General features: G+C 39.8%; 19 protein-coding genes across 35 annotated transcripts; 9 read left to right on the top strand and 10 right to left on the bottom strand.

Annotated features, from left to right (window-relative positions):
• Positions 1 to 19,338: 19,338 nt before the first annotated feature.
• Positions 19,339 to 41,822, top strand: slc6a17 (solute carrier family 6 member 17). Its single transcript, XM_033969924.2, has 12 exons — positions 19,339 to 19,657; positions 25,075 to 25,467; positions 29,108 to 29,265; positions 32,234 to 32,360; positions 33,741 to 33,922; positions 35,090 to 35,200; positions 35,804 to 36,045; positions 36,369 to 36,561; positions 36,662 to 36,854; positions 36,934 to 37,093; positions 37,196 to 37,358; positions 37,878 to 41,822. The coding sequence occupies exons 2-12, from the start codon at positions 25,167 to 25,169 to the stop codon at positions 38,238 to 38,240; spliced, it is 2,193 nt and encodes a 730-aa protein (XP_033825815.1). The 5' UTR covers positions 19,339 to 19,657; positions 25,075 to 25,166; the 3' UTR covers positions 38,241 to 41,822.
• A 19,298-nt stretch (positions 41,823 to 61,120) lies between these two features.
• Positions 61,121 to 81,651, bottom strand: kcnc4 (potassium voltage-gated channel, Shaw-related subfamily, member 4). The gene is made up of 5 exons (XM_033969537.2): positions 81,269 to 81,651; positions 80,365 to 81,147; positions 69,257 to 70,190; positions 68,045 to 68,221; positions 61,121 to 62,579 (listed from the first exon to the last, which is right to left on the bottom strand). Exons 2-5 carry the CDS (start codon positions 80,992 to 80,994, stop codon positions 62,512 to 62,514), a joined length of 1,809 nt encoding a protein of 602 aa, XP_033825428.1. The 5' UTR covers positions 80,995 to 81,147; positions 81,269 to 81,651; the 3' UTR covers positions 61,121 to 62,511.
• A 909-nt stretch (positions 81,652 to 82,560) lies between these two features.
• On the bottom strand, positions 82,561 to 85,097 carry hspa1b (heat shock protein family A (Hsp70) member 1B). Its single transcript, XM_033969037.2, has 2 exons — positions 84,996 to 85,097; positions 82,561 to 84,592 (listed from the first exon to the last, which is right to left on the bottom strand). The coding sequence occupies exon 2, from the start codon at positions 84,566 to 84,568 to the stop codon at positions 82,652 to 82,654; it is 1,917 nt and encodes a 638-aa protein (XP_033824928.1). The 5' UTR covers positions 84,569 to 84,592; positions 84,996 to 85,097; the 3' UTR covers positions 82,561 to 82,651.
• Positions 85,098 to 85,401: 304 nt separating this feature from the next.
• On the bottom strand, positions 85,402 to 102,496 carry ahcyl1 (adenosylhomocysteinase-like 1). 3 transcript variants are annotated; one of them, XM_033969038.2, is made up of 17 exons: positions 102,125 to 102,496; positions 95,976 to 96,090; positions 95,715 to 95,858; positions 95,042 to 95,142; positions 94,863 to 94,965; positions 94,635 to 94,729; positions 94,437 to 94,543; positions 93,898 to 94,014; positions 93,758 to 93,821; positions 93,595 to 93,683; positions 93,447 to 93,517; positions 93,214 to 93,308; positions 92,831 to 92,929; positions 92,543 to 92,611; positions 92,372 to 92,450; positions 86,304 to 86,424; positions 85,402 to 86,223 (listed from the first exon to the last, which is right to left on the bottom strand). In XM_033969038.2, the coding sequence occupies exons 1-17, from the start codon at positions 102,314 to 102,316 to the stop codon at positions 86,217 to 86,219; spliced, it is 1,668 nt and encodes a 555-aa protein (XP_033824929.1). In that variant the 5' UTR covers positions 102,317 to 102,496; the 3' UTR covers positions 85,402 to 86,216. The 3 variants fall into 3 exon arrangements, with proteins under 3 accessions (XP_033824929.1, XP_033824931.1, XP_033824930.1); XM_033969040.2 differs by lacking the exon at positions 102,125 to 102,496 and adding an exon at positions 97,480 to 97,554; XM_033969039.2 differs by lacking the exon at positions 85,402 to 86,223 and having other exon boundaries at positions 86,300 to 86,424; positions 102,125 to 102,475.
• Positions 102,497 to 103,160: 664 nt separating this feature from the next.
• nfyal (nuclear transcription factor Y, alpha, like) lies at positions 103,161 to 109,030 on the bottom strand. 3 transcript variants are annotated; one of them, XM_033969364.2, is made up of 9 exons: positions 108,903 to 109,030; positions 107,937 to 108,040; positions 106,344 to 106,490; positions 105,226 to 105,357; positions 105,007 to 105,109; positions 104,763 to 104,932; positions 104,175 to 104,348; positions 103,982 to 104,089; positions 103,161 to 103,903 (listed from the first exon to the last, which is right to left on the bottom strand). In XM_033969364.2, exons 2-9 carry the CDS (start codon positions 108,015 to 108,017, stop codon positions 103,853 to 103,855), a joined length of 966 nt encoding a protein of 321 aa, XP_033825255.1. In that variant the 5' UTR covers positions 108,018 to 108,040; positions 108,903 to 109,030; the 3' UTR covers positions 103,161 to 103,852. The 3 variants fall into 3 exon arrangements, with proteins under 3 accessions (XP_033825255.1, XP_033825257.1, XP_033825256.1); XM_033969366.2 differs by having other exon boundaries at positions 104,781 to 104,932; XM_033969365.2 differs by having other exon boundaries at positions 107,937 to 108,036; positions 108,903 to 109,029.
• Positions 109,031 to 109,330: 300 nt separating this feature from the next.
• On the top strand, positions 109,331 to 110,661 carry ngrn (neugrin, neurite outgrowth associated). Its single transcript, XM_033969368.2, has 3 exons — positions 109,331 to 109,667; positions 109,739 to 109,849; positions 110,097 to 110,661. The coding sequence occupies exons 1-3, from the start codon at positions 109,456 to 109,458 to the stop codon at positions 110,659 to 110,661; spliced, it is 888 nt and encodes a 295-aa protein (XP_033825259.1). The 5' UTR covers positions 109,331 to 109,455.
• A 751-nt stretch (positions 110,662 to 111,412) lies between these two features.
• Positions 111,413 to 113,481, bottom strand: rpl10a (ribosomal protein L10a). The gene is made up of 6 exons (XM_033969369.2): positions 113,406 to 113,481; positions 112,736 to 112,807; positions 112,577 to 112,657; positions 111,933 to 112,081; positions 111,690 to 111,862; positions 111,413 to 111,623 (listed from the first exon to the last, which is right to left on the bottom strand). Exons 1-6 carry the CDS (start codon positions 113,408 to 113,410, stop codon positions 111,453 to 111,455), a joined length of 651 nt encoding a protein of 216 aa, XP_033825260.1. The 5' UTR covers positions 113,411 to 113,481; the 3' UTR covers positions 111,413 to 111,452.
• Positions 113,482 to 114,091: 610 nt separating this feature from the next.
• Positions 114,092 to 117,186, bottom strand: fance (FA complementation group E). Its single transcript, XM_033969360.2, has 10 exons — positions 116,825 to 117,186; positions 115,857 to 116,418; positions 115,657 to 115,701; positions 115,513 to 115,569; positions 115,278 to 115,421; positions 115,077 to 115,200; positions 114,934 to 115,009; positions 114,791 to 114,857; positions 114,588 to 114,713; positions 114,092 to 114,515 (listed from the first exon to the last, which is right to left on the bottom strand). Exons 1-10 carry the CDS (start codon positions 117,025 to 117,027, stop codon positions 114,411 to 114,413), a joined length of 1,509 nt encoding a protein of 502 aa, XP_033825251.1. The 5' UTR covers positions 117,028 to 117,186; the 3' UTR covers positions 114,092 to 114,410.
• Positions 117,187 to 117,939: 753 nt separating this feature from the next.
• On the bottom strand, positions 117,940 to 121,267 carry mkrn4 (makorin, ring finger protein, 4). The gene is made up of 9 exons (XM_055222758.1): positions 121,213 to 121,267; positions 120,420 to 120,536; positions 120,161 to 120,357; positions 119,943 to 119,995; positions 119,324 to 119,374; positions 118,948 to 119,189; positions 118,764 to 118,871; positions 118,176 to 118,275; positions 117,940 to 118,104 (listed from the first exon to the last, which is right to left on the bottom strand). The coding sequence occupies exons 1-9, from the start codon at positions 121,245 to 121,247 to the stop codon at positions 117,949 to 117,951; spliced, it is 1,059 nt and encodes a 352-aa protein (XP_055078733.1). The 5' UTR covers positions 121,248 to 121,267; the 3' UTR covers positions 117,940 to 117,948.
• A 927-nt stretch (positions 121,268 to 122,194) lies between these two features.
• On the bottom strand, positions 122,195 to 130,569 carry ppardb (peroxisome proliferator-activated receptor delta b). The gene is made up of 8 exons (XM_033969361.2): positions 130,150 to 130,569; positions 128,447 to 128,804; positions 127,809 to 127,960; positions 126,479 to 126,617; positions 125,571 to 125,770; positions 124,995 to 125,201; positions 124,213 to 124,456; positions 122,195 to 123,912 (listed from the first exon to the last, which is right to left on the bottom strand). The coding sequence occupies exons 2-8, from the start codon at positions 128,742 to 128,744 to the stop codon at positions 123,665 to 123,667; spliced, it is 1,488 nt and encodes a 495-aa protein (XP_033825252.1). The 5' UTR covers positions 128,745 to 128,804; positions 130,150 to 130,569; the 3' UTR covers positions 122,195 to 123,664.
• Positions 130,570 to 131,107: 538 nt separating this feature from the next.
• On the bottom strand, positions 131,108 to 140,155 carry LOC117373368 (differentially expressed in FDCP 6 homolog). The gene is made up of 11 exons (XM_055223054.1): positions 139,973 to 140,155; positions 138,522 to 138,662; positions 137,989 to 138,174; positions 136,551 to 136,778; positions 136,321 to 136,467; positions 135,267 to 135,375; positions 134,321 to 134,619; positions 133,625 to 133,791; positions 132,845 to 133,043; positions 132,477 to 132,567; positions 131,108 to 131,900 (listed from the first exon to the last, which is right to left on the bottom strand). Exons 1-11 carry the CDS (start codon positions 140,066 to 140,068, stop codon positions 131,710 to 131,712), a joined length of 1,854 nt encoding a protein of 617 aa, XP_055079029.1. The 5' UTR covers positions 140,069 to 140,155; the 3' UTR covers positions 131,108 to 131,709.
• A 644-nt stretch (positions 140,156 to 140,799) lies between these two features.
• Positions 140,800 to 146,037, top strand: troap (trophinin associated protein). 3 transcript variants are annotated; one of them, XM_055222885.1, is made up of 16 exons: positions 140,800 to 141,127; positions 141,444 to 141,529; positions 141,610 to 141,844; positions 141,973 to 142,399; positions 142,488 to 142,600; positions 142,688 to 142,739; positions 142,865 to 142,977; positions 143,053 to 143,107; positions 143,177 to 143,304; positions 143,394 to 143,448; positions 143,529 to 143,605; positions 143,704 to 143,790; positions 144,313 to 144,402; positions 144,622 to 144,874; positions 144,949 to 145,151; positions 145,463 to 146,037. In XM_055222885.1, exons 2-16 carry the CDS (start codon positions 141,480 to 141,482, stop codon positions 145,514 to 145,516), a joined length of 1,992 nt encoding a protein of 663 aa, XP_055078860.1. In that variant the 5' UTR covers positions 140,800 to 141,127; positions 141,444 to 141,479; the 3' UTR covers positions 145,517 to 146,037. The 3 variants fall into 3 exon arrangements, with proteins under 3 accessions (XP_055078860.1, XP_055078859.1, XP_033824792.2); XM_055222884.1 differs by having other exon boundaries at positions 140,800 to 141,150; XM_033968901.2 differs by lacking the exon at positions 140,800 to 141,127 and having other exon boundaries at positions 141,361 to 141,529; positions 142,491 to 142,600; positions 145,463 to 145,927.
• Positions 146,038 to 146,811: 774 nt separating this feature from the next.
• On the top strand, positions 146,812 to 155,959 carry LOC117373654 (ATP-dependent 6-phosphofructokinase, muscle type). 2 transcript variants are annotated; one of them, XM_033969733.2, is made up of 22 exons: positions 146,812 to 146,975; positions 147,980 to 148,053; positions 148,135 to 148,212; positions 148,665 to 148,854; positions 148,934 to 149,099; positions 149,178 to 149,222; positions 149,322 to 149,430; positions 149,513 to 149,608; positions 149,686 to 149,778; positions 149,863 to 149,988; positions 150,077 to 150,141; positions 152,670 to 152,733; positions 152,815 to 152,961; positions 153,213 to 153,283; positions 153,352 to 153,439; positions 154,406 to 154,558; positions 154,631 to 154,795; positions 154,858 to 154,919; positions 155,129 to 155,240; positions 155,317 to 155,416; positions 155,490 to 155,595; positions 155,678 to 155,959. In XM_033969733.2, exons 1-22 carry the CDS (start codon positions 146,888 to 146,890, stop codon positions 155,811 to 155,813), a joined length of 2,334 nt encoding a protein of 777 aa, XP_033825624.1. In that variant the 5' UTR covers positions 146,812 to 146,887; the 3' UTR covers positions 155,814 to 155,959. The 2 variants fall into 2 exon arrangements, with proteins under 2 accessions (XP_033825624.1, XP_033825622.1); XM_033969731.2 differs by having other exon boundaries at positions 146,845 to 146,975; positions 152,670 to 152,961.
• Positions 155,960 to 156,850: 891 nt separating this feature from the next.
• Positions 156,851 to 168,188, top strand: LOC117373200 (la-related protein 4). Of its 8 annotated transcripts, none has more exons than XM_033969119.2 (17): positions 156,851 to 157,424; positions 158,949 to 159,066; positions 159,147 to 159,305; positions 161,816 to 161,894; positions 161,967 to 162,103; positions 162,186 to 162,289; positions 162,371 to 162,481; positions 162,550 to 162,603; positions 162,670 to 162,882; positions 163,389 to 163,492; positions 163,659 to 163,700; positions 164,502 to 164,732; positions 164,810 to 164,864; positions 164,932 to 165,093; positions 165,163 to 165,302; positions 165,367 to 165,562; positions 165,853 to 168,188. In XM_033969119.2, the coding sequence occupies exons 1-17, from the start codon at positions 157,308 to 157,310 to the stop codon at positions 166,237 to 166,239; spliced, it is 2,409 nt and encodes an 802-aa protein (XP_033825010.1). In that variant the 5' UTR covers positions 156,851 to 157,307; the 3' UTR covers positions 166,240 to 168,188. The 8 variants fall into 8 exon arrangements, with proteins under 8 accessions (XP_033825010.1, XP_055078795.1, XP_055078794.1 ...); XM_055222819.1 differs by having other exon boundaries at positions 156,889 to 157,424; positions 159,201 to 159,305; positions 164,935 to 165,093; XM_033969123.2 differs by having other exon boundaries at positions 156,890 to 157,424; positions 159,201 to 159,305.
• Positions 168,189 to 170,099: 1,911 nt separating this feature from the next.
• Positions 170,100 to 174,195, top strand: asb8 (ankyrin repeat and SOCS box containing 8). The gene is made up of 4 exons (XM_055222882.1): positions 170,100 to 170,232; positions 171,049 to 171,225; positions 172,005 to 172,109; positions 172,700 to 174,195. Exons 2-4 carry the CDS (start codon positions 171,097 to 171,099, stop codon positions 173,333 to 173,335), a joined length of 870 nt encoding a protein of 289 aa, XP_055078857.1. The 5' UTR covers positions 170,100 to 170,232; positions 171,049 to 171,096; the 3' UTR covers positions 173,336 to 174,195.
• Positions 174,196 to 175,390: 1,195 nt separating this feature from the next.
• atf7a (activating transcription factor 7a) lies at positions 175,391 to 195,322 on the top strand. Of its 3 annotated transcripts, none has more exons than XM_033969677.2 (12): positions 175,391 to 175,467; positions 184,642 to 184,713; positions 190,131 to 190,227; positions 190,406 to 190,518; positions 190,906 to 191,070; positions 191,300 to 191,448; positions 191,596 to 191,689; positions 191,766 to 191,885; positions 192,384 to 192,533; positions 192,631 to 192,819; positions 193,002 to 193,107; positions 193,224 to 195,322. In XM_033969677.2, exons 2-12 carry the CDS (start codon positions 184,666 to 184,668, stop codon positions 193,451 to 193,453), a joined length of 1,461 nt encoding a protein of 486 aa, XP_033825568.1. In that variant the 5' UTR covers positions 175,391 to 175,467; positions 184,642 to 184,665; the 3' UTR covers positions 193,454 to 195,322. The 3 variants fall into 3 exon arrangements, with proteins under 3 accessions (XP_033825568.1, XP_033825569.1, XP_033825567.1); XM_033969678.2 differs by having other exon boundaries at positions 175,414 to 175,467; positions 193,227 to 195,322; XM_033969676.2 differs by lacking the exon at positions 175,391 to 175,467 and having other exon boundaries at positions 184,600 to 184,713.
• Positions 195,323 to 196,142: 820 nt separating this feature from the next.
• dip2ba (disco-interacting protein 2 homolog Ba) lies at positions 196,143 to 238,635 on the top strand. Its single transcript, XM_033970040.2, has 38 exons — positions 196,143 to 196,406; positions 224,164 to 224,235; positions 225,096 to 225,239; positions 225,499 to 225,624; positions 225,708 to 225,938; positions 226,192 to 226,320; positions 226,953 to 227,072; positions 227,305 to 227,502; positions 227,589 to 227,680; positions 227,765 to 227,875; positions 228,104 to 228,227; positions 228,398 to 228,507; positions 228,576 to 228,678; positions 228,758 to 228,822; positions 228,894 to 228,987; positions 229,065 to 229,184; positions 229,259 to 229,373; positions 229,447 to 229,586; positions 229,673 to 229,809; positions 229,886 to 229,966; positions 230,044 to 230,171; positions 230,251 to 230,365; positions 230,438 to 230,639; positions 230,717 to 230,829; positions 232,438 to 232,518; positions 232,632 to 232,755; positions 232,855 to 232,976; positions 233,070 to 233,181; positions 233,423 to 233,532; positions 233,622 to 233,752; positions 233,859 to 234,027; positions 234,233 to 234,403; positions 234,569 to 234,630; positions 234,708 to 234,765; positions 234,904 to 234,978; positions 235,222 to 235,396; positions 235,514 to 235,637; positions 235,724 to 238,635. Exons 1-38 carry the CDS (start codon positions 196,322 to 196,324, stop codon positions 235,974 to 235,976), a joined length of 4,722 nt encoding a protein of 1,573 aa, XP_033825931.1. The 5' UTR covers positions 196,143 to 196,321; the 3' UTR covers positions 235,977 to 238,635.
• Positions 238,636 to 239,665: 1,030 nt separating this feature from the next.
• On the bottom strand, positions 239,666 to 242,120 carry LOC117373043 (transmembrane protease serine 11D). The gene is made up of 5 exons (XM_033968900.1): positions 242,075 to 242,120; positions 241,758 to 241,920; positions 241,082 to 241,359; positions 239,993 to 240,135; positions 239,666 to 239,908 (listed from the first exon to the last, which is right to left on the bottom strand). The coding sequence occupies exons 1-5, from the start codon at positions 242,118 to 242,120 to the stop codon at positions 239,666 to 239,668; spliced, it is 873 nt and encodes a 290-aa protein (XP_033824791.1).
• A 1,106-nt stretch (positions 242,121 to 243,226) lies between these two features.
• scn8aa (sodium channel, voltage gated, type VIII, alpha subunit a) lies at positions 243,227 to 278,363 on the top strand. Its single transcript, XM_055223303.1, has 27 exons — positions 243,227 to 243,283; positions 245,175 to 245,509; positions 249,481 to 249,599; positions 250,446 to 250,535; positions 250,723 to 250,851; positions 252,076 to 252,167; positions 254,174 to 254,395; positions 254,720 to 254,783; positions 254,904 to 255,045; positions 256,033 to 256,239; positions 256,317 to 256,598; positions 257,166 to 257,480; positions 258,922 to 259,057; positions 259,290 to 259,528; positions 260,499 to 260,672; positions 261,186 to 261,542; positions 261,625 to 262,098; positions 263,694 to 263,811; positions 264,214 to 264,368; positions 264,812 to 264,985; positions 268,304 to 268,426; positions 272,064 to 272,348; positions 272,622 to 272,675; positions 272,755 to 272,892; positions 272,978 to 273,082; positions 273,161 to 273,431; positions 273,516 to 278,363. Exons 2-27 carry the CDS (start codon positions 245,231 to 245,233, stop codon positions 274,646 to 274,648), a joined length of 5,877 nt encoding a protein of 1,958 aa, XP_055079278.1. The 5' UTR covers positions 243,227 to 243,283; positions 245,175 to 245,230; the 3' UTR covers positions 274,649 to 278,363.
• The last annotated feature ends 6,774 nt before the right edge of the window (positions 278,364 to 285,137 follow it).

The raw sequence follows: 285,137 nt of genomic DNA, 5'->3' as shown, positions 1-285,137 counted from the left end.
AACGCATTTTCTTATTAGGAACAATTCGGCAAGGCCTGGATTTTAATGTAAGAACATGTTCAAGGAAAACATGAATGAATCTCTTTAGAGATTAATAAAACTGTTAAAATATTGTATTATCCTTTGAATGTCGCCTATGAACTAAAGGATACATCTTAAAATCAGCGTTATCTGCTCAGTCTGGTCGAATCTACCAAATGTTGTGTGAATGGGTTTGACTCAACAGTAAGATAAAAGACTGTTAGTCTGACGTGTTATCTCTGATCTAGACCCGCTTCATCCAAACACAGTGCACTTACCGCGTCCCGTCAGAGCGCTGCCGGTGCGGACATCTCCACATCTCTGCGGATCTCCGAGCGGATACCTGAGTCGTGCGCCACTCAGCTGATGGACAAGTGCGTAAACAACAGGTCCATTTAGGCCGGGGGCCCTCTCTGATTCAGTCTGGAGACAGAGGATATCAAAGTACCCCGAAGTTTATAATTCAGAAAGGTTACTGCTATAAAACACATTATCCGCTTTAAAAAACACATAATTAGGCCCAAGTTGAGACACTACAAAGTGTCAAATTTGTCCAATCAAATAAACGATCTGAAATAAATTGTAGGAAATTATATAAAATCCCTTCTCAGTTTAATAATAATAATAATAATAATAATAATAATAATAATAATAATAATAATAATAATAAATGAATAACTCTTATGTACAGCTTTTCCATTATTCATTTACTCCACCCTTGGTGGTGGTAAGCTACTATTGTAGCCACCGCTGACCTGGGACATAAGGACAAAGGTGAGGCTGGCAATCTGCACTTTTGCCCCCTCCGACCAGCACAAACACTCGCACACACACCACTTTCATACAAGCCAATGTGGGCAAAGTACCATGCCTAAGAACACAAAACAGTTTTTAGCCACTTTAAGCTCATCTATGTAGTTTATTTCATCAAAAACATATCCTGCTACTATTGCTGTAGGCACTTGCTCTAGGTGATAGTAGAATGAGACCAGAAAAATCAATCAACATATAAGTTAATATACACACAAATATTCTAATTAGACAATCTATCTGAGATCTGAGAATCTCCAAGCAATAGCCTCTCATGTTGTGTCTCTTTGAAAAGTGTGAAATCCACTTATACTATAGCTTTCTTATATTGAGTGGCCACAAACAGACATGGAGAAGAAGAGCTCCCTCAAGTTCAAGTGATTAGTGGCTGTAGATATAGGGCTTAACAACATTAGCTTGTAACATGACTTAGATTAGCATGTTTGGGTCAGTGGGGCAATAAGACTCAAAAGACTTCGCTGTCGTCTAAATCAGAGCTACCGTTCAAGCTCTCACTCTAAATGTTATCCTGCCCATAAACATTGCTACAGTTGCCACTATTTATCAAACTGGCTGACTGAGTGACCACCATTAAAAACCTCATAATTTTCTCTGAGGGGGGTATGTTGGAGGGATGTAAACACATGAGGGAATAGGATATGTTTCTGAAATGTCGTGACAACCATGTCCTGTGTAGCCTAAGGGGGCAGAGAGTTCTTGGATTCACAGAGCCAGCTGAGTAAATGCACTCCAGAAATGTGGCCAAGAGGAAGAGTTGTGATCTGGGAGCTGCTGCAGGTAGAGTGTTTATATGAATATTGCATTAAGAGGCAGATGATGTGGAGTTATGGGCATGCAGTTTGGAACGGAGTCTCCAACATGTCTCTGCTGCTGGGGGAGGCAGGGTGACTATGGAAAAATAAAAATGATATACTAAAATTAAAAACATACATTCCAAAGTAAGACTGCACATTATTAAGCTTTTAATACCCCATAAAGTTGAATATTACACTAGTGCTGTGACATAATTGATCTGACAGATCAACTGAACAAAATGAAACTCAATTTCCCCATTGTGAGACAAATAAAGGTTGTCCTAGCTTCTCAAAAGCATATCGAAATATTCTCATTGCCTACAGATTTCAATAACAAAATACTGGCCTTAAATTCTGCCCTAGACATATTTTTGTGTTTTCCTTTAGAGTTTCCTTATCAGATATATCAGTGCACTGTACGTAACCAGCTCCACTCTGCTCCCTGTGGTCTAAACCCTTGTCCCCCAAACCTGTCCGAGCCATGACCCCGCTCAGGAAATCAGTTCAGCCTGTTGGGTCCTGGAGCCCCCCCGCTGCCCCTCAGAGCTGGGCACAGACGAGGGATAAAGGTGACCCCAGTCTCACTGAGCCCCCTGCAGCCCTTAGGCTAAGCACTGCTTCCACCTCGCCCTATTCCACATCCTCTGTCCCGGGACGTCCCACTCCAGGGCTTTGTCACACCCGGTTACACCTTACATCCTCTCCCTGACACACATGACCTCCTAAACAACCTGCACATGCCCATGATACCACTCAAACTTCAGACACACAACTATTGTTGCATGAGTCTCTTGATAAGAATGCAGTGCACAAACTAGAGCAGTGCTTTTCACCCTTTGTTGAGTCACTCACAGCATACTTTTTTAGCTGAAAATTACATGACACTATCTATTAAAATATTGCCAAACCATATAATCCAAATACTGTGCCACTGTGACTGGCACTTTGGTAATGTTGCTTGTTTTGCTTTGTCTTTTTGGATCAGAACTTTGCTCATTACCTTCCAAAAATAGTAAATTCATAATTATGTTAATTTATTGTTGCTACAATGCTACATGCAGGTCTTGTTTTATGTTTGTTTTTTTGCTCAGATTGCACACATCTGTGTCTATCATAAAGGGCACCACAGGAAAATCAGCAGATTTGTTGAATATTATGGGATGTAGACTAAATGAACACCCCTGTAGAGTGCTTCAGGAGTATAACTGTGTGATAGTGGCGGTCTGTCTGTCTTAGTGTCTACGCCTCAGGCTCTTCCTCTCACGTACAGGGTGGTGATTCAACCTGAGGTTTGCATTAGAATAGGAGAAGGATAGCTAATTTAATTAGGCACCATGAATGCACAGAGATGATCCCATGTGCAGAACCTCCAGTCATGTCCAGGAGCAGCAGAGCCAGCTGAAGCTGTGACTGACAGCAGCTGACCTCAGGGTCAGCGGCTGGAGCGGTGCATTCTGGGAAGCACACACGGCTGTAGCAAGGGAGTTTTAGTATTTCAAGTGAATGGGAAGTGCGGACACTGTCCTTTGCCTAACCTCAGAGAGGCGTCATGGAGCACCCTAAGCCCAGTGAGAGACAGCAGTGAGTTGGATCTTAGCCATAATACACAGGGGGATGAGTCTGAAAGACAGAAATCAAATACAACAAACAATGAAAATCATTTAAGAGTAGTATATTAATTTGTATTTTGTGTCTGGTATCTGGCTATTATGCATTTGTGGACAGTTTATTGATTACTTTTTCTTAACCGTGGGTATTAGAGCACTTGTTCATAATAAAATATAAGCTAATTTGTGAGGTATGAGGATCTTGTTGGATCGCCATCTACTGGATGGGAACCCTGCAATAAACGATAGCTACAAAATAATAGCGTAGGTAAGCTAAATATGTTTTGTGGTCAAATGACGTGCCTATGTGTAATCAGTGTATAGTCTATCGAAAACATTTTGTCACAGCGCGTGTTTTGTTCGTTTTACATTGACATGTTAAATATTTAACGCTAGTTCCGTTAGAAAAACGATTTTCCGCTAATGTTTAGAAAATTAGCCCTTATGCTACTTACTAGCTAATGAAGTCTCCAGTGAATGCTAGCTGAAGAAAACGCGTGCATCTCGGGATTAAAGAAATGTGTATTATCTGGTGTTAAAACTTTCAATTTTAAATCACGGTCCTCATGGTCTGACAGTACAAATAAATTCCTGTTGATCGATTTGCGCGGCCACGAGGATGTGCGCGCACGTTTCGGCCTCGTCGCCATGGAAACACGGTCAAGACATTACGACACTTTCCCCTGATTAGGCCAAGCCTCTAAATATACGTTTATTTTTACTCGTGCTAATTTTATCCTATTCTATACTTACTGTATTTATTATGTCATGTGTGGCCTGTTTTAGACATGATGTCTGTTTCTCACTACAAATTGATTTTATTGTGTCAATTTGTTTTTACCAGAAAAAGAGTCTAATTGTTCACAGAAATAAATTGCAAGCAGGACAGAATTAATTTCCAAAGAAAATATTTCCTTTTTCCTTTTCTATTTACTAAGCTAAGATATATTTCCTAACTTTTACCTTTTCAACTCAATGGGGTAAAATAATTTTTTAGTCTTAAATTTACTTTATGAGTTATGCATTTGTTTTACTATTATTATATTTTATTTAACAAATAATAATATATAACATAAGATGTCATAGTTAGCAAAAAATAAGTACTGAGTCTTTTTCAATTAATACAACTGAATCGCTTCTGCGTAATGGGACACCTGTTTTACGCACAGCCTAAGCGTATTACAAAACCACTCTATCGTGGATGTTCCTGTTTGGGTTTCTCTCAACATGTACAGTGTGAGACTATAGTCTACAGACGCTGATTTGGCAGAGTCTCGTCTCCAGCTCATCAGACTTCTCCCGTGGCCCTGGTGCAGCTCCGCGCGCACAGGCCGCATCAGCTTTTGAAATAACGAGTGAAGATTGACGTTTTTTTCTTTATTTTTACAAAAATCATTCGTTAACGCATCAGCCCAGTATAGAGAGGCTTGTATAACACAACAAAGGACAGGCCATTTAGCCATTTAGCGTTTGAGAATTATCACTGTGTTTCCAGCAGTGTTTGCGCCCTCAGTAAAATGATTCACAGAGTGACGTCTGACCGCTTCTGTTCGAAACTAGAGCCAAGTCTAATCAAATGTCAAATAACTGAGACAGACAGTCAGGGGATGAGGAAGTACATTAGGTGTAGTGAATTGGTTTAGATCAGCGGGATACAACAGCGTCCTCCACGAGAACTGTGGGGTTACCAGCGAATGGTTCTTATTACACCATCCCATAACATAGACTATCGTGTCATAACTATTTAGTCTATCAGCATCTGTAATAGGATGAATCATAATTTTTGTTGCTTAGACCAGCAACTTAATTTAGACAAATTAATGAAAGAATGCCTTTATCTAGTGCTCTTTTTTCTATAGATATTTTTCTTCAACCATTATTTTGTACAAATTCAAATTTAATGTTATAAAACCACTAGTTTAAAAGCATAGAGGTGGTCTTTGTAAATTAGATTCTTTCTTTCTAACCAGGATATTTTGTTTTAGTGAATAACCTTTTTTTCAATATTTTATTCTGTGAATAGGTCTAAATAGGGAACACTGATTACATTTAGTTGTCTTATATTTTTTCTACAGGTGTCTAATACAAGAGACACTAAATATGTTGCTTTTTCTGTCCCAGGATGAATCTTAGTCGAATATGAGTCTTGCCGGATGGTGCCGCATCTCTTTGTCCAATAAGGTGCAGCTGTACAAGCGCTGCTCTGGGGTCATCCTCTCAGCGGATGCTCTGGTCCGTCCTGCTACTGGAGCCTGAGGGCCTGGGCACGCGGCGTGACCCCACCAAACCACCCAGACACATCCCATAATGCGGCCCTTTACCCACAACGCACTGCTCACTTTCAGGGTGGTAAGACATCTCAGGCACTTTCTGAGCAAAATCTCTCTTATCTTTCTTTGAGTTGGTTGCGCTATTTCTCTTATGACCGTCACCCTATCTCTCCATGGTGTAAAGTTTTAGATTCACTCTTTTAATTGTTTGTTTTTTATATAACCTATTTATTACAATCAAAATCCATTCATTTATTTCACCTCTTAAAACAATTTTTAGACCTGAAATAATTAACATACTGCTTGACCTCACTTTACACCCAGATTATAGCGGTTATAACATTTGTTGGTCTATTGAACATTCATATAAAAATGAAATTGTGAATATTTTAAGAACATGCAAATTCATCAATTTTATCTGGAGATTTAAGCAGAAATGACTCACAACACTGGCTTGGGAGCTTCAGCATCTGAATCTAAAATAAACTGTTTAGGATGACTCTGCAGGCTCAGGAATAAGAAGCAGCTGCAGAAATGTGACCTTACTTTGGCGATTTCTCTGTAATTTGGAAAAGCTTTCAGCACAAACACTTACTCTGCTCTGGAGGCAGTTGTAATATCTCCAGCCAGGTTGTCTCAGTTTTAGATAAAACGCCAACTGGAGCAGCAGACCAGGCCAAAACCTATAAGATCAAGTCCTAATATGAGTCCTTCCAATTGACAATGAAGCCTAGTGAATTTGTAGGATATAATCATCAGTTATTGGAGTTTAAGGGGATTTTGGTAATGCTAATGAAAGCTGCAGTGCGTTAGCATGCTTGTGCGCTATACAGTGAAACGGCACACTGGAGACCGCCTCTGCACCAAGTTTCACCAAATCTAATTTATGAGCACTTCGCAGCAGCAGGATTTGCACTTCCGACTGAGGGATAACATTACCATAACACCGTAGAGAAGACTTATGTGGACACTCTCTGTCTCTTTTAATGATCGCTTTCCTTCCCTGATAATCAAATATAATATGTATATAAGCACACATATCACCTTAGCGTTCAGGACCAATGGATACAATTTTTATAATTTAAACATATGTTGCAGTGCTAGAAACACTAGTTAATACTTTAAATGACTTTTGGGGCTAAATAAGATGTTTACCAAAACTATTTTCTATTTGCTGGGTTGCCCAGAGATACTTTTTTATCTCCTTATAGGAAATATTTTTACGTTTTTTGACCCTCTTAGGTTATCATTTTTGCAGACGACTGAGGGATTACACAGACCTCTTAGATTATCACTTGAGGCTTATTTTTTACAATAACAATAAATAGATATGTTGTGTGTAAAAAAAAAAAAAAAAAAGGTAAAAAAAAAAGACAAAAGAGAAAGCGACCAAGACCTAAATTGTACAAATCATGGGTATCTATTTATCGGGACTATAACACTAAATGTTCTTTCCAGAGCTGTCTTAAATTGCCCTTCATTTTAGTTGGAAAATCATTTCTGACACATGAAATCTAGTGGTGTATCTCGGTAAGCTTTATAGGGCCCACTACACAAAGTCAGCTGCAGCAATAAATCTTCCTAACAGCCACATTTCACTGGTTTTGGCACACAGCTTTATAATCTTTAACTGGACGGAAAAAAGGCTATGTCTGCCTATTACTGCAGCTCTGACTCTTTATCCAAGCTCTTATTACTGTGTTTTGTTATCAGAAAGATCCGATTTCAAATGTTTATCTCATTCATGTTTCATCTCCGAGTACACAAACCAACAAAGCTATAATTGTGGCAGAGCTAAGTATTCTCAAGCTGTCTTTACTGTTTCAGACAAACTACTTATCTCACTCTTCTTACATAGAAATTACAGCAGAAATGGAAAGTTATGCCTACTGAGGGAATTTAGGAAAAATTGTTGTACATGTTTTTTGTTTTTTGTATTATTCTCAAGAAAAAACATCTTAGAAAAGTTTTGCCTGCAATAACTGTAGTAATAACTGTAGTAGTTGCAGTAGCAGCAAAATCTTTTACTTATTATTTCAAATATTAAAGTATTTTTTTGGTTTTGAAGCTCGCTTACTCCTCTGTTGCACATGCGTTGTCTCAGGGAAGTGGTCACTGTCCACTTGTTCTCCTGGCCTGACAATGACCTCCAGAGGCCAGCCGATCCTCTGACCTCCTCTGCCCCACGGTGGGCCCTTAGCCTGGGGAGCACTCGCCCTGACTGCCCCCTCAGACTCTGTATCTGTCTGGAGGACTCTTCCATCTCGCTCCTCTCCATTCCCCTCTCCCCAGGCCCGAGCTCCCCGTGTCACTGTCTGATTAAAACAAACACTCACCCTATTTTGGTATCTAATCCAATAGTGGTCTTTTTCTTCTCGCCGGCCCTAGAGCACGCAGAGTATTAGGTGTCCTGGGACCGACGGCGACCCCCTCAGTGACTACGATTTCAAACACGCACAGACATCACATACAGAGGGCATAGAGTAAACAAAGCTTTAATGAACTTTCTCTTTTTGCGACAATTTCTAAACAGTACTTTCATGCTAACCTCACTGTTCACATAAATTGAAATAATTGTGCAATTACCGTATGTTAATGTGGATGGACAGTAAATTAGCTGGTGAAATTCTGAAGCTTTCTTTGCAAATTAGCCTTTATAATGCTGTGATTACTATAAAGTCAAGGGCCATGTTTTGATACTAATAATTACTAAAAACCAAGCTCATGCAGGTATATTAGTAGTTCAGTAAGAGCCAAAATCTCACATCATTGTATTTATGTGACCAGATGGTTTGAATGGGATAATGATCACAATGTGTGCTTGAAATCCAGGTACCAATCTTATTATGAAATTATTATTTATACATTAAATAAAAAAAAAAGATATTTATAGAATCATTTACTTAAAGTTGCTCTGTGTAACGTTTCCGGTGGAGAGTACCATCATTTTGAATATGTTGCCTTGCCTGAAATGTTCCACAGTATGGCACTTAATTTATCTATCTCCATGGAGACATGAAGGTGATGCTGCCAGACCAAGTGAACACTGAACAGAGGCAACTTTTCACTTTGCCTATATTTATGCTAGCTACTAAAAATGTATTGTCCTAATTATTTAATATTTTACTTAAGTTATCATTAAGTTTGTTTAGTAAAGGTCTCCTCAATTCTTCCTCCATAAATGTGCTCTTTCCTCGGGTTATCATGCCATTCTTTAACACAGTTTTCTCTTCAGTCCTATATTGCGCTTAAGTAGTTCTTCTTGTAACAGGCGTACTTACCCGAGTACGTGTGTGTCAGTCTCTTAGCCTCAGATTTCAGAGCGACTGGATGAAAGTGTCTGTGGTGGGACTCAGACTGGGAGCTTATTGAGAGGAGGCTGTTGTTTATTGTTTTATTATAAGGCCATGTTGACTCCACCAGGTCAGAGCTTTACCTTTGACCCCCACCAAAGAGACCAAAGAGCTGAGTGCATCTATCACGCCATACGTACGTCTGTGCATATCGATATGTTTGGACTAAATGGGGTTTGTAAAGAGATTAGTTCTTATGTTAACATATAGACCTAGTTTTTGTATTATATCTTCTTTAGGGGTAAAATAACCTCTTTAACTTGATTAATGTCCATGTATATCATGTATATACTTTTTTTTTTTCTTCAATTTTTTTCTTTGTAATTTTATTCTACTTAATGCACATTTCTGTCAAATATTGCAATACTGTAATTCTATTATGTATCAGACAAAGTTCAATATATATCAAACATAATCCATTCTTGTTTTGTTTCTATAAAATATGTTTCATTCCTTATTTAGTCATAAAGGATGCCACAGTAGCGTCAATGATACCATCTAGTGGCGAGCAATGGTTATGTCAGTTAAAAAAAGCATGTGAGACTTCTCAGGCTGTTATAGCTGTGTTGTAAAAGCATTGCCAAAATCTTTTCATTTGGTCTTAATTTACTGCATTTACTGTAGTTATTTGTTGTTAAAAACATATCTCTTGGTTCTTGTTTAGGTCTGTTTTAGTCAGTCAAATGTCCTATAAAAGAGCCCCCTTCTTTTATAAAAAACAGCTTTGATTTCCACTTGAATGACTTTCTCTGCTGAATTACTACTTACTACCTGCTCTTTCTTATGACAGGCATTTGTTTTCTCCACTGTCACGACCAGCGTATCGGAGCCGCTATTACCCGAGACTTGAGCGGACGACTACAGGCTGAAATATGGCAGCAATCATTCCCTCTAATGGTGGTGTACGGGCTGTAGTATAGACGCCACCACTGTACATCAAACTCCGGACCCTTTAATGGTCAGGTTACTGCAGCCTTTGCTCTGTTGTTTATGGTTTTAATGGTGGTTTGCTGCCAGCTCTCATATCTTTAGTGTTGTGTGTTTTTAAATCAGGCAAACTGCAGTCGGCCTGAAGTTTATCTGTGTAATAAAACTGGAAGGGTAACTCATGTAAATCTAAAAAAAAAACAATCTAGAAAAAAGAAAGTAGGAGCCACATTAAATTTCTTTTTGCTTCACTGTTTGAATCTGCCAATTTGTTCTTGTAAAATGTTGATACCCTTCCAATGTTTATATTATAATACATTTTAGCTTTAGCTCTCAACACTCATGTGGATTGCTGCAAGGTTAACATTAGTTATTATTATTTTAATGTAATTGTTTATATAGATTTTACCTTATGTTTTTGTGTTCTTTTTTGACATTTTATGAACGTAGGGTTGCGTTTACACTTATATTTGTTTGGTCCTGGGTGGGTACAGTTTAGTCCCGATGTAGACTTTGTTTAGTCCTGATGTAGTCCAGGTTTAGTTCTAGGTTATGTTCCAGTTTTGCTATGATATGTGTACAGGTGTGAACGTGTTAGGACAGCATATTTCTAACATGACTGTGCATTCGTATTGTGTTTAACGTTTTTCACCTCTCCCCAAGATTGTTGCCTTGAAAACAGAGTTAGTGCAAAAGAGACATCACCTGAATCGATCCTGACGCTGTGTGTGGATGAAATGAGGTGTGATATGTCAGAGAGAAGCAGAAAATAGGTGTGTACGCACAGAGAGCAGAGGTGTGATAATCGATAGGACCTGCGGGATGGGGCCACAGTGGGCCATTTATCTCCGGGACAAGGGGGGGAGGAGGTGCGCAGGGCTGTCCACTGATGGGATGCACTGCTATAGGGAGGTGGAGGCGGTATTTATCACTGTTTTATCAATGAAGATATGATGCTGAATGTGGAAATAGAGATCTATATCCGAGGCGGCAATACCAGACATGTCCTGAAGTTAACCCCAAAACAACTGCAGTTATATTTACATGGTTTAGTGGTGTTGTAGTACTTGTTATTATTTAAGTAAGTGCAGTTCTGTGTATTTTGTGATTATAATTTGAAAAGTTTAGTCTAATTCATTGATAGAATTTATTTTTAATTGTTTAATTCTGAAAGTTGCAAAGCACTTAGGCTAAATAAAGGTATACTGATTGAAAGTTGATTGAAAATTCAACGTCATTTATTATAGGAACAATTTATTATTTTTTTCCTCATTGTTTTACTCGCACAATGGGAAAGCAAGCTTGAATTCTCATCTGGACACTTTTTCTCCATTGCGTTATAGAGCCAGCGCATTAATTAATGTTTATTAAAATGTGTAATTCCATAAACATTAATATTGATGCTTCTTTTTAAGATAAGATAGGACAACCTTTATTTGTGCTACAATGGGGAAATTCCAATGTTGCAACACACAGTTCAAAAGCAGCAAGAGAGCCAAAATAGGCACTCAAAAATATAATATGAATATAAAGTATAATAAAATAAAGGGCTACAGTGCAATTGTGCACATTAAGTGGCTCTATTATTATGAACAGTGCATAATATGAACATAATAAATAGAAAGTAAAGTGACTTGAATGATTTATACAGGTGACGATTCAAGTTTCTATATCTATTTCATTGTTTTTATGTGTATCTTTTATGTGCTTCAGTGGATTCAGCCTTCTGTATGTGTGTTGGGTACATAAGGACAGCCTGTCTGGGGCTGCTGGTGCTTTGGCTCTGTCTGTGTGCAGATGGCAGTGAGGTCTCAGCAGTCTGCCTCCACCAGCGAGAGGAGGCAGAGGGAGGAGGACGGATTACAGGGCTAATCGCTCTCAAAACTGGTAGGTACATAACTCATAAAACAAACCGTTGATCTCTTCAAAATAAATACATTTTAATCATGAAAAACAATATATGTCTAAACATGAACATAATACTGGATGTAAAAATGTCTAATGCAGTGCTAGGTGTTACCAATAGAGGGCAGATCAACATACAGGAATGAACTGCTCAGATTTGAAAACCAGAAGCCTCCTCTAATGCAGAATTATGATTGACAGTACGGATTTGTATTGTAATGAAATGCACAGTGATTATGTAACAAGACAGCAGGGAACATACACTACAGCAGCCATTATGTGTATTTGGCAATCTATTTAAGTTTTTATTTGACAGTTTGTGAACGACAGAAAGGCGTTTGTGTTTGGGTAGATTCAGTGCACAGTTTTGGGTTGAAAGCCTATAAATGTGAGACGTGAGTCACTGTGGCCGTGCCCTTCATAGCGCTGTGGTCCATTTGATGTTCATTCATGGAAATGGAAATTGTACTGCATTGCTGCTGTATAGGTAAAAGGCTGGAGTCCCAATAAGTAACATTTAGTTTGAATGTGTTTTCTTATTTCCTCATAATTTTCTTCACCATGACTCTATATTTATGGGTTTGTTCTGGAGTTATTTTTAGAGACATAATTTGTATTTTTCCTTTTTAACATTCTCTATTTTAATATTTTTTCTTTGCAACAAGTATTCATATAATGCTCTTGTTGATTGATTGAATGCAGACTTCTTTATTTTCATATGGTGGTATATAGACCAAATACAGTACCATAGTCATCCACTTTGTCTTTTTCTTTTCTTTTTTTTTTACAGAAGTTACACACAAAACAGAACTTTATACAAGGGAGAGAAGGGAACTAGTGAGCCAGTGCACCTTAGCTAGACATGTAATAATAAATTAAAAAAAGAAAATTAAGTACAGAAGCCGAAACAAAAACAAGGGGACAGTTCCTTTACAGCAAGATGAGATTGAATGCAGACTTTCATACTCTGCATTACTTACTATACTATGCAATCGATAAAGCCTCTCTTTATCTTGTTCCTGAGTGTGTTCCAAGTGAACATTTTGTCCTAACTTGTTGAGCTGCAGATGTCCATAACCGTTCTCATAATGGCTTTGAATAGGTGCTGCATGTGGAGACAGATGTTTGACCAGCCTGGTTGGAAAGAGGACTGTAGTTATAAAGCCACGTGCTGAGGGCTAGTCTATAAATGGGGTTGCATATAGGGTTTTTTTCTGTTTTGTATGCCTCATTTTACATTGTACTTTGCGTTCTAAAAATATCCTTATAATGCTGCAGAGAACAACTGTGGCGCGAGTTGTTTTAATTGTCCCATCTGCTGTGGTCAAGGCTGGTTAAACAAAAGATAGAGACAGTAAACTCTCAGTGACACTGTAGCTATGCACAACTAGTTTATTTTTATTCCCAAAAACAAGGCAAGCCCCGGAGAGGTCAGACTTTGACAAGAGTTCATCTGACAGGGTCACACTGGCAGCAGTGTAAATATTTAGTAAACAGTATTATACATGAGGACATAGAAAGTGATGGATGCTCGGGTCATTTAAGTGCACTGCTAAACCTATCACAATAATACATTTGGAAATGCTATATACTGATAGAGATAATACTACCAAAAAACTATATGTACCTGACACAATAACCCCAAAGACAACACTATCCCAGTAAATCCTTTTCTCATTAAAAACATGAGCAGCAACAAATAAATAGCAAAATTAAAAACCCAAGTACTCTTTACGGGTCATAGGACTTTCTTATTCAACCATCTACAGCGTAAATCTTATTGCACTAACAAAAATGGCCCACTAATGCATAGAAAAGGTATAAATATTGTAGCAGTAATTATGGTGACAGGCCTATGCAGTGCTGGCCTTCTGGCACTGGAGGCTGTGGATTAGTCATATGAGGAGCAGAAGTGTTTCTCTCAGTCAAAGGTGGGAGGTTACAGGCAGCTCAGCGGTAGACAGAGGCTCAGTACGACATTAGGTCAAACTATTTAGTCATGATTAAGCTTCAAAAGATGGAAGGTCATTTTTCAGAATTGTAATCGGCACCATTTTCAGCCTTCAAATAAGCTGTCAGCTAAGTCATTTTCACCTGTTCAGATTCGCTCTGCTCTAATCGTGATCGCAGCCTTTCCACAATGAAATGAGCCAAAGAGACTGAAAAGATAAGATGAATACAGAAAGCAAAGCAAAGCTGTATTGCTTTTTCTGACTACGGATACATGGGGACACTGCGCTCTGCATTAGAAGAGCCATGTTCTTGTTCCATTTTGAGTAGGACAGTGAGTAGACAATCTATTGTCCTGCCCTTTTATGTGATATGTTCATTAAATGTCTCTGCTTAGTACTTTGTGAAAATCTCCCAGTTGACATTTAACATGCTAATATTATATCTACCACATGGTTTTGTAAAATGTTGAAGCTCCTGAGAAGCCTTCTTAACATTTTTCATTACATATTTTCCTTGCAGCTTTTTGATAAACTATCATCAGAAAATATCATATTTTGAAGCCCTGGCATGATTTTGTTGCATATCATTTTCTACTTCAATTGCTGAAACAGTCTTATCTCAAATTAGATTTCTAGCTTTAGTTTGCAGTTTTAGTACAAGACGGGGACTAAAACTGCAGAAATAACTTTGCTGTTAGGACTGTACATTGTTCTTAGCTCATGTACTGTAGATTAATGGGCTCACTTTATGCATAGTGTGCACAAATGCATTGATCAGAGCAGGAAGCCTAGACCTTTTACAAACAGTATGTACTTATGAGAAGGTCTTAAACAGTACTGCTGCTATTTGGGGATAACATGACTCCTTCCTGTGCTGCCAGCCCCACAGACAATTGTGTTATTAAACAGAAAAATACATACATTTGCATATTTTAATTATCTAGAGTAAGATGTATGATTGATGATGCTCTTGTGTCAGCCCCAGGGGACAGTACATTAATTGAGAAGCAGTTTTCTGCCTCCATTTGTATCAGTGCGACGGAGCCATCGTAATTATTATTACGTTTCTAATCTCTTCATTGCACTGGTGATAAAGCACTTGCTTGTATTTGTAATCTAAGCTCTTTAAAAAGACAGCAATATGAAATCAATAGAGTTAGTACCATTACAAGCTTTGATATATTCTGTTTGCAGACTACTGAAAATAGTCTAGGCGAACAGTGTAATTCGATACCACTCGAGTGACTATCCATGGGTTTCAAAGTGATAAAACAAAGGGACCTGTCTTTTGAATGTTTGCAAGTCATTAAAATGTCCTGTGGAAACATGGAGTTGAATCCCATGAATAGGGACCTAAATGTAATAACAACAGTACACATCTTTTTATTTATGTTTATTTTTATTTATTTGTTTTTTAGACATAAATAATGACACCCACAATCAATAAACAAATAAAACTAATACCATTTTAATTATTATGATTATTGCCTTTTCCCAAATATACTTTTAGTGTAGCTTCCGGTTACCACCCTGCATCATAAGCTTGGTATTATATTTATCAGTCTCAAAGCTATATCACTATTGATTCTTCTATGCAGCATTCATCATTTTGTCGATATCCCTGTTTGTCCTTCTGACTTTAGTGTGTTATTTCCTTATCTACAGAGAGGTAGAGAAGTTTTACCAGCATGCTAATAGGCATCCTGTCACCCCAAGAGCAAGGATGGCCCATTAAAAGCAAATAAGAAAAGGGCAAAGAAAGAATAACTAATGAGATGTCACGTTTTACACCCAGCACCGGTGAGGAAGGTACTAATTTCCCTGTGTATCTTTAATGGTGATGCTTGAACAATAGGACAACCGTTGCCGTAGGTCACAGCCCAATTTGTTATGTGCACCTGATCCTGATACAGTCATTCGATTGGTCTGTTTATTTTAATCATGAATAAAAAAGATGTGCATACAACATTGGACATGAAAAAAAAACTAGGATGGTATTTTCAAAAAATTTATAATGTTTTAATGTTATAATATGTTCTTGGCATAATTTGAACAGTAACGTTTGGTGTGGTGTAAAGATAATGATAACCAAATATATAGTTTTAATACATTTAATACTATGACTACAACTAAAATTAGAAAAGATTAGCAGCTGTTTCTACTAAAACTTGCTACGTATAAATGTCCTAATAATATCAACATCACACCTGAGCTGTTCAATACTTAAACTAATATATTATGTAATATGTAATTTATTTTAAGTATGTTCATGTAACAAAAAGCAGCCAACATTAACAACATAATACAAATAGGAATTTAAAAGAACACACCTATATTATTTCTTACAGAACATTTTCTATTTGGCAATTGCATTCATGCCTCTATTACAATTTGACAACAGCTAACGCACATATTAGCACCTAAGTAAATGCATTGGGACATTTTTCATTACCGTGGTTTTCTGCCCATTCGTATTCAGAAGCTGCGTGGTCATAGCTCGCACCCAGAAGGGAGTCGCCAAGGTGCTGCTGTATCTAGGACTGCACCATTGTAGAAAATCTGCAGGGGTAACAGAGAGGGAGGAAGTGGGCTTGTCAGCACCCGCAAGATTCAGCTGCACAAAAAAACAGCCCTAGAGACCTGATCCAGTTTTAGACTCGAGTGTTTGTCAGCAGGTTTAATTTGTGACCTGGCAACCCACCAATCCCAGGTCTACCAGGAAAGAGTTGTTCTGAATGAGCTATACAAACACATACACACATATACAAACACTGATCATAATATTGTGAGGCTTAACATGGGGCAGACTATTCAAATGTTGTTCAGTGATATCTAGCACCTGCTTCTGGTTGTAATAGATTTTGTTCACCGTCTGGATTTGGACCGTGTTTGCAGTAAGAGTTGACATAAACGTGAATGACGGAGGCTCCACTGTTGACAGACCCCTTGAAATATTTACACAGCCTACTTGATATTTATTCAAGTGGAAAGACTGTATCATTAATGTCACCAAGCCTGTCATTGCATTTAACTAAAAATAATGGTCAGTTACTTTACAGCATAGTAGTAGTGGTAATGGATAGAATAAGCAAGGTTACTGGAAAAGCAGCTCTGCTCTATTTACCAATACAAACCACGTTTCCTATTCATTTACATTCTTAATACAGGGTTTGAGTTAATAATATTATTGAGTAGATTGACAGATGTGTCCTATTTCCATGAGTAATTATTGTATATTACAATAACCACACTTTCCATACCATTCTTTTACTTATTTTAATGTTTGTTTGTTTTTTAGATAGATAGTCTTAGCTAAAAATTACATGGACAATTGAATGCAATTTTGTACAATAGCTTTATAATTCAGTATTTTGCAGTGTTTAGATATTTGGTCATTTAGTTCCAACCCATAAACAATAAACTGTAGATTATATATACCGATATTGTATAAAAAAAAACATAAAAAATAAACCCTAACAGTCTATACATGGCAGGATTAGGTCTATTATAGTGACACTGAGGAAAATCACAGCTAATATAATGGCTCATTGCCTCTGCTCACATTAAAAACAATTGGTTTATATGAATGGTGCGTTTCTATTGCTTTTTGCAGCTGCTCTATTAGCCATGGCGACACATTGTGAAAAGACAGAACAGTCCAAGGTCAATGCTGAATGGATGAGTGATGTTTTGACGTCAAAGGAGCGCTTTACTATGTTTTCTTGCAATTGACGCATTTTTACAAGTTTCACTGCAGCAGATTTTGAATGAGTGTGTGTTCAGTGTTGCATAATTTAGAGGTGAGAGAATCTATGCATCTGGAATTGCAGAAAGATTGCGATGTAAACCAAAGGCATGAAGTTGTCATTTTAGTGCATTTGTAGACGAACAGAGCCGTACATTCACAACAGAGTGGAGGAAAAATGCTCAAAACGACAAGCAGCAACAAACCGTCATATGATCGGAGGTTACCATGGCAACTGATCCCAGCAGTCAGCCCTTGGAAAGTGAGTCACATGAGTAGATGGAAGGAGACAGGAAGCATGTACGGTGTGTGCGTGCATGTGGACGGCTGATGCGGTGGTGGTAGTAGCCCAGTAGTAGTTAAAGTAGCGGTGTTTGTGTTTTGAAAAAGATGTGTGTGTGTCTGTGTGTGTGTGTGTGTGAGGGGTGGGGCGTCATGTGACTGGAGGCCTCAGGTTCATCGGTTCATCTGTGCATTGGAGAGGAGAGACAAGGCTTATGTTTATCCATTCTAATCTCTTTATAGCATAAGGGCACACAGTAAAATCCATTTAAAAAAAACAACTGCTAATCGAGTACTACATTTAAGTAGTTAACACGTTTAATTAGTTGTTTTATGGGTTAGGGGATTAGGATTGCTCTATTCTAAGTGTTTCGCATATTCTAGATGGATCGATTAGATTCAAGTCTATTTTTTAACAGTTTTTTGATTCCATATTTCTATTTTCTTGCTGTACATTCAATTGCAACATTGAAATGTCCTGATTGTGGGACAAATAAATGTTCTTCTATCTTATCATTGAGGTTGGAAATGTGGTTAAACAAAGATCAGACTTTACATTTATAGTTACCGGTATTTACAACTTACTTTCATGCGTTGCCAGGATTTCTTTTTAGTCTCGTAGTTTTTGCTGTTTCTCCTATGGTCAAACTTACGGCAATTCTTACTTTCTTCCCCTATGGCTCTAGTTTATAAGGCACCGTATTTAATAAAATAGCTGTTCTCACCTGCGCTTGATCACTGTATGCCACTGTCACATCTTGATATCAGTCTTCAACCATCTGGGTTCTTATCAGACTTTGTGACAGACTCAATTTTACTCTCACTGAGCTGTAAGTTCAAATGTGTTATCAATTTCTCACTGTCCATAATGTCTCAAGTCATAAAGGTTGACTGTAGGCGGGCAGTGCTATGCCACTTTTGATGTTTTTTTTTCTTTTCTCAGAAGAGCCAAGTGGGTCTTTTCACAGTAGTGCTCCTCTGCGTTGCATGATGGGCACATTTCCACCCACCACTTAAATGCAAGTGGGCATGTGTTGGCTGAATCATTAATAACAAAGCCTTGAGTTATCTCTAAAGTCCACATTAAAACAACTAGATAAGAATCCTAAATGTCATAGTGATGGATATTAAGAAAAAACTGCGGCTTCACTGTTGACAAAAGCCAACCAGAGTTCTAAAGAGAGAACAGAGTGCAGAGCTGGCAGATAAATCCAAGGACAGAATAAATTGCTGGTGTCAAAGAGAAAAATGACTGTGCCACAAATTATCTTCACTTGAGTTACAACCATTAAAGAAGCCTGACTTTTTACGCCTATTTTAGTACACACCACAGTGGACTTCACGCCTGTCTGACATGTCTATTAGGCATTTAAATGAGTGGATTCCTGTGCTTACTTCGGATGGAGTTGGAGAGCTTTTCCAATGCGCCCTGCAGAGTCAGGTGTGATGGTGGGACGTTGCCTTTTTTTCATCAGCCTGTATCATGTAGCTGATGTTGTTATCGATGCACGGAGCCTGATATTACCCACCTGAGAACACTGCAGATGTTTTGGGATCATCTGCTGACGTCCTCGCGAGCGGGTGACTCAAACTTGCGTCAGACGTCGTCGTGACTTTCCATAGTAATTCTGCCATCCTTTAGGGAACCTGTTTTATTCCACAACACAGCCCAAACCACGTGGACGCAGGAGGTGTATGTGCGTAAGTGCGTACGTGAGGAAGACTTTGGCTGGAGCTGCGCCACATTAGAGCTTCTTACTTTACCCAGGCTGGTACATTGACTCTGAGCAAAGTTGGAGAAGGAGGTTGGTTACTGCGTCAGACTTTACACGCCGCGCGCTCTGTGTGAGTGACTGGGAAGCATCTCTCCATTACGCGCAGCGATGTTCGTACGGACACGGAGACTGAATGAAGATCAGGGGGTTTAGGATTCTTTGTGTCTCGCTACATTTTTAACTGCCTACATAAAGGTGAGTACCAATAGCCTAGGGTTGAGCTTTTACATCTACAAATAATGTTTTGTGTGGCTGTGTTATAATATAGGAAAGAGTGGGGACTTTCCATCGCACATCAACAAGATTCACACACACACACACACACACACACACACACACACACACACACACACACACACACACACCAGCGTCATCTTTCACCTGACAAGTGCTCGATTCGCTGCCACACTGACTGGCGACGCTGCTCAGAAAATCCTCCCTGTTCGCGGTGAAAGCTTGGCGCTGCGTGTGTGGCCAAATGTGATGCTCGGTTATGGCATCCATCCATTGCGCGCCATGTGCCGTGAGCCATCTCTCTGCATCTCTGCGTTAAGATGTTGGTTTGACCTTGGGGAGGCGTCAGAGGTTGCTTCCTCCGATAGTGGCTTGGGGCCTGACTGGACCGGTCTGGGGATGCTTGAGCGTGCAGGTGTTGTTTGGTACCTGTGCCATATTCACCTTTCCTCTTGGCTGGCTTATCATCACTGTCAAAAACTTGCGACCCACCCAACCGCTTCTTTTTAATATGCAATTAAAGCACCAGTTGTTAATGTGTGTACTGGCTGTAAAAGATGCCGGTTTAACCACTGGCACAGGTTTCAAACGTGTCACTGTAAGTTGTTTGCAGCCTTCCTTCAGGGGATATCGTGCTCTCCATTTAAGATGCTGAGAGGAGAGAGGCCATTGGTGCTGCTGCGGATGGGGTTTCATTTTTGCAGGAAGAGCCATTGCTTAGCAACCAGACTGAGATAAAAGTGGAGAGCTCATCTTTGTAGAGAACAGACAACCTGTGCTATTGTATCATTAACACTACTGTGAGCCTGGGGACACACTCTAAGGACAAGTGTGTAAGGTACACTTTACAGACAGATTAAGTGTATAGAAAATGCAATGTCACACTTTTCTCATGGTGTTAAAACACAAATAGTTTACTGGGCTCATGGGCTTCAATGCTGTCCACTGTACATGATGTCCTGCTGTCACTGCAGTGAGCCATCTGCCTCTGACTATATCACCAGACTCATCAAGTTACTGCCACAATCTTTCAACTCATAAAAATCTAGTGCAGACCAAACAGTAGAACATAACAGAAAATTATAATTGCACGTAAATAGGACAGTCACTAACAATATCTCAGTTCTCTGCAAAAGTGGGGCAAATAACAGTTCTTCCAGACTATTCCCAGCACTAAACTTGGCCAAGCTATACCTATTTGCTAACTTTCAGTACATGTTTTAGTTTGTTAATCCCCCACAGTTTTGTGCAGGTTTGGGATCAGTTCAGTCTGTTTAATGCTGCTGCTGTGTCGTGACTGCAGGGGCCTACTGTTGAGGAATGCCATGTGCGTGCTACTACTGAGTGGGCTTAGTCCAAATACTACTTCAAGTCATTCACTGGGAATAATACCCATCACACAATACTGTTTTTACATTTGGCTCCACTTCCTGTTTGAGAAGAGACATTTTTTCACAGTTAGACACAAATGCTTCTCTCCATGGAACTGTTTGTGCTTTGGGATGTTCTACAATATGGCATTAAACTTATCTATGTTGTGTTTATTCAGTTACAGGTGTTTGTATCGCTATAACTTGCACACATCTCTGCAGATCTGACCTGTAATTTGGTGTCCATGGATGTGTAGAGAAGTTTAATGCCATACTGTGATTGTCACGACCCAGCTCATCTAGGGTCAGGGAAGTAACAAAAACCAGAGTAATAATATAATGTACAGGGTTGTAAAAGGGAAAAGTGGACAAAGATATTTACGTAATTGTATTAAACAAAAGAACCTAACCTAAGAAACCAAAAATAACAAGTCTAACAAATAACAAGTGACAAAACTAATGGACACATAACATGAAGACAAAACTACGAGTGTCCTAAAACAAACACGAGGCACAAACAGAATCGAGTGACAAAGAAAAACGAGCGACACATAAATCACAAAAACTCACAGTAAACAAGAGTCTCAAAACACACAAAGTGAGACATGGAGACAAACAAGTGACTAACTAAATGAGACACATACAGAACGGCACACAGGCCAGCAGCCCCAAACAGGTGAGCTGAATGTTCTAAAAGTAGAGGGAGTCAGCTGCAAGTGAACCACAGGACTGGCCTGGTGGGGAAACAGTCCTCCAACAGTCCTCCAATCACCAGCCAGGATTTCATGGGAGAAAAGGGACAGATTCAGACACACACTAAACATAACAGGCAAATAATAACAAATGAAAAGAGCTTAAGGCCTGGGATCGTAACAATGATCTTTTCCTGGCAAAGCAATAACATTTCCATATAGACAAGCAGGAACCAGAAAAGTTACATAGTACAGCTTACAAGAAATAAGATCACAAATAAAACAAGAAAATACAGTCACATTGCTCGAAGATGCAAGGTGTAGAATTACAGAACTTTTATGGGCACCAACATGTGCAAGACCAGTTTTAAAGTTATTTTATGTCAGTTAAATGCTGAAATTATGAATTATTCCATTTGCGCCCTGGTCATTCTGATTTATCATTTTCAAACATGCTGTCCTTAAGCAAGCCATAACTCCACTTAACCTCACATCTATAAACATCAAATCCTTTTTCAGTGTTGTAGCAGTGAATGGAGTTGCAGTCTGGTTTCTGTGGAGTATATTTCATAGTTTGACATTTTGTGTTAATTAATGAGCTGTAAATGCCAAAGATTTCAGTTCAGATTTGATGTAATTTACAAACACCAGACTCAAGAAGACCAGAGCGTGGTGTGAATTTCATGGTTGAACAATGATTGTTAATTGTGAAATTATTTTTTGCTGTGTGGGTGGAAATATATCACAGCAAATTATATAATGCAAATTAAGCAACTGCGCTGGTACAACTCAAGTAAAGGGCATTTATTTTACAGCAAAGGTGTTAAGTGAATATTTAATAATATATAATAATTATATAATCTTCAAAGGATCTTTATAAAATACAAATCTGTGCACACATTAATTTGTGCATTATGTTTGTTTGCTGTTATAACGTTTATTAAATTAAGGGGCAACAGTTGATCAGTTGTTGTTCAGTTTTGAGTGTTTGTTCACTGATCTGAAGGTTGGCAATTTGAATCCCGCTCCTGACATAAATATAATTTGTTGAGCGTTCAGATCCACTGACTCACAGGTTGCCGGTGCAATTCTAGCTCCCACAGATGAATGCTCTCACTGTGTCCTTGAGCAAGACACTTAATCCACCTTGCCCCAGCATCTGCATCAACTGGTGAATGAATTTGTGTGTAAATGGGAGAGTGGTTCCATGATGTAAAGGACTTTGAGAGCCTATATAAAAGTGCTGTATAAAAATGTAACCATTTACCATTTATAGAAAAATACTGATTTCCTGAATACTTCAAAACCTCCCATAAATAGTTCTTTGACAATTAACAGTAATCTGACTAATCTACTGCCTAATGACAGAAATCTACCATGCAAACTAATTCACTAAACATAGTCCATTTGATTTGCTATTGTATAGCTACAATTAGAACAGTAGGAAATCAATGGATCACATTCACTGTGGGCTACAATTGGCACTAATTATTCATGTGTGCAAAATGTCAACAGTGTAATCCTATCCGTGTGTCACATGGGCTGTTTCTTTTTCTTGGACCCTCATTGATATTGAATGAATGCTCTTAATAGTGTTGTCCTAGTACTAAAATTTAAAAGTCGATTTTGATACTACAAAAAGGCTCCATACCAATAATGATACCATAAAGAATATAAAAACAGCCTAGTTTTTATTGACAATTCCTGGTATAGATCCAAAACATTCTAAAACGCTTCAGGGAAGGTCCTACTCTGTCCTATTTCTGTGTTGCTTTTTTCAGATACTGGTCCAAACAAATCTGGTTTTAATACTAGTTTATATGTTGATTAGTATCTGGGTATTGATTTTGACAAGATCTTAACAATGCATGTAACTAAAATGAGCCTGTAACTAAAATCATAGTTGTTCTTTTTGTAGATGCTGTTTTTTTTATTCAGGGAAAAACTGCAAATTCAACCTCTTTCAAATCCAAGGCATTTGTACTTGCAGGGATTTAGTGCATGTTGGCTGGTGGTCAGGGAGGGCAGGCTTCTGTTCATGAGACACACATGACTCTATTAGAAAATAATGGCCATGCTGTAAAGTGGATGTAATTGAATCGTCTGACCTAATGAAATGATTTAAGCGAATACCAAAGTGTCAGTTTATGTGCTGCTCCTAAGACGGCTCAGACTCTCTGGTAAACAAACACTGATCACCTGTGCAAATGGTATACGGTACAGTATGGTGCACAGAGGAATAGTTTTATATTTAATGAAATTCTGTCTTACAGTAAAGAGGAAATCATGTGTATCCAGTATACTTTGTGTCTCAGCTCAAGACTTTCAATACTTAATACATCAAATTACAGTTATTTGCCGTAGGGCTGCAAGATTAATGATCACCGAATTGAAAACCTAATTAGCAAATCACAAAGGAAATATATTGTCCCAACAGATAACAAAACCAGCTTCATTAGGTCTCATTATAAAATCTGTGGCCTGTATTTTACCTCTCTACCTCCACCTCTTTTTCCTATGTTTTGTGTATTAATTTACACTGTGATAAGTAACTTGTGGTGGAAGAAATACTTAAGTATACTTATAATAAAGTATAAGAACAGATACCAGAGCAACAAAATACTCAAGTAAAAGTATGGAGCAGCATTTGTTTGCTCAAATTAAGAGCGTGTTAAAAATAAACCCCCAGGCTTTTTAGCAGGTCTCAAACGACAAGAAAAAACACTTTTACTTTTCAGTCCTGTTCAAAAATGTAGTGGAATAGAAAGTACAGATACCTGCTCTCAAATGTAGTGAAGCAAAAGTAAAAAGTATCCACTTAAAAATGTACTCAAGTAAAATACAGATAGCTAAAATTTGTTCTTGAGTTCCCTACCTTACTACTTTTTCTTGGTTACGTTCCAACACTTTAAGTAATATAAAATACGTAAATTAATATATGTTTTTTTCCCCACAACAAATCAGACATTTTTAGTAAGATCTAGTTATAGGCTTGTGCTATATTGAATCAACATATTGTATAACATACCAAATCAATGCTAGTCAATACAAATTCATTAGAGTAAAGAACAAAACAGTTGATAACATGCTGAAGACGACCAGCTGTGTGATTTCTTAACGTAAATGTATTAAGTTACATAATCTGGTTAAAAGGGTTGTTCTTGTTTCTATGTAGTCAATATGATAGTTCTATGCTTCAGATCAATGTGCACTAAATGAAATTACAATAAGCGTATGGTTTATTAGCATTGTCATTTTCGTGAATTTGTGAAAAGGGAAATGCCGTATTAAAAATATTGTGTCTTTGTCTCCACAGCTACAACAAAAAGCACAACAAGTCTCCTGCCTCCCTCCTGACCCCCTCTCGACCTTTGACCTTTGCCCTCCTGGCCCTTCCGTGTCTTCGCCATGCCAAAGAACACTAAAGTGACCCAGAAGGAGCACAGCAATGAACCGGTCACCGAGTCTGTGGCTGACCTCCTGTCCCTGGAGCACCCCATGGGCTTTAAGAGCAGTCAGATGAGCATGGGGCTGAGTCCGGGATCCACTGCCCCGGTACGCGCCCTGCTCCCGTCTCCTGACCCCGAGGCAGAGGACGGGCGACCGGCCTGGAACAACAAGCTGGAGTACATACTGGCTCAGGTGGGGTTCTCCGTCGGTCTTGGCAACGTCTGGAGGTTCCCCTACCTGTGTCAGAAGAACGGAGGAGGTAAGACTATTACACTAATAATATAAGTGCATATGACATGACTTTTCATTTCACTAAAACATAGTTACAATCATTATATTTAAGAATGTACTAAAAATATTAAGTAGCATTTTATTTTTCTGCTTTTTAACATGACTGATACCTAGCAAGCATACTTTTAATAAAGGCCAACACTAAATTGTAATGACCACACCTTTATTTTGTTAAATGAATGTTTAAACAGTTAGTTCCTTGAGCAGCACTGTTTTCTGCATTTTTGTACTTTTCTTCTCAACTTTTTTTCCACACACTGTCACTTGAGCGATGTAAAGCTATGGTAAATATTTAGCAAAGGTACTATCTCACCAGATAAAGTAATAACTGAAAAAACATGAAAACCTGTCACATTCACTTTTACTATGGCGTAGACAGAGCTATAAAAAGTTGAATGAAAGACTTGAATGCTTTGGAAGGATTTGTTCTGATCCTAATTGAGCCACTATAGAGAGCATATGTTGTGGGCTGCTGAGACATGGTAAAAGAAAAGTCCATAGTGCTGAGTCAGGTTTATAAATAACTGATATAACCAGAGGCTGGATAATTTGGAGGTATAGTAATAGGAGCTCTGAAGCCTTAAGTGTTTGTTTAATAGGGTTCAAACCATTTAAGGGTTTGCTTGAAAATGTAAAAACTCACATTAATACAGCATCATGTTGACTCATCCTAAAAGCTGAAGATTCTGTGTGTTGTCCCCAGTTTAAGCTTTACCAGTGCATCATTGGAAAATGCTGGGTTTCAGATCACATGACAACATTCTTTAGGCCTATAATATTTAATGGGGATGGGAGTGCAGGTAAAATGCAGAATTGTGTTGTTATTTAGTGGTTTTAGTTTAGTAGGCCAAGGGCCATACAACATACAAAGTACATCTCCTTGAACCACAAAGAAATCCCCTTTTACAGAGACATTGTCTCTTCCAGACCTTGCTGTGACCCTATTACCTGCTGCTAGGCTCTGAAAGTGTTAGACAGAAATGTTCCCAAGGCTCATTACTGTCAACCTATTAAATCCAAGGACAGCTGGAGTGTGTACACTTTCTGAAGACACAATAAAAAAGGAAAAAGCATGGAGTGAGTGAGCTAGAGTTTTTTTTTAAGTGAATGGACCATTTAATCTGTCTTTTCACTTATGAATATGCTGTATATATACAGAGCTTTAGCCTATGCCACATCCCCTTTTAGTAAATTAAGCGATGAACATTGCATGACAGTATAGTCCAAATGTTTCTCCAATTTGGTCATGAAAATGCACTTTTCATAATATCCTGATAAGGGATTCGCTGGTTAAAATTCAGCATTCAAGATTTAAGATACCGGTATTGGATATCGGCACCAGTATCCTGGTTGGACATATAAATTGATGTAAAAAGACTATTTACTGGTCGTAGCTGGCCCAGAAAGTGAATGTTTGAACATTTACTTATCCAACGTTGTTCTGTAGTTACTTGCGAGGTGAACAACAACTACATAACAGATTTGGATCAGTTTGGTCTCATTTTATTTTTGTTTAAAGGAAAATAAATGCTCAGTCTCTACTTGGGTATCGGTTGATATATATATATCAGCAGATACTTAAAACTATAGTATCGAAAACAGTATCAGAACAGAAGAAGCTGGATCAGTGCATTCAATTAAATATGTGGCATATTTTTAGCACTGATCTGTTATACTCTTGTATTATTTTTATGTGGGTTAATTACATGTCTAAGGCTCCCTGCTGAACTTTTCATCCTTTTCGTACAAAGTTTCTTCATTCACAAGGCTGCGGAGTCATTCTCGTCTGTGATAAATTGCATCCTGTCAAGCAATTAGCGAGTCAGCGGTGCAAGCCAGGGCCGCTGCACCCGGCATCAGTGTCTCCAGCTAAAACAGAGATGAGGAGAGACAGAGGCTTAGGGTACTCATATGTTTATACATGTGATGACAACACATTATTAGATATAATATATAAGTACATTTACATTTGTATGAGAAAATTTACATTACAGTTAGGCTTATGATATGCTGCTAAATAATTATTGAAGTAAAACTGATTAATTGTAGTAGTAGTTGTTGTAGTAGTAGCAGTAGTTGCTCAGTAGTTTGTATTTGACAATAAATGACAACAACAGGAAAAACTTAAGTGATTCTGTTTATACTTGTACACATACGAAAGTGATACCCTTTTTTGAATACTAATGTTTTTATTTTTTTCTTAAATTCATATTTTGTGTCTTCGGGGGTTGGATTAATTTTTATATTCTGCTGAGTCTGAAACGGACCCAAACTTATGACTCAGATGTTGGACGTGTAAAGTCTGCTTTCCTGAGCTCTCAGACGGTTGTCGGTTTAGTATAAATAGTGAAGTTTAACATGCAGACAGTGCCAGAGCTCAGTGGGTGTGTGTTTGCTCTTGTTAATCTCGCTGTGCTGTATAATGACTTTGAGCCCCCTGCTACACCTCAGTCCTGTGTTTTGGTCTCGGGCTTCATATGCTTTTTTTTGTCTAATTTTGGCATTGTCACTAAATGTTGCAAGTGCATTTGACGCATCCGTCAATGCTGCAATGCTGGTCAGAATTACCTAGCCAGAGCATAAATCTACTGAAATCAGAGAACATGCAAACTCCACACAGGAAGCCCCACCCCTGTCTGCCACTTCACCATTGAACAAGAGCAAAGAATATACATTTATTTGGATTCATGTGAAGATTTTTAATACTGTGTGAGATCAATTATTTCATTGTGAAAATGGCTACAATATGTAACAACTCTATTCTCCAAAACAACTTTTTTTTTTCCCCTTCTGTGTCGTGTCCGCTTCTTAAAATAGACTTCAAAGCTTTATGAAAACTAGGCAGCTCATCAGCAGACACTTTTCACATCCAGATAATAATACCTGCTTCTTTCTGCCTTTGTTGACACACAAAGTCAGTGTATTTTTGATTTGTGAGTCGAGCATCACGAGCCCATTTGTCTTTTGCCCCTTGTGGATGCCCATCTGTGAGGTTTGTCGCCATGGCGCTCTCAGGGTCTGACGTCAGCACAAGTGGACGTCACTGCTCCTCTCCCTCTGTCTGCAGAAACATGATTGTATCTGTCACTGCAATGAATGAAGATGGACAGACTAAAAATGTGTGAGTGTAAATGAAATGATAAACTGTGGAGAGGACAGAAATAGTTACACTCAAAGAGATGGTCCCTTCTGCTGTGTTAAACAAAGCTTTGTCCATTAGCACAAATTAGATGTGTATTCTCTTTCTTCTCTCTGGGGCTTTATTCTTCTCTCAAATGTCCCACTAAACGTGTTTAAAATGTGCTCTAGCTGAAATGCTGTATTATAAAAAAAACTAACAGCAAATCTGATCATAAATATACCCCAGGAACAATACTCTCTTACTTGTGTGGGCATTTCTTCAATTTATAGTCCATAGTGATAATAAATATTGTATGTCTTTGAGTCATAAAGCAAAGAATTAATGAAAACCATACAGATAGATCAGCTAAACAACACTGCATTACATGGAAAAACATTATTTTCTTGCAAATGGTGATTTCAGGCAGCGTTTTTACAGTGCTTTCTGCAGCCCTGTTAATCTTTACTGTGTCCTGTTTGTGTCTCAGGAGCCTATCTGGTGCCCTACTTCATCCTGCTGCTGCTCATTGGGATCCCTCTGTTCTTCCTGGAGTTAGCTGTGGGGCAGAGGATCAGGCGGGGCAGTATCGGAGTGTGGAACTACGTGTATCCTCAGCTGGGGGGCATCGGGGTGTCCAGCCTCATGGTGAGTCATGTGATCTGTATGAATGGACCGCTGTGTTAAGAGGAAGTATGCAAAGACTCTTTTTTATCCAGGTCAAAGTACAGGACAGCAAATTTTACTGTTGAGTTTATTTCAAATTCAAACTAATTCTTTAAAGCAGACCTATTATGCAAAATTGACTTTTCAGAGCTTTTAACTACGTGTTTTTTTTTCTCCTTCTCATTTACACTCACAATGTTATTTTTGGAGTGATCTGTGCATGTTTGGGCAATCTTTAATTGCTTAATTTCAAGACGCCATATCACCAGTCAATTCCCATTAGGCACCACAGTTTTCTAACGTGGAAGTCAGGAGAGTTATTTCTTTTATTAAGTCGTTTAAGATAAAAAATGTGCAAATTATAACATAATGATCCACAGGTGTCATAGATTATAACTATATAGCAGACACAAACACAATAGGGCTTCTTTAAATGATTTTTGTCATAAATTGATGGAGCTTTTGTTCATTTGCCCCTATTGATATTGACTGCAATATCAAACATATCTGTACAGTTTTGTCTGTTATGGTGACCATAACAGACAAAACTGTTTTTTATTCTGACTGGTTGGATGTGTTCAGTGTATAAAAATTACAGTTCATGACTTTAAAAGAAACAAATCGAATATACAAAAAGCAGTACATTCAGTACAGTATCCAGATCTTGTTTTTAAGAATGTCAGCATTATTTTCAAAATGGCTTCAACTTCGACTAAACCCATACTTTACTTTATCAGTACAATGAATCTTCTTTTATCACACCGACCAAATTACATCATGTAATTAATTGGCTTATTTATTCTTTAGAAGCAGAGAGGAAAACAGCACGCTTCTGTTTATATTAGAATTTATTATTTAAAAAAATGTATGTATGCATACAACCATACCACCTTAGGTATGCCCAATCTTTTCTGACCAGATCCAAGCAGCGTTGCGTCTGGTTAGTACTTGGATGGAAGATTGCTGGGAATAGCAGGTGCCTCAGTGGGGCAGCAGTGTCTCTAGTGCATACAGTTGTGTCCTCGGCAGGACATTTCACTCACATTTTCTAGCATGAATGTGGAATTGGTTGGTTGAGGGTTGATGGTGTTTGGAGGGGCCTATGGTGCAGATTGGCAGTATCTCTTCCGCACGTTTATGAGAGGGCAGCTGTGGCAGGTTGTAGTTCACAAGGTGTGGAGTGAATGAATAATGCAGTGTAAAGCTCTTTGGATATCTTAAAATATACTATATAAATCCAATTCAACATTATTATGAATTAACATATTTAAGTCAATATTGCTACACATTTGGCAAAATATATAATAAGACAACCATTTACACAATACAGTAGCAGATAATAATCAGAGTTAAGCAATAAGGAGTGTGTGTGTTAGCTCAAGAGCGGCTAATATATTCATATAAATGTGTTCCATCATCATCCACATTTAAAACAACTTCAGCTGACCAAAGTACTTCACGACAATGACAAAAAAACAAAAAACAAATATATAAATAACACGATACATAGGAAAAAGTACAAAAGTACAATAAAACACCAAGATATTCTGTCTAGCTATTATTAAATACCAGGGAGAAGAGGTGGGTCTTAAAGACTGAGAGGATCTGACAGGCAGAGGGAGGCTGTAGGAAGCCTGTCACCTCTGGTCGTTGGGCACAGCCAGCAGGGCTCTGGGTGGAGTATAGGGCTGTAGTAACTCCCTCAAAGTGGACCCATAGAGTGTAGACATTTAAACACAATCAATAACTTTTTGAATTGCACCTGATATAAAATAGGGAGCCAGTGCAGTGATGTGCTCTCAATACAAGACATAATGTTTCCTTTCTATTGCCGTTAAAACTGACTGCAGGATATAAGTGACATTGATGTTTGATGAGCAGTAAAAGTAAACTTATTCCATGATGTTATGTACTTAGACAGCCCACTGAACTCTACGTGCCTTGTTGTTAGTGCTTTAATGTGCATTGCATTTCCCATCTCTGATCCCCGACATAATCCACTCACGACATTTCCAGGAGTGGTGACCCTCTGCGAGTCCATCCCATCCACCTCTTCTCTGTAAACCCTGCTATGTCAATCTTCCCGCTAGTCACCCCTTTGCCTGATAGCCATGTGATCAATCTATTGTAAAAGAGGAGAGAGAGGGGGAGGTTTGGGGCAGTGAGGCGTGTGGCAGCTTCGATGTGGCACACCGAGAGTCAAAGCTATAAATACCTCGTGGTTCAGGGCCAGTCTGAGCTGCTGAGAGAAAACAGTTCAATAATTCATGTGGCTCCGAGCTGTGCTTTTGGAGGCTCAAGAAAAGACATGCACCTCAGACAACTGCACCCTGTCAGTCCTGTGTTTTTAATTTGATGGGTCCTTCTCCCTCTCTATCATAAAGATAATCTGATACACGAGGAATTTCTAGTTAATCCGCCAGTAGTAGCAGGGGATGAATTTGCTGATTTATGATGTTATTTGGAGAATGTAATGAACTGTTTCTATTTCAATTTAGGAGTCCAAATGAATATACATTTGTAAATATGAACACCAGATTGGACAAGGGCTGTGCAATTAAACTAATTTATAATAGGTTATTATTGCTGTTCAGAATAATATGTGGACTTGCTCTGCCCCTCAAAACCTGGAACAGAGCTACTTTTCTAATCTACTAGTCTAATCTCTAAACCTTTGACAGTGCTGAAGTAATAATTTGAAATAACTGTGATTTCATTTATGAGCCAACAATCATAATTATCATTTTAACCTTAATCAACAGGCCCTAGATTTAACTTTTCTTATTCATAACATTGATTCATGATTTTCACACAAATAAAAATGTTAGGGGATAGACTTTGAATCTTACTGGTTCTTTTTCAAATTGCAGAATTGAGCACCTAATATTTAGCAGAGTCTCTATAAGGGGAGTCCACTGCTCCTGATAATCCTGTCTCCTTGTTCCTGCAGGTTTGTGGTTTTGTGGGCCTCTACTACAACGTCATCATTGGATGGAGCATCTTCTACTTTTTCCAGTCCTTCCAATATCCACTGCCCTGGGCCGAGTGTCCCATCCAGAGAAATGGAAGCCAAGCCAGTGAGTCTAGAGCACATACAGTCCAATTGTAGCTCCACACCATGAAAGTAGGATTCGTTTACATTACACTATGTTAGGATGTTGTTGATTCTGACTGGTTATGTTTCTATGCCAAAAAATGTGACACTTTTCACGTAAAAGTTAGCATCTTTAAATTGAAGTAATTAAAGTCATTAGCCTTCCCTGAATGTTCACACTTCATTCCAATTGGTTAAACCTACCTAAATCAGAGCTTTGCTGAGTCTGACCAATAGGATGTGCAGGTGGAAAAAAAGTGTTTGCTCACAGAGCTTCATTCAAGAGAAATCAAATATGTGCAACCCGGGAAGGTGAATTTTCTTCTCAAGGGTTTTAAGTGACTGAAAAAAAGACAGACTTCTGCACATACATAGGTTAAATTGAACAGTACTAGAACAGTAACACAAGTGACATATTCAGCACTTGACCATTCCCATGTCACCCTGACCTTTCTTCTGCTCCACTCTGAGACTAAAAGGTTGTTAACGAGTCCAAATGATGAGGCAGCGTCAGTGTTAGATAGGATTGCAGACTGGGGCAGAGGAGGGGAGTAAGAGGGAGGGCTGTGTGCGTCAGAGCCGGACTGAGAGGCTGTGAGACGTGTTTTGGCATCAGAGCAGCTCATCTGAACATGACCCTGCATCAGAACTAAAAACGTACCTTTATTCACACATTCTCACACCTCATCTTGTAATAAATCTGTTTGTGGATGAAAAGATAGGACTCTAATGGGGCAGCGGTCTCTGGTGGAGCGCCATGCTTTAACTCTGTTTATGATTATGGACCCAGAGGGATTACTGCTCTAATCTTTGCTATTTATGGTTGTAACTCAGAACATTTACTCCAATCCTCTGCTTGATTACTTGTATATTAAGTTTCAATTTGTCTACTATTATCATGCAATCTTTGTTGACACTACTTAGTAAGTTTTCCAAGGGGTTCAGGGTGATGAAAAATTAGGACTGTTACCTTAGCAATTAACAATTTTATGCAAAATATGAAAGCTTTTAAAGCCTTTAAAGTCCTCAAAATGTAAAATGAAGCTGAAACCCATGAGTAGTGGCTTATCTACCTTTATATGACTTCGCTAATGAAACTAAGATTTTAGAAGTTAGAAGTAAAAATATAAATACATTTCTATCCCTCCCTAATATTATTATCTTGTTTTTAAACTTTAATGAACTAATATAATTCTACTTAAAATGATAAATTAATGGATTTTAGATGGAGTGTTGTGAGAGGAAGAGCATTTGGCATACAAAAACACAGACTACTGACTTTGAAAACACTTCATTAATCATTTGTATTATGTCCGTGATAGAAATTACTCTGTAACAAAGTTCTCTAAATGTCTATTTACAGTTGTGGAGCCAGAGTGCGAGAAGAGCTCAGCTACTACATATTTCTGGTACAGACAGGCCCTGAACACCACGAGCACCATCGACGACACCGGGGGCCTCAACTGGAAGATGACTCTGTCTCTGCTTGTGGCTTGGATCATGGTCTGCCTCGCTGTGATTAAGGGCATCCAGTCCTCGGGGAAGGTATGAGCTCTGTACAGCGGGACTGACAGCGGGAGCCAGGCCAGATGGATTCTCATGAGTTTGTGAACTCATATATATTGGAGAATTCATCTTGCTGGCCACTTTTTGTGAAGCTTAAATACAATTTTAAGCCTAAAAAATAGTATGTCATTTGTAGTAGAGCAGAGAACTAATGAATGATTTGATTTCTACCCTGGAAATTCAAAATGGACTGACTTTTGAACCCTCTCATGACATTACATTTGAAAAGATTTATTGCTGCAGCTGTTTTCAATGTTGTTTTTCTACCATGCACAAACAAACAATGTTACGTCATAACAATATTCAGCTACTCCAAGTATAGTGCTCCATTTTGAAATTGCTGACTCGATTTTGATCAGACGTTAAGATGTTTTAAAGCTTCAGCAGCAGCACCAGTCTATTTTTATCCCTCATCTGTATTATGGAGGAGAGTGACATGCAACATTAATAAGCTTAAGCTAAACTAGGCAGAGGCGGGCTCACGGTGCAGATGGAAAATGCTCTCTTTGGCAACAGCTACAACAACAGTATCCTGTAATCGTGATCCATGGTGATTCACAAACTGCAGCACAACAGCCAGCCCACACTTCAATAACAAAACACACACATATGAGGAAAAGACAGTTTGATTCTAATCTGTTTATCAGTGGGAATTCTGTGACAATTCCCCAGAACAATGTAGGATGTATTCATGTTGTTGCCTAGAGATTTTAGCAGTGCCAAAATCTATTCATGAAAGCTAACAATACATTCCCATCTACCTGCAAATAGAAACAAGATCAAAGGTATAATCTGGCATATTTACACTTATATAAATGTTCATTAATACGCATTGTTCCCCCCTTCTTAAATAAATAAATACATTATTTATTGGATTCACAATCATATGTTTACGATGCATCTAAAGGTATGCTGTGTAACTTTTCTGATGGCGGGCACACACCTGCTTCTCTCCTGAGAATATTCCACAGAATGACGTTAAACTATCTCCATGGAGACAAGCAGGTGATGCAACCAGGGCAAGTTACATGTCAGAATAGCAGGTTCAGCAGTATGGTATTTAAGTTATCCTCCAGAAAAGGTACATAGTGAACCTTTAATAACAAATTGCAGTACAATCATGACTCATATATATTGTATGTGTAGGTGATGTACTTCAGCTCCCTGTTCCCCTATGTGGTGCTCTTCTGTTTCCTGGTACGAGGTCTGATGCTGAAGGGAGCTGTGGACGGGATTGCGCACATGTTCACCCCAAAGGTCAGAGCAAAATGATACAGGAACCAGGAAAATACACATACAATACACAGTTGTAGTAGCAGTTACAGCAGTTCAAGTGGAAATATTGTTGCTTTTCCTTAAATGCTAGAACTCACTAGATGCTAGAGGCCACTAAATTTTCATCTGAGTTTGTAAGTTAATTAGTTCACAAACCGTAAAATGTGTAAAATGTCAGACAGTAATGCTGATAATGTTTTTAGTAACACTACAAGACAGCATTGCAGTAATGGTTGCAGAAGGCCTCTCATTCACTGCTCTGGTCCCTAACCCTCATTTATCATCTGTTCATTTGACAGTTATGTGATTTTAGTGACACTTCGTCAATGCAGGATGTGCCTTGATGCGTGTTTGATGGAGCTGTCAGGAGCTATAAAGTAATTTAGGCTCATTCAATGGAAAATGTAATCAGTCCAGAGCCATAACACCCTCTTGTGGTGTGTGGTTGGTTTTACAGTAGTGGTTTTTAATATGGAATAACTGATCATAGCTTTCAGTAGACATTTACTGAACATTTTGTAGCATTTATACCAATTAATTTTAGACTTTTTTATTGCAACATAATTACTGACTTTTTTCCTGTAGTTGGAGAAGATGTTGGAGCCTCAGGTGTGGAGAGAAGCTGCTACTCAGGTGTTCTTTGCCCTTGGCCTGGGTTTTGGAGGAGTCATCGCCTTCTCCAGTTACAACAAACGAGACAATAACTGCCACTTTGACGCTGCTCTGGTTTCCGTTATAAACTTTGTGACATCCATCTTGGCCACACTCGTGGTGTTTGCAGTGCTCGGGTTCAAAGCAAACGTCATGAATGAGAAGTGTGTCGTTGAGTGAGTCTCTCTTTCATATGTTTAATACAGATTTGGGAGCAAATATGCGCTTTTAAGTCATTGTGAATAAAATTTACTAACTACTACATGTTTGTTAACTCCTAAACTGTGTGTTTGTAAGATTAGGCTTGTTAATTTAATCAGCCCAAGGGTTTTGTAGCAGAGATTCCTAGTGCAGCTGGGACCAGAGACTATTTTAAGTCATTACATATATATATATAGACAATGTCACAAACTGGTGCCATTGAACGCATATTTCCAAGAGAATAATATAATACCGGTGTAGTTATTCATATAAAAAATGTTTTTCTCTTATTGTGCAGAAATGCAGAGAAGATCCTGGGTTACCTCAACACAGGGGTGCTCAGTAAAGAGCTGATTCCTCCTCACATAAACTTCTCACACCTGTCGGCCCAGGACTACGCAGAGATGTACAGCGTCATAAAGACTGTGAAGGAGGACATTTTTGGGCAGCTGGGACTGGACTCTTGTGTGCTGGAGGATGAACTCAACAAGGTCAGCTCTGAACAGCAGTAAAAGGCTAATAGCATTGGTACAATAGAATTACTGCAGCATTATTTACGTCTGAACACTATCTCTGTTTCTCATGCTCCAGGCGGTGCAGGGCACTGGGCTGGCCTTCATTGCTTTCACAGAGGCCATGACACACTTCCCTGCCAGCCCCTTCTGGTCAGTCATGTTCTTCTTTATGCTCATTAATCTGGGGTTAGGCAGTATGATTGGCACCATGACGGGCATCACCACTCCCATCTTGGATGCCTTCAAGATCCGCAAAGAGATTCTCTGCGGTGAGACATTAGATAGATAATCATGGTTTCTTCAAGTGAATTCACACCATATCTAACTCTTGTACTCTCTGTCTCTCAGTGGTTTGCTGCATCATCGCCTTCCTGTTAGGTCTTCTGTTTGTGCAGCGCTCAGGGAACTACTTTGTCACAATGTTTGATGACTACTCAGCTGGACTGCCCCTCACTGTGGTGGTCATCCTGGAGAATGTCTCTGTGGCCTGGATCTATGGCACCAAGAGGTTAGCTCGCAGGCGTCAACACGTTTGGATAGTCCATTATAATGTGTATTAACAACCGTCTTCATCCATCATTGTCTTCATTTATCATTCTTCTTTTCCCAGGTTCATGCAGGACTTGGAGGACATGCTTGGTTTCAGGCCCTATTCCTTTTATTTCTACATGTGGACCTATGTGTCACCTGCAATCCTCGTGGTGCTCATCATTGCCACTGTTATAGAGATGGCTGTGAGTCCTGCGGGATACAACGCCTGGTCCGAGTCAGAGGTATTATTTCAAACAACAATGACTTTTGTTTAGAATTAATATATTTGCCTCTGTATAAAGCTGGAGTACCTGACTTTCACACATTACAAGGAGGTAGTAGGCATTTAAATCTGTTTAACTCATCCCTTGCTCTCACAAACCCTTTGGCACATCATCAATATCTACATTAATTGTCGGTTGCATGTATAGCTTTGAAACAGCTGTTTCAGATGGAGAAGTGAAACTGGGGTGGACCATCCAAGTGCAGCCAATCAGACCACTGCTTTCAGCTCTTACTTGCAGGTGGATGAGAATAGAAATACACTATTATTAGATGCATGCAGTGTTCTTAGAGTATAGTATAGAGTAAAGTCTTTAGGGAAAAGCACAAAATTCACTCATTTACAAAAAAAAGGTGGTTTAAGTCTGTATTTTCTCAACAGTAACCATTCAAGCCCAAGAAATGGATGAATGAACATAATATAGCAACCTATGTACCATTTCATTGTCATTTATTCTACTCTCTCTCCTTCTCTCCAGGGTATGGAGCACTTCCAGAGCTATCCTCCCTGGGCTTTAATCATGGCCTATTCCCTCATCATCGTAGCCATGCTCCCTCTGCCTCTGGTCTTCATCGCGCGCCACTTTAACCTCCTCTCTGACGGCTCCAACAAGCTCTCCGTGTCCTACCGCAAAGGCATGATGAAGGACATCTCCAACCTAGAGGAGCAGGATGAGCAACGCTTCATTTTGGGCAAAAACCCCAGCGAGGCCCCTTCTCCCATGCCTCCCCACCGTGCTTATCTAGGCCCTGGAGGTACTCAAGAGATGACCAACACTAACTACGGCACAAGCACCAAGACAGGGTACCAAAATATAGGATCGCCCGAGTCTGAACTATGATCTCCTTTAAGCTCCAAAATATCCCTGCTGCAAATGAAGAAAGGCCAAGGATGTCTCCACTGCCCACTGTTTCGCACACCTTAACCTGGAAATCTCTCACCTCACAAATAGACTGCTACCTGCAAATGCCCACCTCTGAGCTGCCAAGAAGCTGCCAATCCTCACACGTAATAAAGGGATCAAGGAGCGGTGAGGTTTAGCCGATACAATCACATTTCCATCTACTTAGGTATTAGACACATAGAAGCACACAAGATAGAGCACATGTATGGTTTGATATGCATATTTGTGAGGGTAAGGTGTGTGCAACATCGTCCATGAACCAGAAGGTAATAGTTAAAACTTATTTTTCGAGGCATATTGTTGCCCTCTGATTCTGGGGGACTCTTCACTTGACTGTGCTGTCTTTTTAGAGGATGTGGGGAAAGAATAGAAGGAAAATATGTTATTTCAAGTTATATCCAATAAGGGAATATTCATATGTAGAAAGCATCTATATCAGACCACTAAGTGTTTCTAGTAGTAAAAGCAGTGTTACAACTATAAGCACTTTTCTCAGAGTTATTGTGCCTATCACACATCAGCAATAACCAATCTCCTTCTGTGCATTCCCCACAGCTGTAGATTACTGTAAATATGAATGTGCAATAGTTTAAAATGTCCTGGTTAAACAGTGTATAATACCACACCACTAAGGGGCATATCTTCACCAAATTCCACCCATGCACAAGTAGGCTATATAGCATCTCTGAGCCTTTAACGCAGAGCAACAATCTCATTTTTCATTAGAATCAATATATTTTTTGTATGCGTCATTTAAAAGTCGTAGGTGGTGTATATCCACTCCATAGCCTGTGTGTAAAGATAGACAAGAAAGATCTAGGTTGGCTATCCGGAGATGTTTTACCATTGTGTCTGTTTGCCATTGAATGAGAGCGCCCCGTGACCCTGCCTTTGGTTAAAAATAGCGCAGCGTTACCCAGGGAAAAGACGCACCATAGTTACCAGTCCCGTCTGGTGGAGAGGAGGGAGTAGAAACCATCCTCCTTTTGCTTCACCTTTGCTGTCTGTTGATCAGCAATATTTAGACTATAGTTTATTTGTATAGACCTTGTAGTGTTTTCTCAATGTTTGTAATGGATTCACTGCCATGCTGTGCTGTGGAATAATCATAAGTTTCATCCCAAAGTGGATGCTTTTTCGATTTTGTCACTGTGGACATCATCGCATAAGGGCACTACACCATTTTGATGTCTTTCTGTGACATGTAAACAATTTATTTTGTCTAATATATATTATTGTAAGGAGATGTTTAGGGATATTATGTGAAAAATGTACTGTGCGCTATAGGTGTTTACTAAATGGTAATACTCAGCTTTGACCACTTGGTGTCTCTGTTGGCCATGAGTGCTCCTCTATAGCACTCAAGAAAGCAGACTTGTCCAGCACATGACTGTATATGGTCCTGCACAGCCCCCTCACGTTGTTTGGTGCCTACAGAGCATCTCTGTTGTCTCTTTGCCTTATGCTTTTGTTGCTATTGTTAATTTAGTGCTACCCGTTAAAGTTTGGGCCAATGTGTTGTTGTATTCACTTGAGCACTTTAATTAAGTTGAGGCCTTGGAGTTGGTTGTTAGTCAAGCACACAAATGACAAACTTCAAAATAGCCACTGCACAAACTTCAAGTACCAATTAGCACATTAGGAATAACTGTTAATCGGTTCATATGGTTTTAGGAAAGTACTGTGCAGATTAAGCCATAGTGATGAACAATTTAAAACTAAATATATCTTTTGAATGAGAACATGTCCTCAAAATGTTGCATTTAACAGGAAACTGAAACCTTTGAATAGGCAGCTCCAACAGGCTCATACAAAACAGTGACATGGATGAATCAAAGCACACTTGTTATTTCTGAAGTTTAAGCTTGTTACTGCTCAGTGAAGCATAGAAGTTATACCTTAACCTTATCATAGGAGCTCTCATTTAGAACAGCACAAGTCTTATGTGTAGACTGTAAAAGCACATAGTAGTGAAACACACGCAGGTGAGTACAACAGAATACGAGGGTCCTCTGAGTCTGAATCAATACTAACTAAACTGTGGAGATGACACTTATCCCACACCAAAACCAGGCCTAATGTTTGCAAAAGGTTAGAAAGCACTTAGATCCGGCACAATGACTGGATGACAAATCATTTTCTATTTTGGACTATAGTTTAGAGTAACAAAACAATGAGGATAGGAAGAGCACAAACCATAAATGAGCACATTTTAGGCTGCGTTTGCACTGCAGGAAAAAGTTACGTTAAGATTACACAGTTATGTTGATGGTGGCAACGTCTAATGTAAAAATCTGCCAAATCACCGTACAGCATGAGCACTGTGAAAACTAAGTCAACAATTAACGATTAATCAGTGTAGCCATGATGACAACTATTCAAATAATAACAGACTCTAAAACACATGACAAAGGATGTGTTATCAAAATATAACAGCATTCGCAAAACAAAATTGCAAACAAGAACTAATTTCATCATTTCTCCAGAAGTCTTCAGTCAGCACGTTTTATCTTTAAAATGTGCTGTTTGAAAATGTACCTAAAATATAGTAGTGGAACAGAACTAACTGAAAAAATAATTGTCAGCGAGTCAACTGCTAAAATACTTGTTACAGCCATAGTGAAAACACCTAAATACAAATGAGCAACTGAATAAGTAATAGACCTAGTGTATAACTTGGGTATGGATAATTTTTTTAAATTATGAGCCTTGTTCCTTTGGTTTTGAGACTACAGCCCAGTGTGAATACAGCCTCCATCCTGTGTAGTTTGAAGCTTCTTTCACATACTCTTTAAGGAACTGGCACTTGTCACTTGGTCTGATTTATCTCGTTATTTTTTCCAACTCCGGGGCCTCTGTGTGTCATCCATGTGTGTTGCATAAAGTAATTCAGAGCAACAAGTTAAAATCTGCCTCAGTTATAACACTGAGCTCCTATCAACAGCAGTAAGAGCATATTTATGATACAAATCTAGTCTATGTGACCAAACCATAGTTCTATTTATAGTATTTAAGACAATGTATTTAAACTGTATATATGGGTGTACATTCGCGATGAGTGTCTATAGTGAGAGTGGCAGGGTGTAAATAATAATTGTATATTTTAAACTATTTTTTGATTTTTGTACTGTAGGTAACGTTACTTTGGCGTCTGTTGCTTTGTGATGTTGGTGCGTGGTTGTGTAACAGTTAGCCGGGCGACTGTGGAGTAACTGAAGTGTGCATCAGACCAAGTAAATGTATATGTTTTTGGTGTTAAATGTGTGTTTTCTTCTGTCAGTGTTGTGTGCTGCTGATCTCCTCCACTATACTAGCTAAACTAACCGTGTTGTTGAGTGAACCGGGGCCACGGTGTAAGCAATCTCCTCGTGTTGGTGACTGGGACTATTACAGTGGCTCCTATCTCACTATGGCAACAACAATCAAAGGATGGACCAAGAGTTTGAGCAGAATGTTTCTGAGTCAAATAGAAATGTAAACTGTTCAAACACAGTGGAATTAAACACTTTTATGAAACTGAACTCATGCCTCTGTTTTTATTCTCCTTAATAAGATTTTGTAAGCTTTATTTAAAACATGTGTACTTCTCAACTTCTGTATTTCAGATTACTTTCTCAGTGGCCTAGCGTTTTGTCATTCTTTTTTGATAATAGTAACCTTAAGGACCCGAATATAACACATTTACATTTCTTTACCTTCATATTATGACATTAAATTTAACAGATTGATTTCATTACGTTTTTATTGAGCAAAACGTCCTTTAAAAACATGATCCTATATTGTGAGCAGACACACTCTCTTCGTAACTTGGCGATCTGAAATTTGGCTTGGCACTTTTAATTCATATTGTACATAGTCTTCAGAATATCTTACTTTAAAACAACAACAAAAAATGCTTTAATCGAAGTGTAAAGGTATCTGGTATTGTTTAAAATTAGTCAAAACGTATGGTAAGTCATCAATGGTGACAGGTGAATGCTGTTGTTGTGTCCTTGGGCAAGACACTTACCCCACCTCGGCCCTAGTGCCTGCGTACACTGCTGTATAAATGTGTGTGTGAATGGGCGAGTGGTTCCACGATGTAAAGCTCTAAAAATATGACTATTAGAATTGGATTTTTATTACCAAAAATACCTGCTTGTCTCCATGGCAATTACTATTTTCTGGAACAGGCAAAACCATCTCCATTGAAGATTTCAGCTTTTATTATGGCGTAGCTGCACCTCTGTTACACCTATATGTCTTGAATACTAGTTTGATGGATCTTTCACACTGTCATGTCACTGCCCCTCCCTTGGAGCACATTCACTTGAGGTGAAAATAGTTCTCTTTGAGCAGGGTTGAGGTGTGGGTTTAATAAAATGAGCTCCGCCGACTTCATTCTCAGCACTTCTGACTTCTGCTTCTGTTAACTCGCAACATCTGTGTCGGTTAAGATGGTTAAGAAGAAACAGATGAGAAGATGAAAACATGATAATTAGGATACTGGCCGCACAATGGAACAATAGACTTGTTAAAGCAGCTTTTAAAACAAGATGAAGGATTGCGAAAGTAAATGTTCTTGTAATTCAAATGTACAATGAGTAGTTACATTTGAATAAAAAACATAATTACTTTCACATTTCTATTGGCAGGTGGCTAGTTGAATGTCACAAAGGTTGGACGTGACCCACTTTGAAAAGATGAGAGGTGAGCTATTGTTCGACCTGTGAACAACTGAAAAACACAAATCCAAATAAAGGGCTCGGGCTGTGTTCCAATTATCAGACTGTGAATAAAAACATGAATTGCACCTCTTGTTTTTGTTGTGTTGCTTTTGGACGCACATCTTGTGTCCTTGCCTCCGTCACACTTCCTCTTCTACTTGGCACTTGGAGCTTTAAAGGACATCGCACAACTCTGCATCCTGTCAAAGCAACTTTCCCACCAGCACGTGAGGTTTCAGCACGTCCCCGCGGAGGTCGCAGCCCCTTTCTGATCTTTAGGTTTAAAAACAGCCGATGCAGAGGCGTCCACTTCCCATTTTCCCACCTGACGCAGGAAGAGGATGATTTTGACACCCGGAGAGGAGTATTTCTGGAAGTGGAGCTGGCGCAGGCGGACATCCATCAGTCATATTTTCTCACTGTTTTTTTTTCATATGATGACAGGTGGTTGTAAAACAAGGTCTTAATAAATTACAAACAGGATTATAAAACTCCTTAAAGAGGTAACAATGGACTTTTCCAGTGGAGGGTCCGCTAACTGATTGTTTCCATGGAGATGTTTTTTAAGGTTTCAGGGTTGGGTTTTTTTCTAAGCAGATAAAACATTCATAATTAGTAGGCTATATAAATCCTAGATAGGCAAGTTTAATTCTAGACAGGAACATTCCAGGTCAAACAATCACATCTCCATGGAGACAAGCAGAGCACCAGAAAAGTTACACAGTGCATCTTTAAAAATAGCCACATCACAAGTAAAAAAAAAACAAAGAACTGAGCACTGAAAGATGTTTTATATTGGTCATGAACTTGAGAATAAATAAATAAATAAATGAATGAATGAATGAATGAATGAATGAATGAATGAATGAATAAATAAATAAATAAATAAATAAATAAATAAATAAATAAACTGTATTGATCCCAAAAAGAAATGTTATATAATATATTTCTATCACATTATAATGATGTGGTTGTTTTTCTGTGTGTGTCCAGGCTGTCCTCTTAGTCCACCTCTGCTTCAATAACACTGCATTCAATTAAAACTACATATTTTAGCTGTTAATATCAAAAGAGATCTTCTACTGTCTCACATTTAATCTAGTTGGTGTTTTATGGCTATTCGTTATATTACATTATTACATTATGAACCATTTTAAATACATCAGACACTGGACAATAACAGAGAAATTAAGCCAAGACACATAATCATATCATCAATAGAATATGTCATAAAATCAATGTGTTATTAAGGTTCTGTTGTCCGGATTTGTTTCGCAGAATTCAGATCCAATTCTCCCACCCTCTCATTTTCTCAAGTTATGGCATCCTGTTCATGTTCTTCTCGTTATTTAGTGGTGCGCAATGTACTTTTCTGGAATGTTACACAGTATGTCATTAAACAAAACAACAAAAAACATTGGCCTATACTAATGCATTTGATTTGCCTTTCATAAACTTTCAAAAACAGGGGTACGTGGAGGTTGCCAGTTCACACGGGTTCATTTCTGTGCTGTTTGCTGTGGATAAAGTGCTCAATTTTGTTACTTAAGTAAAAGTGCAGATACCAGAGCAAAAAAATACTGAAGTAAAAGTAAAAGTATGACTTGAAAAAAAAATCTACTGAAGTAAAAGTATTAAAGTACTTGTTTAAAAATGCACTTAGAGAGTAAAGAGTCAAAGTATTTCATGCTGATTTTAAGGTTCTTATACAGCTTTAATGTAGTGAGTGTAGTGGATTTTTCAGTCCAGTTCAAAAATGTAGTGGAGTAAGTAAAAAGTATCCAAATTAAAATCCATGTATGTAAAGTACAGATACCTAAAATACATTTATTTATTAAGTACAGTGCTTTTACTTTACTACTATTTCTTCGTTACTTTCCACCACTGTATATAACAATATTACATTCACTTCTGTTCTATTTAATGACATTTTACAGCATTTAGTTCTTTCATAATTAGTTCTTTCGATTGTGTTTATTTTTGGGGGAGATTTTGAGAAACTGTGCAGCTTCTTCCTTCCTTTTACCTCTGACCCTTCAAAGCGGAGACTCACCCATCTGCAATCCAGGAAACACATTACAGTACATTCAATTTTCTGGGAAAGATGGATTCTGTTGTTTTCCTTAGAAAAACACCAGATCTTGAGGGGCTCACTGAATGGTCACCCAGTATTTAGGCATCAGCTTTGTCATGAGACGAGCTGCAGCGAGGAATGAAAGTGGGGATTTCCTGTGGATGCTGAACTAGAACGGGGTCTATTATAAATACTTAAATAAACATAAACTGACTGAAATGGTTGATATTCCGAGAAATCTAAAAGACAGAATTGCTAACAGTCGACTTGCATGAACACAATATCCAGGGTCACACAATACAAAATATCTGATGGGTAATGCTCTATTAGTAGTAGGAAGTGGGTGTGTGTGTGTGTGTGTGTGTGGGTGTGGGTGTGGGTGTGTGGGGGTGTGTGGGGGTGTGTGTGTGCGTGCGTGCGTGTGGGTGTGTGTGTGTCCATCTCAGTAGAAACATGAAGAAGCAGAAGTTAGATTCACTTAAGAACAAAACAAGTGAACATTTAAATGGATCCCAATGGTGTGATTAAATCCACAGACTGTGAGCCAGGCAGCTGGATAAAAGCAGTGTGCAGAGCAGGACAATCTCAAGTACTTTGGTTTGTGTGCAACACTACTAATATATACACACATACACAGGGTTTAAAGGAGAGGCCAACGTGACGTGCTCTAGAAAAGTATCAAAATTTTATGCAGCTGGAGTCTGTGGACTCTACAGATTTGAAGAACTCTAACTACATAGAATAGATTTGTTTTGGGATAATGTCAAAGTCAAATTTTTATTTAAACAACCTTTATTAAACAACTATCAACTACTGTCATAGGCCCATAGTGGATACAAAACAGTCATTTAAAGTCTGCAGGGCATTCTGCAGGGATTCTTGTTATTTAATAAGCTGATTGTGCAAAGTACAAAGTGTGAGAATTGTTACTGTATGAATTCTGTTCTGTAACGGCTGACTTTGCAAAGAGGAAGTGAATGTAGCAGATGGTTGGATAAAAAGGGAAGAAAATAAAAAGTTTTGTTTGGAATACTGATGATTACACCACACAGACACTTCTACAGTAAAAGTGGAACCAAGGTCAAAGTCTGGATGTTTTTGTAAGATTTTTAATATTAAAAAGATGAACTGTTGGGTTTTATTTAACACAGCTCCAACCACTGAGAAAATCAAAGAACGCTTGGTTACGCCACAGTTTTTAACCCCCAATGGAAAGAGCACATACCTCAGAAAGTGAACAAATTTGGTGTAATTATTTGTCTCTTTTCTGAGCAAATAACATATTGATTTGATTTGGTTTTACATCAGATGCACTTCCTGGACAGAGCAGTTGTTATTGAGGCTTGGAGCATGTGCAACAGGTTATTTAGTAATGGATACGTAACATTTTTTTTTTTTTTGAGATTGTTAAGGTTAAGGTTCACTTTATAGTCCCTGTAGGGAAATTTGTCCTCTGCATTTGTCCCATCTTTCATTGTCACTGGGGCATCTCCTCAGGAACAGTAAGCCCCACAGCACAGCACTGGATGATTTTACCTATTGTGCATGTTTTGAGTTGATGGGGGAAACTGGAGCACCTGGAGGAAACCCACAGGGAGAAACATGCAAACTGCAAAGAAAGGCCCCGGTGACCCAAGGATTGAACCCCAGACCTTCTTCCTGTGAAGTGTAGACCGTTTTCACAATAATATTAATAATTGTTATCAAAATGAAAAACAACCATGTTTCTAGTATATACCATAAACCACTGTTATTATTCTTCCTGCAGTGGCTTTGTCAAATCAGTGCCCAGAGCCCACACAGAGATTAATCAGTGGCTCTTGAGTTCCAATCACAGACACAGTTCACAACACTCAGGCCTCCCACGGGAAAGGTTATACAGAATGAAGAACTACATCACACTTTAAGGTTACTATTGATAATACAAACTAAAGAAGTCATAATAACTGTCTCTTTAATTCAAAGTCTCTTGGTGAGAGCAGTGCATGTCACTTCATTTACACATTTAAAGTTTAAGGGAAAATTCATTCTGCAGTTAACACATATACTGCCACCAGAGACAGAGAGAGTTTATATTTGGTTTAGTCGTATTCATGTAACAGTGAGGACAAGGTCATATTAACACAACACAAATAACCAGGAGAACTAAAAACAAAAGGAATGAAAATGAATAAAAATCCATGATAAATTTCTCAGTTGCAGGATCAGGTTAATGCCTCGGTGGAGGTCTGTGCTCTTTAAATGTTGCTGTGAAAAGAGTTGGGAGATACATTGTGTTTTGAAGCAGCCTTGTTTCAGTGTAATGATCTTAGTGATTGAGTTATGCCCTTGTCTCCATGTCACACCCAGAAACTGGTTTGGCTTTGAACAGAAACCATAGCAACTCCTTATAAAGGCCACTTTAATCAATTCAACAATCAATGCGAGAAATAGAGCTTCTCTGATCTGAAGACTCTTGAACAGACACCATTTCTTCTCTTCTTCCGTTTCCTCCTCTTCCTCCTTTTCTTCACTGTAGAGTCACAATCTACAACATGATCAATCTGCCATGGGGGTAAAAACAAACAAAATACAGGACTCCGTAATATCAGAATCAATAACACACTAGGAAATGACAATATGATATCACTCTATTAATCCTGAAAGAAATTCTTGTGGATTATTAATTGAGTCACTCTGGGCCTGGAGCAACAGAAACAGTCTACATATATATATTTTATTTATTTTTAAAGTAGATTTTTTTGTGCGTGTGTCTGCTGTAGTTATAATCTATGACACCTGTGGATCATTATGTTGGACATTTTAAATTGCAATATTGATCTAATGTCTGCTGATTTCTATGTTAGAAAAATGCAGGGCCCAACGGGAGCTGACGTCACCGTAAACATCATCACAACAAGAGCCAGGATGTTGTTGGCTCCTTCCTATGGATATCTGTAGATCACGGTAGAGAGTAGTGGATTTTTTTCATTTGTACCAAAATGACCATGCAACGCTGCTGAATCCTACACATATCATTGATTAAGAAAATAAAATTGAAGAACACACCCACTGAAATACTGAAATACAAATAAAGCGTTAACAGAAAATAGAGATCGCTCAAACATGCACAAATCACGCCAAAGCTTGAAAGACATGCACTCTTGTTCTGTGAGCGGGTTTACTTAAGGAAATGTACCAACTCGATTAAGAAAAGTAAAACATTATGAACACAAATCGTGGCCAGCAGCTTCCTCAGCATCACCAGAGATGTGCCATGAGAGGTGAGAAAGCCTGCAGAAACTCGATTATGCTCCAACCATTTAAAACATGATGAGAAGAGAAATACATAAGTTGCCATATAATACTTTGTTCTGTTCTTTCCTGTACTTCTCTCGGATGATTGAGTTAGAGCCTGTTGAAATGAATAAAAAGCAGCATGGATGGATATCTGTGACATGATGCTAACAGATGTTTATACTGAAGAGTGAAGGGGCTGAGAGAGTACTCAGTGATGAAGTGTTTAAGGAGGGAGAGAGCCTGCATGTATTATAATTATAAAAATATAATATTGGACATACAGATTGATAAAAAATAATGTAACGGCACAAATGATGAGTGTGTGTGTGCCTCTTGTGGAATGCCAGAGGAGCATACACAGTATATCTCAGCATGGCAGTGTTGACTTGAGGGCTTCTGCCAGGATGAGCCGGAGCTCAGTGTGAAAGCCTGTCTGCAGATGGGCCACCTGCTGCCGCCTCTGTCACAGCTCATCATACACACATTTCCAACTAGCACAGATTGTTTAGAAAAGTTATGTTTGGGTGTGTGTCAGTCAAGATGCCATTGAACACAAATATCTATATTCCCTTCACACAAATACACTGCCTGGCCAAAAATAAAAAGTCGCCAGCTGGATTTAACTAAGCAAATAGATACGAGCCTCCTGCAGTTGGTCAGGTCTAGGTTCAGGAACAGTCTGTGCTCAAAGAATGAGCAGGTTATTCCATCAATGGATTTTTTCTATCCTGATGGCACGGGCATATTCCAAGATGACAATGCCAGGATTTATCAGGCTCAAATTGTGAAAGAGTGGTTCAGGGAGCATGAGACATCATTTTCACACATGGATTGTCCACCACAGAGTCCAGACCTTAACCCCATTGAGAATCTTTTGGATGTGCTGGAGAAGCTTTGTGCAGCGGTCAGACTCTACCATCATCAATGCAACATCTTGGTGAAAAATTAATGCAACACTGGATGGAAATAAATCTTGTGACATTGCAGAAGCGAAATTGAAACAAAGCCACAGTGAATATGCGCTGCAATCAAAGCTAAAGCTTTTTTTGTATCTTATGTGTTTTAACAGTCAGACCAAAGTTTCTATATAAACTTATCCGAGCATTGGCCCCATTGGTGGACTGTTCAGCAAAGTTGTGGGTGAACAGGTTTAGTCCCAGCTCTCATTTTTTCAATTAAATTCAATTCAAGGGTATTTATATAGCATTATTATTTAAAACAACTTCTTCTGCCCAACACTGGCAGCAGTGCTTCACATAAAAGTCAACAAAAAGCAAATATACAGATAACACAATACACAGGAAAACAAACAATAAAACACCAAGATATCCTGTTTAGCTAGTATTAAATGCTAGGGAGAAGAGGTGGGTTGTGTGTATACAGTTGCTGGATATAACACTCCCCCAGCGTATGAACTGTTTATGACTGTGTGTGTGTGGATGTGCAAATGGGTATTTATCACATTGTGAGGATTAAAATCTGTATACATACCGAATTTATGGGGACCTGCCTCCATTATGAGGACAAAAATCAGGTCCTCATGTTGGGAATACTTTACTATTAAATTAACAACATAATTAAACACATTAAAGTTCAACTATGGGTTAAAATAGTTCAAGCTTAGGCAAGTAATAGGTCTAAATATAGTTACGGTTAGGATCAGTTTCCAGGGAATGAATGTAAGTCTATGTAATGTCCCCCAAAAGGATGAAAACCCAACATGTAAATGGTCACATATTTATATAACACTTTTCCACCACCTCAAAGCTCATCAAGGAATCACTCACCCATTTACACACCAATAAATGCAAACACTGGGGGTGAAGTGGGTTAAATGTGCGCAAGGATACGACAGCATTCATCTGTACGAGCCAACCTACCTTTACCAATGACGTTTTTGTTTGTTTTTTTATGTTGAGTGCAAGATTCGAACCGTCTACCTACGGATTAGTGGACAAACACTCTACCAACTGAGGTACTGTCCCCCATGTGTGTGCATGAATGTGCATGTGAATGGGTGAATGGTTGTTTGATGTAGTGATTGAAGTAGTTTGAGATCCAATGGAAAAAGAACTGCTAAAGTTGAGAAGCAATAAATTAAGTCTAGTGTCAACGAATAGCGCCAAATGAAGGTAAGAGGGAAAATGACCTTAATAATTCACACATTACATAACTGTGTATTCCGGGTATAAGTACTGCTGCCAGTGTTGGGAGCAAGTGCAGCCATTGTGTCTGTGTGTTGTCTCCTCAGAGTACAGTGATGCCTATGTAAGAGCCAAAGTCATAAATCAATAGTCATACCATTAACATGTGCATTCAGCCTTTCACTTCTAATGCTCTGTGTAGTTTCAACAAAGTTATAGTCATGATCACATGAATAAATGAGTAGAGGATTGTAATAGCACCTTTTAGCGAGTTGTTGTGAGTCAATGTTGAACTACATGTGAATTCTGTGTTTTAGCAGTGATTTTGTAACGAGGGGCTGAATATGGCTGACTGGATAAAAGAGGGAAAGCATGAAGTTTGATTGGCATTTCATCAGTATTACACCACAGAGACACTATTCCCAGGAAAAGAAAAAAATAAGGTTAAGATGGTTCTGCTTTGAAGGGTCAGAGGTAAAAGGAAGGAAGAAGGTGCATGGTTTCTCACAATCTCTCCTGAAAATAAAACACAAAGAACTGTTTATGAAAGAACTAAACGCTGCATTAGCATTGAAAGAATATGTACATTTCAATTAAATGGAACATAGTGAGTATATTCTGAACTAGCAACCTCCATTTACCCCTGTTTTTGAAAGTTTGCAAAGAGATAATCAAATGTATTAGTTTAGTATTTTTGTTGTTGTTTTGGAGCGACACACTGTGGAACATTCCAGAAAAGTACATAGCGTACCTCTAAATGCCATCTGAGGGTCAAGTCAACACTGCCATGCTGAGATATACCATGTACGCTCCGCTGGCATTTCACCAGAGGCACACGTGCACTCATCTTTTCTGTTGTTACATTATTTTTATCAATCTGTATGTCCAATATTATATTTGTTTTTATTATAATACATGCAGGCTCCTTAAACACTTCATCACAGAGTACTCTCTCAGCCCCTTCACTCTTCAGTATAAACATCTGTTAGGATCATGTCACAGATATCCATACACGCTGCTTTTTATTCACTTCAACAGGTTCAGAGGTACAGGAAAGAACAGAACAAAGTATTATATGGCAACTTATGTATTTCTCTTCTCTTCATGTTTTAAATGGTTGGAGCATAATCGAGTTTCTGCAGACTTTCTCACCTCTCATGGCACATCTCCGGTGATGCTGAGGAAGCTGCTGGCCACGATTTGTGTTCATAATGTTTTACTTTTCTTAATCGAGTTGGTACATTTCATTTAAGGTAAACCCGCTCACAGAACAAGAGTGCATGTCTTCATACACAAACAATCTTCATGGAGACAAGAAGGTGAGCCCGTACCAGAAGTTATCAAGTGCACGTTTAAAGCAGACCTATTCTGCAAAATCAACTTTTCAGAGCTTTTAACCATGTTATAGCTACTCACCAAAGTTGTTTTCAGAGTTATTCATGCATGTTTGAGCAATCTTTAATCACTTATTTTCAAAACGCTTTATTTCCAATCAATCCCTGTTTTTACCATCCCTGGTACACGTCCACTGCTCCGTACTTACTTTGTTCTTCAATTTTATTTCCTTTATCAGTAATATGTTTAGGCTTCAGCAGCGTTGCATAGTCATTTTGGTACAAATTTTAAAACATCAACTTCCTCAACAACTTCCTGGCTCTTGTGATGATGTTTATGGTGACGTCAGCTCCCATTGGGCCCTGCAGTTTTCTAACATGGAAATCAGCAGACTTGTTTATTAGGTCATTTTAGATCAATATTGCAATTTAAAATGTCCAACGTAATGATCCACAGGTGTCATAGATTATAACCACAGCAGACACGAGAATAAAAAAGAAGAATAAATTAAAAATAATCCACAGGAATTTCTTTCAGGATTAATAGAGTGATATCTTATTGTCATTTCCTAGTGTGTTATTGATTCTGATATTACTGAGTCCTGTATTTTGTTAGTTTTTACCCCATGGCAGATTGATCATGTTGTAGATTGTGCCTCTACAGTGAAGAAAAGGAGGAAGAGGAGGAAAAGGAAGAAGAGAAGAAATGGTGTCTGTTCAAGAGTCTTCAGATCAGAGAAGCTCTATTTCTCGCATTGATTGTTGAATTGATTAAAGTGGCCTTTATAAGGAGTTGCTATGGTTTCTGTTCAAAGCCAAACCAGTTTCTGGGTGTGACATGGAGACAAGGGCATAACCCAATCACTAAGATCATTACACTGAAACAAGGCTGCTTCAAAACACAATGTATCTCCCAACTCTTTTCACAGCAACATTTAAAGAGCACAGACCTCCACCGAGGCATTAACCTGATCCTGCAACTGAGAAACTTGTCATGGAGTTTTATTCTTTTTCATTCCTTTTGTTGTCAGTTCTCCTGGTTATTTGTGTTGTGTTAATATGATCTTGTCCTCACTGTTACATGAATATGACTAAACCAAATATAAACTCTCTCTGTCTCTGGTGGCAGTATATGTGTTAACTGCAGGATGAATTTTCCCTTAAACTTTAAATGTGTAAATGAAGTGACATGCACTGCTCTCACCAAGAGACTTTGAATTAAAGAGACAGTTATTATGACTTCTTTAGTTTGTATTATCAATAGGAACCTTAAAGTGTGATGTAGTTCTTCATTCTGTATAACCTTTCCCGTGGGAGGCCTGAGTGTTGTGAACTGTGTCTGTGATTGGAACTCAAGAGCCACTGATTAATCTCTGTGTGGGCTCTGGGCACTGATTTGACAAAGCCACCGCCACTGCAGGAAGAATAATAACAGTGGTTTATGGTATATACTAGAAACATGGTTGTTTTTCATTTTGATAACAATTATTAATATTATTGTGAAACCGGTCTACACTTCACAGGAAGAAGGTCTGGGGTTCAATCCTTGGGTCACCGGGGCGTTTCTTTGCAGTTTGCATGTTTCTCCCTGTGGGTTTCCTCTGGGTGCCCCAGTTTCCCCCATCAACTCAAAACATGCACAATAGGTAAAATCATCCAGAAACAATATCACAGAGATGGGTTACCGAGTGCTGTGCTGTGGGGCTCACTGCTCCAGAGGAGATTCCCCAGTGACAATGAAAGATGGGACAAATGCAGGGGACAGATCATAAAGTGAACATTAACCTTAAGGTTAACCTAGGTTAACCTTAACCTATGTTATGTATCCATTACTAAATAACCTGTTGCACATGCTCCAAGCCTCAATAACAACTGCCCTGACCAGGAAGTGCATCTGATATAAAACCAAATCAGATCAATATGTTATTTGCTCATAGTAGGGCAAAAGAGGCAAATACACCCAATCTACTGACTTTCTGAGTCACATGCTCTTTCCATTGGGTGTTAAAAACTGTGAAGTGGTTGGAGCTGAGTTAAATAAAACCCAACAGTTCATCTTTTTAATATTAAAAATCTTACAAAAACGTCCAGACTTTGACCTTGGTTCCACTTTTACTGTAGAAGTGTCTGTGTGGTGTAATCATCAGTATTCCAAACAAAACTTTTTCTTTTCTTCCCTTTTTATCCAACCATCTGCTACATTCACTTCCTCTTTGCAAAGTCAGCCGTTACAGAACAGAATTCATAGAGTAACAATTCTCACACTTTGTACTTTGCAATCAGTTCATAAAATAAGAGGATCGTATTTGTTTATGGAGCTTTATCTAAACGAGAAAGTCCCTCTGAGATTTGGAATCTCTTTTAGATAAATATTACTGTAGCTTAATGAAACAATATGGGCTTAAAACTTAAAAGTACAAATGCACATGAACAAGAATCACTGCAGACACTAAATGACTATGCTTTGTGTCCACTATGGGCCTGTGGTGGGTTTGCTGCTGGTCCATTTTATTTGATAGTTTTTTAATAAAGGTTGTTTAAATAACTATTTGACTTTCAGAAGAGATGTTCCTTGATATTATCCCAAAACAAATCTATTCTATATAGTTATGAGTTCCTCACTTCTGTTGAGTCCGCAGACTCCAGCTGCACAAAAGTTTGATCTTACTCTAGAGCACATCACTCTGGCCTCTCTTTTAAACCCCGTGTGTGTATATATTAGTAATGTTGTACTGGAGATTGTGCTGCTCTTCTCATTGCTTTTAATCACCACATCAGGATCAGATTTAATTTTCACTTGTTGTTTGTTCTTAAGTAAATCATATTTCTGCTTCATTTCTACAAAAATGGAGTTCTTCTCAAGTTTTAAATGAAAACAAACACACACAATACACTATCACTTTTCCCAACCCATCAGATATTCAGTATTGTGTGTTCTTGTGTATCGTGTTTATGCAGTAGCCAACTATCAGCAACTCTTTTTTTGAGGTTTCTCGTAATATATGCATTTTTCAGTTTGAAAAAATGGTTGGTTTTCCATCAGTACTCTTACAACACATCGCTCACACTATATTTTGCAATTTGTTCAGTCAAATGTTATTTAATTTATTTAGTGATAATAGATTTTTATTATGTAAGAGACAGGAATGACTGATGCTCTTGTCCCAGAATCAAAGCCCGGTAACAAACAATTATGTACAATTGTTTTTTCAGAAAGAATTTATTTATGGGACATATTTTGAGTATTGTTTCTATTTTTTTAAAGAATACAAAAGTTAAGCTGATATAAATGTTTTCGTTCTAGATCAGCACCCATAGGAAATCCCCGCTTTCATTCCTCACTGCGGCTTGTCTTTGCCTGAGCAAGCACCGTCCAATCATCTTTGTCCTGAAGTTAAACATGTGACTGTGACAAAGCTGATGCCTAAATAATGAGTGACCGTGCTGCGAGCTGTGCCCCTCATGACCTGGGCAGACTAGGGGAGCGCTGTGTGTCTGACCACTATCCCTTTCTGCTGTAAGAAGGATTATGTCTGAGTGAGAGGACAGTCTCTGAGGGCCTTTATAATGTACAGCACTCCTCGCTCCCCTCCGGTCCACTGTGGAGGAGGAGGAGGAGGAGGAGGAGGAGGAGGAAGGGGTAAGAGGGATAAATTGCCCTAAATGCCCAGGAGTAGATATTGGCCTCCATCAGTGCTGACCCTGTGGACAATATGACAAACCAAACCAATGGACCACAAAAACAGGAAAAAAACGCACAAGCTAAGTGGTCCTGTATCTGGGGTCCAGAGTGGGTTTCTTCATAGGATCTTTGTCTTCTTTCAATCAAATCAAAATCACTTCATCTGTCCCTGAGGTGCCGTTTAAGCACATAGCGCAGTAAAATACAATAATAATAGAAAAGCTCAAACAAAAGTCTTAGTGCAGCTCAATAGATAGAGTCATCAGGTCCAGTGCCAGGGTAGTTTGAGGTGAGTAATAGCCCTCAGGACAAACGTGTCTCTCCTCTGCGTCCTCTCTGTCCTGCAGCATCACAGCAGTGTCCAGGGGGAGCCAGGTGAACTCTGAACACACAGGAACAGGAAACAGGACAACAGGAAAGCCTCTTCTACAGAGAACATATCATGGCATCTTCTTTGTATTCTTTAAGGCATTTCGAAAATACTGAAATCCTTTTTTTCTTTGTCTTTATGAAATTCAGGTAAATGATTGGTGCAGAAGTGTTTTGAGGGACAGAGAGGGAACAGGACTTGAACCCACAATGATCCCCTCAGGACCCTGCAGTCTCCGCACTCAGCTCAGAGCCTACAAAATCATCATGTCAGAGCATTTAACCATGTTATAATTGTTTCCCCTTCACTTTTATCCTCTTGAAGTTGTATTCAGAGTAATTTGTGCATGTTTGAGCAATCTGTAATTGCTTATTTTCAAGGCTGCATTTTACCATCAATCCCCATTTTCACCGCCACTGGTACACGCTCGCTTTATTTTCTTAATCTGCAATACACGTAGGATATGGCAGAGTCACATAGTCATTTTGGTACAAATGAAAAAAATATCAGCTACTCACTGGCGTAATGTGCAACTGCCCATCAGAGGTGCTGACACCTTTGGGCTCTTTGTTGTGATGATGTTTGTGGCGATGTCAGCTCCCACTGGGCACCTTAGTTTTCTAAGGTGGGAGTCAGCAGACTTGTTTCTTTTATTAAGTCATTTTAGATCAATATTGTGATTATAACATAATGATCTACAGCTGTCCTAGATTATAACTACATAACTACATGCAGGCTGAAGCACAATATGTCTTTAAAAACCTTTTCAACAACTGCAACCTTTGAACCCAGACTGAACAGCAATAACAATTTAATCTACATTGAGTCAGATTTCCAAATACCCTAATTACGGAAAATGCAACGTTTAGTCTTCAAAATTGTACTGAAATGTTAAATTAATACAGCCCTCTTGGATCAAACTAAATGTTAAACTAAACCAGCTTAGTCCATTAAAAATATTTGTATTTTGAGGTGGATGCCCAATATTATGGAGATGATACTTATTTGCGTCTCATTTTCTACAGTATTAAACTTGTTTCAAATGCAATTAATTCAAGTAGGTGTTTATATTGCTCAATAATTCTTTTTAAAACATGCATTATTATTGTGAACAGGGTCTTGTCTCCACAGATCTGACCTTTAACTTAGCCTAGTGGCATCTCCTGATTGTCTCTATGTAGTTAGATAAGTTTAATGCAAAACTAAAGTAACAAAATTTCCATGGAGACAAGGAGATGGCAGGTGTTCTACCAGAAAAATTACATAGTTCACATTCACCATCATGGCTAACAATGACTATAACTATAAGCTGAACTGTGGTTGTACATTTATATATACATAAACATATTTTAATGTACAGTAAAAGCCAAAGTTAAATCTGTAAACCGGACAGAACTTTCAATGTAATGCTAATTCAAGTGTACAAGGGTGATAAGGAGTCAAGATGGCGGCTGTGTGTCCTCTGTGTGCTCTGAGACATTGGGCCTGATCCCCTCTCCATGGAAACTGCTCAGTATCGTCATGACAACCTTCAAGAGAGGAAATCAAACCAGGAGAAAGGGGACAAGCCTGGGCACATCCACCACTGTTTTGTTCATGTAATGGTTCACATCACAGCTCTGCCTCTGTGAATGCCTCCTGTAGGAGACAAATGGAGCTTTTCAGCAGTAATCATCCTACACAAATGTTTGTTGAACAGAACCAAGTAAACAGATATGGGCTTATTATCACCTCTGAGACAGAAATAGGCAGAAATTAGAAAAACACGAAATACTGCTAATCAGATGTTGTTCCAGCACCATTTCATATTCATTTTTCATTATATTTTAGCTCATATAGTTCACTTGAGCAGTGGGCCAAATACTGCAGTACTGAAGTGGATGTCTTACAAGAGGCATAATGACAATGTGTAACAAACATGTCCTAACAGAATATTTTCTTTGCCTCTCGTAAAGCTTGAATGATTTTGATGTATCGCCACGTCTATCTTTGGCCTCTGTGGTGACCAAGAATGACTCTGCACTTGTTGTTATGGCAATGTGGCACTTTATTTATTTATTTGTTGTTTTATTTGATTTTAGATTTTAATGTATTTTACTGTAGTTTGTGATTTTTTATTTTTTATTTTTGTATCTATTCTAAGTATTATTGTCTATGTAGCTTTAGAGTGAAGAGAGTTTGACTGCTCATCCAAGCTGCTTCTTCAGTTCTGTCAGATCGCTGGTGGACACTGCCTTATATCTGTCTGAAGAGAGGAGCTAACTGCACTGAAACTAACACACCTGTTTTTTTCTGTTCTGTTTGTTAACTATTGAACTACACTAAATGTGAACTGTGCCCAGGGCCGGCCCAGCCTATAAGTGGACTTAGCAGCTTAGGGTCTCGGGTCCAGCAGGAGCCCCCCAAGAGCTGAACATTTACATTGACAATAATATAATATAGGGCTTGTGCGTTAACAGCAGACTAAATATCCCTCTCAAAGAATTACATTTGTTTTATATCTAAAAGAGTAAAATATCTGCTGCTGCTTACGTTTGTTTTTAGGCATAGGTCAGGGCAGCTATGTGTTTACAACGGTGCAAAGACCCTTTATAATGTAAATATACACCCCTTCTCGCCAACTTTAAAATCCACCAGAAACTTGTCTAGAATTTCAAAAATCTTAATCCCCCTTATATGTTTGTGTATTGTTCTTATGACTATGGTAGCTGTAACATTGTGGATGTTTTCAGTCTGGTCAATACAACTGGTCAAGGTGATGAGAGCAGAGTCATAATGTTGTGAATCATCAATAGCTGAGCCAGGAGGCATCCGCTGTCAGAGGCCCCTGAAAATTCAGCTTAGGGCCCCCTGAAAGCTCGGCCCGGCCCTGACTCTGCCTGAGTCATATTTTGCATAATTGTTCCATTCGTCTAATGGGTGCTGTCACCCTATTAGCATACTGGCTATCACTAATATTTTCCATGTTTTTATTTAGATCTGAGGATAAAGTTATAAATATGAGATCAATTATACCTAAACCTCCCATTCCTGTTCAAAAATAAATTGTCTTTGCAAAAAATATCTCTTTATCTCCTCTCCTCTCAAACTATTTCCTTTCTTTGGCAAAGATCTGTACCTCATTTTCATCAAAGGAGTGATTAGTGGTTTAGAGATGGAGATGTACAGCAGCTTGGGGTCCTGAGCTGCTCTCACTGTCTAGTTTCAGTGCTGCTCAAAATTGCACCTTTAACAGTGTGATGGTTACAGATCAGAAGCAGAGGTGCACAGCTGCGACTGATGATCTCTCCTAAATACTGATGTATCCAGGTAACTGCGATGCCATGGTAAATGTATGCAGACCTGCTGTCGAGCGTTTAATCGTGCTGTGAAAGAGAAAATGCACCTATCAGTCATAATCAAACGTGTGCAAGCGATTGGTTGAAGCAGATTGGTGAACAAAAAACACAGAGATATTTCCACAATGCAGCAGATTATGTGTCATAACAGGATCTTTGGTCTAGTCTGGTTTATGTCATAATTACAGCCATTGCCTCAGATGTCTGCAGCTTTAAACGGCGTGAGTCATACAAAGTCATTCCATTCCTTTACAGGCAAAACTGCAAGCCATATTTTCAGTATTGATACGATAGTAAAAAAGTAATGCATAGATTTTTTAAAACGTTGTCAACTATTTTAAGTTATGAGCTACTACTATCACTGTCCCTATTCACACTGTGTTTAGAAACATGCTCTTATTTCACACTGTTCTGCTGCTTCTTACCTCAGCCCTGGGACTAGTGGAAAGAAATTGATGGTGTAGTTAAATTTTTAAAACCTGGACCCTTTTTGGCCTTAGCTAGAACAGACTAACAGAAGTAGACACGGACATTTTTCAGCGTAGCCAAAATGAGACAGAACCTGGAGGTATTTTTAACTAAAGGGATGGATCCTGCGTCTCAAGAATCCACTACACTTTATCAGCCAAAGTAGCGTCTCGAAACACCAGTGATATGACCAGAAAGTGATAAAGACTTTGTTTCGGCAGCCACATAAATCCACAGGTTGTTTAACTGCTGATCAAGAATAAAAGAGATATTTAATGTGCGCGTTTATCACTGGGAATCACACATGTCTAAACTGTGGCTCCAGCTGCGTCAAACAGAGATGATGTAATTAAGGAAGATGTTCAGTCGCAATTTTGATGCGGTTGATCTCAGTTTTCAGATGAACGCTGTTTTTACTTTTTATTAAGGGTCTAAATCTTTCAGACTTAACAAATATTATGCCTCTCCTCCAAAACTCCAATCACAACACCCCGAGCATCAGTCCACTGCTCCTCAGGGGCTGTGCAGGCAATGTGGAGAGAGAGAGGAGGATAGAGAGAGAAGGAGAAAGAAATAAAGAAAGAGAGAAAGGGAGGGAGCTAGAAACAGAGAGAGGGAGCAAGAGAGAGGCAGACAGAGAAAGGGGGGAAGAGAGACAGAAAGAGACAGGATAGACAGACAGAGAGAAAGAGAGATAGGCAGAGAAAGAAAGAGAGAGAGGGAGAGAGAGAGAAAAAGAAAGAGGTGGGGGAGTGTGAGAGAGAGAGAGAGCGTCAGAGAGAAGGAGAGAGAGAGGAAGAGAGACAGACAGAGTTAGAGAGAGAGGGTAAGAGAAAGTCAGAGAATGAAAGAGAGGGAAATAGACAGAGAATGTGTGAGGGAGAGAGAAAGGGAATGCGAGAGAGAAACAGAAAGAGAGAGAGAGAGGAGGAGGAGGAGATGTAATTAATCTCACCCTCATCCCAAATCTCCATGGAGACAAGTTGGTGTGCCAGCTACACCTTCAGCCCGTACGGACAGACAGGGACAGACGTCTGGACAAGATCTGAGCATGTGTGGCAGCTGCTGCTATGAATAGAACAGTGACATTTCACATTATAGGTTTGTAATAGTTATGTCATACAATTGTTGCTGAACCTCCATATACAGACAGACTACAAATGTAATACAAATATGCTAATGCTCCCTAGCACTAAGATAAACAGGAAGACACATGGGATTGGGACTATCTATGGGATTTGCATATTTAAACAGACAAATATTTCACTTCAGATGCCCTACAGTATTTGTGTATCTGGCAATTGGTGATACTGATACATATATAAGATTTCTCGAGTGCTATAAGTGGCACCGTAGCCAATCACAATCACAATGTGTACTGTACTGTGTTGGTAAATAAATATAACACATAAAAAACAGACTTAAAACACAAGTAGATTTTATTTGTTTCTGCATAGGATCCCAGTCTCCCGCACTGTTCACAAATCCATAGAGCAGAAACCTGACGCCACTGTCCATATACCATCTATACACCAGGGAGGAAGCAGGAAATGAGACTGAGAGGGTTGCTTATCAAAATAATCATCTGTCATCAATGGTTAAGGGCTATGGGCATAAGCATGTTAGTACAATATGAAAGAAAGGAAAGAGACGTTACATCGTGCTACATAGCTATGCTCACTAATATCACCAACCCCACAGGTCGGTACTGAAATAAACTAAATGTGTAATTCAACATAAGGCCACTATGGTAAACATTACGATATTATATGGTCACACAATGTCTCACATTTGTGTTGTTGTTGCAAAATCTACAAACGTGTCAGGTAAATTAAAGGGTGCGTTCACTTATCCTGGTTTGGTCCGGCTTTGCTTTGAGCCCAGTTGAGTTCTGTTCTAGTCCTGGTTCAGTCCCGGTCTAGTCAACTCATAGTCCAGATTTAGTCTCAGTTTGGTCTTAATATTATCATTATTATTGTGAGTGCCCAAGAATGAACTCACCCTTAGTTTAAAGGCTTGTTTTGGCCCATGTTTTGATATGAAGACATATCCAATTGAACATATTATATAAAAAGTACACAATAAAATAACCTTATTGTAATATTTTGTCAATTTTGCAGGCCTAATATTTGAACCTTAATCTATACACATAAAATAAACCATTTTATTTTCTCCAGCCTCCACAGGAACAGCTCTAATCACATGACTTTACACAACTTCATTACTCAACATGAGGCACATGTGACTGCGCAGTGTTACTAAAGGTCATAGAAATATACAAAACAAGTGGTCCCGACTCCAACTCAACACACAGTAACTGACAATACTGCTGTAAGCGCTCACGTATCCTCCTCTTGTTTTCATTATTGTACATGTATTAAAAACATAGCTATTTTTGGGTGCTACCTCTTGACCCATCGTAGACAATTGAAACCTGTTCACAGTAATAATGGCAGTACAAATATATAAGAACAAAGATGTCATTTTATAAAAGACATTCAGAAAAATAAGGCAGTAATGAAAATGTCAACCAAAAAATCAATAAATCAGTTTGTCATTTTAAGAGATTAATTTCAAGACACGGTAACATTGGTTAGAATGGAGAAAGTACATACAGTGGTCAGTCATGCAACACATGCCAAATCATGTATAACATATAGTTGAGTATACATACAAATCTGCTATGTAAATGATTGCCTTTTATTGTCTCGACACAAGTCCTGAATGACACGGGTCTACAGTAGACTCAGAGAACCAGGTTTACAGAGCACTTTTAGACAGTACCACTCTGAGGGGTCTTCTTCTGCGCACGATCAGGTGAGAGTGGTCATCTCAGACTGGGAGTAGTTACTGCCTGCTCCGAGGATATCCTTACAGCTATCTATGGAGACACGCATGAAGAATATGCAATACATCAGGCAAGCAGAAAAGAAATACTGTTTTCTTTGTATCTACTCACACTTGCACATACACACATCATCAAAACTGAGACTAAAGTAGATCGGGACTTCACCAAAACTAAAACAGGACCAATCCAAGTCTACAGCACCAAGAAAAGAGTGAAAGCACCTTTTATTGCAGAAACAAGGTAATGCATGTAGTAAATAATAATGGTACTTCTAATATTTGCAGTATACTATAGTGATTTTGGTAGAAATTTAAAACAGCCCATCAAATAAGTATTTTAAAGTGAAAAAAGTGAATTAAGAAAATCAAATGAATGAGATTTACTACTGTATTACAACCCCTGGTATTGGTATTGGCACTGGATATTGTCAAATACTCAAAAGGAATACTCTACTGAAATACTTGGTTTTAGGGAAAGTGTAAAAGTGCCACTAATCTACTAATTATACAGGTGTGTAGGACCAAAGTCTGGGCCCACACTACATGTTGTCAAATGAAAAATGCACATGTCCCTCCATGCACTGGGCTCCTATATATTATACTGTTTGGCTATAAAGTTTCATAGTGTTTTAAGTTTATTAAATTAATTTATCCACAAAAACTAAAGTTAAGTTCCATTCCTTGAAAGCATAGCTGTATATAGTTTTAGTCCCACAGCTCTACTCTCTATTAAACCTGTTTGTCCAGTGTCCATTCATGTTGTTAATGGGGACTTCCTAAAGGCATCTGTCTAAACGTCTCCCAGAAGGATGTGCTGCTGGATCCACATCCACTATGCTTCCTTTTCAACACAACATCATAAAAAACATCCCCTTCACATGTCCAGAAGAGACCAAATAAACACTTTTTACAGGTGTGGTTCACACAGTCGTACACCTGCGGGTTTTTGACCAATGAACACATTACATGGTTAGCCTGTTTTTGTTAGCAACAACTCTCTGCTCTGGCCTCTGAAAGCTGTGAAAAGTGCTTACAAACTTATCACAGTGAATAATTGGGATACTCAGAATGTATAAGGTAAGTGAAGGAAAACAAATTCTGTTCTTTATGTTTTAAGGCAGTAAAAATCAGGAAAGTTTCATTTTGATGTCAAATTTGAATTACTTGAACTTAGATACTTTTTCGACAAAACGCTTGGAGGCACACAGCAAATCATCAGATGTTTTTTTCCACTGTAGGAATCTTTTTCAGCATCTTGTACAGTGTGACTCTCATTGCATAATTTTTACGTCCATTTAATGAAACAACCATTTCCATTTATTCAGACTTGGAATCACATTTAAGCTGCTTCTCTGTTTAACGCTACTTAACCTTTATAAAGATGTCAATATTTCTCGTATGTACTTATTTGTTTTATCTGGGGGTTTTTTTTCTGTATTTGAACAGGACACCCATGAAAAGGAGAGTCTGAGTGTTGACATTGGGCTCTTCCTGTATAACTAAAGATAAAGAAAGAAAGAAAGAAAGAAAGAAGATGATATTTAATTTAAAAATGGTTTGCTGGGATTGTCTTGTATAATTTCAAAATCATTTTAATTAAAAAACATGCTCTGCAACAAATAAATAGCAGGATGTACCAATAAATAGCCATTAAAGGGATTTATTCACCCGTCCACAGCTCAAATCTTATTACAATAAAAATACCAAAATCCCCACTTTTGCAAAGAAAAAGTACTCATGACAAGTATTGAGGCCCAAAATATATTGTTCCAGCTTTCATATATTGAAAGATAAGTCGATATAGGAATTTTTGTGACAGGCCTGATAAATTGTTTAAAAATGTTTTTATTGACTTTCACAAACATAACAGTCACATTCACAATCACAATGACATGAACAACTATCAGTTAAGAATTCATTGAGGACTCCTATTAACATCGAAAGACAATTGATCACAACCTTTTTGATGGCTAGTTGTGCGATAGTTAAATTCTAAATAGCATTAAGGGAACTATGTCAATATAATAATCATCATGACAAGCCTAATACAACTAGCTAAATATAAACCCAAGAATAAATGGCTGAATTCTGTCCTGAAAAAGTCTATCTGGGTTTCGTGCCATGTTGTATTTGAAGGCAACATGTGTTAAAGGGTATACGCATGTGTGATATTGGCCTGTAATAGACTGGGATCTTATTATCAACATACTCCACCAGGCGCAGACCTGTGATTCAATTAGCTGCTCCTGTCTGTCACAGAAAGATTGGTTTTGAGGTGCTCTGGCTTCACTCATCTTTGTTGTGTTTGTCTCTTTTCAGATAAGCTCTTTGTTTGACTGCAAACCAAATGTGAGCTGGACGAAAAAGATGGCGCCCTCTCGTCCCTCGGTTATTTGCCCACAATGGGTTTTCTTTACTTGTTTGATGCGCTGGTCCAAGCCAATAAAAGAACATATCGGTAATGGAAGTGTGTTTTTATGTGCCTTTTATGTGCCTCGATGTTTTATTTGATATCTTACTATTTAAAATGTCTAATTCAGCCACATCAAGCGACTGTGCCTGCATGCTCCAACATCAGATAAATAATTATAGGGTTATATATATATATATCTCAGGTGTAAAAACGTAATCATCAATGTACTGTATATGAATTCATCTTAGTGGATATTAAAGTTGTACTGTGCCACATTTGTACCTGCTTGTAATCTGCTTGTCACCATGGAGATGTTATTGCCTGAAATGTTTCACTGTAGTGGCATTACACATATCATGCATGCATTTACTTGTCACCTACTTGTTTCCATGGTGACAGATCATTTTAATGCCATACAGTGGACCATTCCATGAAGACAAGCAAGTGCAGACCCAGGTTACCATAAGCCCTAAACTACAGGTAAGGAATTATGTAAGAAAAATGGATAAAATTAATCCCACAGATACAGAAAAAAGGGAAAAACATCCTATATTATGCAAAACTGACTCTTCTGAGCTTTAAGTCATGTTGTAATCCACTCGCTGTCTGAGAAGAGTGCACAACATCCTGCAGGACCAACATCACCCTGCGCACCATCTTTTTCACCTGCTGCCCTCAGGGAGAAGGTACAGGTCCATACGGACCAGAACATCCAGACTGGCCAACAATCTGTATCCACAGGCTGTGAGGCTCCTGAACTCTGCCCCTCTCCCCTCTCGGCCCCTCTCTGCCCCCCTCTCAGGGACAAAAAACACATCCAACTCTCAATAACACTGAACTGGTTGCATTGTTGCATTTTGTCATTATTCTCAAGTCCCTGTCTGTATGTCCCTGTTTTTGTACACCTTACTGACACCATCATGCTGCTATAAGACTGTCTCATGTTGTACTGAAGCCACACTGGGTCAATGTTTACACTGGGGTTTAAGGGTATTTATTTGTATGAAAAGTGCTCTATAAATAAAGTTTGATTTGATTTGATTTGATATTATTTATGGATTGCACTTTATGGGATGCTCCAAACACAATTTCGTTGTTCTTTTGTGACAATGACTACAAATAAACTAAACTGAAACTAAACTGAACTAAACTGTAATGTTGTTACTTCATCAAAAAATGTGTGTCACTGAGAGATATTTGAGTAATTTTAGTCTGTCTTCATTCATTCTCCAAAGCTGAAGCAGTAGTTTTCAACTTAGCAGCTACTTTTTACCTTTCATTCAGTAGAGATGGGTAATTCCAGGCCTGAAATTATCCAGATGATTCAAGTAAAAGTGTATGGAGTTTAAAAACACAGTGGAGCACTTCCTCTATTGCCACATGACATCACAAAGTGGGTATTTGTGTGTTAAACATGTGTAAATGAAACAAAACATGAGTCCGGGTATGTTTTTGATGAGGAAACACCATTATAACATAAATCAAGAGAGGAGCTGATATCTAAAGTATCTGCAGCTTGTCTCATAAACCTGTTCGCTTCATCCTGGACATATGTGACAGACCATTTATACATCTGTAAGTCGAAACATGCCCCATTACCCTTGATCGATCAATAACTATAAACACATTCAGGGATGACAGGGCTTTTAGGAGGAACACGTCCAAATACAATTTCCCCATAATGGCTTCACCCTCACAGCAACAGAAGTGCTCCATTTATATACTGTTTTTCTTCAACACTGATGGACTAATGAGCTTTGATTCTGCTTCTGTTTGAGAGGAGGAGCTGGGAATGGGCTGTTGGACATGGAGGGTAAACCCAGATATAGGCCCTGTGTTATTAATGTGGACAAGACAGACACTATAGCAGCGTATGGGGTTAGCTATTAGGCCTGTCATGGGAATCACTATATTGACTTATCGTTCAATATTTGTTAGATGGAACTAATATTTTTTGTGGCACTTTTTCCTTGTACCAGTAGGGTTATTTTTAAGGTTTGAGCTGTAAAGGGTGGAATTTTGAACTTCTATGACACATTATAGATACAAACAGACTAGTAAAGTGCGTCATTCTACTGTTTATTTATTGCAATTTGTGTTGTTTGTTTTTGGGTTTTTTTTTTACCATATTATGCATTTAGATTAGGTTTTTTGGGGGGAAATCCTGTTTTAGGGTTGATGTGTCAGTGGCATAAATTAGTTTCAATAATATCATTTACTTCAGCAATAAATCACACTTCAAAATGCGTTATCATGTTATCATGATGAGCTATTTTATCTATTGATGTACCAAATACGCCATCAGCCTACAACGACTACAGTAATGAGTAACGCTGTAACGTCTCTGACTCCTAGTGCAGTCTTCTTACATTTCGCCTAAGTTCTGATACAAATGTTATGAGAATTGATCGCTGCATTTAACCTTTCCTTTAATGCCAATGGGCCAAACAGTGGGCAGTGAGCAATTGTAGAAGAGTGCCCTTTGAAACTATCCCAGGATCTAAGGTAGATTAGTTTAATGTGCCTGGGTGAAGAACTCTGAAGAACTACTTTTTGTTCAAATACACTTGCTGAGGTACATTTTTTTGTATTGTATTCATTTATTTTGTTTATTTTGATTAATAATGATGTACTATGCAACTTTTCTGACAGAGGGTTCACCACTTGCTTGTTTTCACTGAGATATTATTGCTTTTTCTGCCAGTACAGGTCAAATCTGTGGAGAGGCAAGCCAGTAACAAGGTGTTTTTGCAATAAAAACATCTGTAATTGAATAAACACATGATTGATAAAAATGCCACTCCAGGCAAAGCAATAATATGTCCATGGAGAAGCCTGACCACAGCTAAAAAAGTTATATAGTGCACCTTTACGAGTAGTGGAAAATTAGGTGTTTATTTATATTTCCCAGTGGTAAGTGGTTGTAGCAGAATATGTACAGAAAGAACATTTTTAAAGAATTTGTACTGTGGTGGTGGCATGTAATTTAAAATATTTTGACATGTTCTCTATGCCCCCCTCCTAATGTACTATATATGCTAATTCTGTAGATCCTCCTGGTGCTGTGTGGTGCAGCGGTGGCTTACCAGAGCGCACACTGGAGTTTTCGGACGTGAGCAGGAAGCAGGTGCCCTCCAGTTTGCTTTTGTCCCGGGTTCTTGAGTAGCGCAGGGACCACTTCTCATTTGGGGACAGGGGCTGGGTCAGGCTGCGCCCCTCCTCCTCCGAAATGACCACGTTCGCGTCGCCATTTTGTTTGGAGTCTGAGGGAAAGATTAAACACACGGGGACTAAAATGTCAAAGCTTTTACTGCGTCCCCTGAGAGTCCAGACGAAATCGCACAGGTAATGTCGCCAATGTGCTTTTCTCTGTGGCGATATTTAATTTGATGGAGACGTTATGGGGAGTAATTGAATCTTGCCGTGTTACTGTTCAAATGACTAAGAGTGAGTCATTTGTCAGGCCTACACAGAGCACTTCTGTCACTGTCACACTCAACGGCACTCAAATAAAACAAGATTAACGTCAAATAAAAGACAATTGTGTTAATGGGTGATGGATTTCCTCGTACTATTCTCCCTCTTCGATTTATTATTAAAAAACAGATTGTGTTTCTCAAACGGACTGTTATTAGACTTAAACATTTATTTTTTGTTATGGAGTTAAGTAGAATCTATTCTGTCTCATACATTGACAGATCAACATATTTCATATAATATGGATTTGCTAGTAAATACAAAATAAAAACAAAGGTGGTGAGGTTGTTTTAAGACACAATAAATACACATAAAGCTTAATTTGAACACTTAAGTGCAGAAATATAACTGCACAACACATGACTACACAGCTCTCTTAAAGATTTGTGGTAAAAAGGGCTGTGGGTGAGATTGTAATAGATGTAAATTACATAGTTTGGAGAAAATAATCTAAACCAAACCAACATATCAGATCAAAAATATCGGTAGAGCTTATCGGCCATCGGTTCCTCGGGATTTTAAACAATCAGTATCGGCATCGGCCACGAAAAAAAACACATGTTTTAAGCTCAGAAACTAACGTTGTTTTAGTTAGAGGAAATTGAATTTACACTGCTCATGTTTATAAAAAGTATTGTTTATTTTACCTTTTATTACCTACATACTTAAATGCTTTTTATGTATAGTTTTAGTTTCTATTCATTCTCTTTACTTGTCTGTATCTGTGCAGCACTTTGGAAATTGCCATGTGTATGAATGTGTATTGGATTGGATATACTTGTCTAGGTCTAACAAAGTGTTTGCATGTCCTTGTCTCTCACCTGAACGGGTACGGCTGCTCTCGTCTGCTGCCAGAGGACACGTGTCGCTCTGGGTGCTGTCTCTGTGGGAGTTTGTGTCTGACTTCCCAAATGACACAGAGTCCGTTGGGGCGTCTGGATTGGGGTTGTGCTTCTTCTTTTTCTTGGGCAGCTTCTGTTTGGCCATTGCCAGTGAGTAGTACATCCCAAAGTTGTTGACGATGACCGGGACAGGCATGGCGATGGTGAGGACCCCCGCCACAGCACACAGAGACCCCACAATCATGCCCAGCCACGTCTCCGGGTACATGTCTCCATAACCCAGTGTTGTCATAGTAACCACAGCCCACCAGAAGCTGATGGGGATGTTTTTAAAGTTCGTGTGCAAGGATGCGGTGGGGTCACTTGGATGTGCGCCTATGCGTTCTGCGTAATAGATCATAGTAGCAAAAATGAGCACACCAAGAGCCAAAAATATGATGAGAAGCAGAAACTCATTGACACTGGCTCTTAGCGTATGTCCGAGTACACGTAGCCCAACAAAGTGCCGCGTCAGTTTGAAAATCCGCAAAATACGAACAAATCTGACAACTCTGAGGAAACCCAAAATGTCGTTAGCTGCCTTGGAGGACAGCCCTGAGAGCACCATTTCAAGGTAAAATGGCAAAATGGCCACAAAGTCGATTATGTTGAGGGTGTTTTTGACAAAGAGCAGTTTGTTAGGGCAGCAGATGATTCGGACGAGGAACTCAAAGGTGAACCACACCACGCACACACCCTCCACTATGGTCAGGGCGGGGTTGGTGGTGACCTCGTGGTGCTGCACCTCCGTGGTCACGTTGTCCCGCACCTCCTGCTCCGTGAAGACCTTGATTTCTATGAAGGCTTCGTGAGTCTCCAGGCAGAAGGTTGTGATGGAAACCAGGATGAAGAAGAGCGAGGCCAAAGCCACACCCTGCAGAAGACAGATGGAGACACAGTCAAGAAGGCAGGGGAAAATATTGCAGATGTGTGAACAAATAAACAAGCCCATAAACAGTTTCTTTTGTTTGGAGAAATACAATGATTTAGTTAAACATGGAGCTCTTATTGCTTTGCCTAGAATATATTACACAGCGTGGTATTGAAGTTGTATTCAGCTGCAGATTTTTTTTGCTACCTTGGAAACATGTATTGACTAGTTAGTTAGTAATAAGAGATCTCGCCTCTCCACAGACCTGACATGTAAAATGGCCTGGTGGCGTCACCTTCTTGTGGTCTGAAACTTTCAAAACGAAGCAATAAAAACTCCATGGAGACAAGATGATGGCAGACCCTCCATCAGAAAACACAGTGCCCGTTTGAAGCTTCTTATTGTGTTGGTTCTCGCCTGAGCAGATGTTGTGTTCCAAAGTGTAGTTCAAGGTTTAATGTAACATAATTATAAAAACACACGAGTTCAGCTTTAAGGAATAAATATGTTTGTATTAAATTTGTATTAGCTCTGAGTTCTATAAAACACAGAAAAGAAGAAAAGATTGACAAACCATTGTCTGTTAGGCATGATTTTGTATATTTATTATTATTATGATAATTATTATTATTATTATTATTATTATTATTATTATTATTATTATTATTAGTAGTAGTAGTAGTAGTAGTAGTAGTAGTAGTAGTAGTAGTAGTAGTAGTAGTAGTAGTAGTAGTAGTAGTAGTAGTAGTAGTAGTAGTAGTAGTAGTATTGTTTGCATTAGTATTGCTATTTTTTTAATCTTTATATTTATTTAGTTTACATTTTCCTGTCTTTTCTTTCATCTTTTTGTCTGACCATCAAAAGGAGGTTTGGGGAAAACAGGTGGGTTAATCAAAATGTATCTTGTATAAATGCTAATTATATCAACACTAGATTAAAAATGTGATATCTCTCTCTCTCTCTCTCTCTCTCTCTCTCTCTCTCACACACACACACACACACACACACACACACACAAACACACATTAAAAGCCTGAAGAGTAATGAAATAGTTAAGTTTCCCTTTTATTTGTAGATAGCAACACCACTGCCAACAGAACACTGCAGTCGCTAATGGTGGTGTTACATATCCAGAGACTGACAGTGCAGACACATTTTACACAAGACTCTTCACTGCCTCTGAGAAACCTACTATTATGACTTAAACAACCTCAAAGTTGATTCAATGACCACTTTTGGCCACTCTGATTAAAACCCAATTCAAATTCAAGGAAAAACACATTCCTATACCCCTTCATTGTAGTTCAGTCTCTGGCAAAAGCACCCTAAGGCTCACTGAAACCTTTAGCTGAAAATAGCAGAGAGAGTCATGTAATAGGCCAGCACAGCCTTTTTAAATGCTAGCGTTTACTTGGGTTAACTGTCACCATTCGCCGCTCGACAGATAATTAAATGCTTTTATGTGCAATTAGAGGAGAAGTGATTGAAGTCGTTGCATCTTTTCTTTTTTCCTCCTTTTAAAAGCTTTAGGTTCACAGGAGAACCGTAACAATGTTCTTGGAGAAAACAGAGCAATTTAAAACCAATCACACCCATGAACAGCCTCCTTGAATCAAGCTGAGAAAAGACGTGCCACCATAAAGCCGAAAAGAAGACGTTCATAACCAACAGGGGGTGCCCATAATGGCACAACATACAATTTATACCATCAGTGTGTGCTCAACAGGGCATCAATGCAATGGCTGAAGCTTGTTTAGGTGGAATATTTCTTCAATACGATGCAAAGTTCACTAAAAATGCTTTGTTGACTATAAATAAATGTACATGGTTTTACTTTCCATCTATTTTACTATGTGGTTTAGTATTTGGTACTGTTATATACAACACTACAAGGACTTTTCCCCATTGAAAAGATATATAAATTTGGTTTAAAATTGTTAATCGCTAAGGCAACGGTGCTCATTCTGAGACCCATGCAAAATCTAATCACAAATTAAATAAAATGCATCCTCATAATAGTAGGTTGTAAGGTTGTATATCTCTGTTGCCATGGATCCAGAATATACACTTTTTCAATACTTTACGAAGATGTGAATCTGGTCAAGTGTGAATCTCCCTACATGATCCGTATCGGGAAAAATAAAGGAAAAAAATATCTTCAATGTGCTACTTTATTTGATATGTGTCACTTTGAGACGTGGGGAGGGCGCGGAGACCAGACTGATATCAATCTGGGAAATATCATACTGGATTTACCAGGCAACAATATCTGTATAGCATATAATCTTTAGTTGTATTGAGGTGTCAGGTTATAAACATGTGTCTGATGAACGCCCGTCTGTACATGGAGCACTAATCATGTGTGCTATTGTTTACTGAGGTCTAATTGCTGTGCTTTTGTAATGTCCCAGCTGGTTAAACATGTGCCTGTGTTCTCATGCACTCGTGTATCACTGCTGGTAAAAAGTAATGACATCAAATGACGAGATGCCCAGTAATAATAAAAAAATTAAATTAAAATAAAATAAAATATAATAATAATAATAATAATAATAATAATAATAATAATAATAATAATAATAATAATAATAATAATAATAATAATAATAACAATAATAATAATAATAATAATAATAATAATAATAATAATAATGTCCAGGAGTTATTAGGTATTTTCCCTCTATATGCAAATTGTGTAGAGGTGTAAATCAATGTTTTTATTGTTGGTCTTAGCACACTGTTCCTATGCAACTGTTGAGTAGCACTGTCACATCAGGGAATAGATGCTCATTACAGAGAACACCATAGACCACTGCACACTGGGTAGATGCAAAGGTTGCTATGCAGACCAAAATTTTGAAAGAAAAAATTGAATTACTGAAAAACACATTACATAAATACAGAAAGATATAACTATAGAATAATTATTTTACAGGTGAAATATTCTGTGTTCTTATGTGTTGTGGTATAGAAGCATGTGGACTAATTTTCCTCACCATTATTTGTGCATCTCATAATAAATCTCTCTCTGTCTCTCGTAGAAACAATTGCAGAATTCATTTATTTCCATGGTCATTCTGATCCACGACAAACACTCCCTTCAAACCGTTACAACTGCAGCTTCCAGAACAGTGTAAAAAATATCACAGCAGCAGATCATGGGTTTACTCCATTTCATCAACTTTATAAGGAAACTGGTCCTGACAGTTTTGTTGTGATAAGTAGTGGTGGAGTACTCACTTTGAGATAAAAAACTAAAGTAAAAGTAAAAGTATCATATGAAAAAATCTGCTTAAGTAAAAGAAAAAGTATTAAAAAGTACTGAAATACCCATTAATGTACTTTGAGTAAAAAGTGAAAGTATTTTGCATAGACTTCAAGATTTAATAAAGCTTCAAATATAGTGATTTAATATAGATTTGTGTAATCCCTCAGTCGTCCAGGCCTGATCCATAGTAAAAGACGAAGTTTAAATCTGTCAACTGGACAAATTGTCGTAGGATTTGTCCAGCTGATAGACTTAAACCGAATCTATATTTTTTCCCTAGCTGTTTTTATTCATATATCTCTGCTTGAACTTGATCAAAATAAACCTTCCTTCCTTTTCATTCCAGTTCAAAATTGTAGTGGAGTATAAAGTACAGATACTTCTCTCAAATGTAGTGAAGTAAAAATAAAATATGTTCACTTCAGAATTTACTTAAACAAAGTACAGCCTAAAATGTATCCTTAAGTAAATTTACTCGGTTATGTCCCACCACTAATGATAAGAATGTGATTATTCATTTACTTTGAAAATGTGTTGAACAAATAGCCCATTGTCCACAGAACTGGTGCGTATAGACTGCCTAGACTATATACACTGTCGAATCCTCCAATACCAATGCACTCATTTTATACAATGTATTTTATGTCTGAATGTCACATAATCATCGTCAGTCATTCTGCTGCTGGAGGTGGATCTGCTGGTGAGGCAGGGGAGCAGCTGGGAGCCTCATCTCTCTTGTTAGTAACACCAGCGGCTCTGAGTGCAAATTCCATAGATTCTAGGAACAGAATTATTGGAACTGATGTGGAAAAAAGTGAAAGTAAGAACAGTGATTTATAGTTTCACATCAGACATTTGAAATAAAAGATCTCGAGCAAATTTGGCACTTGTAGGCAGTTCATTCTCACTATAGAATCAAAAACTACGACACAAAAACCTGCTAGAATCTGACACATGATATGATAGACTATAGTGGGTAAGCAACATGAATTAAGATTTGAGTTTTAGTTAAATGTTGTGATTAAACAAACATGACTACAAAATCAGTCTGCGAACTTCTTCAAACGATACATTTTAGAAAGTCTCAAAAATCTCCAGTGTTATTGATGTGTGAATCACAAATAAAGCAAATAAGTCAGTAACGGCACCAATTACTGGCCCCTGTCTTTCAACGCCAAAATCAAACAGGTGACTCATGTTGTTAATTCAGAGAGATAGTGCAGCGATGCATGATGGGAGTCCATGACAATGTAGAGTGCATTTGTCACCCACTCTGATACAGGATCACAGTTTTAATTCTAACATTTGTCTCATATTTCAACACTAGTTTTTATTTATCATTAGCACTGAGACTCTTTTATCAGATTATTAAATTGCAATTGTGGCACCAAAGTGTCAAATTTGCTTGTCCTTGAAATACATTCTGTTTTTCAACACTAGATGTTTTTGTGAAGCAAAACAGCCAAAAGCTCTTTTTCCCCCATCTCAGTTCTGGTCTCAGTTCTGGTGCAGGGAAAGAAAAAGGGAAGAAAAGTTAGATAGGGCACCTTTATAGACTTCATTAGTGGAGTCTGAGGTGAGCAATATGAGAATTACTTGTTTTAAATCCATCACATTAAAAGAGTTGAACCAGATCTGGATCAGAGCTATTGAGAAACAGCGTGTTCGTAAAAATGTTAATTGATAAATGTCTTTTCAATTAGCTCATCAAAGTTGTACCATTTTACAAAAATAGTCATAATAAAATATGTCAGTACATCATTCGTTTAGATATTATTTCTTCCGTATCACACAAGCAAAGACCACGGAAACTAGCGGATACTGTGTCCTAAAATCACTAATGCCATTCAGTTCTAATCACCTCATTATTCACTTTTCTCGCTTTTGCTAAATTGCTAAAGCCGACCTAAGCTACAATAGATATCGTTCATTTGGGATTTTGGTACAACTAAATTACTACACAATTTAACATGCACATTTCCCTGTGCAATCTGTTCAAACGCATTGATTTTTGTCTCTCTAAAACATCTGCAAACCCTCATCTGCGCGCCCGGCCTCTTCATGCAGACAATCTGGCAGCGAGGCACCAATCTATTCTGAGCAAACATCTCAGACAATCACAGTGGATCACATCTCAGTTTGTGCTAATTCACTCCTGATTCAAAGTGTCCTGATGAAGCGTCACAAATCAAACGCGTTTCAATCCAACGCACAAGTGTCAGGTCTGTGTTCACATCCACCTGCTGCCTTTGTTTAACTACACAAAAAGAGGCATAAGGGATATCTGGGGTAGTGGCAGTGCAGCAGTCAATCAGTCCTTAATATCATGTCATATGTATTGTATTTATTTTAGTTATCTTTGTTTATACAGTAAGACCTAAGAAGAGCACTTAGACTCTCTTTTTCATGGGCAAACTGTTCAAAATACGGAAACCCAACCAAAACCAGTCACTATATAAGTCCATTTAAAGCATACGTGTCAAACTTAAGGCCCATGTGCCAAATGTGGCCCTCCATGTCATTTTATGTGGCCCACAACAAGATAAATTAAAAGGTATGACTGTCTTAAAATGTCAGTTTATCAGGAGATACACAGTTATACAGCCATATTTTTTTACATCTATGGAAATGCATATGCAATATTTGTAACTTGTAAGTAATAAATATAGAAACAGTTAATGAACAATTTAAAGAAGTACAACCATTTTACTAATGTGGCCCTCGGTCAAAATGTGCTCGACACCCCTGATTTAAAGCATTAAAAACAGGCAGAGGTGATTATGAAAGTGCAATTGTGTAACCAAAGTATCCAGTTTTGGTTTTCCTTGAAATATACTGTATTATTGTGGAGCTAAACAGCCAAAAAGCCCCAAAATGTAATTGTATAAAATATCAACAATGGGAATGGAAATGAGATCAAACTAGCATCACTCAAAACAGTGTTGCCCGCAGGAAAATGTCGATTGGTAAAACTTATATCCAATGCTTTCAGAATGACTTTTGAATTGTGAAAAGTTCTCATTATATTTCTCATAACAGAAAGCTGAAATCCATGACTTAAGTTTGCCAGATGTCTCCAAACCAACAATATGTCTTGCCAAACATAATGGTTTTAAAAGGGAGAGTATTTATTTAATCTTTTTTTAATTCCTGGATTAATATAAAGATGTCTCACAAAGATTGTCTCACATTACAGATCCAATATTACACAAAATTTACTCTTGTGAGCTTTAATCCATATTAGAATGTTGTTACCTCATCAAAAACAGACCTGGAGTTGTGTTTTGTTTCATTCACATATGTTTGAGTAATCCTGCATTATTAGTCTCTCTGCATCTGCAAAGCTCAGATGCTCTGTTTCACCTTGTGATGTCATGAAGAGAAAATTAACCCTATAGAGGCGGATGCTATTGTCACCGATAGAGCGCAGTTGTGGACTTTCCATTACCATAACTCCACAACTAATTGTACTATCATGTAAATTCAAATGGCATCTCAAAGCAGAGGCATGGGGCTCTTTAAATATTTTACTGTCATTACGATAATTTGCCTCGGTTGTCCCTCAAAGATGACGAATGAGAGGGCAGGTGCCTTGGGGATTTTTCCATTCACTTATTAAATGCGTCAAAGAAAAAATACAGATGGATATGTAAAATTGAGTTAGCTACATTACCTCGTAGTTGCAGTACATTCTGATACTTCCTTTAACATGACTTTTATGGCTAATAAAGAATAAAAGTCTAGGCGAGCGAGACTGGTCTATAGTGTGCTCAGTCCTTAAAGGGTTAACAGCTACCTTTTACCTTTTGTTCAGTAGAAATGGGTAATTCCTGGGCTGAAATCATCCAAATGGCTCTGGTGAAGGAGTTTAAAACACAGCCGAGGAGTTCCTGTATTACCACATGACATCACAAGGTGGAACAGAGTGTTTTGAGAAAAAAAACTCAGCGTAAATATGTAGGTATTGTGCATTAAACATGTGTGAATGAAACAAAACACAACTCCAGGTATGTTTTTGATGAGGAAACAGTATTATAACAGATCAGAAAATACTGCCCTTTAAGCATAATACATTCTGGGAAAATTAAGTTTGAATAAAAATAGTTCCGAAATTCTCACACCTCCACTTCCTCGTGATCCTATAACAACAAACGCCACAGTGATTCGCAGAGGTAGAGCCTGCTCGTCTGCGGGGGAGACAGAGGTTTTAATTGGCTGTGGCTGATAACAGGTTGAAGCCCATTACCACAGCAGTGATTAATTACAGGGGGCTCACAAATTAATGAAATCCTGCATTAGGAGACAATGGAGGGGCGTTATCTACTGCAGCGCTGGGTCTGCCACAACAAATAGACAAGAGTGGGGTCCAGAGGTGGAGCAGCAGCAGGAGGAGAGGCCAAAACCCAACATTTATCAACAAATACTACATTTTACTAAGGAAACTATAGGAGGGGTCTTATTTGTTTATTTTATCTGTAAAGAGCCCATTTTATGCTATTTTCTGATCTGTTACAATGTTTCTTCATCAAAAACGCACCTAGAGTTGCGTTTTGTTTCATTCACACATGTTTAACACAGGAGACACTCTGTTCCACCTTGTGATGTCACGTGGTGATACAGGAAGTGCTCCACTGTGCTTTTAAACTCCATATATCTTCACTACAATCAATTTCAGCCCTGGAATTGCCAATATTTACTGAACTAAAGGTGAACGGTAGCTGAAACAGAGCAATTTGAGCTTTGGAGGATTACTTAAACATGTGTGAATGAAACAAAACACAACTCTGGGTATGTTTTTGAGAAGGTAACAGCATTATAATATGGTTGAAACTGAAAGAATCAATAACAGTAGATCAAACTTTCATTATCAAGAGTTATCATGGCACCCACCGTCACTAGACTGCAACCTCTACAGCCTGTTTATTGTCATCTTTGCTATTTCCACACAAAGTTTGGATCCAGTACCAATATGGCCGACAGCTAGAGCAGATCTTTGGTGGCAGCTGTGACTCAGAGATGTCAGCTGCTCTACCACCTGGACGAGCAGCTTAAATAAACACTTTCTACATCAGCACCGGAGCGTCTTTGTATAGAGTGCTCAGCTACATTCACGGACAAACAGAAACCAGAGCAACTCTCCTCTCCAGTCTTTATCAACTAAATGTGTTTTTTCTTTTGCACTAATGAATGCCTGAAGCCCTCTGCACAGCGCTCAGTGATACCTGATACCAGCTCTTTCAGACTGCTCCTCTCTCCCATATAACTGCTTTTATTGTACAGCCATTACAGACGCTGCAGATTATGACCCCTAAACTTAGTGAGGGCAAATGAAGTTTAAAGGGCCCATATTACACAGAAAACTCTCTGTTCCACCTTGTGATGTCACGTGGTAATACAGGAAGTGCAGCAGAGTATTGCTAAACTCCACAGACCTTCAGTAGAATCATTTGGATAATTTCAGGCCTGGAATTGCCAAGATCTACTGAACAAAAGGTTAAAGGAGCTGTTAACTTGAAAAATACCGCTTCATGACATCACAAGGTAGAACAGAGCATTTTGAGGTTAGACAGACTAATAATGCAGGATTACTCGAACATGTGCGAACGAAACAAAACACAACTCAAGGTATGTTTTTGATGAAGTAACAACATTATAACATCACATACCACATAGTGATTAAAGATGCAACATTGATACTTTTCAGCTGATGTCGTCAACATTCCCTGGAGCTATGATGCTAACGGAGGCACTACTCTGTCTGAGGCTTGTTAGACTTTAATCTGAGCTTAATTTAACACAACCTGACCAGAAAAAGCGTGGTGTGGTTTAGGAGGAACTACAACACACTAGCTAGCATTAGCCAACAGATTTTCAGTTAGTCACTGGTGGAAGGTCTGCCACCTGCTTGTCTCCATGGAGATTCTATTGCTTTGCCTGAAATGTTCCCCATTATGGCGTCTAATAACTTATCTGTCTTTATGAATTGGAAAGTAATATGTGACACTAGGCAGAGTTGTTGTATATTGTTCAAAATATTTTAATGCTTAAATATTTTAAAACACCTGTATTTGAGTAAGATAATATACAATAAATATAAGATAATATAAGATAAATACGTCTAGTTGTGGAACATTGTTCCTACTGGTGTGTTGACTTCATACTTCAGCTCCAAAGCCAAACCTTTTACTGTTACTGATGGCTGCAGTGTTTTAAGGGCCTTTGAGAGCTAACGCTGGACATTATGTGTGGGTGCACTTGTCCATTGTAATTTCATTGTGAAACAGCTTTTTCACATTTGTCTGCTGCACATTTAAACCCAAGCTGAAGAATGCATCTATAGAAACCACAACAGTGGAGTAGAATCAGATTACTAATGTTTTCAACATAACTTTGACAATAACTACAAAAATGCCTCAGTCACCAGCTTTGCAGATGTGGCAGTGCATTTTTCCTGCATATTTCTTTTGGTCCCGAAGTTAAACGACCATGAGAAATGTCCTCATACATACATTTTTCATGACACTATTACCGATATATAGAGCTTTAACTATAATATGTAGTTCAGTAGTCATATCCATTTAGAGCCCATTAAAGAAACAGTTGACAAGGGCTAAATGTACTCATGCCAATATATCAATAATAAAATGTATTTGTGTGGGATGCTGCTAGTCGCCATAACGACAGGGGAAATAGATTCAAATGGATTTTGAATTTCCGTAAATTGATTTTCTTAGGTAGTCTAAATGCTGGATTGCCTTATGATCTTTTGAGGGCTGTTCTATGGGCTCAAGCATTAGGACCTGACAGTTTGGGTAGAGCAAGCTGATGTGAAACACCTAATGCTCTCTGATAGGCCAAACCCTGATGCACCTGTTTGCAAAGGTGTAGTGCTTTGTGATGTAGACTCACCCTTGCAGCCCTGGATGTGTAGGGGTCATCAAACAGGGCCCACATTTTACGCTGCCAGCTGTGACAGCAGTGCCGCCCACAGCCCCTGGAGCGGTCTGGACAGTCCTCTATGCCAAACCTCCGGGGGCCATCCCGGTCCTCTTCAGAATCCTCAGGATCTGGGGGTTCGAACATCTCCAGCGCCTCCTCTGCGTCACGGTGCTGGCGGTACGTCATCCAGCAGCATGGCTCCACGTCCGTCTCGTCGATGCCCCAAAATGCAAGTTCTTCCTCAAACAGTGGACCGCACACATCTGCGGGACAGTGCAGCTTTCCGGTGCGGTAATAGTTTAAGACGTATGCAAAAATGCCCGGATGTCTGTCAAAAAAGAACTCGGAGTTAGTAGGTGGCGGTGGCGCAGGGTCCGAGTCAGTGCTGGCCGGGTCAGGGTCAGCGAGCCAGGCCAGCCGCGTGCCGGGCAGCGTCCTGAGCGTGCTCTTGTACGTCTCGTGCCGCGTGCCACCCACGTTGATGATGATTTTATCCGAGTCCTCTCCGCGGTTCATCTCCTCCTTCAGACATGACTTTGATGGAGGTTTGTTGCCGGACTTGCGGCCGCGGTAAGAAGACACGCACACTGAGCTGATCATCTGGACCAGGATTTGGACCAGGGACAAGAGTTAGTACAGAGGTGACCCCACAATGTCCACGCGTCTCAGTTTTGTCCACGTGGGGGTGTCCAGATCAGAGCTCGAACCCTCCACGCGCCGTTGTCTCCATATTTTGTTAACTATTGGTTTTATCTGAGGAAAAGCAAAGTGAAAGCCATTCAATATTATTAATCAAACTCTGGAATAGCCTATGGGTTTTTAAGTTAACAAGCACAATTATCGCGTACTTTAAAGGAGCAGAGATCACACTCACTTGTATCATCAGGTGTCATCTCATAAATTGGAGTCTGAGTCGCACGTCACACCTCCAAACACCGCCACTCGTCTGATCTAAACCCTCTGACATCCACTCTAACTTTTTCCATCAACTCGCGCGCAGAACCATGTCTCTAAGTCCTCGTGCCAGATACGGCTCGTGTGACAGTTGCTCCACAAGTGTCCTCTCCTCGCGACACAACAGCCGCTGGATCTCGCTGTGCACTTGACAACAGCTCCAGTGTTAACCCTTTATAGTGTCAGTATTGCGCGGTACTGGTGCTGGAGGCGTGCGAGCCACTCCCTCTGCTCCTCATCATCACAAGCGCTAGACAAAAGTAACAGCATCTATTTTTGTGCGCGACGGAGAGGAGAGCTCGAGCCTCGTCTGTAGCTGTAGAGACAGTATCATTGTTCCTGAACCTATCACAGACCTAATTATGAGGAAGACCTTGTCAACTGAACGACAGTGACGGTCCATTTTAATCCACCACGGTGCGCACTGTGCGCAGCGGCCACACCTGTGTCATACTATATGAGATTTACGCAGTTATTATTCAATTTTCTCATTCCTTGGTAGCTAAGATTAGTTTTCTGATCCAACAGGTTGCTCTAGAGGCCGCCATAATTTAACAGTGCGTTAACCAGAGATATATCTCCACCTACTGGATATTTTTTGAAACAACAACAATATAAAAATGCAATACATGCAATACAAATGAGTAATTAACACTATTGTCAAAGTTGTAAGAAAATACTGAATAATTAATATTCTAACAAAGTTGGAAATATTGCTGTATAATTTTATATCCTTTTGGTCCCGTTGGGTGTTACTGCACCAAATGATCAAAAAACAGCTTCAGATCCTCTTTGACCATGTGCGTGGTACAATAATATGGATCTGTATTTTTTATTTTTTTTTTTATTTAAGGGGGCAGTATTTTAAATTGATCTCCTCACTTTAAGTCAATCTCAGCTCAAAGAGCCACAAGAGCGGGGTTAAAGAGCCTCCAAGTATCTTTAGTTGTACTTGTGTTGCGTGGCAGCAGCTCAGGTCTGCCCCCTGTGTTCACTCTGGGAACAAACCTTTACTTTTGCTGTCAACTGCCAGCTGCGCAAATCAGCTGCGCAAATCAGCAATTCAACTCAGAGAGGGTTGCTTTTTTTCATGTCACATGCTTAGAAAAAAAATTATCAAGTATATTTAACTTAAATTCAATAAAAAAACAACGACTCACATTTAAATAAAATGTACACAAAAATTTCAAGAAAAAACAAAGAAGGTTGTATTTATGTTTACTTTATTATGACAATATTACTATTTTAGAACAAGTATTAGAACAAGTATATATAATATTTATCTGTAAAAAAAACATGTATTTTAGTCCACTTCCTCAATAGTGGGACCCTGAGCGCTGCCTGTGGCCTGAGAGCCACAGCCGCCTGGGGCCCCTGTTCCCTGGTACAGCTTGGTCACAATGGGCTTACACACTTTCTCCAGTTCTTTCTGCTGATGCTCATACTCCTCCTTCTCTGCCAGCTGATTGTTCTCCAGCCATGAGATTGTCTGGTTGCACTTGTCAATAACTATTTTCTTGTCCTCTTCACTGATCTTCCCTTTAAGGTTCTCATCCTCCACGCTGTTCTTCATCTGATATGCGTAGGACTCAAGAGTGTTTTTAGCCGCGATTTTGTCCCTCTGCGTCTCATCCTCTGCCTTGTATTTCTCAGCGTCTTGCACCATTTGCTCGATCTCCTCTTTGCTCAGCCTGCCTTTGTCATTGGTGATTGTGATTTTGTTCTCCTTCCCTGTGCTCTTGTCCACAGCAGAGACATTGAGGATGCCATTCGCATCAATGTCGAATGTTACTTCAATCTGCGGGACTCCTCTTGGGGCTGGTGGGATCCCCGTCAGGTCAAACTTGCCGAGGAGGTTGTTGTCTTTAGTCATGGCCCTTTCACCTTCAAACACCTGGATGAGCACACCTGGCTGGTTATCGGAGTAGGTGGAGAAGATTTGGGTTTGTTTGGTGGGGATGGTGGTGTTACGCTTGATCAATGCGGTCATTACTCCTCCTGCTGTTTCAATGCCCAAAGACAGTGGAGCAACATCTAGCAAAAGGAGGTCCTGGACATTCTCCGAGGTGTCCCCCATCAGGATAGCAGCCTGTACCGCAGCTCCATAAGCCACTGCTTCATCTGGGTTGATGCTTTTGTTCAACTCCCTTCCATTAAAGAAGTCCTGCAGTAGTTTTTGGATTTTAGGAATTCTCGTGGATCCACCAACCAGGACGATGTCGTTGATCTTGGACTTGTCCAGCTTGGCGTCTTGTAAAGCTTTCTCAACTGGGTCTAGTGTTCCCCTGAAGAGGTCTGAGTTGAGTTCTTCAAATCTAGCACGAGTGATTGAGGTGTAAAAGTCAATTCCTTCATATAGAGAGTCAATTTCGATGCTTGCTTGGGTGCTGGATGATAGGGTCCTCTTGGCGCGTTCACATGCCGTTCGCAGCCTCCTCACTGCTCTCTTATTTTGGCTAATGTCTTTCTTGTGCTTTCTCTTAAACTCATCAACAAAGTGCTTCACCATACGATTGTCAAAGTCTTCTCCGCCCAAGTGTGTGTCACCGGCTGTGGCTTTTACCTCAAAAATACCATCTTCAATTGTCAGGATGGATACGTCAAAAGTGCCACCACCCAGATCAAAGATGAGAACATTTCGCTCCCCTCTTTTCCCCTTGTCTAAACCATATGCAATAGCGGCTGCGGTTGGTTCATTGATGATTCTCAGCACATTCAGGCCAGAAATAACTCCGGCATCTTTTGTGGCTTGGCGCTGGGAGTCGTTGAAATAAGCAGGGACTGTGATGACTGCATTGGACACTCTCTGCCCCAAATACGCCTCTGCAATTTCCTTCATCTTAACCAAAACCATTGAAGAGATTTCTTCTGGATAAAACGCCTTTGTCTCACCTTTGTACTCCACTTCTACTTTGGGCTTGCCACTGTCACTGATGACTTTGAAAGGCCAAAGCTTCATGTCAGCTTGCACAATATGGTCATCAAATTTTCTCCCTATGAGTCTCTTGGCATCAAAGATGGTGTTAATCGGGTTCATGGCCACCTGGTTTTTGGCTGCGTCACCAATTAACCGCTCTGTGTCAGTGAAGGCAACATAACTGGGGGTGGTGCGATTGCCCTGGTCGTTGGCGATGATCTCCACTTTGCCATGCTGGAAGACACCCACGCAGGAGTAGGTGGTGCCCAGGTCAATGCCAATGGAAAGACCTTTAGCAGACATGTTTGTTTTACTCTTTTCTCGGACCTTTAAAGACAAAGAAATTATAAGTTATTTTGAGGAGAAATTTAAAACATGATCCAAACATCACCAAGTTTAACCAAAAGATTATTCATAATGACCAAAAGACAGATATAATTCTGATATATTACCCTTTACCCTTCACTAAGCTAAACTTTATACAGTAGTAAAATGCATGTATTGTATTATCTAAATGGTACAATTGCTCAGGCAACTAAAAATATTTTATCTAGTACAAATGACAAATGTAAAAATGACAAAAAAATGAACAAATTAGTGTTCAAACTTCAACATCAATCATTTTTTCGCCAAAAGTTTATAAGGAGTAATTTTATGTATTTTAAGTATTTAGCAAATCAATGTAACCATATAAGAAAGTAACTTGCTGTGCGGTGGTTCCAGGACTTACTTATTGGAGTGCTTCTTGTTGATGAGAAGGGCTTCAAGGAAGCTCTCTGCTTCTTATGTGGTTCTCCCTCTGGAATCAGTCAGTGCTTCTTCTTCTGCCTGCACTGACTACAACTGACTGCTTATATAGTTACAAGCAGGTTTCCAGAAAGCTCCCACCCCTTGCCCCCCTCTCTTTACCCCCTTTACACCCTGGACTGACGTCCCGGGACCAGTGAGTGAGTCAAAAGTTAATATTAGCCATGGCTGTAGTCTAGCTGGCTTGTGCGAGAGAGAGAGGGAATATTCCAGAACATTGGAGTGGTTCATTCAGAAGGGTATTTGAAACTACTATGATTCTCAACACAATCACAAAATATTCAGCCAAAATCCTAAAGCTCTGGATGGTAATAATATTACAGACATGGTCTTCATTGGTAAAAGCTTTATTGCACTTTCATTTTAACACACTTGCATTGTAATCATTTAAAATATTTTCAGTGATCAATATAAGACATTGACAGTTGAATGGCAAAGATAAAATCTAGGTAAATTCATTATATATTTTTATCGAAGAAAAGAAATAAAAGTGTGATATCTTCAAAGGAATGTATTAAGGTCAGTGCTGATCATTTGTATTTAAAGGCACATTCATGCTAATCCCAAAAGGTAATATCCGGTACTATGTCATGGCTAAATATAACAAAAGCGACTCCATACAAACACTCATCTAAACATGCATTTCTTTCATTGATATTATTATTCATGATAAACATCCATGCAGAACAGTACATGCCATTACATAATCGTTGATTCGCTCGCCTAGTGAGTCAGAGTTTAAAACAGAGTATTGGCTGGATATTACCTTTTAAGGCCCGCATGCCGATACCATTCAAAGAAATAATTATAAACAGAAAATAAAAGAGACTATGCTATGTTTCCTTTAGGCCACATTTTGGCACTGTGTGTCAAAAGTAAACAAACAAATAAAAAGTGGAAAAGGTGAAAGTAAAAACGTATACATAGAGCATGCAAGCAGGGTTTACATAACAAGACATTTAAAACTGTATTGGTTACAGGATGTTGTACATCATATATATCTTTAAAATATTATGTTATATTTCACATCTAAACTATTATTAATAAGTTACATTCATGTGTAAAATAATCTTTCTTTTGTTCCATCTTAAAATCTAAAATATAGGTCTCTGTTTATCAGGGCTACAAGAGAGGACATTTTTCATTAATACCTGTAGAAAAAGAGAGTATTTTTTAGTTAGTGTGTGTATTGTAATAGAATAACTGTCCTAGTTGTCATATAAAGAGTCACCTGTAGTAGTTGGGTTTGAAGGGTCCGTTCTTATTGAGGCCCATGTATTTGGCCTGTTCGTCTGTCAGTTCAGTGAGGTGAGCATCAAAGTTCGGTAAGTGCAGACTGGCCACATACTCATCTAAGGGAGAAAAACATTAACTGATCAATTGGCTGGAATGGATGTTTGGGGGTAAACACATCTTATCACAAGATTTAGTCATTGTGTCATCTGAACAAACAGGTTTTGAAAAAGATTTTTTCCAAAATCATTCTACATTTATGAGAGTTTATCTTTGTAGAGTGAGGGCTGAGGAAACAAAAATGCAAAGGAACAGATTCTGAATAAAAACTTTTTTTTTTCTAAAAATGCCATATGTCCATCCATCCATCCATCCATCCATTTTCTTCCGCTTATCCGGGGCCGGGTCGCGGGGGCAGCAGTCTAAGCAGGGACTCCCAAACTTCCCTCACCCCGGACACGTCCTCCAGCTCCTCCGGTGGGACCCCAAGGCGTTCCCAGGCCAGCCGAGAGACATAGTCCCTCCAGCGTGTCCTGGGTCTTCCCCGGGGCCTCCTCCCGGTGGGACATGCCCAGAACACCTCCCTAGGGAGGCGTCCAGGAGGCATCCTGAGCAGATGCCCGAGCCACCTCAGCTGGTTCCTCTCAACGTGTAGGAGCAGCGGCTCTACTCCGAGCTCCTCCCGTGTGACCGAGCTCCTCACCCTATCCCTAAGGGTGCGCCCGGCCACTCTGCGGAGGAAGCCCATTTCAGCTGCTTGTATCCGCGATCTTGTCCTTTCGGTCATTACCCAAAGCTCATGACCATAGGTGAGGGTAGGAACGTAGATTGACCGGTAAATCGAGAGCTTCGCCTTCCGGCTCAGCTCCTTCTTTACCACAACGGACCGATACAGCGACCGCATCACTGCAGACGCTGCACCGATCCGCCTGTCAATCTCACGCTCCATCCTTCCCTCACTCGTGAACAAGACCCCGAGATACTTGAACTCCTCCACTTGGGGCAGAGACTCACCACCCACCCGGAGAGAGCAAACCACCTTTTTCCGGTCGAGAACCATGGCCTCGGATTTGGAGGAGCTGATTCTCATCCCAGCCGCTTCACACTCGGCTGCAAACCGCCCCAGTGCCTGCTGCAGGTCCTGGCTCGAAGAAGCCATCAGGACAACATCATCTGCAAACAGCAGAGATGAGATCCTGTGGTTCCCAAACCAGGCCCCCTCCGGCCCCTGGCTGCGCCTAGAAATTCTGTCCATAAATATAATGAACAGAACCGGTGACAAAGGGCAGCCCTGGCGGAGTCCAACATGCACTGGGAACAGGCCTGACTTACTGCCGGCAATGCGAACACAGCTCCTGCTCCGGTCATACAGGGACCGGACAGCCCTTAGCAAAGAGCCCCGGACCCCATACTCCCAGAGCACCCCCCAAAGGACACCACGAGGGACACGGTCGAATGCCTTCTCCAGATCCACAAAACACATGTGGACTGGTTGGGCATACTCCCATGAGCCCTCGAGGACCCGATGGAGAGTATAGAGCTGGTCCAGTGTTCCACGACCAGGGCGAAAACCACACTGCTCCTCCTGAATCCGAGGTTCGACTATCGGTCGGATTCTCCTCTCCAGCACCCTGGAATAGACCTTACCGGGAAGGCTGAGGAGTGTGATTCCCCTGTAATTGGAACACACCCTCCGGTCCCCCTTCTTATACAGAGGGACCACCACCCCGGTCTGCCATTCCACAGGTACTGTCCCCGACCGCCACGCGATGTTGCAGAGACGTGTCAGCCAAGACAGTCCCACAACATCCAGAGACTTGAGGTACTCAGGACGGATCTCATCCACCCCCGGAGCCTTGCCACCGAGGAGCTTGCCAACCACCTCAGTGACTTCAGCCAGGGTGATGGACGAGTCCGCCCCTGGGTCCCCAGTTTCTGCTTCCTCCTCGGAAGACGTGACAGTGGGATTGAGGAGATCCTCAAAGTATTCCTTCCACCGCCCGACAACATCCCCAGTCGAGGTCAGCAGCTCTCCACCCGCACTGTAAACAGTGTTGGTGAAGCACTGCTTTCCCCTCCTGAGGCGTCGGACGGTTTGCCAGAATCTCTTTGAGGCCGTCCGATAGTCCTCCTCCATGGCCTCCCCGAACTCCTCCCAACCCCGAGTTTTTGCCTCTGCGACTGCCCGAGCCGCGGCACGCTTGGCCTGCCGGTACTCATCAGCTGCCTCAGGAGTCCCACGAGCCAACAAGGCTCGATAGGACTCCTTCTTCAGCTTGACGGCATCCCTTACTTCCGGTGTCCACCACCGGGTTCGGGGATTGCCGCCGCGACAAGCACCACAGACCTTACGACCACAGCTACGAGCAGCCGCATCAACAATAGAGGTGGAGAACATGGCCCACTCGGAGTCCATGTCTCCAACCGGAGTGAACCCCAACACGCAGCGGCTGAGCTGTGGGGCAATGAGCAAGCCCACACCAGCTCGCCGCCGCTCCCCGCGGGCAACGCCAGAGAAATGGAGAGTCCAACCCCTTTCAAGAAGTTGGGTTCCAGAGCCCAAGCTGTGCGTGGAGGTGAGGCCGACTATATCTAGCCGGTAACGCTCAACCTCCCGCACAAGCTCAGGCTCCTTCCCCCCCAGCGAGGTGACATTCCATGTCCCCAGAGCTAGTCTCCATGTCCGGAGATCCGGTTGTCGAGGTCCCCGCCTTCGACTGCTACCCGGATCTCTCCGCACCCGCCCCCCATGGCTCCTCCCGCAGGTGGTGGGTCCACGGGAGGACGGCCCCACGTCGTTTCTTCGGGCTGGGCCCGACCGGGCCCCGTGGGGAAAGGCCCGGCCACCAGGCGCTCGCTGCCGAGCACCCACCCCAGGCCTGGCTCCAGGGTGGGGCCCCGGTAACGCCAGTCCGGGCGACGTAACTGGCCTTGATCTTTTACTTTCCATGATGGGCTTCTGAACCGCTCTTAGTCAGACCCGTCTCCCAGGACCTGTTTGCCATGGGTGACCCTACCAGGGGCATGAAGCCCCCGACAACATAGCTCCCAGGATCATTCGGGTGCTCAAACCCCTCCACCACGTTAAGGTGGCGGTTCGGGGAGGGGAATGCCATATGTACGGATATAATTTTATTTATCTTTATTTATACAGGGACAGCCCAATAAGAGCACTCAGATTCTCCTTTTCATGAACACCCTGTTTAAAATACAGAAAAATGCAAACAAAAAAAACCAAAACAAATAAGTACATAGGTCCAATTAAAACATTAAAAACAGGTGCAGGCGTGAGTATAAATACTTGTCACTAGATTATTAAATTGCATTTGTGGCACCAAAGTATCAGGTTTTGCATGTCCTTGAAATGTATTCCATTTTTGGGAAGCAAGATAACCAAAAGTCCATTTCAGTTCAGTTTTAGACATAGACAAGCATGAGATCTTGTATTAAAAGTTCCCGTATCAATGTTCAACAAGCCAGTGAGAGTCTGTGAAGTAGTCCCTTATAATTACTGTCAGCTCCATCCGACACACCAAAGACGCATCGGATCCAGTCCAATCAGAGGTTTTATTTCCAATATATGCTGTAATAAGGGTTATTTACCATTGTGCCCAATTGAAGTATATCTGAAAACATTGTAATTTTATACTTTGATGAACATTTGAGTTTCAAAATATCTCAATTACAAAAGATATATTTCTATTTTAATGTTATAAAATACATTTCTGTGAATAATTAACACAAATAAGGCTGCAGATTGCAATGATACTTAAACCACATAAACTGAACTGCAGTTTGGGTCTTGAATATCAATAAATTTAAAAGTTACCAGGCTGTGTGTGGCAATGCTGCGTTGAGTGGAGTAAGGGTAACAAACAGAGCTCTGGGAGATTTAGATAATCACATTACTGCCCAATTTAATGAGGTTTTTGAAAATGTCTGATGGAGTTGACAAAAAGATGAGACACCACGTTGACAAGCTGAATTTTGAAGAAAAATAAGTTTACCTTAGGCATTTTTTTTTATATTTAAAGTCTTTTAATTCAATCTAATGCAATTTCATTAACATATATAGAGTTTTTAAATGTTTTTTGAGCAGGTAAACTCTCTGAACCCTGGTGGAGGACACAGAAAATTACATTTACACAAAATTGTTCAAAAACATCAAAAACATTTTCAAATAAATAGCTCCAGTATACAAGGATCGCTTAGAGTTTACTTTATATGTAGGCCTATGCCAATTATGAGATGTTGAAAATATATATATTTTTTTTTACAAATTGCTGTGTGTTAGAGAGGACCACTGTTCCCTCTAAACTGCGCGCGTGCGCAATTGCGCACTGCTGACACGGTCTCCGCGCACAGAAAATCTGTGCTGCGCACAAAAATATCGAACCGGAATTGAAAATAAAATAAACACACAACAATTCATTCTGCGCTATTTTTCAATGTGAGTCAGTGAGTGTGACCGGGGACGAGCAGCTCCAGCCAATTATGTGATTCACATACGTATTTGCGCAGTTTATCCACGTCATTGACAGGCTCCTCATGCGCCACTACCAGAGTTTTAGCCGATGTGCCCGACGTGGAGTGAAAACTCGCTAATGATTCTAAATGCTGTTTAATCCCTGAACGTTCCGACGGCCCGCCCTCGGGCAGAGATCCGCGCGTAAAATTACGCACGCGTAATTGCGTAATTTTACGCACTGTTTTGCAGTAGTTTTGCGTTTTAAACATGACGAAACGGACAAAACAAAGGAAGTACGCGACCGAGGACACTGTGGATGTTTGTACAAGTTAAACTAGAGGCATCTCGGACCCGGAGCGGTTCGTGGAACCGAGTGAAGATCTCATGATGGACTCAGGAGCAGAGGACCTTATGATTTGATGGACTGGATGCTGTTCCTGATCGGTAAGCGTGGTTTATTCTGCTATTAACTTAATTGTGGGTCAAATGTGTAGTATGTGTAATCATTAGCATTAGCTAATGCCAATCTGCGCCCCTCCGACCACCACCAATCATCACGCACACACCACTTGGGTGAAGTGTCTTGCCTATGGACACAATGACAGAAGTTGGTTCGAGCGGGACTCGATCCTCCAACCTCTGTCACAGAATGACTGTGACACTGTCACATGTACAGTGTATTTTTAGTATTCAGTATGTGTTTGTTTACATTTTGAAGTGTGTGTGTTTTTTCACTGTTTGCAGTGTGTGGTTTGTAAAAATATATTTATTTTGACCCATACCACTTGTTTTGAATATATTTTATGTACAAATACACATTGTATATTGTGTTTTGATATGATATGTAAATGTACAGTAGTAGAGCAGCTGGGTGTGCAGATTCCTCTCAGTGTGTATTGGTCATTGACTGTCACTAGTTTATGAGTTGTAAAAATCAAATGATCGTGTCATATACTGAAAGAGTTACTGGACTGTCTCCCAGACACAGTAGGACAATCTCACTCAGTGCACAAAGCTTCACCCAATGGCTTATACTTATACTGGCTTATAATACAAGTCAGAGCTTTATCATAAAAATGTTAAGTGTGTTTTCAACATTGGAGTTTACAGTTGTCTTGGTTTGGTTGAAGCTCATGTTTTGCCATAGTTAAAATTAAATATTTATACTTCCAATAGCATTAACATACTGCACAGGTCATGAGCAAGATTTTTGTCATTTTCATTGTATAAGTGGCTAAAGCACTTAATTAAAAGTCTTATAACAGAAATGTAAATGCGGTAATTTGATTCTTTTAATAAACCATTTAACTTGGATGGATGTGATGCAGCATGACCACAGTGCGCACGTCTGATGTCGCTCACAGTGGTCCATGGGACCGCTCAGGGAGTTTGTGTGTTTCTCAGGACAAAACAGGTCCTCTCCAATGTTCCCTCTAATTTTTCACGAGTCTGTCTCTCAAGAATCATCAATACAACTTTCAGTATCTTAAGGATGGTGTGTAGGTTTGGCCACAAGGTGGTGACAAAGAGCAGTACTATAAAACCACATGAAAAGCACTTTTTCACAGAATTTCTTCACTCATACACTCTGTTCTTACCCATTTTTTTGGGCAGCAGATACACATCTTGCTTGTAGCGTCCCTCTGGGGCATTGAACAGCTCGATCAGAGCCAGAGCCTACAGACACAGGAGAGGGAATAAAATGTGAATATGATGACTCATGTTGTGACTAAAAGCTGTGAGCTGCACAAGTGGTGACTGGCACTAACCTGTGTGGTTGCAGTGATGGACAGAACAAAGGTAGGCACTGTAGAACAGCTCAGATTTAGGAGGCGACCCTGACAAACAAACACGATTACACAGATAAGTAATAATAAAATTAAATAAGCAGTTAATTTGCTGTCACAACAGAACATTTAAAAAGGCAACATTGGGAGAAAATGAATAACAGAGAATGAATGGTCCTTGATTGATTTGTTCTTTACTGGTTAATCATGATTTTTTACTTGTTTGTTAGCAATAGTTTACCAGGGGCGAAATGCCAGTGTTAGACATACCTCTGCTAGCAGGACCACCCTCTTCCCATCGGGCCAGATGATGTGGTCCACCTGAGAGCGGACCCTCTCCCAGGTGAGCTCTGGGCTGCGCAGACTGGCCTAAGAACAGAGCAGTCATGGATCATTCCTAAAATCATTGAAATGTGAAATTCCCAGACAGACAAAACACATGGCCCTGTCTATGAGTGTTTGTATGGGACACAGATCAGCAGGTCCACAGGCAAACTGCTTAAGCATGACTACACAACAGGACATGATCCAGGCAAAGGGTAATATTATGAGCAGCAATGAAGGTAGAATATGTAAGAGTATTGGTTTCCTAAGATCTCCATGTATTTGCTTTGTGTGAAATAACAATAGGTTTACTTGTATTCTTCACTCACCACATCAATTTCAGTGTTTGAGTGTCCCATGTTACAGACGATGCACCCATTCTTCATTCTGTCCAGCTGCTCTCTGCTGACAACATTTTTGTTACCTTTATTTGAAAAAGACAAGGACAACAAATGAGGTAACTCCAAAAACATAAATATATATATATTTTTTAAGTGAAATAAGTTTTTGTCCATCTACACTCATTTGTATTGTGTGTGTGGTGCTGCATTCTACACGTTACCAGTGCAGGTGATCACCACGTCCATCTGCCGGATGACCTCGCTCAGCTTCACCACTCGAAAACCATCCATGCTGTGAGGAAGAGGACACACATCACATGTTTGTAATGAGTTTATGGTTCATTTATCAAAGGGCCTGAAGAGGCTCACCAGGCCTGCAGGGCACAGATTGGGTCGATCTCTGTTATGCACACAATGGCCCCGAGAGCTTTGAGAGCAGTGCAACAGCCTTTACCCACCTATAAACAGCAGGCAGGCAGTGGGTTAGTGACTGTTTAAAAGAAAATGTATTGTTATTTTAGACATGGCTCACCTCTCCATAACCACAAACCACCACCTGTTTGCCCCCAAACATTATATCAGTGGTCCTCTTCAGGCTGCAGAGGAAATGGCATACAGAATGAACACTGAGACTATTTTAAATGGATAAAACAAAGCACAGTTCATTCATACCCGTCCAGGATGGATTCACGGCAGCAGTAGAGGTTGTCAAACTTCTGTTTAGTCACTGAGTCGTTCACATTCATTGCAGGAACACACAGCTTTCCAGCTTTAGATAACTGGTACAATCTGATGAGACACATGGGATAAGCGTAAATGCAAACACACACACACACGCATGTAGTGAGCTGGTGTTTTCCGTCGCTAATTGATTCCTCTGAGAGAGTACAGAGCTGCTGCAGCAGGTCATGCAGCACAAACAAACTTTTCCACTTTGCCCTTTTAATTCATACTTTAATGACCTCTGACCTATGGACTATATTCTGCATGAACCTTTCTGTAAGAGTGCAGTCTTTCCAGTCAGCTCCATCTAGAGGACAAACTATTACTTTCACCTCATGGAAAAATACCTTAGGAGCTTAATCACTGTTACAAAAACAGCTTAAAAGACTGACTAAGTCAAATGCCAGTAATCATGCATGAGTATTGGAGTGGTAGAACTTGGCTCTTTTTAGATGGTACACCCAGCAGGTGGACAATGGTTTAAACACCTGTGCACTCCGGTGACACTCTCCTCAACGATACCTCGGACCTTTTTGAATGTGCTGGGATACTTCTTATAAACCCAATGTGTTAGGTCTCCACCATCGTCCAAAATCTACAAAAGAACAAGCTGTTATCACTCACTGGAAATACAAAGTAAATTAATAAAAACAACAAAACATTGTAGATGGTGTGACTGTGGATACCATATTAGCCTGCCAGCCATCACTGGTGACACAGCGGTCGATGCACCACCAAAAGTCATCCTCTGACTCTCCCTTCCAGGCAAACACAGGTACTCCTGGGGGATAGCACACAGCAGTGACACAGACCACCTCTGAGCTGTTTATTTATGTTGTGTACATAAAGGCAGAATAATAAGTATGAAAATATATGTGTGTGTTTATGTCTGCAGCTGAAGCAATTCACTGTACCTGTCTCCGCCAGAGCAGCAGCCACTTCGTTCTGTGTGGAGTAGATGTTACAGGCTGTCCAGCGACACTGGGCCCCCAGAGCCACCAGAGTCTCAATCAGCACCTGTGAGAGAACACTCAGGTGAGCAGTCGCAGAGGGCCACAGCTACAGGACTGTGCACTGAGTGTATTAAACCTACTGCAGTCTGAGCAGTGATGTGGGTGCAGCCCACAATCTTAGCCCCTGCCAAAGGTTTCTCCCCCTGGGCTCTCTTCCTCAGGGAGATAAGAGCGGACATGTCTGTGAAGGCAGTGAAAGTGTTAGTGAGGGCCATGGGGTTACACTGGTGGATGATGTGCTGGGTCAACATCGTGACTGCACCAAATGGCACAAAAACACACCAATCAAAAACAATGCCATCAGCAGCTGTTTCCCTCGGCCTGAGCCAGAAGAACACTTGTGCAGCTCTCAGGCCTACGTCCCACTCACATGAGCAAAGTAAACAGACAGAGAGGCAGAGGCAGTGCAAAACACAGCACGAGATGGAACAGCACACGGAGAATGGAGAAAACACCAGTTAGGCTCTGGCTCACTGATAATGTTACAGCACTAACCCAACTCAAATGACACAGAAAAGAGGGAGCACAGCGAAACTACAGTCAATGACTGAAACAGGCTAAATGTCAGCCAGGAACCAAGTCACAATAGATGACACCGAGTATAACTGGGATAGGGTTTTAGAACTAACCATAAATATATTATATCTTCAGATTTTAAATATCTGTCCTATGTAAAGACAACTACACATAAGCTACACATTACATTGTATTGCAAATATCCAGTAATATGTTAAAAATGTGAACACTGAATACCTTGCTCAGCAATTTCAATTTCCCTGCGGCCAAATTCAGCCTGTTTGATGTTTTTGACACAGAAATCATTGCTGCCGCGACTGTTGGTCTGGGTTTTTTCCCTGGGAGTCGTTTCATCATCAGAGCTGTCTGTGTAAGACGCAGCTAGAAGAAAAAGAGGGAACAAAGGGTCAGTATTGTACACAAAAAAGACTGAAACAAAAACCTTTAGTCATTGTATGGTGAAGTGAATTAGACTCATTTACTGGAGGTTTGTTCTACCTGAGCTGTAGCTGTCTGTGGAGGACTGTGAGATGGAACGGGACAGAGAGCGGCGGCCAGCTTTGGTTGGGAACTTGCTGAATTCTTGTTTGTCCTCTGCGTTCACAAATTGGATCTGCAGTAAAGAAAAGATGTGTTTAGCACAATTATACTGCAGAGTCAGACATTTGAACATATTTAATGTATGAAATCACAAGAAATCACTTGGGCTTTGTTCAAATACACAGGTTTCACTTGTGAGAGCGCTGCATCGTGTCAACCCCCTCAAACGAATCAGGATCAAAGTCTGTCAGAAGCACAAAGCAGACCTCCGCCAGACACTGCACCACCATGACACAGGGCATAGAGTGTATGGGTGGACTGAGTATAATGAAGAACTTTATTGCAAGTTTTGGCTTAAAGAGTCCCCACTGGTAAGAAAATATTTTAATAATGTTGTTGTATAACTACGTTCTAGATTTATTTTTCCACATTATAATAGTGGAGGTATGGTAAAAACAGATTTGGTTTATATCCTCTATAAACCACTATGACATTTTGTATGATATTTTGTATACAGGCATTTTCCAAAACTGTGAAACCCTTTAATGAAATGACACTATGTGGTGTGTGATGTCCGTAGCATTTGTTTAGAGTCCAAACTAAAGTACGGGACGGCAGAGTTTACACAACACACGGACGATAAAGCAAGTATGAGGAGGATATATCTGTAAACGAAGGCCATTTTAGAGATGGGTGAGGATGTCTGCCACTAGATTCATTTAAGTGTATAAAGCAGCATGTGGTTAGGAAAAACTAAGTGTTTGCTTAGCAGCTGCTCATTGATGAACTACGTCATTGTTGGTGAATTGCTGACAGAAGGTAGGTCAGTATATACCACCCAAATTGATTCATTAATCCTCATGTCATAAAAGACAATAGCAATTTAACTAAATCTCACAGTCAATCCAGCTGAGAATACTTTAACCATGGGAAAAGTGAACAGAATTTAGACTCCACAGTGATGCCTGTGAATACGTCCATGTGTAAGACTGGTAGGTAGCCCCTCAGTGCAGCTCATTTCGCAGTCCAGGCTGTGCTCTATCACGCACTTGTAAAATAGCACTTTTATGTTTGTCTATTGCACCAGTCTTTTCAGATATCCATGGAGGTTTTTGCCCAACTGCCTTTGCACGGTTACAAACAGGTTGCAGTCAAGTCAAAGAGTCACTCAGTTCAGAGCTGCAAGACGCAAGAGGTTAATCTGATTAATGATGAATACCCCGTGTTACTTAAGACAGTGCTTCCCTTCTGCTTTGACTGTAACCGGCTCTTGTCAGTTCAGTGGAGCACCTCACCTAATAGCATCTAGTTTCCAAAGTTTAGCTTCAGTCTATGTGAGCTGTGGGATTTGAAGCTGAGAAAAACCCTAAAACCTGCTGGCAGGCTGAGTGCTATGCTCCATCTACAAACTGGAAGCAACGTATGTTATTTTAAGTGTGCTTTTGTGTTAAAATCCACTCACCCTCTCACGCCCGTGCTTGTGTGCCATGTCTGCCCTCCTTTCCAGCTCCTGCTGTCCTGATCCTGTGTGTCCTCTGTGTGTGATGTCCCTGATGCTATTATCCCTGAACACTCCCAAGCGGCACAGGGGGAGGTTCCTACTTCCTACCTATTCCAATGATTTGTGAATGGCCCACCTGGACAGAGCGAGAGCTGGGCCATTCATACATTTATGCTATTTTTGCCCTTGATAGGCAGATGATGAAGCAGTCTGAGTATATATGTTTTAACAGTTAACAGAGCACTGTGGAACTTTTCTGAAGGGGGTCCACTACAGGGTTTCTGTGGAGATGTGGATTGTTCCATAGTAAGAAATCTTAAACTCATCTTTTTCCATAAAGACAAGCAGGTGATAATTTACAGGCCAGGTCTGTGAAGAGACGACTCTGCTCACAATAAGAATGTATGTTTTTCGAGGTATTATTTAGTAGTTAAAGCACTTTTAACTCAATGCGTTTTTATCGCGTTAACTCAAAAATCATTCATCACGATTAATTATTTTGACGCGCGCAAACACAAAAAGAAAGACCTCGACTTTTCCTCTGTGCGCTCAGACACCTCAGGGGCCGGGTCCCTGTGTCTCTGCACTGGACATGAGGAACAGAGTCCTGCAGTAACAGAGCACAACAGAGACGAGTCCAAGCTCCATCTGAGGTTTTAAACGCTCCAAAAAGAGTCTGTGATCACCGAGAAACAGTCTGCAAAAGTCTGCAAACCTAGAGTGACGCTAAATGCATGATATGTGCGCAGAGGATTAGTGATGATCAGTGGCAGTGCGCAAGTGTCAACAATGTTTATTTTGAAAACTACAGACATATTTACTTCTGACGGGTTTAGTGACCAGTGAGCTGCTTTGAACTAGGACTGTACCAGACCTGAATGAGAACTAAAGAAGGACTAAAGCAGGACTCCTTCTATGAGGATGTGAGCTGAAAGGAGCTGCAGACTGCACACAGGCTTTATCATATAAAACATAGGTTCAGCTTCAAAAGGTTAAATTACTTTCCAGTCCTATGCTTGAATGTAGATATTACAAAAATAATAAAATAGGCAAATACAGAGCCTTTTGATATTACTTGGACTTGACTTTTATAAAAATAACGTGCTAAAAGTAGGACAAGCATTGACAGTTTGGTCTTTCAAGCTAATTCCCAATTTGGACCTGGACATAAAAGGGAATTGACAAGCCAGTAAAAGCCTGTTTCCATCAGCCTTGTGTGTAGCATCAATAAGTGGCCTGTGCTGTCCTAAAAATACACTTTCTGTCCAATACCTCAGACTTAAGCTGGGCTATAAGTGTCAGACAGTCACCCGAGGGCTCAGGTCAAACAACACAAGCTATTCAAATATTAAAAGGACTGTGTAGGAACCAAGTGTGTAGTGGTTCAATTTATATGATGTTTTGTAATTGCTTCAGTCTTTACAAGCTGCCAGATTATGGTGTTATTGTGAAAAACATACAGCTGGGTAATCCCCTCCTGAACTATTTGACCTTAACTTCACATTCAAAGGGCTTGCGCATTAGCCCGGTGATGCTTGTTGTGCAGTTTTAGTTAATACATTTAGTTCAAAATGGATTGAATTCATTTTAAATTAAAGTCAAACGTCAGCAGGGGAGGAGCCAACGGCAAAATGATGCAAGTGGTCAGTATGGATGTGTTGTATTTCTCAGCTTATAGCGACTTTTCCCAAAATGCACACATGTACTCGGACACAAAATGTACATTCATGAAGGGTTTATTTTTAACTTTGTAATGTACAGAACATTTATGTGTCTGATTTTCTCTTGGTGGTAGGAAACTGTTCTTGCCTGGAGGTCCCAGTTCATTTTGTAGAGGTGGAAATATTATTGAAATATTGATGTCATTGAGAATGTTGTTTTGAAAATATGCCAAGTTTGAATAATGATATTTCTGCACTTTTATGGGTTAAAAAAAAAAAGAAAAAGTACTTTATATTTGGCTGATACATTTAAAGACATGTTTTTACCACATTTCTGTTGGATTGACATAATATCATCTGGAGATCATTATTGGGATACTCTAATAAATAAAAAAATAAATACATGAATAATACCCTATTTGTAGGGATATTTGTTAAAATTATAGTATTAAATTATACTAAATTAAACTGTCACTTTTACTTAATTTTATATATATCATAAAGTAAATATATATGTAATAATTTGTTTATTTGATTTGTTGTCATTTTCATTTTCTGCCTTGTGGCAAAATAAGTACTTTAGAGCGCCATCTAGTGGTTTGGTCAAATATGATGACCCTCCTCTGCACAGCTGAGGTTCACTGTTCTCTGCACCAGAGAAAACACTTCACACATATTGCATTTTATCTCTATGCTTAGATGACTCACTGACATTATTTGTGGCTGGTTGCATTCTGCATGTTTTCTGACCACATTACAAACAAATCAGGTGCGAACTTGACTGTTTGACCTTGATGTGCAGTGGGCGTGCTCGTAATGTGACAGATCAGATAAGAGGAGGTAGAGACGCTGCAGCAGCCCACAGGGATCAGATAAAACTATGATGCATGAATATATTACAGCCACTGAGTCCCATTCCCCGGGGGGCGTATTGTGTAACCGCTGGAGATGGATTTGAGAGGAGAGGGAGGGGCCAGAGGGGCTTACTTTACTCACTCACATTAATTGCAATTGCTGTTATTGAGTTATGCAAAAGTACACTATAAAGTATACTTATAGATAATTAAAAATAAGGCTGCAAAAAAGCTGATCAAATGAAAGACACCTGTAGTGTCTTTCAAATAAGGATAATATGAACTGGATTTATAAGCTACATTTGATATTGATACTAGACAAATAAGGATCACTTTTTTGCGATACTTGAATCTCAGCCATGACATTCACAGGCACATTTAGCAGCAGACCTACAGGCACAGTTAAAACTACATAAGTTCTAGTTTAGTGCTGCACAGTCCTGAGTCCATTTCTTTCTGTCCTGGTCCTGAGTAAAACTGTTAGTTTCATTCATAGTTAAATATATAAATATTTTCTTATAAACGTGCACACTTGGACTATGAGAGCCATATCACTGCTGAAGTTTGCATTCTCACACGAGCAGGTGGCTCAGTTTGACACCAGCCTCTCACGATTATTCATAACACAAGCTTTGTTTTCAAAAGCGTTGTGCACATTCCAACAATCCAATATGTTTTGTATAAGGCTGCCCGGGGCGACTCTGTCCAGACGATATTGCCCTGTCTGATGGGGAGTCTGGCTAATATGTCCTGTACTGTAGCCCACTGCTCCAACAACATACAACTTTGCTCTATGACCTTTGATGGGAAAATGTTAGAAAACAAAAGTGTATTGAAAAAGGGCACAGTTCAAAGTCTCTCACACATGAGGCAGTATATATAGTATATGTAAGATAGTATATAGTATATGTAATATAGTATATATAGAAGTGACCTGATATGTGAAGTTACATAGAGTGTATATATAGTATACATAGAACTGAACTGTGAAGTTACATAATTCTGCAGTACTACATAATTTATGTGATGCACATTTATATAACCGCTTAGCAGTGTTCCCTCTACTGTAGGGAGTAAATGACATTGTGATAAACAATACATTCAAGATAACAGTAAAGCACCTGACCTGAGTCACAGCCGACTGTTCACAAAGACATTAGTGCGGTTTTATTACAAGAACTAATGCTTTGGACTGTACTTTTACGATATTTCACAGCATTTCTGTAGCCGTTTGTGTTTTCAGATTCAGGCTTATTTACTTGTTTGTTTGTTCAGTCTGCTCACTCATCCAATACCACAGATAGAAGAGTCTTTCAAAGAAGGTGGAATGTTGTTAGGAGCTTTGGTGGGATTTTCTCTTAATAGAATTGTTCTCATAAACAGACTTGTGGTTTGTAAAATAATCAAAGAGGCTATATAAAAGCTGTTTCATCACATTCCAGCCCTTTGAAAATATTAGGAAGAATAAAACATATGACCTGAGAAACCCTTTCCAACTTTTCAAATTCTTGGGTTGACTCTTAACAGTCTAAAGATTAACTGTCACGTTGCAGCTTGGCTGAGTGATCCAAGTGGGACAGAGCTGTGACACACAGTCCCAGACTAAAGGCTTGGATTACTGCAGCATCACTGTACACTGATCACTGCCATTACACTGTGTGCTGCATCTGCTAATAACTCAATCAAGCAAACTAGAACTTTAAAGAGGCACAACATTCACGCCACAAATAAAAACACATTCAGGACTATTAATGAATGGAAACATGTCCCCCTGCAGCGCAGTGTTGAGGACAGTCATTTGCATCCTGTTTATGTTGAGTGAGTGCCATTTTAGTTGTTCGCTGTTGGCTCTTTTCAAGCACTAATGTCCCATTCGGATATAGAGACAGTTGCACTCAAAAGTTATTGCTGATAACATGGCTGTAGCTGAAATGGAGACGCACTACGCAGTAATTATGAGTATCCTACACACCGCGCTGGTTTGTCCCGTGGTGCTGTGCGCAGTGTCCGGCTGAGCTGTGCCTTTGCCCGGGGACAGTAGTGAGTGGTGATGATGATGATGAGGAGGAGGAAGAGGATCACGTTTCTTACCTTCTTGACGGATTTCATAGAAGGCACTGCGGAGAACGCGGCCGAGGACACTTCACCCACGTTCATGTTCACGTCGCTGCTGTTTTTGCTCACAGTCAACGCGGAATATTTCTCCGCCACGTTCTCGGTCTCTTTGACATATTTTGTGCCTTGTTTGACCTCCGTCTTTCCGTCCAGCTCCGAGTCTGTCATCGCACGCACTGCAGTTTCCTGGTCGCGCACAGAGCTGCTTTAGTATCAGCAAGAGGCTCGTCTGCTGCAGGACAGATTAAAAACAGTACAGCGGCAGGGAAATGCAGATCTTGTCCGTGTTCCAGTGTGGGAGAAGTGCGTGCACTTGTTTCAGCTGTCATCCACAGGCAGCAGCATCTCGGAGGAAGAGGAGGAGCAGGAGGAGGCGCAGGAGGGGGCGTTGCGCTGGGGCCGTCACCTGAACAAGTGGACAGGAGGAGGAGCAGGAGGCGGTCTTCTGCTACTTCTTCCTCTGTTTGGCAAGAACTGAATAAACTGCTTGGTGTGCACTTATAAGTCTCTCCAAAAAACATCAGGTTGTCTTTCTGTGACACGACAGAAGATAGAGAACGTTCAAGGTTGTGTACAAGTCCCGCCTTCTTGAATTTCATTGGCCGACAGTCGCAGTAATCTCTGAGACATGATTGGACAGGAGCAGCAGGGAACAGGATGAACCTCAGTGAGTTCCAGCACTCTAATCGCAACAGCTGATTATTGGTATGTATGTCCAATATCAAGGCCATCTAATACATTTAAGCAAAGGTAGTAGACAGTATTTGTGCATCCATGCCAGATTACATAAACTAAATAAATTATAGGCTATATTAAATCCTTCTCCAGAATGTACAGTGCTTATGCAATTCATCTCTGCATTAAATCCCTTATTTTTTATGTCATAATTTGTCTTTACTGCAAATCATAAAGAGGTAAAAAGTAGAAACTGATACTTCTGAAAATCTCTTGTGCACACCTACAAACTCTTGGAGCAAAGACAAAGAAAACATGATGGAAGAGTCACAAAAGGTCACTTAATAAAATTTAATCCATGTTTCATGAATGGAATATCCAGCCTTTTGTAATTATAAAAAACATTATACAATTACAATTACATTACAAAAAAACAAAACACTTATTTGAACTGACTACTTAATTTGCAAGTACACAAAAGTATGTGTTAGGTGATAAAACACCTGCCTTTTTTACCTATTAACATTATGTTTATCTACATGTTAGTAAAAAAAAAATGTATCCACTGAAAGCGCTATGCTGAATACATGCTGGGGGAAATAGTTTCTGTGCAATTTATAGAACATTTCTGTCCATAATAATAAATCCAGATGGACCAACAATGAAGAAAAAGTCACATAAAACACTTAGAAAGGCTGTACCACTTACCATAAATGAAGCAATTTACACGTGAGAAAATGGTTTATACCAAAATGGACAGATAATGGCCTTTACTCTTGCCACTTCTGTTTTTTGTCCCAAAAAACCTCAAAACCAAAGAAGAAAAATAACAAATGCCCAACCCGTGAAAGCTGAGCGTGGAAGCTTCCTCCGTGTACTCTTGGGAGCAGTCCAGAGATTGGCCAGCTGAGTGGAAGCCCAGGTAAGGATCAAAGGGGGTCTGTAGATGAGGCTGTGATGTTGGGGCATAAGGAGCACAGCGGAGGGGGGAAGTCACCGAAAGCAGATGTGTTTGTGTCCATGTCTGTGCTACGAGACTCTGATCATCTGAGAGACTGTTTCATCTCCTGGACCCATGTCCTAGAGAGAGAAAAATGAGTGGTTGAGTCATAAACACAGGATGTAGACAATGGACACAAATGTTTAAAATTACCCAACCTGTGAAAGTCCTAAAGCTTCCTCTTTTTCTTTAGGTGAAAAGAAGCGTCCACCGTCTCCTCTCTTGCGCTGCATAGCATGACGATGTCGAGATTCATGTAGATATTTCTGAAATCACAAAACAATATTTGTCACTCTAAGCATAATGCACACATTTGCATAGCACAAACACAATAGTGGGTGAAGCTTTTACCCTTCTTTCTTTGGGGATTTTCCCCTCTGCCTCCAGTTTTGCTCGGGCCTGTCTGCGCTTCAGGATACGGTGATACTGTTTTGCGTTGACATATAGAGGCTCCTCCTCCAACATCTCTGCCCCGGGGAGAGGAATCCGTTGCATTGTGGGAACACCACCTCCTCCAGGCACCATCTGATGAAAACACAAGGCACAGGCTGCTCTAAGTACAAGCAATGATGCTACAAGAGAAAAAATATGGATAAATTACTATATACAATATAGGGATGACAACGAATAATAGATAATTGTGATTATAGAAGCCACAACAAAAATAATCATGAGAATTTTATAAGAAAAAATAAGTCATTTCAAATCAATGTATATTCTTAGATATAAAAAACAACTATACCACAATTACTAATACAGCGAAAAAGGTAGTTAAATGTAGCGTGCAAAGACGCAATTGTTGTTTTTTAATTCTGAAGTCAGTCCATGCAAGTGAAGTGTGATATTTACAATTAAATACAATTTATGATTTGTGTGACCCCACCACATGACCCACCAACACGTGAGCTGGTATTAAAAGTGAAGAAGGATGTTGTGTACCTCAGCTCCTGGCCTTACCATGACCATTCCACCTGCATTCATCATGTTGCCTGAGACGGGCAGGGTGACGGTCACAGTGCCTTGGCCGCTGTTTGTGGTATTGGTGTTAGCGCCCCCTGCTTGTACGATCTGGGCTCCTGCTAAACTGGCTGCAGGAATCGTGATCATTCCTACACAGGCATGAAATATTATGTTAACTCGAATCCCAAATTTTTGTTTGTCATTGCAGAAAAAGTTTAATTACCTTGTGGAAGTACAGTGCCATCTGTGTTGACGGGCTGGTATACGATTGTCTGCCCATCAGCTGTTTGCGCCACCTGCTGGCCCTGAACACTGATCTGCTGCCCCTGTAAGAACAATGCACAATCCCTCCTTGTTCATCCATAGTATTTTACACACACACACACACACACCCCCACACACCCCACACACACACACACTTTTTTAGTAGCATTACAATCACCTGGTTCTGGCCAGCAGTGATGGCTGCCTGGGGCTGCTGAATGATGATCTGCTGAGGCTGGCCCTGCTGACCCTGGAGCTGCAGTGTCTGTCCGCCTTGTAACTGGATCTGCCCCGGCTGCACAAGCTGGATCTTTAAAAAAAAAAAAAAGATTTGCAAAACAAGTTGATAACATTTTTATTTGGTATCAATTATTTAAGTCTAATCCAATTCAGCCCAGCAATTCTGTTAGTCAAAAAAAATCTACAGTTTTGTATTTTTGTCCATACACTGAACCGTATATAATACTTATATACGAATATAATACTATATTTAAGACAGTATTTAATTGTACTCCAATAAATGATTATCCGTCTTTGTTCTGTCAAGAGTTTCAGTCTTCATTTACTACATTTTGACCGAAAACTGGTTGTCTAAAAAGTATTTGCCAATTGTGAGTAAGTGTATAGTAAAAGATAAGTTTCTTTTCTGAACAGTGCACTGCATTCTTCACAGTGGCCCCATCTGTAACCATATTAGCTGGTTGATTATAAGATGTACAGCAAATCAACATCAATAACTCAAGGTAATCCACATGATATAAGGGCATTCATTATACTTAAAAATATAACTTCTGAAGAAACATTAATTTTAAAGGGCCAACATCACGTTACTATCTCATCAAAAATACACGGAGTTGTGTTTTGTTGTTGCTTAACACACAAACCCTGTATATTTAGGCTGAGATCTTCTCTCAAACAGAAAACACTCTGTTCCAGCTCATGATGTCATGTGTGCTCCACTGTGTTTTTAAACTCCATACACCTTCATTAAAATTATTTGCATAATTTCAGCCCTGGAACTGCCAATTTCTACTAAACAAAAGTTAAAAGTACCTCTTAACTTGAAAACTACCACTTCATGGCATCACAAAGTGGAACATTTTGAGCATTTTTAACTTTGGTGTTGTGGACTGACTAATAATGTGTGAATGAAACAAAATATAACTAAATAACTATGTTTTTAATAGTAACAACATTCTAACAGAGCTTAAAGCTTACAAGAGTCAATTTTGCATAATATAGGACCTTTAAACTCAACAGTAAACCATCTCTCAGGTGTGAATGGGAGCATCTCACCTGTTGTAGTCCCTGAGCTCCTGACACAGGGACCTGCATTATGGTTTGTCCCTGTCCCCCCGACATGGCCTGAACCATGATGGGTTGTCCTGATGACGTGATCAGTTGTCCACCACTCACTTGGACCATTAAAGGCTGCCCTTGAACCTGCAAACAACAACAACCGCTGTTACAACTGACCGAGTATTATATTTATATTTGACTGACACTTATATACAACAAAACAGAGCACATGGACTCATGCCTGGACACGTCATGTGTACTGCTGTATACAGTATTGAACAGCATACTATAACTTATACAGGTCAGGAGGAATGCATTCAGAACTGATTGAAGAGACATGAACAATAGCAAAGCCAGTATGTAAAAAAAATGAAGTTCATGTACAGTTGATGACACGCAAATTTAGGAAAGAATAATGAGAGTGAATGAAAAATATTATCTTTTCACGTTATGTTATCTGAAAATCACATATTTGTATCAATTACATAGTAGACAAAGTGGTTCTTGAGCTTAGATCCCAGAGTTGAGCACTCAATTGCAAGAGATTTTTAGTGTACTATTAAGGCTTTCAATGGTCTTGACGTTGTGACACAAAGGTAAAATAGCCAATGTACAAAATTTCTAAAAGGAAAAAATTGTAACTGGGAGAGGGAGCAACAGTTGAACATTGGCTGACATCTATTGGCTTGCTGAAACAGAGGCCAACACACACTGCAGACACATGCATTGTATGGGGCTGAGCATGCTGGGATGAACAAACACCACTCAGATGGGACAGTCCTGAGAGCTGCATGCATGTCTGCGTTGATGCTCAGATGGCTCTGACACAGGGCGGCGGTGACACCACTACCTGGAGTGTCTGCACCTGCTGGCCGGAGGCCGTCACTACAGGTGCCTCTGTCTGCAGCTGCACAGCCGTAACTGTGCCCTGTGTCTGCAGACAAGGCATCACAATAAAGTCTCAGAAACTCAGTAGCGTTAGTTCAGAGCCTGGTCTAACTCTGGGTAACAGCTACCTGTGATTTATGCCTAGAGGGTTAAAGGTTACATCTCAAATATCTTTCCTTGCTTCCTCCCCTCTACAATCCCTCTTCAGGAAATAGAGAAAATACCAGCTACCAAGAAGACACAGCAAGGACAGATGAATCCAGAAGCGACCAAGGTGAAGGTCAATGGGATGATTGCTTTACCTGCTGCTCTGGGCAAAATTACCCTCCACTGAGAACTATTTTCATTAGACTTTTTAATTAAAATTCAGATCAACTTCTTTATTTTAAGTTTCAACTAATTATAAAAGCTTTAATTTCACACTTAACTTAGAAATCTTGTTTATTAACCTTCCTTTGCTGTTACTTTGATGAAAATCACATTATTGCTACAGCAAAGTTTTTCATCTTTTCTTATGTAAACCCTTAGTCATGTTTCTCAGCGATTTCCCTGTCTTTTCTCCTATGCGCTGCATATGCAATTTGGAATACCAAAATACAGCCCTTTTGACTGGCAGCTGAGCATTTGGGAAAATGAGGAAAGGAGGCAAGGAGAGAGAACTGAGACTAGAGTAGACTGATAATCCTCATCATCATCACTCACCTGGGGCTGGATCTGTCCATTAGCTGTCTGCACAACAATCTGCTCTCCAGTGGTGGTGGTGGCAGTGGTGTACTGCTCCATGGCTTTTTCTGTCCCAAATCTGTCTATGTAAAAGGACAGTCTAAACAAAACTGCAGAAAGTAAATATGGTGGCATATATTTGGTGAACTGACTTGTATACAATCTCCCTAGGGCTAAGCCATAACTGTGGATTGTTCTAACGATATTTTGAATTGCTCTGTGTGAAATTGCTACAAATACTTTAATTTGATTCATTTGGTACAAGAAAACGTATTTTTGACTGATCTATTTAAACTTGACATGTTGCACACAGCGTCAGCAAACATTTTTGCGTTTTTTTCAGCCAATGGGTGTGAGTATAAACCACTTATTATATGGTTTTCAACAAATATACCTATATATGGGCAAACATGAGCACAAATAATCTTGAAGACACTGTAAGGCTAAAGCGAGGCCCGCGCGCGCCTATATCCACGCTGCAAACAGGAATTAACGCCACTACCTCAATCTTTAATGAAGATACGGCTAGCACGCGCGTAGGGCTCGTGTTTGTAAAGCGTGGCAAATTCACAGAACACAGAAACAAACCATATGATTAAATACAATACAACATTTTAGGTTCTTTTTCTTGTCAGTGGGCAATGTTTATATGGGATTTGTGCTGCACGATGTGTTTTAGCGACATCCCGGTGGCAAACGTGGGCAATTCCTTTGTTTGAGAGGATATATTTGGGCTAACAGCTAACATTAGCACGGCTTGTCGAGCAGCACAGATCATGTTTCGTGGCCGAGCCGACATTAGAGACATGAGATTATTTTCACAGCGTCCCAAACCAAACCGTCCTAAGACTTTTGCATTTAGCGCAGTTAGTAATTTGGTTGGTCCCTGACAAACCAATCCGTGCTGACAACAACTACCAATGCCTTCAATCGGGTCTGCCTTACCGTGTCTATGCTGTCCGGTATCCCTCTGATTGGCTCCAGTGCAGCTCGCCAAAGCCCAATCAACAAAGTGAGCGGACAAAATGGCGCAAATGAAACAACAGCGGCTGGGAGGAGGTGCGCAGTGCCCTTGTGCGCAGCTGCGGGACGAGCTAATGACAGCAGTGAAAGAAATGTCCACCAGAGGTCAGCATTTAGCCCGGTAATTATCAAGTTGCAGTCGGTTGTGGAAATTAGCTAGCAAACTGATATCTTAAACTCAAGTATTTATTAGATATTGTTAGATTACACATTATTTATCCTCAGATTATCCTCAAATTAATTCTTACGAAACCTGACTGGATATTCATTTGAGCTAGTTGTACTCCCATCCACTAGGAGGCAGCACCTTTGGATTTTGCGCACGCCTGTTTAAGTTCAGTGTGTTTGACGCATGTTTTGTTTTTGACATCTGCTATGTGGATTTGACTGCTTCTTTGCTTGTTTGACTTGTTAAAAGCCAAAATGGGTTGGTTTGTGGATAGTGTTTAGTTTTGCCAATGCCATTTTTAGGCCTATGTTTCGGCCTGTGCAGCTGCTGTCCTCGGTGCTCTCCAGCGCCAGGACTGGTGTTCTATCAGCGCAGTCCACATTCACTTTAACCCGCTGCAGATTCATCAGTAAAGGGCCAAACAACCAGCCCTGGGCCCGTAGCAGACACCGAGATGAGATATCAAATGAGGAGGATGAGCTGGAGGATGTAGAGGACAAGTTCCAACGCGTAGTAAAGTAAGAATCACAGAAGTAACTCTCCTTTGTATATCTTAATTGTATGTCTTTAATTTGTTTCCCTTTAATAGCAAAGAGGTGAAGCGACAGAAGACCGTGAAATATCACATCCTAAGAAGGAAGATGACTCCTAGCGGACCACCAGAGAGAAAGTTAACATGGGAAGCCATTGAAGAAATCAGGTAGGCAGCTTTACAACTGTTTAGTTATTTTTTATCTATTCATTTCACAGTTAATAAAGTTACCTCCTTGAAAATTACCATTAGCTTTACCAGAATTTGCTCACCTGTCGTGTGGTCCCAGTCCCACAGAAAACAGGGTTTTTGGTAATAGGAGGAATAATCTTTCCTCTGACCAGTGTGTCCTTCAACACTTCAAACTCTGGTATAAAGTAATTTCTGTGTGTTTAATAAAGTTTTACATTTTTAGATATTTGAAACAAGAGCAACCAGAGGAGTGGACTGTGGATCGTCTGGCTGAGGGATTCTCTGTGAGCAAAGATACCATCCTCAGAGTGCTTAGGAGCAAATTTGTACCAAGCCCTGAACGAAAAGCAAAGCAGGACACTCAAGTTCTGGTGAAGCTCAAACAGCAGGCATTGCCTTCAAAAGCCCAAGTGGAGCAAGAAAAACAAAGACTACCTTCAGCTGGCACAAAGGCAGTGCTCGCTTTGGGGAACAGAGAAAGTGCAATGGTTCCTGCTGTACATCAAAATATGATCGCTCAAACTGAACCAAATCCTCCTGTTGCTCTCAATGTTGTGACCAAACAGCCATTTTCATATATCACCAAACACTCTACAGATCTGTCCCTAAAGGAAAACCAGTCAATGGAAAGCAGCAATGAGGAGGAGGATGGGGAAGAGGGTTGGGATGGACAGGTTTTATCAGAGGATGACATTGAAGAGTTGATGACAACTATTAAGTCTACTCCTGTTGTTAAAGATGGTAATGAGTTTTTTGATGGCAATGGGAATTTTTTGTATAGAATATGAATGTATTTCAAGTTTTTATAAAAAATTAAATATTTACAATCTTGCACTTCAATTTGCTGTTTTAATAAGTTGTTTTTTTTGTACTAGACGCAATACAAAGTCCTTTACATATTAATCTTGAATCATATAGCCGTACTCAAGTTAGTTACGTGGCCAATGTACTCAGTTACAAGTACTACTCCTAGAATTTGGTCAAAGTAAAAAGTATGCATGAAAAACACTACACATGTAAGTTTAGAAATTCTGTCTTTTTAAATCTCAACCTGATAAAACAGTAACACTTTTTAAATGAAAATCTGCTATTCTCTAGCAGGTGATGCAGTGCCATTTGTTGGGGGTAGATACAGCAAACTACCATGTACTTGAAGTGAAATTTGCTGCGCTGTACTCAGTAACTAAGACCTTAAATCTAGCCAATTACAATAGCTAGAACTGTACTCAATTTGTCAGTTTTCAGGGAACAAGTGGTTGAATACACACACCCAGGATGCATTCATTTTTATTGCTGCAAGAGGAACGCAGCAAAACAGAAACTTGTCTCTTCCCTTGACACTCATGCCATAAGACCAACTTAAGGTTAAAAAAAGGAACAAATGATATTTTAAGACTATATATCCGTTTTGCATGTTACTTAGGGATTAAAAATGACTTCCAAACATGCATTAGATACACTGGAACCTTTAGTGTTACAAATCCAACAAATTAACCTGCATTAATACAGATCAGCATATCAGAAACTGAGGAACAGGACTTTTTGGAACATGTCCACATTTTATTAGAAGAAAACATGTCTAGTACAGACGCTGTGGTTTGCCCATTGTGCTCTTAATGTAAAGGGCACGCACGTTCTGCCAGTTTTTTTTGAGCAGTGACACCAGGAAGTTAACTGCAAGGTGGATGTTGTACACCAGCTCATCCTCTGTCATTTTAATGTGTCCAACAGCCACAGCCAGACACAACACCTACAACAATTGAGTGGGTTAATTTAAGCATTAAAAGTGTGTTAAAATGGCTTGTCTTTTAATTACCTTCTTCATCTGGAATTTAATTGTGGACTTGACCTCATCCACTTTGGTGTTCAGGTTCTCATTATGGGTGAGGAGTGAGGGGAACTTGCCAGCCTTGTTCAGCCCAGGACCCAGGATACGAGGGATCTGCTTGATCAGAGACTCTGAAGCCAGGAAGGCGTCGTACTTCTTGGCTATGGGGGGGGGGACACACTTCAGTTTCAAGTCTTCCTAACAAATTTAATTTAAAAAAATGTTACGCACCAAGTTTCTTGACCAGCTTTTTGTTCTTGTTGAGCTTCTTAAGAGCCTCGATGTCCATGTGTGGCAGTTCAGCAGCTTTGGCCTCATCACAGTGCTGCTGGTCTCCCAAGACACAAACTGAGAATTTTGGTCTGGGCAGATTCTTCAGCCTAGAAGAAAACTACTTTTAATATCACTATTGAACTATTGAAAGTTATACGAGACAGTTGGCAGAGAAGACACAGATTGCCAGTCTAAATCAAAATTGAAGTGGGTGAAATAGATTTTTAGAAGAGCCTTTTGTACAAAACTCTGCCACCCGCCTCAGATTTACTTTGTAACAGAAAGAATCTTACCCATACCGCTACCATGGCTGGTGTCCGGACGACCTCAACTGTACCTTTTTGCAAAATTGGTCGGCTTGGGGACATGAACTGAACGCTCAGTCATCCAAAACCTTCCCTCATGTTTTAAGACCCAGGGTAGGGGTCCGCCTGCTTCACTGGCCAGATCAGACTAGGCCAGCTCAGTCAGACTACCCAAAGTACTTCTCCAAGTCTACATCTGACCGGTCTGTACCATTTTATAACTCAAGCCAATTCAAATTTCTGACAGGTTAGGGTGTAGACAAGGAAAAGGTTGGGTGAGACAGTAAAAAGTCGAACCTGACAGTGCCGGAGAAACGCTTGTCCTTCTGAGGATCATAGTTTTTCAGGCTGATCTGAAGTTCCACTGATTCCACAAATCTAACAAAACAAAAAAAGTTGACATTTTAACTGTTGCACATAGACGCCAACTTCTTTCATTTACTTTAAAACACTTACTTTCTTGGCTTGGCCTGGGAGCCCTGCAGAACCTCCCTCACGGCCTCATATAGTGTATCTCTGGAGACCTTACTGTAAAGACAGACATACAAGGTAAGAGCACTTGTTACAATTAAATTTTGCCCAAATGGTAGTTTTCAGGAAGGCCAATGCCAATTTCACCTAGGTCTACCGCTGACGCTGAACTAGCGCATGGCATTGAAATGCATGACAGTCGCAACTGTTGTAATTATGAATAGTGAGGAAGCAAAATAAATATTGCCAACTGGGAATATCATTTTTTCGGGGTGTCAATTAACAGGCTTCGCGGCCATTAGCTTAGCTTATGTGCAAACTTCCAACTCAAAACTCTTGAAACTTCCCAAGAAAATCACCAAAAGATAAAGATCAATGGCTTGTAGGATAGTTTGGGACCACATAGGACACTTATCTAGAATGATATAAGAATGTAGGTAGATGGATGAAAGTGGATTGATTGCGGTGGGATCCCAGACCCGAAATGAGCCGGTGTCGGCACAAGCGTTAGGGTTTAGTCTAACACTTAAGATAAACATTTCAAGGTCACAATTTGAAAATCAAGTGATAGCACATCTCTCTTAATCTTACAGGACAGTTAAAGCTAGAAGAAAATGGCTGAACTAACTCAAAATTCAAATATTTATGGTCTAACCTCATCTTTGCAGCTCGTCCCTCTCGTGGGCTAACGATGAAAAGGAATTACAACCGGAAGTTACGCAAAATAAAGATCGCCTGGAGTGACGTCAACAAACTGCGCCAGATATATTATTTTATATACATATGTTTTTTCAGAAACAACGGCTTCATGCCTAGTAATTATTAAATATTTGTATTTATTAATTATCCCAAGATATTTAGTAAGACTGTTTCTGTAATTATTTAAGTCTTTGCAGCTGACCCTTGAGGTCCAATCACATTCATTCAATTCAATAGAGGCGCTAGAAGCCTGTCAGGACCATTTCTTGTACGTATCAGAAATTTAAGTGGTAAAATGATTACATTTACATAATTGTACAAAGACTAAGACATGCTGTAGTGTCTTGCTCATAAACAACAGCATGGATGGTGTGTTTTGTTTGTTCAGCTTATAACATGGTTTCTTGTTTCCACTACAACCAACATGCCAGGAGACAGCTACTAGTCATGGACAGAAAGAATTTGTGAGAGGATAAAAAGACTTACAAAGAGCTACAGTGATATGCGTGTACTGTTGTCTTTAAATTCGTGAACAAACATGTAAACAAAAAAAGCACCTACCTCAAGTTTATTACTTGATTGGTGAAGATTTTAGCTTATTTGTTTATAAAAGTAGCTAAATAGTAAGGAGGACATCTGACTGATTCCAGGATACAATTTATTTAAAGTCCAAAATCCAGTTTCATGAAAAAGAGAAACAATGCTAAAGGTTTTATATAACTTGGCATGGAGGAAAAATAATGTGTGTGACAGGGAAGGTTGGAAACTTTAAAAAAAAAGAGTTTACAGAGTTCGATGAAGACCACAAGCATAAATTAAATAACTTCACTTTCACTTGGAATAACAGAAAATGTATTTATAAGCAATCAAAAACATCCATTTTTAATAATGACAAAGAACACCACTTTGAAATGTTTTATAACAAATAAAAATGTTGTGATATTAATTGTGATCTGCACTGTCATGTGTGTGTTATTCTTTTCAAAGCAGCTTGAAGAGACTTTTTTAGGAAGGTGTCGTTGAGCATCAGGCAGTTGGACAGTGTATGCTTGTGGGTAGCAGTTATCTGTAAATGACATGACCATTACTTAGTGCTTTATTAATCAAATACATTCAACCCTTTCTGTTTGTTACTTACACTGCTATTGTATTTGGTGAGAACAGTGAGTAACATTTTTGCAAACTTCACAGACTTTGTAAATGCAGAAGCCTGGCTCATGAGTTGTTCAGTAAATTGTGTAAACAATTCTTCACTGATATCCAACTAAAAACAAACAAACCAACCAACCAAAAGTTACAATAATAGCATTGTACAAAAGCGGGAGCAAAACATGGTTTTACCTTGGAATCCAATAAGCAGTGTATAATGGATAGCACTGCTTCATTCCACTGTACTTTAAAAGTCATTCTTGTAAAAAGAACAAAATATTACTACTTTTTCTGTATACTAACCCATAAAATGTACCAGTATGATAAATACTTACTGAAGAGTCTGAAGTTTGTAGTGGGAATCCAAACAACTCTCCACTAGTTTGTTTAACAGGTCAGCTTGTAAATTCCCTGATAATGGGCGAAGGTAATTAGCATTATACATAATGAGAAAAGGATGAATTGACTAGTTGCTCACCAATGTTTCTGTCCTCTAAAACATGCTCAAATAAAGCGTGGCACATTGGTCTGGGGTAGCGACTGCACAATGATGTAACAGTTGTAACCAAACATCTTGAGGCTGGTTCAGACAATGAAAGGATCTATAGGTTTCAACAATGCACATAATCAGTTTCACATCGTACCTTGACAATAAAGTGGTATTAATAAATTAAAGTACCTTTTCCAACAGCAGATTCCTGATAAATGTAGTAGCAGTGCTAAAACTAAGATCAGGAGACAGAGCCAACACACTGCTGCATAGTTTTGGAAGAATGTGTTCAGGTATCTTTGGTAAATTTATTGTGCTACAGACCACCTCTAGCTGAACAAAAAACGAACAATGTTGCAATGGAAAATCAAAAAAATATATACATTGGTCAAATAAGAACTACCATGTTAAACCATAATTTTACCTGAGCAGGATCACAGTCATTGAGGACTTTAACCACATCAGAAGAACTCTGATCCCACTGCAAAAAAACACAAGGATTATAACACAGAACCAAAACTCTCGATGTCTCAAAAATATGATCTGTTTTATAGGCATTTCCTCTTACCTCTGAATTGCTTTCTATTAAGTCTTTCAACTGCAAAACAGCTACCTAAAAGTATACAAATTAAGAGAAAACTTGTAAAAGTATTTATAATAAGGACAGAGTTTTTTCAGTAACCCAGTAACCAATCCCAACAGTTACCCAAAAATACATTCTTCCCATTGGAGATTTTTTGTTGTTGTAGTGATGCCTTGTTTCCTCACCTTTATGTTCTCAGGCAGCGCGTCACGGGGGACATCAGGTGGTGGGTCTATGGGCTCGGATGATATCAAAGCATCAGGAGCATCCTCTTTCTTGCTTAGTTCTTGTTGCGTCCCCACATCTTCATCAGCACAAATATTGCCTCGCATGCGTTTATTCTGACTGGTTTCCTCACTGTCCAAGTCCTGGTAAATATCACTGCTCTTTCTTTTTCTTTGTGACACAACTCCAGGTAAAGCTGGTCCAGAGTGAGGTGCAGATGAGAGGGGCAAATTAAAGCAGCTGGCCCATCCTCCAGCTTCATCACTTCTGGGCAGTTGATGGATCAGCTTTGTGAGTCTCTGGCCACACTGTGCACTAAACAGAGGTTTCTCCTGGTCAATGCCAAGTTGTCTTTCCAATTGTGTGACCAAAGATGAGACCCATGAATTTGGAGGACAGTCTTGTTTGATGCAGTCCAGCAGATGCCTGAGAGTGGACTGAGGTAGAACATGATGAAGGTGATAAACAAACTCCAGCAGGTTTTGTTGAAATAAACGTGGGAAGAGGCACACCAGTGGTTTACTGCAGGAAAAAAAGCAAGACAAATAGATATATATGGATTGTTTAGATCAAGTTATGATTAAGTTTGAATGATAAAATTAATGATTCAATAAATGAAATGTTTAGTTATGTGGTCATCCCTTACAGTGAAAAGTTGTTACCAAATAAATAAAGAGCAGTAGTGGAACGTAGCAAAGTAAAAGTGGCAAAGTAAAAAAAATTAATAAATCATCTGTTCTTCCCTGTACCACTTCTAATTTTAAAGTGGATACCTTTTACTTTATTACATTTGAGAGAAGGTATCTGTATTTTTATTAACACTGAGTACTTCTTCCACCATTGAAAAAGAGTAACACTTTGAGAACTACCAACAAACCACTTATTACTACAACAAGGGGGTCTTTCCATTAATTTGTTAAATACTCACGTAAACAATGGTCCCTTTTCAGGCCCAGGTGCACAGGTGACCTCGTCTTTACAGAAACCCTGAATAAAATGATCCAGAGAGGTGCCAGAGTTTGCCCGCTGCTGTTTGCGGAAGACCTCCAGAGCCCTGTGAACACCGTGGATCCCAGAGAGCAGAGCCTGCACCAGCAGCTTCTCCGGCCCCTCAAAGCGCTCCACCAGCATTCTGACGGAAATCACGGACCACAGCACAAGTCTGACAAAACTGAATCAAAACACGACTACACCATGGAGTAGACTCACGCATGGACTTGGACTACCCTAAACATAAACACCCGCCACCGCCATTAGCTTCTTCTTGTCATAATGTTTTATCCAGAGACCTGGAGCGCCCCCCTTTGGTGTGAGGTAAGAAAAACACAAATGAATAAAAATTATATGCGCAAATTTGTAACAACTGCAAAAACAGCAGTGACCTCAGCATTCACACAAAATACAAAGTAACTAAATCAAAAATGTATGTGTATAAGCATTTGAAGCTGGCAAAACATTTGTGCAGTTAAAAGGACAAGCAGACTTTTCAGTGAAACAAAATGTGAAGCATTTTTATTTTCTGTGTACAAGTACAGCTTGTTTAAAAGAAATAAAAGCTTAACATGCAAATATTCTTCTTTGTGGGGCAACAAAACATACCAGCCACACAATGTTAAAATATCAAATATGGTGCAAATATGCTAGGGCAGAGGTTCAAATGAGAGGACTAATTAACAATGCTAGGAGAAATTACAATGTGCAACACATTTGAAGTACTTGGGCAGGGATGGGGGGGTAAAAATACTAGAACACTTTTGTTAAGCAGCACAAATTCAACTAATCTTCCTCTCTGAACCATTTTAAGATTAAAGATGGCAACTCTGCAAAGAAGTTGTCTGTTGATGTTCTTATTTTAAGTAGACCATGGCAGTAATCTCACTGATCGGATGGACTCAAGGTTAGGCAGTAAAATTACATTCCCTATTCTAAATAGATCAAGAACAGCACCCAACTTAAGCTAGCTACCATCAACCTTAAATTGTATAAAAAGGAAAACTTGTTTTATAATAATAATAATTTAAGCCGTTTAGTTTGGGCAATCAAAAAAAATCCCTAAGGGCGAAGAACGTGCTCTCGAATTAAATGTAATGGCATGTCAAATATGTTAAGCTCTTCGTCATCATCGTCCTCATCACTGTCTATAAGAGCCATGGCTAATAAAAAGTTGAGCACATCTGAAGTGTACAAGTCCTCAGCATCCTCAGAAATCTGTAAAACAAACAGAAGATTATGCATCCTGCATTGGGAAAAACTGAAGCACAAGCACAGAAATCCTTTACCTCACGTGGCAGTCGTTTTAATGTTTTATCATGACGGTAGAGGCAGTCCGATTTAAATGGGCAGCGGCCTTGTCGCAGATAGAAACTACACGTTTTCTTGCTGTCAATTAAATGGGGAAAAAACAAACAAAATAACGCTCATTAGTTGAGTTAATTTAACAAAAACAAACTGGAGCTGGAACAGAAATGATCAGATTGTATCGTTTCATGCTTTTGTATTTTGTGCTGAAATGCTCATTTAAGCTCAAGTATTTTTGAATTAGCCAAATGCTGAATCTATGGAAATTTATGCTAAAAACTAATCATGACATTCTTTCAAAAGTATTCTGACACCAAGATGTGATAAGCTTCTCTACTGGTAAATGCATTTTTCTACAGCAGTTTTGTTTTTAGTGTTTTGGCCATCATCTCTATGGACAATTAGCACATCTGGCCACTAACCATTTGGACATTCAGTCCTGAGCTCTATTCTATTTTTCTAGGTGAACAATATTTGTACAGCATAAAAGAACAGGAAATTGGATACTGAAGAGCCATAGATTAATTTCTCTGAAGGCTTGAACTGAAGTTTGTCACAAGATTCATTACCTAAACCTTCTTTTGAAAGCAGTAATTAAGGATTCTTTTTCTTGTCCTTCAACCCAATAATTGTGTGGCACATAAAATCCAGACTTCACTCTGCACTGGGGGCAACTCCTATAGAACAGATACAAGACATTACAAAGGCTCTTGTAGTAGAGCTAAATGCCATTTTTAATGTTGTGATACCCACTTGACAACGTCGGGTGAGAGCTGTCTGGTCTTCCTCCAGGTTCTAATACATTTCAAACAAAATGCGTGACTGCAGTTTGGCAAAATACCAAACATGCGTTCATCCAGTTCTGGCTTTTCATAAATCTTATCCATGCAGATTCCACAGGTCAGGTCTTTACTTCTGAGAATGGCTTGAGCTCTGTCTACAGATTGTGAAGGACCAGCTGTAGCACCTTCTATTTCCTCATTTGGAACATTTCCCTGGAGTGAGGAAATAAAATTTCCATTAACCAGAGATAGGTGGAGTAGCCAAAGCCTTCAATTGAAAATACTGTTAACAGGGTTGTAGCAATGTCATGATTTGTTAGGTCTGAGTCCCGCTTAAATCCAGTCACTTGGCCGCATCTCAATTCTCTTTCCTCGCTTCCTTCTCCTTGATTCCTCAGCTGTCAATCAAATGCACCATATTAAGTGGTGTCCCCAAGCTCTGAGGCAAGTGAAGGAAAGGAAACCATGGAGGAAACATGAGCAAGGGTTCAGGGGGCAGACATCAGATAATATAAGAAACTTCATTTGTCCAAGAGAAAGGAGATTGTATCGTTGTAACAAGACAGGTACAGGGACAGCAGCAATGTTACATGCCATATTACATCATTCTGAATTTCATATTAAAAACTAATAAAAACATATGTTCAAACACGCTGGCCTGACTTTGAGGACTGAACCTAGGGTTATTTTTAATTATTTTAAATCAGAGTAATTTTGGACTGAACCAGTGCCTGAGGAAACACTGTCCCCATTGACCATAAGCTCATGTCTCCACCGCGGCCTCACCCATTTCCTGCAGAATCAAGCAGATGAATCAAGGAGGAGGAGGCAAGGAGAGAGAAATGAGAAAAATGCAGCCCATTACTGTGTCCACTCAGTGGGCCCTTCAGTGAATTCTCACAGCTTTAAACTCAACATGCATGCATATTTATGTAGGGCTAAAAAAAACAAACAAAAAAAACAAACCTGTAGCGATCTTCCCATTTCTGAGTTGTGTGCAGAATCTGTTGATTTTCTTTCTGTAGAATAAATCATAAGAAAAGCATGACATTTTCATGTGTCAGTATTCCAAGCATTACTGGTTAGGTAAAATACATAAGAAATATAATTATATTAAAAATGGATAACTGATAAATAACCACAGATAAGGTGAAGGAGAGTTGACTTATATTTGTGCACTATACCTAGTGAATGGGCTTCAGTTGTGTTCATTGTTACATTGGTGGTCTGATTCGAGGTAGTGTTTTGTCCACTCCTTTCGGCCTGTAGCACTGTGGGCTCAGATGACCTTCTGTCCAACTGACCAGGGGCCACAGGGGAGAGGAACGATGAAGCATTAGGCTCAGCGAGTCTTCCTCCAGGTGGAAAAACATGAAGAAACCTTTGAAGAGAACAAAAATCATGAGCACATCAGTGTTTAACATGTAACCACTCTTCACTTACTTGCAGTGGTCACCAAACCAGCAGTCCCCTTTCAGAAAGTGCCTACACATTTGAGTCGGTCTTTCATGTCGGAATCGGCAGCCATCACCATTAGTGCAATTACCATTCACGAAACGCCTGCGAAAAAGGGTATAGAATTAAGATTGATGGAGACCACACTTGGACCACACTTGGACCACACTTGGACCACACTTGGACCACACTTGGACCACACTTGGACCACACTTGGACCACACTTGGACCACACTTGGACCACACTTGGACCACACTTGGACCACACTTGGACCACACTTGGACCACACTTGGACCACACTTGGACCACACTTGGACCACACTTGGACCACACTTGGAGGTTCTGTGGTGTTTCTTTAGGTGTAGAATATGTAGTAAGGTGGTGGGGGTAACAGTAACTAACTGAGCCACATTTGAGAAAAAGCAAGACAACGTTTAAATCATAACTAACCATGTTTTAAATGACGCCTTCTTGTGACTATTTCAAAAAACACCACATGAGACGGGATCCAATACAAACAAAAATGTCAACTAGTTTCCATTGCAGTTTGTGAACATTTATGTCAAAGAGTTAAAAAAAAAACAGCTTTGAAAAGACGGCATGGGTCATTATGTTTGTAATTTACATCTCCAGCTCGGCCACTTAACGCTAAGAAACAAGTACCGAGCTCCAGTGCAATGATCAGACGTGTTAACTTGGTACAACCGTTGACGTTATCCTCACTTAAGATCACATAGTCCTAAAATGTTTTATACTGTCAGCCATAATCACTTATCTTACCTGCAAATGTCTCCGTTGCGATTGCGCCGCTCCATGTCACGCGCCTCCTCGGTGTTGTTTTTGAGCTTTGCCGCTGCGCTGTGGCGTTTATCGCGATATCTAAATAGTCTCTTCGTCCAATCAGCGCTGATCAGCACCGGCGCGTGGAGCAGCGTGGAGCAGCGTGGACTCTCTCCCACGTGACCCACGTGTGTTTATGCGTTATAAAGATTCTGGGCCTTTGTCTTGTAAACAAAAACATTCTGAATTCCATAACGATCACAACTAGAGGCAAAAGTGAAGTGAAACATAATAGTTTCAAAGAAGAGAAATTGGATCAAAGAATATCACAAAATATGAGAAATCAAGAGGGTCCAGATACATTGAAGTGATCGTAGTATAAAATAGGTCATTTGAAAATGGACACTATTGATGCATTCTTGATGAAGCCAAAACCTTATTTTTAATTTTACAGAAATGTTTTTACAGAAATGTTGACAAAATCGTTTTAAATTATATCTACAGATATAAATTATTTACGCGAATTTCTTGCCGAAAAAATTGCAATTTTTTTTTCATCATTTGTGATAGAAAATCAAACTAATTGATATTTCTACACTGGAAATTAAATTTTATGTTAGTATATTACACTCTTCATTTTGCCTCCAGTAGCATCCATTCAGTAATTTCTGATTATATCTGAGGGCATATATAATGTTTAAGTTCAATGTAGCCTACATTATCTGTAATGACTTGACTGATTCAGCATTGTAAATCTAGTTACAAACCAACAACAATTTAAGTAGTTAAATGGAAACTTACTGGGTCAAGTAGCTACATTAAAGAGCTCATGTACATGAACCCTTGTAACAGTGAACATTGAAAACTGATTTCCAACTTCTTATCTTATCATAATGCACAACTGATTGTTCTGCATTGATCCCAGAAGGAAAAAGTTCCTAATAGACCAGGGTGGGCAAAAATGAAAATGAGAAATTTCACATTTTTGATTCTAATACAGTTTAAAGATCTTTACTTTATCTATCTATAAATTGTTTACATGTGGCTAAAATACTCTTCAAGTAACATATTTTCTGCACAAGTAAATAAATTCATCACTGTCACCAGTCAAAGAGGTAGTTAACAAACACATTTGGTGTACTTTTGTGTTTTATCCATCCACAACCGTTTCTTACTTGGCACACTGCACATAAACCAAAAAGCAGAAATTAAGGCAAAATGCAAATTGGATGACAGAGGAATTCAGTCACACATCATACAGCACCAAGAGGTAGATAGGAAAAGGGACAAAGGAGGAAGTCCATCAGACATTAAAAGTTTGTGCAGAGGCACCCATTCAGATTTAGACAGTGCATAATATGGAGGGCGTGGAAGATATAGTAAGCTATTGTAAAGCTCTGAAAATGAAAATAAAGGTTTTACAGTAAAAGAAAAAAGTACAGATTTTCAAGGGTGATTTGTGATCAGACATTTCAAAAAATAGATTTTTTTTTAGGTCATCCAAATCTCTCACTTGAAAAATAGCTTTTCATGATATATTTGGTACAACCTCAACCCAAAGAAATCTAACAAAAATAAATGCATTACATAAAACCGTACAATAAATCACATTTGCTCTTAAAAATGATAATCAGAAATTACAAATAATTAGTAACATAATTACACTGAATACACTAGAAAGCTAAAAAGTTACAAGTCAAAATATATATAAACATAAAAATACATTGTCCCTTGTACTTCAATGGGCAAGAAGCTGATAGTGTCAGATTCAGCTCAATCTGTGCAGCATATACTTTAGTTCCCACTAAGGTTCATGACTTTAAGACAAAACTTGTCATTTGAGGTTTCAACATGAATGAATCAATGTAGCACAATTCGTTGTAGCCTAGTTGTAGCAGAGCTTTACTTTGCTGGAGCCAGCCCAGTTTGTGTTGTAGAATATGAGAGTGCATGTACACTACAGTATATTTATGATGAACAGCTAACAACCCCAGAACAATAGACTTTAAAACTTTACATATTGATGGTTTATTTTTGGTCATGTGTTCGATTCATGCGAGTTCTAACAAAAATATATTATTTGCCTTGCACAAAGATGAACCAGCAGAATGTCTCTCACAACACTGGGGTCAGTTTGCTATTAAGATGAAATAAGAGCAGCCTTAGTAAAAAAAAAAACAAAAAAAAACATATCATTCCCACTGTTAAGTGACCTTTGTGGGAAACTACAATTTCAGAAAATGATTCCAGATGCTCTTAACGCTGAGCTGTGCTGACACTGAGAAGACTGGTTCTGTTAGCCCTACAAACAGACTTTGTTTCATCTGCGCATTTTGAAATCCATGGCCTTTAAGTGGAACAGTGCTAGTACTGGTTGCAGTGTATTAATTTATAAATTTATAAACTCAAAGTCTGTAACAGTATTGCTAAAAGCAGTCTCTGCTGTGGAAAGCTAATACATGTCTTTATAGATCTCCTGAAGAAGCGGGTGAAGTGATGTCTCGGACTCGGTCTTTTTGATCTTCTGGACAAGCTGAGCGTTTTCTGTGACCAGCTGCCGGAGGTCGGCCATCTTCTGCAGCAGTTTGGGAAAGAGGTAGAGAGAGTCTGAGTGGTTGGCCTGAAGATGGAGGTCCAGCGCCTGCAGGATGTTGTCCTGACTCTGCTCCACTTGTTTCACATTCATCAGCCCAGGACGATCTGAAAACATAAGGACAGTCAAATTAATCGCTCTTAAGGAAGTAACAGTATCAACTGTTTGCGAAATATTCAGTTTAATTTAAAAATGAAACCAGTTTTCAGTTTATAATTAAAGTGAACAATCGCAAATTCAGACACAAAAAACATTTACACTTTTTAAATAAGTATAGCAATATAGCTTTGCTAATAATAACAAATTTACAATATGTGGTCATAAAAGCACTGCTAACTGCAGGTCATAGGGTTCCAGTAAACCAACCTGAACCACGTCATACTGTTTGTATATGAAGCTGTTTTTACCTCCACAGAGAATAATGGCAGCGACAAACAGGGCCAGGTCACTGTCATCGAGCTCCAGAGCGTTGAACTTTACAGCAAATTCAAATTTAGGCTCCATGATTTCACTGAAGGGCTTTCTCAAACTCCGCAGAAACTCCCTGGTTACAAAGCCTTTTCCGTTGGCTACCAGTAGTCCATCTTTGTTCATAAGAGATGGTAGCATTGCAAAAATAGCCTCATGCACGCCATACTTGAGCAACGTCACCTAAAACAATAGAAATAATAAATTGATCACATTTCAACTGGCTTTCAGTTTCCCATTTAGAGGTGACATTTCTTCTGACCATACAAAAGGCATATTTTGTTTTGAATTGTTATTTTCAATGGCAACTGCGATGGAGGGATATTATAAAACTATTCAATTAAAATCTTAATACCAAGACCAATATGTTTTGCTTTAAAAATATATGGAGGCAAATATATTTCCTTTAAAACTCCTCTTATGTATGTTTTCATGTGTGGAGTTCGAAACCTTCTATTTTTCTGTGATGTTCCATTGAAACAAAAACTAAAGTATTTTTTGTCAATAAAAATGTTGGTAATTGATTAAATGTAAGATTTAAACTCTGAAACATTTCAGGCAAAGCAATCATATTTTCATGACAAAGAGGTGGTGGACCCTTCTCCAGAAAGCGTACATACTGTAGTTATTTCAACTGAAAGATGCTATTTAGCACCATGGTCTTAAGAATTTGATTTCGAATACTTAAAAATCACTTTACATTGATCGGGGTGCAATTTACCTGGTCATTAAGAAAGAGGTCCACAAAACCGGGAATGCACTTGGCAAACTCTGTGAGCTCTCGCACAGTCTCCACAGTAGTGCACTGACAGCGATAAAACACATGGACCCCGATTTCCTTTGTCAGGGGAGCACCTGGAACTAACTGGCTCCAGACCAGTCCACTCTCTGCCTTCCACAGCGTGTCAACATCGTAAATCACAAACGGCTGAAGAAGCAAAAATAAACAACTGGTCAACAGGTTCAAACAACAAAACAGAGCGAACAGCCTTCAGTTATGAACTAGGGGTGTCAAGATGAATCAGTTTTACTATAATATTCATGATGGCTATAGGATATGGGAAATAAAACACAGCCTGGTTATATAATTAAGAGTTTTAGAATTAACATTATCTGATTAAAGTAACATACATTCCTAAAGGCATGTAAATTACTTCTTACTAACTAATATTGATTAGCTTGATTCAGTTGTAACTCACATAGCCATAGTCTTCTTCTGTAAGACAGTGTCAATACAAGCAATTTTGACACCCCTATTACATAACAATCTCCACCGTTACATAGGATTTAAGCGTACTGAGGTGCTGCTGGTTTTGCCCATCAGGATGCTGCGGGCCCTCTTCTTGGTCATACTTAAGTTCTTTAGGTAGGCTGTGTTCACTTGTTTGGCTAAAGTCTTGAGATCGGAGCCTCCTGGTTTGAGGTTCAACTCTTCTGCCAGGAGACCGGCCACCAGCTTCTTCCTCTCCGCTTCAGGCATACGTCCATATCGGATTGCTGCAAAAACATGCGCACGCTGGTTTAGAGTTTAGGAGAAGTTTAGAAGAGAAAATCTCTTTTCTTTTCCACATCTCCTATGGACAAAATGCTTTTTTTCTCAAGAATAATGTTGCATAGCTTGAACTAGTGCAGCAGAGTCAAGCTGTGTCAAGGGTTAAAAAATAAAAAAAAAATACATTAAGAATAAGATATTCTACTCTTCTTCTTTTCTTTTACATGAGGAAATGCACACGTAAAATATGTTAAAGGGGCACATAATTTAAATAAATGGTTTTGCATCCCTTTATATGAATTCACGGAGAAAGAAGAATTCTGTCAACTTGATTTTCATTTATTTACTTATTAGGACAGTGTAAAATTATATTACGCATAAAAGCAGACACTTTTACTAGATTTTAGCTTAAGAGCTCATTTACATATGTATAATTTTGGGAATTGGATAAAAGTCTTTTAGAGTGAATATGTTACGGCGCTCATCCAAGTATCTTTTTCAGTTTTGACAGAGAGTGCTGCTAGAAGTGAAGATGTTACTTTAATGAGTGGCGAAATGTATTCTGTCCAGTTGGCGGAATTCGGCCGGCTTTTGCCAGGATCCCTACCAGGGTAAGTGAAGGATTACACAGATCAGGTGAACTAAAATATATTTTCATTTTGCCTGTATTTTGAAATTTACATAATTTTAGTTTTGATGTGCTTGAGTCTTACCATCATGGGACATCCCTAAAGACAGGCACTTCTGAAAACGACAGTATTGGCACTTGTTACGATTCTTCTTCTGGATCTTGCAGGAGCGCTCGCAGCGCTCATACTCCAGTTTCATTCTCACAGTTCTCCGGAAAAAGCCCTGGTTAAAAAACAACAATGTAGCCCTGTAATCTTTGACCGCTGAATCTTCGGGTGCATTCATAATTGTCCTGGTACTGGTTTGAGCCCAGTTTAGTTCTGAATCCTGATCGTCAGTCTAGATCTAGTCCTGAGGGGGTATACTACGAAGTGATATAGGTGGCTAAATAAGGTTACTCAAGCTCAAACCCTGGATTTCCTGGATCATGAAACAGGCTCACTTTCCAGTGTGGATAGATCACTATAGTAACAGAGCGGCAGAACTAGCCCGAGTTAAAACTTAGGTCAGATGTGTCTCTCTGCACATATTATTGATCAATGCTATAGTGTGAGTGTTTGGGCAGTGGTTATACACTGTGATAATCCGTCTTTACCACATAAAATCATTTAGAAACATGAGTGTGCAGATGGAGGTTTAACTCGAAGAGGCTCAAAGGCACAGCGTTTGCCAGAAGTGGCACTCTTACACACAGCTCTTCAGTACTTTACAAGATCGCTTTCTTTGGTCCTCAAAGAAAAAGTCCGCAGACTCATAAATTTTATATTCCATCACATGCACCATAGATCACACCACTCATCCTCCCCTCGCCTTGGGAAAACCCCACTTTGCTCCTGTTTCATTTGCACACTGGCAGCAATGTGTTGAATATTATGTACACATTTATGCTCACAATCTACATCTACATGACAAACTATTGGATTAAGCAGTGAGCATAAAGTGTACTGTTTTTTTTCCAATGTACTAATTATAATTTATCAAATGAAACCTGTTCAAATGATCAATAATCTGCTAGATATGGGCAATTTACAGAAATCTATTTTGTTTGTTATTAGTAGCTTTTATAATTGAGTATTTTATAATCAGATGTTCATCTCACTGCCCATTCTGCACGTAAAATTGGTCAAATGATGTGGCACACACCCCTTTTCCAGTGAGCTCACACGGAAACTGAAGTTCAAACTTTGGCTTTACAAATTCTGTGGCTAATCAGCTTCATGACACTTGTTATCTCTGAGCTGAGGTTCAGGCTTTGAGAAGCCAGCTCACTGAATTAAAGCTCCATAATGTCCAACCAACTTCATAGTGTACCCCTCTGGTTTAGTCCTGGTCTACTCCAGGTTTAGTCCCAATTTTGGTGTGGAGCGTGTGCTTGCACGAATGCATCCTCACTGCAGTTTGAGCGCCACTCACCTTGCAGCCCTCACAGGCATGTACACCATAGTGGAAACCAGAAGCCTTGTCCCCACAGACCTTACACTCCACACTGATACCGGACCCTGCAGCGTCTTCTTTGCCCAGACGCAGCTGTTCGGACAGTGATGGTGAGGACGTATGAGACAAGTCTGCAAAAAATAAAAAATACTGAAGTCAAATGTTCATCATATTTAAGATAATTAATTCCAGATACATGGCAAGCATTATACATTATATTATATTATCTACACCCTTAAGCAAAGGAATAGCGTGTATTTATTTAATGTTTCTAGCATCCATTTGTAACTAACAATTTTAAGTGTTTTTGTTTTTCCATTTGTTAAAACTTAAAGCTTTGACTTAAAGTACATTAATGTCTATATGACCTCATTAATAGTGTGAGTGGTAAAAATAACCTTTTAGAGAGGTCACCCGTTCTGAAACCAGTCACGTACAATGGTTAAAAGAGACCTTGTGGGCACAGTGACATTTTCATAGTGACAAGAACACAACCACACAGCCTGAATCAAATTATCTACTTCTATTCTCCTATGAAAAGTAATAAGCATCAATTAACATGTTCCAACATAAGTCAATCAAACTTTTGGAGTTTGAAAAAAGTAAGCAGATTGAACCTGTGTAGCTGGATGCTGCACTGATGGCAGGTCTGCTCTGTTCGCTCTCCTGATCGGGTGACAACTCCTCCTCTCTCGTCTTGTGGTCCCCTTTGAGGCTTTTACCTGTGCTGTCTTCATCATCTTCGCTGTCTCTGGCCTTCAACTCGGACATGCTGTTACCCCCGGAGCTGTCAGAGCCCCTAGATTCTCCCTCCGCCCCAGACCACCTCACGTCAGGCGTATCCCGGGGAGACTGAGGCTCAGAGAAGCCATTTATCCTGTGCTGCTCTGAGGCAGCCTGCTTGCACCCCTCCATGGCTCCTTTATGAAGCTCACTCTACACGTCTGCTCTTGTCACGTTGTCATCATCGTGCCACTGCAGTACAAGTAAATACAAACAATTGTTGGCATTATAAACATTAGTATGCACACTGGAATAAATATGTAGTTTAAAACACATAAATACATGAATTTAAGATAGAAAATGTTTACAGTGACTCTAAATTAGGAATTATTTAAAACAAATAAATATAACATACATCAACATGGAAAGAACTAAACAAGTGCCAAGATAATTGTGAAATTACCACACAACAGCAAAATAAGCAAAGAAGAAGAAAAATATATAATTAAACAATGTCAAAAGTATATGTTTGGCTGACATTTACAATGATCTTATTGTCAAACCCAGTTGAATACAATGACATTCACACAATTCCTAATATCCGAAAGTGCATTGCTAGACACAGAATATGTTCTGCCTTTTCTTTTCCAATGGAAGGTCTTTGTGAGCAACAGCAAAGACTAAAGTGTTTGGTCTGAACATTTGAGATAGATTAGTACAAAAAGTCAACTTTTGAAGCCAGGAGACATCTGTTATTATTGTTTGCCTCAGTTCATGGCAGGGTGCACATTGTACTGAGTGGATGTGTAAAGGGGACAGGGTGCATGCACTATGTACACACTGAGCTCTGGGGGAGTGGGTCAAAAAGGAGGGGGCAACATTTTTTCCCGGGCCCCCTAGTGGATTAATCTGCACATGCATGTAGCCTGACAAACAACCACTGTGGCTTAGCTTACTATCTCACATGAATGTAGAGCTCACCCATTCATAATGAAAGCAGTGAAGATCCATGTTAATTATTTATTCTCCGCTCTCTCAGAGAAATTAAAACTGAACTTAAGTTCACAGCAATAAATAGATGAATGAAATATAATAATGGATTATACTAAACATCAGGACATGTCATGATATTGTCTATCAAAATCACATGGTTGTTACAACAACACTTTATCATGTAAAATATGCATTACTCCACAGAAGCCAAAGCTTTAGTCTTCAGCAGATTTTCCATGAAAACTGTGAGGATCAGAGACTGTTAGAACTTGTATAGTGCAGCCAACCTGTCACACTGGTTCTCGGAAATATCTGCTTAAGTGACTGTGAATTATATGGGCATAAGGGTAACGTGATATGTGACAGTAGGACAAAGCTACACCCTTGTCCACTGAAAGTTCGACTCTAAGTTGAGAAAATAGAAGATGTAAATACATAGTCTAGTGTGTAAACACTGTCAGATTTTTGTTGAGTCGGCACGGCTAGCTGAGTTAGCTGGTTAGCACTAACCTTGGAGAGTACTAGTAGCTGCTGTTAGCGTGGCTGACCCACATTCCCGAGTGTGCCTTTAAATAACGCTAGCTGGCTGGCCAACTAGGCTTACCTCTGTCAATACTGCTGCAACTTCCGTGAGCTTTCAACTAAGAGGAAAGTGTCCAAAGGGTGCCACAGAATCAGGCAAAACTATCTCCAGTGTGGTCCACGATCGAACCGCTGTTGACAAGTTGTTTGAAGTCTCCAGAGCAAGAGCGAGTTAGCCCGTAGCGGCTAGCACCAGTATGCTAACTCCAACTCACACAGAAACAGGCCATTGTGTAGCTGCAGAGTTGACAAACGTAATCAGGAGAAAGACACTTGAGTTGGCTGCCATACCACACGCAGTTAAGTAGACTTATTACTGATAATCCTTCTTCGAGTTTCCCCTTGTTGTTCCCAGCTTTGCTTTGCTTTGGCTGGCTCCCCCTCCCTGCCCTGTCACATGCCAGGACCACAGACACAGCGCCCCCTGTCTCCTGTGTCTTTGCGCACACGTACACACACGGCCCTCTGTGGAGCCTGCTCAGCGCTTTTGGCCTCAGTCAAGGTCTTTCTGCAAGTGTTATATGCACTATTTATATCTTTAATCTGTAACATGGGCATTTACTGATAGCGTTCAACTAAATATTCTATTGAGCATTCACAGCAAGAGATATCACCTTTATTGACCATTCAGAATGAAATTACCAACGGGAATGACCTAAGTTTTCCCAGTAGGCCAGTTATGAGTACAGCTACAACTTAACAGGCTGCATTATTATTACTTATCCAAGCACAGAAATATTTAAATAAATACTAAACATTTATTAATTATTAGTAAAAATCAGGAAATATCACCTTTCTGTTAGGCCTATTCAAATAACTAAATATCTGTCTTTAGGTAACCACTGAATTCGTCAAATAGAACATTTGTGCATATTTGTACTAATCTTGAAATCTTGATATTAACAGTATGTAAGTAAGTAGTCTATTAAACAAAGTTAGGACTGTGCGCATAAGTTAAGTAAGAACAAGACAATATGATATAACAAGTATTAACCCAGATTTATTTACAATGGCAGCGCCCATAGAAAAAGGAAGTTGAGGCGTTTCTGTCCGTCTTTCTCTCTTTCCTGTTTACTAGAGTCACACTATTACATTGAATACTGAAGTACCTTAGTAAGTTAAAAGTCACACACATACAAACCAAAAAAATAACAACTAATTAACATCATATTACTAATTAAAAGTACCATCTGAGCAATATTAAACTTTAGGATGTCTTTGTTACAGATGGTTGATAATGTCCAGGTTTCACATAGTTTTATTCAAAGCATTAGTTGAGATGTAAACATTATACATATATATACGGCAATTCTCTTTTGGCAGGTGAGGTCAGTATATCTTTTATTAAAAGTGTAATAACCATCTAAAATGTGTGAGGACAGTACTGTGCAAAAAACTTAGGCAAGTTTTCATGAAATAATGATCGGTTCTTTAAGTCCCTCAAGTTAGTATCTTCAGTCATATCTCAAAATAGTACCATCTTTAAACACTTACATCAACTTAGTTCAACAAACACATTTTTACACCTGCCTAGTACTTTTGCATAGCTCTGTGCATTTGTCAAAACTAGAGGGATAATAATTCAAGGGATGTCCATGTCTCCATTTGAGGTGTGAGAGTGGCGCTTCTCTAAATCGCATGTGTTCTCCACATTTTCTTTGCCTTCGTCGTCTCTCTCGTCCGATCCAGACCTCCCCCTCAAGCGCAGACCCGGGTCCCTTTGTGATGGGATTTGGAAAGAAGAAAAAGAGCTGCCCAGTGATGGTCGTTTCTCTGTAACAAAATAGCAATAAAGGGTTAAGTTATCTAGATTTATCAAAACAAAAGGAATTCAGAAGCAGCAAGTATTAATATTTTATTAAGGATAGTCCCTTGAGATGCATCATCTCTTCTTAAACAGGGTCCCAAAGTGTAAAAGCAGAAGTAGTTATATAACCTAAACAATGTACTGTCGGTGTAGTAGATTAAGTAATTTAGGTAAACGGTATTCTGTAGTAATTACACAATTTACTATTACAAGTTGAAGCCTTAATATTACACAACTTGCTTGTTAAATATAATTCTATACTGTTTTAGTACAAAACACCAGCAAATTACTTGTATTCATTTGTCAGGGTCTGGTTGTGTGTCATGACTTTGGAGTTGTGTTTTCTTGGTGGAAAACACTGAGTTCAAATGAGGCTCTGGTTTATTTGCTCTATGTCATTCCCCTTACCCACTGCCTCCTCTTTATCTTTAGTTATAAAAGGTCAAAGCCCCAGTGAGCACACATGCATTTTCATAAGAAACGTATACACCTTGGAAAAACATGTAGTCTGTGTTGTTATGTAAGAGATCACACTCACTTACCCCCTGGACCAATTGGTCTCATCAATCGGTTCATCTGTACGTTCCAGTGTTTCACATTGGTGCTCGCCTGACGAAGTTTTCGCTGAGCGGCCTGTTACACAGACATTGGACAATTACATTTTTGATACATAAACTACCAATATGCACATATGCAGTAATAGAATTTAAATGTATTTGTTAAATATTTTAAACCAGTATTATTAACTATGAGTTTCTTTTTTTATTAAATTCCCCTGGATGATGAATATCTTTCCAAGTGTGCAATACTCCAACAAAATGTTCTGTTTCTAACAATTATATGAACAATTGTCTCACACTTCTTTATTAAAATACACATTTTATGTACAGTGTATTATCTAGTTACTTACCACTACATCCTGGTCAACTCGATGGCGGTTGGCACGGACCTCCTCCAGTTGTCTCTGTGCCTCGTCTAGAGCGCGGGACTTGGCCTCCATCTCCTGTTTGAGCTCCTGCTTCTCCCTCTGAGTCTTTAAGATGTACTCTTCCTGCTCCTCCTGCAGAGCCATCAGCGCCTTCATCTTCTCCTCTTCCTCAGCAAGAAGTCTACACACAACAGTCGCAAACACATTCATGCTGTATTTCTTCAACTTTATTCTAATTCTTCTAGTGATCCCCGGGGGTCATTTGTAAGGTCTAAAGTCCCACATATAAGTTTTAGTTTGGTGAGGCTGGTCACATCTTTTTCCACACCTTAAGTTTGTACAGGACCAGGTTTGATTAGATTGGAACACATTTTCCTTAGTGCACTTAAATCTTATCAGTCCTGCTGTCCATGTGAATTCAGAGCCCAAAACAATGGGATCCACAGAAGCCGAATCTTACCAAATCATAACCATGCATTTGTGCCGGTAAACACTGACAAGAGCAGGAACAAATCAATTTGGAGGTGATCAGGAAACTGGAGCCACAGAGAGTATGCCCATAACAGATGGCAGTATATAAAACTTCCTCTGCTGGGGCTCAACTTCCTCAGGAACATAATTTAACATGAGCTCTATTTAGAGACTACAGTAAATGTGCTATGGGCTGCACATGAAGACAAATCCCTCTTACAATCAATGAGACACTAATCACTAACAGATGACCAATACAAATGACTTTGTGACAGATTTTGTGGACAGTACCCGGCTTGAGCATAGCGGAAAGCCTCTTCGTCTAGTCGAGCTTTGATTTCCTGTTGTAGCGCCTCCTCCAATCGTTTCTGCATCTCCTCCAGCTCCTGAATCCTCTTCCTCTGTCTCTCTGCCTCCTCTTCCTTCAGAGCCATCTCAGCCTGCATGCTCACTCGGGCCTGCATTCACATAAAAGTTGTTGTTGAAATTTGTTCTACAATATGTAAAATGGCAATGGTGGAATGAAAAATGCTATTTAAAGTGTTTTGAAAGGCCCTGCATAAATCAAATCAATTATTATTGTGTAACCTAAGCAAAAATGTAAAAGCTCTATATGCCACTTTGCCTGAGATTTGCCTAGTATCTGGATGCACAAATGTGAGTTTGGTCACTGGTGAAATTGATTGATAGGTGGATTAGCAAATCGGGGACATGCATGGTCCATCAGTATTGGAAATAATAAAGGAAAAAAATATCGCAGGGGACTGAAACACATCGCAAATTCCTGCAGAATCAATGAGCGAAGCTCTAAACTCTGTTAATCTGAGGTGAGAGAAATTAGATTTTATTTGTAAATCATGACCAGCGATCTCCTTTGTTTCACACGTGTTGCTGAAAAATCGATCTGATAGCAAGAAACATGACACAACACAGCAAATATAATTCTGAAGTGTAGCCCCTTGTTGCATTATCCATGCCTGGCCTCACCTCCTCTGCCTCCTTGAGCTGCACCTCCAGGGCCCTCTGCAGCTGCTCATGCTGCTGTCTCCTTCTCAGCTCATCCTGCTCCAGGACCTCCTGCGCCTGTTTCTGAGCCTCCTTCAGCAGCTCCAGTTCAGCCAGTTTTCTCTCACGCTCCTCCTGCAGCGCCCTCAACCTCTGTAGCTCCTCCTCTTTGGACTGTCTCCTCTTCTCTCGCTGTTCACGCTGCTCCCGACGCTTAAGCTTCAGGTCTTTGTGAAGGGACTTCTTCCCCTCCACATGTAATCGAATGGCTGTTATAATAGCTGTGGACACAAGGACACAAACTGAAGGTTACGCGCTCAAACATAGATTACAAAGACTGTTTTTCTGCAGTAACAGCCTCCTCAACCATCAATGACACATAGAAATAGTGATTCTTTTTGTCAGACAAGAGAGTTTGTTGACCTGCTTTATATGTTTCAGATACTTCCTGTAGCCACATGATGGTATAATGATGGGTCTCGTAGGCATTTTACATAGTAGAGGAAGCTTACACCCCCCACTGTTTGACACTACCTCCAGGAGTGCATCCCAATGATGAGGAGGGAGCATACACCTTATCAAATGCACTGTCTGGCAAAACCATGTAAGCAGCCAACAAGACAAAACTCTACACCATCATGTAACGCTTCATCATGTAACACTTCATCATGTAACACTTCATCATGTAACACTTCATCATGTAACACTTCATCATATAACGCTTCAGGAAGGCTACAGAAAGTAGCCGAAACATGTAAAGCAGATCTACAAACTCTCCTATTTGACAAAAATAATTGCCAATTCTAGGTTTAAAACTTGAGACAGAATTAACCTTTACTAACCACCAATGACACAATTGGCAACTGTGTTCTTCTACCCAACATTGTACGTATTCTGTTTTATATATATTTTTACTCTGCTTTCTTACCTGTGGTCCATTCCTGTCGCTGTTTGGTGTCTGATGCACTCATTTCATAGGTTTTAGAGATAGTTTTAAGACAAAACATACACCTTTTTCCATCTCGGTCTGGAAGCGCCTGAGGTAGAAAAAAACAACAACAACCTTTTAACAAACACATTAAAACAAAACAAAAATGATGTTTTTGAAATTCACTGCCAGCAGCAACTACCTCCTGCCTCATGCTGGAATTTTATTAAATCCCTACTGTGTGGCAGCCAAAATAACAACATCTCCAGGCGATGTGCCCACCTCCATGTCATGAGGTCTTTAGAGATACAAGCCTGCTAATGTTTGTGCTGTATGTTTATGTTTTTCAAGGTATTTGTGAGCAATAATACACCTGTAATGATATAAATAACTGGAGTTGTTCACTCACAGCATCTATATCCATTCAGCTTTCTGAACTGAAATGACATAAATGCAACACTATGTCACCAGCTTAAAAATGGATAATAAATAGATCGCATGAGTAAGTGTGATATAGCATACTTTGTTGAGTATTACTCAACTTGTGATTGTGTGGCAATAATTGATTACTAATAGTTCACAGAGGGTTCAAATAAATGCAAATAAACACTGTTAATAGCAGCTAATAATGCACACTACCCATCTGCAGTATTAGAAAAAAAATTAAAAACAAGAAAAGAAAACTCTGTTATGTTATAACAGGCACACATTGTGTTTCTAAGTGTATTTTTTCCATGATAAAGTTGGGGTTGTCCCCTCCCACAGAAAGATTGTTGTGTTTAAGGTATATCTTAAAAGAATGTGGAAATTGAGTTTCAGCCATGATTGTTCTTATCATACAGTTATATAATAAGTATAAACATATTTTGCAAGTTTCATAGTAAGCATTTCAGTAAGCATGAAGCAGGTACCATACATATTACGGTAAATGAACTCAGACTTTTAGAGATAATTTAACTGAATCAAAATAAACACTGGTCTGATATCACATATAGTGTATATTAAATTCCAAATGTAAAGGAAAGACACATCTGGCTGTGTTAAACTTGCTGACCTCCACACAGCAGTTCCCATCCAGTGCTATATTGCCTAGACAGTCTTTGCGGTCCTCCCCGGCGTAGTAGCACAAGACACTGGGCCTCAGAGTGAACCAGCGCTCCTTCCAGTTTCTCCTCAGCTGCCCTTTCTTCCATAGATAACCCTGAGAGCCAAACAAATGAACCATGACTCATGACTCACTCAAAACACAAACCTCAGCAGTCACAACATTATCTGGATTCCTACCTCCTTCAGAACATCGCCAACTATTTCTCGGTAAACCTCCTCAATGGCCATGCTGACAATGGCCTTATCCACTCCTCGTGTTATCTTCCCCGAATTCATCAGCTCCAGAAACACCCAGACTGTGATGCCATTCTGCTGCATTGCATCATGGGAAAAGAAGTCCTCCAGGTCGACACAGTTGAACTCAATACTCATAGCTGCACAGATTTTTTTCAGGAGGTACTCAACCTAAGGACACATACAGATATAATTGCATATTTATTACTCAGCAACTAGTGCACTCATTTGAGCAGTCTTTTTTATATTACAGTAAAAACACAGTTGTTCAATGGCATATTGTAGAACACAGCTAACTAAATTTGCTAAGATCTCAAAAATGCATACTGTCTTTCCATTGTGACTGCAATTTCCAAAATGTATCACTTGCATTTCTATTTAAAGATAAAGTAACAGTAACAGTACAAAACCCCACCCTCAAAGTAACTTTTCAGAAGTGACCTCTTTGTGTGTTTGGTTGATACACAATAATGTAATATCGTGTGACCACCATAAACTACGAGTATAAACTGTTTACCAAAATGCACCACAAAAAAACTAAACACAAACTGTACAAGGCTTCTCTCTACCTTTAAATTTAGGCAGCGAATGCAAAAAAAAATAAAAAAAAAAAAAATCGCACAACAGGAAACCAAAATGAGTGTTTGCAAGTGAGAAACAAGCCCACAGAGCTGCATGAAAAGAGCACAGTGTTCCACAGCAGCAAGAAACGAAGTGTTGATGGTTACGAGATCCAGCTCCATTTTGTGGCCACACATCACAGATTCAAGACTCAAAACAGACTTTACAATTGAGTTTAAGTGTAAATGAGCTGAAAGTGATTCATTTTGAGAGAAAAGGTAGTTCTTCTAAAAAGGTCAGAGACCAGAGTCATAAACAGTATAGGGCTGCAAAAACATTAACTGCATTTGGATTGATAGTTATTTAGCCTCATTATTTCATCTGCAAACAAATATTAAAATATCCTTTTTTATGTGTAAAACCTGCTAACCTTGTAGTTTAGATCTCAATGAGATCTAAATTGATTGAGTCTTCATATTTCAGTCTTTTAAAATGCAATGATTTTGTATCTTTAATGTGCACTCTGGACAAAATCCTTTTTTTAAGCATAAATGGCAAATCAAATTGCAATGCTTATCTGAAAAAAAAAAAAATCACATTTAGATATTTCTAAAAGATAAAGATAGAGAGATAGATAAGATATTTATATTTCTTGAGGCCCAAATATAATTGTGCTAGAACATGTACTGTCCAATATTTTGAAAAATGAACCACTTGGGCATCATGCTTTAACAACAATCAAGGACATGTTGCATACTGCAAAAGGCAGTATGCAACATGTCCTTTGTTGCTTGTATTATACCCAAGTAATTGTATGTACCTCATCTGCGACCATCACCAGAGGGTACTTGTCCTCTGACAGGAAGTTGAAGAGGCACCAAAGTCTGAAGGCGTCTTTCTCCGGTAACAGAGTGTCGCTGCCTTTGTCCGGCTGGTAGTTCTTCTTTGCTGTTAGGGTCCAACAGAGCTCATCCACATTTTCCTTTTCAAATGAGCCTTCAACAACCTATGGCAGAGAATGAAGGATTTTTAAAAATACAGACATATTTTAAAAATAAGATAAAAAGCCCATTGATTTAAGAAGTTCATGAAATGATATACTAATGTGCATTGTATTTTTATATAACATATTTTAAGCAGGATATCTTTCCTTTGAGTAAAGTAGATTTGCTAGTGCCTTTGGTTACTTTGAAATAAAATGAATTAATAAATGCAATATATGTGTTATCTACAAAATATAATGTATTACAGGAAAGGTACTGAATCTGAATATTAACAACACATTATAGGGAAATGTTTCAAACAGGTGTGTACAAAAACTTAAACTGAAATTAAAAAAGCTCTCTCCCGCACCTTGTCAAGGATGTATTTGTTGAGGTAAGGCATGTACCCCTGACTGGACACGGGTCCGTCATCATCATCCCTGAAGTGCTCCTCTAAAGCTACTGGGTCGTGTGGAATGGCCAGTACTGTGCACAGATTATGGGACAACACCTGCAAGATAACAATGTGCAAGGCACACATATTCAACAGCCATGTCACATTTTTCGCTGGTGAGGTTGTTTTAAAGGATAATTTGCTAATCTAAGACATTTGTCACAACAGAGTGAATAATAGTGAAGAAAACACTATTTGCTGAGTATATTGCCATTTCACTGGAAAACAGAAAGGTCATTTTAAAAGCTTCCTCCTCAAAGTCAGCAAAGTCAATTTAGCTATCTTGAAGTGCACTGCTTAGTAGACTACTGATATATATGTCAGTCTTTTATACATTTATGAAGGACAGAAAGGTAGAAACTGTTTGCAAAGAAATTGACATGTACATATTTGATACTGAATTTGCAGAGGAAATAGCACAACAAGTGAAGGCATGACACTTGATCATAGTTCTCTATATGGTCTAGCCTATTACCACACGATAGAATAAGAATCCTCGCATGTTGACTTTATATTTAACAACTAAGAAGGAACACTGATTATTTAAAAGATAAAGTGTTTTTTTCCTGATAACATTTACTTTGCCTCAATATTGGCTGCATATAATCAGACACACTGCCTCGTGTTGGGCCATAACCACATCCTGTCTCTTGACAACGATGCACATCTGTCACTTCTAAAGTACACGCACACTTCTTTTCGACTTACTCCTGAGCGTGTTTACTAACTCTCTGCCTTCACTGGGGCAGCATGCGTAAGGGGGATAAGCTTTGTCATGGGGTCTAGTCTGTGAAAAGTGGAGGTGGCTGGTATGAGGTCTGAGCAACAATAAGTAGAAGTGACATAATCATGAGTCCCCACACAACACAGTGGCACCATTGAAAGCCATCACCAGCATGTGTGTAAGCAGGGCATAGCCTCACTGTGTGTAACAATGTCCTTTTAACGTGCTGCTGCACACACTTCCATCAACAGCTTCTTGTCTGCTCACAGTAAGAGCCATAGGAGACAGGAGCACTACAAGATGGTACACGGTGGCCCATTTGAATGCACTGCTTGGGGGACATGAGGCTGCCCATTTATATCTACACTGAGGACAAACTGTTACTCGCGTGCCCAGGCGAGACAGAGGTGGGTATTGTGTCCTCTCTCGCTTTCTGTGGTAAAAGTATTACACACACAAAATAGGAAGAAATGGTTTCCCTTTTGTTGAGAGTAAATGGTTTGTACACTTTCATATCAAATGACTGCTAATGCCTCAAAAGTTTAGTTTTTTTTACATTACAATCATTGCTCTCATAAATTGACATGAATACAACAGATTAGATTAGATAAAATATGTTACTGTAAGTGATTTCTTTTCCTACCTTAAGTTGAGATTTGGACACCTTGCCACTCTTCTCTAGGTCAAGGGCGGTGAAGCCATACCAGATGGACTTGAGCAGCTCTGAACGCAAGTCCATGGTGCTTGTCTTGTGCTCAACTCTTCACTGTCACAGCGAGGGCCCTGAGTGACAGCTACTCTCCCACAATACAAGACAATACTACGCCACTCTTGCTGGAGCAGAAGTCTGCACCATTTATAGCAACACCTAGTGGACAAAGATGACAATGCACACAGTGGGATTGGCACTGAGGTCCTGTATAAAGATGATAAAGTTATAGTATTTTCATTATATTGATTAGAAATAAATACAAACATACATGGGTAACCCATGTTGGAAAACAGAACAAATTTTAGCAAGCCACTAATAACAGTAACAGTCTCAAAGTAATGATCACTAATCTTATAGCACAAGCTCTGTTAGAGATTGGTTCCATTGTTACTTCTAGGAACTTTGTCAAAATCAAGGCTGTTTAGAAAAAAACAAAAACTTGATATTGTTTGACCATTGAGCTGTGGGAACAAAGAAGTGTGGGACGAACTACACAGTTAGTTGACAATCATTAAAAAAAAAAAAAAAATAAAATAAAAAAAAAAAAAAAAAAAAAAAAAAAAAAATATATATATATATATATATATATATATATATATATATATATATATATATATATATATATATATATATATATATATATATATATATATATATATATATATATATCTTCTGCTGCTTGGATGCTCTACATATTTTGTCAGGGCGTGAGTACAAAACCATTTAATCAGGAAAAGAAGATTCTGCCTGCCTTAAGTTGTTGTCTCTTTACAGTTCTGACATCCACTGCAAAACTATAAAACCAAAGACTTTGTAATGCGTCTAAGGATAAATAAGTGAGCCTGATGAAACGGGTCGCGGCAAACCCCTCGTTGTCACGTGGTACGCTACTTTTCGCGTCGTTGCCATAGAGCTGTTTATTCGACTCGGCTGCTGATTGGCTGAGAGCAACTCTTTCGGCCAATCACAAAGCGCGCTTTTTACAAACTGTTGCAGGTTCAGGAAGTTGACAGGGCGCTGTGCTGCTCGGGGATCTTTATCAGTCAGTGAGCTTTAAATGTCCACAACCCTCTTTGCAGTAACAAGGTTTGAGAGTCTACTTTACCGCGGTAACCGAGTAGTATGCGTTTCAAAGCATGTACTTAGCCTTTGCACGTTGCTTGTGCTAACGTTTTGTATCCATTTGTTTTGTGAGTCCTACTTTTCTTTGTACCGTAGTCTGCACGTTCTCTCTATTGCTGCTTTTAAATGTAGTTTACCTTTGGTTTTGTTTTGGTGTGAGTTGTGGCTGAATGAGATTGTTGATGTGTTTTTTTCAGTTTTCCACGTTCTTGTAAGTAACGCATTTCTCGTTTGTTTGCTAACTGCGTTTGAACTGTAATCTGCCATTTGCTGATCACAGTTTCACACCAACATCTCTGACCTCCTGTTCTAAAACATGGACCCCTCTTCTGTGCTTAGACAACAAAGTCAGAACACAATCCTGAGGTGAGCATTTATCAACGTTATAAGGAGTATTTGTGTGCATTATTTGATGATCAAAAGTGTGTTGTTAATGTCTTTTACAGAACAATGAATGAACAAAATAAAATGGCAGCAGACCCAAAATCATCCAAATGTTTGCCCCTGCACCCGTCGCAAAATAATTTAGAGAATCAAGACCCAGGAAGGTCTGGCCAGGTTCGCCCATCCCATCTTCGTCCAGCTGTGAGCAGGCTCCCAGTCTTGGCGAAGTCACTTCATCTTAAGACTCCAAATGAGTTTACACAGTCCCATAGTAAATGGGAAGATAAACCCCTGCCTGTAAGTATAAAATAAACACATGCACTCCATTTATACAAATGCTTCACAGAAGAGTGTCTGTTTCAAGAAAATTATAATTTTTGAATTGACTTTTTTTCTTTCTTTTTTTTTTTTTTTTTTTTTAATAGGGGAAGGCAAAAACAAAAAAGCCATGCACCAGGCCAGTACCATTCAACTTGTCCCAACCAAAAGCCTCAAGATTTCCATCAGAAAATCATCCACCTAATAAAATGAATTCAGCAAGAACCCATAAGCTTGACAAAAATGTCTGTTCTTCTCAGTTTAAAACAACAAACAGAAACTTACAACATTCAACTACCTTAGAAGAAAATGTTAAGTCCACAAAGATGATAAAAAATGCATCACAGCCACTGGGAAAATCAAGGCCGCTTCACTCTCACAAGACTTCAGCGAGTGTGTCCAAACCTGGGTCATTTACTCTAAACTCTAAAGAGAATAGTGCTACCGCCTCCGAACAAGCGGCTTCTGCTGCTGATGCCTGTTCACAAAACATGAACTTGCTCAGCCTAAAAGACACATCCACCATTTTAAAAGGTAGGTTCTGGTTCTTTGTTATGGCAGTACTTGTACTTCATCAATTGTCAGTTCTTACTTGTAGTAGCTGTGATTTTTATTTTTGAAGAAGGTGACAAAGTGGACAACTTCCAGCATGATCATGCAGCTTTGCTTAGCATTCTTCGCAATGAGGGAGTGTCCTCTACTATGACCCCACAGTCCAAACCATACAACTATTTGGTTTGTTGAGATTTATTTTAACTTGTTAGATTTTCTTCAAAATGGGGATTTGAAAAGTTGGAAGCTTATTTTGCTGTTTTGTTGCAGCCCCAGCGTGTATCTGTAATGAAAAGTCACCAGAAAGTGGAACCCAATCCAGGTTACAACATTTATACATGCATAATACAATGCATTGTTTATATATATATAATATAATATAATAAATATATACTTTAGGATTAAATGTGCAATGTAAATTCAGCTTTTTAATACTCATTTTAACAGGTCCCATGAAATCAGGGCAATTTTTCCCAGACCACAGGGCTTTGCAGAGCATCCTGAAGAATGAAGGAGTGAAGGCTGGGGCTCCATCAGACAGAGCCCCTTCCATTTACACAGTATGTTCAAACCGTAGTCCTGAATGATTATTGTCTTTGAAACCCTGTTTCATTTTTTAATACTTGTTTGCACAGCCCATGAGAGTGCCAGTTAAAAACAATGGTGTTGACACTGGAGCTGGACTCACTGGTAAGAAACTTGACTCTTGATTCTCACAGTGATTCTTTAGACAGTGGAGTGATGTTATTCTCTTTAAAGGTACATCTGTGAAAACGGTGCAGTTTACTCCAGATGCTGCTGCTCTTCAGAGTATCCTACAGAACGAAGGAGTGAAAGCTGTGGGCCCTGAAGGTGCTACTCCAAGAAACTCTGCATCAATATACATGGTAGATACCCTCCATTTAAAAAAAACAACAACAAAACTTTAGTGTGTGGCTTGTTTGGCTAACGTGCTGTTATTATTACTCTACTCCAGGCTCAAAGAGTGCCTGTCAAGAAAAATCTTGTAGAACCAAGTGCAGCATTAATGGGTAAGCTTTCTCTTCATGCTCCCTTAATTTGACTGTATCGTGTTTTTTATTTTTTATTTTTTTTTTATTTTTTATTTCAGTGACAGCCCTCAAACAAACTCCTGGCCAGAAATGGACCCCACAGAGAGTGACCAGGCACCAGCCCATGTCAGCTATGGTGAGTGCTCACTTCAGCACAGCACATTAGGAAATGCACACGATTATTTTGGTTTCTAATTCAATCATGTCCTGAACTAAGATTTGTATGTTTTACAGAAGTGGCATACATCATCAAAGCAGTCACCATATGCCACTATTCCAAGATTAAGGGGCTATAATGCAAACCTTTGCACAAAACAGGAGGTATGTAAAGAAAGATTAATCCTGTAAAAGAATAAAAGGAACATTTTAAAGTGCACATGACAGGTTAGATTACAATATCAATAAAACATGGTTGACATCATTATATTTGAGATTTTATATTTGGGTCAAGTTTATCATTTTGGACATGGGCAGCACAAATGACATATGAAGCGGTAATTCCAAAACTGTTCTCTTGCAATTATAATGTCAACAATGGCCAAAACCTGAATTCGACAATCGTCATTTATTTTTATTACATTAGTCTCTTCATAACAACAGCTTTTTAAAAAAATTGCCAGCCAAATGTGCTCCAAATGTAATTGTCCCTGCACTTTGGATGGAATTTTTGGTGCATATGACGTTGATAAAGGTATTTAGTAGCAAAATTAGTGCTACTCCCTGTATTTTTACCAAACCAAATAATAACATGAAAACCATCATATGCACTTTAGGACACATCTTTGAATAATTTTGTGAGGAAACATGGCTAACATGTATGTTTACATTATTTTTTTTTTTCAGGATGTTGTGCAGAAATTGTTTGTTGAAGATGAACAGACCACAGATGAAGTTACCATCCCTTCAACAGAGTTACTTCAAGACCAGACCAACGTGGGTCTTATGTGTACTATTATAGGAATTTCTATGGCACTGGACATATTTAAACACTCAACACTATTTATGGCCAGGGTACCTTGTATGGCTTAGAATTGATATAGACCACAATCCAATCTCTGTATTTGCATATAAACATACCAAACAATCATTTACCTCATGTACAATTGTCATTTCTATTAGATTGTAACTTTGTTTCCCTCTATGTACTTTCAGTGTAAAGATAAATTGCACAGCCCTGTCAAAAATGAGGAAAATGAAGATGGTTCGATGAAGGAAGACGAGCAGGTTGTGGGACCATTTCTTCCAGCTCCAGAGCGAGAGTCAGTCATTTTCTTTTCTGCGGGTAAAAAACTGTTCAGAGACTCCCGCTTTAAGAAACCAGAGACAACAAGCCATAAACAGTATGGCCCAGAAGAGGCACTACCTGTGCTACTACAAAGCTGCCACAGTCAGACTGTAACCAAAGGTGAATAAACGCTTCTTTTACATTGCATAATTTTTAAACATATTTTGTTTCTTTAGCACCCCTTTATGTTACAGATTTCCTGACTCTGAAGACTGGCGTTATGAATCCAACTGTGGCCATGCTGCGAAAGCACTTCCCTCCATTAGAAGAGCTGCGGTTGGATGAGGAGGTGGCCACCTACACCTCTGTGTCTGTCCCAACTGTGTCTGGGTTCCACCCCCCTCGATCCCGCTGTAGAAACCCTTTGGCCACAATGCTACACTTTGAAGACTCCACTGTAAGTTTACTTACAGCTGTTACCTTTTTATTTAACAAGGAAAATAATGCAATAACTAGTTTGTGTTTCCACTTTAGGAATTGTCTATTAGAAATGTTGGTTTAACTTAACCCTGTATCTTCTGTAAGAGCTGCTAACAAAGTGAACTCTAAATCAAACTTTACTTAATTTATATAAAGAATATTATGCACAGTTACTTGTTGTTTTTTTTATAAACTCCTCCATGTATACTGTTATCTGTCTGAAACTGCACTTTTATACTCTTCCAAAAATCCTAAATGAATGCTTCTTCTGTGTATTTTGTTTTTCAGAGATTTGTACCCATCTGTCTTGACATGTCACCAGACTCCCCTCATGAGAGGTGATTGCACTAATATGCTGTTGTATACTACTGATAATATGTACAGTAAAATGTTTTTTCACTAATGAACTGTTTCACTGTGCATTAAAACCTAATAAGGTCAAGCAATGAAAATGCCTTAAAGTCCTCTAGACACAATTGCGCACCTATTACATTTAGTGAAGGTAGACCTCGTGGACATTAAAATCTGTATTAAAACTTTTAAGCCATATGCCAGTTATTGTGAGAAATGGGGACTTTCACTGTCTCAAAGCAAGTCCAGGAAATGCTATTGTAGTCAGATGTTATTTTCACAAAATCTTTTAACATTATGTGTACTTGGATTTCAAGTAAATGGAAAATCTACGATATAAGGACTGAACATTTTGTGAAGAAGAGCCAGGACTTGATCAGTGTTAAGTAAATGTAGATGAAATACATGGCCTAGGAAGCATTTTAAAAGAAAGCTAAGCTATTGTAAAGCGTAAAATCAAATGAATGTTGTTACTAAATATAGTGTTTATAATAAATGTTTATATGGAGATCATTTGGCTGTTTTGATTCTATTCAAATGTGTGTCCACTTACAAAGATAAACATGTATGAATTACATTGTTCACCCATGCAGAGGGTTACAATACCAAGTCACTGTTAATAATGCAACATGAACAGTTAGATCTCTTGTCAATCCAACCATAATCTAACCTCTTTTAAATCTTACCATACACTATATAAAGACTATAATTTTATACATATATATATATATATATATACATACATACATACATACATACATACATACATACATACATACATACAGTCTATGAGTCTAACCAATACGTTAGTCTAAACTTAATATTGACATACTGTAAAGGTGCAGTATGTAATTTTTCTAGTAGATAGTCTAGTACCTGCCTCTGGAGATGTAATTGGTGTGTTGTTTTATTGCTCAAAATGTCTTGAAAAACATTCATTCTTGTTGGGAGCAGGGTTACCTCTCCACAGATCTGACCTGTAACTTTCCCTGGTGGTGGTACCTTCTTGTTCCATGGAGATAAAAAAGTGGTGAACCCTCTGCCAAAAAAGTTATATAGTGATATAGTGCACCTTTACACTTTATTTAATCCAATAAACAAGTACAATGGCTATGCTATGATATTGCACTTCACAATCATATTTTTGTATTTTTGTCTATTTGCTGCATGTGTCTGGTGCAGGTGGCTCTCGGGTTTGTGTATATTTAGTGGTCTGTAGTGGTGGGCGTCAGTGGGAGGGGGCAGCTGTCTATAAAGCCTTGTGCCGTCACTGCTCTCTCTGAGAACAGGGAGGAGGGGCTAGGACCTGCTTCTCCTTTTGTATTATTTTGAACCACACTCTGTCCTTCTGCCACTGAAGACATGTCTACCACCACGCTCCCCATGGACCCCACCAAAATGGGGGTGGGTCGCTCAATCGCTGTGCTAACTTCGGGAGGTGATGCACAAGGTAAGAGAAGATTAATATCAAACCAATCTTGTCTTGATTTTATGACCTTAATGATGTCAAGTATCAGATACAAATCAGTTGTCTACTGTTGCTCTTCTACCAGTAATGCACTTTATGACTGTACTGTAGGACATCTTCACCAACAGTTCAGAAGATGTCAGATTTCACACAGGCTTACTGAAAAAACTGTTAGTAGTAAAGATTTACACAATTCATAGAAACTTTTTTACTAGTACTAGTATCAGTAAGTAATTGCTTTGTAGTCTACCAACATAATCAATAGTATGCACAGAATATTTACACACATTAATTTCTGCTCATGTGCAACAGCTCATCTTGCTGTTGCACACCTGAAGTCAATTATTGCATTAAGTGTAGTTGCCAAGTCCTAACTATTGCATTTTTTTTCCCCCTCTATTGAAACCGGGGACCAAGTGTACTCTTTTGTCAAGAGGTGGCCATCCCTTGTCTATCATCTGTTGCTCCCTTTGTAAATCTTTGGGCTAATTTTAGAGACGGTGACCTTTTTCTGGTATGGGTGAAAAAGGGAAACGCCCACTTTTTACAGCTGCTGTGCCTGAAACAGGAGCTGGGACAAGTCAGACCTACTACAACACAACGTCACCCCTTGCCCTTTCATCTGTCTGACCTCAAGGATTAAGATGGGACACAAGACATAGTGTGTAAATGCTCTATCTATTTTTACAGGATATGCACCTACAGATAACGAAGGTGTTCAAAGATGGGCGTGACCTACAAATACAAAGCCAACGAACCCTCGAATATGAACATAGCTTTTAGTTCTATTTGACTGCACAACAATATATGTGTGCAGTACTTTAAGTTATTGTATTAAATCAGAACATCCATGACATGGTTGACAAAATTATGTAATGATATCTGAACATCCCTAATTGGTTTGAATTCATACATACATCATGTATACAAATCTACATCAAATACAAGTTTATAGAGTTTATGAGAGGTCTGTGTTGGTGTTTTAGGTATGAACGCTGCAGTGAGGGCCACAGTCAGAGTGGGTCTCTACACTGGAGCTAAGGTCTTCTTTGTGCATGAAGTAAGCTGCAACTAATGCCACTTGCTTTACAGTACATTAGATACTGTATGAGCGCTTATGTAAACTCTATGGAACCTGCAGGGTTACCAAGGCCTGGTAGATGGTGGGGACCATATCAAGCCAGCAACATGGGAGAGTGTGTCCATGATGCTCCAACTGGTGAGTGAAAAGCCCTATATACTGGAAATAATACGTTTTAATGCATTCCAAAGAGTTGAAGTGTCAGATATTTTGTTCTCTTTATGTGCAACAACCTTATTACATTTTCTTTATAGGACAAATGTAAAAACTCAAGTTCATATTGACGCAGACATACTTCAAATGCTGCTTGTGCACCTCATGACTGGAGTCCCATACCATCCCATCTCAGATATCTAAAGGCTCTTGGCAGTACAGTTGATCTGATGCATGCCCAAACATTGGGACACTGTAATGTTAGGATATTATTTCAAAGTAATGACCTTCTGCACTGGGGTATGATAAAAATGCAACTTTGTCTTCAGAGCGGGCCTCTAGAATATATTAAGGCTTTGATAATCTGCTGATGTAGAATCAGTCAACATCAGACAATGTCATTTTGATTTTGATACTAATATTTCTACTCTTTATAGGGTGGGACAGTGATTGGCAGTGCTCGCTGTAAAGATTTCCGCAGCAGAGATGGGCGCATGATTGCAGCATGTAACCTGGTGAAGCTGGGCATCACTAACTTGTGTGTGATTGGAGGCGATGGCAGTTTGACTGGAGCCAATGAGTTCAGGACCGAGTGGAGCGGCCTGCTGAAAGACCTGGTCAAAGCTGGTCTGAAAACGAATCTAATGCACAAAATACAACAATGTAAAGCCATCATTTATTTTACAATTTGGTTTCTTTCGGGCAGGTAAGATCACAGAAGCTGAGGCCAAAAGGTCATCACATCTGAACATTGTGGGGATGGTGGGCTCCATTGATAATGACTTCTGTGGCACGGACATGACAATTGGCACTGATTCTGCCCTGCACCGCATCATTGAGGTGGTGGATGCCATCACCACCACTGCACAGAGGTCTGATTATATACAGTTTGTTTGTTTATTTGTTTAATTTAAAAAAAAAAATTTTTTTATTCTTTTAACTTTCTGTAGCCATCAGAGGACATTCATTCTTGAAGTCATGGGACGACATTGTGGGTAAATGCTTTTGGTCTAGAGTGTTTTCCCTTTTGTACATGAGATCATGTGGTACTGTGCTGATAGAACTGACAGTTTTTACTGGCTGTCTCTTTGCAGGTACTTGGCCCTGGTCACAGCTCTGGCTTGTGGTGCAGATTGGGTCTTTATCCCTGAAATGCCTCCAGATGAGGGCTGGGAAAACCATCTCTGCAGGAGACTGGCAGATGTAAGCTTTTTTTTTTTTTTTTTTTTTTAAATCTTATCAAAATCTTTAGTCTCCAAAAATAACTGTCATACTATTATTATAGCAAAGAGCCAGAGGATCCCGTTTGAATGTCATCATTGTGGCTGAAGGGGCTATCAGCAGAGATGGTAAACCAATCACCTCTGACCAAATCAAAAAGGTGAGCTGCGCCAGCTATTTGAGTGTCAAATTAACCCTGGTGTTATTAAGTAAACATGTACTGTATGTGGTTTTTAGCTTGTGACAGACAGACTTGGCTTTGACACTCGCACCACAATACTGGGACATGTGCAAAGAGGCGGCACACCCTCTGCATTTGACAGAATCCTTGTATGTCATCACAAACACTTAAAACACTGCAGAAATAAAGCTATACCCCAATATACAGGTCAACTCTATTTTCTGTCTCCTTAGGGCAGTAGGATGGGTGTGGAGGCAGTGATGGCTCTGCTGGAGGCCACCCCTGACACTCCGGCCTGTGTGGTCAGTTTGTCTGGAAATCAGGCAGTCAGGCTGCCCCTAATGGAGTGTGTTCAAGTGGTACATGTTTAACTTTTGGGCCCTCTTGCTCTTTAAGGTAATATTTTGAGCATTTGTTAAAATTTGCTGTCTTTTTTTAACTCCAAAGACCAAAGATGTAACAGCAGCGATGGCCGAGGGGAGATTTGAGGATGCCATTAAGCTTAGAGGAAAGTAAGTAACTTTTAATTAGGAAAACAATGAAGGCCAATGTAGGCCTCACAATATGAAATATGATATATTGATATATAGAAGAAGAAGAGAGGGGCTGAGCTGTCAACTGATCACCACCTGGTGGTGAGTTGGATCCGCTGGCGGAGGAGGAAGCCGGACAGACCTGGCAGGCCCAAGCGCATTGTGAGGGTCTGCTGGGAACGTCTGGCGGAGCCCTCTGTCAGGGGGGTCTTCAACTCCCACCTCCGGGAGAGCTTCTCCCTGATCCCGGGGGAGGTTGGAGACATGGACTCCGAGTGGGCCATGTTCTCCACCTCTATTGTCGATGCGGCTGCTCGTAGCTGTGGTCGTAAGGTCTGTGGTGCTTGTCGCGGCGGCAATCCCCGAACCCGGTGGTGGACACCGGAAGTAAGGTGAGCTGAAGGAGTCCTATCGAGCCCTGTTGGCTCGTGGGACTCCTGGGGCAGCTGATGAGTACCGGCGGGCCAAGCGTGACGCGGCTTGGGCAGTCACAGAGGCAAAAACTCGGGGTTGGGAGGAGTTCGGGGAGGCCATGGAGGAGGACTATCGGACGGCCTCAAAGAGATTCTGGCAAACCGTCCGACGCCTCAGGAGGGGGAAGCAGTGCTTCACCAACACTGTTTACAGTGCGGGTGGAGAGTTGTTGACCTCGACTGGGGATGTTGTCGGGCGGTGGAAGGAATACTTTGAGGATCTCCTCAATCCCACTGTCACGTCTTCCGAGGAGGAAGCAGAAACTGGGGACCCAGAGGCGGACTCGTCCATCACCCTGGCTGAAGTCACTGAGGTGGTTGGCAAGCTCCTCGGTGGCAAGGCTCCGGGGGTGGACGAGATCCGTTCTGAGTACCTCAAGTCTCTGGATGTTGTGGGGCTGTCTTGGCTGACACGTCTCTGCAACATCGCGTGGCGGTCGGGGACAGTACCTGTGGAATGGCAGACCGGGGTGGTGGTCCCTCTGTATAAGAAGGGGGACCGGAGGGTGTGTTCCAATTACAGGGGAATCACACTCCTCAGCCTTCCCGGTAAGGTCTATTCCAGGGTATTGGAGAGGAGAATCCGACCGATAGTCGAACCTCGGATTCAGGAGGAGCAGTGTGGTTTTCGTCCTGGTCGTGGAACACTGGACCAGCTCTATACTCTCCATCGGGTCCTCGAGGGCTCATGGGAGTATGCCCAACCAGTCCACATGTGTTTTGTGGATCTGGAGAAGGCATTCGACCGTGTCCCTCGTGGTGCCCTTTGGGGGGTGCTCTTGGAGTATGGGGTCCGGGGCTCTTTGCTAAGGGCTGTCCGGTCCTTGTATGACCGGAGCAGGAGCTGTGTTCGCATTGCCGGCAGTAAGTCAGACCTGTTCCCGGTACATGTTGGACTCCGCCAGGGCTGCCCTTTGTCACCGGTTCTGTTCATTATATTTATGGACAGAATTTCTAGGCGCAGCCAGGGGCCGGAGGGGGCCTGGTTTGGGAACCACAGGATTTCATCTCTGCTGTTTGCAGACGATGTTGTCCTGATGGCTTCTTCGAGCCAGGACCTGCAGCAGGCACTGGGGCGGTTTGCAGCCGAGTGTGAAGCGGCTGGGATGAGAATCAGCTCCTCCAAATCCGAGGCCATGGTTCTCGACCGGAAAAAGGTGGTTTGCTCTCTCCGGGTGGGTGGTGAGTCTCTGCCCCAAGTGGAGGAGTTCAAGTATCTCGGGGTCTTGTTCACGAGTGAGGGAAGGATGGAGCGGGAGATTGACAGGCGGATCGGTGCAGCGTCTGCAGTGATGCGGTCGCTGTATCGGTCCGTTGTGGTAAAGAAGGAGCTGAGCCGAAAGGCGAAGCTCTCGATTTACCGGTCAATCTATGTTCCTACCCTCACCTATGGTCATGAGCTCTGGGTAATGACCGAAAGGACAAGATCGCGGATACAAGCGGCTGAAATGGGCTTCCTCCGCAGAGTGGCCGGGCGCACCCTTAGGGATAGGGTGAGGAGCTCGGTCACACGGGAGGAGCTCGGAGTAGAGCCGCTGCTCCTACACGTTGAGAGGAACCAGCTGAGGTGGCTCGGGCATCTGCTCAGGATGCCTCCTGGACGCCTCCCTAGGGAGGTGTTCTGGGCATGTCCCACCGGGAGGAGGCCCAGAGGAAGACCCAGGACACGCTGGAGGGACCATGTCTCTCAGCTGGCCTGGGAACGCCTTGGGGTCCCACCGGAGGAGCTGGAGGACGTGTCCGGGGTGAGGGAAGTCTGGGAGTCCCCGCTTAGACTGCTGCCCCCGCGACCCGGCCCCGGACAAGCGGAAGAAAATGGATGGATGGATATATTGATATAATCAATCAAATCAAAGGCACTTTATACCATGAACACAATAATCCTAAAACTTGATAATGAAGCATATTTTAAATAAAACAACATGAGCTACAGTAAACTTGTATAGCCAACTGTCTCGTTTTTTCTAAATAACCTGATGACAAAATGTACAATACAAGTCTAAATGTGAGACCAATGTTTTTAATACTGTACAGGAGTTTTGAGAATAACTGGAACACCTACAAGCTCCTGGCTCACATCAATCCTCCAGATGTGAAGGTACAAAATGAATACTTGGATCACTATAACTCATGGATATTATTTTCTTTGACAAATCCATACCATTCCTTTGTTATACAGAGCAATATTAATGTAGCCATAATGAATGTTGGTGCTCCCTGTGCCGGTATGAATGCTGCAGTGAGAGCTGCTGTCAGGATGGGCATCATTCAGGGACACAACATGTTGGCTGTTCACGATGGCTTTGATGGACTTGCTCATGGCCAGGTACTTTCTTTGTCTTTATGGGCATTACTCTTTGATATAAGCCAGAGAGAGTCTTTTTTACAAGGCTATGGGGTCATATAGTGGAAATATTTTAAGCACCTAAACAGTAGAAAACCACCTAAACATGCAGGATTTCTCAAATATGTATCAGTTAAATAACACACAATTTTAGGTATGTTTTATAGACCCAAATATCTGTTTTAAATTTATGTAAGTGTATATAAGTTTTTTTATATAACTTTTTTCCCCAGATTGAGCCCATTTGCTGGACCGGAGTGACTGGCTGGACGGGAAAAGGAGGCTCAATGCTAGGCACAAAAAGGTAGAAAAGCACAACAAAAACAAAATTGATGAAAAGAAATGGTAATTATTGGTTTGTTTTATTCCTAGAACTCTACCGGGAAAACTATGTGAAGAAATTAGTCTGAATATCGCTAAATTCAACATCCATGCTCTGGTAATCATTGGAGGATTTGAGGTAATACTATTTCTTATGATTTTATCTCTGTTAATGGGATGGTTTCATGCATTTCAGTTTGTTGTTACTACTGTTACACTATGGATTATCCTGACAACAATAACTGGACAATATTTCAGCAATCTGCCAGGAAAGTACTGTATGTAATGTAAAGTAAAATAACCCATCAAAGCAACAGCAAAAGTGCAGATATTTCACATTTTACCCCCATTATCAAATCAAGTCATTTTGCTGCTTTCCTAATCATTTTTTATAATGGGTATTACATTTAATATCCTAAATTTGGATTACTCCAAAACAACTAGGCTGATATTTCTCAAGCCTCTATTAGCAGCTCTAATGAGAGCTAGTGAGACAAGTAACAGAGAAACTGCACTTGGAGCTCCTGTAAACGACCATTACATTGATTCAGTGTTTGTGGAAACGGGAACAGTAGCAGTTTTCAGTCCATTTCAATACTGCCAATCAAATAGTTTCTGGATGATCCAAAATTGATTTTTTTTTTGAGCCGATACGATATTTGTCTTGCTGTTATGACAGATGAACAATATTTGCTGATGTTGATATTAAGCTTTTAAAATCTACTGTACAAACCAAATGTATGTCAAGTTATTGTGAAGTTTACAAATTAACATATTGCTTTTAGAAAAATAAAAAAAATGTTTTTGTCTGGGATAAAAGTGTATTAATTTAATTAATTAAATTAATTTCACTCATTTAAACTGCTCAAAAAGACAAATCTGCACTGAGGACAAAACTGGGAATAGAACATGGGCACACAGAGACTAGGGCAGTGCAGAGAAAACAATGGTGCCAGACATTAGTGGATTTTGCCCATAATACCTATATCAGATTTTGAAAATTTAGCTGATATCAACAATAACTGATACCCATTACACCATCCCTAACATAGTTTGATCTCTAAAAGTCCTTGAATGTCTTTAAAAAAAAAAAATTCTCCTGCAGGCTTATGTTGGAGGGTTGGAGTTGGTTCAGGCCAGAGAGCGATACGAGGAGATGTGCATTCCCATGGTGGTGATTCCTGCCACTGTGTCCAATAATGTTCCAGGATCAGACTTCAGTATTGGTGCAGACACAGCCCTCAACACAATCACAGCAGTAGGATATCTGTTACCTCAAAAATCACCATAAAATAATATCATAAACTCACTCTTCTTTGCTCCTGTCTAGACTTGTGACCGGATAAAGCAGTCCGCAGCAGGTACCAAACGACGAGTGTTTATTGTGGAGACTATGGGAGGTTACTGTGGCTACTTGGCCACTATGGCGGGCCTTGCAGCAGGGGCTGATGCTGCCTACATATATGAGGAAAAATTCAGTATTAAAGACCTTGAAGTGGGTACATTATAAAAAAGCTTGTAGCATTGAATATGTTGTAATTTATTTTCATTTTATAGATGAATGTGATGCATCTTATTGAGAAGATGAAAACAACTGTTAAGAGAGGATTGATTCTAAGGTCAGAATTTTGTGAACGTGAACTACAAATATGCACTATGTAACTTTTATGGTGGAGGGACCGCCACCTGCTTCCCTCCATGGAGATGGTATTGCTTTGCCTGTAATGTTCCACACTATGGCATTAAACTTGACCATCTCCATGGGGACAAGATAACATCACTAGATACACATCTGTTGAGAGATTTCTTGTTGGTTTACTTATTACAGAAATGAGAGTTGCAACTCCAACTACACCACTGACTTTATTTTCAACTTGTATTCAGAAGAGGGCAAAGGCACTTTTGACTGCCGTAAAAATGTCCTGGGACATATGCAGCAGGTTTGATCAAGGAAAATCTTTATTTTCTGTTTCAACTCGATATTGAAACGTGTGTGTGTCTTGTTATCTCTGACAGGGTGGTACGCCTACACCATTTGACAGAAACTTTGGGACTAAAATGGGGGCAAAATCTGTCCTGTGGCTAACTGATAAACTGAAGGACTGCTACAGACATGGTACTCTACACAATACTTTATAGATTTTTGCACTGGCGTCGGAAATAATGTTTGCTTTTAACACTTTGTTTAGGCCGAATCTTTGCCAACACACCCGACTCTGCCTGTGTACTTGGGATGAGGAAGAGAGCACTGACTTTTCAGCCCCTTGCTGAACTTAAAGCAGACACTGATTTTGAGTACGATAGTTTGTGGAAACCCTAAATATAATTTTTGTTTCACTGATTTTACTAGCCCTGTTATTTCCCTTTTTTTATATAGACATCGTATCCCCAAGACGCAGTGGTGGCTTAAGATAAGACCGATCATGAAGATCCTTGCCAAGTACGACATCAAACTGGACACCTCTGAACATGCAGATATGGAGCATGTCATTAAAAAGAGAGGTCAGCTGTAGCTGGCTCTGACTTCAATAGATTACATTTGTGTCACATGAAATGATGATTGTTTATAGCTGTCATCGTTGTAATGATATGAAGTTATGGGCACCTCTGTAGTCACCAAGAAGATCTCAAGAAACACATTAAATTATTATTACTTGTACAGTGTCTTATGGATTTTTTTTTTTTAATGTCTGAAATCTTCATGCTTGCTTACTTGTTTCAGATGTGCCTTTGCCTCACAGCAGTCCAAGTGATATCTCGATTTCCTGATATCTTTACAAAGACTCCAATACACACATGGGCTGTACACTTATGAAGGTCTCCAAGAGTTTCTAAATTACATCCAAAACTCGGCTTAACAGTGGGCTAAGCTTTTTTCTGGACAGAATAGATTAAACTAATAATACATTAGTTATATCTCTTTTCCAGATGCTCAATGTTGCTTTACAATTTCATACACTATTCATTCACTCCATAATCTTTGATGCTAAACTACCATTGTAGCCACAACTGCCCTGGGGTAGTCTGGCGGAAAGGAGGCTGCCAATCTGTACCATCGCCCCTTCCCACCTCCACTAACACTCTAACACGCCACATTCATACTGGGCAACGTGCGTGAAGTGTCTCGCCTAAGGACGACACAACAGTTTTGCCACTGGCGCCCCACTGTGGCCCCTGATATTCCTAATGGCCTCCCATCCTAACCAGGCCCAGACTTGTTGACCCTCTGACGAGATTATGCCTTGACAAGGAGATTTGGCCTCACAACATACCTTATAAAAAGGTATTGCTGGAAGGATTTTGCTTAAAGCGATTTCATTATCAATCTCTCTTACTCATAGTGCTGCTGCTTCGGGACCAGGTCGTCGTTGTCAAACTAAACTAAATACCTAATTCAAAACAAGACTGTTGTGTTAATCACACTGAATTGTCCGACTGTTTTGGTGCAGACTGTAAAAGCAACCTTTGCGTAAATCACTGTGTAAAAGTAAAACTTCTGCGTAATACTATTTCAGTATAAAAACTATAAAACTCCATGGTAAAACTACAGTGGGAATCCGGAACAGGAAGTATCAGTGCAGAGGTCATAGACCGCGGTGGCCGCCGGGAGCAGCGGACTGTGGCTGAGGGAAGGCTGCGTGTCCCCAGTGTCCGCTCCGGTGCCCGGTGAGGAATGCGCCCGACGACCCCGCTGTATGCTCCAAAGCCCGGCAAAAAGCCAGCGGAGACTGCAGCCTGAAGATAGTCATGATTCTGGACCGTGTGTGGCTCTAGGATCACGGCGGCAAGTTTGATTCATTGAGTTTAGCTGTCGTTAGCTGCGGCTTGATTCATAGCGCTAGCCTCGCTTTTAGCTTGGTGCTAGCGTCGGGAGCTAGTTTCAGTGCGCTACTGGCCAATCCAGTCCAACAGGAGAGGACTGAGCCCAGCCGGTGTTTTCAGAGAAGGAGGTGGAGGCAGCAGGGGCTGGGAGAACCGACGGGGTGGAAGTGAGTCAGGAGCGGCTGATGAGTTCAGAGCAGAGCCGAGAGCCGCCGCTGCTGCAGGAGGAGGCTGACCCGGGACCGAAGACCGGTGCGAAGGACGCGGCTCCGCTGCGGAGCGAGGCGGGCTCTGGCGGCATGGTGAGTGCGGCCTGTAGTGGCTGCTAGCTTCTTAGCATTGAACGCCCCCTTCTACAGGGGCGATGATAATCAGCCGTAAAATGCAGTTCCACTTACGTTGGCCTATTTTAATCACAATTTATTTTGACTGAATTTGGGTTTCTCCTCGTCGCTTTAGTCACAGCCTCGTGTACGTTGTAATTAAGTTTATCTGTCTATTGTCATCCCGTAATATTCTTGTTTACATACTGTATTCTCCGATTCAACTCGGTTTAGTTCAAATGATAGAAGTTACATTGGTGCTTGAGAAAGACCGTCGCTGCGGAACCTTCAGGTGACGCCGAGCTAACGCTTAGCCTAGCTTCTTGAAGCTCATTAAGTAGTTTGCTGAGTAATCATTAGCAGTCCAGCAAAGTTGTGATGTATTTGCGTTTTCTACTAAGTATAGGACCACAAACGACAATGTCCGATGAGTTTTCGTGGTGAATGTGGTCATTGTTTCGTTTAATGATTAAAGGACGAGTTGATTCAATTGACTCAAAGTGGTAGCTAATCGCTCTGTGGGCTAATGCTAGCGCTGTGACATGCGCTGCAAATACCTGGCCTGTGCAGCGCAAAGCAGTCAGCTGACCATAGTTTGGCTTGTATACGGCCTGTAACACTGGCATGCATTGTGACCGTGTGTCAGACTGCACAGCAGTGGGTTAAATCTTCTTTTAGGAACTACATTGAGGCCTAATATTTGAGCCCATCCACTCTTGTTAAAGTGTAAGAGGGAAGTGGCTTGAGGCACATTGTAACTAGCAGCTGTTCTTGTCAGGTCGAGGGCTTTTCACAAAGGGGTGGATCTCTTAGCAGGTGGCACATAACAATGTCAAAGGAGGAAGGTAAAGTGGTAGCAACGTAAAAGGTCAAATACTGTACTCATTTAATACCCTTTAAACTGTTAACATATTCCAACTTACAGAGCCTGATATGAACATACAATATGCTGAGTATGCATGCTATTCTTGGCCCTGGTATTTACAGGGTCAGGAGAATCGGTTCTGTTAACTAACCTGTATACGCTTGATGATTTAGAATTTTTTCAATAAAATATATGCTAAGAGATTTACTAGATTACTTGTTTTTTTGTTCCTCAAGTTATGTCATTTAATGTCAGTAATCTGCAGGTGTGTCTCGGCTACAGACAGCACCAGGTGATGTCAATGATTGCTCCACCTTTAATGTTGTTGAAATGGCAGGTGTTGTAAGTGCTGGCCTCTAAGCAACGTTGAGTCCCCGGTAATCTTGTTGACACTATGAAAGCCCATGTGCACTGACCTAACGTTGGTGACATGAGGTAAACTTTGATGTAGCTTACTGTTAATTTGGGTGCTACAACAGTGATGTGTAAATAATTTATAAAATGATATTTGAGTTATAATGCTTTATTAAGCAGTAGTCAATTTGGCATTTATCTACTTTGAAAATTTGATACAAGTTACACATGCAAAACTGTTCAGCTTCTAAATGATTCTGAAACTATTTTTTTCTTCCTTGAAGGTCACCTCTAAAGGCACTGGTCTGAATCCAAATGCCAAGGTGTGGCAGGAGATGCCTGTGGCCCCAAGTGAAGCTGTCAGTAACAGCCCACACTGGTCTCCCTCAGACATAAGTGAAGGTAGGTCCCTTCCAAATGTTTTCTAAATACTACCTCTCCTATGTGTGTACACTCAGAGGTAAACTGTACCTTGTTGGCAGGTTATTCTGACCTAACTTCTGGCGGGTGTAAAACGTACACTGTTGGATTTGCAGAGCTCGATGATGGTGGCTCCACGGCAACAGCTGAGATAGCAGTCAATGGAATGGACACTCCGGAGCTAGGCCTTTCCCCCGCTGAGCCCAGCACTGGGATCGCAGGTCAGTCATGTTCTTCACCAGTGTTTAGATACAAAATGTGACAACAGCAGAATTGAGAAAAGAACACTTGAGTGGTCAACCAGGAGAGAAGAACTTGCAATATCATATAGTTATAAATTATTATTATTTTTAATAAAAAAACAAGAACATGTAGCTTTTTGTAGTATTAAGGCACTACACCTAATATTTCTGGGCTTAAAACCATGAAGTTTTAGGTACTCGGTTTCTGAGGATCAGAATTCTTCACTGAGATGATTTGAGTGTTTCACAATTTTTAAGCCAGAGCAGAGTTTGTCATGCCATTGCTCACAGCAACTATCATGCTCACAGCAACTACCATGTTAACAGTGCGCCGGTGATATTTCCTGGTTCAAGCCTGATTAAAAATACTTTAGTTAGACATTGGCTGTTTTTTGACATCAAGAGCTGCTTTAACAATGTATCATTGTGGTAGGTGGGGAAAGAAAATTAAATTTTATTTCCCCACTTTCTTACATGGATAATACAAGAAAGGACACTCACTGCAGTCACAGGGAGCAGAGTTCTAAGGTTGCACTCACACTAGGCATTTTGAACCATGCCATGCTCAAGCGTGATTGCGTAGGGTTCTAAGGCCCACACTCACACCTATACAGCTTAACTGAACCATGCACCGGTGACGTAAAACAGCTCCGTGTGATGGCCTGTCACGCAGCAGTGTTATCACTTTAGCGGAGAAAATAAGTCCAGCAGCATGAAATATCTCTTAAATAGTGAGGCAGATATAAGTCCTACTGTGATGCACTTCTCTGTGAGTTTATGAATTAAATGGCATGGGGTAATCAAAAAATTTGTTTAGTATAGAAAAAAATTGTCAGGCAAACCCTAGTATCAATTAATGCAAAAATCAAATTCCTCAAATATCTGAACCCTTATTAAACTTATTTTCTAAAATGAATGATACCATATTGATATTTCTAACCATTTTAAATAGAAAATGACTTAAGAAATGCAATTTACTGTATTTTCCAGGATATATACTTCGCTCAGGAGTATAAGTCACACCAGCGAAAAAATGTGTAATAATGAAGAAAAAAAAACATAAGTCGCACTGGATTATAAGTCAAATTTTTTGGGGGAAATTTGTTTTACAATATCCGAGACCAAGAATAGACATTTTATCTTTAAAGGCAAGTTATAATAATAATAATAATAATAAAATGGAGAACAACAGGCTGAATAGCAGTACAACATGCTAACGTAACACATAGACAACAAACTGAATACTTGTCTGGTATGTTTAGTGTAGCATTTCTGATTAACTGTTAATATCTTACGTAATATGCCAGCTTGTCCACAAACGAGAGACACGAGAGTTCTTTTCACTGATGTTTACTGTGGTCTTCTTCATCAGAGTTCACACCATAGAACTAGCAAACCCATAAAATACAACATAAGTTCTGGCTCATATTACATATACACACAAAATTGCATATGAACACATAGAAAATATACATGCCACTTTGGCCCGATAGTGAACAAACCGGTGAACCAAAAACTTAATATTTTACTTTTCAATTGTTTAAGACAGTTTCTTCAACGTAAAAGGCTGAACTGGAAAACAGGAAGTAGTTTTCTTTAACTAGACTTATGATAAAGTAAACATTTACAATATTGTTCCAAATGAAAAATGATCACCTTTATGGTCTTAATGAAGGGGAAATTAATTATGAAATGTATAAAAGAAAACAAGTCAAGTAAATTTTCTTACAAGTATTACAAACACAACAGCGCCATCTAGTGGTAAACAAGTGAACTGTAACATGTATAATCAACCGTTACACATTTAACACACATAACACACATTTATTTTTCATGAAGCATAGACGGTGAACTGAATACATGTCTGGCATGTTAACGTAAGCTATTAACAGTTAATCAGATGGCTAAAGCATAAAAAACAAGCTAACAAGTTTGTCTAGTCAGTCTCATTCCAAATCACTGAATCCATTGAATTCTTCATCCTTGGTGTCGCTTCTGAACAACTCCGTCTGCTGCTCTGGAAGTAGATGGCTGCCATATTGGTAATCAAGCCTAGAGTGCCCTCGCGCAGTTGTCAGTGTGACAATAACGAAGATGTGAAGTTATATATTATTTTATATAGTGCATATATTGTATTAAATGTTATGCGGTATTTACTGTACTCTTGTTAAATAGGATAAACGCATTGAAGTGACATAAACTTAAGAAAAATCACGCGTTTGGCAACAGCTGTTTGATTTATACCAATCCTCTGTTTAACAAAGACTCGGAGCTTGTTTACCTAAAGACAATTGAGGCAAGCTTTGTCTGTTCTGTGCCCTGACTCGGTTCGTTTGAGTAAAAGCATTTAACAAAGACATTTGTTTGAATGACAAGGTAATGCAATGTGCCACTATAGTTGTAAAAAATATATTAATTTACACTTGGCAGTTCAAGACTCAAAATGTCAGTAATGGATATTTAAATTCTTGATATCATATTTTTAATAGATTCCAAAACAGAGGAACCGTTATCAACAGAGAATCTTCGGGAGTCACTGAAGAAAGAACTTGAGTTTTATTTCTCTCGGTAAGGTGCATGACAATGTTTTTCAACTTTTTAAGCACTTGAAATTCTTTTCATATAAATGTTTTTTTTCAGAGAGAACTTGTCAAAAGATTTGTACCTGATGTCTCAAATGGATAGTGACCAGTTTGTTCCTATTTGGACTATCGCCAGTATGGAGGGCATCAAGGTCCTCACCACAGATATGGATCTCATTTTAGATGTTTTGAGATGTAAGCAAAAATGTGCTTGAATGATGTGGGTAGACTCATGTAACATTTCATATCTAAATTCCTTCGATTACTACTTCCCTAGCTTCCCCAATGGTACAAGTGGATGAGAAGGGGGAAAAAGTGCGGCCTAATCATAAAAGATGCATTATCATTCTGAGAGAGGTTCCTGAAACTACACCTGTAGAGGTAAAAAAAAAAAAAAAGCCAATATTTAACAGATAAAATAGATGCCATTGTAACTGTGAAACTGATTGAAATGATCTCCAGGAAGTGGAATCTCTGTTCAAGAATGAGAACTGTCCAAAGGTGATAAGTGTGGAGTTTGCACACAATAATAACTGGTACATCACATTCCAATCAGACACTGATGCTCAACAGGTAAACACATTTAAATTATGAATGTATTTTCTTTTTTTAATGCTCTTTTGACAAGGTTGCTTTTACAGGCTTACAAATACTTGAGAGAAGAAGTTAAAACATTTCAGGGAAAACCCATTATGGTAAGTTGTTGAAAAAAGGGAAACATCTCATTTTAGCTTCAATTATTATAATATATTTTTTTCCAGGCCAGGATAAAGGCCATTAACACCTTCTTTGCAAAGAATGGCTACCGTAGCGTGGACAACAGCCTGTACACCCAACAGCCACAGAACCAGTCTCAGTTCAACACTCCGCTCTACATGCAGCACGTCTATCCTCAGCAGCAGTACCCAGTGGCATATGGCATTGTACCTCCCACTTGGACACCGTCGCCCACGCCCTACTTTGAAACTCCTTTGGTGAGGAAACTTGCATAATACCCTAACACCATGATAAAGTCTGAAATGATGGCATAACTTGATGAATGAGAAAACTATACATTGTAGACAAATACTAATTGTAATTCTAATGACATGTTTGTGCAGTTTTCTCAGTCTTTGAGACTATAATGCTCAAGAATAAAAAAAAGATTAAAAGTGGTTATAATAAAATTTCTGGCCTGATGATGAGATCATAATGCGCATAGAGGGAGGCTGGGGGGGTGGAGTCACAGGCTTTGGTTTCTGTCTTCCCCTCATTCTTTGTTTCTTTCTTTCTTTCTTTCTTCTGTTTTCCAAAGCCTGAGGCCTTACTCCCATCCCAATGAGCGTTCAGATTATGAGATCTGAGGGTATTACTTTTTTAATGCACCACAACACCAGCACTTGTATATTAAGTCATTAAATAATTTTTTTGGAAACTTTATAACGGAATCAAGAGGAGAGGATTTTTACAGTTTGAAATACTTGGTTTCTTATTGTTACAGGCACCATTTCCCAACAGCACATTTGTAAATGGGTTTGGTTCGGGAGCCCATTACAAAACCAATTCCAGCTCCCTGAACATCACACGCCCTTTCAACAGAAATCGGTAAGTCACCATCATGTTTGCCAAGTCTTAAAACAGACTGAGAATGTAATTTTTGCTTGTGCATGTTTAATATTTCACTTCACTACTTAGAAATGTATATCCAATAATTCTCTTGATTGAACTGCAGGGAATTGTTTCAATCCCAGTTTTCTTACTGTCCCCACAGTGTCCCCCTCTATTCAAGAAAGAATGTAATAAATGCCTTCAGGTACAAATCTAAGCACTGCTACAATAAGCCTCATCCTTCTACTCATATTATCATGCGGCTGCGGTTAAAACACTAAATCCATTCTGCAAAGTTTGCACATGTTTGTTTGCAGCTAATGGTCATCCTGGAGTGGTCTTGCCATTGGTTAAATGTACCCCACTGAATGGCAAAAGCTGCTTTTTAAAATTAAGCAGTTATTTTCCAGTTATGGCCACATTGGCTCCCAAATATCCCACTTTGGAAGTTGTCATATGTAACAAACTTAAAACTCCATCTAAACTAACCACCCATTTTCCTGTGGCTGCTCCACTGACCATTTTGTATGGGACTCTGAACCCCCCCCCCCCCCCTCTCTTCTCTTCCACGGGCATAGACCTTACAGCCATCCCAATTCAGTTCAGATTATGAGATCTCATTGTCAATATTTAACAAAATAAATGCTGTTGACTCTTTCTGAATTCCCATTCAGTTCACTTAATGCCACTGCCAAAATTGGTTTAGTATTGAATTCAATAATGCAGACTGAGACAAATGCCTTGTAGCAAATTGCAAACCCAAAGTTGAACACCGTGCACATGACATTGTTGAATTTATATGCTCTGACTCACTGTACCAGTCAAACAATTGGATTTCTGCTTTTACTATCATGTTTGTCAGAATATGCATGTTTTTCACTCAGACAAGACACTGCATGCTGTCTTTAACGATAAGGTTCTTGATAACCAATATTCAAAACTGTCATGGTTCGAGGAAACATTGGTGCTTAGTTTATAAAATAAATATAATCTGAAATTGCTGCAGAAACCACATGAAGCCCCAGGTGAGACCCAACGATGTGACCCCCTCTGTTACGCCTGGGTCTCTGGAGAGTCTCACTGGACTGCGCAGCCCACAGCCTCAGACCCCTGTGTCAGCCACCAGCTCCACACCCATCCCTACACCCACTGACCTGAGCGCAGCCTTCTCACATCTGTCCTCCTCCTCTTCCTCCCTGGACCCCAGTGAAGATGGCAGCATTGCTGGACGTGGGAGGTAAGCAGTTCTAAACCAGTGCCAATTTGCACAAAGTTGATGAAACGGAAGTCAAATTTAAAACTTTGGGATTTCAGACGTGGCAACACTTACAGAGGAACACGGAGAAGAAGAGATGATGATCGAACTGCGGTAAATGAAGAGTTTGTCAAATGTAGTCAAAGTTTGAGTAGTTATGTAAACTGGTTTATGTGTTTAGCAGAGACCTGTGCCATTAGCAGAGGTTAAGGTTTCGCCACCCAAGTTTGACTTGGCTGCCTCCAACTTCCCTCCTCTCCCTGGTTGCGTGGTAAGCACGCAGGGGGAACCTGTACTTGAAAATCGCATGGCAGATGTTGTACGCGGTTTATACAGGGATAAGGTAAGTGGGTAAAATTAGACGATTTGTTTGTATATTTCTGCAAATGGTTTAATTGTTCCTAATTTTTAGACTGAACAGGTCATTAAAGAAACCACTGTGAGTACAAGTTTGGCCCAACCCACAGTTGTAGAGGAGACTCCGACTGTTTCGAGTCCAGGCTTCATCAGTTCAAAACCTTTGACACAACCACTTGGATCCATAGCTTCTAGGTAAGGCCTGAACAATACATTATTATTTTGACATTGTCCCAAAATAACTGAGTCCATCTCTCAGTGCCCCTCGTCAAGAGAAGAGGGTTGAAAGAGCTGAGATCCCACCTCCAAAAGTGACCCCTCGAGTCCCGGTACCTCCAGTCAACAGCACCTCCACACAGTCAGTGCCTGCCAGGCCTCAGCCCGCTGCAGTGTCTGCCCCCACAGCACAGAAGGCACCAGCCCCTGCTACAGCCACTATACCCACACCTACACAGGTGAGACTGATGCTCACACCACCATTATTCAGTAGAGGCTCCTGGTGATGAGATCTACAGCGCATAGAGGGGTGCCGGAAAAAAGCCGATAGACTTTGGCTCTTCTCTTGATTCTTTATTCTCATGCTCTTTTTTTTTTTTTCTTTTTCTTTCCTCTCTATGAGCCAAAGTCTAGAAGGTTTACTTCTTCCCGATGAGCGTCAAGATTATGAGATCTGAGGGTCATCCTCTGATTGACATTTACTCTGGAAAATGTGGTTTGGAAAAAACAAACATCTTCTCTATTGCAGGAGCCCCGCAAGCTAAGTTATGCTGAAGTTTGTCAGCGCCCCCCTAAGGACCCTCCCCCCGCCTCTGCTCCAGCCCCCTCTGGCTCGTCGACAGGGCAGCCTCTACGTGAACTGCGGGTCAACAAATCTGAGGAGGGCTCCAACAGTGGCTCTGCAGACAAACAGGAGAAAGGCCATGACAGGGAGGGCGGCTGGGAGTGCAAGGAGAGCCGCTCAACTCGGGACCGTGACTCACAGGGCCACTACCGCAGCAACGGCCCGAGAGGACCCGGGGGGCTCAAGTTTAGGGATCAGAGGCGTGCCCCTCAGGCTCGACGCAGCTCCCCACAGGGAAACTACAGGCACACTGGCAAAGAGCAGAATATCCCCCCAGTATCGCCAAAGTAAAGACTTGAGCTAAATACAAAAAAGATGTATGAATATATACATGGATATATATAAATATATTAAAATGAATAACATAAAAGCAACAACATGGTAGCCACCTTCCACCTGGAACTTGTCCAAAGAAACACTTAAGATGGAGTTTGGGACATCCAGGACTAATGGGCTGAATGACATTCGAAGGACTTAATGATTTGAAAAGGAAATTAATATCTCCTGCTATACTTAAAACATTGAAGTGGGATTTTTGAAAACTGGAGATCATATCATTTATGCTCTACCGTGATGAGGTGGGATCCTGGGCCATGTATGAGTGGCCCTCTACCATTGATTTTAAAAGAATAGATGTTGGTTTGCAACAAACATATGCACTAAGAAAAGAACATGCATATATGTCATGTACATAATACAAAGAAATCACTAACACGCAAAGAGACATCAGTTGTTTTTTTTTCCTTGTGTGCTTAGATTTGCAAGTATGACTGAACTGAAGGGTTGGCTGATGTCTGTTAAGCAAAATGATTGAAATGCCACAGTGTGCTTTTGCACTGCAATGATATGGATCATTTTTGATTTTTACATCAGAAATTCATAGACTCTGTCCTGAGCCTGGACACTATGGTATTATGTATATTAATGACATGTGCTGATTGGTGGTATTTGATTCTGGTTCATGATTTGGCTTAATATCATACTGTTTTATGCCACAGTCTAACAAATCCACTTTTGGGGTACTCGCTGGCCCATTGGTCAGGTGAACCTGTTTGGCCTGGTCCAAGTTTTCATGTTCATTTTCTATCTACCCTCTATTAATTCAGAGCATTGTCTTGTTCATTGGTCAGGTTCTCTGTTTACATGTTTGTTTGGGTAGTAGGACAATGTCTCTTAAGTGAAATATAGGTTAATTGTAAGATGTGACTGTTCTGTGAGATTTGGCTCTTCAGTGACACAGGATATTCAGGTTATGCTAATATCTGAAGTTTCATCAAAGGCATAGTGTCAAAGATAATAGGCTGTGTGCTGATAACCAAGAGTGATGGCTACATTATAAACGTCAGAAATGTAATGGGTATAAAGCAATTCGGAAATAATTTTCACGTGCTATGTGCCAGCTGCCTGCGATCATAGTGTGATAGGTTTTGATTTTGTTATTTTGGACAAGGACTACAAACCAATTGTAGTCTTGGAGACCTTTTAGCCCAGTGAAACTGGATTTGAAGAAACTGTAGAGGTGTAGTTGCCTTTGCTATATTATAACCATTCACTATAGAAGTGTATGGAAGAATGTAATTGTACTAGTGCTGAATTTGCAGAGGGAGGCATCCGCCAGATTCTTTTTGTGCTTTTTAGGGTGAGTTTGCTGTTTAATTTCTTTTTATTTTGAAAACCGATTGACTTAGAAGTTTGACGCGATGTATGTATTGCTTTTTAATTTTATTTATTAATTCTGATGCGCAACGCTTTTCTCCCAATCTTGGTAGGCTGGTTTCCCCAAAGTTGTGTGAAATCGCATTGGCTAAATAAAATCACGCATATGATACTGTTTGACGTTTAAGCTGCGAATATACCGTACTTGATGCATTGACCTTGAGTGTAGAAATGCAGTAAGGAGTATGAATCACTGGCCTCTTATTTTTCATTGAGTATGAGCAGCTGCCAGCTAGTGGTCTAGTCTAAATAAATGCACTAACTTGTTTTTAAAAGAAACTTACTCATGAGTAATGTGAAATCATATTAGAAACAATGGTTATTGACAGGCTTGCAAATATAATACAAGAATTGCTTTTCCCCTCCATGTTTGGGTTATTTTAATTTTTTTTTTTTTTTTTTTTTTTTTGGAATTTGGGGTTGGAGTGGCAAAAATAAATATATAGTAATGGATCAACAAAGTGTTTGAGACACAATCCTAGAACTGTATGAAATGTCACCAAAAATAAATTATTTTGATTTGGCTTTTTTGTGTCCTGTCCTTTTTTCCCCCATTTCTAATTGAAAATGTGGTTTGTAGAAAATGACAAATTATGAAAGTACTGTAGTAGGCCAAAGGTTTTTAGGTGTGTAAGTAGAGAAGCCTGTGATTTCTACAGATGTTATTTTGCCTGGAATGTTCAACAGCAGTGCTTTCTTACTGTGACAAGGGGATTGGTTTTCCACAGATCTGACCTGTAACTTGACCTGGTAGTTTGCCTGTCTCCATGGAGACGACCCTAATGTGGAAAATTCCTAGCAAAGCATTAACATCCTCATTGGAACATGCAGGTGGCTGACCCTCTATCATGAAAGGTATAGTGCACCTATAAACTTACTGATTCTGGTTCTTCCACTGTTTTACTACTTTTAGATTTGACTGCAGTATTCAACACTGGATCACTGTCTTGACTATGTTGGCATCAAAGGTGTGACCCTAGAGTGGTTAAGGTCATTCCTTTCTCAGTATAGCTCGGCCCCCGGTTCAGACAAGGCCCAACTTAGCGGTGGGGTTCCTCAGGAGTTCATTTTAAGGCTGTTGCTGTTTTCTTTGTACATACTACCCCCCTTTTTTAATTTCCTTTCATTGTTTTCCTCATGATGCCAGATTGCCCTTTAAACCCAGCACAGATGGCATCCAAACCCTCTTAAGTTGCTTTGAGGATGTGAAAGACTGGATGGCTCTAGACTTTTTAAAGCTAAACAAATCAAAAACAGCAATCTGACGCTGAAACATCTCTGGGATCTTTGAGTTGCTACTGTCATCAGTTTGCCAGAAATCTTGTTTTAGAGGGTTCTTTTAAATTTGGCCAACAGATCAGCCAGGTAGTCAGATTTGGCTTTTACCAACTGCATTTACTCAGTAAGGTGAAGCCATACCTTTCTCGCACTGACCTGGAGCGTGTCATTCATGCCTCCATCACCTGCAAATTAGACTGCAGTAACTCCCTGTACTGTGGGTTGGACCAGGGCTCCACCCACCATTTACAGTTAGTCCAAAATGCTGCAGTGCGCATGCTCAGGGCCACCAAGAAACATGAGCACGTTTCTCCTGTGTTGGCCTCTCTGCACTGGCTCTCTGTCAGCTTCAGGATTGACTTTAAGATTCTGATGATGGTTTTTAAATGTCTCCTTGGGTTGGACCCTCCCTATCTCTGAGCTTCTGTCTATCCATGTTCCCAGTAGAATTTTGAAATCAGCAGACCAGTTGATTTTGGATGTTCCAAGGTCCTCAAGGGGACCGGGCTTTTGCTGTAGCTGGTCCCAGATTCTGGAACAATCTACCTCTGGTTATTAGAATAGCCCAATTTTTAAATATATTTAAATCTTTGTTGAAAACTCATTTGTTTGCACTGGCTTTTAGCACAAGCTGAGCAGGACTCTTGTATTGTATTTGCTTTGTTCTGTTGTATTTTTGCATGTTTTGTTTTATAAGATTGCACTTTGTATTGCATTTGTACAGCACTTTGGGCAGTGGTTTTTAAATATGCTTTATAAATAAATTTGACTTTACTTCAGATATACATTTTTATAAAATCCAATATGCTTTATTCTGTTGTTTGATTTAGGTTTCTACATGACTTGTCCCATTTTACTATAGGAAAAATGACATTTATCACATATATTCATTATCTTTAAGTGGCTCATTTGAGTTGTAAAGAGTTCCCCTCGTCTCTGGGGCTCTTCGTCTGTTACTGGGGAAACCATTTGAGTGTCTCTCTCCATAGTCTTTACATAGACATGACTGAAGGCATCTGTAGAATGTTGGTGGCCATACTTTCTATATTAGGAAAGGTCTTACACCTAGCATTATAGTGTTTAAATATTCCTTATATTAATGCGAGCAAATGCAGAATGTAGCAATGACTTTAAACAACAATACACGTTAGTCCGTTGTTACATGTAAATAAAAACCCACAGAGAAGAAGATGGGCGTGGTCTGTGAGTGACGTGGTGAGTGTTTATGTCAAGCGAGTAACGTTAGCAGCCGTCTGTACCTGTCACACCTAAAATCGTGGACCAAAACCGGTATGAAATCTTTATAACACTTGTTATCTACCCATGCATGTTGCGGTAAACAGCCTGGGACGTTCTTCCAAATCCTTCAAACACTTGACATGTCGTTTTTGCTTTTGTGTGAGTCGATTGTTCGATATGAGCTCTTATGCTAACAAGCTAGCCTCCTTGATGAAAAGCAGCCTGTAAGCATATTTACACCGCCTTGGTTTCATGCAGCTAAAGTGAACCCATCTAGCGACTGTACAATTATAAGACTATTTATATGCGATTATTTAGAATACGATCGCAGATGGCGCCAATTCTTCTTTGTTCATTATTGTTTTGCGTATTATACTGTACCAATTGTACCGACTACTGTCTCTTGGATATGGGCTGCTATATAGATATACAGATTATGATATCATTATACAAATCATAGGCGACAGTTCCAGTGGTTCCCAACCTTTTTTACACCTAAGGTTTTCCCCACGCTCCGACTATCCCCTAACTCGGTTAATAGACAAATAAATGTGGAGTTCATTGACACTTATAACATATTTCTTGTATTAATGATACTGATGTCCAAATCATTTTAAACATATTTTTATTTATTCAAATACTACAGCTATACCTTTTTTTCTGACATCATTCAAGAATCTCATAGCTCCGAAACACCTTTTTTTCTCTCTATATGCACACTTTCACTCCTGTACATTTCTGCCATTGTAGATGTGTGTGACAAGATTTATGTCTTGGTGATCATTGAGTATACTATTCTGAACTTTTGCCATTTTACCAGTAATTAAAACAGTATTTAGCAAATTGTATTGTTTTCTATTTCCTTAGAGCGCTGTAGTGCCACCCTTGCCCGGGTGCCATGCTCCTCTGTTACACATGAGCTCTACTATGTGGTACATCATGCAAAGTATTCAGAGTAAATACTCTTTGTCTGAGAGGTTGATCCGAACAATTGCAGCCATCCGCTCCTTCCCACATGACAATGTTGAAGACCTCATCCGAAAGGTGGGCCTTATAAATCAAGTGATCTAAGTATGATTAAGGACAGCAATCTGTATTTTCCCAGTGACCAAACACCCTACTCCTACTTGATAAACTACTGTCTAACTACTGTCAAACATAGTCAGATATAAATATTATCCAAGCTATTAAACATGCCATCTCTGCATTATAATTCAAGCTGTCTATTTTGGATATATTTTTTAGGGAACCCTTGGGGACTCACTGTGATGCTTTAGGCTGCCCAAGTTTGGAATCACTAATTTGGGTGATTTCTAACCCTAAATTTTGGGTCCCCAATGTCACAGTGTATATATATATATATATATATATATATATATATATATATATATATATATATATATATATATATATATATATATATATATATATTTTTTTTTTTTTTTTTTTCAAATGTAAATATTTATTCATTTTGTATACCAGATATATCAACTATAACAGTGTTTACCATTAGTACAGGAGACTACGGTGCTTCCCCCCCATAGTTCAAAAACAACCTGGACTGTATTGCATAACAGAATTTATTTATTGCTCATTGTATTATCATAAACTTATACAAGACCAGTACACTGGTCAAAAAATGACTAATTAAAGATCAATTATAGGCAGTAAGTGTATATACCCCATAAATTGAAATGAGATTAAATAATTTAAGTAAAAATAATTAGTCCCACCATAATCTTAACAAAATCTATGGAAACTGCTATAGAAGGATTTTTTCTCAGGTAATGAATTTTTATTATTATTTTTTGCTTTGTCTAAAGGGAGCTGATGTAAACCGAATGCATGGCACTCTTAAACCTCTGCACTGTGCTTGCATGGTGGCAGACGCTGACTGCGTAGAGCTGCTCTTGGAGAAAGGGGCTGAGGTAAGGATTTGGCTTTCTACCATAGACAATGCGGTGTACACATCTGTGAGGCCAGTTTTTGGAGGGGTGGTAATTTTTTACACTTTTACACTTAATCTTTTGTGTAAGAAGGAGCATTATGATTTCTCTGAACTATTTAATAAACATTACTAAGTGTGTGCAAACATATGAAATGAACATGCCAAATTAATGGGGGTGCCATGCCAACTTTCACACCACATTGATGCGTTCTGCCCTGCCTGATGCAGTCTCAATACGCATTAGATTTAGTTCTATTTACTTCACTATTGGTTTGGTCCTTCATTGGTTTGGTTCATGTGCAGCACTTAGTATTTATCCTGAAACACGCACCACCCCCTCACCTGATCAAACTTATAACAGGCTTCAATTGACCAGAGCCCCCTTGGATATGCACAGACACACTTCTCTTTTGGTGCTATATGCGGACCTTTGCATCTCAGTGAGTGAAGTCTGGAGGTTCTGAGCTTTCACATGAGGCATGGCAAGTCCAGGAAGAGTACAGGCAACATACCCTGCTGTTAAATGTGGAAAAATGGACAGGTGATGCTAATTAATGGTGTCCTCCTCAGGTGAATGCATTGGATGGATACAACCGCACAGCTCTGCACTACGCAGCAGAGAAGGATGAGAGCTGTGTGGAGCTGCTGCTGGAGTATGGGGCCCTGCCAAATGCTCTGGATGGGAACAAGGACACCCCTCTGCACTGGGCTGCCTTCAAAGACAACCCCGAGTGTGTGCGCGCCCTGTTGGAGAGCGGGGCCTGTCCCAACGCCCGGGACTACAACAACGATACCCCTCTGAGCTGGGCCGCCATGAAGGGCAACCTGGAGAGTGTCAAAGTGCTGCTTGAGTATGGCGCCCAGGTGCATGTGACTAACCTGAAGGGGCAGACTCCCATCTCCAGGCTGGTAGCTCTGTTGGCCCGAGGCCTGGGCACTGAACAGGAGGAGGAGTGTCTGGAGCTGCTTTGCCGTGCAGCAGGGCGCTTTGAAATCCGGCGCGCTGATGGGACCCTCCCCCGGGAGCTGAGTAAAGACCCTCAGCTGCTGGCTAGGTTGAGCAACATGGTGGCCCAGGCGCCCTCTCTGCGCTCTCTGGCTCGATGTGCCGTGCGCCAGAGCCTCGGTGTACAGTTCCTCCCTGCTGCAGTGAAAGAACTTCCTTTACCTGAGACTATCAAAGACTATCTACTGCTCAGAGACTGAATATGCACATTAAAAGATCATGAAAACATGGTGCACACACTGTGTCTGCAAAAATACTGACTCCTGGCTGTGGCATTTTGTTTGTCTGCCTTTCTTTAAATGTAACATTTTTACACAATCAAAGGCTTGATTTTTACTTTACACACATCATTTTGAATTTATTACAAATACTTTGAAACTAGTGTAGCTCAGACTTTCTAATTTTAGGTTTTTAAGTACTAATATTGCAATACTTGATGACTTCCAAGCAAAGCCTGCGTGAAATTGGCTGGCCATTTACTTGCTGCTACTCGAAAATATTTACATCAATTTACATCAATTTACACGGCTTCAAGGAACAGAATTAGCTTTGCTGTTATAATTGAAGATTTTTGTTTGCTTTGCCATTTCCATCAGGTTTTCAATTCAGGGTGCACGTTCAAATGCTAAACCTCATTATTTTACTTTATTAAGAACCACAGCTTTGTTCATATAGTCCAACATAATGTAAAAATTGAAAAAAATGTTTGTGGTTATATTACTTTATATTTTGAGGATTTTATTTTATTTTAAGGTGCAGTTGCCAAGAATTGAGGATTAGGACAGATTTTTTAGTCTATGTTTAAAAAATAATCTAATGTAATTTTATGTTTGGTTACATTAACAGCATGCATTCTAATGTGTCACTAAAGATTATTAAATAAGCTAGAAATGTGTTTTTGTTATGTTTGTTATGGCATTTGTCTAAAACAAAACACTTTTTGTGTAATAGTTTGTGTAAAATGGCCTTCTAGTTCATGTCTTGTTAAAAAAACAAAAAACAAAAACAAAACTTGTGCTTTACGTTGTTAATAAAAATAAACATCTTTCTATCAAATGATATACTTCATTGAGTCCTCAAAGCTTATGTTATATTTTTAAATCTAATTGTGCGTGGTCTAGGTCAAATTCCTAACTTGCTGTTGCTTGTCTCTCATCTTTGTAAAAGTGGTTCTAGACACATGCACTAGAGGGCTCTCCAGTGTTGTCAAATTCACTCTTTTCAGTCATGTTGTTTGCAAAGTAAATACATTATTATTATTTTCAGGATATATCTGATCACCTTTTGATGGGAGTTTGGGATAATTTCTGGTTTTCTCACCACTTGTTTAAATCTACCATATGTATTGGCTTGGGGCCCATACTATTCTGGCTTGTAGTCCTCACACAAACCACAGGACGTACATTCCCATAGAGAAAGAATTGGGTTAGTTTTCAGGAAGGAAACAAAGGCATGAATAAAGCTTCCTTAAATATATAAACAATACATTAAAATCAGACTAAAGCTGTAGTGAGTCACAATTAACTATAGCACATTTTAGCTTTTTGATTCAGGCCCTGATTAAATCTGTCCTAAACCAGAAACCATTCAAGGCAAAGTATATGTATGAAATATATAATGATTTTGTGGATGTAAATGAGCTTAAACATTGCAGAAAAAATACTGGCTACATATAACCAACCAAATTAGAAGAGTTGGCCTTGAGCATTATTAATACCCAAATCTTTATACAGTACATATATGTTGAATAAGCATTTAGATATAGTTTAGTTGTAGTTTAGATTATTTAGCTTCTGTGTTTAGCTTGTGACGTTAAAGATACCCTGTTCTAGTGGAGAGTCTCCTTGTCTCAATGATGTTAGAGATAGATAGTATTGCTTGGCCTAGAATATTCCCCTGTATGACATTAAACTCACTTTTCCCTGTGGAGAGAAGCAGGCTTATTACAGGCAAGGTACAGGTCATATCTGTGAAGAGACAATCCCATTTTATTCTGGATCCACCTTAGTTATATCCTCATTACTAAATGGGAAGAATGCATGTTTAAGGTATAATGCAATATATTACAGATAAAACTATGACTTCTCGATGGGAACAAGCAGGTGATGGACTACTCTAGAAAATTTGCAAAGTGCACCTTTAATAATTCAGCCCAGGACACAAAATCATAGTTTCATGCACAAAAACAAAGTAGTTTGGCTTTACTATAATAAAAGTTAAAACTGTCTGCAAATCTCGTAGTTGAACTCTCGCGATGTTTGGACGTTGAAGAGGGGAGTGTCGAATTCCAGGAGAGAGCAGCGGAGAGGGGAGCCGAGCGAGGGGTGCAAGGGTAAGTTTGTAAACACTTTATAACCTTTTTAATTCACTACATGTCGGAAGGGTATGTACACAGGCCATGTTGCAGTGTTGTGAGCGTTCGTTTTAATATTTTCTCACTTTAAATCAAGCGTGTCTTCATCATTGTCAGAACTACTGTAGCTGTACAACGCTTCATTCGGGACTCGCTTTGCTCTGGAGTGTCTGTCCGCTAACCAAATACATGTAAGCGATCGTGCTGTTTGTGATTTGGAAGTGCTAATGCATCCACAATCCTGCTTTTGTGTTTGTATAGACTTTGATCGTTATTCCCTTTCCATTGTCATGGAAAAAATATGTAATAAGCTCGTTGTTACACACTTACTTTGCTTCTGGCCTGTTGTTAGCCACCGCAGCTCGCCAGCAGCAGTTTTTCGTGGATACAAAAAGTTGATTTCGTGGTTTTAACCAATTAGAAAGTGCTTTCTGATGTTAGTGACAGGGTCTTAGGCTGTCGTCCACGTTGATTGACGCTTCAATAGCCAATAGCAGAAAAGAAAAGGCGGTCTGGTTACGGGAAAAGGTGGGGCTACGCTGTGCAGCCAGAAGGTAATGGTGGCACAAGAAACTTTATAAAAAAGCAGTGAGCGCTGTCTCAAAGTGGGAACTAACTTTAGCATGGTTTGGGGATTTCTTTGACCGTGACATTCCCTTCCCTCCATTTCAGTTTACAGTATTACTTATCTATAAAGATGAAAAACATCCCATCCTAATTGAACAGATTTTTAGATCTATTTGTATTTTTATTTTTTTTTTACTTATGAGTTTGTTTTGTGATTGTCTGAGCCATACTCAAGTTAACTCTCTAAAATTGACGTTTTATTTATGGCCTACTCTAAATGTTTAATTAAAATAATTATTATTTCTCTTTTTCCTTACCTGGCACATCTAGTTATAATAGTCTGAAACATTCATACATTTTCAATCTACAGATTGTTTTGATTGTTCCCTTACAAAAAAAGATGGCTAATTTCTTGTTAATATAGTAGGAGTCCTGTTCAGAGTGAGGGGTCTTTTTTATTGCCTGTAGAGCTGCAACTAACAACTATTTGAACAGTCGACCAATTGGAAGTCCGTTGATTATGATTTTCATTCGATTGCCTGTGAATATATGATTTTTACTTAAATTGACCCAGATGAAGCTCAGGTTATGCTGTTTGAGGACATCTTGAATATATACAGACATTTGATTTATTTTATTTTATTGTTGCTTATTGCTGCTTATTTAATTAGGCTGCTGCTTTTATTAAACCTATTTTTTTCATACACTCTTGTCCTTTTTTGGAGTCTATACAGTCCAGATAATGGTGAATGTGATGTATCTATCTTCGGGTTGGCAAATAATGTGATTCAGATGTGAATCAATACGAAACTAGTATCATACCTTAATACTCTTTTGAGCAAGTATCATCTTGGAACATTTTCAGAAGCAGTATGACCACATAAGTAAAATGCGTGCTGTTGGTTTTATTATAGCATCAATATTAGCATTGAGAATAAAGCTTTTCCAGTATTTTCAGGTTTGTTTGTAGCATTGAAGCAATAGAAGGCCTGATTAGATCCTGAAAAGTTCTAGAGGAACTTGTATCTGTTTGTTAGCTTCAGAAGTTGCTGTGGTGATAGTCAGGCTTTGCTGCAAGACGAGACTCAAAGCAACTCGAAGTCCCCTCAAGTAATAATGATATCCATATTGCAACGTGAGCTCCTGGACGCCCCAGGATCCGCATCCCTGTGCATGTCAACACCTTCATTAGGAATGTAGGTCATGTTATTGGCAGAGTTGTGCCTCATTCCATCACATAAAGAAGTCCAACGCCAGAGGAAACACCATTCTATAACGTGTGTGGTCAAATGCAACAGTCAGATTTAATTTTTCAACAAAAACTGAAAAACCTGATCACGTTACACACCTGCTGAAACGAGAGATAGCCTTTCCGCCCAGAAGTGTCCGTCTTTCTTCTCGTATCTGTGCCCCTTGGCTAATGTCACCCCTCAAAAGTCCGCTATTGTCATTGTTTTGTGTAATTAATTTTCCCTGGACAAAGCCATAAACCGAGAAACAATGGTCCACACCAAAGCTGTGTATTATTTACACGCTTGAAAACATCCAGTGACTTTAGCTTTGTAGATACAGAACAAAACACCCCTCCCTCGCGGCTTTTTAAAGGTCTAAACCACATGTAAAAAACGGCTGCATTTTAAGTTTTGGAAATTGGCCCTGAGTCTTGGCGTATTGTCCTGTATTGTTTGTCATAGTGTAGAGTAGCTTTAGCTTTAGGACTTGTTAGCTATGCAGACGCTGCGATTGGATTTCATTTGTTCCATTTACCAAATCTCAGGTTCACTCTGCTTACATAAATATATACGGCAGCTGCACACGCCCAGCTACAGCCCTCTTCTTTGTGTTCAGAGCCACACTTGTTGCTAATATTTCATTGGTGATCCAGCAAATGCTATTAATACTTTACAGGACTGACCATGGATTGCATTAAGATGGTTTCAACACAAATGTAAACCATGTAAAGGCAAAACAATGGACAGTTGATAACAGCAGTGAAAGCAGATTGCAGGCGGCCAGAAACAAGAACATGAATTCAGCAAATGTGATTTTTATTCAAATGTGGCAGGTCTCATTTACAATCTAAACTATTTTAAACCATACCATGAAAATATCTAGATTATATCAATTACCTACTCACTAAACATAATTGCACTATTTATTTATTTTCCCCCAGATACAATTTTCTGTAACTTCTATCCATTTGAAACAATACTCATGTAACTACATGTTGCGATATTTCAAAGCTTGACAGTAAATTTCTGTGATAGTATCTGAGAACAGGCAGCTTGATTGTGCTCTGGCCCTCACCCTGTGTCTCTGTTGTCTTTCTGTTCGCGGGGTCTCCCTTTCCCTTTGGCAACTCAAGCCTCAGATTCCACCGTCATGGCTGCCGTGAGGGCTATTAATACAGTTTGTTTAGTCAGTTTCCTAGCAGGCGGCATCAAACACTGGAGGGCTGTGGCCGATTATAGCCAGGACCTGTTCCCCCTACACCTGCTGAGTCGGGAGAAACCCAAGTTTCACTCAGAGCGACAGCGCGCCTCCATATCACCTTGGAGCAAAGAAGGCGAAAATAGGTGGACCTCCTCAGGTTCATGTCTGTAATGAATATCGGTGCTTCTAGACACAAGTAACAAGCAGATTGATTTATTGTGTCTCGTATAGTCGTGTAGACAGTCCGAATTGAACTGGTGGCTTTAAATGTCACTGAGACGGAGCCTAGATTATAATCGAGCAAAACATTCTGACTCAATATGGCTCAGTGGTAGAGACATAGCACGAGTGGACTCCACCTTTGTCACTGGCATAGCCTTTGACAGTTTGGTGAATGTGTTACCACACTGTCATCATTTAATGCCATAGCCCTCTCTGTCTTGTAATGAAAATATTGATATATAACAAATAAAGATTTTCAACTTCATAAAATATATTATATAAATACCTATATTTAACACCATAGTAGTAATATAGCTAGTTATAGCTGTAGCTCGTAAAATCAGAATTGAATCCTCCCTTATGACTTAAAAGACTTAATAGCATGTGTGTTACTGGTGCTTCAGACCCCGACCACAAAGCCCCCTCTTCTTCACCCTGTCCCACAGCACACATCTGTTTTAATCAGGTTTAACATATTAGTTGGTATTTTCCCTTAAACAGGCCAGCATGCATACTTTTGCTGAGTGCTAGTGGCTCCAGCCCTACATGTCTGTGCTCAGATGTAAACTCTGGGTTCCCCTCTCACCTCCAGATGTGCCCATTTCCCCCTCCACACCTGGGGTATAACGAGGGTCCCGTTTGCACACTGCTTTCTGCACAAACACACTGTGCTGCCGCTGAATCGAGGAGGTCTGCCAGAAATCACCAGCTCTCCTCATTTGTGCACAAAAGGAAGACTGTAGCAAGACTCCTTCTGTGTAGTCTACCCACAAGATGAACATGAACAAAATGACTGTGTGTCAGTATCACACCTATTTTACTCTTTTCATCAGTTAAGTGCATATGTCTAATTATAACTTTGTTAGCAATATGTTTAGTAGTTATTTGTCATCATTTCACACCAGTCAAGTGGCAGTTTGTGAAGAAACTTGTGAAGCTAAAAAGGAATCCCTCTACCGATGTCATTGATACACAAAGGTCAATAAAAAACACAGGGTCAATGCACATTTGAAGTGAAAGAGCTGACTCTAACCTGTACAAGTACACATTTTGTCTTAATCTCTTATTGAGCTGTCAGCAGCCAACTTCTGAATACTGTAGAGAAAAATCCAAACAGCTATAAAGGAAAAAGAAGAACTGAAACTAGATTACTCACATTTCAGTATCTGAGGGTACTAAGTGAGTACAGGAGACTTTGGCACAGTTGTGGGTTTTCGGACAGCTCTTTTGTAAACAGTGGTGTTTTATGAGTGTCAGTTTTTGCAAATGTTTTATATTTTTTATTTATTTGTACGAATTTGTAGGTGGAAGTCAACTAATAACAGTTTCTTTAGTCATTATTTATTTACTAAACATAAATAAGACTGAGTTTTAACGACTACCACTTAAAACAAAACAGTGGTCCAATTTCTTCCTCCGAAGTCTGAACTCTTCTTGAAACCACAATTACTGACAGATGATTGGCTGTTGATCTCTTGATTAAAAAAAAGCATTTTAAGTGTAACATTATGAACAGTATCTGCTGTCAGGGACGACAGATGAAAAATAGTCTTTGGCTAATTCTGGCATATTTACAGAAATGTTGCTTAATAAATAAATAAATAATAAATAATAATAAACATTGGCAAATAGAGATGATTTAATCTTGATTAAAATTTGATCAATTGCACAGCGCTATCTAGTAATCACAACTGCGATACGTTTTAAAAGTCATGCTTAGAAACATTTCCAAACTCGTAGTGCCAAGTACAGAAGTTAAAGCATCAGCCCAATGTTTAAAACTCTTAAATTGGAGATCATTACATCCAGCCTACAGTTTTCAGCACTCATCATGTGTTTGGCTCAGAGCTCTCGGTTAAAGGAGGGAAAATGGAGGAAAACTGTCTGAGTTCAACTTTGGGAACACTTTCAGACATTTAGGCCCGGCCAAAACTGTGAATAATGTGTCCCAGTGACTTCTGAAGGACTCCGTGTGCAGAGAGAGGCCAATGCAGTCACTTACTCTCAAATGTTTCTCAATTAGAAGGTAATAAACAGGTTACCCATGATGCTGTGGATCAGTCAAATTGTGAGGGACATAATGAAGCAAATAACAGGATAAAGCTTATAAATATGTGTTAAGATTTATGTGGCAAATTGAATAGTGTAGGCACTGGATACTGAATTTACGTGCACAGGCTGGTAATGTTCTGTGTGTCATATTGTGAAGGAGAACATTGTTTATGCTGTTAATTGGATTAGATCCTAAATTTGTAGGAAATTATGCAACCCCACCAAAGTAAAAAATGTTTGAAAGTTATTTTAAAAATGGAGTATTTTAGTTCTATGGAGTATTAACTGCTTAAAATGACATTTAGATCACCATGTTACCTTTTATAAACAATGTATTAACATGTTTTATAAGTTTCACCGAGTCACTTCTATCTTCACCCCACTCCCCTTTAAGTAACTTCCCCTTCAGAGCGCTATCACAACACAATCTACACGCATTACACCAATGAAACTATGATACGTCACAACAGGTTTATCAAGTTGTTGTGTACAGTTTTGTATCATGTTTTTGGATATTTATGAAAAATTGTCATGTGAGAGCATGGGTGATGTAGGCTTGTGGGCTGAGCAATTCACAAAATCTTACAGCTAATCGTAAGGAGGCTTCAAACAGGGCTGGGAGGGACAGCAAAATGACTCAAAACATGCATTGATAATATCTAAAACCTCTCCAGGTTGTTTTTGATGACAGAACAATATTATACCATGGTAGAAAGCTCAAAAATATCCTGTCTTTAAAATAAATTATACTGCACATACAACAGTTACCGATACTCTAAAATGCCATTGATCAAGTGACACATGTTGCCAGGTCTTTCTGATGATCAGAACCACAAATTCGATCTAATTGTTTGGTTATCTGATTCTTCTAGTTATCTGATTTTTACTGGCCATGTGCATTTACCAATTGTCTGACAGATTTTTAATGGATCATATGCCATTGGGACATTTTATGATTCTGCAGCACTGTTTCTCCACCTTACTTGCAGAAAGGCAGTAATGCCTTTGCAGAGGTCGTGTTGGACCATAGACTGTAAATATAAATGGACATAGCTAACCTAATAGCCACTGAATTCCAAGTAGGAAGTGAGCATGGGTGTGCTTCTGGCTCCAATGACTCTGGCTCCAATTCAGTTTATATTGAAAAACTGTCGCTCCTCTCTCCATAACTGCTAGTGTCAGGCTTCTCATTTTGGTCTTAAAATGTTTGCATTAACATGCTCTACATGACCCTGGTATATTATTTCGCTATTGTGTCCATAAATCAAGATAAGAACATTAATAACAGACAAATCAAGCGCCCTCTTTCCCTGAGGTTCCTCTTGCTAGGGTTAGCAACAGGTTTGATTGACAGCGTTGCAGCCAGCTCCCTGCTAAACCGGCAGTCCGGGTGGGAAGGGGGTTACCTTCAACTGCCTCGCTCCAGGTTGACTCTTTGGTTGCTATGATACCTGTGGTCAGCATTCCAAATATGGAACTCAGCTCCAAATGTGCCCCTATAACTGCTAGCCTGAATGCCTGTAGTCCATTTCTTTATACAGTGTGTATGTCCAACATATGTGTTGGACATATATGGAAGTCTGTTGTATTGGTACTCTATCTATGTGTCCCCTGTTATGTTTTATGTGGCCTCTTGTTGAGCATTTGTTTCTTGTTACACACAAAGGTCCCACATGTTGTTGAATGGAGTGTGTCTGTCAGCTGTGCAGTATTGTGTAATAACTACGGACGTCACAGCATCCGGGAACAACTCTTTAATTCTGATTTTGAAGGAAGTTTATTATACAGTAAAACAATATGGTAACATTTTGGTGACGTTGTTTTTACATATTGTCCCATGAAGATTTAAGTTACATAAAAATCAGTGAAACCAAACAGCAGCATCCAAACCCTTGCAGCTTTAAATAGTCAAATAGTGAGAATTCAGTCTCTTTGGGCCAAGAAATACCTACAGACTGTGACATTTGTGGCTCTGACGCACTGTTAGATGGGCCATGTTTCAACTGGACTTTCTTCTCTATCACTAGTGTGTTATATACCGTGTTTTTAAATACAGTTGTTCACAAGTTTAGATGCACACAAAACTTGCAACGTGTTTCATACAAATTTTATACATTTTAATCTTAGCAAAGCATCAAACTTGATATCAACACACAACTTTTTGGGCACAATGATCACAATATATTGCAAATTGAAATAGCTTGTGTAGTTGTCAAATCGCAAAGGCTGCAGTTTTTTGAAGAATAGAATGACCTCTGCGAAGAACAAAACAGCCTTTCTTTATAGTTGTGCCTGTTGTTTAGATCAAACTTTTATATTCAAACATTTTCTGAAATTCATGTGATTTTTGTATTAGTTGATTAGTTGATTATATATATTTTTAAACGTGCTATATAGATAAAATTGAATTGAATTTCAGTCTTCATTCAATTGTTAACCCTCCAGTGGTTATTCACAAGCGCACTCTGAACAGAATCCTACTTTTTATACATAAATTGCCAATCTCATCGCAATACTTGTCAGAAAATTTGCAGTTGGATTGTTTTTCTCCCCAGACTGTGCAGCCCTACTGATTAGCTTCAATTGTCATCTCCAGCATTTGGTCAGGAAAGGGAATTGAGAACAGAAGTGCACACTGGCCAGTCTTTGCATGATCATCACTTTGGTGATTTCACAGAAAAAGCAAACAAACAAAAGGAGCATATTTACTACAGTTGTGGCTATGATTTGCTTATTTTTAAACTGGTCTTTTGTTGAATTGACTTGGATGTTAATGGTAAATCACATTTACAGAGTTTGAACTGGGTTTTATGTAGAACTATGACTTAATATCAAGATTTTTTCTCCTTATTGATTGGTTTAATTTTGTCTTATTTAAACTAATGAAATGGCGTCAAGGTGTTATTTAATGGACATAAACAAGAAGGCAGACTGTGATTACATGTAATATTTATCCTCCCAAATATGAACTCTTCCCCAAACAACATGCTTTTACTGATGAGGGATGAACGATTTGGGAAAAATATCTAATTGTGAATTGCAATCAGATTTGTGATTATTAAGGATTCTGTTAAAAGTTAACTTTTAATATGTCCAGAAGAACTGACAAAAAAACTGAAATATGAAGTGACAAACTAATCCAAGAATCACATTTCAGATTGTGTTTTTACAAATCTAAATTACAGGGTTAACCATTTTTATGCATAATAATTCAGGACATTTTGTTTTTTCTGTGGAGGAATTTATGGTACTTTGTGATTTGCTAATTGTGTCCATTCAAACTGCAATTTCAGTTCGATTACGATTAATCTTGAAGCCTTGAAATGACTCTTAAAACTGATTGCAGGGGCCTAGTTTTATGTGTCTTCACCAGCTGTTAATATCAGAAGTCTGAAAGTGTACAACTAGTGCCAGAGGCTGCTGCTGAATCAGAGCTGACTGAGGAGTGTGTGTATGTGTATGTGCTTGTGCGTGTGTGTGTGTGTGGGGGGGGTTTGAGGGGTGGAGGAGGGCGAGGAGGTACACAAAAGGTGAGCAGAGGGAGTGGTTTGGCAGGAGGAGGGGACCACAGGCGCACAGTTGAAGCTTAGACAGAGTACATCGTGTTAGTGGAGGCTGTGGTCCTGTCGTACACTGTCTCTCATTGGCCGACCAGAGCCCCCTGTGTGAAGGAAGTGTCACCAGGGAAACTTGGTCTAGCTCCCTCTGCCTGTTTTCCTCCTTGCCTGGGTTATTTTTAAATACTATTCAACTCCCCGCTCGGGCTCGGCACCAGCAGCCCGCAGCATCACCTTCTGGATTTTGGATTTGCCGCTTACTTCATTCACAGATTTAAGGAACAAATCTGCAGCCATGTTCTCCTCCTCTGCTCTTCCACAGATACACTGCAGGTTCTTTGCGAAGATGGGGGACGACCGACCTTTTGTGTGCACTGCTCCGGGCTGTGGACAGGTGAGTCTGCTGCTTTCATCTCTGCTATTGTCGCAGGTGTGGAGTTTATGGCCTGGAAGTGAGAGGCTGTTCACAGGATACACTTGAAATGAATACATCACAATAGAAAAGGTGCTACTTTACATTCTGCTGTGTTTTTCTCTGTTTAAACCAGTGCTCCAAACATAATGGGACTAAATGACTTGGGATGAAGTTACATTGGGTTTATAGTCAGTATGTGCCAGATCTTTCTTTTTGTTTTTTCATACTAAATACATTATTTGGAGGTGTTGAGTTTGACATTAGATGCAGTTATACCAGGTAAAGCACATTTCATATTTTAACTTTTTTTTCAGCTTGCTTTATGAGGAGAGAAAATGAGTCTATGGGTACCACGACAATCATGGTCCTCTCTATAAGTGACAAACACTCTAACGTTTTGAAGATATTGATTGGTTGAGGTTCAAGTCTTGCACAGTAGTGAATGAATGTGCTCTCTATTACCTAGAAAAGTGCCATAATATCACTTTATATCCTTTTTGAAAGATTACACTGAAAGTTTGTTTTATTCCAGTTTTGAATCAGTTGTTTTTCAGTTTTTGTTATGGACTATAAAGCTGTTATATTGTAATTTCCACCAACCACTGCAGTTTTGTCCATTTATTGATATATATTCATTGATATATATTCACTGCTGACCTGTAACACATACCAACACAGCCTGAATACACTTCCACTACATGTGTGCAGTTTGAATAGTCTCCTCACCAGCGTGTGTTATGTCTGCCTCTTTATGCAACAGTTGCCTTCACACACACACACCCCCACACACACACACCCACACACACACCCACCCCCACACACACACCCACCCCCACACACACACGCGCGCACACACACCCCCACGCACACACACACACCCACACCCCCACACCCCCCCCCCCCCCCCCCACACACACCCCCACACCCCACACACACACACACACACACACACCCCCACACCCCACACACACACACACACACACACAGCAGCTCTGGAGACTGTCTCCTGGAGCTGTGAATCACAGCTCCATGTGACTAATCAGAGGCAGTTATTGTTTGAACCTGCGTCTGTGACTCAGCCCCCAGCTGTAGTGAGCACGCACACGCCAAAAACATGCACCGTTGTCTGCGCACACTCCAATTATACCAAATGATTATTACATCACAAGTGATAAAAGACTCTCCACAGGAAGCGCTGTCTGTGTTAGGGTTAGTGTCGTGAGACCAGCGATGACCTCCTGGGGTTTGAACAAGAAGCAATTTTGTGATTCAGGAACTTTCTTCTGATCACATCCCAACTCCACTCACACCTCATTCTCCCACTTTGAAGGCTCCATGTTTTTTGTAATCATCAAATAACAAGCCACTTACTGGGAATTACAATTTGGCCTGCTATTAGATCTTTTGTGAACATGATTCTTTTTCCATGTATCATTATATCAGTCAAGTGTTTTGGACTGAATTTGAGCTATTAAAAGTCTTTTGATGCTTGTTCATATGTGTTGTCTCTGGGAGGTCAAGATTACTGGAGTAAAAAATAATAATTGTGAGTCATTTAACCCAAGTTATACTCTTAAGTCCTGGTAAGTAAACCTAATTATAAACAGCTTTTTATGCGGCTACTTATGTCATATTAACTTTACTTTTATTATAAGAAAATTATATAAAACTGGTCGCACAATAGAGGACTGGTAATTACACAAAATAACAATGAAAAATAAATAAATTTTGCTATTGTTCGCCCATGGTGCCATTAATTGTAAGTGTGGTATTGTGATATTTCAAGTTGTCTGTTATCTAGGCCTGTCACAATGAAAAACTTTGAAGTATGCTATATTATGAACATAGATGATAAACGATAATATTAAAACCAAACCATAAAGCAGAATTATCCCCAAAAACATATTCTAAATGTACTAATTATGTAAAAAAAATAGCAGAATGCAGCACTTAAGTAGTTGGTTTGTATCTCTTATGAGTCATAGAGGTGATTAATTCAATTTCAGAGCAAATGTCATGGTTATTATGGTTTATAATAAAGATTTCCCACTAGTACAAAGAAAAAGTCCACATGATAAAAACTGCGCCACAAAAATGGGTCAGGCATTGAACAAAAAGTCGATGCAGTATTTAATGTAACAGGCTTACTCTTATCATTCCTGTTTTAGTTGTTACTATCTATCAGGTAATATCTACCTGCTAAAGCTATAAAATATTGCTAATTATATGGATCATTTTACATTCTCTTCTTCTCTGCATGCGGTCTGTGACATTTTTGCACATATTGTTGACAGTGGGAGCAGTGCAGGCTTTTCAGGACAAAGTGACAATTGATCGCAGACACACTCTCCGTCAGTGGCAGTGGCCCGGTGTTGTTTGAGTGTCCAGTGTTGTATAAACATGTCTGGGATCGTCGTGTGGTGAGACTCTGGCAGCTGTGTGATACCCACCTCCCCTCCTCACCCCCCTGACCTCTCCTCCCCCTCCCCTCCCCTCACCTTTCTTCTCTACCTCCTCTCACTCAGCAACAACCAGACTGTCCCATATGGAGATATCCAGGATTTACAGTGGAGCAGGGAGCTAATCCTCATAATAGTTATCAACAAACTGTGAGGTAGAAAAGACCCAACTGAAACATGTGCGGCAGAAATTTGAATATAATTACCTTTTTGTTGCTATGGTTGCATTACTATTCCTGTTGTAATATGTGAACTACTGTGTCGAAGTAATTTCCCTTGTGGATCAGAAGTTTGTCTAAGTGTATTTGTGTAGGTGATGCCGCTACTTGTCGCTGCTATAAATATTCAGCTCGACACTTGACTGTTTCCACTGCGCTCTCTCACGACAGAACGCACAACAGTGGCGCGCCCGACCCAAAATAGTCTGTAGGAATGGTGAATAGGCCACCGCCACGGCCAGCATGTTCCTCCTACTGCTTTGACTCACTCACCTCTCCACTTCTACAGAAAAGATGGATGGATTTTAATCTGAGTAATGACTGATCATTAGTAACCGGATAAGAGACAGATAGAAATTGTAGATGCTCTTAAACATTCAAATTTGTTAAAAGTGGATTATACTATTACGGTAAATGGTTCAGATATGTGTAGAGGGAAGTCTGCTCAAAGTAAGTCTTGGTTTATTTTTGGGTTTAGTTTCAGTTTAGTCACAATTTTGATGTGGTGTTGGTGCAACCCTAAATGTAGTTGGATGCCATATTGTGGAACATTCCAAGCAAAGCAACAACATCATGGAGACAAGCAGGTGAAGGGCCCTCCATCAGAAAAGTTTCACACTGTACCTTTAATTATAAGTATTTAGTTTGTCTAACTTTGAGCCAGCTTATCAGAAAAGATTTAATATTGCTAGATAGGAGTAAATATTTATTATTTGTGTATTTATTTTTGAAGGAACAATATAGTTCTTCAAAACTTCAGTTACAGTATGTACAAAAGGGAAACGTTTGCTGGGAGAAGAAGTCCAAATATGTTTTTTGACTGATCTCAGTTAACACATTGACATTTATTATTTATAGTTATTCACATGAGTAATATGCAGCTTTAGTCCTTTAGACAAACCCACTGTATTTAGCATTTTTAGATTTCCTATTCACCTCATCCTGTGTGATAGCGGCACTATGGTAAATCGTCACATTTTTATATAGCGCTTTTCAACCTTCTAGACAGTCAAAGGAACCACTCACCCATTCACATACACATTCATACATCAGTGCACACAGACGCAGAGGGGGAAGGTGGGTTAAGTGTCTTGTCCAAGGACACAACAGCATTCATCTGTGGGAGCTGGAATCGCGCTGTCAAACTGTGATGTTTATGTAGAGAGCGGTAAATGGTGCCAAGGTGCTATGATAGCCTAATTTTCTCCCCCAGTTTAAAAACAAGCTGACTAATGAAAAGGGATATCACGTTAATTATTTGTATGATATAGAAACAATACAGATAAAAAAAGAAAAATACACTGCATATTTACTCCAAAAATGTAAATCATTCATATAAGGATCACTTGTGCCTCTATAGTCTGATCACATTTCTCATAAAAATACTTCCTCCTGTCAGTGGTCATAGGTTTTAATCATTTTAAATCATTTTAATAACAGATTTTTCCTGAATGGTAGGTTTCTGTTGTCCACTACAGTTCAGATTTGTGTCAGTTAGGCTCTTACAACGGCATATTTAGATAAAAGTCTTCTGTGAAGTTGTTGTTTTATATTTTTATTACCCTACAAAAGCTGCCTAGTCGTCAAACTGTCTCTCCAATAATGTCATGTCTTGTTTTTGTTACTACATGTGCGGTGAAGTGTCAGTCCACAGTAGTAATTGTGATCTATGTGTAGTAGTAATCTGAGTTGGTGCCTTGGGGCTGTGATGTGTCTATACAAAGCCTTTAAGACACAAGGAACAGTACACCTCAGCTCTCTCTTTGTGGGTACTCACATAATGGACAGGACTACTTGAATATACATATCATGGAGATTATCAGACTGTGATAATTGTAATGAGATATTTAGGTTAAGACTTTGCGCTATTTCTCCAGGTCAAGCAGCCATTTAATACTTGCACTTTTTGTTAATATCCCTGTTAAAGTTCCATATATAGCCTGTATGTATGTACCCTGGGCTCTTATTGTTTTAAAAAGCTATTACAATCACAAATGTGCCTAAATCTGGACTACTCATGTGAAAGCTTAGAATCTCCAGAATTCACTCTCTGAGCTGCAGTGGTTGCACTAGCATTGTTTGGCTGCAGGTGCTGGGGTTTAAGTAGTGAAGATTCAGATCAGAGAGAGACCTTTGAGGTTTAAACCAACTGGATATCAGCATTGAATTTTCAACCCAAATGAGAGACTCATGTGTGGCTCATTCTTCTATCTTACTGGAAAATTTTCTTGAGAACCAAAACACCTAATTATAATATACATGAATGGGACTAGTTACAGCAAAATTTTGATTTTTTACTGGACAAATACTTACATAAAATTATTAACCCCACAATTTTTTCATTTCATCTACAGATTAATTACATCCTTCACCACAAATTATACTTCTTGTGAAGCTCAAATACAATTTTTAGGCTATAAAATAGTATAGCGCAATCTAACTGACATTTATACCCTACAAATTCAAAATTGGTGCTTATTTAAAAACGATTAGCATTTAGATCTGATGTCAGTTAATCCCTGCATATGTGTTATGGTCTGTTTTTTGCCTCTGTTCCTGAATTTTAGACATGACAGGGCATGGAAAACCCATCTCTATAAAACCGCCTTTCAATAACTTTTTCCTCTGTTTGTCTATGTTTGTCCCCTTTTGTAAACCGTCGTTGGGTATCTTGGAAAGATATTATTCTAAAGGGTCCATACTTCTTTTGATGTTTCAGAGATTCACAAATGAGGACCACTTGGCTGTGCACAAACACAAACATGAGATGACACTGAAGTTCGGACCGTCCCGGACCGACTCCGTCATCATCGCAGGTCAGTTTGAATCTTTCTGTTGCTAATCTTTACAGACACTATGTCACTGTCAGTCACCACAGGCCTGTTAAAGCAGAAGACACAAACATGAGTTTCTCTTTTGGATGTTGAGCGTGATCAGTGTGTGAAAACATTATATTGAATAGTTATCATCTCACTCTTGTTTTCCGTTTGCCAGACCAGACGCCTACTCCCACTCGCTTCCTAAAGAACTGTGAGGAGGTCGGGCTGTTCAATGAGCTAGCCTCTTCCTTTGATCACGACGAAGATGACAAGAAAGCCAAAAGCACTGTAAGTTTGTGTCTGGTTTTGGTCACAAAAATAACATTAATATTTACTCCCTACTTTGGGTTAAATGAGGTAATAACATTATTTTCCAAATCTTCCAAAGTGTTTTATCACATATATTTTTGCATTATTGTGTTTTTATTAGAATGGACTGCAAGCACAAACCTCATAGTGTATTAATTTGGTTCAAACAATGTTAATGTATATTGTGTGCTAAATAAAACTTATGTCATCAGTTTCAGAGGCTGAGCAGACATAGCAATATATACCACAAAAGTGTTTGGTTTCAAGAAAAACTAACTACTAACTACATTGATGTTGTAGTCATGTGGTATAGAAGAAGTGCCCAAAGAAGTTTTGTCCAAAGAATTAAAGTGTTTCTCCTTACAGCAGCCATCTTCAAACTCTGGTGCTGTGGATATGACTCTTCAGACACCTTCAGATGTGAAGGTGAAGGAGGAGCTGCCTGTGGAGGTAGACTCGTCACCGCCCTGCAGCCCTCAGTCCATTTCTCCAAAACCAGACAACCAGAGAGAGTCATATGCTAAACCCAAGGTGAGTATATCATGATATAGATGACAAATAAGTTGACATATTGTGCTTAATGGACTTGTTAAGCTTTTCATATTTGAGTAATTCTGTATTGTCTTGTATTAGAAGTTAGTTAATAATAGGAATATAATAAAAATATTGCTAAATATTACTTAATCATTGAAAACCAGGACAGAGATGTCTATATTGGATTTAACTTCCGATTCCTGTTTATATTTATTTCTGTGCGCAGGACACACCTCCCAGAAGTTCAGCTCCCACACCAACAATAGTGCGGCCTGGATCACTGCCACTCCACTTGGGCTTCGACGCCCTTCACCCCACCATGCCCTCACCGACCTCTGTCATCACCCAGGCCCCGCCCTCAAATCGAACTCTAGGGTAAGAGAGATCCTTAATTACTGCATTATTTTTTACTAAATACTACAGAATGACTGGATTATTGGCTGAAGGCTCAGTCATATGACCCTTTTCCTATTTAAAAAGGTTATTTGCTTCATACCGTTATTTACACTACACTTTCTATAGATCTCCCACGAGCCATTATCCCATGATGATGCTGCCGACCGGCCAAGCAGTGCCTGTGCTGCCTGGCCCTGTGCCGATCCCCTCTGTTATCAATGTAAGACTCACAATATTTCACATGGTCCAACAGCAATGATCATAACTTCATTCTTGCGTTGCCTTGCGTCTCTCAGCTCGCTCGACCCATGTGCATGGTACCCAACATTCCTGGGATCCCTGGGCCTCCTCTAGGGGGCAGCAGCTCTGGCTCCAACTCGCCCTCTGGCTACAGCATCCACTCAGAAGCCAAGATGGTCAGTGTCTGATTAGTCCCCTATATTTATACCTTTATTTGCTCTTTTTTATCTCCTTTGTTGGCCCTCCAGTCTTTTGTACACTTCTCTCCTCATATGACTTTTTATTGCAGTAACCCTTTACTTTGTGTTGCCACACTCATGCTGAATCTCTGATATAATGCTGTCAGCAGCTCTGCAGAACTGCTGCAGTTTTTCAGATAAACCTGAAAGCTCTTTGAGTTGAGTTGAGTCCAGTCACTTTATTTGTATTTGCTGTGTCCAGGGATTACATAAGTGTTTAACTTGACCTTGTACAAAAGGGATTGGCTCTATTTGGCTAAGTTTCTTTGGTTTTATTATTGCTGCCACAATCTCGTCATTACTGTGGTGACTTGACTTAACGCTGCAATACAGTGTTTTGTTATAGAAGAATAGCCTAAAGGAGTGTGCTATTAGTTACAAAAAGTATCATTGATTGTGATGTACTTGTATTTTAAGTTTTTTTCTTCTTTTTAGCGGCTGAAGGCAGCCCTGTCCCAGCAGAGTCCTTCAGGGCATAGTATGGGGGTGATGGCTTTGGGCAGCAGTCCCATGGTGCCCCAGAGGGCAGAGCAGAGCCAGCTGCTGGTCCAACATCCAGACGCCCCCTCCCCAGCACAACCTCAGGTAACCCCAGACTGTGACTCAAACTTACATTTATTTTCATCTTCCTCCTCTCACTACATATCCCTGTTTTTCTAAACCCTGCCCTGTCTTTCCTCAGGTGTCTCCTGCTCAGCCCACCGGGGGGCGCCGGCGGCGGACGGCTGATGATGACCCAGACGAGAGAAGGCAGCGTTTCCTGGAGAGAAACCGTGCTGCAGCATCGCGCTGCAGACAGAAGCGCAAACTGTGGGTCAGCTCTCTGGAGAAGAAGGCGGAGGAGCTCAGCTCTTTGAACGTGTCTCTGTCGGTGAGTGGGCAGAGTTCACAAACTTAACTATGTCAGAAAGAAGTAATAGCAATGTCTAATAACATCTTTTACTTAACATTTAGTCATTCATAGTTGTTCTTCTGTTTCAACTTATTAGTCTCTTACTACAGTAGAAAATTTTAAAAGATTTTTAATTTGCACTCATTTACTTATCAAACCAGAATGAAGTGTCCCTGTTGCGAAACGAAGTGGCTCATTTAAAGCAGCTGCTGCTGGCCCACAAGGACTGCCCTGTGACCACACTCCAAAAGAAGACAGCCTACTTAGGTGATGCTTTTGTCCGGTTTGGATTATTGTGTTTCTATGTTTGAGGATGTTTCCCAGAACATTTTTGTGGTAATTTTTGTCAACTAAATAACATTTTGTATTTTTCTCTTTTGTAGCAGTTGAGGAGAGCCTTAAGGACAGTTCAGAGCCCACGGGATCCCCTGCCCCAGTGATCCAGCACAGTTCGCTGGCGCCCAGCCCCTCGGCCCACAACGGCCTGAGCTCCAGAGCTGCGGCGGAGGCCATGGCCATGTCTGTGCTGGCAGGAATGGGGCAGCAGCAGCATCGTGAGAGTGCCGCCTCTCACATCATCATGGCTGCACAGTCCCAGTCTGCTGCCAGATGATGAGCACTGCCCCTATGGCCCTGCCTGGGCTGGTCCCTCATGGAATTAAAGTAGAGGACTGCTAAGCGACTTCTCCCTGCGCTCTGGCCCTCTCTGTCTCATGGGGGGCCATCCCGCTGTGGGCCGCTCAGTAGCAGCCTTCTGGTAACGGACTGACACTTAGAGAGCGCCTGTTCATTCTGCGATAAACTACAGGGGCTGGACTCCAACCTTCACCTGATTCCCTTTGTCTGTCCTCCTCTGTCCAAATGACTCCTCACTGGACTGCATTATATTGAGTGTACTGCCATTACTACATACTGTGTGGAGCAATACGTCAGTAACATTTATGATCAAATAAGAAGCCAAGCAATGTATAGAGGGCTTTTCAATGTGCCTCTGTTCAGCCTTAACATCTATTACTGTCATAATATTTTAACGGTTGAAAACGGTTATCCTACATTTACATATTCTGTGCATCACATTAACTGTGTGTAACTCATAACATAGCATTTCTGACTTATTTCTGACTAGTTTTTTGTTTTCATTTAACCTTTCTAAAGTTGGTTATAAAACTTGATGAAATTTGTGCAGCTATGTTTTAGTTAACAGGCACATCTGTACGTAGAAGGGAACACCTTCTTTTGCTTCAAATTCAGTTTGGTAAAATTTGTTTCATTATTTGTTTTTGCATGTTGCCCAAGACGTAATATACCTTTTATTTTTCCATTTCAAATGATGGTTATATATTCTTGCTGCTTGTGTTGAACCCCATGTGGCTCTCCACCAAACACAGCCTAAGCCATAGACAAAATCCTCCAAAGACTGCCCGGTGCATGTATGAACGCAGACAGTAAAATGTGACTGTTAGATTTGTGAAACAGAGGTTTCAGTGTCATGCAGGTGTATACACTTACACAAACTCACTAAGACAGGTCTCTATTGCCTTAAATGTCCATTTGTGCCTAAACTATCCCATTTAACCTTAGCCAGAGCCTTAAAATACAAACACTTGTGTCCTCTGGTGGAGAGACCTAGAATTACAGCGGATTGAGCCAGTTGGGAATAAGTAATACTTTCAGATTCCACCAATGTATTTATGCATTTGAGTCAAGAACCCTTTTCTGTTCTATTTTGTTCTTGTCTGTTCCTTGTCTCTCTGATAAATTATAAATGTGATAAACATCTGTCCAAAAAAAAGGGGATGTCATGATGCACTAATGAAATGCATTACATTTGTCTATTCTTTTATTTACATGTCTGACTGTATTTACCTCTGTATCTTGTATGTGAGCTGTATACATGAATGGGAATTTGCTTATTAACTTTATAAACTAACCTTTGATAAAAACAGTGGCGACCCCAATGTTGTATAGGGACCCTGACGCTATATTAGGCTTGTGTCCCATAGGCGACTGTCATATAAAATGAACATTTGAGACATTTAATCTGTTTTATGTAACTGTCTGGCACCTTCATCATCTTGTTTTATTAGATTGATTTGCTTTCTCCCATGTGCTACATATCCCTTGTGATAAGTATATTGTTTTCTCTAAGGAGGATATATTTTTTAAGATCAAAGGTTTTAGACAGTCCCTGTTTAACTTATTTTTAATTGGCCAGTTGTCCTTACATTTTGGCATATTTTAAAATGTCTCCTAGAATGTTGTGAAAAAAGAAAAGTGCAGCTCCATTAGAGTTGCAGGTAGCGTATTAGTGTTCTTTCACACTCCCTGATGGACTGATGATGACTTTAACATGTTCTTGTACTGTACATATCTGTACTATATGAATATATTTACTTTTAATGCATGTCCAAGTGGATTAATATGAACACTTACAGTGCTGCAGTTTTAAAGTAACTACATAATAAAATCCTATATTTGTGTTCCCTCTGTGCTTCATGTTGTAGAAGACAACAGATTCAGGTGATTTTATTGACTTCTTTTAAAAAAAGACCATCCACCTCAAAACTATAAAGTTTTTAGGTGGATGGTCTGAATCCTTTCCTCCATCGAGATGTTTTGCCTGAAATATTTCAATGAATGGCACTAAACTTATTAATCTTTCATGTATTCAATTACAGATGTTTAATTTCACCAAAATACCTTGAACCTCTTGACCTGTACTTTGTCTAGATGGTGTCACTTGCTTATAAGTTTAATGCAGTTCTTTAGAACAATTAGGCAAAGCAAAAACATTTACATGGAGACAAATGGGTGACGCATCCTTCTCGAGAAATGTTACAACATTAAGCAAAGTTTAGATGGAAGAAATAATGATGAAGCGCGCAGTCCGGGATACGCTCATTGAGCCATGTCTCCGTGAAGCATAAGACGCAAGAGGAAGAAAAGTCCTTGTTTCTCCTTGTGAACTGTGTTCACAAACGATGGCAATAAAAGGATTCTGATTCTAATATAAAGGGCTATGTAAAAAATACAAGTGAACACAAGTGAAATGTTATAGTTAACATTTGGCCGACCATTCTTGAGTAATACTGCATAGATGAGTACCAGGTATACGGTACGATTTGACTTTTATAAAACTTTTTCACAGGAGTTATTTTAACAGCTGATGAACCCTCATTACCTTTCATGTCTTGCTCTTCTTTTGTTGAGCTGCGCTGCGCTTCCGCCGGCTCGCCGACAGGGGGCGCTACAGTTGAGCTTGAGTGGTGAGGCGAGCGCAGTCACGTGACCGCGGCCGTCGGCTGTGGTGAGTGTTCCCATTATGGCGGAGGGGCAAGCCGTGCGGATGGACTGTCTCTCCCACTCACATGCCTGTTTTGTGTCGTGAGGGAGGGCGTTTTTATTTTTTATTTTTACACATTTACCACCCAGAGCCCAGCGCCTTCTGACCCGGACGGGAGTGGCGTTTAACGGTTCAGCCATGGCGGATCGCGGCGTGGATTTGTCCGCCCTGCCAAAAGAGGTTAGGGACCAATTGGCGGAGTTGGACCTGGAGCTGTCTGAAGGTAACGGAGGGGAGGGGGATGCTAGAGCTAGCGTTGAATCTCAGCTGTCTGGGCTCACCGGCTCAGACTGAAACAGTACTTTTATTTACCTGATTATCCTTTGTGCACATTTCAATGAGCGCACACGCCAGACTGAGACACCTAGCTTATTCTTTGCTAATACAGGATGTGGGTAAAGGAGCTAGCAGAGCATGACAAGCAGCATTGTACAGGCTTAGATCCTTGCCTTTGTTTTTCCTCTAGCTTGTGTCTTGGCTTTTGTTGTTTTAAACGCACATTTAACGGCACTTTCCTTTGTTGGATGTTAAGACTGTACGTGGAATTTCATGTCAAGACCAAGACTTTTCTGGGTGTCTGGTTGGAGAGACTAAAATGGCCAGAGGCAGGGTCTTGCTATCAGAGTTTGACCCTTCTGTCATTTTAGCCTCATATGGTGTGAATGGGTTTCATATTGGATTCTTGGGCACTTATTTGACACTGCTCTTGTCTTGAATGTGACTTTTGCACTCGGGTTGACGTGAATAGATTGGTTGATTGCTGTGTAAGTGACTCACAGTGACTAATAATGAGATATAATGGACACTCATTTGTTTTGCTGTTGTACAAAGGTGTAGGCTGATATGAACTGCAGCTGCTGGTAACATAGCAAAACACAAAGCATTTGGTCTCAGTGATAAGAGTGGTTGCTGAGGTGTACACTGTAAACCTGTTATTACTGTAATTAATGGCTAAAACAATCTGGATTGCTTATTAAGTACGTATTAGCCAAATTCTCACAACCTTTCTCTGAAATTATTGTAAAATAGTCAATATGTGAGTGTTGATTTAAAAGTCCTATATTACACAAAATAAATTATTGTAAGCTTTAAATCGTGTTATAATGCTGTTATCTAATCAAAAACATACTTGGATTTTGTTTTTGTTTCATTCACACCTGTTTGAGTAATCCTGGTTTATTAGTCTGGCTATATTTTCAAAACTCAAAATGCTCTGTTCCACCTTGTGATGTCATGTTGTGATAGTTTTCAAGTTATCAGCTATCTTTTATCTTTTGTTTAGCAGAGATTGGCAGTTCCAGGGCTGAAATTATCCAAATTATTTAAGTGAAGGTGTATGAAGTTTCAGAAGAGCACTTACTGTATTACCACATGACATCACAAATTAGAACAGAGTATTTTCTGTTTGAGAGAAGAACTCCTTAGTGTAAATGTTCCAACATGTTGTGCAGTTGTGAATGAAACAAAACACAACTCCTTGTATGTTTTGAATGAGGAAACTACATTATAAGATCAGAAAATAGCCTAATATGGGCACTGCAAAAATAAGCAGCAGCATGTAACAGATGACTTGACAGATGTGAAACCAAGGCAATTCAAACTGTCCCAGACATTTGCGAAGTGGACAAGATGTTCATATTACATGTATTACACTGTTGGCTCAAGTAACAGCCTTGTAATGTACAGTGTAGAGTACGGCCACCCTATAATAAAAGCCATCAGCAGACATCATGGTTTCATCCAGCTCTTGCATTATTAATACAGGTTATTTAGGTACACTCAGGGGAGGGTGATATTGATAAAAAATAGTTTCTCAGTAGTTTTTGATTATTATATTCAGGTGGTATTCTGGTAATTCATAAAACATGTGCTAAAAGTGTCTAGGTTTGGGGTTTTGTATTTATCGTGGGGACTTTTTCTTTGTGCTAGTGGTGAACCTTTTGTTATTTTTAAGCACTACGATAAGATTTGAGATGTAGAAGGTTTGAATAAAAAAAAAAAGTCTATGACTTATTATAGCTGCAAACTAACTATTAAAGTGTTTGATTCTGCTGTTTATTTATTGCAAATCATGATTTGGGGATAATCTTTATTATTATTGTGTCAGTGGCACAAATTAGCTTTATTATTATCATTTACCATTATACCATATATTTTGTTCAGCAATATGGCAGGCTTATTTATCTCCCTTCTCTGTTTCAGATCAATTCAGTTCAAGTTTATTTATATATCACATTAAAAAACTACTTCAGCTGCCAGAAGTGCTTAACATAAAAGTCAACAAAGGTCAGGCATGTGGTCAGTATTTTAGCGATGTGACAACTGTGATATCCCAGTTTCATAAGTGTCATTATGATAACATGTGTTATGTGTGTGATTATTTTAATATGCTGAATTGCAATTGCCTATGTCTAAATACACTGTGGTGTTGAGGATGTGGTCTGAGTAGCTAACATCAAGAAATTGTTGTTTTAAATCTTCTAAATCATTTTAAATCTTAATGCTTTGATACATGATAGTAATCGGGCATTGCTAGAATGAAGTGGCATCTCTTCATACAGTACCATTTGCTAAGCCTGTCACGAGAACACATTTTGATGCACGACATATCGCTACAGAGAAATATTGTGATTAACGATAATATTGAAATTACTTTCTGTCCCTCACTCAAAGCAAGGTAATTCCAGTGAACCCATTTTTAACTATTCTGTATCATTAAAAGGCCTGACCTGCAACAAATAAATAGCAAAAGGAACAAACAATCAGCTGTAGATGTTATTTATTCAACCCTGTACAGCTCTAATCTTACCTATTTAGACAAAAAGTGCAAAAATCTCCCCACTATTGTAAAGAAATTGTACACACAATAAATATTGAGTCCCAAAATATATTGTTCTAGCTTCAGTAAGTATCATTACAGACCTATCATTTGCTACCCAGAATATTGACGCAAACTGTACTGCCAAGTAAAGACTGTGATAATATGCTATTAGGTTTGGCTACTTCATCCCCTTCAACACATCTATGTAGAGTATTTCTCTTTTATTACCTGGAAGAGCATTAAGAATAAATTTCTTTTTACAACCTGGGTTGCCCTGGGTCTTTCTTGTGCCCTGCTTCGCATAGTTGCCACCCCTTTAACATATGTGATGGATGTGTCTATTTGCTGTGCTCACAAATGTTGGTTATTCCCTGAAGTGGAGCCCAGTCCGGTCGCACCCCCTTCAGAGCGAGCAGCTGCCGGCCTGTCCTGTGTGAGCACTCAGCGGCGCTTCAGTGGCAGCTCCGCGACACCTGGGCCACATTCCTCACACCGACCAGACAAATCCAATCACTCTGAGCCCTGGCCACTCAGTGATGATGATCTGCTGCGTTTGTCATTCAAGAAATGACCCTCGTGATGCACTGAAAGGGATAATGGCCAATGTCTCTGGGATGGTGCTCTGGTACTGCATGGTACTCTGAGACTGGTGGTGGGAAAAATACAGTATGTCAAAATAGTGTCATCGCGATGTTAAAATTTCTTTTTCTATTTCAATAAGCAGTAGGGTCGATACCAATTCCCATACCACAATGATAATTAAATACAATACTTTCTTTAGACAATAGAATGTGATTTTCAACCATGTGGTCTTATATCTGTGTAATCCTTCAGTCTTACAGATAAGTTCCATAGTGGTCCACAAGCGTATACTAGTCTATGTGGTCTTATTCTTGTTCTGATAGAGATCAGGATCATTCTAAAGCTATTCACGAAAGGTTCATTTCTGTCATGTGACTTGTTTTAATATCGATTCTTGCTAGTTTTGGTACTAGTGTTAGTATCGACTAGTATCTGATACGTTGTTGGAAGGAAGTGGTTAAATTTAACTTTAGCATTATAGACAGTGTTCGGTCTGTTTTTCGAGTTTGCATATTGCATGCCATTCTAAAGTCAATGCCGTTAATAGTGTGAATATGAGAGAAGTAGATGCCAGTGTCTTTGGAAACTTCTCTATCTCCTCTGCTATGGACACGTGCTTGACTGTCAGTACACTCCTCGGTCATATGTTATGGCATTCCAAGCTGCTCCCTACTTTAAAGGCCCCATATTACGTTATTTTCTGATCGATGTTATAATGTTCATCAAAAACATACCTGGAGTTTTGTTTTGTTACATTCACACATGTTTACAACATAAACCCTGTATATTTAGTTCTTCTCTCAAACAGAAAACACACCTTGTGATATCATGTGGTAATACAGAAAGTGCTAAACTTCATACACTTTCACTAGAATCATTTGGTTGATTTCAGCTCTGGAATTTCCCATCTCTACTAAACAAATGGTAACAGGTAGCTGTTAACTTGAAAACTAACGCTTCGTGACATCACAAGGTAGAATAGAGCATTTTCAGCTGTGGAGATGTGGACAGATTAATAATAAAGGATTACTCACCCATGTGAGAATGAAACAAAGCACAACTCTGCGTATGTTTTTAATGAGGTAACACCATTCAAGCTCACAAGAGTCAGTTTTGCGTAATATAGGACCTTTAAGTAATGTTGCAATAAGCCATATACATTAGTAAAGGTTTTTCTGGTGACATGAGGAGAGAGTTTGTATTCTTTTGAAATGTTGCTCTGTTACCTCTGAGCCTAATGAATGTCCTCTTGCATTTGCTTATTCTTAAGCTCCATATTGTATTGTCACAGTGCATACAGTAGTTCATGTATCCACTTAACTCTCCCTTTCACTGCTGTTTTACCTCAGGCCTCCAGTCCATAACTGCCTGCTCCTCACAGCGAGGGGAGATGCTTGTTGTTGCGTTGCTTGGATCAGAACAGAGGCCTGCCAAATGGCCTCTTAAACATAGCCAAGTTGTGCGAGCCCCCGGTGACCATGGGGACACAATGAGGAGCTTTGAGCTGGTCTCGGCCGCTGCAGTCATTTAGGCCATTCATTTAGGCCATTCATTTGAACCAGCGCTTTGTGTTTGGGCCTCTGAAGGAAGAGAGGGAGGGGCTAGGGTTTGACGGGTCCAACGTGAGGAAGGTAACGTCATGTGGAGTGTATGGGGCGGCCCTCAGCTGGGACAGGGGTCAAAGGTCATGTCCATGGTGCTACTTTAATGGGTCTTCAGTGTTGACGTCTCAGGACTGTAAACACGAACCTGATTATGAGACGGCTGTAACGAGGAGCTTAAGATTTAAAGGGCTGTTTGGTTCTCTAGAGTCTACAAAGTTTTATACAGGCATTTATAGGTTTTTATATAGAGAGATTATCAGAGCATGGTACATTATTAAGTTGTGTGTTTTATTGTTTTGAAATCAGGATTCAGTTCACAGTTCACATTTGAGTGATGACTGAACTGCAAAACTTAACAAGAATCCCATGCATTTCAATTTGCAGAGATCTAAAATACGAAGTTACAACATGTTTGCCATTAAAAAATATTGTATTATTTGTTTTTGACATTCTAATTGTACCTTTGTGATTCCATAATTGCATCTTATCAAATTGCAATCTTGATACAATTCCAATTATAAGTTTATTTATTTTTCATTTCTTCCCTAATTTGTCAACATGTCACGCTAAATTGGTTGATTTTCTTCTATAAGCATGCCATGAGATATTGCACTGCCCCAAACCTGACCCTTTTTCTGTTTGTTCACATATTAAAAACGAGCTCCAGCTGAATCCTCCCATCCCTCAGGCACTACACGCCTGCTAGCTCACCAGACCCAGCAAAACAAGCACTATAAAACATATCTCCTCTGTCCATGCATTATTAATGAAGAGGATTAGGAACCGATGTTTTGGGTGGAGTTTTGAGGAAGATTTGATCATATTTGGAGATGAACATGCAATGACTCTGGTTGACTTTAAAGACTGTACGCTCTGATGCAGCAATATATACTTCATGAGGTCATTAGTAATCAGTGCTTGGCTTTTTTAGGTCAGATGTTTCTTGGTGTTCAGATGAAGTGTCGTATGAAATTTAATACACTTGCTCTCATCTGTAAATAATCGCTCAAATGGGGATGGGCGAGATAAACTATAAAGGTGATCTGATCCTGTGATTGTTGTATTGTGATTTAATGCTGTTCCGTTAGTACAGCTTTTTGCTCATAGACACATTTAATCTACATGTCAGCTGATAGGAGTGTGGCAGGAGAGTAACAGGTGGATTTAACCAATCACAGTACGGTGTGCACTCTCAAAAGAAGCAGGTGGTTACTAAGTGTACAAACATTTTATGATTTTGGAAAAAAATCTGTAATTGTGATTATAGTTGTTTATAGTGCATGTTTTAAACTACTCCAAGAGTCATCTAAACTACAGGTACAACGTCATTTGGACATAATATTTTGTCCTATTTAATTGCAGTCTTAACTTAAATTGTTAATTGTAGCGCTTTGGGAACCACTGAGGTAGCCTATATTGTGCAACCCTAACCTATTGGCTGTAAGAGTATTTTCCCATATCACCCACCCCTGCACTCAGATGTCTTTTTGTTAGCGACTCCATTCATACAATTTATAATAATCAGCATATCCTTTTCAACAATGACACTAATGCACAAACATCCATGGCCTGTGAATAGTTTATTTAAAGCTTTAGCGAGAGTTTAAGTCTTAGCCTTGTTTACATTTGGGTATTTTGAATCGAAGGAAACAGTCTTTTAGCAGAACGAGCAGTACATTTTCCTTTGGTCTTGGATTATAAATCAAGTTTGGTGAAAGCCGCATCCAATTCAAGGACCACCACAACTAATGCTGAAGTACTGATCTTTGTCTTGCCCGACTTATTTGTTGTTTGTGTGTTTGCCATGGTGAGTGCATACATTTTAACTATAATGGAGAAATATTTACACTTAGGGCTGTGCAATTTATATAATTTTAATTCAGATTCTAGTATTTTGTCATTGAGATGTTTTTTTTTTTTTTTTTAATGGAGCATGTGATATGGAGCAGTTCAGCTTAGGGAGGAAGAAGTGTTTTTGTGGCACGTGTTACAAGTCTGCATTGTTTGTATATGCTCAGAAAATTAACACCGAAAGAAAGCCATTTTTATTTGTTTTTAATGAGCCAAATTACAATTGAATCGAAACTCAATATTACCCAGCCCTATTTACAGTTCTCCTTGTGCTAATCAGAATTTATTTTGTTCATATTTTTCAGATGATCAAGCTTAAAACAAAACAAAACAAACAGCAGAGGCGGCTAATTTTTACTTAGAAGAGTAGCAAGCTATCCCAACCTTAGCCTGTTTGGTGGGGAATTGCTGATTTGAAAGCATTGATTGTGAAATATCTCCATACCATTCTTGTATTGTTGGAGCAATCCTCTCAGTAGGTCATCTCCAGATCAGGACGAACCAAAGCCTGAGGCCAAAGCAGATGGTTGAACAGTTTTGGCAAAAGGTCTCCTCTGAGTGTCTGTGTGTGTCAGGACATGTTTGTCAGTGTGAATGTGTCAGTGTGTGGTGCTGTGAGTGGTGTCCCCTAGCCCTGTCACGATAACACGTTTTGATGTACAATATATTGCTGAAGTAAATATACACAATAATATTGAAACCAAAACATAAAGCAGATATGTCCCCCAGTGGTCAGTGGTCACATTTTGATATAGGGTTTTTCCACCTTCAAGGCACTTAAAGCACTTTACATCACACACATTCACGCACACACTCACACACTGGTGTACACAGACACTGGGGGCGAGGAGGGTTCAGTGTCGTGTCCAAGGACAGAACGACAGCATTCACTCGTGGGAGCTGGAATCGCACCACTAACCTGTGGGTCAGTGGATCTAACTGCTCTACCACTGATGTTTACTTGTGAAATGTATTCTTAATATACAATATTGTTAAAAAAACCCCACACAAACCACAATAAATAAATAATAGAAGGTAACACTTAAGTTGTCTGTCTGTATCTATAATGAGTCATAGAAGTTCATATTTCAACACTCTACAACTCAAATCTCATCATAGAACAAAAAAATAGCCAAACTATTCCCACTAGTGCAAAGAAAAAGTCCCCATAAGTATTGACCCCCACGAAGTATTGTTCTATCTGTCATGTATTGAGCAATAAGTCATTGTAGTATTTATTGTGACTAAATGCGCGATGCTGTTGTGCGGATAGGTACCTCTCAATTTTATTCACTTTAATCCTCAATTTCTTAAATGTAAATTCTTCACAATGAGGAAACCAGGGCACAGTGGATGAGCATACCTGATATTTGGGAGAGGTCCAGGTATTCAAGTTTATTTATACAGCACATAACAAGGTAACAATTAACTGGCCAATACTGTTATTAATATTTGTTTCCATTGTTGGTTATTGTCCACAACGGAACTCTTTTGAACTCTTCAGCGACATGGGCCACACTCTCCTATTCCCCACTTAGGCTAAAAGCGCTATCTGTAAAAACATCTATGAGCTAAACAAATAACTGGAGCGTGTTTATGAGCTGGTGAAGAGGCTGCTGCAGTGACTCAGTGTTATTAGGTGTGTCGTCGTCTTCTCCAGGGCACATCCAAGCACCACCACAGTGAGAGAACCAGTTTTAGTCAGAGCTGTTTACTGCTTCAGAGCGCAATACAAACTGTGACTCACTACCAAGTTAAGAATGAACTGAGACACCAGCACCGATCCTACACTCATTCATGATTAGAGTGTTTTTATATGTGAGACCTGGTTGTGACACATATGAACCCGTTGATCCTAATAAATCCCTTAGGCAAAATATGTTATTTAGGTCATTTTGTTTAAGATGGAAAAAAGGGAGGTAGGGCTGTGCAGTTAATGGAATTTGAATCAAGATCGAGGTTCAGTCGTTAATCAGGTAATAATCAGCTTGGGTAAAAGTGTGTGGTTTGGAGCAGGGTTCAGGCTTTGGAGGAAGAAATTTGATTTTGTGTTAAAAGGCAATGGTTGAAAGTCTATATAAGAATTCAATTGCAAATCTTGGATATCTCAGTTTTGAAAAAATGTTTTGTTTCCATATTTTTGTCAATGAAAAATGTATGAATTTTATCAAGGAAGGATGGAATAATCTTCTCATTGCTGTAAAATACAATTGGCTTTAAATTGTAAACTGGAAGCCTCCAATGTCTTTTTCTTAAATGATACTGCTTTTCCAAATAAACCTATGCTCAGGAAATTAATCTTAAAACCAATTTGAAAAACATAATAACACAACATAGAATTGAGCTGAAAACTTGTTCAAGCGTCATGAGGAAAATACTGTGGTCCATTTTTTTGTCATATCGCCCAGCCTTATTTGGAAGCACTGATTAAACTAGTACTGAATAAACTAAGTGAAAGCTTTAACTAGATGTGGGCTCATTCTTGGGCTGGTAGGTTTTAGATTTAAATCACTGTGCCTCGGGACTGATTAAAACTCTAGTTATACTTTGGGGTATAGCCAGTATAGCAGTGTGTAGAGAGAGAGTTCCTTTCATGTGGTCTGCCTGTCTTGCATTTATGACAGTTAGCTCAGCAGCACTTTGGTAAACACCAGTTCTAGTAAGTGCAAGATCTCAGTTCCTCAGCAGACAGAGTTGGGTTTGTCCTGTTTGACTTGAGCAGTTTGTTCAGCTGCATGTCAAAACAAAGCACAGAAGATTAAAGATGCCATTTTAAAAAACACAGATTTGTACTCTCCGCAATCATTTTTTACTTTTTACTTTTTTTTTTGAGGAGAAAATATTTTATCTTGTGGAACACCTGCAGATTTAGAAGTTACCAAGGTCATTGCATCCAAACCACTGCCTCTTTAGCCAAGTTAGTTTCTAATGCTGACCACTGCAGTCAATGTTTTGATATTTTTTCTTATCTAAACAGTGAGTGAGGTTTGTGGAGCTTTCTAGATTTGCATATTTAAAGGTACACAGTTTTTTGTTCTACTTGTCTCCATGGACATGCTATTGCTTTGCCTGGATTCTGAATAGTTCCAAAGTACTCTCTATTTTGCCTTTATTCAATTACAGGTGTTGTTTATTGCTAAACAATCCTTGCATTCTTATCTTATCTTATTCTTACTGTGAGCAGAGTTGCTTCTCCACGGATCTGACCTGCAACTTGACCTGGTGACATCACCTGCTTGTCTCCTCGCTACACTGTGGAATATTCTAGGCAAAGCAATGACATCCCCATGAAGACAATCAGGCTGCAGATCCTCCACCTGGAAAGTTACATAGAGAACCTTTATTTCATGAATGAGTCTTTATACTCACATGATTCTCTCCCCCTCACCTTACACTTATGCCGTATGTTGTCATGTTGAGCGTCGCTGTTGTCACACTTGTATAATAAATGAAAAAAAAATGTAGACACCATTTTGTTAATGCTTGTCAAGCGTGGGTCGATTGAAGCTGCACTTTGCGTGGACATATTTATTTCATTGTTTCCATCCCTATGTCCATTTCTCCATGCATTAATATTGAACAGCCTTACTGACATTGTGTTGTGTTTCCTTGTTGCTGTCAAATGCTAATGCAAGTCTTTTCCATCTATCAGTGGGCTATACACACCGGGCCATGTGACTGCACTAATGCTGAAGAATGCCTTTGTGCATGTAAATAGACCTAGATGGCAAGACCAATTGGCTTTCATGGCTGAGGAGTGGGAGAACAAGCATCTCTTTGACACAAAAGCAGAGCCCACTTCTCCATCGTGCTGAGGAGTCACCACAAACTGTGTGACTCCTTAGGGGACATTTGGGTCAGGGCTGTGTCGCGGGTTGTGTGTGAAATACTGCACAGTGTTGGAAAGTGGCCTTTTCAGAGCAAACGTGCTGCTGTTGAAGCCATGCAGAAAGTTGCTATAGGTGTGCTAATTGTCAGTGTAGCATCAGTGGCTGCAGTTGCTTGAACCTGGGTTTAACTTAGTCTTTTTAAAAACATTTCACAGAGGCAGGTTTATCTCTGGTGTCCAGTTGTCACATCCCTGTAAACTGTAGTATAGTATAGGCCCGATGTACCCATTTCCCAGGGTCTACATAAACAAATGAAGAAAAATGCATGTCGACAACATGTGGACATGCAAATGCATGTGGACATGGCTTCATTGTATTTGTCACCCATCTCAAACAAGCAGCTAACATGTGCTCTAAAGATCTAATCTAAAGATTTTTTTTCTACAATGCATTTAACCCATAGACTGTCTAGAAGTGGAGTGATGGAGTGTGACGTCACCCATAGCGTTAGGCTCTGCCAACATGGTATTTGGCCCCAAATTGAAGCCAGTTGAGGCTAGTCATTGTAGCGACTAATTTGGGGCCAAATTCCATTTTTGGAATTCAGAGAGTGTATCATAGCAACCAAAGAGCCAATCAGAGGCAAGGTTGTTGAAGGTGCTTGCTCCTTCCAGCCCACACTGCTTGTTTGGCAGGGGGCGGGTGCTTATCAGTGCCGACAATTAAACTTCTTGCTAGCCGGGGAGTGACTTTGGAGATAGAAGGCACCTAGTTTATTTGTTATTAATGTTCATATCTTGATTTATGGACAAAATAGCAGAATAAAAAAACAGGATCATGTAGAGTAGATAGATACAAACATTTTAAGATCAAAATGATGAGCCTCATGGCAGCAATTGCAGAGAGATGAGTGATGATATTTTTATGGAAAGTTTATTGGAACCAGTCGATGGAGCCGAATCTGACCCATGCTCACTTCCTATTTGGAACGCAGCTCATAGCAGGCTGGCTATGTCCATTTACAGTTTATGATTTAACCTCACGCCTACCCTGCCTTAAGATTAGTAGCATTATATTGGTGCAGGGTAACATCACCTGCTTGTTTTCAGATGCAGTTGCTTTGCCTGGAATGTTCCACAGTATGGATTTGGTAACGCATTGGGTACATATCCATGGAGAAAGGTTACATAGGGCATCTTTCAGAATATGTCATTGTTAGTGCATAATGGTTTAAATACGCATGTTTACTGGTTAAACTGCACCCTAGGTATTTTCTCTACAGCTTTAGTCACCACATCTGAGTCCCCAGTCCTGCGTCACAGGAAGGTATGATGGGAAACCAGCCGTCAGGGTCCCGCTGTATTCACACAATGAAGTTTCCAAAAGGTCAAAGACTTTCTCTGCCCCTTCAGTCACTACTCGCCCTGTCCCGAAATAACTCAACACTGTATTTTTGTTAAAGCATTAAGCTGTGTCCAGAGGATTTGCATATAGAGAAGTAGTTACCAGAAAAACTCCCACAGGACCTTAGTTGGTAGAAACAAATTGGGCTTATTGTCTTGTCTTGTAATCATGTAGTTATATGAACCCCCAGAGAGAGAGGTGAGACAAAGGCTATGAAAACACAGTGGGTGGGTGTGGCCTCTTCTGCTTCAAGTGCCGACTGTTATAGCTCCTGATTAAAACGTTTATGTTTTGATAACCACTTCAGTTATTTCCTGAGGCGGAGTTGCAATGGGCTGTTTACATTGTTTCATTTGTACCATAATGGGAGGTATTCAACTGGAAAAACTTCACTTATTTTCTATTTCTTTTGATGGCTTAGCGAAATTTTCAACAGTTACAAAGGAATTTGTCTTTAGTTTCAATTTCAGTAAAAAGGTAAAATCACCTTCTCAGTGACAGCACAGTGTAGTTCAAAGAGCTTATTTAAACTGTAACAAGATCATATTAGGTATTTATATAGACATGTTCCATACACTTATAAATAACTTGGTGTCTGAGAATGACTGCTGGTTAATTTGTGAGAGCTCTGTTTCTCACACTACAAAGACATCCTGTAGTTGTCCTCAGAGGTTTGAAGTTGAAGCTTTGAATCTTCATGCTGTTTAGAGTTTTCCATTGCATAATTATAGATATGTCTGGTTAAGTCATGGTTCATTTTGGATTTAGTGTCTTTCTTTCTTACTGTTTATTTTTAATTCTTGAATAATATATACATGCAAATCTCTCTTTAAACCTTAAAGTTACCAACATGGATAGTAACTATACAAAGAAACCTAACAATTGTCACTGAATGAAATTGTCTCATTATCGTTATCAGATATCGTCAGTATACATATTTTAGATTAGTGGTATTTATTTAAATGTAATCATCCAAAAATGGTCAATGGTCACATTTTTATACCTTCAAGCCACTCAAACCACTTTACATCAAGTGCATTACACCCATTCACACGCACATTCATACACCAGTGTACACAGACACTAGGGGTGAGGTGGGTTAAGTGCCTTGCCCAAAGACACAATGACAGCATTCATCTGTGGGAGCTGGAATCGCACTGCCAACCTGTGGGTCAGTGGATCTGACCGCTCAACCAATGATGTTTATGTCAAGAGCGGATTTGAACCAACAACCTTCAGATGTGTCTCAGATAAGTATAAAATAGATGAATCCACTTATTCAATTTATTTACTGTCATTTATCTGTAGCCTTCACTCTGTACCTTTAATTCATAAAAAAGGTTTTTATATCCTAAGAAGAATTAAAATGTTCAAGCCCAAAGCGTAAAGGTTTCCAAAGATATCAGATATTACATTTTTCTCTGATACTGTGTTGAGTTTAAGTCTTAAGGTTGAACCTTAAGACCACCGTTCTGAGCTTTCTGAGGACGTGAAGGAAGTGGTTGCTCAAGTTTCATTTATTTTGGAAAAGTTCAACCATCATCAACCCAAAACCCAACCCAAAACCCAACCCAAAAGCCAAATATCTGTCTTGAAATTTGATACTTGCATTTTGAACATTTAGTTTGGAGTGAATTATTTTTTCATCTGCTTTTCTTGTTAGCAAGGTTGCTCACTTATGTGATCTTATTTCATATTGAAAATTACTATTGAGCTACAGTCTTCATTTGTTTTATAATGTCTGGTAATAACTAGTAGTTAAAAAGGGGTGTGACAAATTAATGTGATAATAATATGAGCCACATTTGGTCTCTTATATTACGTTAAATACAGTTAAAATAAAATACCCATCTGTCTTTGCATTTTACAGTTTAAACTAGACTAAGGTACCAAATGTTGTGTAAGAATACCAACATATAAATGATGATTTTTACGCAACCACGCTGGACCATATGACATCATTGCAAGGCATTTGTTTTTTATTTGTAGAGCAAAAAGCTTCCCTCATTCCTCATTGTGTTTTTGAGGGTCTTGTTGCTAACACAGTTCTCCCTCACAGTTCACCTTACAGCTCATAACTGCACGTGAAGTGGAACAACTGCTGACACTGCATGTGTTTATTCTGGCTCTGGTCTGACTCTGACAAAACGTATTTTCCAACTCAAATCTGTTTCTTTGACACCCTTTGCCTCGCAGTGCCTCTTGTGGACCCTTAGAGCCACAGGTTTGGTGCAGAGGCAGATTTGGGAGGTGACGGCTGGTTTAATGAGTGTTGGCGTTGGGCAGTAAGGGGGTCAGGGCTCTGACATTGACCAGGTGAGTTACAGCAGCACAGGCCGAGACACCACAGCCTTCATGCCTTTTTATGAGCTCTTAATATTGATTTAACAAGACGACATTCTTGTTAATATATTCTCTTTAACCTGTCAGACGTTAGCAGTTAGCATGTGTCATCTGGCCCCATCCCCATATACAGACAAAATGACTCCATTAACTGTTGTCTGCAGATAAATGCTGATTCAGCAAAATTGTGGCCAGAGAGTTAAGGCAGCTGTCTCCATGGGTCAAGATGACAGCAGCTGAAAAGTATATTTTTAGTTTTATTTTACGCTGTTGTGTAGCTCTAGCTCTATATTAGCAGAGTTTATTCTTTTATTTAGGGCACAGTATGTCACATGTCATGGTAAAAAAAAAGTAAAAAAAAATACAGTAAAATGTGTCTCTTTGAAGAATTATCCATGGATTTCAGAGTGATAAAAATAATTATGAATTCGATTTTTTTTTTTTTTTTTTGAAAGTCATAAAATACACAAAATGGCACCTATCAACAGGAAACCCATATGTTTTTAATATTGTCATCCAGAGAACAGGAGTTGGCCACATTTAATAAAAATCAAAGAAATAACTTGCCTTCTCTGCTCGTCTTAAACACAGACGTGTTCACACAGATGACAGGGCAGTTGATGTATGAGGCTTAGTGAACTCGGGGTCAGCATCGTGACATCCCACACGTGAAACATGACTCTCCGTTCACTCTCACTGCTAAACACAAATCGGTCTCCCGGCAATCCTGAAGCGCTGTCCGGCCATGCAGTGGAGCAGCCAGTGCGTCCTGTGTGCTAATGAAAGTCTCTGCTCTGTTTAGCGATCTTTAACTGCAGAATTAGGTCAGACAGAAGAGTCGACTCAACAGGTCTTTAGACATGCACACTGGTGACTACAGTGAATACAGGGCTTAGAAATGTCAACTGCTTTTCTTTAGCGCATACCAAATATATCTTTGTGTCCTAAAGGAATCTGCTCTTATAAATCAAAAACATAAGGGCAGACACTGCGGTTGGAGTCCCCAGTTGGAAAAATATCTAATTGCGGTTTAGTGGATTAGATTGTTTTCAAAATAAAGATTCACTCCAGTGCATTTTAAAAAAATCTTTAGCTGCATTAAATGTTTACAGAAGCCGGAAGCATAAATTTCTAGACAAACGTGTTTGACTAGCTTTTCGCACTATGTTAGATCTGAACAACTGCAATCAAAACATACCATTAGATAGATAAAAGAATGCATCCTGTCTTTTATTTTTTCTATTGTTGTTTAGATCCCTAGAAACATGTTATGATTTGTGTCTGTATTAAAATGTATCATATTCATATCATTTTTTCAGATATGAATGTGTTTAAATTGTGTAATGTGAACTTTATCCTGATGTGAAATCAATTGTTATGTAATCACTATCCAAATAGAAACAAAAACCCAAAATCGTGCAACCCTACCTAGTATTAGCAGGTTCTAATAATAAACAGATATTACATTTTGCAGAGAACATTGGTAATGCCCAAATAACTTCAGTCTTTAATTTATTTTGTGTAGAAGAATGGCTTGAACAAATAAATCAAAAGTCTTGATGGGACGATTAGCCGTGCTTTCTGGAGCCTGCTTCGTGATGGATCCTCGTCTCTGTGTCATATTGAGAGGAGCAGAGGTGTAACTAATGTTCATAATTATGGTTCAAGTGTCTCCTTCAGTGACCTGGACTCTGCCTGGAGAGCCTGGCCCGCTGCCAGTCTGTATCCGACTGAATCAAACCGCATTAAAGTGTATTAAAGAAGCCAGCGCACTGCAGATGTCATTAAGGTTATTAATGTGGAGAGGGCCACAGTATATCACCAGCCCTGCACCTGTCTCCAACTACAGTTATTTTTCAAGATCTCCAAATAGATTTAAGTTTAATACACAAAACACCAACATAAAACAAAAACAGGGATTCAAACAATATTTCATTTCATTTCCGTGAACTAGACCTTGTCTTCACTGGGCATGATAGTTGCATCTATCTGCACAGTCTTACTCTCAATTACAGAAGAAAAATTCAAACATTTTCCATAGATCTAATGCCATTCACAAGTACATCTGGCACACTGAAGTTTGCAAACTCCCTGAACCCTCAAAAGAAAAGTGTTCATCAACCACTGGCTATAACCTATTGACATGTTTCTGTTCACTTAAGGAGATCAGGGTCATTGATAAGGTGTCTGAATAAATCAAGCCAAACATGGGGGTTTCCTGAATTGGATGCACTACTTTCACTCTTGACGTGAGTCGCTCTGCGTAACACGTCTATAAAACAGTGATAGTGCCTGAGGGCAGTAAACACAACAGAAACTCACCTCATTCTCCAGAACTCTGACGTCTCCGGTCTCCCACATGTGAAGTGGTCGGATCTCTATATTAATGAAACATGAGTCTATCCCAAATACTATCCCACCCCAGTCACTTTCAGTCTAATTAGAAATGTAATGTAAACTGATGATTCAGACTCATAACTGATTGAAGTGGTTTGTCAGACATGATCTAGTCTCAATCTTCTTGTCTCGAAAATTATATTTATAGCTAGTTCTGTCACAATAATTACTATAGTGATTTATCATTCAGTATATGAAAGCTGGAACAATTGGAAATGGAATTTTGTTCATGGGTACTTTTGCTTTGCTAAGGTAGGGAGATTTTTGTTGTTTCAGTTGTAACACAATAAGATTTGTGCAATAGAGGGTTGAATAAGTCACTCTTATGGCTAATTATTGCTTCTTTCTGCTTTGTATTTGTTGCAGTTCAGGCCTTTTAATGATGCTGTCTATTTAAAAATGGTTTACTGGGATTATCTCGCATTGTTTTTTATGTCAGAGGCATAAATGGTTTCAGTATTATCGTTTATTGCAGTATGTCTCCGTAGCAATGTATCACGCTTTAAAATTTGTTATCATGACAAGCCTATTTGTAGCTACTTTAAAGGTGTATTGTGGAACCTTCCTTCTTAGGGTCTGTCACTTGCTTGTCTCTCTGGAAACATTATCATTTGCATTTGTAATTTGCCTGTAATGTTCAGCTAAGTTACAGGTGAGCTCTGTGGAGAGGCGAGCCCACTCCCAGTAAGAATGCAGGCTTCAGGTATTTTTGAGCAATAAAAACACCTGTGATTGAATAAATGCAAGTTTAATGCCATATTGTGGAACAGTCCAGGCAAAGCAATAACATCTCCATGGAGACGAGCAGGTATGGCAGACCCCCCACATCAGAAACGATACATGGTGCACCTTGTGAAGAAAACTTTTGTTTTTTTAATTATTAGATTTGCTCACAACTTTAAACTTTTTATTGCAGAAAAGTCATTGGCAGGATTATTCACTGTAACTTAATATATTTGAGTGGTGAAGTCAAAACTGAGGTGACCATCAAAGGAAGCTGCCTCAACACTGCGTCTGCCAAAACCAGTACAATGCAATAGCAGTAATGGGGGAAATCGGGCAGCGCTCCCACTGTTTTAAATTGAATGTCTGCACTTAAGAATCTTGGACAAACGTCAGGTTATAAATACGTTTGGCATAAATACATTTTCAGGATGCTGACCATTTAATGAGATTGCTGTTGTGGGCTATAAAGAGTGGTATTGACTCCTGGCAGAATAATCTTAGTCAATTGTTTTGTCTCTAATAAGTTCTGAGTGTTTTGTCCAGTCCAGGAAGCAGGCGTCTGATGTGATGAAGCGTTTAAGTGAGAGACTGCCAGGTTGTTTATATTTGTGGAATGTGTTGTCTCATTTTTCATTCAGGGACCTGAGAGAAGTGAAAGTTTTGAAACTATAAGCAGACTTTTATGGGGAGGAGGGTGGACCTATATTTCAAAATGAAATAGGTCAAAATGAATTTCAACCTGACTTCAACCCCAGAAGGCCCAGCAGATGTGCATGTGTCCTCAGTTACCCTTGTACTGTCGTTGAATGGGAAAACTATACAAATGTGTATGACTAATGCTAATTGTTAGAATTTGCTAATAATGATGTTGTGCTGCTGATTGTAAGCTGTTTCATTTAAACAGCTGCTTAATTCCATGGAAATAGAAAGCCATGCTTAAGAACATTCTCATGGAGATGGATTGGTTTTATGCCATTTTGCCTAATGTTACATTTCCATGGAAAACGAGGAGGAGGAGGAGTCCGCCCTCATCCAGGCCATATAAGAGTCAGGTTTGTGGCGATGCAAGCCTGCTCATTGTTTATTTCAGTGCAATAAAAAAAATACAAAAACAAAACAAAACAAAATACGTCTTGTCTATTGTCATCTTGTCTATTTTTTGGCTAAAAAGTTACCTGCTGAGATTAAAAGAATAATAAAGTAGCTATGAATTGTTACATGTTATTAAATATTGTGTTTCTGGGTGGTCTCTTTCTGACTCCTTATAGGATGAGAAGGCTAGCCGTTGACATATTAAACACTTATTAGAATGAAAAAAGAAGTAATAGTAGCTCATACACTTGGTTTGAAACTGAAAAACGAAATTGGCCAGTTACTATCAATTTACACCCATTTAAATTGAAAATGTGGCCTATTTTATGGTCTTTAATGTGTGCAATACTTCTATGATGCTCCTCTGCTTTTCTCAACATTGCAGCATCTTTTTTTTTTTTTCACACAGAACAGAATTGACTTTGTCCACTATCTGCCCAAGATTAGAGTCCCCTCAAGGCCAAACTGACTACCCTATGGATTCTTGTCGCCCCTCTTTTTGGACATGTTTCTTCACGTTCCAGACCAGATCTGAACTTTTACTGCATGTGGTGAACAATGGGGTTATTTTAGTGCTGTTTTTAGACTCACTGGAGATGTAAAAGTGTGCTAGGGCTCCTATTCCTGTGTTAAATGAGCTCCTAGTTTTATCTAATGACCAGGTGCCAGGCTGCGGTCTTTGGTGCCACACTCTGCCATTTGCATTTCCTGCCAACAGTGCTGTGTTGTTTTTGTGTTTGGGCTTCATGGCTCTATAAATAAGTTCCCGTGGGTGACGTTAGTTCCTCCTCGCTCTGCCTCTGTGTTCAACTGTGTATTTACATATAAATATACACACACCATTGCTTTCTGTGGCAGTTTTTAACTTTGTGGTTGTGTAGTTCATTTTCACACTGTCGCCTCTCTCAGACCAGAGGGGAGCTTTTGTCTGTTGGGAGAGTGATGGTCGTAACATGTCGTGCTTGTAGTTGTACAGTTGAGCTGGTCCTAAACAAAAGTTTCTTTGTGGACTACATGCAGACTTATAGTTGTAGAGCTTAGCGGTTATTAGTGTACACTTTTAGCAGATGCCATGTCAGTATTTTTTGAATGCCAAATTAACTAAAACAAAAATAACAACATGACTTTGTGGTGTTGACTTTATAATACAAAGACACTAGCTTTGCTTTGCTAATTTAATTCACTGTTTAACTATTCTGATTTGTCTGCCCTATATTTATATCACTGTGAGATTGAGCCACTCAGTGCTTTTGTTAATGTCTGCACATCAAAAAACCCAGGTTAACCCAATCCCTGAGATGCCCAACAGTCAAAAACAGAACTGCAGTAGTGTGATGATATGCACTTTATCTTCACAGACAAATTAATTAGAATTTATAGAATAGAGGTGCTTTGATAAGTCATGAAATTTACATCTAAACCTGATTATGACTATGCTTTTGGAGGAGGAAGTGGAACTGTGAAGAAATGGGAAGTTGTCTTGTTACATGATGTCACTTCCTGTTCAGAGGCTAATCTTGAGTTCACAATAAATCCACAGAAGTGAAGAAAAAACCAAACCAAAACCACATGGGATGACACTGTTCATTACAGCAGTTATTTGTGTGATGAATTGTGGGTTTACTTATAGGAGATGCATGTTTAGTGGTTAATCCATCCACACTGGGATCAGCTGATTTTTTTAAAGCCTGTTAGTTCACAGTATGCACTTTAATGTACTTGAGCCTTAATCTGATTGTTCCTGTGTTTGTGAGTGCCTCGTGCTTCAGGTCACCGCAGCGTCAGGTGTCGGCCGCCCTCTTCACAAACACTAGCTGACCTCAGGAGGAGTATTTGGTCTCTCACTACAGGGTTTACCTTTCTTTCACTGATGGCCTCTTGAGATTATAAAGGCACAAGGCATGTATTGAACTGTACAGTATCTTTCCTTGTCACTCAATTCACATGAAGCATTATCGATTTGTTTTGCACTATGTAACTTTCCCAGTAGCTCGTCAGCCACCAGCTCGTCTCCATGGTGATGTTATTGCTTTGCCTAGAATGTTTCACAGTATGGCATTAAACTTGACAATCTTCCTGGAGATGAGCAGGTGACACCATTGGGCCAAGTAACAGGTCATATCTGTGGAGAGGTGACCAAGCCCTTCATAAAATTACTTTTTCTCAGTGAAATGTTTAGCATGAGAAATTAGAGATGGGTACGTTTAATGCCATTCTGTGGAATATTCCAGGCAAAGCAATACCATCTGGATGTCACAGAAATGCCAGAGGAGTCAAAATCCCAACTATACTATTTATTTATAATGAACATATCCTTGTCCTGTGATGCTTGGGCACAAAGCGAATCACTACAAAAATGCTGTATTTATTATCAGAGGACCAAGAGCAGAAAGTGAATGCTTATGTATTCACCTGTGACACAGTGAAGTTTACTATAGAGGTTTCGAAAACAACAACGGCAACGTGATTCAGAGATCATGAGGAGGAACTAACCACTGTTTGGGTTGAGCAAGTTATTTATGTGTCAGTATTTTGTGTCTATGAAGTCATCCGCACATATTTGAAACATATTTTGTATTCCCACACCACCATTTTAAAACGCTGTTGTTAATCTAGTTGGTATACATTCAGTCAGATGCATTTTCTCTTTTTTAATTACTTTTTTAAAATTGAAGTGTAAGCAGGTGGACATTTTGCAGTTATGACATCTAGGTTTGTCACAATAACAAACTTTGAAGAATGATCTATTGATACTGCAATACACGATAATATTGAAAATACTTTACGCCACTGAAACAATAATAAAAAATAATCCCAGTAACCCATTTTTAAATCATAAAAGGCCTGAATGTACTATTATCGGTCAGAAATTAGCCAAGGAAGTCACTTATTCAACCTTTTACAGCTCAAATGTAATTGTATTATGATAATACCCCAAATCTCCCTACTTTTATAAAGAAACTGTGAACACGATAAATATTGAACCCCAAAATCTATCTTTTCATATATTGACCTTGTTTTATTCGTTACAGTGTGTATCGTGACAGGCTTATTTGCAGCTTTTAAATGGCCAGTTTATCCTAAAGAACATTTTTAAGTTGCATAATTCCAAAAGCCTGTGTTTTTGTGGTTTCCTCAGTTATTCCTCATTATGGTCGTCTTTGAATCTCCTTGTTTTGCAATCTCAGAGAAACAGACAGATCACTTTCCTGCTCCAGCGATTTTGGACATTTTCATGTTGATCGTTATGATGATTTTTGTGGATCTACAATTCAAATGACTCATCATATCACGTTCCTATAATCTAAATGACCACAGGGCATATAATATGGGATTAAAAAGGCAGTGCAGTTGGGGAGATTAACGTCTGCTCTGTATTTTAATGCTACCAAAGGTCTTTTTAAATGTAAATACAGGAGATTTATGAAAGCTGCAGCTGACAGTTAGAGCACTGCTGAGGTCAGGAGTCAACAGCAGCTGTACAGGGTCACAGTGGAGTTTACAAAAACATGAATTATCTGCAAAGAAAAACTGTGTCAGAAATCAGTGAGTGCTGTTAGAAATACCACTGTATTAGTATATAGTAAATCATGTTTGCTGTTATTCTGCTGATTAGAGCTATTTAATTTTACGCATGTATGAATGAAGACTTTATATTGTTCTATTTTTATCTCACCCACTGCAACCTAGCAACACCTGAAAGCCAAAATGCTTTAACTTTTACTGTGGAGTTTAGTTTGTAGAGGTGACCTCATACATCACTTTTGAATGTCAAACGCTTTGACTTGGTGTGATTTTGCACATTTTGGCTGTTCATTTTGAGAACTTGACTTCTGGGATTATTTCATTTCATTTAGGGATGCAAAATATATTCAGGCTAATGTTGGTATAGAGGCATTTGTAATGTTGTTTTTTCATCCCAGTTAGAGTTGATATTTTCAGCTGCAGTCTCTGTCAGTCTCTGTGGCATTCCCAGTTTGTCCTCAGTGCATCAGATGTGTCTTTTTTAACTTGTCTTGTGAGTTAAAATGAAAAATGAAGAGCAAGAGAAAGCTACATGTTTATACAAGCAACATAAAAAAACATATTCAATCCCAGATGAACTACATATGTAAACTTTCTACAACTTTACTTCATTTTTTGGGCCTTGCTGTAGGTTTTTAAGTCTTGATGTCAGCAAATATGGTTATAAGCCAAATACACTACAATTCAATGTTTTTTTTTCTTTATTTTTAGTACTTTCTATATTTTAGATACATATGGAAAACATCAAATGTATGAAGCAAGATATATGGAATTGTGTAGTAAAGAAAAAAGCTTAAGTATCTCTGCTGAATATTTTTCGACAAAGCAAAGGGTGAATCCTTTGAGTTGTTACACTTTTCTTTTTATACCTAATTCCGTATATCTTACTTCATAGATTTTATGTCTTCCATATGTCTCTAAAATATAAAAAGTAGTAGAAATAAAGAAAGAAAAAACTTTGAATGAGAGGGTGTGTCCAAACTTTCAACTGGTAGTGTACATCTAGACAAATACAGGATATTGGTATCAGCTGAAAAAGTAATATGATGATATCTCTAATTCATTTACAGTGCCACTAGACTTCCTTGTTTAGTGTGCACAGTTTCAAACCTGGATCTGTTACATGTTGTTTTGGGTGGACAGCAGTTTGACACACTGACACACATCCTCCACCCTCAGCCTTCATGGTTCTGTGTATTTGTACAGTATCACAGTATTTTAACCTGCACCAGCTGTGTCCACAAACGAGATGCATTCCCCCCACGCCTCGGGGACACGTTTGGCCCCTGGCTCGCACCCCTTTGGCCAGTTGGCTCCTTCACTTCAGCAGGGCCTCCTCCAATCAGCACATTCCTCCTCTTTCTCGCTCCCTCTCTCTAGGACATGGCTTTTTGGCAGAGCACACACAAAAAGGGTGGGGTAGTGCTCATATCCTGTCCCCTGACCTCACAAAGCACACTGAGGCAAACTTGGTGTATATTTGCGCCCATTCAAAACACCGCATTCTTGCTCTGAAAACATGCAGTCAGCTCCTGGAGTATAGCAGCTGTCTCTGGTGCCAGGCTCTGTACGCTTAAGACCAAAACAACCACTCTCTGTTGAGCTAAAGCCGGGACAGTTAGAAGGTTCTGTATGGGGCTTATTGATAGATGCCATTACAGTAGACAGGCAGACGGGAGACAGCAGCAACGACACTAGCTCTCTATGTTTGCAGATGGACCAATGAGAAAACAGATTTGAGACTTAAGTGCAGGGGAAGTACTTTGTTTATTAGTTTGACCCACTTTTTCAGCATCAGTTAGCAGGTTCATAGAGATGTTTATGCTCGCAAGTCTTTTATCTTTTAATTTAAATAAAAACGTTTGATTGGTTTAATAAAAGTAACTGAGCATCTGGGACACCATGACTGAGAATGTGTTTTATGTATTGTAGTGTCTAGCAGCAGTTTAGTTTTGTCTGCAGCTGTGAACTATACTCCACTTGTAAATGCAGTCTACCTCATATTAAAGTCTTTATAGTTTTCTTTTTGACCTAATTTATCCATGATTAACCTCGTTTTAGACCAAGAGTTAAGTCCTGCTTTAGTGTGCTAGTCCTAGTTTAACCAAGTGACCCCATGACCTACTTTTTGGATCTAGAGTCACTAGTTTCATGCATGCACTCACATAGCACAAACCATTTCTTTTCTATATATATAAATACTTAGCCAAAGAAAAGAAATGGTTTGAAGGGAGAGTTAAAGAGGCAATTTTTGTTAGGAAAGACAATCCATCTTTGAACAGGAATGGGGGGCTTAGACATCATTTATCAACAATAGTGATATTCAGTATGCTAATAGGTGTGAGGGCACCCATTAAGGACCTGAACGATTATGCAAAATATGACTGCGGCACAGTTCGCAGTTAGTGTAATTCAACAGACCCAGTTAACAAACAGAAACTATAAACAACAGGTGTGTTAGTTTCATCGTAGTTAGCTCCTCCCCTTAGACACATATAAGACAGTATTCACCAGCAATCTAACCAGAACTGAAGAAGGTGCTTGGATGAGCGGCCAAATGTCTTCACTTTAAAACTTTTGTCCATTTGAGAGAATTGAATTTTTATTTTGCCTTGGATCATACCTGGGTATAGAATACTCTCTATAATCACAGAAATTGTTTTTGATGCATCTTAAAACTATTGCTTATGAGAACTTGAAACAGTATCAGCATTTTTAAATTAGTTGATGTCAAAATATAAACTGTAGTTTTCATTTAAAGGGACGGTACCTGATTTCTTTCATATGATAAAGTAAAATACAGATAAATTGTAAAAGCAGTTTTTAGGATGAAAATGAGACATCTAATTATAAAGTGTTTTTGTTGTCAGCAAACAAGGAAGGGAACCGGTGCCCTATTAGCATGCTAGTTGTTGGCATTAATGGGACCTCAAAACTCTGGCTTCAGCTTTGTGAAAATGGCTTATAACTAGTCATGGTAAATAATAAGGATGCTAGGAATGTATTATAATGAGAAATATGTTTGTACCGCTTTCAGTTTGAACTACGGTAGTTCTGTTTTGTATATAAGCTAAATGGGAACAGCACCTTTACACGGGCTAATACATTCTCCCACAGAAATCGAAGTATCCCTTTAATTACCCCCTCTGTACCCCACCCAGGTCTTGGTCAGGGCTTGTCAGTCCCAACAAAACCTCTCCACTAGTGCCTCACAGCAGCTCTGACTGCTGTACTCTCCTGTCTGCGGCTTTTATCCGCACATTATGAAGGCACGCAACATAAAAAGGACATTATCTGGAGTGTTGGGAGTTTCTTTCCGTGTGAGTCCATGCATGAAAGCCTGAGGCCGGACACCCCCCTTTTTTAAACAGAATGACAAAGCACCAATCACTCGCTGCTCTCACTAAAGAGGCCTGACTTGGTTTTGTTGGCTGGGTCGCATTCCCTCCCTTTTCTGCGTTTCTCATGATTTCAGTTGTGAAAGCTGCTGGGTTGTGTTCCTCTTCCTCTGTCTGGTCTGCGTTCAGCCCCTGCTCTGATAGTCATATTTACAGACAACAGTTTACAAAGTCAACACCTGGAAAATGACTCATATACAAATCATTCTCTTTATAAAGCGCTAGTGTTGTCACGATACTAACATTTCAATCTCAGTTATGATACTGAAGAACAGACTTTCAACATTAAATCATAGTATTTTCTTTTATATTACCATGTGGCCTTATATCTGTGTAATCTCTCGCTCGCCCAGGTAGGTTCCATAGTGGTCCATGGGCGTATACTAGTCGCAGTGGTCTTTTACTTGTTCTAATACAGCTCAAGATCAGTCTAAAGCTATCCAGAAAAGGTCAATTTTTGTCCTGTTGATGTGACTTTTTTAGTATCGATACCTGCTCCAATTAGTATCTAGTTTCGAGACTAGATTTGGTATCAGTTAGTATCTGATTTTTGATACATTTGACTACAAATCACAACAAAATGGCTGGCTATCTTAGTATTTTTTTTCTCTCAAAGTATTACAGATCAAATGTTAATATCCTGTGTTCCTTGTCAATAGGGCAGCATATTTAGCACAATTATTGATACTGTCATTTTAGTTTGAGGGTCCGAAATGTGAAGGACAGATAAGTTTAATATCTTATTGTGGAACATTCCAGCCAAGCTCATCCCCTTCCACCAGAAAACTTGCAGTGCTCCTTTAAACATAGTTATTAAATATCTATTGTGCTTCCCTCCCTGCTCGTCTGCAGTCCTTAGTATGCAGCACCTCTCCTCACCTTTTCTCGTAGCTGTTTGTTACTGTTGTCTCAAACCATAGAACGCTCATCTTTGACCTCTGACTTCTTCTGCGGTAGTTATGGCTTACATCAGGTTCTGCCCCTGTCACTTCCTCCTCTTGTCTGTTTACCGTCATTCACCTCAACTCTGTGATAGTCCTCTCTTGTTTTCCTGTGATATTTCGTGGCCAGGTGCAGGGGAGGTGTCAGAGCCCTGAGCCTGTACAGTGCTTTGGGTCCTTTGCACTTGACATAGCTCACAGTGTTATCACAGGGAGAGGAGGGGGCTGATTGTAGCTATGGAGCTGCTTGTGTATCCAAGGCATTGTTCACATAAGATTTGGTGTATTGCTGGGTTTCAGATAACAACACAACATTCTATAGACTAATATTATTTAATACAGATGGAAGATGGACAGAAGATGGATAGAATGAAATTAATGTTCTCTTTGGTATATTTTGAAAAAAAATTTTGTACAAAAATATGTCCTACTAAAACCAACGTTAGCAAATGTGTGAACAAAAAACATATAGACTATTATTTCATTATTCTTTTTTTCATATTGCTTTGTTACACGTACATTAGAAGTAGAGTTGAACCCAGTCTAAACTCGCTCTTTCTGTAAACAGCAATGTTTATACATGGGGCTGTTGGGGTCCTGGTTTAAGTGGACTTTGTCTCGACAAACTCTGCCTTCAGTGGGAGTCCTGCCAGACCAAGACCAGGGAGGAAGGGGTGGTGCTGCTGTCGACGTTTGGGGAGATACAGTGTAGAGTTAGTCCCATGTGAAATTGGCTCACGTTCTGTTTTCCATCCTAAAATGATACAGCTCTTGGCCCATTGTTCGGTGCCTGTCAAGATTATCCGTTGTAATCATATTTTGAGCATGGGTTTTAAGCTCACTAAGTGTGTGTAGACCCTGAAACAATGGCTTTATCTCTGTTGTTGTAATAGTTTGGAGCTCTCAACATGCTCTCTAGATTTAGTTCAAAGAGGATTATAGCTATGGCATGGCCTCATGCTGCTCATGTAATAACTAAAGCTGGGACTTTGAATGGTTTGCATGTTTGTGTTTGTCTTAATTACAGCCAGAGGATGAAATAGTACTGACAAGTAATGGTATTTACAAAGCCAAAACAAACAAACAAAACCAAAACATTCAAAGTCATATCAAAATCAACATCAGTACAATTTGCCCAAAGGATGACAATGAAATCTAATGTCTGTTTCTGGGCTATATCAAATGACCTTTGACTCCAGCTGAATAGTAATAGTCATTGGCTGAACTGTACTGGTTTTAAGTGATTTTATGGAGGGCTAACATAAACAGCATAAGAGACTATAGACAGAAATAAAGTATGTGATCTCAGGAAACTACACCGAAATGTAAATAATTAATGTCTAGGTAGAATACACATAAACATATAGGATTACAGGCATTTAAATTAATACTGCATTCTTAAAAATGTTTGTCAGCCGTAGTTAGTAGCAGTAGTAGTATTTTAATCTGTTACTCTCTCCTCTTAGGTGACATCACACAGAAGGGCTATGAGAAGAAGAGGGCCAAGCTGCTTGCCTCCTACATTTCCCAGCTGCCATGTAAGACCAGTTCTACCGCTGCACCCGCCCAGCTCTCCTGACTCACTTTCTTCTGCTCTGTGTACTTTAGTGAGACTCTATTGTGCAATTGGTGAAATACACTGACATACACATTAGTCATGACAGAGTAATAGAGTTATGTTGCAACTAAACTCTCCCCCAGACTCTGTATAGTCATGTGGAGCAGACGAGATTTGGAAATGTCACCTACCAAGAGGAAACTCAGTCCTTTTGAGAAGTTTACATGTTGCTTTGTTTTGTTAGTGCTGATTCTGTACTGCCATCTAGTGACCCACGCATGAAATGCAGATATAGCCAAATTGTACTTACTGACAATGTGGAGAACAACTCAAGACATTTTTTTCTGACTGCAAAATATGTTCAGCTGTTGCATTATAGATACAAGCCAATAAAAATATCAATGTGGAAAACCAAATACCAATTTGGTCTTCCACATTGATATTTTTATCAAAAATAAATAGCTGCATTTTGTCCTTAAAAGCAGTTTAATTAACTAACAACTTTTTTGTTCAAATGCCAATTATGATCAACTATTTCTATTTGCAATATTTTTCTGTTGTTTTTAATCTAAAGCCTCTGCTCCTCTAACTGGATTAAAATACTATAAAACTGTAGCACAGTTTCTAGAGTGCATTAACATAAGTAGCACAATCAAGAACATGTCCTGATTTTACTTGACCCTTAGAGGCTAAATTTAGCAGCATCTCCATCCAATATTGATGTTTTTGTAAAAGCATTATGTAAAGCACAAGCATGACTTTATACTGATGTGGTGTGGTGAGGTTTTATATTATGTATACAGGATGTGGTGATAGGCTTTTGTCTCATGACTGTTGTAGATGCAGATCTGTCTCTCCCAGATGTACAGTTGTCCCCAGCCCACAGTGGAGACCCCAGCCCTGAGGCCCCGGGCCCCTCCTCTGCCGCCAAACACCACAGAGCCCATCGCAGCGGAGGAGCCAGGGACGAGCGCTACAGATCAGGTATATAACACTTATATACTTTTACTACTGTGTAATATCATGCTACATAATTATTTATTCAGTAAAATAAAGTCTGACCATATTTAATTCACAAAGTATTTACAAAAAACACAACAGTAATGTAGTAAAGAAAGCAGTTTTATTATTGTCATTATTGCTAAGTTTCGGATGCTTGTTATGTTTTTGGTGCGATCCATTCTGTGTAAACCTCAGTTCTCTTGGACTTGGTTTAACGTGTGGTGTTTTTTCTTGTCTGCAGACATCCACACAGAGGCAGTACAGGCCGCGCTGGCCAAGCACAAAGAGGAAAAGATGGCTCTGCCCATGCCAACCAAAAGACGCTCTGCCTTTGTTCAGTCTCCTATGGACGCCTGCACTCCTCCAGGTGTGCATCCTTCACAAATCTTTGAGCAGGTTCCACATTAATCACATTGTTTATCACAGCTGTAACGCCCTCCTCTTCCTCAGATACGTCGTCTGCATCTGAAGATGAGGGCTCTCTGCGCAGAAAGGCAGCTCTGAGTGCAGCTCTGGCCCAGAGTCTGCAGAGTCCTGATTACTGGATCAACCGCTCAGTCCAAAGCTCTTCCACGTCGTCCTCTGCCTCCTCCACCCTCTCCCATGGAGAGCCCAAACCCCAACCACAGCCCCCGCCCGCTGCCTCTATGCTCGCAGATATACTGGCACAAACAAGAATAGGTAGATTAACAACAACCTACTTCCATCACTTTGTTTGACATTTTTGAAGCATTAGTAATAAAATACATGACTTCCCTCCTGTTCCTATAAATCACTGACAACAGTCAAACATGTAAGCTTAACGTGTTTGCATTATAACATTAAATGTGTTCATTTTGACTTTTGTTGGACCCCAGAAAATTATCTTTATTCAGGTTCATCCAAGTTGTTTTTAAAAGCTTATCCATTGTACATGTATTTTGTCTGTGTTCAGAGAACAGTGTCCCTCCAGATGTGACAAGCTCCACTCCTCAGGACAGAGGCTCCCGAGTGGACTTGCCCCCCGCGGTCCGAGGCATGAGTCGAGGGCAGAGTCGCTCCAGCATGTTGGATACTGCTGATGGTACAGTCAAAACATGGAACTTAATTACTCTTATTAGTAGTTTTTGTCAAAATACTGTATTATGATGTGTAGAAAGGGCCTCATGTGTCCTGCTTCACATCCTATATTTGCATGGCTTTGTAGTTTGAGTTTACCAGTACCATGTTTCAGTACTGTGGTGTTAGTCCATGGGCTGATTTGATTTTGATAACTTACCTGCTCATTTCCATCCAGTCACATCCATCCTCATTTCGCTGCTAATGACCAATGTTTTGTCTTCTTTCTTTTGGGTCCATTAATCCGTGCGTGTTTGATTTAAAAAAAAAGGAAAAAGAAAAGGTAATCTATTTGTGTCCTGGGTTATGGGGAGGGATTCTGAAGAAGCCCAAATCAGCCTGTTTTTTTCCAATCTAATGTCTGTCTATCTGGTGTCTTGTGGTGTTGTAGAATTAGTAGATCCTTTTTGTGATTTCTTAAAGATTGTTCCTTATGTGTCTCTCTCAAGTAAAAATTTCCCCTTTCAATTCCTTCCTTCTCTGATCCTGCTAGTGTCTGTATGAAAGGTAGTAGTTTATAGCGCCGCATGTGTGCGAATGTACTTATTTAGTTTATTCATGTTACTAATTGCTGTTCTTCATATAATGTTTATCTAGGTGTGCCTGTCAGTAGCAGAGTGTCCACTAAAATCCAGCAGCTCCTCAACACACTCAAACGTCCCAAAAGACCCCCACTCAGTGAATTCTTCCTCGATGATTCAGAAGAAATAGTTGAAGGTGAAAACTTTATTAGAAACATCATTTATAATGCTACAAGATGTTGTTCTGTGTTTGTGAAATGTTCCATATCTGTGTTTTTGCTTCACTCAAAAAAAAACTCAAAACACTTGTAGAATAGATAGTATGCAAAAGCTCAAGGACAAGACAACATTGAAATCATTGTTTAAATCTGCCAGGCAAATCCTTGTTGCAGCATCATAACTTCTGCATTTTTCCTATTGTTCCATAGTCCCTCAGCCTGATCCCAACACCCCAAAGCCAGAGGGGCGTCAGATCATTCCGGTGAAAGGAGAGCCTCTGGGAGTGGTCAGTAACTGGCCCCCTGCTCTCCAGGCTGCCCTTGCTCGTTGGGGCGCCACACAGGCAAAGAGTCCTGCTCTGACAGCCCTGGACATCACAGGGAAACCTCTATATACAGTCACATACGGTTTGTAACTAGTACACAGTTTAAAATCACTAAGTCAAACACACATACTTAACAGTATTTATTGATGCATTATACTATTGTTTTAGGCAAACTCTGGAGTCGCAGTCTAAAGCTGGCATACACCCTGCTAAACAAACTTGGCACAAAAGCGGACCCAGTTCTGCAGCCCGGAGATCGGGTAAGCGAGACCTCCTTTGTGTAGTATTTATGAATGTCTTAGTTACTTGTGAAGATAAAGTTACAAAATGTTTGTTTCCTCAAGGTGGCATTAGTTTACCCAAACAGTGACCCCGGCATGTTCTGGGTGGCTTTCTATGGCTGCCTTTTAGCTGAGGTCATCCCTGTGCCAATTGAGGTGCCATTGTCCAGACAGGTAAACGTTAAAACTGCACATTACATCAAACAAAACTGCAATACTCAAAAAAGAAGACATATGTACAAGTCTCTGAACAACTTTCACCAGTTAAAGCTACTTTAACTTGGTGTTCTAAAACGCACTAAACACCAAATATATGATGATTGAATGCTTAATAGATCAGATGGACCTTGTTGCTGTAGCCACATGCATCTATCCCCCTGATCTTTTCCTTTGCGTCTGCAGGATGCAGGTAGTCAGCAGATTGGCTTCCTGTTGGGCAGCTGTGGCGTGAGTCTAGCTCTGACGAGTGAAGTGTGTCTCAAAGGACTCCCCAAGACGCAGAATGGAGAGATTGTCCAGTTCAAAGGTCATAGTGTGTCTCCTGATCAGCCCTTTTCATCTGCCAGTACAGACACTCATTAAAAGTTCACTGTAATCTACCACAGCTGTATGGGTGGTTTAGTATTTATAGTTTGCATCTTTGGTCTTTGGGGAATGTGCGTCTCCAGAGAGGTGATGTTTGTATTTTATTTTCAGGATGGCCCAGGATGAAATGGGTGGTGACAGATACAAAGTATTTAACCAAACCCTCAAAAGACTGGCAGCCTCACATCCCCACAGCCAACACAGACACGGCCTACATTGAGGTACAAAACTGGGATGTAATGTCATTGATTTATTAAATAATATGGTTTATGTTACACTTTCACACCAGTACAAAGCAACCAAGGAAGGGACGGTCATGGGAGTAGCTGTTTCAAAGATCGCCATGTTGACTCATTGTCAAGCACTCACCCAGGCCTGCAATTACTGTGAAGGTGAGAGGAGACTCCACACACCATTGGACTATAAATATAAACCGCTACATTTATATTTGCTGTCATTGATGTTTTTCAGGGGAGACACTCGTCAATGTGTTGGACTGTAAGAAGGATATGGGCCTATGGCATGGTGTTTTGACGGTAAGCCTTAAACAAGTTTAATTCTGGCCCTTTAACTTTGATTATAACTAAATGTTTGTGGTCTTCTGCAGAGTGTCATGAACCGAATCCACACCATCACAGTGCCATATGCGGTTATGAAGGCCTGCCCCATGTCCTGGGTGCAAAGGGTTCATATTCACAAAGGTGCAGACTGAATCACATCACCTTTGGTATCTGCCTCTTTTGTATTTTGTAACATGAATTTGATTGTGAATCTGTAGCACGCGTGGCCTTGGTGAAGTGCCGGGACCTTCACTGGGCCATGATGGCCCATAAGGACCAAAAAGACACAAACCTGTCCTCCATACGGATGCTCATAGTTGCGGATGGAGCCAATCCCTGTGAGTCAAGAGTTCACTTTAGATGCTAATTATCATCTACAACAGTGTAATTAACATTCCTCTTTGTTTTTCAGGGTCTGTGTCCTCATGTGATGCCTTCTTGAATGTGTTTCAATCTCATGGCCTGAAGCCGGAAGTCATCTGCCCATGTGCCACTTCGCCTGAGGCGCTCACTGTTGCCATCCGCAGGTAATTATCATAATTAATTTGGATGTTTTAATTGTATTAAAGCAGCCTCATAAAACATTGTGCCTTGTCCCAGGCCTGGAGCACGTGGAGCTCCTCTCCCTGCGCGGGCCATCCTGTCGATGGGGGGGCTCAGTCATGGCGTCATTAGAGTCAACACAGAGGACAAGAACTCTGCGCTGACTGTGCAGGACGTGGGACACATCATGCCTGGAGGTCAGTGCAATATTCATATAGAAAGTACATATTTAGACTATAGGCAGCTGTCTGTGATCATACACACTATGTTGTGTGTCCTGCAGCTCTCATGTGCATAGTGAAGCCTGATGGGCCTCCACAGTTGTGTAAAACAGATGAAATTGGAGAAATTGTGATTAACTCTCGAGCTGGAGGCACCATGTACTATGGCCTGCCTGGAGTCACCAAGAATACTTTTGAGGTTTGTTTAAAAGTAGTTTACACATTTTACAAAATGTTATTGATCTTGTTGAATCCTCTGTTTGCTTTGCTCACAGGTGATCCCTGTGAACCAGGCTGGGACACCAATAGGAGAGGTGCCCTTCACTCGCACTGGGCTGTTGGGCTTCGTTGGACCTGTAAGAAAAACATACGGAGAGTGTTTTATGATTCACAGATGCTACATGGGCTGATGTTTGTGTTTTTGATCTGTCAGGGAAGTCTGGTGTTTGTTGTGGGAAAGACAGAAGGGCTGCTATCGGTGAGCAAGAGACGGCACAATGCAGATGACCTGGTGGCCACAGCCCTGGCTGTGGAGCCTGTTAAAACGGTTTACAGGGGAAGGTGACTAATTCTGAATAATTATATCCTAAGTGTTCAGAACACATGCAAACATCACCTTAATGCTGTGAATTCTGTGCAGGATTGCGGTGTTCTCAGTGACGGTGTTCTATGATGAGAGGATAGTGATTGTAGCAGAGCAGAGACCGGATGCCAGTGAAGAGGACAGTTTCCAGTGGATGAGTCGAGTTTTACAGGTGAAGAATACTTGGAGACTTTGAAACTACAAGTGTTGACGACTTTATAATGTGGCACATTGTCCCCCTTAGGCCATCGACAGCATCCATCAGGTGGGCCTGTACTGCCTTGCACTTGTCCCTGCAAACACTCTGCCAAAGACTCCTCTAGGAGGCATCCACATCTGTGAGACCAAGCAGAGTTTTCTGGATGGAAATCTTCATCCATGTAACATCCTCATGTGTCCGCACACATGTGTCACCAACCTGCCCAAACCCCGGCAGAAACAGCCTGGTACAAACTGACTTTTATTCAACCACAAATTATGTTTGTCTATTGGGAGACCTCACTGATGATCCATTTTTGTGCAGTGGACGTTGGCCCCGCCTCGATGCTTGTGGGAAATCTCGTGGCAGGGAAGCGCATCGCTCAGGCCACAGGTCGAGAGTTAGGCGTGTTGGACGACCAGGACCTAATACGAAAGGTACTGCTCTTGTGCCAGTGGTTGTTGCATTATCTCTGATCATAATTAATTAAAATATAAAATTATACATTTATTTAATACTATACAGCAGTTCTGTACTTTCACACAACTAATGCTAGTCCATTTGTGAATGCTAGACCATTTACCGACTGGTAAACTTGGTGGTAATCTTGTATTCTGTCTTATTTGGGCTGTAGCTCAGTATGTGGCCCACGATGATGGTAAGGCTCTGGCCGCAGTCTCTGCTTCTCTTCTGTCTAACGTGATTTTGCAGCTGTGTTTTTGTGTTTTTGAGAGCAGCACTATAATATATGTTTTTGTTCAATTCTTAGTTTGAACGTGCCATATTTGATTACAGTTAAATAAGAGTAGGTGGCGTAGTGCTGCTGCCACAGTCCCCTGGTGCAGATGTGTAATCCTGAGTGTGCTCTGCTGCTGTCTCTGTGCTACTCCTCGTGTGGCATGAGCTTCTGAGCAGCATGAAGCCACAGAGACTCGACATAACCTACAGTCTGTCCCTGCTCTTTGTTCATGGTGTTTAGTTTATAAATGTTATCTTTATGTGTCCGGATTCTGGAGCGGAACCATGTGGCTTCTGTTCTGTGTGTACAATTTATTGATACTATAGTGTGGTAGCTTTCTATATATCTAACATAATAGTTGACTAGAGCAAATGGTTCTATTGCAAGTCTGATCTATGTTATAATGTTGTCTCCACATCACAAACATATCTGGAGTTGTGTTTTGTTTATTCATTCATCTCTCAAACAAAAAACACCTTGTGATGTGATGTTCCACCTTGTGATGTCATGTGGTAATACAGGAAGAACTCCGTTGTGTTTTTAAACTCCAGACACCTTCACTAGAATCATTTTGATAATTTCAGTCCTGGAAATGTCACTCTCTACTAAATAAAAGATAAAAAGTAGCTGTTAACTTCAAAAATACCACTTCATGACATCACAAGGTAGAACAGAGCATTTTGGCGATGTAAACTGACTAATAATAAAGGATTACTCAAACATGTGTGAATAAAACGCAACTCCAAGTGTGTTTGTGATGAAGTAACAACATTCTAGCATGCCGTAAAGCTCCCAATAGCAAATTTTGTGTAATATAGGACCTTAAATGTGCATACCTGTACTGCCATTATATATAGTTATTAGTCATAAAGTCAAATCTCCACTTCCACGATTGTTATTATAGTGATAAATATGGGGTAGATTATTAATAAAATCAACATATCAGCATGGCAGTATATCAGTATTTAAACCTGATTCACACCCATTTTTATAGTAAACTTTCTTAAAGGTCCCAGTGAGTCTGATACTTTTTGTGTAAGGGGTCTGTCTCTTGTTAGTTTTTGACAGTCGCTCCAATTGACCTCCTGCCATGTGCAGATGCTCCCAGCATGACACTGCGCTCTCAACACTCATGTTCTCAGAGCCACAGGTCAACAAGTCAGAGTGTGAAATGATTGTGTAAAAGTTACAATTGGGATTTTGATTAAAAGACTTTTACAGTCATAGATAGATGGGCAGATGTATACATACATTTGTCTGAATATGTAAAGATTTTGACCTGTAACATTTTATTTTTTGTTTGCAGCACCAGTTTTTGTCAGAGGCTCTGCAGTGGAGAGCACAAGCCGACCCCGACCATGTTCTGTATGTGCTTCTCAATTCTAAGGTAAACTTGTACATCTAAAAAATTGAAATGTGCATTTGTCTGACCGATTCTTAACAAAGTCCTCCAATCTATCAAACAATATAAACAATGCTATTCTCTGTTTTTGTCTGTAGGGGGTGGCAGTGTGCACAGCCACCAGTGCCCAGCTTCACAAGAGAGCAGAGAAGATCACAGCCACTTTACTGGAGAGAGGAGGCCTTAACACAGGAGACAATGTGGTGCTGCTGTATCCCCCAGGTACATCTCCACACAAACTCACATTTCCAAACAAAAATAAAAATACAAAATATAGTTTGTTAAAAGTCCAATTTCTGCTCCTGTCCTTAACTCCTGCAGGTATTGACCTGATTGCTGCCTTTTATGGGTGTCTGTATGCGGGGGTCATCCCTGTGACCGTCAGACCGCCCCATCCACAAAACCTGGCTGCTACCCTCCCCACGGTTCGCATGATCATTGATGTGAGTCACCTACACAAATTACAGTACAAATGTACATTTTCCCTCTGAAATGATGTAATGTAGAACTCTTAATATCTTTCTGTGTTTTTACAGGTGAGCAAAGCCGCGTGCATCCTCACCACTCAGCCTCTTATGAGGATCCTCAGGTCGAGGGAAGCAGCCGCCAGCGTCAATGTCAAGACGTGGCCCACCATCATTGATACAGGTCCATACAAAATAACTCTAAGCTAAAATTATTGGTAATGGAAATGTATCATTTCAATCTGCTAAATACACTTCAATTGACAAAATCAAAGGCAAAGCCTGAACATCCACTTTAAACCACAAGGGGTCATCAGAGTTCTTTCTTCAATGTCTCTAGCTTTTGCATGTAGCAAAGAAATCATGACTTCTCAGATAATTGCCTAAACCCCTTGCCTTAATCACACTCTCTGGGCCACTTGCAGATGATCTTCCTAAGAAGCGCCCCCCAAGCATCTACAAACCACCCACCGCCGAGATGCTGGCATACCTGGACTTCAGCGTGTCCACCACAGGGATGCTGACTGGGGTGAAGGTAAATACTAGTGCATTGCTCACATACGATCTGAAACAGGGACATGTTTGTGCGAATATCCTGGAATATTTTGGGCCTTGTTTTAACAGATGTCCCATGCGGCGGTCAGTACTCTGTGCCGCTCTATTAAGCTACAGTGTGAGCTCTATTCCTCTCGCCAAATAGCCATCTGCCTCGACCCGTACTGCGGCTTGGGCTTCGTTTTATGGTGCCTCTCCAGGTAACACTCACAACATACAGAACTTCATTACATATGGTCTATTTTTGAGCTAATATTTTTGATAGTAATAGCTTTAATTGTATTATGTTGTCATGCTTTTTTTCAGCGTTTACTCAGGTCACCAGTCCATCCTTATCCCTCCTCTGGAGCTGGAGAGTTCACTGCCTTTGTGGCTGAGCACTTTGAGTCAATACAAGATCAGAGACACATTCTGCTCCTACTCTGTGATGGAGCTTTGCACCAAAGGACTGGGCACACAGACAGAGATACTGAAGGTAATACAAACTAGCTAACATAATCATTGTTGCAAAAAATATGCACAATATGCTTTCCATGAGCAAACAGACATTTTCCATGTTTTGTTTTACAAAATATTTGGGTTTGTTTTCACTAGACCAGACAGTCTTTTGTTTGTGTAGAGTTTAGCAGTTTCAGACAATAGGGGCCAAGTGTTTATGTAAATGGATCTATTGTCTATAGACGCGGGGCGTGAACCTGTCCTGTGTGCGAAGCTGTGTAGTGATAGCAGAAGAGCGCCCCCGTCTAGGCCTCTCTATGTCTTTCTCAAAACTCTTCAAAGACCTGGGCCTTTCTTCTCGGGCTGTGAGCACTGCCTTTGGATCGAGAGTCAACCTGGCCATCTGCCTACAGGTCAGTAATAGAATGGTTGAATTTGAAGTGAAAATCCATACCATCCATCCATGCATAGGCAAGACCGTTTATCACACCGTAGTTTGCCTAGCCTGGGAGTCATTTGATAACACACGATTTGTGTGAAATTAGAATGATAAATGAGGATTTTGTTGTTCTGTTTAGGGCACTGCTGGACCTGATCCCTCTACGGTCTATGTAGATATGAAGTCACTACGACACGACAGGTAAGTCCTCTACACATTACCATATAAAGATGTGCTGTCAGGTCTAACGCTGTGGTCTATGTATGTGTATCCTTCAGGGTGAGACTGGTAGAACGAGGGGCGCCACAGAGTCTTCCGCTCATGGAATCGGGCACAGTGCGTATTGATTATTGATTTGAAACTCATTTGTGTGGCTGTAGAACTGGCCACACAAGGAGAATATAGTATATAGAATATAGTCAGCAGTAGGTTTGTACTTCAAGCTAAAACTGTGCTAAATGTGTCTTACTTTAGATCCTACCTGGAGTGAGGGTAATTATTGTGAACCCAGAGACCAGAGGCCCATTGGGTGACTCGCATCTAGGAGAGGTAAGAACTCATGTAATTTAAAACTACATTATGTACAATTGTAAGCTTAGGACAGGAATGAAACATGGCATTGTTATTGTCACTGGATCACCCAATGCCAATGTCCTCACAAAAATGTATGTTGTAACACTGGTGTCATTTGACGGACATTTTAATTTGTTGTGCCTTTAATTATAAAGCTATCAACAGTAGTTTAAAGAGACGAAGAGAGGATTTAAACTTCAATATGTTTGCTTGTGTTAGATCTGGGTGAACAGTGCTCACAGTGCCAGCGGTTACTACACCATCTACGGAGAAGAAAACCTACAGGCCGATCACTTCAACACCAAACTCAGCTTTGGAGATCCACTGACTGTCTGGGCCAGGACGGGATATTTAGGCTTCATCAAGAGGACAGAGCTTTTGGATGCAAGTGGAGGTGAGGTCATTGCTTATACTCGAGAGGGTGTAAAAAGATTAAAATATAGATTACAATATAGTTTATGCCACTTTTTATCAATGATATAAACAGTCTGATGTTCTACTTACTTCGCAGATCGTCATGATGCCTTGTTTGTGGTGGGCTCCCTTGATGAAACATTGGAGCTGAGAGGGCTGCGATACCACCCCATAGACATTGAGACTTCAGTGTCACGAGCACATCGCAGCATTGCAGAGAGGTGAGTAATGTTGATCAGGAGTAGGTTGGGTATGGGGTATTGGCTTGTTCGAGATTGACCCTAAATGTGTGCATTGTTTCCCTCAGTGCTGTGTTTACATGGACCAACTTGCTGGTGGTGGTGGCAGAGCTTAGCGGGTCTGAGCAAGAGGCTTTGGACTTGGTGCCTCTGGTCACTAATGTGGTTTTGGAGGAGCACCACCTGATTGTGGGTGTGGTGGTCATCGTGGATCCAGGGGTCATTCCTATCAACTCCAGAGGCGAGAAGCAGCGCATGCACCTGCGAGACTCTTTCCTGGCAGACCAACTGGACCCCATCTATGTGGCCTACAACATGTGAACAACCCTCGAAGAAAGACGCAGAAACCTGAGCCAGGCTCTGAGCACACACAGGGAGGAGGGTCCTGGACAGAGCGCTGCAGTGAGAGCGGGCTTCCCTCTGAAAACTGTTGCTTCCACCTGCTCCGCCTCTGCAGTCCAGGTGATTTGGGATGGGAGGGGCTGGCAGTACAACTGTCAGAGGAAAAGAATCTGTCTCCATCTGTCATCTCTCTCATTGCTCCCATTTTTTTCAAGATGTTTTATTGCATCTTAGAAAACTATGATTTCATTCCTTGGTTTTAAGCCAAACTGTGCACCTGTTTGTTTCCTCCATCCTTGGTTCCTCACTGGCAGGATGTCCCATTGCACCTGCAGAGGGAACCAGACCTATTCCTGTTGCACTTTAAAAGTCCCTGCACCTCTGTCCCATCCACCTGATGAGGACACACCCCCACATCATCCACACAAGCTCACCCCAGCAGCCAGTGTCATTCCAGTCAGTATTATCACCTGCCTAATGCGCTCCCTCCTCAAAAGCAGGGGCACTGTGGCTTTATCCCGCTACAAACTGGCTGCCACCCACAGAAAGTGTCCCATACAACATGAAGAAAAACAACTGCTGAGCTCTGAGGCAAATCTTTCCTTTATGTGTGAGTAGGACTTGGTCCGTTAGATAGCTTGTATGATTGTAATAGTTCATTTTTTAAAAACAAAACAGTTTCAAGATAAGTTGTAGTCGATAATGTTAAGCTGTACTAATAGGAGTGCAGTTAAAGGCTGTGTCCGTAATGTCTTTAAAATGACATAAAACTATTTATCCTCAACTAAATTAGATGATCCAAATTGTTCATTACATCCGCCAAGCTGAATGCCTGAATCTGATTACATCAGGAGAACTTACATGCACTGTATTTGCTCTGCCAGAAATTATGAAGATGAACATCGTCTTTGGTTTTGTTTGGTCAAAAAACTAATTCTTGCACAAACTCTGTTATATATTAGTAAAACTATAAAAAGTATGAATACTTCAGACACAGCCTTGGTCAAATAGTGGGCCAAAAGAGCAAAAGGATAGTTAAATTAGGAGATCCCAAGTATGGGTTGATGTTAGCGCTAGTGCTACGCTGTGCTATGCTAAATAGCTACATTCATCTTTCAGCTGGAAAAAAAGTTCTAAAAAGCCCAGGAACAAGTAAATCGGACTTCAGTTTACTAAGGGTAATGCATCATATCTTGAGCCACTAGCTTTTACAGTCTGTGCTATTACTGTGTCGCATCATATGTAGATCACCAGAGGCAGAATAGTGCCTTTATGCTGCGTCTTTGCCACATCTAGGATTAAGGACTGTTCAATTTATGAAAAAATAAAGGAAACTCCACAGACTTTTGCCTTACTAAACCTGTGGAGCTCCATCTCTTTACATATCTGGCTGTAACATTTGTGCAACTATACAAAGCCAGCCTTTCCAAATCACAATGTTTTTAAAGGGGGAGCAGGGAGTGTGTCGTTTCATTTTAGCGCGCCTTGGATCATTTCATTATTGCATTTTAAATCTTGTTGAATGTCTGTAACACTGAAGAATAATAATTGCATTTGAAAATGAACAACAATCAGAGCTGCCTGTATGAGAAAATGGCAGAAAAAGTTGTCAGTAAAAACCTTAAAGGGGCCTAGGATGAGGGTAAAGGATGTCAACTGTATACTGTATCTTAGGTCAAAAACTGTATTATTGGTGTTAATGTGTACATGGGAAAGTGTCTATGATAAACTTGACTGATAGTTTCATACTTGACAGCATTTATTTCTACATTGTTAGTTTTTATGTTTAACTCATTACAAGAAAAAAGGTTTCACGTTGTTTTGGTGGGAGAGATGTGCACTTTTCCCAATATGGTTTTAAATGTTCTCTGGTGCAAGGTTTGTCCCCAGATTTTAAACCATTTTTATGTTCATTTCTGTTTTTACATGTCGCCTCCACTGTATTTTATGTCTTTCCATCCAAAATTTGAAGTTAATATATTTTAAACAGTGTCTCTTTCTGTTGAACTGCACATCTCTGTTATAATTAATACAACTATTAACAAACCACTTTTCATTTTGTGACAGTTGCTGGTGATTTATGAGCCAGTTTTTTTTTTTGTTTTTTTTTTAGACAAATGTACACATGAATAAGTGAAGCTGTTTTTCTGCCATCATGTAATAATGCTTTGTTGCTACTGTTTCACTCCAATTTTAAATAAAGTTTTATAATTTCCAGTTGGCCTTAAAGCCTTTTCAATAGACATTGGTGCTATTCTTCAAACGAGAAAGTGGTCATCCAATGTCCTATTCTAAGGTCATTTTTTCCATTTTCATGACTTATTGCTATACAGCGCACTATTTCTCTTCAATTACACCTTCAGCTGTCAAGTTGCAGAGAACAGTGTGCATTTGAAAGCTACAATATTATTTTAAGCACAAAATGTGTATGTCCGCAACGTGAGGTAATAAAATTGGAATTGTCCACACAAAAACTCAAGGGCCCGCGATGTATACCTCAAACCAAGGACTATCGGATCACTATGCATTAATCAAGCTGCAGCGAAGACGCTCTGAACTGGTGCGAAAACATGTCTTACTTGACACTGTCACTGTCATTTGGATGTGTTTCATGTCAAATAAAATATGCTTTGTCAAAGTTTCTTGCGTCATGTTTATATTTTCGTTCGAGTCTTGGCGACGTTTGCCCAGCAGGGGTCGCTCCACCCGCTTCCAGCGCACGAGCATTTCCTCCTATGACATCACTGAGCGGTTTGTGCCAGTTTGAGACGGGCCCAAGTCACTTCAGATATTTACATCTTTAACCAACGTCGTCTGTTATTCTTTACTGTATGAGCTACTTAGCCGTAGTCCTTATGTGCTCCGTGAGTTGGACTTGAGAGGTAAACATCATAAATATTTCATGCTACACACAGGAAATGGCATATTCAAACACAACTGAAAGCTTTGACTGATTGATGCTCATCGCTCTGAGGCTGTGATTCTGAGGGAGCAGCTTCATTATTTTTAAATAGTTGAACAATCACCATAGCTCTTTTTTCCAGAATTGCCTTTCCTTTTATCTCAAGCAGAGTCTTATAATTTGCATTTATAGATTGTTGCCTACTCATTTTCTAACCAAAAACGGTTGCAGTAAACTTTGAGTGAATCTCCATGGCAACACCCTTACCCATACAGTATTTTGGATTCTTCCCAACCTGAATTAGGATTGGTGCACTAGTGTATGACATCATTTTTTTGTATTTTACAGTATTGTAATTTTCAAGCTAGGGGCAGTAGGAGAAGACTAACACTGCATTAATAATAATAATAATAATATTTAACACTTGTATAGCGCTTTTCATGACGCTAAAAGACGTTTCACATAATTCAAGATAGACAAAACACAAATCAAAGAAAGCAGATGCAGTTATGTGAAAGTGAGTTTTTCAGGGCTTTTTTGATGATGGTGAGTGTGGATGAGTCTCTGAGGTGTTTGGGCAGTGTGCTCCAGAGAGTGCCTTATATTGTAACTCAGAGGGCTGTTGACTAATTTTGAGTAAACACAGTTATATGAATCGGAGGGTAAATCTATTATGTGAATATGTGAAAAGAACACTTTTTGATGGTTGTTGGTTTGGAAAAAAAACCTCTGAAATATGTGATTTGTACATTTATGAATAATGTGTTTATTGCCTGATTTGCAGCAGCACTACTCCAGCACTGAGGATGACCAACACCTGACTTTGACTGGACTTTTCACTTGCCGACCTCTCCTGCGTCTTCTTTATCCACTCTGAGAACATGCTGATCCGCGAATACACCCCTGGCTTGAACGGGAGTCCGCACTCGTATCCAAAACTGGTCACTCCCAGTTGGTAGAATCTCCCCTGGTCCTCACTGTAGCACTGTAGAGGCCCACCGCTGTCACCCTACACCACAAACATCCAAACAAACACGCGTTACCCTGACGTTTTAACTTAAACTCTCTCCTCTAGTGAAATGGGACCCCAAACCTGACATGAGTCCACCCCGCCGCTCTCCAAACCAGCGCAGATCATGTTTTCGGTGATCATGCCGCTGTACCAGTTGATCAAGTTACATGTCCGTTGGTCAATCAGTTCCACCTCTGCTTCCCGCAATCTGTTCACTCCAGACCCTGCCAAAAGTCAATATACAACAGTATGCGCGTAAGAATAGCAGGGAGCTGAGGGTATGATTTATTTTTGACAATGCTTAATGTAGACATCTAAAAGAGGGAGTATATCTGCTACAGTGCTTTTATTTCATTTGCTCAAGCAGTTCAACCGTAGGGTGCATTTTTTTTTATTCACATTCATATCTTCTAATTATTTTTTGGCAGCTAAATGGGGCATAACTGAGTAAATGGTCTAAGGAGGTGTGTGAACTTTTGACAATCACTGGGTTTACAGTATGCATTTTGACTGTTTGGCTTTGGTTTCACAACATTTATTAAACAAATTAAAACTATATAAATTGTTACATTTACATAATTTCCCCAGTAGATACTACCTATTCTACCAACTAACTCTTTATACAGTTTGAAATAGAGAAAAAAAAACCCAAAAACATCCAGTTATAATACGTGTGAGGCGTTCTCTGTGATCCTTTCAAGGTCCTATATTACACAAAATTGACTTGTGAGCTTTTAGCCATGTAATAATGTTGTTACCTCATCAAAAACATACCCAGAATTGTGTTTTGTTTTCATTCACACATGTTTGAGTAACCCTTTATTATTATTATTATTATTATTATTATTATTATTATTATTATTATTATTAATGCTCTGTTCCACGTCCAGCGCTAGTTTTCAAATTACCTTTTGTTCAGTAGAGATGGCAATTCCAGGGTTGAAATTATCCTAATGATTCTAGTGAAGATGTATGGAGTTTAAAAACACAGTGGAGCACTTCCTGTATTACTTTGTTTTTTTGCTTGAGAGAAGAACTTGTGTGTAAATGATACGAAAAAACACAACTCCAGTTAGGTTTTTGATGAGGAAAACCATTATATCATAGATCAAAAAATAGGGTAATATGGGCCCTTTAAACTACACACTTTAAGCAGATGCATTGACTAACCTCCGTAGTAGGTGCTGCCCCATCCTGAGATGAAGCAGTGGCTGAAGTTGAGTGTGACCTCTTCAAATGTGATGTTGGGGATGCAGATGGGGTGTACATAGTCACTGAAGTACCATGTAGCGTCTAAGCGCAGTAGAGCGACATCGTTGTCGGAGGATTCTGTATCGTAGCCACTGTGTACCCTGATGTCTGTGACGTGGCGAACCTGTGCGTTATCACCGGGCTGAGACAGAGTCGTCAGGCCTGCCACCACAGTGAAATATTTTCTGTTGATCTGACTGAATGAACAAACAAGAATCTATTAGGCACCAGCAACTGCATGGAAGCATTTTGGTTCAACATAGGTTTGGAACAGGCTCTTAAGTGATGAACACTACAGGCAAAATTGTTTTAAATATCAAGATGGTGGTAAGATCAGGTGCGTGAGGGACGATGATAATAATGAGAAAAGGGCAGTTGTTACGGAAATGAGGACTTCAAAGGGACATCTTAATATGAAAAGAGAGAGGACAGAATGAAAACAATTTAAAGATATTGATTATTCGGGATTAGAGCCTCTAAGAAAAGTATGCCTGGAAGAATACCAAAATATATTCATGGATGTAATCAAACAGGATGTAAGGACTGTAAAGGAGAGTGTAAGATGTTAAGATGCGTCTGAAATGGTCTTACTCACAGATATTTGATGAAGCAGTGGGCAGCGGATAGCACCCATAGAGGGTTCAGGATGGTGCCACCACAGTAGTGAGTGTTGAAGAGCTGGATGCTGACCTGCCAAGGCCAGGACCCTTCCACAGCCTCCTGGCCCCCCACAATCCTGGAGCCACCTGGGGGGCCAACTAGGAATCGCAACCCACAATCTAGACAGAATTAGTAGTTCAACATTTGAATTAGTCTGTTTGCTAATGTTCATGTCGTTGTAACTAATTCACGTTTAGATGGTCAGTTATTGTTAAAATTGGTAAAAAAGAATAATAATTTGACTTGACTCACCATCACTCTCATTGTACACAGCATCTAATGACAAAATCTTTGCCATTAAAAGAACCAGAAATATGCAAAACTTCATCTCGTCTTAGGCGTGTGCCCCCAGTTCAGTTATATTTTTCAAAACAAATAAAAACAAATGCACTTGGTTCGGAAAGTGACGTCAGGCTCGCGTGCCGGACGTCAAAAGTGAACCAACAGTTGGAGACAAAAGATGAGAAGGTGCAATCTGCCATGTTGATTTCATTAAGGTGATTTTAGGTCCAGTTGGATTGATTCCCACACGTTATATAACAACAAAAGGCACGAGCAGGGGGCAGGTGGGCACATCAGGCCCTTATTTCCATATTAATTGGTGCTAGTGATGAGAGGCGAGGGCGAGCATTAGATAAAGAGGCAATTGATCAAATTAACTGTCAGCATTAAGTGTAGTGGCATTTAGGAGTAAATTAGGATTTTGCATACATTGGAAGGATCTTTAAGGCGTGTTTACTTCATGTGTATTAACAATCCTATTTTTACAGAGTGTGGGACAGACACCGGCCTTCACCAAAGCGAAGCCCACAGCCTGACAGCGCTACATTTCTGCACTAAACTCTTCACAGATTTAGCCAACGCACAGAAAACCGTGCGCAGCTTTTCTCACGCAGTCCCCTCCTCGAAGCCCCCCTTTTTGGTCAAAAGGCGTTCACTGGGGGCCTTTACGGGCTGCAGGCCTAAATGACCTTTAGGATTTGACGAAACGCACTCGCCGACACTCCCTTGCATTCTGCTGAGAGTCATCAATTATGCAGGGAAACTGCTCGCACTGAGGGGGAAGATAGCAGCAACAATATGGCGACAACCGCAGTTTCTCTCCGGTCTTTTCCACATCTGCAGTCCTGCCCAGTCTTCCAGGATTCTTTGTAACGCTTACAAAGTGAGTATGTTTCGTTGTATAGGTTTAGATACAGTGGAGCGTGTGTTGCTTGGTGCGGGTTCATTTAGTCGGTGTCGGTATCCTTGCGTAAATGTCGCAGAGGCGCACGCACAGCCCGCATCCTTTTTTGGAGCAGAATGGACAGAGCGACTGTCTGGGCTTGCTAAACACGTTCACGTCTATCCATAGGTAGAATATGTCTATCTCAAAGCTTTTTATATTTAAATCGATTGGATTTTGTCGAATTTGATCTGAACGCCGCTCGAGGGAGTGAGTGTGTTGGCGATGAGCTTCAGGTAGGGTGCCATCTCAGTGGTCCTCTCTCCTCCAATAAGGTAAAATCGAATCATTTTGGTTAGTGCTTGTTAAAAGACCGTGTTTTAACTCTCCAGGGGACGGGATGCTGCAGAAGGGTTTTGGCCAGGGCTTTAATGCTACGCGTGAGTATTACCTGGTCATGCTCATCTATGGCTCATGTCGACTCTTTGGGTTCATTTGAACGTGTTGTCATTGCTCTTCGCAGATGATATGCGATATGTTTTAGGTCATGCCTATCCCGTGTGAAATACAGCTGTCTAGCATCCTGCTGTAGGCTACGAGTGCACTGATACAGTCCGTATTGATTTAGCAGTCGACATGGCTTCACGGGTGTGGTGCAGATCCTTCAAGGCGACGCGCAAAAACCCAGAAAAAAACATGCTGTTATTTTTACTTTAAAAATGACCGTGCTTAAACCTAACGTGTGATGTTGTATTCTCAAAAAAAAAAAAAAAAGAACAGTGCTTTGTAGCTGTCCATTTTTCTGTCGCGTTTACCCCCGCGTGACATTCTCCACACTCAGTTAGTGCAAACCACCCACTGCAGCAGTTTGCTGTGGACTATTTGGTTGTATTGGACCACTTCTTGCGCAGCATTTCTTTGGAAGCTTTCTTTCTGTTGTTTAAAACGTTAAAATGCACACTCGACGCGATGTTTAATGTCACCTCCCATGACCATGACTTGGAAACGTTTAGTGTCCTGAGTAGGAATATGATTGACGCCAGACAGAATGTAAGCAATGTGACACTCCAGAGACGGCGCAACGCGACGGCTGTTGTCATCATCGTTTAACAACAGACTGGAGGAATGGTTGATAAGTGGCGGCCTGCAGGCGCCTAGGCCAAAACGCTTCTCCACACAGTGTGTTTTTTCCTTCAGTGAACCCTCCCGTATGCAGCCCGTGTGCAGTGTGCGCGCGCATGTGTGCGTGTGCGCGCTCGTGTGGTGCTGAAGCGGACAGCGCCAGCAGAGCAGCAGAAGGCAGTGACTGCGAGGTTCCGGGGTCCATTTTAAAACAGACGTCTTGGCTCAAAGGCTGCGTGTTTTTCTTCGCAGTTTTGTTGACGTTTTCATACAAAGACAGAGGCAGAAGCGGGATATTTTCAGTGAGATTTCACGATGACGACGAGCATTGATTAGATTGTGTTATGCAAGAGAGTAGCCGGGATGTGACAGATCTTTAACGATGCAGATGTGTCTGACTGGGTGTCTGAACTAACATTAGCACCCAAGTTAAGTACTGCAATGGGACATTCAAAGTGTATAGGATATGCTTACAAAATGCTTTTACCCATCATTTCCAAATATTCTCTTTTCAAATCTGTCCCTAGTTTCAATGAGGGAGAATTCTGATTTAATTTAATCTGATGTAGTGACTTGAGAAATGGTCTGCTTATAAATTCCCTCTATTAACTCTGTTCTCAATGATCCAATTATAAATTAATTAGATGAATGTGTTTACATTATTGTACTCTCATTTTAAAATACATAATAAGGACATACAAATGAGCATCAAAATCAAAGCCAAATGCATCAATGCATCAAAATCAAAACCAAATGTATACAATAAACTGATTCCTCATGATCACTGTATTTCAGGTATTTTAGGTTTTGAGTCCTAGATGTAAAGGGAATTTCCAACAGCAATGAATGACTTACAGCACTGTGCTTAAAACTGTGCATTTAGTAAGTGTAAAATAATGAAAACTTACATGTAAAATAAAAAATAGATCAAAGAAATACATAAGTAATTTGAAGGTATATAACTCATGGAGTTTTTGTGTCTTGTGAACATGTGATCACATAATCTTTTGAAGATTTGTAACTAGTTTTGTTGCTAAGAAGTAATGAATCTCCTCTTTTCCTTAGAGCTAACCACTGTGGATGGTACAAACCTAAAGCCCAAGTAGCTGCAGGATGAAAACATGGCTGCACCCCTTCTTGCACCGCCAGGACCCGACAGCTTCAAGAAGTTCACCAGGGAATCTTTGGCGGCCCTCGAACAGCGCATCAATGAGGAGAAAAAGAAAAAGCCACCCAAGCAGGACAGCAGTTACCGTGACGATGATGATGAGAACAAGCCGAAGCCCAACAGCGACCTGGAGGCTGGCAAGAGCCTGCCCTACATCTATGGGGACATCCCACGAGGACTGGTGGCGGTACCATTGGAGGATCTAGACCCATTCTACGTGAACTCTCAGAAAGTGAGTTAACTGGGACCTGAAACACGCAGAACACAAACACAACACATCAAGTAGTATCTAAGACTTGGATAATGAAATACTGTTTAAAATCACATAATTCTAAAACATACATGCTCCGTTGATTTTAAGCCTGAACTACTCAAATGAAGTATATTTATATTAGTCCTGGATTTGAAAGCTATTCACTTAAAAAGCAAGGTCAGTGGCTTGATTATAGCTTTTAAGTGGTTTTGAAATGAAGGAAACTGATCTATTTAATGTAATCATAATGTAAAAAAATCTTGTGCGTGAGAGAGTTTATATTTTCACTAGATGGTTGTATCCTGCCATAGTGAAACATCAGCTATAGTGTACTTTAGTCTTGACTTACAGATGACATACACAGTTAGGATAAAATAGCAATAAGCTAAATTAAATGTACCTTATCTGTTATGGACCTCTATAATACTTTTTAGAGTCATGGAGACGAGTAGATGATGACGTCACAAGTGAGTCACATGTGAGTCACATGTGAGTCACATGTTGGGCACTAGTTTGACCACTTCAGTGACGTGCTGTAAGCCGAGGTTCCAGGTGCGCAGAGAAGTTTTACAATTGACTGCAGATTGTAATTGCTTTTGTACAGTTTGGGAAATGCAGACTTGAGTTGTTACTATTGTATCTCTGATGTGCTTATGGGGCTTTGAGCAAAGAGCAAGAGCAGTAACTGTACAAAGACTGCTGTTCCACATGATGGACTTTGTTAATTGTTCAAAAGTTAATCTGTAGCTGGACAGATATTCAGAGGAGTGTCTTAAAGGGTAAGTGTTGTGAGTCCCTTTGGGGTTTGTGTCATGTCTGACGCTTGGTGTGAGGGCTGCTGGGTGACCTTGAGTGGAGCCCTGTGTACCTGTCAAACCAAAGACACTTACAAAGAGCCAGGATACTGTCTGTACAGTCGTCATTCTCCTCTATTTTTAATTGGGGCTGAAATCATAAATGAAATAGTAGCCATGACTTGCAGATGTTGATGGAGGGTAAAGTGACTTTGCAGAAAGTTTTAACAAATTCAGGAGCCATTTTGAAGAATATGTAGCACTGGAGACATGACAAAAAACACTAGCATAATATATAATTTGTCAGCATGAAAGCTAGCTTTGACTATTTTGCCTGAGCATCACTGCTAAAACTTGTCCATGGAAGCATCTTTTGTTATCTATTTTAAAAATTTATATAACAACCTTGCATTTCAAATTATCTTGGTATAACAAACAGTTAGTTTGTGGTATAAGAAACAATTAGTTTCACTTTTTGTCTACATTTGTATTCATTTGACTCTAGTAAACACACACAGTGTCACCTGAATGTGGCATTAGTGTTTCGTCACTATGGGGTTATTTGAGTTTTTGGATAGCACATGTAGGTTTGTATGCAGGTGCGCTTTGCCTCTCTCTCTGTCTTTCTTATACCTCCTCTTTACAACATGCACGCTGCTGGTTATGTAACTCCAGTCCACTGCACAAGGAGAAGACACGATTCCTACAAAAACAGCAAACAAAAATAGTAATTGTGATTATTAACAACCAGCATTTTTATTCAAGCAAGTATCCAGCTCAATACTCATAAGCTATTTGTGGGTTTTAGCGTCCTGTTATAGTTGACATTTTAAGGACTTTCCTCCGTTCAGAAAATATAATATTTTGTGTAATTAATTGTCACTTGCTGTGACAAAGGTGCTCATATTTCATCATTCTGAAACCCATGGATACATTTACACGTGCTAACTTTCTAGCTCCTCCTCTCTCGTTTTTACCAGTAGGCCTATCATCTTTCAGTTTCAAGCAAATCTAATTATGGACCTCAGTTTAGGCTCATTCTTATGCTGAAGGGAGCGTGCAGCTTCAGTCCTGGCATGGAGAGCAGCTGTGACGTCAGATCAGGTGCTGACCTTGGTGAAGGAACATTGCTCTGTATGTCTTTGTCAGTGCAGAGGGGCCTGTCCAGTTGCACGTCTCTTGGTAGCGGGGGGGTGGTGGGGTAAAGTAAAGGCGGGCCGCTCATTGACTCACTGGTCACAAATCTTCAGATCCCAGCCTGTTTCAGATGGTGTCGGGGCGGGCTGAGTGATGACGCAGCACTCAGTCTTTGCATGAGCGCTGGCCTAGGCCATGCTGTGCCGAGCTTAGCCGTGTCAAACCTGGCGTCACTGTGTATAGATGCGAGGTTATTTTCAAGGAGAAAGAAGCGAGAGATGGAGCGGAGATAGAGGTGGGACGGACAAATGCAAGATAATGGTTAAATTGAAACATGCATTAAAGCTTAACTTAAACAAGTAAATTGTTTGGAGACACGGGGTTTAAATAGCATGATTTGGCTCTTTTGAGATGCTTGCTCTTAGCATTTAGCTTCACCCGGGCACCATCTGGGTGTGTGTTAATTCTGGTGCTGTCTGGCTCAAAGTGCTATAAAAAATAAAATGTAGTCCCCACCACAAGGGTTGACAGGAGGCTCGCTGAATTAGCCCTTACATGGGGCAGATGCTATAGCTCCTGTCGGCTGGAGCTATGTGGTTTGTGCCCATCCCCCTTCCTCCTCTTTCTCCCTTACTCCTCCTCCCTCCCCCTCCGACTCTTCTCCTCCCTTCTCCCTCTTCCTCCCTCCCCCTTCTCCTCCCACCCTCCCTCCTTCCCCCCCCCCCTCTGACTCTCCTCCTCCTCCCTCCTTCTCCTCCTTCCTCCTCTCTCCTCCTCTTTCCTCCCCTCTCCTTTCCCCTCCCTCCCCCTCTGACTCTCCTCCTCCCTCCTTCCTCCTCCTCCTTTCTCCTCTCTCCTTCTCTTTCCTCCCCTCTCCTTTCCCCTCCCTCCTTCTCCAACTCTCCTCTTCCCTCCTCTTCCTCCCTCCTCCTCCTCTAACTCTCAGTGGCTCCTACAGTTGCCGCTTTCACTTGCTCTCCACCGTTTTCTCCTCAGCTCGATATAATGAAAATTTCAGTAGCTTTGCAGCAGTTTAGTCATGCGTTACAGAAAAAGACTCCCTACATACCCAGCGCTATTTCAGCGTGTAATAATATTCATGTGGACTGTGTTACATGTATGTGTTTTTTTGTTACCATGTGAACTTGTTTGTTCGTCCGCCTGTAGTATTAGCAAAATGTCATAGTCTTGGGACAAGTGGGACATTTCTGCTTCTCTCAGTGAAGTGTGTGTGAGAGTTGAGTCCTAAGGCAGCCTTCACTCAGGCGATGACCCGCACTTGGAAAGAGGGAGAAAAACAAGCTCTTGATAATTTAAGACAGCGCACTGTTCTTTAAAAACAGATCTTGTGTCATTTCACGACTGGAAATATTTCAGATTGGTTGGTAATGTTGGTTTCTAAAATGATTACGTTAACATCAGTGTATTAGCTTCCTTTTAGATGTTCTCAGGCTACATCATATGGCATTAGCATGAGGAGTTTTACTGTACTCCCCCGCCCAACGGTCTCCACTGTCTCTAGCTGTCAGCACTGAGCTTGTTCTCTGCAGGCCTTAATGTAGTGAGGGATGCCTTGTTAAAAGCACACAGGTCCATATCACTGGTGCAAATGCACAGTGTGTCATTAAAGTTTCATGCAAATTGCAATGTTTTATTTAAACAATTATGAGGTTATCCACAGAAAGCCTTAGCAGTCCTCTTTCCTTCTCTCAAAACCACCAAAGCCACAGGACGTCCACTGATGTGTGCTGTCTCAGCAGCTCAGGGGCTTTTCCACTGGACAAAAACAAAACCATCACAAGCAATGAGTGACTGGGACAAGTTATCATTCCCTCTCATTGATCAATAATGTTGATTGTGATTAACTATGATTTATGGATTGTAGTTGTATATTTATACTGTATATAGGTTCACTAAACTCAAAAACACATAGAATTGAACCTCTTCAGCATGTTGATTATTTCAGTTGGTTTGTATGCTCACTAATTTGTTGTTTTCTCTCTTTTTTTCTCTCAACAGACATTTATAGTGCTAAATAAAGGGAAGACAATCTTCCGTTTTAGTGCCACACCTGCCTTGTACTTCATAAGCCCTTTGAATCCAATTAGGCGATTCGCTATTAAAATTTTGATACATTCATATCCTTTCACATGAGCCTGTCACTGTTGATAAAATGTTTCTTTACTGTGTATTATGATGCTGCTCCCTCTTTCATGTGACTTCTAATACAGTGAGAATAATGTAAAAAAAAATCCTAAAAAGAGAAAAAATTACAAAAAAATACAAAAAATCTGTCATGTTAAGTTTTCTATAATCGAATGTGCAGTTGTGCTTAAAATACAGAAAGAATAGAATGATGAGTCATCCTCTACACTAAACCAGGTTAGCACTGCCCGTAAAGCTTGTTATTAGCGAACAATGGCCTGTCTATCTGAAGACACAGGCCTGTCCCACGTCTATTGTTACACTCATGTTACATGTCTCAACAAATCTGAAGCAAATTAGCACAGTATAAACCATGTCACCTCTGTTTGTATACACACACCATGTTGTATTATAGAATTACTGTGAGACTTTTCTTAATTATTTATGCTAACTACAATACTACTCCTACATACTATACAATATCCTTGTGTTACTGCTCAGCTCCTCGGCTCTCAGGGACCGGAAAGCTCTGTGCATTACAGTGTGCCATAGTTTGGTCATTTGGAGAGGAAGCCCAAAATGTGTTTCCGCTAAATATGCAGCAGATGAATATTTTATGGCTCGAGTAATGGCCGTCAGTGGTGGACATGTGTAACCACCCCTCCTAAGTGCAGTCAGAAGATTTGTGGTGTTAACCCTTTGACCACTGATGGCTATAATGAATAAAGTAACCACAGAAATAATGTGAAAGATATTACAGTAGAGAAATTAATGTAAAATGTGATTGTGTAACAATTTAGTTAATCGATCTCCACATTTTTCCTTAACCAACATTCCACCCTTTTCAGCATGATCATTATGTGTACAATTTTGACCAACTGTATATTCATGACCTTTAGCGATCCTCCCGAGTGGTCCAAACAAGTAGAGTAAGTATCATTTTTGCCTATACCTTGTGTCTTCCTTGTCTGTCGTCCAGGTATGATCCATAGTAAAAGAAAAATTCTATTCTGCCAACTGGACAAAAAGTTGTTGTGTCTTCCTTGTTGTTCTTACACATGAAATCCTTCAAAATAATAACGTAATTCCACTTCTGTCACTGTATTTGTCTTTCAGGTACACATTCACAGGAATTTATACATTTGAGTCTCTTGTAAAAATCACGGCACGAGGATTCTGTATAGATGGGTTTACATTCCTTCGAGATCCATGGAACTGGCTGGACTTCATGGTCATTTCTATGGCGTAAGTATACCTCTTTGCATTACATCATGAACAGTTTGAGGATGCGAAGATGTTTTCCCATATGTTTGTTTTTAGCAGCAGCTGAAGAAATCGCAGCTCCGTCTGTTAGTTATGGTTCTTATAGCCTCTTTTTTCTTGCCTCTGTCTAATAACCATCTGCTGTGCTTCTGTTTACTCTGGATGTTTCTGGTGGTCCCTCTCATTGGGATCGGAAGGTTTTCACTCTGCGACCTCCAGGCAACTTCTGAAATGTTCACTCATCTTCTGTATTAGCACTCTCATTCACATTCTTACTGAGGACCAACAGTCAGAACAGGGCAGGTCCGAGCCATGTAATCAGAAATACAACACTTCAATGGGGCTTACAAAGGGGGTCAAATCTGTGAAATAGCGTATATGGAATGTTGCTGTTACTCAATTCAGTTTATTTTTGTAATGCCCAAAATCACAACAGCTGTTGTCTCACAGGGTATCACAAAATGTTTGAGTTAACCACCAGAAACTTATAAAATCAAATAATTAAACAGTGAATGGTCTATAATGCAGACTCTAGTAATGATGACAACACTCTCTGGGATTACGCAGCTGCTGCCTGGTTTCACATTTAAAATTTTAACACATTTAAATTAAACAACTATAATGCTTTTTTACTATACCCAATGTTTCATATAGTGAATACTGAATTTTTCTATTCATCACCTGCAATTACTGAACTAAAATAAGTTGCATACTAGTGGAAATGTTTTTTGAGAAATTCGATTACATAAAATAATGCGACCAAGCCTCCTTGATGATTCCATGGTTCTGACAGATACATAGCTCCCACTGTGTAGCTCAGGGTTATAAGGGGACTGTATTTCGCTCTTTCTCTCCATGTAAATAACCAGCTCTTGTAACTGTGGTCTGATCCTGCAGGTATATAACAGAGTTTGTAAACCTAGGCAATGTCTCAGCTCTGCGCACGTTCAGGGTGTTGAGGGCATTGAAAACTATTTCTGTAATTCCAGGTAAGACAGGATGGGGCGGTGGGACGGTCGGGGCGGGTCGGTGTTAGCTCTGTGTCTTGTCTCTCTTTCCTTATTCCTTCCACCCTTCTCCTCAGTGGACAGGCTCTGTGAGTGGCGTCGTCTCCTCCTGGTTCGGTGGTGTTGCTGGTGTTGTGCTCTTGACGTGTGTGGTTTTGTCATCGTGTTTGTTCTGTGTGTGATCCTTCCCCTATTTCAGATATATAACAGAGTTTGTGGACCTGGGCAATGTATCTGCGCTGAGAACGTTCAGAGTTCTCCGAGCACTCAAAACAATCTCTGTCATTCCAGGTGAGACTCAGTTTAAACACTAAGGCTGATCCTCTCACCCTTTCTTTTCTACTCACTACTCTTATTATGATTACGATTATGATTTCGCAACAACTAAAGAATTGGAGACAACCATTTTTTGATTTATTTTTTCTCCAAAATTATCAAAAATGGTACTAATACATTTTTGATAGGCTTTGCAGTCTCCTCTAGGGCCCTCTCCTCTGCCCCAGTAGCACTCTCATTATGAGGCCCATCTCAAAGGCAGCTGTGTTTCCCTCCAGAAATAACTTTTAACACGCTCCTAGCTCACAGAAATAGCCATCGTCCTCCTATCCTCCATATCACACAGAAGAGCTCTGTATTACATTGGTTTACAGCAGTTAAAGGAGAAGTAAGTGACTTAGCAAACCTTGTGTGCAACACAGGTTGCTTAGCTATATCAACAATAGTACAAGAAGCACAAGTATAAACTACAGCTACTACTGACCACAAGCAATATACCAATACACCCTTAAAGGGCAGAGTAGTTAACCTTTATTATAAAACAAACCATTTGCTTCTCCCTTAACCCTAGCCTCCTAGATAAACAATGTCAACAATTGGATTGTAAAGGCTAAACATTGATGCTCATATATGGAATGACATAGCCCATACTCTCATAAACCCAACAGAATACACCCATGACTTATGTATGAAGACTGCCAAGCCTAGTTTGTGAACATATCTCTTATGCTGCATGATGCTTTTGAGTCACTTGCTTTTATAATACTAGCCTACTAAGAGCTTGGCTGACAAATGGCATTGAAAGTTTTATTTGCCCTCTCTTTTTTTTGTTTTTACTTTGTTATTGATTGATTTTGTTAAGGCCTATGTGAATGATATACCACGCACAGGAAAGTGTCAGCACATCCAGACTATAGAGGTTGGGGACGCAAAGGTTGTCTGACCTATTGACATTTGAATCACTGAACTGAACAGATGCACTTCTATTGATGGAAAATGTAAAACCAAATCCTGCTCAGTCAAACCCTGCTGGGTTTGTCACAATACAACAATGTAAAAATATCAAAGGAAAAGATAGGAAAGGAGGATGACACCACATGAATTGGTTATTTTTGGAATAACACAATATCCTAATGTTTGCTAACTAGAAACCTACATTTATTTATTGAGAATTTGTCTGGGTTCATCATGTAGTTGATAATGCAGCCATAGGGACTGGATAGATTCAGGGTGTGGTCTTGCCAGCTCCCAGTGGATTTGGGTGAACGCTGCAGAGGAAGCCCAGTCCGAAGGTAATCTCTCTGTGTGGAGTGAACATGTGACGAGACAGACTGCAGGGTCACGTTTTGGGGAGTCAGTGCTTTGCTCTATACACCTCGTACAAGACAGTTCAAGAAAGTGCCCTGAGCGGCGCTGGCATTGAATTGGTCCTGTTCAGCCTTGGAGTTTAAATGACTGCATGTATTTTCCAGCCCCTGCATGTGCCTTTGTCCCTCTCATGGCCCTCTTTGTGCTGCTGTGCTCTCTTCCTTATAAACTTCCTCTCACTTTTCTGCAGTCTTCCCCCTCTCTTTCACTTTATAAACATTTGTTATAGATGATAATGACCAAAACAATTTGTATAATTTTACCAATAAATATAAAGGAAAAGTGTGGGAAGGCTCCTAAATATTTCCTGTTTGTTTTGTTTCTAGAGATGTTATATATGTAAATGTACTGTATGTTTTACTACTGCTTTTTCATTCACATTTGATTACATTTATTTTAACAAAAGTACTAAAAACATATATAACATTGTAATGACAGGAGTTAAACAGAAATAATTATTAAGTACAAGTATATTAAAACTTTAAGTTTTTTTTATTAAATAAGGCATTATACTATACATATATGTTAATAGATATCTAACATATAAAGCCATTACATTTGTAATGAGTAGTACTGATGCACATAAGACTATGTGGTGGCTGGATGTGCCATGCATCACCTGTGTGGTCTGTGTACGTGCGTGCTCACCTCAGGACTGAAGACCATTGTGGGCGCCCTGATCCAGTCTGTGAAGAAGCTCTCAGATGTGATGATCCTGACGGTCTTCTGCCTCAGTGTGTTCGCCCTCATCGGCCTGCAGCTCTTCATGGGAAATCTCCGGCAGAAGTGTGTGATCTGGCCCATCAACACTACCGAGACCTACCTGGCCAACGGCAGCAGGGGCTTCGACTGGGACGAGTACATCATGAACGAGAGTAAGTGTGGCTGGGCCTCGGTGAGCTGGCAGCAGTGTAGGGCATGAGTCAGCCCATATGCTGCAACCAAAAAAACAATATGTCACTCTGGCACTGTGGAGACTGGAGCCATTTGAATATGCATATATAATCAGCTTAAAATAGGTTTAAAATGGTTTCACTGGCACAAACTATCCCAAACAACCTCTGTGTACTCCATCCATTTTGCCATGCAATTTACCCAAGATGGATTATTGGGATTATTGTGGTTATAGTACACTCAGAGCATTAGAATAAATGCATTTGCTACTAATGACTAATGAGTACATGTCTCTCCATCTTTAGCCAACTTCTACTTCCTGCCTGGTCAGTTAGATGCCCTTCTGTGTGGAAACAGCTCGGACTCTGGGTGAGTGTCTGTCCTTGCTCCTCCTGGTCCCAGTGAGACTGTGATTTTCAGATTTGATTAGAAGAAGCGCTGAGTCACTTTGGGCCGCTGCCTGACTGCTCCTCTCTCTCCGCCCCTCAGCCGCTGCCCAGAGGGATTCATGTGCATGAAAGCTGGGAGGAATCCAAACTATGGCTACACCAGTTTTGACAGCTTCGGCTGGGCTTTCCTCGCTCTCTTCAGGCTCATGACACAGGACTTCTGGGAAAATCTCTACATGCTGGTATGTCAGCATATGCACAACATGAAAGAATATAGAATTTGATAAAAAATTAAAAATAAATACATTTAAAAACTGCAAATACCAATAGACCAATAGATTTCCATAATATTTCTGGACACTGTTGGCAGTAGTGTGCTTTGCCATGGCCTACATGTCTGGCTGCTGCAGTCCAAAGTATGGAGGATAAAATACATGAATATGGTACGTCCAGTGAGAGATGGGACCTGATAGGAGCATCTCAAATTTCTGTTTTTAGATATTCAACTTCCAACAACCTCTTTGGAAATAAAAAGTCTGCAGTTCTCTAATTTTTGTTAAAAAAAAAAAGTGAAAATTTGTCACCATCTTTTCCATATGGTGAACATTTAGTTTGCAATATATCAACCTCATTCATAATTAATGAACAAGAGATTGTCTCCTTTCTATTCAAGGAAGTCCTGTTTTGCTTTGGTGCCTAAAGACATTATTTGCTCTAAGATAAACAAAAAATAAATAAATAAATAAATAAATAAACAGAAGATGCCAACAATTTAGTTTGAATAGAATTAACCTCCAACATTGCTAGCTCTGAATACAGCCAAGAGTGCACTGCATTAAACTATGGCATCAGGAAAGTAGGTCAAAATGCATATCTCCTTAATTAAAACATATCTGACCCCATGCTGAGAGCCCTAAAGTGAGTATGTAATTTCAGAAAAAGGATGGATTGGAATTGTGCATTGCACAGCAGTTAATAGAGCCTCTAAAGCAGGGGTCCTTGTAAAAATAAAAGATAGGGACTACTGCTCCCATCCTAGAAACAGTGTCAAGAGGAAGCAAATACAGTTCTGCTGAGTTGAAGTTTTATCCTCAAAAATGCCAAATGAGCTGACATCTTTGTTTGTGATGAGTCATTCTTTGACTAGGCTGATGCTGAGCTTGGCACACAGTTTAGGGTCATACTTTAGAGGTCACTCCCTGTGTCCCTGTCTGCTTTCCCCTAAACAGACCCTAAGAGCTGCTGGGAAAACATACATGATCTTCTTCGTGCTGGTCATCTTTGTGGGCTCCTTCTATTTGGTCAATCTCATCCTGGCTGTGGTAGCTATGGCCTATGAGGAACAGAACCAGGCTACGATGGAGGAAGCCCAGCAAAAGGAAGAGGAATTTAAAGCTATGCTGGAGCAGCTCAAAAAACAACAGGAAGAAGCCCAAGTAAGCCATCAGCACCCTTTACTTTAAACACTCTCACGATTGTTATATCATTTGCTGGATTTCTGTTTTTTTTCTAGACTGCTGCTATGGCAACCTCTGCAGGTACAGTTTCAGAGGATGCAGTAGAAGACGATGGAGGGGGGCATCTATCGTGTAGTTCTTCAGAGATGTCAAAACTTAGCTCCAAGAGTGCCAAAGAGCGCCGCAATCGCAAGAAGAAGTGGCGTCAGAAAGAGCAGGAGAAAGAGAAAGGCGACAGTGAGAAGTTTGTCAAATCCGAGTCAGACGACGGCAGCAAAAGGAGTCGCTTCCGGTTTCCCGATAACCGCCTTGGTCGAAAGTCTTCCATAATGAACCAAGTAAGAACATACAGACAGTTTGAGGTACTTTAGAGTCAATTATGTTCAATCCTTAAACATTTATTTAGTGTTCCGAGTAAGATTCAAACTTATTATAGCATGAGCCCACTGAAAGCTACATCAATACTGGTTTGGTTTTGTATACTGGCCTCTGTTACACATCCCACCTATATTTGCTGTACATTGTGTATGTGGTCAGAAATGTGATTTATTTGTTATGAGCAGCTCTAGTAATACATGGATCAATACTTCTAGCAGCTCAGATGGCTGTTCTCATGACTCATGGTCTTCTTGGTGTAAGAGCGGTACAAGCCTGAATCCCCGTCCTGCCAGTTTGACCTTGACAGCAAAAGGATCTGGCTGACCTAATTATGAATTTTCCCTCATATGACAGATCACATGACCACTACAGCAGAAATGCCTCCTTGGGGAAAACTCTGTTGGTTGCACTTAATTTCACACACCCCACACAAACTGGCTTCTTTCCCCTTGACCTCCAGATGTGATGAACAGAACAAAAATGATGGAGTAATTAATGGTAATTTATGTGCACCCTCTCTTCTCCAGTCACTCCTCAGCATACCAGGCTCACCTTTCCTATCACGACACAACAGTAAGAGCAGCATCTTTAGCTTCAAGGGCCGCAGTAAGGACGTGGGCTCGGAGAATGAGTTTGCTGATGATGAGCACAGCACAGTGGAGGAGTGTGAGGAGAGGAGGGGGTCCCTGTTCAGCCCATACAGACGGAACAGCTACACCGGCTTTCACGGCAAGAGGAACAGCACGGTCGACTGCAACGGCGTGGTGTCTCTCATTGGCCCTGGGCCCGGTGGACGCCTTCTGCCTGAGGTGAAAATAGATAAGGCAGATTCTGATGACAGTGTAAGGAAGTCAATGAGTAGACCTATCTAGGCATGGCCCCCTACCGCCCGAATCTCTCTCTGATTCTATCTTCTACTCTGTCATCTTGCAAGTTTCGTATGTATCTCTTGGCTAAGTGCTCACGCCTTCCCTCCCCCAGCCCCTGCAGTGTATGCTGCCCTCCGAATAGGCAAAGAATGGAGAAACAAGTATATCTAAACAAGTGTAGAGTATTAGTCAACCCCATAAGATATTTTAGTCCAAACTGTGTCTATCAGTGACTTCCAGCATTCTTTTGTTGTTGGTTCATGTATATGTTCTGTTTATTACTGTTCCTAATATTTTAATATACCTTACTACTTAATATATTAACAATAGCTGTTATTCAGGAGCATCATTAGATCTTTGTCTATACCAGTATTTAAGTCTTCAGGAAATGTGTGTTAGCACAATATTTCAATGTTTATTTTGAAACAGCTAATCTGAAGAGTTTACATGGTCCAGTGTGTTGATGTGTTCCTCCTCCATGCAGGCACCCGGTCCTCTGCTAGCTTGAGTGGGTAGATCTACAGTAGGAGGCAGAGGAAACAGAGGGGATCAGTGCACATATATATTTACATAAAACACAGCTAATATCCCCAAACATAGAGCTGGCACCATCTGAAAGGCTTCAATAATAACACTTAGCTAAGAAGGAGGGCTGCTGTCCTTGTCTGTCTACCTTTCTCTGTTTCTCAAACTCCCCCTGGTCGACATTAGTAAACTAGTCTGTCCTCTTTGTAGTTAGCATGGTAGATTTAGACTCTAAATAACATGACGCATGATAACCTGTAGTAGCAGTAGATCTTAAACTATGGTGTTTATAATTTCCTCTCCTTCTCTTTGACTTGGAGCATGCTTGTGCATGACAAATGAATGAATCTGAATTATCTGCCTCATATGAACCTGACTCTATTGTTGCAATATAAATTGTATGGTTTCAAATTAGGAAGATAAAGTAATGTGATTTTAATACATGTTAAAGTGGCCAGAATTGGGAGATATTTTACAAACCAGTTTTGACCTAATAATTATATTGCAATGGCAGCAAAGCCTCCATTATTGCATGACAGGACTGAAGATGCATTAAGCAAAACAGCTCTCCTTGCACAAAGTCTCATGTCTGATTTAATCTGGATGAGCTAATTACATTCAAACACAATTAGGCCCTAAACCACTGCTCCCACTTTGGCTGATACCTGCATGCATTTACAGCATACACACATCTTCCTTGAAACCAGCATTGAGATAGAAATTAATGAAAAATGTCCTGTTCCTAATTCTAATTCTGAACAATCTGATCCTCAACTACTTTTTCCTGCCAATGCTGTTGTGCACTTCCCTCTGCCGGCCACCGGTGGTGCTGTGGGATGGTGTTCATGTCGTCTCCATGGGTGCTTGATTCTTCCTCTCCTCCTGACAGCCCACTACTGAGGTTGAGGTGAAGAAGAAGCTGTCGGGCTCCCTGATGGTGTCTGTGGACCAGCTCAATACCTCCTTTGGGCGGAAAGAGCGGGCCAACAGTGTCATGAGCGTCATTACCAACACACTAGTGGAGGGTACTGCCATTTAACCCAGCTATTTAACCTGCTCTCTCTCATTATTATTCTTTAACTAGGGCTGCTATCATTGATTGAAGTTTGACATGAATTTCCTGCTTATTTGCTTTGCATATCCAACAAGTACCAGATACATACAATGCATTAAATTATTTTGACTACCATTGCATGCATATTTCTTTGGCACGCAATTATGTTTGATTTTAACAACTGATCCACACTATGTCTTCAGAACTGGAGGAGTCTCAGCGCAAGTGTCCCCCTTGCTGGTATAAGTTTGCTAACACTTTCCTGATCTGGGAGTGCTCCCCTATGTGGATCAAGATCAAGGAGATTGTGAACCTTATAGTGATGGACCCCTTTGTGGATTTAGCCATTACTATTTGTATTGTTCTCAACACCCTCTTCATGGCAATGGAGCACTACCCGATGACCCCTGACTTTGAACATATGCTGTCTGTGGGCAATTTGGTGAGTAGGTTATTTTAGTGTTTATTATTTCTGTGTTTCAATATGTCTTGTATTATGTATCTTGAAATGTCATCTGACAGTCTGGCACCAAGTCTCCAGTCCTCCTTATTTTGCTTTGAAACCTTGGAGAACTTAATCTGTTTTACTAGACTGAAGAGAAAAGACATGCATGCTTCATAGGTGACCTTTGGAGATATTTTTGGAACAACTGTCAACTCTTTCAGAGATTTGAAAGAAGAAAGCACATTATTCATCTGTGTACTGTGTACTGTGTACTGTGTAATGTGTGTGGTTTCCTGTGATGCACTTGTCATGTTTGTTGCACTCGTTTTCTGTCTTTTTCATTGTCACATGTTTTTTCTCTTCTGGTTGAGTAAGGCTTCAGAAGGACCAGCCTCACCGGTTGGCTGACTGGTGGGAGGCGTACATTAATATTTCATGGAGCTTGATCGATGAGGGCTCTGAAATGGTGCCTTGAATCACTGCACAGATAACTCAACCTGGCCATTTTCAATGTAGTATTTTAGGAAAGCTGAGACAAAATGTCACTGGGTCTAGCATAATTTATGTTGCATAAGGGGATTTGTTAAACTGCAACTTCTATGCAACTGAAAAATACTGTTACCTGCTGTATTGAATAAAACTTCACTTCATAGAATTTGCATGATTTTTGTCTTGGCTCTAGTCATAATTTTGCCACAAAACAATAACTAACCCTTACTGGTGGTTTGTATAATGAATTTTCACAGTTTTGGGTAATCTTTCTAGTCTTGTATAGTGCATTTCTACACCTGAAAACAGAATCTCACAAACCAAATACCTTTTTGATATGTAGGCTGTTGCTTGACTGCTTGTTGTTGTTGTTGTTGTTGTTGTTGTTGTTGTTGTTGTTGTTGTGCATGATATTACGAATGAGTGAAAGCTATTGTACTCACATGAACAATGTCATGTTTTGTGTCCTGTCTGCCAGGTGTTCACTGGGATCTTTGCCGGGGAGATGCTCTTTAAGCTTGTGGCCATGGATCCGTATTATTACTTCCAGGAGGCATGGAACTGCTTTGATGGTTTCATTGTGACGCTGAGTTTAGTAGAGCTGGCTCTGGCAGATGTCGAGGGTCTCTCAGTGCTGCGGTCATTCCGTTTGGTAAATCTTTTTTTTCCAAAAAACTAAAACATGAAATTTAGTATTTATATTGAAATGTGGAATTATATTAAATCATATATTAATTTCCATAATCTATTATACTTACCTTATCATTTCTTTTTACTAGTTAACTGAACTTTTAGTTAACTGAACTTTGGCTTCTCCTTTTGCTAGCTAGCTAGCTACCAATGGGAGAAGCCAAAGTCGTGGACCATGTTAGCTTAGCAAAGTGAAATAGATATTGTTTGTACCCCACCAACTACTACAATAACTTCTAAAACAGAATCAACTAAAAAATAATCCAATGGACACATGGACAGGCACCAATCCACCTGTGAGTTTGCTAGCTGAGAAAACATGGCTGGTCAGATTCCAGGTTGCCTAGCAACAACTAATCCTAGAACTATAATAGACCTCAGTCCAAACTCAATCTGGGGATGTGTGTATTAAGAAAGAAGCTACACTGTGAAATTTAAATCTAATTTTATATATCTTTCTGTGTTTCCACTATAGCTGAGAGTATTTAAGCTGGCTAAGTCATGGCCCACCCTAAACATGCTGATCAAAATTATTGGTAACTCAGTGGGAGCCTTAGGAAACCTGACCTTGGTGCTGGCCATTATCGTCTTTATCTTTGCTGTGGTGGGAATGCAGCTGTTTGGCAAGAGCTACAAAGACTGTGTGTGTAAGATCGCTAAGGACTGCGAGCTGCCCCGCTGGCACATGAACGACTTCTTCCATTCATTTCTGATTGTCTTCCGGGTGTTGTGTGGAGAGTGGATTGAGACCATGTGGGACTGCATGGAGGTCGCAGGCCAGGCTATGTGCCTCATTGTCTTTATGATGGTCATGGTCATCGGTAATTTAGTGGTGAGTGTGGTGAAATATGATTTTCAAGTATTCTGCAGGATTTGGGTGAGTGAAATAAAAATGTTTTCCATCTCCTCTCTAGGTGTTGAACCTGTTTCTTGCCTTGCTGCTGAGCTCATTCAGTGCTGACAACTTAGCCGCCACAGATGATGATGGGGAACCAAACAACTTGCAGATTTCTGTTATGCGTATCAAGAAGGGAATTGCCTGGTTTAAAGCAAAGATGCGAATTGTGATGGCCAGTTTATTAAGAAAACCACTTATGGAGGATGAGCAAAAACCACTGGAAGATATGTATGGAAACAAAGTGAATTGCATTGCTAATCACACTGGAGTAGACATCAACCGTGACCTGGATTACACCAAGAATGGAAACGGGACTACCAGTGGCATTGGCAGCAGCGTGGGCAAGTATGTGCTGGACGATGCCCACATGTCATTCATCCACAACCCAAACCTGACCGTCTGTGTGCCCATCGCTGTGGGAGAATCGGACTTTGAGAATCTCAATACAGAGGACTTCAGCAGTGAGTCAGACATCGAAAACAGTAAAGAGGTGGGTTTTCTAAGTCTACATAAAATGATCCTTTCTTATACATATTGCATTTCCTGTCCCATTAGTTTTAAAAAGCTTCAGTTACATACTACTATTAAATGCATTGTCAAACATCTTTGCTTATTCAAACACAGTTAGTTATTTGGCAAAAACAGTAAAGTATTGATAATACAAAGTACGATATATTGCGGCAGAAAAATATCCAGATAAATGATAATATTGAAACTAATTCACCCTTTTTCGAGGTAAACCAAATTGTAAAAAATGTAGCCATCAATAAATAAATAAACACTTTAGTAATTAGTTCTGGTATTTGTAAAGCATCACAGATGCTAATTATTTGACCAATTACAGCTCAAATATTATCAAATAGGCTTAACACTACCAATAAATAGGAAAAAAAACTTCCTGCTCAGAGATTTATTGACCCAGAGAAAGTATTGCTCTTTCCATCATATATTGAACAATAAAGCAAGGCAAGTTTATTTATACAGGACAATTAGTACAGTATAAGTAATTCAAAGTGCTTTACAGAATAAGAAAGACATTAAAATCACAATGCAACAAATCAAAATATAAATAATCATCATAAAATAAACATTGAAAGAGAATAGTGTTGGATAAAAACCTTTCAGTAATATGCACAACTAAACTGAACTATTTTTACACTGATTTAAACATTGTCAAAGTAGAGGCCTGTCTCACATCTTCAGGAAGAAAGTTTTAGCTGTATAAAACTGAAACGTTGATTTCCCATGTTTAGTCCAGACTCGTGGCACAAGCAGGAGGCCGTTCACTCAAGTCCTCAGAGTGCGACATGGTTAATATGGCACTAACATTTGGGGAATGTATTTTGGTGGTAGGCCAATAATAAGTCAACATAGTAATTATTGTGACAGACCTAGTAAGCTCTATTAATTTTGCAGTGTGTCAAAGTCAGGAGATTATATAAATGCATTATATTATTAATTCAATATGTGATCAAAATACTGTATTCAGCTAGTTGGAGCATAGTGTGTTATCCTTCTCTGACCTGCTAGACCGTGGGCGTGGCTGTCTTTTCTTCTGTTCAGAGTAGAGTCTAATAGGCCTCCATAAGTCAACAGAGTCATATATAAAGACAGACAGGCTGTGGGGATGAAATGGATATCCGCTGATGCATGTAGTTTCACAGAATGCATTTAGAAGACTTTGAGATGGGCAGATGGTCAGACACTTGATTTTTCATTTCAGTGTTCATGTAGATGTTATGTAGTGTTGGGGGCTTCTATCACTTGAATCTTTTCTCTCTCTAAGGAATAATTAGTGAGGCCTTCTTCTCATTTTTCTAACTACATGTACATGTATTTACTATGTTTTGGTGCCGAACACGCTGTATTAACTGTAGTGGTAAAAACATTATTTTAAAAATATAGCTTTTTAACAGTAGGATAATTTTATTTATACACATCCTATAAGGATTTTTTGTATCTGTATTTAATAATCACATTTAAACCAACAGGCCAGTTTTGTCACTATTCAAATGAGCCTCTGAATAAATAAACATGAGAGGATGTTGTACCACAGTTGTAACTAATGCATGTTCTTCACTGCAGCTTGATGACACCAGTTCATCAGAGGGCAGCACCATAGACATAAAGCCAGATGTGGAAGAAGTAGTTGTTGTGGAGACAGTAGAGGAGTACATGGAACCTGAGCCGTGTTGGACAGATGGTAAGACTGCTGCTTCTATTCCAATCATAATATTGATAGTATAATATTGTGATGATTTTTGCCATATATAAATGCGTTATCACTAATCTAAATGATCCAGTTCAACATCTTGTGAATTTAAAAGGGATATATTATGCTAAATAAAGTTTTTTTTTTTACCTCGTTATAACAATGTTCCCTCATCCTAAGCGCACTCGTATTTTTTATTTTTTTGTTGTTGTTATATTTCAATATGAAGAAAAAGTGTGAAGTTTTTTTATATTTATTATAGAAATAGTATAATAATCATTGCAGAAATATCTGCCACTGTACAAGTGGTACAGTCTTAATGAAAAGTTTCTCCGTTTGACTTGAAATTATAGTACAAGTAATAATTAAAATGCTCTTTCCTTGTGTCTGCAGCATGTGTGGCCAAATACAAGTGCTGCGATGTGGACATCACAATGGGCTGGGGGAAGAGCTGGTGGTTCCTGAGAAAGACATGTTACCTGATCGTCGAGCACAACTGGTTTGAGACGCTCATCATCTTCATGATCCTTCTCAGTAGTGGTGCCCTGGTGAGAAACTTATGCTCTGTAAAAACAATATTATTTAAGGAACCTCAGCTTGGAGTAAAATTGGTGCTGACAGAAGTATAGGACATCACATGGGGCAGTTTTATGGGGAGGTGTTCCCGGTGGTGCAGTCACTTCAGCAGCTCTGTTGGGGGAGGGTTCTGTGGGGCCTGTGAGTAATGGACTGTGAAATGTATCAAATGGTGTATATATATTCTTGGCGGTTTGAAACATATCATACTCTACTAAAAAAAAGGGGAGTACATATCATTACATTAACCTTGCAGGTCTCGGTAATCTTTCATAAGGCGGAAACTTGTTTTGAAAATCATTCTTTGCACGAAAGGTTCTCTCTGCTGTATTCAATTTAATTAGCACAGTAATAAATCTTATGCTATATTTCATGTTTTCCAATCCTTTGTGGCTGATGGTATGGTCTTCTACAGGCCTTTGAGGATGTATACATTGAACAGAGGAAGACCATTCGAACTATTTTGGAGTACGCTGACAAGGTGTTCACCTACATCTTCATCCTGGAGATGTTACTCAAATGGGTGGCTTATGGGTTTGTGAAGTACTTCACCAATGCCTGGTGTTGGCTGGACTTCTTCATTGTCGATGTAAGTCTGCCTATTGTTACAATATATTTGTGTTTGATCGTTAGGAATAGTTTTTGAATAGAATAAGAGGATTTTATTAGATCACCAGCAACACCACAACCCAACAGCAAAAACTATTGCACCACACAGTGATCTAGGTACCAAAGTATTTATTAATGGAATCAAATTAATAGATAATTGGTTTTGGCTCTAAGACATGTCAATACCACAGAAAGTTAAGTAAGATCACTCAGAGATCTAAATGTGTCACAGTGGTTTCTGTTGGGTGTGGTATAGCTGGGAAAAATCAGGTTTTAGTCTGCTACATGATGGGAAGTCAATGTTGTGGCATATTTTAAAAACAGTTTTATAATTGGACAAGATTACAGGGACTGTGTTTTGCAAGACCACCGTGTCTGTTCCTGTTAAGTGCATTCATGCCTCTGTCACATTTAAGGTCCATCATGCAGCAGTTTTTATCTGCTTCACAATTCTACACTCTGGGATGCTTGAATGTGTGGTTATACTTGAGACTGTACACATGACAAGCCAAATAGTTAAACATAATTACCATTAATTTACTTTTACTGTAAATGAAACAATCCTAGCTGACCCATAGCCAAATCATATTCAAGTCAAACCCAGAGCAGATACAGTAGTTCCTGTCTCTTTGCTCTGTACAATGTTTGATATGTGCCTTTTGTCCTTTCTTCTTGTACTTTTCTGCTCCTTGTCTTTGTCAGAAAGTCCGAAAGCACAGATCCAGGAGCATTCCTTCTTTTCCATCATCATTATAAATTATTGGAATCACTATAATTTATATTGACTTGTTATTTAGTAGAAATCTTGTTATCTCCTTCAATTCACAAGGACTGGATAACCTATTATTTTATTATGTTAGCATTTTTTGCTTGCTATGTGCCGGCAATTAGGAAAAAAAGAATGCTCCAGACTTCTGACTTTTGACTTGATTTAACCACCACCTCTCCGCAGTGTCTACTGTCAACCAATACTTTATAAATGGATACCTATCAATGGCAGAGGTTGCCATTACTTCCAGAAAAGATGACAGGTTTTAACTATTAGTAGGTATTGCCTATATAAATCTCATTACCATGGTAATATAAAGTGTATCTTCACATATTTAGATACATTTATTAGACCTTTTATGAGGCCAGTTTAGACAAATCAAATGCAGTTATTAATACAATAGTACCATTACTCTTAAACAACTTAAATTATATTTAGTGAGACAATGCCTTTGCAGACGGCCCTGCTGTAAGAGTGTTGCCTCTTGGGGCACGTTTGCTAAGCTGTGAACAGACTGACTTCCCTTCTTTCTCCCCCCTTTGTCCTCCTCCTACACCTTTTGAAAGTATGACCCAGAATGTGTTGAGAATGTGCTGAGATGTAATGATGGTGGTGACAGGCGGTTGGCGGTAAGTTTGGTCTTCACAAACGCCCCTCTGAAAACCTGTTGGTGGTGAGTTTGGCTTGTGCTGTGGCCTCTGCGTCTTGTGTTGTGATCGGACTCTATCAAAATGGGGCACCATCATTAGACCAGCCTATGTGTTTTTCCTCATCCCTTTTGGTTTATTTTCCTCTATACTTTTCTTTTCATGTTAGATAGTTTGAATATATATATATATATAGTTATATATATTTAGTTAATTTATGAAAGCTGTCATTCTTCACTCATCATCTTTCTTTTCCACTCAGATTATGTCATTGTTCTGTTTCTTTCTTTTGATTTTAGTTTGTTTCATTTGGCTTTGGTTTGTGCTGTCGTCATCATGGGACCACAGCATCAGATGTCACTGGCCTTGCCTTGCAGAGCTCAATGAGACGGACCTTACAACGCTGAGGCCACTACTGCACAGCTGGCTCAGCTGGGGCCAGCGGGTACCCCTAAGGGGGCACGTCTGGGGGTCAGGCTAAAGGTGACAATAACCCCAAACTGTAGTTTAGATCCAGGCAAAATCTCTATTTGACTCAGTTCCTCCCACATTTGTTGTGTCAACCAGATGTGGACAACGGGACAATTATTTATACTGATGCAATTTCCTGAAATGTGCTAAATGAATTACTTGCAATAATACACTTGATGATGTAATGAACAGCTTAATACCTCTAATGCATTATATGTATTATGTACTTTATGATCTGTGACATCTTTAAAATCAGGCCTTCCATTCACAGCATTTACAGTGCAAATTAAGATTTTGCTTGGGTAATTCTCCCTCCGTGACTTTGGTAAGCTTTGAATGTTGTGCACTTTTTGCGGTGAGTTTGACGAGTTGGTGTCAGTGGCTGGTTCAAGGTGCCTTCACATGTGTTTACTGTTGTTAATCTTAATTATTTATATGGAAGGAACTGGCAAACTGTCCCTATGTAAAAAGTGCCTAAAACTATATTCATCCATATTAAAAGCTACTGTATATAATTTTTAGACTAAAATCCATTTGATCGAATCATTAAATTCTAAATGAGAATAATTTGCTGTCTTAATTTGGTGTCTTAAGTGGATCTGTGCCAGTTTCTTTGAGGTTGTGTGTTAATCCTTGGTACCTGTGTGTAAGTTGACTGTACAATGTGTAATTCTGTCCTTTCAGTGCCATCCAGTGCTTTTATTCTTAACATAATTGGTCTGCTCCTAACCTCCGTCCCCTTTCTTGTGTGTATTTTATGTGAACGTAGCCCCTTTTCACTCTAATGCTGTGAATTTATGTTAACATAAGTTAATGATAAAATGACAGACTTGTACATGTTTACCTGTATTCTTTCTCTTAGGTTCCATTAGTTTGTCTGTCTTAAATTATATGGGAATTTATGCCTCAGCCCAAGAGCGACATGGAGAGACATTGTTAGAGGGGCAAGGGTAAGGCTCTCAAGTCTGTTGGGTTTTTATCAACTTCTACAGGGTAACCACTTCCCTTCTCCCTGAACTCCTTCTCCTCTTGCTCTCCCAACTCTGCTTGTATCTGAACTATATCTTGTAGCACTCTGCCTAATTTATACTCTATAATGTCTCCTCTCTCTCTCTCTCAACCACCAGTTTCTTTACAGGTACAATGGACTTCCCCATCTTGTCAACTTCCCCAAATAACAGAAAAAATAATCCCTGCAACTAAAATTACTACGCACATAAAACCTATACTAAACACTGACCTTCTCTCTTGGTGTATATACATGTATAAATGCAATATTATACATGCATATACATGCATAGATTTATGTGTGTATGTCAACAACTCTCCGCCTATGCCAGGGCCGGCTCTTCCCTAGTGAACCTCACTTCTAACAGTCTGGAACCTCTTTTGCTTCTCTGTTTTTGTGTAGGTGTCTATAGTCAGCCTTGTAGCTAATGCGCTGGGCTACTCCGATCTAGGGCCCATTAAATCACTCAGGACACTAAGGGCCTTGAGACCCCTCAGAGCCTTGTCACGTTTTGAAGGGATGAGGGTAAGATCCAAAGCTAAGCAGCTGATCCTTCCGCATGCCCATTCAACAGTTTAAAGCATGCTAGAACTGATTTAAAACAACCTCAGGACAAAAAAAACTCCAATCTGTTGGAGTATTTTTTCTAAACAACCAAATGAAAGCCAAAAAGTCACCTTTCCATGCGCAATCTCGTACCATGCCTCTGTAAGAGCTTAACTATAAGTCATGATGCAGCTGGGGACTGACTTAAGTTAAATTACCTCTGACAAATTGAACATTGGATACTCAGACTTAAATTTACACTTAAAAGCATATCCAAAAGAAAAATACTTATTTACACAAAGCTGCCTCATCACAAAACTGACAAATAAGGAGTTCTGATCATCCTATTATTCTCCTCTTGATTGGCTGAAGTCAGTGTGAAATTGGTCAAGGCTAACCAAACTTACATGCCATTTCATAGAGCATTCAAATCAACAATTAGCTGATTGTCAACCACTGCTTTCAAATGAGTGCCCCCTCCCTTCACATGCCCCCTGCTCCCATAACCCTCTCCCCAACTCTCACTCATCCCTCACTGCATCTGACGTCGAGAACAACCAGCAGGAACCAGGCAGCGCCAAAACACCAATCTTCTTAGTTACAGTCCATCAGAGGACTCTGTTTCATAGTTAACAGTAAAACATGCCAGTAAAGATACAGTTTGTTCAACTATCTCTTCCTACAGACATTTGATTGGTCATCCCTGTGACTGGCGGTAGTGTTAGGTTGCACCTGGTTGTTGTCATTGTAGCCTTTCTGTCTCTTTCTCTATCCCTTCAAACATTTGGATCCCTGTCCTTCTCTCTGTTCTTGGACTGATTGCCTTGTCTTCTAGTTTGAGCTTCTCTTCACCTCCTTCAATCAGCCCACATGTGCAGCAGCACTCTCCCATCCTCCTCTCCCTCTCCTTCTCACCCTGTATCCTCCACTGCTCCCTCCCATCAACCTGGTTCGGCTAGGATGGGCCAAGAGAGGGTCACATGATTCTCCTGCTTGTCCAGGATCTTTCTGCATCTAAGACTCAGTCAGAAACCACACACTTACAGTGGTGTGGCTTTGGGAGAAAAATATTTGTCAAGCTTCTGCCATGTACCGTGTTTTGCAATTTAACATTAGACTAGCTGAGCTGCTGGAAGCCTTTGGTGGCAAGGTTAACTTCTGCTTTCCATAAAAACAGACTGGTTGATAGTTTACAATATGTTATAATAATAATATGATTAGACCTTTCTTTTTACAGGCAGAAGCTTAGCAAATATGAAAAGCTGCCATTTCCCACAACACATTAGCTGTCATGCCATGGCACACACAGAGCATACAGCAGGCCCCGGCTTCATGTTGCCTTCCACTCACACAGGGTGTGAAAATGGGAGGCAACAACTGCCCATTCAAACTGTAGACTGCCCATAGACAAATACAACAGTTGTTTTTATACACTATGCCCTTGTGTATGAACTACCAAAACTCCCATCCTAGCAGGAGATGAGGGCTTGTGTCATTATATTCAAAGTATTGAAGCCACATTCATATGCAGTTATCCAGTGACTAAAAGTGATGCCGTTGCATGGAGCAGACATCAATTTTTTTAGGCCCTGGATAGGCGTTATGGATGATAAAGGTTTTATTTTACATCTATGATTAATATGTTGGATGAACCCATTTTATTTTGGGTTTGGAAATGCTAGAATACCTGCTTTATTATGGGGCTGTAAAATGTCAAAGCTGCCCTATGACTGTCGTCCCCCTGTGGGGTGTAAGTCCAAGGTAAGAGTGGCCCAGTCTTACCAAAGGAATAGAGAGGGACTTGATCCTGCTGTATCAGTTATACTATAATGTTTATGTTCATTAATTGAATTGCCGTTTTCTTTGAACTGAATAGAGAAAAATAAAGGTCAAAGCAATAAATAAATAAACAGAGTTTGATGGAGAGATGACAGAGAGTTTGAGACAGGTTTTTAAAACTCATGAGGAACATTTTTGTTCTAGTTATCTACTAATAGCACTAGATCCATCCGTATCATAAAATGACCAACCTCAACTAGGATTGCACCCTTTTAACTAAAACAATTTGAACATTCCCCATTGTACAGTTTTTTTTTACAGTGCAGTAGATACACTTCTTTCTAAAGACCACTTGGGCTTCATTTCAACAATATTTTTTATATTTGTAAAAGAAAACAAATTGGCTTAATTGAGTGACACTTCAATTATCTCCTCTGTCATTATCTCCATACCCACTCATTACTCTGTTTATTTATTTATTTATTTGAGCGGTTCTTGAGATTGCACAATGCCATGTAACACGCATGTAGTATAACTGCCGATGCACATTTTGCATTTTTGAAAGCCATTTTCCCTCTTTCTGAGAATGCTTTCCACATAGCATGACCTATTTCTGCATTAATATGAGTCTTTAAAGTGGTTCAATTTGACCCCACGGAGCTTTGAGTTTTTCTCTTAGTGAGTAAAACAGACTTTGCTCAGAATACAATTCAGTCTAAACTATTGAACTCATCAGGGAGGAATTACCTGTAATTTATGATTTATTTAAGTGGATGTGTGAGTGAAGGCTGTGTACTTGCTAAGAGAGTCCTGCTTTCCAGCTCCTGTCTGTCTATTATGAGGAGGGAATATGGCTCCACAAAAGAGTCTGCCAAAGACATGCATGCTCAGCTGTGTGCCTGCGAGCTGCTGCTCGGCCTGCCTAACACTGGTAGTGAGCTGAGCTTATGATTACTGCATATAAAATGACCACAGGGAAATAACATTGGACGGCTAGGAATGTGACGTTTTGTGGGTGGGGCGGGCAAAATATTTTTTCTGCTATCGTTTTTAAAGTAGGTCACTTCATTGTGCTATGGTAATCAAAGCTAGACCAGTATTAGACTTTGATAAATGTTGTGAGTGTATGTGACAGGATGGTATATGACTACATATAGGACTGGTTTTAGAATGAGACCGAAAGACTGATTGATTTATGGTTAATGAATTACAGATGGTTAATGAATCAGCACAGATTTATACTTAAGTGTATTTTAACATCACCATGTCCATAGTCTGCTTTTTTGTTCAAATCTGCCTCAAGACAAATTAATGTTAATGTTTTTGCGCATCAGAATCAAAATTACTTTTATTGATCCCCAAATAAATAAATAATAAACAAAGAGATTAATTGTCCTGATCAAATAACTTCAAATCTTTTTGAATGTTAAATATTGATAATGTCATTCATGGAGTCATTACTATAGCTTTGGGAGGAATTTACATTGTATTACACTGTAATAATTCCTTTTAAAACAACTGATTTCTGCCAGGTTTTAGCACAGGTATATGGTCTATACAGGTCAGCTGATCCAATGTCTAGTCAGATCAAAGAGCATGTTCAGTGCCGTCAATACTTCTCTAATTAGAAGGGAACAGACTGCTCCCACACTACAGTGCACATATCTAAGGCTGCTGTCTCTTTTTATAGACAAAATGAGCTCAAGTGCATTTTAAAAAAATCTAGATAGATTACAGCGTGATGCCATAGCACTATGTTGTGATATAGGGCTGAAGCACATTGCCTGGTTTGTAGGTTCTCACAGTGTCTTGTCTTCTCTTTCCTGGTTTGGTCTAGGTGGTAGTCAACGCCTTGGTGGGTGCCATCCCTTCCATTATGAATGTGTTGCTGGTTTGCCTCATCTTTTGGCTGATTTTTAGTATCATGGGGGTCAATCTGTTTGCGGGCAAGTACTACTTCTGTTTCAATGAAACATCAGAGGAGTACTTCCCTGTTGATATCGTCAACAACAAAACACAGTGTGAGGAGTTTATGAGAAATAATTTTACGGAGGTCCGGTGGAAGAATGTCAAGATCAACTTTGACAATGTGGGAGCCGGATATCTGGCCCTTCTACAAGTGGTGAGACATTGGCTGTTGGCATCTGCCTGTCTTCATTCTGTATATGGTGCATGTTTAATATTTCCCAATTTGCCTTAATTTCATCCATTTAAAGTCCACTGTGGTATATATGTGTCATTCATTTGTGTTTTCTGTGTGTCTCCATGTCTATTTCTTTGTTTCTGTGCACAAGCTGTACCACATGCTGAAAAGGTGTTGATTTTAGTTTGAGTACTCTATTTTACCATAATTTTGACTAGTTTGCCTATTTTAAATGTTTTTTTTTGTTTATAGGCAACCTTTAAGGGTTGGATGGACATCATGTATGCAGCTGTTGATTCGAGAGATGTATGTACTTTTATAGTATTTTTTTTAAATTACTGTTTATGCTACTACTGACAGTAATGCCAAACCTCATCTGTTTCAGGTGGAACAGCAGCCGGACTATGAAGTCAACATTTACATGTACATCTATTTTGTAATTTTCATCATTTTTGGCTCCTTCTTCACTCTCAACCTGTTCATCGGTGTGATCATTGACAATTTCAACCAACAGAAGAAAAAGATAAGACATATTCTTTCTCAAAATAAGTACATATTTGATTGTACTATGATACAGATTATGACCAAATCTTGTTTTCTCCCTTTACTTTGGAGGTCAGGATATCTTCATGACAGAGGAACAGAAAAAATATTATAATGCCATGAAAAAACTAGGTTCTAAAAAGCCTCAAAAACCTATTCCGCGGCCACAGGTGAGCTGACTGTTATTGAGTTATTGGGTTAAAATTGTTCCAGTTTGCCAGTACTAATGTATTTTAATTCCTCTGTAGAACAAGATCCAGGGGATGGTGTTTGATTTTGTGACACAGCAGGTCTTCGACATCTCGATCATGATCCTCATTTGCCTCAACATGGTGACCATGATGGTGGAAACAGACGATCAGTCCGATGAAACAGAGATGGTCCTGTACTGGGTTAACTTCATCTTCATTGTAGTCTTCACAATGGAGTTCCTGCTCAAACTCTTTGCTCTTCGCCATTACTATTTCACTAATGGCTGGAATATTTTTGATGTGGTGGTTGTCATCCTGTCTATTGTTGGTTAGTGATTTTAAGTCAATAAAGTCAATAAATTGATGAGAAAAATGTATAAATACTGATTTTTCTTTTTCTGCTTTGTCACAGGTATGTTCCTGGCCGACCTGATTGAGAAGTACTTTGTGTCTCCGACCCTGTTCAGGGTGATCCGTTTGGCTCGTATCGGCCGTATTCTTCGTCTCATCAAAGGAGCCAAAGGCATCCGGACTCTACTCTTCGCTTTGATGATGTCACTGCCAGCTCTGTTCAACATTGGTCTGCTGCTCTTCCTGGTCATGTTCATCTTCTCCATCTTTGGCATGTCTAACTTTGGCTATGTGAAGCATGGAGCAGGAATAGATGACTTGTACAACTTTGAAACATTTGGCAACAGTATGATCATCTTGTTCATGATTACCACATCTGCTGGTTGGGATGGTTTGTTATTACCCATCCTTAATTACCCGCCCGACTGTGACCCTAACCTGGAGAATCCTGGTACTTCTGTTAAAGGTGACTGTGGAAATCCATCTGTGGGAATCTTCTTTTTCGTCATGTACATTATAATTTCTTTCCTTATTGTCGTTAACATGTACATTGCCATCATTCTGGAGAACTTCAGCGTGGCGACGGAGGAAAGTGCAGATCCCCTCAGTGAGGATGACTTTGAGACATTTTATGAGATTTGGGAGAAATTTGATCCAACTGCCTCTCAGTTTATCACTTTTGCTAAACTGTCTGACTTTGCTGATACATTAGAGCACCCACTCCGTGTGCCAAAACCAAACACTATCGAACTAATTGCCATGGACTTGCCAATGGTCAGTGGCGACCGCATTCACTGCCTGGATATCCTGTTTGCTTTTACAAAGCGTGTGTTGGGTGACAGTGGTGAATTGGACATGCTGAGGCAGCAGATGGAGGAGCGTTTTGTGGCAGCCAACCCCTCCAAAGTATCGTATGAACCAATCACCACCACCCTGCGCCGCAAACAGGAAGATGTCTCTGCCAGAACTATCCAGAATGCTTACCGAGCCCACCTCATCAGGCGTGGAATCATCTTCAAGCGCATCTTTTCGAGCAAGCTTGAAAATGGTGGAAACCAGGAAAAGAAGGAGAGCACACCCTCTACTGCCTCTCTTCCTTCTTACGACAGTGTGACCAAACCTGACAAAGAGAAGCAGGACGACAACCGAGAGAAGGACAAAAACCAAAAAGATGAATGGGAATCTAAATGTTAGTGTTTAATGACTATTAAACGCAATGATATGAGACACTGAGCCTAAAAATATTGACCCAACAAATATAGAAAAGTGAATATTTGGACGTAATAACAACAAAATGGACAAAAATTGTTTACAGACTCAAATGCAATTGAGGCAGTGTGGTTTCATATGTCGTCTTAGACAGCTGAACCAAATGCAATCAGTTTACTGAGGAACTTTGCTGCCGAGAGACCATGTAATGAAAAACAGAAACAGTAACTCACAGTGTGCTGGCCAATGACACACATTTCTTTGGGGACCAACTGCCAAGGCACAGAATTTTGTTTATTGATTGGAGAAACTGCATATCCCTGCCACCACCGAGCGTGGACCACAGCATATTGTTGCTACACGACCAGATCATAAAGATCCTCAAAGAACTGTCAAAGCAGTCGTCAGGAGGGTCTAAAACAGTTTGCCATCATTAAAGAAAAACAATAATCAACCAAGTAAAATTAGGAAAGAAATCTAGCAAGGCAAGGGAAACCCGGAAACGTAGACAAAGATTTTTTTGTTTATTTGTTTGTTTAGTATACTTGCATTTTTTCATTCTTTGAGCAGCAAAAAAGAAGAACATTTAGCCCATGTCACTAGTCCTTTCATCCTCTTTGTTATACTGACATTGAAGAAGGTATTTCCTACATGGGCTTTCACACTGACCAGTTAGGGGTCATTAGTCATTGTGTGGACTTGGGCTGAAGGAGACTTGCTCAGATTGAGTTTCAAATAAATAATTATTGTGCTCGTTCAATGCATAGAAATGACTTGCATGAAGGCATGTTTTGATCAGGAGTCATGCATGAGTAATCATAGTTCACAAGACACTAATTTTGTGACCACAGCAGTGGCTTGACGTTAGGTTTGAGGCTGTCCACTGGGATAATTATGGTAGGATAAAGATTCTGATTATTGATATAGAGATTTTGGGGGAAATGGAGTCAATGTTTTTGCCTGTGTATTTTGCTCTGAAAGGAATAGATCTTTGAACACAGAATTGTTTTTACAGACGAAGGATGTAAGCACTCATAGACAGTAAGTCCCAGTCTGCAGTGAGCATCACAAACAGCAGTGTTTTTGCTCTGAATGTTCTGTAGAAAAATGTGGCATGTATGCGTGTTAGATAGATGTCTATCCTCATGTTGAGGACGCACAGATTTGGAGGCCATGTATGTCTGGGACTTGATCCTTCTTTGTTTACTTACATTCCTGTGGTCATGTTCCAGCATTGGGAGATAATTCTTTTGCCAAGGAATGATGTCAGGCGCCAGTCATGGTCTGTCAGTAGGTATCCCTCTTTCAGTGCTTTTTGGACAAAGTGGCACATGTGGGATGTAAGTTTTTGTTTCAGCTTTAGTGCAAGTGAACAACACTGTACTTTTTAATAATTCATTTTATATGCTTTTTTATTTTATTTTTGTCATTCAAACTTCCAAGTGAGTGGTGTGGTAGGTCGTGCTTTTGGACAATTTGAGTTGCCAGCTTTAGACAAAAAAAACCCCTCAGAGTTCTTCTCTGATTTCCTTGTGATGCAATCATTCTCAGAAAAGGTGTTTTGATAAGTGAGAGAGACAGTGGTTATACCAAACAGCAAGTGAGTGGAAAATTATCACAAGGACAAACCTTGTCGTGCCTCGTGTGTACGTACAGTGGATAGTTACGAAGGGCTAGTGGTCTTGACTGCCGGATAAATGGACTTAACATACATGGTCAGGTCATTCAGGGAGGTGGATGGGTAATAATAAATATTGTGGACCAATAAACATGTGAGGCCCCTCCCTTCAGGGTTTCAGACTGACTGCCATTAGAACATCAGTGACGGGTCTGTGTCAGGATGTGGAAAGTCCCATGTCTGTCAGTGTATCATTGTGCTTCTGTGGGACCTCTAAAACACTGTGTGGTGTTTGACCCAGGCTTGCACCATATCTCACAAACTGTAGGCTTTCAAATGCTATACCCACGTCAAAACAGTTAGCCAGAAATGCAGGTTGAAAAGCTGAAACCTGCCGAGATTAAACCATCAGCAGGCCTCATGTAGATGCAGCTATGTGTAAATAAACTGTGGGTGTTTTCATTCAAACCTAAGGCTTGCCAGTGGGAGAAAGATACTGCATTCTTAGATGTTCCTGCCATTTCTTTTCTACACAGGAGTGATGGTCCTATTTCTAATGGACTACTGGGGCTCTAGCCCTGTGTCCATCATCGCACCACTGCCATTTGGTGTGTTTAACACTGCCTGTACCTGAAGCCCCTGTCTGTAAAGATATTTGAAGTCTGTTTACAAAATGAGGTCTCGGAATCAGTTTGGCTGCTGCACACTGAAACCAAATACATTCCCAATAAAACCACAGGAGTGAGTAACTTCACCCATGTTCATCTTGGATGTAACGTTTTAGAATGATACATTCACACTTGAAAACATAAAAATGAAAAAGACAAAAAAGAAACACAAAACATATAGTATATGTACAGTGCAGGCTATGATGTAAATGGCACAATCGCTAAAAAAGAACGAACTTTTTGAGAGAAACTATAAATACTGTATCATATTTTATTTTACAGGCATGCTTTGTTGTGTTTTTTGTAAATATGAAATTTGAAAAATGTTACTACTAATAATCAAAAAACAACAATAATATAGAATGGCTTCCAGCTATGCCCTTTGTCACATTTGTTACCTTTGGATTTTTTGAGACACTTTACACTTTGTTGACGGAAAATGAATGAATATAGATATTATATAATACAAAAGATATATACATGTATACATATATGTCTATATGTATATACATAAAACAGGAGAACACTATTTGTCACATTTGATTTATATGTGCAACACATTGAGTGGATGTCTAAAACTGGTTGTTTCCAGGAATAACTCATATGTGATGTTTCTGGAGCTGCTTGCCATGGATTGTAGCCTGTTCAAAAAGAAAGGATGTTACCAGCACATTTGTACTGTCCAATCTCTCACTCACTGAGTTCACAGTGCAGAGACTGACCACTGCCCTGGACACACTCAGCTACATTGCCACATGTAAACAGATACAGTCCTGCTTCTCATCCTCACACCTCTTCTGTTGAATGATTTGTTTCCAATGTAACACTCAGTGGCATGTGCCTTTTTCTGCTTTTTCTGCAAAATTGGATGTCAATTCCACACCGAAAATTCTATCACAACAAAAGAATAGAAAACAAAATAGAAAATACAAACAAGTTCCAATGTTTCCAAACTGTGGAGGGTGGGGTATGGGGTGAGCACAACAAAATTCAGGGAGTCAGAAAAACTGCCGGAGATCATCCCCCCCACCTCATATAAATATTCAACAGTGTGTCATGTTATCAGAAAACAGCTAACTCAAAATATCCAGTTTTAGTGATATGTGTGTCACCCACTTGGCTTGTGAAAAAGCAGCTTGCCTTTCTATAGTCTGTTTCCTCTGTATTTATGTTTCCATCTGAGGTTTATTTTTGTATCAATATTTGATTATAGGACGCTTTCTTTTTAGCATGGTTTATTATAAGCATTTTTGTTTTTCTTTTTGCTGAAAAATTAAAAGTGCTTTTCAAACTGTTGATATCATTTGACACCGTGATAAAAAGAGGATATACAATTTGAGGTGTGTTGCACAACCACTTGGTAAGAATATGAAAGATTGTCTTCATTTGAGCACGAATCTTTTTATTACCAATAAAGCAGCCTTCCAGTTACACCCCGTGTCAATGCTTTCTTTAAGTGTATTTTTGTGTTATAAAACGTATTCACAGTAGCCTAATCATGTGTACATACAAAGCCTCTATGAATGTGGGCCAATAATGTCAAAAACGGACATTCTAGGATTCATTCAACATTGTTGCCTTTCCAGGTCTTTGTGTGTAAGTGGTGGTCACTGGTCACCCTTTTGTGCAGGTTATTTCACTTTTGTGGTGTAGTGTAAAGAGCAAGTGGATACAGCAAACATCCTGTGAAATGGAGCAGAGTGGTGCTGTGGTAACGGGCATCCTTTCCAATGTAATGGTCCTATTGAATTTGTTGAGAGCCGGTGGTTTTAACAACATCCCTCTCTCAAGACAGACTTGTCTGTGCCCCCCTTATTATGCAGTCCATCTGTGCAGTTTTGCTATTTGCGGTCCACCACAGGCCGCACCTCGCTCAGAGGTGGTCCAACTATTACCCTGGTGACCTCAAAAGTGCATGTATTGCAAGATGTTGCCATTCCATGTTTTAAGAAAGACGTCCAGAGGCAGAGGAGGTATAAAAAATGTGCATTTTCCGCACCTTCGAAGACCCTCCCTTTTTTTCGTTTTCTTTTTTTTCTTTTTTGACACATCCTAAAACTGAAGTCACGTGGATTTTCCAGTCTTAGTCCATCTGATCAACACTCTCAGCGCTTTCTGCAACTTCATTTCTCGTCCCTGTTCTTGTGTTTCTATGTGATTGTACACATAATTCGATTAGGCCTATTCGATCCACACTGATTATCAGTTCCCCATGTCTCAGCGCAGTGCTCCGGGATGGCTGTGAAGTGCACTGAGGGAGAGAAGAGGGAGGGACGGAGGAGGCGAGGGGGAGGGGGTGCACTGCAGTGCAGATAAATGAATGCAGCAGTCGAGGCTGAGTCAGCAGCACACTCCCAGTTTGGCCCAGTATCATGTCCGACACATGTCCAAATGACCATGAAACCAGCGCACTGCTGGGAGTGGCACGGATCATATTGAACAGAAGCATGTCCTGGTCCATGGGAGCTGTCCGTGGTGCTGGCAGACCAGGCTCCTCCGGCTCAGGGGTGGAGCTATTCAGGCAGAGGACGGTGTTGGTTGGAGTGGAACAGCCATAAAAACGGTTTAGTGCGCGATGGAGCTCGACCTAATTTACAGACAGCCACACCTACACTCCCCCCACCGCTTTTTCCTTTACCAGCCCTCCTCTTCAGTGTCTCTCTCACTCTGTGGGTAGACCTAGACTACTTATACCTAAGCTTATGACCATGACTCTGTGCTGCCCATTGTGTTCAGATAACATCTCCAATAGTTATGTTCGAAGCCTAACACACTAATGAACAATACTCTAGTTTCCTCACAGTCCTGCTGCAGAGGGCGCGTACAGTTGCAGCGGTGAGGGCTTTCCTTCAGTCCGGTCCCATTTCAACCCCTGTGTGAGCTCACAGCCTTATGTTTGTGTACTGGTGTTCCCCCACGTATCCCCCTCCTCCCACGGTCTACCCTGACATCCTCCTGAGAAAGTAAAGAGGCAACCTAAAGATCTGCACTGAAGCGCTGCAGGGAGCAGATTAGGGAGAAATGTCCGTGTAAAACAGCGTCAACTGTGCAATAATAATAAGGCTATTCCTGATACAGACCTTCAAATATAACAGATGCCTTCACACCTACACAAAGTACAGTCTACTTCAAATGCTGCGATGCCCAAAACTGAGCTTGGGAATTTGATTTAAAGAATAACAGCGCCCTCCATTGGTCAGGTTTGGAGAGGACCGGGTCATGTCGTCACGTTGTCAGGCTGCAGGTTTTTCCATAAACAAAAAGTTTGATCACAAAATAAAAATAACAGATTTGTGTTTGTCAGCACTAATGTCCTGAAAATGAACTATTTCGGATCTCTTATTACTTGCGATAGACCTCCAAAAGGCATTTTTTCCTAACAATACATTGAAATAATGTGATCATTACATATTAATCTATTTCATTACAAGTATAACCTTATTGTCGTGACCAATTAAACTGATCATAAATTTAACATTTCTCTTGTTTTTGGTCTCATAAACAGAAATGAAAAAAGTGTGACAACATGCCCCAGTCTCCTCAGATATATACAGTTTGATCTGGCTGTATTTATTTAATACACATTGAACACTAGTGCTTCATTAATTTATTTGCCTATGAAATGAAAATAAAAATAAACATTTATTTTTTGCATTATTCACAAAACACAGAAGACTTGACATAAATGCCAAAAAAAAAAAAAAAAAAAAAAAAAAAAAAAAAAAAAACTTGAATAAAATACAATTATTGAAGGTTGTGTCATGTAGCCTAGAAAATAGTTAAAATCCAAAAATATCCCACAACTGTGTTTTTTGTTCACAAATATGAAATGGTAGTTGATGAAACTTTCTTTATACGCCAGCAAACTCAATGAGTTCCTCATGACATCTAAAATAAAAAAATAAAGAAATATACTACATTTCAATTATTCTAAAGAACAATATTCAACATTGAACTCACACCTATTAAAACTGACCTTCCTCTTTTGGTGCTGGCCAGCCACTTCACAAAGTCTTTCGCCTTCTTTCTGTCTTGGGTATTGGTAAAGTCACTGGTAAATGTCCCATCTGAATGTCTTCTTATAAAACGGTGACCTTTTTCTATATCATATAAACGCCACCTAGAAAAAAAAAAACCAAATACATGAAGATTCAAAGCAGTTTTCATTTTAATTTCCAAAATACAACTTAGCTAACCATTAAAATGTAATTTCTATATATATGGCAGGTAATGACAGGGCACAACACATACCTTGCGGCACTGCTATGATCTAAGACCATTTGTTTACTGCTTGTGCATAGAAAAAACAGCATGCACCAAATCATCAGGGTCATCTTTACAGTACCCTACAGTAGAAGTATAACAACAGTTAAAATAACTCATCTAAAAATACTGATCAGAAGAACAGACATTACCTTGAAGAACTCTGCGACGTATCCACGTATGGTCTGTATGATAGTTTCTTGGACACATGCAGTTAAACAATAAACATTTTTCTGATCCTCCAGAAGTGGACTAACCGGGAACAGCTTGGTCGCTGTCACTTAAATAAGATGGCAGGTGTCCCACAGTGACACTTTGGTCAGGTGAAGCAGCACAGGGCCCAACTGCTCATTACAGTGGTGTGGATCCAAGCAGCTCAGATGGTCAGGTCAGTGGTCAGAGGCCCCTCTCTTACTCACTCAGCAGCAGGTGTGCGGGTGAGTTCTTCTGCAACCTAACTATGGACTATGTCGCTGCAGTAAACTATCCTTACAAGCTTATGAGAACTTGTGCAGAAATTTAAATTATTTCTATTGCATTTATCAAACTTGACAAGCCCCTCAGAGTGCTGTTGTATAAATTCACTCCACAACTGGTGTTAGTTACTGATGCAACTGAGGCTATCAATCTGAACCATGGGCTCCTGCAACCATACACCTGTGTGAGGAGATGGAAAAGGGTGAAGGCTCAAGGGCACAACAACGGCATCACATGGTTACAAATGGAATCGAACCTCTGAACTCTGAGTTGCAAAAGCTCCAACCTCCACCCTATTTTTTCTATAACCAACTACAAATCAATAACAGGGAATTCAGCAATAATGGCTTCCCCATATCTCATGAAAGTATCAGAAGACTGTAATTTTCATTTTTGCTTGTCCAAACATATTCTCACAGATGTATGCGGATGATGCAGTCATATACACTCACGCCAAAAACGTTCAGCAAGCTGCTGATGAACTCACAGCTGCTTTGTCGTCGGTGCATAACTGGCTTAAGGATTCCAGCCTCTTGTTAAACACCACAAAAGTATGTACTTTTCAAAACGTCATACTGAACTAAAGCAATCCAATGTCTTTCTTAACGATGTAGAGCTTGATCTGGTTTCAGAATTTAAATACCTTGGAGTCATCCTAGACCCAACATTGTCCTTTAAAAGTCACGTAAAAAAAGTCTCCCAGGTAATTAAATTTAATAATCAGAACTTTCGCCACATCCGGAATAACTTAAACACGACTGCTGCTAAAACCTACTTCTACTCTATGATCATCTCCCACATAGACTACTGTTTAACTGCTTGGTCTCTTGCCTGTCCCACAACACTTAAAACCATTGAAAACCTCTATAAAAGAGGTCTAAAAATACTTGATAAAAAACCCATTTCCCACCATCACTGTCACGTCCTGAAAAAGCATACACTCTTGGACTTTAACAACATGGTCAACCTCAAAAGAACTTGTCTAATTTACAAGGTCCTACACTCCCTCGCACCACCACCTTTAAAGGAGTACATTAAATATAAAGACAATCTAGCAAGGACCACGCGAGCTACCACCAGAGGTGACCTGCTGATCCCCCACAGACAGACCACCTTTGGTCAGAATGTATTATCTGTCCAAGGTGGGAACCTGTGGAATAGTCTCCCGGTAACCCTGAGAGAATGTCCCACATATAGTTCTTTTAAAGCTCAGATGAAAAACTGGTTATGGTCAAACCAAACATGCACTCACCTATATTAGCAATGTGGTTTTAACTGTTCCATTGAGACATACTTGCATGTATGGACAAAATATGAAGGGGTGGGCAAAATATGAAGGGGGTGGGTGCAGAATACAATTGTCCTGAATGGGTGGCTGTCATGATGCATGCATTTTCTGCCTCCTGTGTTGTCTCCCTGTGTGCTTTCCCCCTCCCTCACCTGCTTGAACCTGGAGCTGGGCGGAGTTCCTGGCTCCTCCCGTGCACACCTGTATCCCATCAGCCACCAATTAACGCCACCTGCCGTGGATAAGAGGAGCCAGGACCGGACACTCGGTGTCAGATGTGACTATTCCTGCTCGTCTTTTGTACTCTCATGTTACCTTTTTGCTGCCCTCAGATTCTAACCTGTACTTGTCTGACATTTCACCTTCTGTAAATGAACGTTGTAATCTTGCCCCGAGTTCTGCACTGTCTGGTCTCACCTGCACCGGCATTACGACAGGTGGCCAAACTGACTGAAATAATGGGGACTGTGTAATGACTGGAATATGCAATATTTTGTATGGTGCAATGAGTGGAATGTGCAACCATGGGAACTGTGCAGTGAATGTAATGTAGTGTGCAGTTTTTAACTTGACCCTTTTGTGACCCCAGCCCCTGGGACAACAGATGGAAATTAGCATTTGGCTGTAATCTGTCGTATTTACATTCATGTTGAATCATGTCTGTTCATCAATATACATTGTACCAGTCAAATAAAGAGGGCCTAGCACAGGCTATCCTCTGAACATTATATCAGCATTATTTTGATACAGTTTGTCTTCATATATATATATATATATATATATATATATATACAGAGAGATGTTTATACACTCTAGTATAGTCTGTATGGCTCTCACATTGTTTTTGACATGTACCATGTGTTTGCATCTTTTTTTGTCCTCAGTAAAACGCTTGCCTGTACGTCTGCCATGGCTATTCCAGCGGAGATGTGGCCTGAAGCTCTGCGGGGTTCACAGACCGCACTGCACGGGCAATATCCGCTATGAACACGTCCCTGGTTCAGCCGCGCCATAAATAGTGCTGTGCGCAGAGGAAGGTCTGCGGCCCCGTCAGACACGTGCGCTACGGTCACTAAGGCAACGGTAAGGTCACACGAGCACAAAATAAAATCAGTCACTTTTTATCGTGTTTACTCAACAGGAACTGAAGTTCTCGTGGTGTTGAGACGTTGTGGCGCGTGAGCTCATTTAAGGCTTTCATGGATAATGTAGAGTCGACTAGGCCTAACTCATGTTTAACGAGATGTGAACCAATAAATAGGCCTAGTAACCCAAAATAACACATTACACATAACACATTAACGTTGTTGTAGTCACCTCTAATACAGATAGTGATCACAAGTTTCATCAGTTTCGTGAAGAAGCCTCGTGCTTGCACTTTTCTGTCAGCCGACATTTAACACACGTGGCCTGACATAAGAACATCGCATAAATTCAAAGTTTATTTCGGCTTATTGTGAAGTAATTATGTTAATGGAATAAAACAATACATCAATCGATATTTTGACTTGTTTGGGGTAGGCTGCACAAAATGGTGGGCCACAGACACCGAAAATATTAAATTTTTAGGTTACCTTTTTTAAAGCTTAGAACATTCTTAGGTCTGAATCACATCACAATGTTTGCTCTTTAAATTATGGTTGTAAATGGATTTTTAAAATGCAGTAAAGGGAAGCCTAGGGACCGTCTGAGGGCCGCGTTTAGTTCTTGGACTATAGTTTGGACACTTCTGCACAGGCTTATGTCTGTTAAAGTGCATGTTAGACTGCCAATTTCATTAACATAGCATAATTACAATTAAGATTTTGCTTAATATCTTTCCTAGTTTTACCCTGTTAAACACTTTTGGGGAAGTTTAATTTGCCTGGTTGCAACAATAACAATGGAGTATAATAAAACTGGGAACTACAGTTCTAACTAACATCACATCTTGTTCCTGAAAAACTACTCGGTATCTCATGCAAATTAGGAATAGGAAGCTGGATTTGTACATTTTCTTCTAAATACTTTGATCGTTGGACTGTGTTGTGCTTAATTTAATGTGCACATGGATTCAACCATATGTGAAAGGATCTTAAAGTAATATATTAGGTTTTGGTAATACATTCTTCTTTTAGAGTAATTGGCTTGAAGTAAAAAGTTTAAATTTTCTATTCAAAT

The sequence above is a fragment of the Periophthalmus magnuspinnatus genome, chromosome 7, assembly GCF_009829125.3.
Source record: "Periophthalmus magnuspinnatus isolate fPerMag1 chromosome 7, fPerMag1.2.pri, whole genome shotgun sequence".
NCBI lineage: Eukaryota > Metazoa > Chordata > Actinopteri > Gobiiformes > Gobiidae > Periophthalmus > Periophthalmus magnuspinnatus.
The sequence above is the reverse complement of the archived record's forward strand: the minus strand, read 5'-3'. Positions and strand labels throughout refer to the sequence as shown.

Coding starts and splice junctions, on each gene's coding strand:
- hspa1b (XM_033969037.2), bottom strand. CDS start 84,568: ATGTCTGCTAAAGGTCTTTCCATTGGCATTGACCTGGGCACCACCTAC.
- ngrn (XM_033969368.2), top strand. CDS start 109,456: ATGTTTCGGCCTGTGCAGCTGCTGTCCTCGGTGCTCTCCAGCGCCAGG. Junction 109,668..109,738: donor AAGTTCCAACGCGTAGTAAA/GTAAGAATCACA, acceptor TCCCTTTAATAG/CAAAGAGGTGAAGCGACAGA. Junction 109,850..110,096: donor GAAGCCATTGAAGAAATCAG/GTAGGCAGCTTT, acceptor TTACATTTTTAG/ATATTTGAAACAAGAGCAAC.
- fance (XM_033969360.2), bottom strand. CDS start 117,027: ATGCTGGTGGAGCGCTTTGAGGGGCCGGAGAAGCTGCTGGTGCAGGCT. Junction 115,702..115,856: donor CGCTGCCTGAGAACATAAAG/GTGAGGAAACAA, acceptor GTATACTTTTAG/GTAGCTGTTTTGCAGTTGAA. Junction 115,010..115,076: donor TTTAGAGGACAGAAACATTG/GTGAGCAACTAG, acceptor GCCCATTATCAG/GGAATTTACAAGCTGACCTG.
- nfyal (XM_033969364.2), bottom strand. CDS start 108,017: ATGGAGCAGTACACCACTGCCACCACCACCACTGGAGAGCAGATTGTT. Junction 106,491..107,936: donor ATGGACAGATCCAGCCCCAG/GTGAGTGATGAT, acceptor TGTTGTTTGCAG/GTTCAAGGGCAGCCTTTAAT. Junction 104,933..105,006: donor TGGCACTGTACTTCCACAAG/GTAATTAAACTT, acceptor ATGCCTGTGTAG/GAATGATCACGATTCCTGCA.
- rpl10a (XM_033969369.2), bottom strand. Junction 112,658..112,735: donor TCCCAGGCCAAGCCAAGAAA/GTAAGTGTTTTA, acceptor TTGTTTTGTTAG/ATTTGTGGAATCAGTGGAAC. Junction 112,082..112,576: donor CGTTTCTCCGGCACTGTCAG/GTTCGACTTTTT, acceptor GTTTTCTTCTAG/GCTGAAGAATCTGCCCAGAC.
- LOC117373200 (XM_033969119.2), top strand. CDS start 157,308: ATGAGTTCAGAGCAGAGCCGAGAGCCGCCGCTGCTGCAGGAGGAGGCT. Junction 159,067..159,146: donor TCCCTCAGACATAAGTGAAG/GTAGGTCCCTTC, acceptor CCTTGTTGGCAG/GTTATTCTGACCTAACTTCT. Junction 162,104..162,185: donor CATTTTAGATGTTTTGAGAT/GTAAGCAAAAAT, acceptor CTACTTCCCTAG/CTTCCCCAATGGTACAAGTG.
- mkrn4 (XM_055222758.1), bottom strand. CDS start 121,247: ATGGAGCGGCGCAATCGCAACGGAGACATTTGCAG. Junction 120,358..120,419: donor TGGTTTGGTGACCACTGCAA/GTAAGTGAAGAG, acceptor TTCTCTTCAAAG/GTTTCTTCATGTTTTTCCAC. Junction 118,276..118,763: donor GCTTTCAAAAGAAGGTTTAG/GTAATGAATCTT, acceptor TTTAATTGACAG/CAAGAAAACGTGTAGTTTCT.
- LOC117373043 (XM_033968900.1), bottom strand. CDS start 242,120: ATGGCAAAGATTTTGTCATTAGATGCTGTGTACAATGAGAGTGATG. Junction 241,921..242,074: donor TGTGTACAATGAGAGTGATG/GTGAGTCAAGTC, acceptor TGCGATTCCTAG/TTGGCCCCCCAGGTGGCTCC. Junction 239,909..239,992: donor GCGGGGTGGACTCATGTCAG/GTTTGGGGTCCC, acceptor TTTGTGGTGTAG/GGTGACAGCGGTGGGCCTCT.
- LOC117373368 (XM_055223054.1), bottom strand. CDS start 140,068: ATGGACTTGCGTTCAGAGCTGCTCAAGTCCATCTGGTATGGCTTCACC. Junction 138,175..138,521: donor ACAAATACATCCTTGACAAG/GTGCGGGAGAGA, acceptor TCTCTGCCATAG/GTTGTTGAAGGCTCATTTGA. Junction 136,468..136,550: donor TTGGCGATGTTCTGAAGGAG/GTAGGAATCCAG, acceptor TTTGGCTCTCAG/GGTTATCTATGGAAGAAAGG.
- atf7a (XM_033969676.2), top strand. CDS start 184,615: ATGTTCTCCTCCTCTGCTCTTCCACAGATACACTGCAGGTTCTTTGCG. Junction 190,519..190,905: donor ACAAGAAAGCCAAAAGCACT/GTAAGTTTGTGT, acceptor TTCTCCTTACAG/CAGCCATCTTCAAACTCTGG. Junction 191,449..191,595: donor CCCTCAAATCGAACTCTAGG/GTAAGAGAGATC, acceptor CACTTTCTATAG/ATCTCCCACGAGCCATTATC.
- kcnc4 (XM_033969537.2), bottom strand. CDS start 80,994: ATGATCAGCTCAGTGTGCGTGTCTTCTTACCGCGGCCGCAAGTCCGGC. Junction 68,222..69,256: donor GAGCAGCCGTACCCGTTCAG/GTGAGAGACAAG, acceptor TCTTTCCCTCAG/ACTCCAAACAAAATGGCGAC. Junction 62,580..68,044: donor AAACTCCAGTGTGCGCTCTG/GTAAGCCACCGC, acceptor GTGTCTCCATAG/ATAGCTGTAAGGATATCCTC.
- asb8 (XM_055222882.1), top strand. CDS start 171,097: ATGAGCTCTACTATGTGGTACATCATGCAAAGTATTCAGAGTAAATAC. Junction 171,226..172,004: donor TTGAAGACCTCATCCGAAAG/GTGGGCCTTATA, acceptor CTTTGTCTAAAG/GGAGCTGATGTAAACCGAAT. Junction 172,110..172,699: donor TCTTGGAGAAAGGGGCTGAG/GTAAGGATTTGG, acceptor TGTCCTCCTCAG/GTGAATGCATTGGATGGATA.
- LOC117373654 (XM_033969731.2), top strand. CDS start 146,888: ATGTCTACCACCACGCTCCCCATGGACCCCACCAAAATGGGGGTGGGT. Junction 148,855..148,933: donor GAAAGACCTGGTCAAAGCTG/GTCTGAAAACGA, acceptor TCTTTCGGGCAG/GTAAGATCACAGAAGCTGAG. Junction 153,440..154,405: donor TAATCATTGGAGGATTTGAG/GTAATACTATTT, acceptor ATTCTCCTGCAG/GCTTATGTTGGAGGGTTGGA.
- slc6a17 (XM_033969924.2), top strand. CDS start 25,167: ATGCCAAAGAACACTAAAGTGACCCAGAAGGAGCACAGCAATGAACCG. Junction 25,468..29,107: donor GTGTCAGAAGAACGGAGGAG/GTAAGACTATTA, acceptor TTTGTGTCTCAG/GAGCCTATCTGGTGCCCTAC. Junction 36,562..36,661: donor TGGAGGATGAACTCAACAAG/GTCAGCTCTGAA, acceptor CTCATGCTCCAG/GCGGTGCAGGGCACTGGGCT.
- ahcyl1 (XM_033969038.2), bottom strand. CDS start 102,316: ATGACAGACTCGGAGCTGGACGGAAAGACGGAGGTCAAACAAGGCACA. Junction 95,143..95,714: donor AATTGAAATTGCTGAGCAAG/GTATTCAGTGTT, acceptor CTGCCTTCACAG/ACATGTCCGCTCTTATCTCC. Junction 92,930..93,213: donor CAAACACTGAAATTGATGTG/GTGAGTGAAGAA, acceptor CTCTGTTCTTAG/GCCAGTCTGCGCAGCCCAGA.
- dip2ba (XM_033970040.2), top strand. CDS start 196,322: ATGGCGGATCGCGGCGTGGATTTGTCCGCCCTGCCAAAAGAGGTTAGG. Junction 225,240..225,498: donor GGACGAGCGCTACAGATCAG/GTATATAACACT, acceptor TCTTGTCTGCAG/ACATCCACACAGAGGCAGTA. Junction 227,503..227,588: donor TCTATATACAGTCACATACG/GTTTGTAACTAG, acceptor CTATTGTTTTAG/GCAAACTCTGGAGTCGCAGT.
- ppardb (XM_033969361.2), bottom strand. CDS start 128,744: ATGGAGGGGTGCAAGCAGGCTGCCTCAGAGCAGCACAGGATAAATGGC. Junction 126,618..127,808: donor ATGCCTGTGAGGGCTGCAAG/GTGAGTGGCGCT, acceptor TTTTTTAACCAG/GGCTTTTTCCGGAGAACTGT. Junction 125,202..125,570: donor GCAAAACCAGCAGCACCTCA/GTACGCTTAAAT, acceptor TTGCTTCTTCAG/CCGTTTGTGATTTACGATGT.
- troap (XM_055222885.1), top strand. CDS start 141,480: ATGGACCCCTCTTCTGTGCTTAGACAACAAAGTCAGAACACAATCCTG. Junction 142,400..142,487: donor CACATCCACCATTTTAAAAG/GTAGGTTCTGGT, acceptor TTATTTTTGAAG/AAGGTGACAAAGTGGACAAC. Junction 143,791..144,312: donor ACCTTTGCACAAAACAGGAG/GTATGTAAAGAA, acceptor TTTTTTTTTCAG/GATGTTGTGCAGAAATTGTT.
- scn8aa (XM_055223303.1), top strand. CDS start 245,231: ATGGCTGCACCCCTTCTTGCACCGCCAGGACCCGACAGCTTCAAGAAG. Junction 245,510..249,480: donor TCTACGTGAACTCTCAGAAA/GTGAGTTAACTG, acceptor TTCTCTCAACAG/ACATTTATAGTGCTAAATAA. Junction 261,543..261,624: donor TGGTCATCGGTAATTTAGTG/GTGAGTGTGGTG, acceptor TCTCCTCTCTAG/GTGTTGAACCTGTTTCTTGC.